General features: G+C 50.6%; 69 protein-coding genes and 3 non-coding genes across 72 annotated transcripts; 32 read left to right on the top strand and 40 right to left on the bottom strand.

Moving 5' to 3' along the window:
* Positions 1-3,994: 3,994 nt before the first annotated feature.
* Positions 3,995-6,223, bottom strand: ColSpa_09235 (uncharacterized protein; the record flags this gene model as incomplete). The annotated part of the gene is made up of 1 exon (XM_049275447.1): positions 3,995-6,223. One exon carries the CDS (start codon positions 6,221-6,223, stop codon positions 3,995-3,997), a length of 2,229 nt encoding a protein of 742 aa, XP_049131404.1.
* A 2,163-nt stretch (positions 6,224-8,386) lies between these two features.
* On the bottom strand, positions 8,387-9,824 carry ColSpa_09234 (putative RNA-binding protein sce3; the record flags this gene model as incomplete). Its single annotated transcript, XM_049275446.1, has 4 exons — positions 8,387-8,775; positions 9,043-9,523; positions 9,573-9,736; positions 9,788-9,824. 4 exons carry the CDS (start codon positions 9,822-9,824, stop codon positions 8,387-8,389), a joined length of 1,071 nt encoding a protein of 356 aa, XP_049131403.1.
* Positions 9,825-10,944: 1,120 nt separating this feature from the next.
* ColSpa_09233 (uncharacterized protein) lies at positions 10,945-11,392 on the bottom strand (the record flags this gene model as incomplete). The annotated part of the gene is made up of 2 exons (XM_049275445.1): positions 10,945-11,290; positions 11,349-11,392. 2 exons carry the CDS (start codon positions 11,390-11,392, stop codon positions 10,945-10,947), a joined length of 390 nt encoding a protein of 129 aa, XP_049131402.1.
* Positions 11,393-12,730: 1,338 nt separating this feature from the next.
* Positions 12,731-14,332, top strand: ColSpa_09232 (GTPase-activating protein gyp1; the record flags this gene model as incomplete). The annotated part of the gene is made up of 2 exons (XM_049275444.1): positions 12,731-14,026; positions 14,075-14,332. 2 exons carry the CDS (start codon positions 12,731-12,733, stop codon positions 14,330-14,332), a joined length of 1,554 nt encoding a protein of 517 aa, XP_049131401.1.
* Positions 14,333-14,777: 445 nt separating this feature from the next.
* Positions 14,778-16,544, top strand: ColSpa_09231 (NASP-related protein sim3; the record flags this gene model as incomplete). Its single annotated transcript, XM_049275443.1, has 4 exons — positions 14,778-15,398; positions 15,538-15,711; positions 15,817-16,173; positions 16,227-16,544. 4 exons carry the CDS (start codon positions 14,778-14,780, stop codon positions 16,542-16,544), a joined length of 1,470 nt encoding a protein of 489 aa, XP_049131400.1.
* A 565-nt stretch (positions 16,545-17,109) lies between these two features.
* Positions 17,110-19,035, top strand: ColSpa_09230 (serine--tRNA ligase, mitochondrial; the record flags this gene model as incomplete). Its single annotated transcript, XM_049275442.1, has 9 exons — positions 17,110-17,230; positions 17,327-17,744; positions 17,806-17,937; positions 17,991-18,168; positions 18,216-18,358; positions 18,495-18,580; positions 18,631-18,689; positions 18,749-18,793; positions 18,859-19,035. The coding sequence occupies 9 exons, from the start codon at positions 17,110-17,112 to the stop codon at positions 19,033-19,035; spliced, it is 1,359 nt and encodes a 452-aa protein (XP_049131399.1).
* Positions 19,036-19,576: 541 nt separating this feature from the next.
* ColSpa_09229 (mediator of replication checkpoint protein 1) lies at positions 19,577-23,655 on the bottom strand (the record flags this gene model as incomplete). Its single annotated transcript, XM_049275441.1, has 2 exons — positions 19,577-20,648; positions 20,699-23,655. 2 exons carry the CDS (start codon positions 23,653-23,655, stop codon positions 19,577-19,579), a joined length of 4,029 nt encoding a protein of 1,342 aa, XP_049131398.1.
* Positions 23,656-24,258: 603 nt separating this feature from the next.
* On the bottom strand, positions 24,259-25,089 carry ColSpa_09228 (uncharacterized protein; the record flags this gene model as incomplete). Its single annotated transcript, XM_049275440.1, has 1 exon — positions 24,259-25,089. One exon carries the CDS (start codon positions 25,087-25,089, stop codon positions 24,259-24,261), a length of 831 nt encoding a protein of 276 aa, XP_049131397.1.
* A 212-nt stretch (positions 25,090-25,301) lies between these two features.
* On the bottom strand, positions 25,302-25,949 carry ColSpa_09227 (uncharacterized protein; the record flags this gene model as incomplete). Its single annotated transcript, XM_049275439.1, has 1 exon — positions 25,302-25,949. One exon carries the CDS (start codon positions 25,947-25,949, stop codon positions 25,302-25,304), a length of 648 nt encoding a protein of 215 aa, XP_049131396.1.
* Positions 25,950-26,613: 664 nt separating this feature from the next.
* On the bottom strand, positions 26,614-27,623 carry ColSpa_09226 (PI-PLC X domain-containing protein 1; the record flags this gene model as incomplete). The annotated part of the gene is made up of 3 exons (XM_049275438.1): positions 26,614-26,679; positions 26,767-27,080; positions 27,119-27,623. The coding sequence occupies 3 exons, from the start codon at positions 27,621-27,623 to the stop codon at positions 26,614-26,616; spliced, it is 885 nt and encodes a 294-aa protein (XP_049131395.1).
* A 4,127-nt stretch (positions 27,624-31,750) lies between these two features.
* Positions 31,751-32,659, top strand: ColSpa_09225 (uncharacterized protein; the record flags this gene model as incomplete). Its single annotated transcript, XM_049275437.1, has 2 exons — positions 31,751-31,865; positions 31,914-32,659. The coding sequence occupies 2 exons, from the start codon at positions 31,751-31,753 to the stop codon at positions 32,657-32,659; spliced, it is 861 nt and encodes a 286-aa protein (XP_049131394.1).
* A 14,920-nt stretch (positions 32,660-47,579) lies between these two features.
* On the bottom strand, positions 47,580-48,740 carry ColSpa_09224 (uncharacterized protein; the record flags this gene model as incomplete). Its single annotated transcript, XM_049275436.1, has 1 exon — positions 47,580-48,740. One exon carries the CDS (start codon positions 48,738-48,740, stop codon positions 47,580-47,582), a length of 1,161 nt encoding a protein of 386 aa, XP_049131393.1.
* Positions 48,741-82,892: 34,152 nt separating this feature from the next.
* ColSpa_09223 (uncharacterized protein) lies at positions 82,893-83,168 on the top strand (the record flags this gene model as incomplete). Its single annotated transcript, XM_049275435.1, has 1 exon — positions 82,893-83,168. The coding sequence occupies one exon, from the start codon at positions 82,893-82,895 to the stop codon at positions 83,166-83,168; it is 276 nt and encodes a 91-aa protein (XP_049131392.1).
* Positions 83,169-84,662: 1,494 nt separating this feature from the next.
* On the top strand, positions 84,663-86,365 carry ColSpa_09222 (inositol-3-phosphate synthase; the record flags this gene model as incomplete). The annotated part of the gene is made up of 2 exons (XM_049275434.1): positions 84,663-85,399; positions 85,453-86,365. The coding sequence occupies 2 exons, from the start codon at positions 84,663-84,665 to the stop codon at positions 86,363-86,365; spliced, it is 1,650 nt and encodes a 549-aa protein (XP_049131391.1).
* A 1,680-nt stretch (positions 86,366-88,045) lies between these two features.
* On the top strand, positions 88,046-89,762 carry ColSpa_09221 (uncharacterized protein; the record flags this gene model as incomplete). Its single annotated transcript, XM_049275433.1, has 4 exons — positions 88,046-88,085; positions 88,299-89,101; positions 89,182-89,342; positions 89,387-89,762. 4 exons carry the CDS (start codon positions 88,046-88,048, stop codon positions 89,760-89,762), a joined length of 1,380 nt encoding a protein of 459 aa, XP_049131390.1.
* Positions 89,763-90,877: 1,115 nt separating this feature from the next.
* Positions 90,878-92,917, top strand: ColSpa_09220 (uncharacterized protein; the record flags this gene model as incomplete). Its single annotated transcript, XM_049275432.1, has 3 exons — positions 90,878-91,201; positions 91,315-91,610; positions 91,699-92,917. 3 exons carry the CDS (start codon positions 90,878-90,880, stop codon positions 92,915-92,917), a joined length of 1,839 nt encoding a protein of 612 aa, XP_049131389.1.
* Positions 92,918-93,816: 899 nt separating this feature from the next.
* Positions 93,817-94,227, bottom strand: ColSpa_09219 (uncharacterized protein; the record flags this gene model as incomplete). The annotated part of the gene is made up of 1 exon (XM_049275431.1): positions 93,817-94,227. The coding sequence occupies one exon, from the start codon at positions 94,225-94,227 to the stop codon at positions 93,817-93,819; it is 411 nt and encodes a 136-aa protein (XP_049131388.1).
* Positions 94,228-94,645: 418 nt separating this feature from the next.
* ColSpa_09218 (glutamyl-tRNA(Gln) amidotransferase subunit A) lies at positions 94,646-96,223 on the bottom strand (the record flags this gene model as incomplete). Its single annotated transcript, XM_049275430.1, has 3 exons — positions 94,646-95,422; positions 95,462-95,538; positions 95,599-96,223. The coding sequence occupies 3 exons, from the start codon at positions 96,221-96,223 to the stop codon at positions 94,646-94,648; spliced, it is 1,479 nt and encodes a 492-aa protein (XP_049131387.1).
* Positions 96,224-96,743: 520 nt separating this feature from the next.
* ColSpa_09217 (uncharacterized protein) lies at positions 96,744-96,935 on the bottom strand (the record flags this gene model as incomplete). The annotated part of the gene is made up of 1 exon (XM_049275429.1): positions 96,744-96,935. One exon carries the CDS (start codon positions 96,933-96,935, stop codon positions 96,744-96,746), a length of 192 nt encoding a protein of 63 aa, XP_049131386.1.
* An 8,492-nt stretch (positions 96,936-105,427) lies between these two features.
* On the top strand, positions 105,428-107,798 carry ColSpa_09216 (minor extracellular protease vpr; the record flags this gene model as incomplete). The annotated part of the gene is made up of 2 exons (XM_049275428.1): positions 105,428-106,535; positions 106,606-107,798. 2 exons carry the CDS (start codon positions 105,428-105,430, stop codon positions 107,796-107,798), a joined length of 2,301 nt encoding a protein of 766 aa, XP_049131385.1.
* Positions 107,799-110,300: 2,502 nt separating this feature from the next.
* On the top strand, positions 110,301-110,798 carry ColSpa_09215 (uncharacterized protein; the record flags this gene model as incomplete). Its single annotated transcript, XM_049275427.1, has 1 exon — positions 110,301-110,798. The coding sequence occupies one exon, from the start codon at positions 110,301-110,303 to the stop codon at positions 110,796-110,798; it is 498 nt and encodes a 165-aa protein (XP_049131384.1).
* Positions 110,799-111,259: 461 nt separating this feature from the next.
* Positions 111,260-111,631, top strand: ColSpa_09214 (uncharacterized protein; the record flags this gene model as incomplete). Its single annotated transcript, XM_049275426.1, has 1 exon — positions 111,260-111,631. The coding sequence occupies one exon, from the start codon at positions 111,260-111,262 to the stop codon at positions 111,629-111,631; it is 372 nt and encodes a 123-aa protein (XP_049131383.1).
* Positions 111,632-120,511: 8,880 nt separating this feature from the next.
* Positions 120,512-120,958, bottom strand: ColSpa_09213 (uncharacterized protein; the record flags this gene model as incomplete). Its single annotated transcript, XM_049275425.1, has 1 exon — positions 120,512-120,958. One exon carries the CDS (start codon positions 120,956-120,958, stop codon positions 120,512-120,514), a length of 447 nt encoding a protein of 148 aa, XP_049131382.1.
* Positions 120,959-125,722: 4,764 nt separating this feature from the next.
* On the bottom strand, positions 125,723-126,193 carry ColSpa_09212 (uncharacterized protein; the record flags this gene model as incomplete). The annotated part of the gene is made up of 3 exons (XM_049275424.1): positions 125,723-125,747; positions 125,807-126,001; positions 126,102-126,193. 3 exons carry the CDS (start codon positions 126,191-126,193, stop codon positions 125,723-125,725), a joined length of 312 nt encoding a protein of 103 aa, XP_049131381.1.
* A 2,393-nt stretch (positions 126,194-128,586) lies between these two features.
* On the bottom strand, positions 128,587-129,009 carry ColSpa_09211 (uncharacterized protein; the record flags this gene model as incomplete). The annotated part of the gene is made up of 1 exon (XM_049275423.1): positions 128,587-129,009. The coding sequence occupies one exon, from the start codon at positions 129,007-129,009 to the stop codon at positions 128,587-128,589; it is 423 nt and encodes a 140-aa protein (XP_049131380.1).
* Positions 129,010-129,839: 830 nt separating this feature from the next.
* On the bottom strand, positions 129,840-130,131 carry ColSpa_09210 (uncharacterized protein; the record flags this gene model as incomplete). The annotated part of the gene is made up of 2 exons (XM_049275422.1): positions 129,840-129,863; positions 129,901-130,131. The coding sequence occupies 2 exons, from the start codon at positions 130,129-130,131 to the stop codon at positions 129,840-129,842; spliced, it is 255 nt and encodes an 84-aa protein (XP_049131379.1).
* A 3,020-nt stretch (positions 130,132-133,151) lies between these two features.
* ColSpa_09209 (golgi apparatus membrane protein TVP38) lies at positions 133,152-134,276 on the top strand (the record flags this gene model as incomplete). The annotated part of the gene is made up of 4 exons (XM_049275421.1): positions 133,152-133,260; positions 133,469-133,636; positions 133,698-133,810; positions 133,866-134,276. 4 exons carry the CDS (start codon positions 133,152-133,154, stop codon positions 134,274-134,276), a joined length of 801 nt encoding a protein of 266 aa, XP_049131378.1.
* A 1,699-nt stretch (positions 134,277-135,975) lies between these two features.
* Positions 135,976-136,428, top strand: ColSpa_09208 (uncharacterized protein; the record flags this gene model as incomplete). Its single annotated transcript, XM_049275420.1, has 1 exon — positions 135,976-136,428. The coding sequence occupies one exon, from the start codon at positions 135,976-135,978 to the stop codon at positions 136,426-136,428; it is 453 nt and encodes a 150-aa protein (XP_049131377.1).
* A 452-nt stretch (positions 136,429-136,880) lies between these two features.
* ColSpa_09207 (thioredoxin-like protein Clot) lies at positions 136,881-138,225 on the top strand (the record flags this gene model as incomplete). The annotated part of the gene is made up of 2 exons (XM_049275419.1): positions 136,881-137,462; positions 137,533-138,225. The coding sequence occupies 2 exons, from the start codon at positions 136,881-136,883 to the stop codon at positions 138,223-138,225; spliced, it is 1,275 nt and encodes a 424-aa protein (XP_049131376.1).
* Positions 138,226-140,103: 1,878 nt separating this feature from the next.
* ColSpa_09206 (uncharacterized protein) lies at positions 140,104-140,631 on the top strand (the record flags this gene model as incomplete). Its single annotated transcript, XM_049275418.1, has 1 exon — positions 140,104-140,631. One exon carries the CDS (start codon positions 140,104-140,106, stop codon positions 140,629-140,631), a length of 528 nt encoding a protein of 175 aa, XP_049131375.1.
* A 667-nt stretch (positions 140,632-141,298) lies between these two features.
* ColSpa_09205 (Ras GTPase-activating-like protein rng2) lies at positions 141,299-142,055 on the bottom strand (the record flags this gene model as incomplete). Its single annotated transcript, XM_049275417.1, has 2 exons — positions 141,299-141,395; positions 141,466-142,055. 2 exons carry the CDS (start codon positions 142,053-142,055, stop codon positions 141,299-141,301), a joined length of 687 nt encoding a protein of 228 aa, XP_049131374.1.
* Positions 142,056-142,728: 673 nt separating this feature from the next.
* Positions 142,729-144,804, bottom strand: ColSpa_09204 (putative bolA-like protein; the record flags this gene model as incomplete). Its single annotated transcript, XM_049275416.1, has 4 exons — positions 142,729-143,842; positions 144,022-144,156; positions 144,203-144,316; positions 144,368-144,804. The coding sequence occupies 4 exons, from the start codon at positions 144,802-144,804 to the stop codon at positions 142,729-142,731; spliced, it is 1,800 nt and encodes a 599-aa protein (XP_049131373.1).
* Positions 144,805-148,034: 3,230 nt separating this feature from the next.
* Positions 148,035-148,403, top strand: ColSpa_09203 (uncharacterized protein; the record flags this gene model as incomplete). The annotated part of the gene is made up of 1 exon (XM_049275415.1): positions 148,035-148,403. The coding sequence occupies one exon, from the start codon at positions 148,035-148,037 to the stop codon at positions 148,401-148,403; it is 369 nt and encodes a 122-aa protein (XP_049131372.1).
* Positions 148,404-149,166: 763 nt separating this feature from the next.
* On the top strand, positions 149,167-150,661 carry ColSpa_09202 (methionine aminopeptidase 2-2; the record flags this gene model as incomplete). Its single annotated transcript, XM_049275414.1, has 4 exons — positions 149,167-149,209; positions 149,275-150,410; positions 150,465-150,551; positions 150,605-150,661. The coding sequence occupies 4 exons, from the start codon at positions 149,167-149,169 to the stop codon at positions 150,659-150,661; spliced, it is 1,323 nt and encodes a 440-aa protein (XP_049131371.1).
* Positions 150,662-152,920: 2,259 nt separating this feature from the next.
* ColSpa_09201 (protein UPS2, mitochondrial) lies at positions 152,921-153,511 on the top strand (the record flags this gene model as incomplete). The annotated part of the gene is made up of 1 exon (XM_049275413.1): positions 152,921-153,511. The coding sequence occupies one exon, from the start codon at positions 152,921-152,923 to the stop codon at positions 153,509-153,511; it is 591 nt and encodes a 196-aa protein (XP_049131370.1).
* A 480-nt stretch (positions 153,512-153,991) lies between these two features.
* Positions 153,992-154,675, bottom strand: ColSpa_09200 (uncharacterized protein; the record flags this gene model as incomplete). The annotated part of the gene is made up of 2 exons (XM_049275412.1): positions 153,992-154,219; positions 154,505-154,675. The coding sequence occupies 2 exons, from the start codon at positions 154,673-154,675 to the stop codon at positions 153,992-153,994; spliced, it is 399 nt and encodes a 132-aa protein (XP_049131369.1).
* A 572-nt stretch (positions 154,676-155,247) lies between these two features.
* ColSpa_09199 (putative UTP--glucose-1-phosphate uridylyltransferase) lies at positions 155,248-156,175 on the top strand (the record flags this gene model as incomplete). Its single annotated transcript, XM_049275411.1, has 2 exons — positions 155,248-155,323; positions 155,577-156,175. 2 exons carry the CDS (start codon positions 155,248-155,250, stop codon positions 156,173-156,175), a joined length of 675 nt encoding a protein of 224 aa, XP_049131368.1.
* Positions 156,176-156,480: 305 nt separating this feature from the next.
* ColSpa_09198 (uncharacterized protein) lies at positions 156,481-159,483 on the bottom strand (the record flags this gene model as incomplete). Its single annotated transcript, XM_049275410.1, has 4 exons — positions 156,481-158,983; positions 159,032-159,164; positions 159,211-159,340; positions 159,400-159,483. The coding sequence occupies 4 exons, from the start codon at positions 159,481-159,483 to the stop codon at positions 156,481-156,483; spliced, it is 2,850 nt and encodes a 949-aa protein (XP_049131367.1).
* Positions 159,484-161,441: 1,958 nt separating this feature from the next.
* Positions 161,442-161,717, bottom strand: ColSpa_09197 (uncharacterized protein; the record flags this gene model as incomplete). Its single annotated transcript, XM_049275409.1, has 1 exon — positions 161,442-161,717. The coding sequence occupies one exon, from the start codon at positions 161,715-161,717 to the stop codon at positions 161,442-161,444; it is 276 nt and encodes a 91-aa protein (XP_049131366.1).
* A 773-nt stretch (positions 161,718-162,490) lies between these two features.
* On the bottom strand, positions 162,491-164,245 carry ColSpa_09196 (tubulin-specific chaperone C; the record flags this gene model as incomplete). Its single annotated transcript, XM_049275408.1, has 7 exons — positions 162,491-162,721; positions 162,780-163,244; positions 163,297-163,590; positions 163,640-163,822; positions 163,875-164,041; positions 164,138-164,178; positions 164,238-164,245. The coding sequence occupies 7 exons, from the start codon at positions 164,243-164,245 to the stop codon at positions 162,491-162,493; spliced, it is 1,389 nt and encodes a 462-aa protein (XP_049131365.1).
* Positions 164,246-166,036: 1,791 nt separating this feature from the next.
* ColSpa_09195 (phospholipase D1) lies at positions 166,037-171,468 on the top strand (the record flags this gene model as incomplete). Its single annotated transcript, XM_049275407.1, is given in 2 exon segments — positions 166,037-169,100; positions 169,118-171,468. 2 exon segments carry the CDS (start codon positions 166,037-166,039, stop codon positions 171,466-171,468), a joined length of 5,415 nt encoding a protein of 1,804 aa, XP_049131364.1.
* Positions 171,469-171,739: 271 nt separating this feature from the next.
* Positions 171,740-172,168, bottom strand: ColSpa_09194 (5-demethoxyubiquinone hydroxylase, mitochondrial; the record flags this gene model as incomplete). The annotated part of the gene is made up of 1 exon (XM_049275406.1): positions 171,740-172,168. The coding sequence occupies one exon, from the start codon at positions 172,166-172,168 to the stop codon at positions 171,740-171,742; it is 429 nt and encodes a 142-aa protein (XP_049131363.1).
* An 857-nt stretch (positions 172,169-173,025) lies between these two features.
* On the top strand, positions 173,026-175,153 carry ColSpa_09193 (RNA-binding post-transcriptional regulator cip2; the record flags this gene model as incomplete). Its single annotated transcript, XM_049275405.1, has 4 exons — positions 173,026-173,228; positions 173,413-174,158; positions 174,211-174,252; positions 174,402-175,153. 4 exons carry the CDS (start codon positions 173,026-173,028, stop codon positions 175,151-175,153), a joined length of 1,743 nt encoding a protein of 580 aa, XP_049131362.1.
* Positions 175,154-176,034: 881 nt separating this feature from the next.
* Positions 176,035-177,358, top strand: ColSpa_09192 (phosphatidylglycerol phospholipase C; the record flags this gene model as incomplete). Its single annotated transcript, XM_049275404.1, has 4 exons — positions 176,035-176,086; positions 176,157-176,521; positions 176,580-176,738; positions 176,810-177,358. The coding sequence occupies 4 exons, from the start codon at positions 176,035-176,037 to the stop codon at positions 177,356-177,358; spliced, it is 1,125 nt and encodes a 374-aa protein (XP_049131361.1).
* A 754-nt stretch (positions 177,359-178,112) lies between these two features.
* On the bottom strand, positions 178,113-180,935 carry ColSpa_09191 (transcriptional activator protein acu-15; the record flags this gene model as incomplete). Its single annotated transcript, XM_049275403.1, has 3 exons — positions 178,113-179,685; positions 179,732-180,329; positions 180,428-180,935. The coding sequence occupies 3 exons, from the start codon at positions 180,933-180,935 to the stop codon at positions 178,113-178,115; spliced, it is 2,679 nt and encodes an 892-aa protein (XP_049131360.1).
* Positions 180,936-185,495: 4,560 nt separating this feature from the next.
* Positions 185,496-187,530, bottom strand: ColSpa_09190 (SET domain-containing protein; the record flags this gene model as incomplete). Its single annotated transcript, XM_049275402.1, has 4 exons — positions 185,496-185,609; positions 185,826-186,713; positions 187,019-187,168; positions 187,264-187,530. 4 exons carry the CDS (start codon positions 187,528-187,530, stop codon positions 185,496-185,498), a joined length of 1,419 nt encoding a protein of 472 aa, XP_049131359.1.
* An 844-nt stretch (positions 187,531-188,374) lies between these two features.
* Positions 188,375-189,781, bottom strand: ColSpa_09189 (uncharacterized protein; the record flags this gene model as incomplete). Its single annotated transcript, XM_049275401.1, has 1 exon — positions 188,375-189,781. One exon carries the CDS (start codon positions 189,779-189,781, stop codon positions 188,375-188,377), a length of 1,407 nt encoding a protein of 468 aa, XP_049131358.1.
* A 2,197-nt stretch (positions 189,782-191,978) lies between these two features.
* ColSpa_09188 (putative indole-3-pyruvate monooxygenase YUCCA10) lies at positions 191,979-194,553 on the top strand (the record flags this gene model as incomplete). Its single annotated transcript, XM_049275400.1, has 6 exons — positions 191,979-192,101; positions 192,159-192,296; positions 192,347-192,457; positions 192,507-192,653; positions 192,707-193,080; positions 193,137-194,553. 6 exons carry the CDS (start codon positions 191,979-191,981, stop codon positions 194,551-194,553), a joined length of 2,310 nt encoding a protein of 769 aa, XP_049131357.1.
* Positions 194,554-194,869: 316 nt separating this feature from the next.
* Positions 194,870-196,026, bottom strand: ColSpa_09187 (TATA-box-binding protein; the record flags this gene model as incomplete). The annotated part of the gene is made up of 4 exons (XM_049275399.1): positions 194,870-195,286; positions 195,349-195,844; positions 195,910-195,931; positions 196,005-196,026. 4 exons carry the CDS (start codon positions 196,024-196,026, stop codon positions 194,870-194,872), a joined length of 957 nt encoding a protein of 318 aa, XP_049131356.1.
* Positions 196,027-202,475: 6,449 nt separating this feature from the next.
* On the bottom strand, positions 202,476-204,978 carry ColSpa_09186 (uncharacterized protein; the record flags this gene model as incomplete). The annotated part of the gene is made up of 3 exons (XM_049275398.1): positions 202,476-204,611; positions 204,666-204,877; positions 204,933-204,978. 3 exons carry the CDS (start codon positions 204,976-204,978, stop codon positions 202,476-202,478), a joined length of 2,394 nt encoding a protein of 797 aa, XP_049131355.1.
* Positions 204,979-206,166: 1,188 nt separating this feature from the next.
* Positions 206,167-206,615, top strand: ColSpa_09185 (uncharacterized protein; the record flags this gene model as incomplete). The annotated part of the gene is made up of 3 exons (XM_049275397.1): positions 206,167-206,201; positions 206,254-206,341; positions 206,520-206,615. The coding sequence occupies 3 exons, from the start codon at positions 206,167-206,169 to the stop codon at positions 206,613-206,615; spliced, it is 219 nt and encodes a 72-aa protein (XP_049131354.1).
* A 1,335-nt stretch (positions 206,616-207,950) lies between these two features.
* Positions 207,951-209,363, top strand: ColSpa_09184 (uncharacterized protein; the record flags this gene model as incomplete). The annotated part of the gene is made up of 1 exon (XM_049275396.1): positions 207,951-209,363. The coding sequence occupies one exon, from the start codon at positions 207,951-207,953 to the stop codon at positions 209,361-209,363; it is 1,413 nt and encodes a 470-aa protein (XP_049131353.1).
* Positions 209,364-213,503: 4,140 nt separating this feature from the next.
* On the top strand, positions 213,504-218,875 carry ColSpa_09183 (uncharacterized protein; the record flags this gene model as incomplete). The annotated part of the gene is given in 2 exon segments (XM_049275395.1): positions 213,504-216,662; positions 216,677-218,875. 2 exon segments carry the CDS (start codon positions 213,504-213,506, stop codon positions 218,873-218,875), a joined length of 5,358 nt encoding a protein of 1,785 aa, XP_049131352.1.
* Positions 218,876-220,268: 1,393 nt separating this feature from the next.
* ColSpa_09182 (uncharacterized protein) lies at positions 220,269-221,075 on the top strand (the record flags this gene model as incomplete). Its single annotated transcript, XM_049275394.1, has 2 exons — positions 220,269-220,816; positions 220,919-221,075. 2 exons carry the CDS (start codon positions 220,269-220,271, stop codon positions 221,073-221,075), a joined length of 705 nt encoding a protein of 234 aa, XP_049131351.1.
* A 2,328-nt stretch (positions 221,076-223,403) lies between these two features.
* Positions 223,404-224,922, top strand: ColSpa_09181 (putative GTP-binding protein EngB; the record flags this gene model as incomplete). The annotated part of the gene is made up of 3 exons (XM_049275393.1): positions 223,404-223,501; positions 223,703-224,822; positions 224,893-224,922. The coding sequence occupies 3 exons, from the start codon at positions 223,404-223,406 to the stop codon at positions 224,920-224,922; spliced, it is 1,248 nt and encodes a 415-aa protein (XP_049131350.1).
* A 4,215-nt stretch (positions 224,923-229,137) lies between these two features.
* On the bottom strand, positions 229,138-229,963 carry ColSpa_09180 (glycosylphosphatidylinositol anchor biosynthesis protein 11; the record flags this gene model as incomplete). The annotated part of the gene is made up of 2 exons (XM_049275392.1): positions 229,138-229,554; positions 229,610-229,963. The coding sequence occupies 2 exons, from the start codon at positions 229,961-229,963 to the stop codon at positions 229,138-229,140; spliced, it is 771 nt and encodes a 256-aa protein (XP_049131349.1).
* A 1,246-nt stretch (positions 229,964-231,209) lies between these two features.
* On the top strand, positions 231,210-231,539 carry ColSpa_09179 (uncharacterized protein; the record flags this gene model as incomplete). The annotated part of the gene is made up of 2 exons (XM_049275391.1): positions 231,210-231,403; positions 231,467-231,539. The coding sequence occupies 2 exons, from the start codon at positions 231,210-231,212 to the stop codon at positions 231,537-231,539; spliced, it is 267 nt and encodes an 88-aa protein (XP_049131348.1).
* A 756-nt stretch (positions 231,540-232,295) lies between these two features.
* On the top strand, positions 232,296-233,619 carry ColSpa_09178 (actin-like protein; the record flags this gene model as incomplete). Its single annotated transcript, XM_049275390.1, has 4 exons — positions 232,296-232,604; positions 232,678-233,130; positions 233,184-233,498; positions 233,557-233,619. The coding sequence occupies 4 exons, from the start codon at positions 232,296-232,298 to the stop codon at positions 233,617-233,619; spliced, it is 1,140 nt and encodes a 379-aa protein (XP_049131347.1).
* A 1,794-nt stretch (positions 233,620-235,413) lies between these two features.
* On the bottom strand, positions 235,414-235,854 carry ColSpa_09177 (uncharacterized protein; the record flags this gene model as incomplete). Its single annotated transcript, XM_049275389.1, has 1 exon — positions 235,414-235,854. The coding sequence occupies one exon, from the start codon at positions 235,852-235,854 to the stop codon at positions 235,414-235,416; it is 441 nt and encodes a 146-aa protein (XP_049131346.1).
* Positions 235,855-239,357: 3,503 nt separating this feature from the next.
* On the bottom strand, positions 239,358-239,444 carry ColSpa_tRNA_251. The gene is given in 2 exon segments: positions 239,358-239,393; positions 239,409-239,444. It is a non-coding gene; the product is annotated as a tRNA-Ala (tRNA).
* Positions 239,445-241,485: 2,041 nt separating this feature from the next.
* Positions 241,486-243,791, bottom strand: ColSpa_09176 (putative aconitate hydratase, mitochondrial; the record flags this gene model as incomplete). The annotated part of the gene is given in 2 exon segments (XM_049275388.1): positions 241,486-242,240; positions 242,258-243,791. The coding sequence occupies 2 exon segments, from the start codon at positions 243,789-243,791 to the stop codon at positions 241,486-241,488; spliced, it is 2,289 nt and encodes a 762-aa protein (XP_049131345.1).
* Positions 243,792-244,433: 642 nt separating this feature from the next.
* On the bottom strand, positions 244,434-245,722 carry ColSpa_09175 (ER-derived vesicles protein ERV41; the record flags this gene model as incomplete). The annotated part of the gene is made up of 3 exons (XM_049275387.1): positions 244,434-244,903; positions 244,959-245,534; positions 245,638-245,722. The coding sequence occupies 3 exons, from the start codon at positions 245,720-245,722 to the stop codon at positions 244,434-244,436; spliced, it is 1,131 nt and encodes a 376-aa protein (XP_049131344.1).
* A 927-nt stretch (positions 245,723-246,649) lies between these two features.
* ColSpa_09174 (protein NBR1) lies at positions 246,650-249,393 on the bottom strand (the record flags this gene model as incomplete). The annotated part of the gene is made up of 2 exons (XM_049275386.1): positions 246,650-249,091; positions 249,271-249,393. The coding sequence occupies 2 exons, from the start codon at positions 249,391-249,393 to the stop codon at positions 246,650-246,652; spliced, it is 2,565 nt and encodes an 854-aa protein (XP_049131343.1).
* A 5,604-nt stretch (positions 249,394-254,997) lies between these two features.
* Positions 254,998-255,402, top strand: ColSpa_09173 (uncharacterized protein; the record flags this gene model as incomplete). The annotated part of the gene is made up of 1 exon (XM_049275385.1): positions 254,998-255,402. The coding sequence occupies one exon, from the start codon at positions 254,998-255,000 to the stop codon at positions 255,400-255,402; it is 405 nt and encodes a 134-aa protein (XP_049131342.1).
* Positions 255,403-256,422: 1,020 nt separating this feature from the next.
* ColSpa_09172 (uncharacterized protein) lies at positions 256,423-257,487 on the bottom strand (the record flags this gene model as incomplete). The annotated part of the gene is made up of 1 exon (XM_049275384.1): positions 256,423-257,487. One exon carries the CDS (start codon positions 257,485-257,487, stop codon positions 256,423-256,425), a length of 1,065 nt encoding a protein of 354 aa, XP_049131341.1.
* Positions 257,488-257,944: 457 nt separating this feature from the next.
* Positions 257,945-258,571, bottom strand: ColSpa_09171 (uncharacterized protein; the record flags this gene model as incomplete). Its single annotated transcript, XM_049275383.1, has 1 exon — positions 257,945-258,571. One exon carries the CDS (start codon positions 258,569-258,571, stop codon positions 257,945-257,947), a length of 627 nt encoding a protein of 208 aa, XP_049131340.1.
* A 2,168-nt stretch (positions 258,572-260,739) lies between these two features.
* ColSpa_09170 (aspergillopepsin-1) lies at positions 260,740-262,223 on the bottom strand (the record flags this gene model as incomplete). Its single annotated transcript, XM_049275382.1, has 3 exons — positions 260,740-260,850; positions 260,909-261,778; positions 261,831-262,223. 3 exons carry the CDS (start codon positions 262,221-262,223, stop codon positions 260,740-260,742), a joined length of 1,374 nt encoding a protein of 457 aa, XP_049131339.1.
* A 1,342-nt stretch (positions 262,224-263,565) lies between these two features.
* On the bottom strand, positions 263,566-264,470 carry ColSpa_09169 (uncharacterized protein; the record flags this gene model as incomplete). Its single annotated transcript, XM_049275381.1, has 2 exons — positions 263,566-263,692; positions 263,761-264,470. The coding sequence occupies 2 exons, from the start codon at positions 264,468-264,470 to the stop codon at positions 263,566-263,568; spliced, it is 837 nt and encodes a 278-aa protein (XP_049131338.1).
* A 1,845-nt stretch (positions 264,471-266,315) lies between these two features.
* ColSpa_09168 (mitochondrial import receptor subunit tom70) lies at positions 266,316-268,386 on the top strand (the record flags this gene model as incomplete). Its single annotated transcript, XM_049275380.1, has 3 exons — positions 266,316-266,507; positions 266,653-268,096; positions 268,148-268,386. 3 exons carry the CDS (start codon positions 266,316-266,318, stop codon positions 268,384-268,386), a joined length of 1,875 nt encoding a protein of 624 aa, XP_049131337.1.
* A 711-nt stretch (positions 268,387-269,097) lies between these two features.
* ColSpa_tRNA_250 lies at positions 269,098-269,189 on the bottom strand. Its single transcript has 2 exons — positions 269,154-269,189; positions 269,098-269,133 (listed from the first exon to the last, which is right to left on the bottom strand). It is a non-coding gene; the product is annotated as a tRNA-Ala (tRNA).
* An 8-nt stretch (positions 269,190-269,197) lies between these two features.
* On the bottom strand, positions 269,198-269,301 carry ColSpa_tRNA_249. Its single transcript has 2 exons — positions 269,264-269,301; positions 269,198-269,233 (listed from the first exon to the last, which is right to left on the bottom strand). It is a non-coding gene; the product is annotated as a tRNA-Val (tRNA).
* Positions 269,302-270,190: 889 nt separating this feature from the next.
* Positions 270,191-271,300, bottom strand: ColSpa_09167 (T-complex protein 1 subunit alpha; the record flags this gene model as incomplete). Its single annotated transcript, XM_049275379.1, has 3 exons — positions 270,191-270,553; positions 270,616-271,140; positions 271,220-271,300. 3 exons carry the CDS (start codon positions 271,298-271,300, stop codon positions 270,191-270,193), a joined length of 969 nt encoding a protein of 322 aa, XP_049131336.1.
* Between the last annotated feature and the right edge of the window lie 1,009 nt (positions 271,301-272,309).

Here is a 272,309-nt window from a genome sequence, read left to right as displayed (position 1 = left end):
CAGCGGTGGCGGGCGCGGATCATGGCCACTAGAGGCAAAGGGAGCGAGCGATTGATGAGAGCATGGGGACCTTGGACGGGGGGCCTTGGAGGGGGATTTTCCCGCGTCGAATCTTGCGCATCAATGCATCCGCGAGATGCGGAACCCGGCCGGGCTCTTGGGAGGACGCGGCGGCCAGGAAGCAGGAGCAAAGGTGTCATTGGGTGGTGTGTCAGCGCCATGGCGGCGGGTTGGGCAAGGCGGTCAGATCCTTTCTCATCATCTTCGATCCCCACCCCGGTAGTCGCCTCCGTCAGGGATTGCGGCACGCGCATCTGGGTTTCCCCCCATCTCAATATCTATCCCGCGAGATTCACGATTGCAGGTGCCGATACAGAGATGTACACATTAGCTGGAACTGTTGAGACAAGGAGGAACCCTAGTGGTTTTTTGTGTGTGCGTGTGCATGTGCGCTGTCGCCCGCAACGAACATCTTTCCTGATCCGGAGACGGAGACGTTGGAGAAGAGATCCTTTGCAGTTGAGATGTTGCGCCCCCTTGGACGTCATCACCGCGCATTCCTACGAGGGGGGGATTCAAGGTGTTTCTCGGGATATTTTGGTTTTTGCGAGACACTTTTGACGGTTTGCTTGCCCTTTTCGGAAAGTTGATTCGTACACTCTTTTTGTTTTCTTTTCTTCTGCCCCTTCGGGGAGTTTTTTATTTGGGGGTTGAAAGGGAACGGGGGGGGGGGGAAGGGGCGCGCGGGAGTTGAGAAAAAGAGAGATAGAGAAAGAGAGAGAAGTTGCTTTTTTGATTTCACTGGTTGCGTGTGTGCGTCACCGGGCCATCTACCTATTCGTACAGTGGCTACCCGTGTTTCCTGTGTCTTAGTCAAGTTTGATAGGCAAACCGTTCTGACGGCCGGGAGGAGGCGAGGTCGGCTCGTGCAGAGGTGCAGATGACATTTTGATATAGCCAGGACGGCGGGCGGCGGTGCAGACGATCAGGAAACCCTAACGAGGAGGGAGTTCGAGAGGGCGGGTTTCTGGGGGTGTGCTAGGCAGGAAGGCGGGACGGCCGGGGGGGGAGGCTGAGGAAGTCTCAGAGGCTGGTTTGCTCTGTTTTTGATATCATCTCTCGCGCTGCGGTTGCGATTCTGTCTGTTTTTTGTTTTATTTTTTCCTCTCCTTCGTTTGGTACGCCGTGTTTGATGTCAAGCTATGTTGGATGGTGTAGGTAGAGGGATGGGTTGCGTCGATCGTGAGATCCTTGCTGAAAGGGATGAGCATCGGAGGGGGGGGGGGAGGATGGGGAGGGCGTGTGCTTGAGTACCCTTTGTGGGATGTTCTCTGTTTGGTTCGATGGGCGCGGATGTGGGTATCGCAGCTGTAGGGTTTGCTTTTTCTTCCCTCTGGTTTCTGGTACTGCCCGCTGTAGGAGTTGAGGGCCCGAGTGAAATGGGAAAGCTGTGCGGTGGGAATGCGGTGTGGATTGGCTCGACGCTCGACGTATATTGCTTTTTTTGACGGTCCGGGTATAGAGGCCGCTGCGGGAGGACGGTAGGCAGATGCGAGGATGTGGAGGACGACGAGAATTCCAACAGGGCGTTTGCGTTGCGGCACCCTGTGTTTCCGTGAGTTCTCCTACTTGCTGGGCTATGCTCTTTTTTGAGGCGTATGTCGCTGAGCCTCGTGCTTTGTGGGGGACACGAAGCCGTGATGAGAGGATTTCTGGATGAGACTTCTGGGTCAAAACGTATTAGACCAGCACCATCCCGGTAGCACCTGTCTCTCTCTTTCGCCATCTCGTTCGCGCTCTTTATTTCTCCTCCCTACTCCCACCCCAGCTTGAAAACTCACCCACGCCTACCCTGCTCGACAAGCATGTGGTTGCTTTATCGTAGATGCAATGCAATGCGCGACAGCGGACGGATAGGAATGGACCCTCGCCCGGCGAGAGTAAAGGGGGGGGCGTGGGCGGCCCGGGGCCGATGCGGTCGATGACGACTCGGTGTGAGACTTGCAGGTTGAGAGGGGACCACGGGGGCCGGGGCGAGGCGGTCCGGGGGGGAGAGACAGATGCGGACAGCTGTCGCTCATGGAACAGCAGCCGAACGGGCGTTGTGCGCGCTTGTTAGATTCCTGCGGTGTTTGCCCGTCGACGGAGGTCTAGGGCGTAAGGAAGGGGGTCGGGAGCGAGATCACGGGATCAGGGCCTAGTGCATGTAGGCAAACTAGTCTGGAGGGCTCGACGGCGTGGCAACCTGCGCCCGCCGGTCGTTGGACGGTTGTGCCGGGAGGTCGGCGCCCCGGCTTGGCTCCTTTGGGGATCTCGGTCTGGGCCCTTGATGGTCTCGCATACCGACTGCCGGGCATTTTCTCATATGTGGCAGTCACAGATGGGGAGGCTATGCCTCTTCCGGGTGGGGAGGTGATCTGTCTGGTATGTTGTTCCTGGGAGGGGGAAGGGAGGGGGGGGGGGGTTTAATGGGGCTAGGAGAGGGAAAGGGAAGGGAAGGCGAGATCGACGGGCTGGCGTTGACGTAGGGTTGGGGGAACGGGGTTCGATGGCACTTTCTTGCTTTTTCTCAACTCTTTATCGTTTCTCCCCTGTGACGGAATGGATAAGATGGTTGGGTTGAGATGGGGTAAGTCGGGGTGTGTGTGAATCTGAAGATGCGTTTTGAAGATGGAGATCTTGTCAAAGATCGGGCTAGCCGCTCGCTGGTGCTGTTTCTCGGGTTGGTTGCACGCAATGTGGTCTCCCATACAAGCCCTTGAACATATCTTGATGGCCCCCCTTTGAGTGGGGGGCTCTGATTTCCCATCGCGGCATGGATAGCGACAAACGTCACTCTCTTTTGGCCATCAAAAATGTCCGCACAAGGGGACCTTGGGATGGACTGTAATTTCATCGATGTAGGATAGGGCTGAAGCGACATTTGAGCTGTTGAAACGTTGTTGTCGCCCAGCCTTAGTCTTTTTCCTCCGAGGGGTTAGCCTCTCACTAGTTCGTCTTTTGGGCCCAAGACATGCTTGGGAGTGAGGCTGGCTGCTTGTGCTACGTGGGCGAATGCCGGGAACCAGCTGTGGAAGGACTCAAGGATTGTGGCTCCAAGACTCGTAAGTTGAAAGGGAGGACCTATCCAAGCTGAGGCGCTGAGGCGTTGCGGAGGCGCTCTGGGGTTGAGTTCTAGAATTTCGTTGAGAAGGTCAAGCTAGGAATCGACTGGCGTCGTTTGGACGGCATGGCTTGTGAGAATGCGAGCAATGGAAGCCTGTGTGACATGGAGACCGGCTAGCGACGGTTGTTGCGGGCCATGAAAAGGGGGTGTGGCGGATCAAGGGTTGAAGATATGCTCGGTAATTGGAAAGCTGATTGACTCAGCTTTGATTGCCCTCCATTAACAGTCTAGACATCTGCTAACTGTTTGGGACGAGCCTTCCCTTTTGCTGAGAAGGGCCGAGGATACGAGGGTTGAGCCGTCGCCGTGGCCCCTTATCCTCCACGTTGTCTTTCGAAAAGCCAAGATCGGTCGATGGACTTCTTGCTAGATTGTGTGCTGGGGCTTGTCACATTCGTGTCTTCGCTATGTCCTTGGGTGTCGGAAGTGCACAGAAAAGAAGAAGAGAGAGACGAGATCGTCTGTGAAGCTATGCTCGTACTACAACGTGTACCGTAACCTTTGTACACTGGATGATGCAAGGAAAAGCCAAGCCCACTCAGCTCAATAATTAGAGACTAGTTGGTGTCGTTGCGGTAGTGTAGTGGAGGCCATCAATATAGTCAACTCGCTTTGAAAGTTTCTGGATCTCATAGTTGCTATGTCTTCAAAGCAAAAGGTCATGATACAGATTCAGCACGTCAAGGATTCCAGCTCAAATGTTGATTGCGTATAGCGGTAGAACACACGGCACACGGTCATTTCCAAGGAACAGTACAAGCATAACGACAAGACATATGGAATGGAACGAAAAGAATGAATAAATGAGAGCCGTTGAGGTTCCTTGTCTCACTCAACCTCTTTCCACTTTGCCGTCAGTTGAAAAATCATCATCCAAGTACTCGTGCTGTTGGACTGACTCATGCCCGACTGCATCTGGTTCCGGAACGCAGCGCTCGTAGCCCCCTCCTCCGTTGCGTGCCAACCTAGAGTGCTGTTGCCGTGCTCGTACCCGTCCGTCGTCCCGGACACGACCCTCATGCCCTCGATGCCCTGGTACGTGACGCTCATGAAGCCGGCGTGCATGGCGTTCATCATCTGGAGCTCTTGCATCTGGCGGAGCATCTGGACCTGGAGCACCGTCTCCACGTAGACGCCGTGACGGAGTCTCGAGAACTCTACCAGCTCGTGGGCGTCGCCTTTCTCGCAGGCTTCGGACCATTTTTGCCGCATGCGAGGAGAGTACATGCAACACATCCTTCTGTCGGCAACCAGTTGGTTGTTGTAATCCATCTGGACCCCAGGGTCTGGTGCTGACTCCTTGCAGAACGTGATGTAGCACTCTGGACAGATCGTGCAGTCGTCCCAGCCGTACCACTTGCGATTCTCGACTTGTGTTTCTCGAGAACAGTCCGGCACTCCGTCGAACTTGCGGACGAAGCCCGCGTACCGAGACCAGACGCCCGTCTCGACGGCCTCTTGCATCCGATGCATATGTTGGAACCATCGAGGAGCTGAACGCTGGAAACTGCAGAGAAGGGCTTGCGTATTATCCTGCCCCTCAACCCTCTGATAGAACCGGTCTAGCTGCCATGTTTCCACGTAACCTGCGTAACAAGCGGCACAGAGGATGTAACTATCACACCCTCCATCCCTCAATGTGTACCAGACTCCGCCAACGATGCCCTTTTCCGTGCAATGAGGGCTCGGCATAATGGTTTCAAACGCCTTGTAGAGCACTCCGATCTCTTTCTGGCTCTTGGCAGCTGCAATCGTGACTTGTACTGAGAGATTCGTCGCGCTGCAGAGCCAAGGGCTGGGTTCCACCGTTCGATACCCAAGAGCCACATCCATCCAGTCCAGTCCCGTGACACTGGGCTCTTGGGGATACAACTCAAAGTGCTCACTTATGGATGTAAGAGCCAAAGTCTCCTCGTAGCATTTCTCGCACATCTTCATCTCTGGGAACCTTTCTTCGCGTAGTTGCATCCACTGTCTCGAAGTGGGCGAAACTGGTTGCTTCTCGCACTTGGGGAGATTGATATGCTTGACTGCGGCCTGGACCCATTCTTCCCAGGCGTTTCCAGTCTTCTTGGAGTATTTGATCAACGATCGAGCAATGAAGGGTAGGCAGATGTCACAAGCCCAGGTGGCATCAAGGGGCTGAGCTGTGTCGTAGGCGATGAAGTGTTGTCGGAAAGGCGTCGCCAGAACAATGTCCTCGTAGCAGGCTTCGCAGGAAATGAAGCCTTCGAGCCGATCGTCGAGTAGCTTGAACCATTTGATTCCAGCACCGCCTTGAGAGCCTTGTTGACCCTTGCAGTCTAGAACAGTCATACGGGCTGACGTGAACTCCCGGATAGGCGCGTCGTCATTGTGCTTTATATACTCAGGAAGCAGACTCCTGGTAACTCGTGGCACGTTGAAGCGACATCGCCCGACAGCTCGTCGGACGCGCTCCAGGGAAGCAGCGAAAGGCGTCCCAGACAGGTACATCTCGTGGCAGCGAGTGCAGATGAGGAAATCGGGAACGCTAGCCAAGTGGTACCACTCGGCCTCGTAGTCGAGCTCTCGCTGTTCTGGGCATTCCCAGATAGTGGTGTTTGACTTCCCATCGTCGGTGACGGGGGGGATGGGTCGTTTCCACTCGTGGAAGTCTTCATCCTCGGGACCTGAAGGCGCGCTCTTCGACGAAGCCGGGGCCTGTATGTTCAGGCTGCCAAGTCCATCGGAGATTTGCTCTATCGCTTGTGCTGTGACACCCTGTTGAGAGACACGGGCAGGATCGCTGGGGGTTGAGAGTTGAGGTGGCGCCAAGTCTTGATGAGTGTTATCGGCCCCAGCCTGGAGAGCTGATGGCTGCACCGTGTTCACCAGGCAAGACGCAGAGGACGTGTAATGTTTAGCCTCATTTCCGGAGGGTTCATCGGCGTAAGCGTTCACGGGAGGCTGAGGAGGTGGTGGGTAATGACCTGGCTCAGGTACTGTCAACGATGGAGCTTGAGTATTCAACGGCTGATGGACTGGGATGTCAGAAGTTCTTGGTAGATTTTGCGCTGTCTCCGATGGGCGACTCATTGCTTCCTGAGTCTGGGATAGGTGAGGTAAATGGTTAAGTGGTAACGGGTATGTCGTCAATGGTGGAGTAGGTGGTGCCAAAGACACAGTCGATGCCCCCTGTTGCAAAGAACCAGTAATGGGACTCTGCCCGTGCTGAATTGTCGGCCTCACTAGAGACATGGCAGGATAGTGGTCTAAAGCGGCATCATGTGGCATAGTGACTGGGGGATTGTACATCGGCTGTTGAGGCGCTGGCAGTTCTTGGTCTATTCTTGGCCCAGGACTGTACACTGAGGGATTCGCAAGGCTTTGTTCGTGAACCGGAGTGGTGTATTGCTGGAGAAGTTGACTAGCTGGTGGTGACACTGTTGCTGATGGGGTGAGAACGGGACTCCCATATTGGTACTGGCTTGTATTATGGTAATGACCAAGAGGATTGTTAACACTGCTGACTGGTGAAGCCATAGGTGAAGAAGCGTAACCTGGGCTTTGATTCTGGGCATGTTGGGCGTGTTGATGATCAGGTCGGGGCTGAAACGCTGGCTGAGCAAGATACTGAGTGAATTTTGCTCTGGCCTTGCTCTTGATGTCTTGATAAGAGCCGAGGACTTTCTGGGTGTTTGCGAACAGGGATGAGGTGTGTTGCAAGGTGGTTGACAAGCTAGGAATGTGTCCACTGGTAGATGGCGAGCTCTGATGGGGGTACGTCGATGGAGTTGAAGCCGCAGTCGGATATTGATGGCTGGCAGAGAGATGCGTATTCGAATATGCGTTGTTTGACGGAGTTACTGGCTGATACGTGTGCTGGGGATGAGGATGCTGATAAGGTGATGAAGATTGAGGGTGCTGGTAAGTACCAGGCGCCGGCGCGAAGTGGTTACTAGGCTGGTATCCGGGGAAAGAGGGTTGAGAATATTGAACAGGGTGATATTGTCCATTGGTATTCAAGGGAGACGGGTCAGTAGGAGCTGAACCTGGCGGGCGTGGTGGTAGCGGTGGAGGAAGCCCAACTTGACCCGGGGGCGGGGGAAAGTACGGTACGTTCTGTTTTGTATCCATGATGGCTTCAACTTTCGATTCCTGGAGTCAAAATTCGCAAAGGTACAGGAAGGATTGAACAGCTCGGTGCGATATAGAAAGAAATTGTGTCCAGAGGTGCAGACATTCCTTACCACTTTTCAGCCGCAGCGGGTGGTCTCGGCGTGAAATTATGCCGTCCTGACTGCTGGCTTTATGAGGAGCTGAAAAGACTCGCAGTCCGTTTCTGGATGTCAGTGGTGCCACGTGAAGTATTGCAGGTTTAGCGCCACGGGATGCCTTGCCTCACCAAGCCACAGCAATGTATCTCATTCAAAATGGTAAGCGAGGCACTCACACTACATGCGTCAGTGACATATCTAAATGGCATTGCCACGAAGCCAAAGCAGCTTCACGATGGACACGGCTGCTACGGACTTCCAGCCAGCCAGCCGGTGGGCAGCGCGAAAGAATCTATTGTTTGCCAGTTCGCGAAGCCATCGGGCCACAAAAGTTGACATTTTACATGACGCCTTTAGGCGACCTGCGACTCTGCGCATGCCGGGCTGGATCGTATAAGTCGACCAAGGCGTATATAACCTTCATAGGACTAGGGTGTTCAAGATCAGGTATTAGAAACCGAATAGCGAGAGAGAACCTGATTGGTACGTGATAAAGCCTCAACAAGCCTGTCAAATTTATGGGTGTTCTGAGTAATAGCTGTGGATTGCTACTTCTGACCATACCCTGATTACCACACGCTCAGAATATCACTCTGGCAATTTCTACGAGCATTGATTAATGGTGTGATTCTCTCTTCTGTTCGGAGTATAGTACAGACTTCCAGAGAAGGATGCGAAAAAGGAGAAAATAAAGACAAACACAGCCATGGGGGCTATAAGCCAAGTCAGCCGACCCAAACCGAATCCCCAAGTGAACCCTTCCCATTCCTAGTCTGAAAGAAACGTAAGTCCCCTTCCTTTGACTGCGGCTTCTTTCGCCTCCCGATCGTTGGTTTTGATAACTCCCCAAGCCTTTGAATATTCAGACGGTGAAGAAAAGCCACAGAAGCGTTGTAAACTCCCCGTCGTATGTTCTTTTGAACCATATGGCTGGCTTCATCAAAGGTCTAGTGTAAAGCCGTTTTCGTACAACCGTCGTACCTCAACGCGAGTAAGGGTGGAAACCGCGGTTCCCGCTTCGGCCGCCGCCACGGTAGTTAGCACCGGGTCTGCCCGCGTTCTTCGGTCCTGTAGGAGCGTTGGCAGGCGGAGCGTGTGCGGGATCCGGCGATCCCTGATGAGAGCCACCGCTGTGGGAACCGCCGCGATGTCCGCCTCTGTAACCTCCTCGGCCACCCTGATTCAAATTGGGCTGAGGGACGTCGTCATACATGCCCTCCCAAGACGTCGGGGCGCCACCACCGCCACCCATGGCATAGGCACCACCTTGGTTGTACTGGTCGCGAGGGGCACCTCCACCGCCACCGCCCCCACCTCGTCGCGGGCCCTGACCAACTTGCTGCTGCGGCTGCTGCTGCTGCGGCTGACCCCCTTGAGACGGGTCGAACATCTGCTGCTGCGGGCTGAAGCTACCGCTGGGTCCAGTTGGGGGACCGCCCTGTTGTCCCATTTGCTGCTGCATTTGCTGCTGCATTTGTTGCATCTGCTGCATCATCTGAGGCGTCATTTGGCCCATCATGCCCTGCTGGCCGTTGCCGCCTCCTCCGCCGCGGCCCATCATCTGACTTTGCATCTGCTGCATTTGTTGCATCTGCATCATCTGTTGCATCATAGCAGGGTTCATGGGGCCCATGCCACGGCTCATAGCCATCTGCTGCTGCATCATGGCAAAGTACTGTTGCATCCGCTGGAAATACTGAGCCATGACCTGCGGCGTCATACCACCGGTAGCAGCCATCTGGCTACCTCCCATACCGCCTTGGCCATTCTGAGCATTATCTTCGCCCTTCCTGAACTTGCCGCTCCGTCGGGCAGCTTCTTCTTCTTCTCTGAGATTGCCACGTGGCTGGGCCTTCTTGACTTCAATCGGCTTGCCGTGAATTTCCAGACTGGTGCTCAAGCATGCCTCAACACCGGCTTCGCTCTCGAATGTAACGAAACCGAACCCACGAGGACGACCGGTATCCTTGTCCATCATCAAAGTGGCGTCAACAACACGCCCAAATTGAGCAAAGTAGTCCTTGAATTCTTGGTCAGTGGTCTCCTGGCTGACACCGCCGACGAAGATCTTGCTGGTCTTTTCCTGCTCATCCCGAGGAATCGCACGCTTGGGATCGATCTGAATTCCATTAGCAATGCGCAATCTTGCAGACTCTTGAACAACATACAATTTTGCCATCTAAAAAGTGTTCCTTGACCATAACAATGTTGACTGTCTTCGGGTCTCTGAATGTCAAAAAGCCGAAGCCCCTTGACCGGCCCGTGCTGCTATCTCTCATGACAGTGCACTCGACGACCTCTCCAAATTGGGTGAAGTAGTCTCGCAGGGATTCTGCTGGACTATTAGCAAACGGCAAGATACCAACGCACGCGGATGACTTACGATCCGTAGTCTCCCAGTTGAGACCGCCAATAAACATTTTCCTACGGGCAAACATCAGCAAACCAACTAGAGACCTCAAAACTCAGTGCAATTGATGTGGGCTCATGCTGTGGGCATAAAGGGGGACGACGTTTGCGAATGGGGATAAAAACTTGGTGCGGATAGTAGGTCTGCGGCAGACAATGAGAGTGGGCCATCCTTCGGTGAAGACTTGGCTTGTACTTTCGTTTCAACAAGTGGCAGGTCCGTATTTTGGTTGGGGTTTCCTCCTCTTGGCATAGCGGGCTGATTTGTTGGCAATAGTTCGAGATTGCTTGTTTTGAGGGTGATGGCTTGATCGGATTTCGTCATGTCATGCCTCGTCCAGAAACTTGTCCACCATATTGGCGCTGACAATGGATTTAGACACCATTTTGTTCGATAAGCCATCAATGCGGCGCATGCCGGTGGGATCCCATCGACATCAACCCCCGGCGCGAGATTTGAATATTTCGGACTCTAGCAGGAGCCACAGCGATTGTTGATGACGAGTAGCACCAGCCAGCCACAGAAACTCTCTCACGTCTGGGGAGAATTGCGGAGCGGATAGCCTGGTCATTGTCGAATGTTTGGTGTCTTTTGCTATCGTCAAGTCTCTGCTAGCTCTAGCTTCGAGCGCTATCCGCTGCTAATCTCGCTACAGCAGCCGAAGAACGCAGATGGTTCTCTGTGCGGCTGGGGCTATAGAAGGCGCACGAGGGTGCCCCTGATCTGACTGACTGACTGATGACTGACTATCGTCGGCATATCTCGGTGATCTCAGGCTGCTATTCCAGCTGACTTTTTTGTGACCTCTTTCTGGCTTCTCTTTCTGCTTTGTCTTTGCTTCAGGCTTCTCTTGACTTCTGGTTCTTTTATCCTCGGCCTGCTGGATGGCCCTGAATAATGATTCCAACGATGGTAGTCGACATCAGGTGTTGCCCACTCTAGTCCTTCCAAGTCCCTAAGACCGAGCAGGCCTAATTCGAGATTCCATGGAGCCACTGAACGCCCGAGTTCCCTCAGACCGCAGTAGAGGAGCTGCGGATTAATCACACTAGGCCATGCAACCCAACTTTGGGCGCATGGAATTTTGGGGCATAACAAATACAAACATCATGCTTCGATCAAACATCCACTTACCCGTCTTCCTTGGCACTAGGATTCTTTGCTGTGCTTGTCGAGTATGTAGGTTCCTCGTGCTTCATGTTGCCGACGCCATTCGAGGCAGGAGCATAGCTGCTGCCACCACCGCCACCGCCACCGCCGCCCGCGCTATCACCTCCAAGGTTGAAGTCCACATCATCATCGTCGTCCTCTTCGTACTTCATCTGGTCGTCACCGCCTCCGTAGTCCGGTTCGGGCTGAGCAGGTGGCTCAGCATGTGTCTCGATGCTCTGCTGTGGAACAGAGGCGGGTGCGGGCGGAGGAGCGGGCGCGGTTTCCTGGGCAGCTTGGGGCTTCGCTGGGGTGTCATCGTCGTAACTGTGGCACGTATCAGTGTCGTGGTCAGAAATCGCAGGCAGCGACTGTTGTCACTCACAGATCGGCAAACAGATCCTCCTCGAAATTCTCGGGCTCAGTCATTTTGTCGGTAGTTGACTGTTGTTGATGGACGTCGCGCTGCAGGTGAAGGATGCGAAGAAAAGAAATGAGGAAGTAAAGAACGTGATGATGTTGCGGAGAAGAAACGGGGGCAATGTCGTCGTGTAGCAGCGATTGTTTGGATATTTCTTGGGCGGCGTGGGTGAAAGAGGAGGAAGGTGGAGCTAAGGCAGGAAGCGGAGCCAATGGGGGCGCTCAATCCAATCAGAGCTGCAAAGGCTGGGGACAGGCCCGAGCAGTGGCTTCTCCCTCCTGCGAACTTGGACACAGTCACACAGACTCCAGAGCTGCGCCTGAGCTTCTCACGTGACCGGATATCGGGCTGTTTTGGTCTTGGAGTGTTTTGTTCCCTGGTGACTCTGGTCATGTAAGGTAGCGGAACATTCGAGTCCTGCCGTTGGAATCACTGAAGAATTCCCTTGTGAAACTTTGACATCGTATCAAGGCCTTTTCTTCCTGGTTGGTTTTCAACTTCGAGGTTCTCCAACAGGCTGAACATAGCATCAGCACTAAATTCGGAAGTGCACCTTGGCCGCCACAACCACCCGCACGAAACCCAAAGTTCAGCCACAGTGACCTTCTCCTCCCCCACTCCACTTCTACTGCTGCTCAAAGCGGCGGGCAGTACACTAATGTGAAGCAAGGGCCCGGCCACTGGTCACTTGCTCGGAGCTCAGGCGACTCGTCTGGCGCATCTCAACTCCAAAGACACACGATGACCCGGTCTCAATAGAGAAGCATCACCATGTTCTCCTCTTCAGGGAGTGGGAAGAAGCCCTCGCAACAGGTATATCCCTCCAAACCCTTGTCTCAGGCCTCCATTACATGCTAAACTTGCCCCGCAGCAGGAGATGGTCCAAGTCGGTGGGTTTCGTCATACCTTTACTCCTCGAGATGCGCGCTGCCGCTGCAGAGGCTTGGATCTCGAATAGAGGCTCATAAACTATTGGCTAACTTGAATTGTTGCTCGCGGCGCAGACCGCTCAGAGTACGTTGACTTGCCAGCATCGCAGTTGCAGTTCGGAACTGACTTGGGGTAGTTCTGCATCACCGTTTTGGAAACCGCCCCCACGCGAGAACGCCCCGAAAAGAACAGGTCGCGACCCGAATTTGGTTGTCGGAGCGGCCTATTCACATGCCGACATTCTCAAATTCGACTCGTTGTGCGATTCTCTTGTGTCCTCGAGCTGAGACAGCCCCAGCTAACTTAAGCCTAGGAACCTTTCCAACTCCTCGTCTAGACCGAAAACTCCTCCGTCCTCCCACTCTACCAAAGGCAGGCCCAGCGATGCTTCCCCTCCGTCGCGGCCCCAATCAGGCATGTCGTCGCCTCCGATAAAGAGTTACATAAACTTCCTGTCCAATACGAACGATGACTGGAAAGCGGACGAAGATGAGGAGGACATGATGGGATACGAGGACGATGATGGCGATGACTTCGGCCTGCCTAGCCTGTCTAACATGAAGAGGCGAACGCGCAAGATGGCCGCGCAAAGTAGGCCGGACCCAAATGGGGGCCTCTCGCCAATGACCGACTCGTTCGGTGGACTGGGGTTGCACACCAGGAGATACTCGAATAGCGCGGATATCGCTATTGAAAGACCTGCACCAACCTATCCGATGCCGAAAAAGAGCGAAGGAAAGATATTGCGACCACAGTATAAGGAGATACTGAGGGGTGAGTGCGCCTACATGATGCAATACTGGACCGTACTGATCACGATAGATCCGGCAAATGCTTTGCATCTAATCGATCACCCCGCCATACCCGCCAATGCGACGCCGAAAGAGATTGACGCCGCTAACTCCAGAATAACTCGCATAAACAAGTTCAAAAAGCTTCTTCAGGCTTCGACAATCCCTCTACAGGAGCTTCGACAGCTCGCTTGGTCCGGCGTTCCCCAGGAGGTTCGCGCCATGACGTGGCAACTCCTCTTAAGCTATCTCCCAACAAATAGCGAAAGGAGAGTTGCGACTCTAGAAAGGAAACGGAAAGAGTACCTTGACGGAGTGCGGCAGGCTTTCGAGCGCGGCGGCAGTATCTCCGGAGCCAGCGGTAGCTCAAGCACTGCGCCACCAGGAAAAGCCAGAGGCTTGGATGAGGCGATCTGGCATCAGATCAGCATCGACGTTCCAAGGACAAATCCTCACATTGAGCTTTATTCATATGAGGCGACTCAGCGGTCCTTGGAGCGAATCTTGTACCTTTGGGCTGTGCGACACCCAGCCAGTGGGTATGTGCAGGGCATCAACGACCTCGTGACGCCTTTCTGGCAAGTCTTCTTAAGCACCTACATCGCCGACGCCGACATAGAATCTGGCATGGATCCTGGCCAGCTGCCGAAGCCGGTGCTAGATGCTGTGGAGGCAGACTCGTTTTGGTGTTTGACAAAGCTTCTTGACGGCATCCAGGACCACTACATTGTGGCCCAACCTGGCATCCAGAGACAAGTCGCTGCCCTCCGTGACCTCACGGCGCGGATTGATGCTGGGCTGGCGAAGCATTTGGAAAAAGAGCATGTGGAGTTCATCCAGTTCAGCTTTCGGTGGATGAACTGTCTTTTGATGCGGGAGATAAGTGTACGAAATACAATCAGGATGTGGGATACATACTTGGTAAGTGCAGCGGCTCACATTGAACAGCAGTTTGCTGACTATCTACAGGCTGAGGAGCAAGGTTTCTCGGAGTTCCATCTATACGTTTGCGCGGCTTTCTTGGTCAAATGGTCTGATAAACTGGTAAAGATGGATTTCCAAGAAATAATGATGTTTTTGCAAAGCCTGCCTACGAAGTCATGGACGGAAAAGGATATTGAATTGCTGTTGAGCGAGGCTTTCATTTGGCAAAGTCTCTTCAAGGGGTCATCGGCGCATTTGAGAGGACAACCAAGCCGTACACCCTCAGCAAACATGCAGTTGTAGAGCCTTTTCGTTGGACTATTTCAGAGGCCCAAGCTGCAAAAGGATTCATTGATGAAAAGATGAGAAGCAGAGAAGCGGAAACGGAATTCAAGGCGTCCTAGACTTGTCTGGGCAAATATGTAATTAAGGCAGTAGCAGTGACACCCTACCAGCCTCCAAGAATTGATGGTATCAACATCATTGCACAGTGTTTAGCACAGTAATGAAGCTTTTTGCACACTTGCGTTTCTAATTGGGCCGTGCTCGTTTGACGTGCTGGAAAGCTATCCCTGCAGCTTCGTTCCCCAATCAACGCGCCTTCTTACAGCTCGCGCGTCCTGCCACAGACAAAGACAGCCGGTTCTTTTTCCTTCCATAGCTCATCCTTCTTTTTCATTCTTCGCCAGAGATTCTGATTTCCCATCCCTCCGACTATCATCACACGAACACAAATCAATTGCCCACGATGGCTGACACAACGGATCACGCTACGATCAGCGCAGAGGTTTCTATGGCCGAAGCCCCAGTTGTAGAGGCTGTCGCAAACCCAGAGACCAAGCAAGATGCGCCCGCGCTTACACAACAGGACACGCCAGCCACCGTCGGCGAGGAGTCGGAGGAAGACTCTAATTCCAAGAAGGTGACCCTGGCGGACTTGTGCGCCAAAGGTACTGCACTCTACGCTAAGAAGCAATACGAAGATGCGGCCGAATGCTTTACAAAGGCGGCTGAGCTGCAGGACGAAATCAACGGCGAGATGCACCCCAAGAACGCCGAGATCCTGTTCCTCTACGGTCGCAGTGTCTTCAAGGTTGGGCAGAGCAAGAGTGATGTCCTAGGAGGCAAGGCCAGCGGCGAGAAAAAGGTCGAGAAACCCAAAGCCAAGGCCCCCAAAAAGATCGTTCCGGAGGCTGCCCCGACGGATGCGCCAGCCGAGTCCGACGCGCAAAGAATAACAGAGGAGGGTGTTGCGATTGTCGCAAGCGAGGCGGGTGGTACGAAGACAGAAGACAAGGTTGAGGAGAAGAAGCCTCTCTTCCAGTTCACGGGCGACGAAAACTTCGATGACGAGTCGGATGACGAAGAGGTAAGCTAGAACCCTGCATTGGTCTCTGGCTGGAAACCTCTTGGCCTCTGGCGTCATTGGGCTATTCGTGATCATCCGATCGCAGAATTCGGACAGGCCAGACCCTAATGCATAGGAATGAGAGCTAACCATTTGCAAGGCTGAGGGCGAAGGCGAAGAGGAAGAGGAAGAGGAGGACGACCTTGCTGTCGCGTTTGGTGTTTTGGACATGGCACGCGTTCTCTACAGCCGTCAACTGGAGCAGCTGGAGAAGGAGGAGCCTAACGGCAAGGCTCAAGAGCAGGCCGATGGTGATAAGCTGAGCATCAAGCATGTCAAGGAGCGGCTCGCTGATACACATGATCTTCTTGCCGAGATCTCCTTGGAAAACGAGAGGCAAGCATGTCTGATTCCTGGCGATTGCGATGAAATCTAACAGTGGCATAGATATCCTGACGCCATTGAGGATTCGCGCAAGTCGCTGAAATACAAGAAAGACCTGTACACCGACGATTCCGAGATCATTGCCGAGGCGCACTTCAAGCTCTCATTGGCACTCGAGTTCGCCTCGGTCACGACTACTCAGGAGGAGGGTGAACAGGCGGAGAGCAAGCCCTTTGACGAGAAACTCCGCGAGGAGGCGGCGAATGAGCTCGAGGCTGCCATTCAAAGCACAAAACTGAAGCTCCAGAACAAGGAGGTTGAGCTCGCAACTATGGCATCCCCTGAGGACAACGAGATCACGAGGGCTACCATTACCGACGTCAAAGACATGATTGCGGATATGGAGCAGCGCGTAAGTGAAGACCCAACCCTCCGTTCGACAGAATCGCCGCTAACAACATGCAGCTCGTGGATCTCCGCAAGCCACCTATTGATGTCAATGCTGCGCTCGGTGGCGATGGTGTTGGTGGAATCTTGGGCGCGGCGCTCGGCGAGTCTGCGGCCCAGACCCAAGCTCGCGTTGAGGAAGCCAAGAAGACGGCAACGGACCTCACCGGTCTCGTCAGGAAGAAGAACAAGGAAGAGCCTAAGCCCGCTGCGAAGGCCACCGAGGTTCCTGCCAACGGCGAAGAGTCTAATGGCACAAAGCGCAAGGCCGAGGAGCTTGCTGAGGCAGATGAATCCGCCAAGAAGGCGAAGGTCGAAGAGTCGGCCTCTGCTTGAGGAGCAATCTTGTAACACTGTATTTTGGCGAATGATGTCGGAGGCCTTACGCGCAATAGGGAACACGGTATGGGGTCACTTTTCACATGGGGCATTCACGGCAGAACTGTACACTAGTCAAACACTCGGATGGTGGGGAAAGGTCATTCACGCGTTGCAAAGGGCGGCATTCATATGACTGAGCCTCAATTGCAATTTTCTCACGTTGTATCTGGCACATGTCACGTTATCTGATAGGCGTGGAATGATTGAATGTGTCGCATGTGTGCCCAAGGGGAGAGAGTGTCACTGGTGTGAGAGGGAGAGAGACCCTTGCGTTTGACCGCCTCAGCCCCGCCCCCGCCAAACTACCCCACCACCCAGCATCGACAATTTACCACCGTCAAGTCGTCCGTGAGTCACCTTGAGATAGTCACGCCGAAACAGCTGCAATCTCTTCCCGCAGTCCCAAGGAACGAGTAAGAATCGGCCCTCGAGAGCCCGTGTCTGATCTCTCTTATTAACGTGTTCACTTTTCCGCAGCTCGCCCCGCCGATCGCCCCTCTGCCACCGAAAAACTACCACCATGCTCGACCTTCAAGATTTCATCAAGGAGCGCGGCGGCGACCCGGAGAAGATCCGTGACTCCCAGCGCCGTCGCCATGCGCCCGTCGAAATTGTCGACGAGGTAATCGCCCTGTGGGATGGTACGAACCCTCAATCGCCCTCCTAGCACCTCCTCCAGAGGTACCCCTTGGCGGGAACAATGTGGGCTAACAGCAGCCTCTGTCGAACCGAAACAGACCACCGCAAGACCCAGTACTCGGCGACGCAGATCGGCAGCGAGATCAACGCCGTGCAAAAGGAGATTGGCATGAAGAAGAAGAACAAGGAGAACGCCGACGAACTGCTGAAGAAGAAGGAGGACCTGCAGAAGCAGAAGAAGGACAAGGAGGACGAAGCGACTGCGAAGCTCGTCACTCTCACCGCAAAGGCCAAGAGCATTGGCAACTATGTCCACGAGTCCGTCCCCATCAGCGACAACGAGGACAACAACGTCACGGAGCGCGAGTGGAAGCCGGAGGCTGGACTTGGCGCCAAGACGGAACAGACGCTCTCCCACCACCAGATCGTCACCCGGCTGGCGGGCTACGACTCTGAGCGTGCGATCAAGCTTGTCGGCCACAGAGGCTATTGCTTGACCGGCTACGGACTCTTCCTGTATGTTGCCGGGTCACAAGAGCGTGGGAAAGGAGGTGGAATGCTGACAAGTCACGAACAGCAACCAGGCGCTTATCAACTATGGTCTTGAGTTCCTCTTCAACAAGGGCTACACGCCCAATCAGCCCCCCTTCTTCATGAACCGCAACCAGATGGCCAAGACTGCCCAGCTTGAGCAGTTTGACGAAGAGCTGTAAGGAAAACCACAAGCTCGGCTCTCGTATATTGTATTCTGACATACTCTAGGTACAAGGTGACGGGCGACGGCGAGGAGAAGTACCTCATCGCCACCAGCGAGCAGCCTCTCTCCGCCCTGCACAGCGAGGAGTGGATCCAGGGTGGCCAGTTGCCCATCAAGTACGCCGGTTACAGCACGTGCTTCCGCAAGGAGGCCGGCAAGCAGTACGTTAATATCATCTGCCTGGTATGTGCGAATGTGTGAGGCTAATGAGATGTCAAACCAGCGGCAAGGAGGCCTGGGGCCTGTTCCGTGTACACCAGTTCGAGAAGATTGAGCAGTTCATCTTCTGCAAGCCAGAGGACAGCTGGAAGCACTTTGACGAGATGATTGCCGCCTCTGAGGAGTTCTACCAGAGCTTGGGTTTGCCCTACCGGTGAGTGACTACGGATTCAAGTAACGGTACCTATTGACTGACTGTGTGATATTAGGGTCGTCTCCATTGTCTCTGGAGCTTTGTAAGTGGACAACAATGCAACAGAACCCTAGTAGGAAACCACTAACATGCCTAGGAACAATGCCGCCGCCAAGAAGTACGACTTGGAGGCTTGGTTCCCGTTCCAGCAGGAGTACAAGGAGCTCGTCTCTTGCTCCAACTGTGATTACAATCTTTCCGCGACTGATGCCATCGCATACTGACGAAAGCAGGCACCGACTACCAGACCCGCGAGCTCGAGGTTCGCTACGGTGTCAAGAAGGCCAAGGAGGTAAGTCCTTCTCCCGTTACCTCATCAACCGAGTTTGAGAACTAACCTGCTGCTTCAAGGCCCCTGGTGGTGGACGCAAGGAGTACGTCCACGCTCTCAACGCTGTAAGTCCCACCTTTCACCCCTCTCCTCTGGAGACCCGAGCGAAAGCTGACAACCGGCCCCAAAGACCCTCTGCGCCACCGAGCGCACCCTCTGCTGCATCCTGGAGAACTACCAGACGCCCGACGGCTTCAAGGTCCCCGAGGTGCTGCGCAAGTACATCCCCGGCCAGCCCGAGTTCCTGCCCTACGTCGCCGAGCTCCCCAAGGAGATCACCGTCGTCGCCGGCCAGAAGAAGAAATAAACCACGCGTTCGTCGTCGAATTCTGACTCGGCATTGGGGGTTCGTGGATGATTGACAGAGGGGTCTAGCATTGAGTGTGGAGTCATGCTTGGCTCGGTCTGACGGGAACGATTTGGGGAAAGACTGAGTGGCGAGGAGCTAAGAGATACACATAACCTTGAGTTGCTTTACGGAGATTGTCGTGGCGGTGGATGTACGGATAGAGTAGCAACGCTATCAGGAAAAAAAAGTTGTTCATGCCTCTCAACCTCGCGTTGATGATATGCCGCTCGGTACTACTGCTCAGGGGCCTCAGCACAACAGTCACATGTCATTGTTCACTCAAGTGTCTCGATGGGAATGCAGACAACGTGCAGAATCATCAGGCTCGATTGCTTGGAAGCAGGACTCTACCCTGCCCATGACGCCGGAAACACACCAGACCCATCCTACCAAAACTCCATCCATGCCCAACTCCAAACCACAGCCGATATCTTTTTACCCAGACCCTTCATATACCCATCATGCTAGCAAATCGACCCTTACAACCAGCTCCGCTTCCTTACTCGAACTTGCCCGCTCCAAAGAGGCCATTGACAGCCTGGTGCCGCCTCTCGGCGCCCTTCCACTTCCTTGCCTCCCTGCGCTTCTCGTTCTCCTGGATCGCCGCGCGGCGCTCATTCTCCCTCGCGAGCGCGCTGACGCCGGACCGCTTGCTCGCGTTCTTTTTGATCTTACCGTCGTCGCCGAACCCGCCGCCGCCGCCGCCGCCGCCGCGGGCGGAAAAGGCCGACGGCGCAGCGCCCGACCCGCCTGCGATGCTGCCTTGCGAGCTCAGGACCGACGAGTTTGTCGTCGCGCGGCGGAGCAGCGTCGGGGTCTTGAAGCTGCCGCCCGACGACGCAGACGCGGCGGCGTTGGGCATCGCGAAGGCGAGCGCCCCGGTTGTCGCCGACATTGTGGACGAGGACTGGCGTTTGAGGGTGAGCCGGTCGACGACCTGGTGGCGGGACCCTGTGCGGCGCGGGTTCTTGCCTGGGGAGCGGTTCTCCTTCTTGCTCCGTGATGAGGACGACGGGTGGACGTTGTCGTCGTCCGCCTCGCTGTCCGAGTTCGGGTCCGTGGCCGGAATGACCTCGTTAAAGTCCTCGAGCAGGCTCGAAACAGACTCGCGGATCTCGCCCAGGGTGGCAGGCCTCTTGCCGTCCTTGGTCCTGCGCATGTTGGCGGGTGGCCTGTTCGCCGCGTCGGCGGCGAGGGGCTGGCGCTGCGCCGTGGGCTGGCTGTCCGGCACCGTTTGCTGTTGCTGTCCTTGAGATTGAGAGTCTTCCATCTCCATCGGCTCGGGCGCGAAGTCGATGAAGTCCATCTCCTCGTCGCTGCCGCGGTCCTCGATGGTGCGGAGGAAAGCCTGGTTGCCGGGCTTCTCGGCGATCTTCTTGATGCGTTCGTCGGTGAAGAGGGCCTGTTGCATCTTCTGGAACTGACGACGCTTCATCCGTCTGCGGGCCTCACCACCGTCATCCGAGTCGGAGAGGTCGTAGTCGGCGCCGCGCTTGCGGCGGAGCATGCCCGTTGTGACATCGTGGAAGAGCTTGTCTACCATCTTTTCGTCGCTTGCGCGCTCACGCTCACTAGGGTTCATTAGTATGATAAGCTTGCAGGTAGATATCGGTTCACTTACGCGTAAAGAGCAGCGAGCTTACGCTCATCGTCAGCAGTCATGCCTCCCTCGTCGTCAATCATCTCCTTGACAGAGGCAACATCGTCATCGTCGCTGTCCTCGCCGTCTACGCCACCGAGGCCGGCATATTCGTCCTCGGACTCCTCGGCCTGCTCCTCAACCATCTCCTTGGCCTTGCTCTTCTTGCGGTTGTATTCTTCCGCCTTCTTGAGCTTCTTCTGCTTCTCAACAGCCTCCTTCATGACGTTGAAGGCAGTTGTCCTGAAACCGAACTCGTCCACCTCGGGGCTGGCTCTCGAGTCCTCCTTGTCCTCGTCATCCACGGCCGCGGCGGCGACGTCGATCTTGCGGCGCAGCTTGCCTCTGCGGACGAGAGGCGAGTCTTGTACCAAGTCAGCTTCCGCATCGTTGTCGAGAACCATGGTTTCAACAGTGGATACTGGAGGTTCAACGAAGCGTTGCTTCAAAGGCGTGTAGTCCTGCGGACCAGCGTCTTGAGTAGCGTCGATAGAGATCTGGGTAGACTCCTCGTCGCGCACTAGGCTGTCGAAAGCATGCACCTGGGACTGGGAGAAGTGAAGGTGCACGCCCTCCGCGGAATCCTGCTGTGTCTCGGCTCTCTGCGTGTCACCGCTCTGACTGTCGAGGATCAAGCTGTCTTGTTGAGTGAGACCGATCAAGTTGGAGTTGGGGAGACTATCAAAGTCCGGCATAGGCGACTGAGAGGGCACGGTGCCAGGAGCTGCTTGGCTGTCATCCATGGTGCCAGCAAAGATCTGGGTGAGGCCGAGCCCAGCAGCTCCCGTGACGGGAAGCCCAGGGATGAAGGTCTTCTTCGCAGAGCGCAGGACCGAGGTAGGAACAGCGGGCGACTTGGTATTGGGCGCAGTGGGCGAGCGCTGAGTCGCAGTCTTGGGTTTAGGCGTCGCCTCGACCCTGTCCTCGTCCTCGTCATCAGAAATGACCTGGCTCTTCTTCGACCGACGGATGTCTCGTGTGGGAAGGTTCAAGTCTTCTTCAGAGTCGTCCGCATCATCCTTCTCGGGAGCTTCGGCATCAGCTTCAGGGTGCTCCGAGCCGCTGTCGTCGGCTTCGTTGTCGAATAGAGCGACACCTTCGACCTCCGCGTCAGAAACGTCTTCATCATCAGCCTCTTCGTCTTCAGAACCAGAGAGCTCGACTTCAACCATTGCACCTCCTTCCGCCTCCTCGTCGGAGGCCTCGTACTCCTCATCGTCACTGTCATCCCAGGCGTCGAGCTCGCCGTTCTTCCTCTTCTCCTTCTTTTCTTTCTTGGCGGCTTCACGCTCACGCTCCATAATCTCCTCGGCCTCTCTCCTGGCTCGGGTGACGATGTCCTCGACCTCCTGCATCTCACGCTCGCGCTCCTCTGCAGTCTGAACAACAATGCCCTTCGACTTGAGGTACTCCAGACGCTTCTCGCGCTCCATCTTGGCTTGCTGGCGCGCCCGCTGCTGTAAGTTGAGTTGCAACTGAGCAACCGTGATGGTTGGCTTCTCATACTTTCGCTTCCTCTCCTTGTTGGGCGAACCAACTTGGGCGAGACGGCGCAGGGCGTGAAGAGAGTTGGATTCCTTGGCCTTGTTTTCGGGGATTCTGCTGAACACGGCGTCGAGTTTGCTCTTCTTCCCAACAGAGATTTCTAGGTCATCATCGTCGAGGTCGATAACTGCGTGGTTTGCTGAAATGGTAGGCAGCTTGATACGGACATGGCGTTTAGGCTTGATCTCCTTGGCCGAGGTCTTTAGAGGAGACGCAACCGCCTTGCCCTTGCCCTTGTCGAGTCTCCGCGATGCCTCGAAGACATCGTCAAGCGAGATCTCATCGTTATCAGAAGTGGTAGGCGGTGGCATAACTGTTGTAGTTTGCTGAACCTTGGCAGGAGACGCCGTCTTGGCGACGGGTGGAGAGCTGGGTGGTGTCTCAGGGTCTTTCATCTCGGCATCCGTCTGGTGAGCCGAGACTGGCGTAGTCGGACGGCTCGAGCTCGAAAGCTTGGGGTCGGACTTTGCCTGGGCTCCAAAGTTGAAGCGCTGGAGGAAATCCGCCTTGGTAAACTTCTTCCTCGTCTTGGCCTCGTGGGCAAGCTGCATGTTACGCGCCATGCGCTGCGTCTCGCGCTGCATCTCCGCAACAGCCTTCTTGCCGGCCCTCCTCGCCGGCCTTACGGCTTGGCTGAGCTTCCTACCGCCCTCATCGTCAGTGATGTCGGAGACGTTACCGGCGTCCTCGTCGTCGTCAAAGAGATCGACGTTGGTGGTCTGCTGACGCTCCATGCGCTCGGCACGCTTCTTCTCCTCCTCCGCCTCGCGGGCCAGTCTCTCTTGTCGCTTGCGCTCAACGAGCGCCTGGAACCTCGCGCTCTTGGTCAACGAGGGGAGCGACGCGTCAGAGTCGGAGCCGTCGTCGGCTGTTAATGGGTTGATAGACTTGATAGGCGATTGGCGGTCCGGAGACACGAAGAGTCCGGGACTCGACTGCGCCACGGGGTTCTGGGTTGGTGGTGGTGTGGTCTCTCTAGCTTGCTTCCTTTGCAGTCTTCGCGGCGCGACAGGAATGTCGTCTTCGTCTTCTGCATCTCCCATGGTTGTGTCCTCTGCGTCTTCATCGTCATAGTCGCCAGCGGATCCCAGTCGCTTCTGGATACGGTCGAGAAAGGTTTCGGGCTCATCGTCTGAACCTGTTGTTCGGGTGCCGCCTTGCAGCTGGGCAGCGAGGCGTCCTCTGGGGCGGTAGACGACTTCTTCTTCCGAGTCGCTGTCCTGGGTACGTGTCGGAGGTGATATGCTCTTACGGGTGGTCTGCTTTGGCTCGTCGTCCTCGGAGCTGGTGTCGATGGCGGCCAAACGGGCCTCAATTCGTGACTTTGGTGACAGAAGCATCTCCGGCGCCGGGCTTGCGCTGGGTGAGCGCGACGCAGGCTTCTCTGAAGCCATTGTGGGTTGGTATTAAGGAGAACGGGTACAATGATGGGTATCAAAACAAAAAAAAGACTAGAAAGGACGTGTCCAAAGTTAATAGCACCTGAGAGTACTGATACTGCGTGGAGGATGTTGTGGTAGAGTTAAGTGGTGGGTGGTGGAGTGCATGTTCATTAAGAGCTCTTTGACGCGTCCTGGCGACGCGACGTGTTGGTGTACAAGTGCTGCGGGACCGGAGCTTATCGCGTACCGCGGCGCCACTAAACACGCCGATAAGCAGCACTTAACTCACGCGGACCCACACCGAAGCTCTTATCGGCATAGCTCCTAGCTTCAGCGCACTTACAAGTCACTATGAACGTTGTCTATGAGTGTGACGCAACGGGTGGAGGACTGTACTCTCATTGAGGTCCACGACGTTTAATATAGCACTGTGCATCTTCACGTCTATCACCAAATTAAATGTATCATTAGTCTATATCTTTTTACTTTCTTCTATAATTATAGGTATTTCAAGGAAGAGAAACGCCGAAACTATGAGTGCCTCATTTGGCAATGTGTCAGCACGTCCGCGTCTTACGTCCTGACACACGATGCACAGTTCTTAATTTTGTATTGCTAATCTGCTTGCAACCCAGATATTTTCTTCTTAGTGTCATGCCGCTTTAAGCGATCTAACCTCTCGTTAACCGACTTGTTAAACGTAACCACTGACCACGCCCTGCCGTCGTCATTATACCCAAAATCCAGCACGTAGTACCCCAGCAACACTACCAGAATCAACGGCGCCGACGTGACGAAATAAATCCAGAAGTACTCTCCTCCCGGGCCGTACGGTATTTCCATCCCAAACAGCGAGCTCGTGTACGCCAGGGGGATGAATACCAGCCCCAGCAGCGTCACCGCCTTGGTGCTTTTCGCCTCGCGGATGCTCCGTTGCTGCTCCTTGTACGCCTGTCTGTTCCCCGTGATGCTCGCAAGCCCCGTCACCGCGGCGTTGAGGGTTTCTGTGCGGTGCCGCAGCTCCCGGAAACGGAGGTAGAGGAATTGAAAGTCGGCCGTACAATCCTGCCATGCAATGTTTTCTGCCGTCAGGGCGCCGGCCCGTGGCGGCGGCGTATTCACTGGGGCCGGCGACGCTGGGTGTGACAGAGGGATGCCGAGCTGGAGCATAATACCTTCGAGATCCTCGAGGTACTCTCCCGTCCGCCGCTCCCAGCCCTGCATGTCGCTCCAGAGGGCCTCGACCTTGTTCATCGGCATCTTGGCGAGATCCTGTTTGCGTGTGAGGCCGCGCTGCACTGCCGAGAGGGTCGCGCGCAGGTGTTCCGTCTGCTTGAGAAAGTGGGATGCGACAATCTTCTTGACGAAGACGTTGACGGATTCCGGTTCCGCAATGTCCACCAGCCGGGAATGGGTTTCGAGGTAGAATGAAAGATCGTCCAGCATCGATGTCCGCGGGGGCCGCAGTAGCGACCTTCTTTGGCGACGCGGATTTGCTCTTCCTCGGGGACGAAGTCGAGATAGCCGCCTTGATAAGGCCGAGGCTTGACGGGATACTCGAGTTTGTATTCATCTCCTGTACGGACACTTTTTACTGGGGGGTCACAGAGAACGAGGCCTAGAGATCGTTAGCGAGTAGTCAGAGATTCGGAACGGAGTTACTCACAGTCCCAACCGCCTCCTTCAGTTCTCCTCGACCACACACCGCATTTCCTCCTTACAACCCCCACGTTCAAGTAGTTCCCCATCTCATCAGGAGAGTTGTCCCACCTGAAGTCTCGAGAAACCCCAATGTGTCTTCCAGTAGCGGCGCACACCCAGCGGAAGCTCGTCGGCTTCCTATCGAAGGTCACGACCTCGTAGTACTTCATCTCCAAGTGCCCCCGGCTTTGGATGACCGAAGGCAGCTGCACGCCGTCACTCTCGCCCATCCAGTTGAGGTTATGCACGACCACGCGCTCGTGCTCCACAAAGAACGACGGGTGCAGCGAGAAGCGCTCGCCGAGCACGCCCGCAAAGCCGGGGCCGAGGCCTTCGACGACATAGATGCTCTGCCGACCGCGCAGTGAGGCCGTGTTGCGAAAGTGGGCGGCCAGACTGGCCGGCTCATCGAAGTCTGCCGTCCTTGCGAAGGTGCCGTTTTCGAGGCTGAGCTTGACAACTCTGACGCCGTCGTCTGTGAAGGGAATGCGCTGGATTTGCGCCTTTGGGTCGCGCTGCCGCAGTCGAGGATCGGAGAAGCAGAGAGACCGAACAAAGTCTTCATAATCACCGGCCGCGAGCCATGCGCCGCCGTCTTTCTCCATGGCAGCAAAATAAGGCGTTCAACGCAGGTAAGGCGCGTAACGGGTTTATGGGGTACCAGATACGCCAAATGCCGGGAACGGAATGATAAGACGGCGGAACGAGACCCTTCAACGAGCCGCTGTCACGAGTTTCGAGCCATGACTATATATCCAAATGACGAGGAATGAACACGCACACGGCGATCGTGAACGCGTAAGGAAGTGGGAGCAGCGATGGCAGAAGCAGAGCTGAGAGCAGGCTGCCGTGAAATGGTTTGGTATTATGGGTGGTGGCTGAAAGTGGATGGGAGTTGCGGCCATTCCATCCCACCCCGGTCCACCGTCAGCCAACGCCAGAACCCCTTCCTTGCCCGTTTGGGACACCGATGAGTGGCTTCGCTCACGCCTAATCTCCTGGCCACTCGGGAGTTCCCTTACTTTACGCGAACGTCGTGTTCCTGCTCGCCCTGCGAATCGTCCCCAGATCCTTTCAGCGCGATTTCCTCGCATCGGACATGGGCGATCTGCGGCAGCAGATATGCCCAGGTGACTGACCACGCACTCGCCCTCCGCCTGCCTGGGTGTCGCTGATGCCTTCCTCTCTTATCTTTACCGAGCAAGCCTCTCTATTTTTGAGACAAATGCGCCGCACTCCTGCCGCATTCCATGCATGGAAGGCCGCTTCTCAAGCGTTATATTGGCTCTGTGCCTTTATCGCCTCGCCAATATTGATCCAGTCAAACTTTTGCCCCTTGGTCAGCCCTCCCAAGCAACGCAAACAATGACTACCCGAGCTGACACGGCCGCCAGCTCGGTGTTCGAAAAGGGGTCGACTTACCAGAAGGACGTTCGGTGTTCGTCCCCACATCCCTCTGCATAAATTTACCTGCTTGTCGATGGACTGCAGCGAGTTCGTTTTCGGTGCATTCAATTGATCTGGGATCGTGATACCTGCAAATAACTCAACGTCGAGGAAATGATTGACGAGGTACATGTAGCCGTTCGGGTTGGCACCCTGCGGCCGGTTGATGGTGCAATTAGGGAAATCCGCGTTCGTCTCGCCGAATGGAGTCTCCCAGTAGTACTGGAACTCGTCGAGGATATAGTCCACCTTGCTCGTGTCGGAGTGATAGTCTGTCGCTGTCAGCCCGCCTACCGATGAGTCTTAGTGGCCCGGGAACAAAAATTACCCATAAAAATGACCAGCCGGGTGCCGTCGTCGATGAGCTTCTGAAGCGTCGGCCACTGGTCCATGGCCACCTTCTCCTTGGGCCTGAAGACGTACTTCTCCAGACCCGTGTCCTTGAACGTGTCGCCGAACTGCGTGATAGGCAGCGCATCGATGTTGGTGAGAAGCAGGGTGACCACATCCTGTGGGTGAGCCTCCATCCAAGTAGTGATCTCCCCGAGATATTTGGACAGTGGTCCTGAGTCCAGCAAGATGCAGGTTGTATGGCACATCTGGATCTGGCCGTCTTTATTCTGGGTCTGGGCCTGGAGAAACCGCACGCCCAGGTTGAGCTGGTCCGTCACCGATATATATTGGTTATGGGCCGGCGTGATGCCGACAAAGGCACTGTTGTGGGACCCAACGAAAGTCACGTCCGAATACTTCTTCCCGCAGAGGGCATCGTTTCCGTTGCAGGCGGCGGCGGCAATGCCCGCGAACACGGGCAAAAAGCGAGCGGCGCGCATCGTGAGGAGGAAGAGTCAGGGGTAATGATACGGGAGGCATGGAGATCATCTTTTGACGCGCGCAGCTACAAGAGCATCTATATAACTTGGTTCTGTGGAAATCGCCAAGTCTTCGGCCGTCAGGGACTTTTTGATATATTGAGAGTGACATCTCGGACGAACTGGCGAATCAGATGCTCTATCGAGCCAGAGCCGTCGCTTTGGGTGAGATGGTTGGGTAGCCCCCATCCCAATGTTGGCAATGTCCGTTGGTCTCGAGCCGAATGACCCTTTGCAATGGAACCATCCGACATGTGAGCGATGATGACCAAGACACGTTTTCTCCGTGTGTAGTGCCACTGGGGCGAGGTCTCGTGGCTGGATACTTAGGACTACGGCGTATCCTGACATCTCGGACAGGTGGGAATAAGACGAAAAAGGCAACTCTAGTAGACATGACATGCCTGTCCAGACTGGCGGCCTTGCCACACCCGCCACGTCGGGAGGTTCTCTCAGCAGCAACAGCTGCAGTACACTTGTTGATGCATGACAAAACGGCTCAGCTTCTCCTCATCGCGTGAATAAGCATGCTGAAGAGGGGAGTGGAGAGTTAGAAGACGAGTTATGGACATCTGGCGCCGGGATGTGGTACTGCTTGGCATGCCGGATCCTCGTCGGCTTTCCCTCGAGCAACAGTGATAGGTCTCCTCGACCATATTAGGCGCGACTATCCCATGCGCCACACTTGAGGCTGTCAGAGGACGGTGAAGAGAGAGGGGTCGGGTTGGTTGTGAGGTGAAGAAACGTGGGAGTGGCTGCCACTCGAGTTGCTAGGTGAAACAAAGACGTTGGCGAATGACCGTCGCATAAGGGCGTTGGCAGTTTGTGGCAGTCATCAGGAACCGGCAGATGCAGAGGGCGTGGAGCGCACTAGAGGCGCTTAGTCGCAGCGGCCCTCCAGTAGTCGCTCAGGGGACGAGACTTGGCTCGGCAGCTGGCAGGCACGTTTGCCGATTTCATTGGTCGGGCACCACCTGCAGCCTGCAGCTGGACGCATTTGCTCCTGCCTCTTTCAGACATTGGAACCAAACATGATCTTGCAAGAAACACAACGTCACGAGGGTTGGAGGGACCTATTGCACTACAACCCTCAATCACGACGATTCTTGGCCATTGTTGCCGTGTCGCTTGGTTTCGAACGAACTGGATTTTCGGATCCGGTCGATCTTTACTTCCTCATCTACTTGGGTTTGCAACAAGTGCCTCTGCAGCAGTCTATCCTCGCTTCATCCCTCCAACCCGCGACTACACCAGACCACCTTGGCTGTCACGACTCTGTCCCATATGGACACGACTCACTGGCTGAATTTGCATTCTGGAGACCGATATTAAGCAATGCGATCTTGACAGGAACGTCTTATTCAGCGCCCAGATGCTAGGAGTCTGTGCCCTTTCACCAACGCCCCAACTCATAACTGACCACGCCCATATCTCCCCAAAACAAAATGTTACTAAGCGGTGAATTTGTTCCGTGATCTTACGCTATATCGAGTTTTCCAGACTTCTTTATCTCTTTGGCCCGGAACTCATCCAGACACCTGGTGAGTCTTCGTTGGGCGTGTCAGGCCACCGTCGGAACTGTATCGCAGTTGACGCCCATCGTCCTTTCAATGCACATAGTTCCGTCCTGCCCTGGGAATCCAGGGCGCAGCAACTCGTTTCCTTCGGACGAAAAGTCATCGCAAGCAACGTTGCGAGTTAAACCTCAGATCATCACGGCGATACCCCAGCAACGGCTGAAATGCGCTCGTCATCTTGCTGACGTTGTGACAAGCGCACCGCCCTCTACCTACGATGCAATCAGATGGATGCGGAGCTTTATGCAGCTGATCTCTCTTCACAACGGCCACACAGAGTGACAAATCTCTGCCTCACGCCTGGGATGTGTGTTCGGTCTTTGCATAGAGAGCATTTGGGCGGGATAACCTGATCACCATCGACCGTAGCGAACCCGCACGTTTGGTTCGCTTGCTTGCAGCTCTACTGGCCGTTTTGGGTGAACGATCTAACCTTGCATCTTCATGCTGCGAATAGTGGGATATCTAGCCTCTTGAACTCGCCCCTCGAAGACAAGGTCCAGCCAGTGAGAACCATAAGGTGACATCATCTGCTCTCGCCTAGCTCTGGGTTCGGGTTCGTAAGCATCAACGTCTGACCTGTTGATCTGCGAAGAAAAGCCGTCTTTCTACCGACACCGAGCGCGAGGAAGCTAAAAAAGACAGCAAATCCTCGTATCCTGATGGGCGTGCAATTATGACAAATTCATGAGACAACGAGATCGGACAACCCTTGACCAAGTCACCAGCTAGGGATCTCCCAAACAAACAAACTCAGATCTCGACCCATGGATGCTGCAGAATTCTCACCTGTGTCGCGGAGAGGGAGCTCAGTGGCCTGCACAGGCCTCAGAGCAAGCATATCCGACGATCAACCTCGTCCTGATTTGGTTATGCTTGCTTTCTCTAGCGGACTCGCCGGGAGATCCCCCTCATTCCTCGTCTACCCACCTTCCCGGCGGATTTCCTTGTCGGTTGGGGCTGGGAAGGGGTAAACAACCGTGCGCGTGCTGACGAAACATGGGAAGTCCTCCGACGTCCGAGTTCGTGCATTCTTTGCCCAGGATTCCGCCAAGGGCTGTCAATCGCCTTGTCGAAGGCTTATTACAGCCCGACTCGAGACGACTTGCCGTTGCTGACTTTTTCCATCCCGCATGCTGCATTTGCCAAGATGTGTCAGCGGCGGCTGGCAATGTCACGTCGTCCGCGTCTTTTCGCGTCTTTTAACGACGTCTTCTAATGAAGGGTGGTATTGCTCTGAATCTCTTGTAATGAACCATTCGTAGCGACAAGGGTTTATCGCAAGGAGTGCCGCAGACGTTACTATGGAGAAAGGCGCCACCATCTAAGCATATCCGGCTTCTTTCCGAAAACCGATACTGGGGTGACAATCCTTCAGGACCCCTATGTATTCCCACGTTCTACGTACCTACCCAACGAACCCTCGGGTTCTAACGAGAGTCCGGCCTGTGGCAAGTCGACCTGTGTCGAGAGACCCGAAGGCCTTACCCAGGAGGGCATACCAAGGAGGGCATAGCTTTGCCGCTCTGCCGTGATCGGAGAGCGGAGAAATCAGGGGCACCCGTTTGCATTCCGTAGTTTCTGAAGACCAACGGAGATACGCCATTCACGAATCCGTGGTGTTTGCCCCGTCTCAACCTCGCGCAGAACCAGTCAGCCGCACGTTTGGCCCGAGTTCTCTGGCCCCCCAACCGACAATCTCATACGCCTCGTGTTTGAGGATCGACGTTATCCTGGTGTCGTTCTCAAATCTTTCATAGGCGGACATGGGATGGCCCCTGTTCTGTCCAGGAACGCTCCCGCCGCTAAACCTTGTTCAACAACATCGTCACCCTCATCGACGCCGAGCCCCAAACAACCGTGGATCCCGTTGGGCCTTACTCCTGAGAGAGCCCCGTCGCTCACCCACAACCGTGATTTGCCATGATCTACCAATCGGAGCTTGGATCACCATTAGCTTGTTCACGCATGATCCATACCCGCCGTCTTTGCCGAAGAAACTGCACCCAGGCTGACTCTAGGCGTGGCGTTTCCCTCACCTGGTCATCGCTCAGGACCCGCCGGCCCCTTCGAAACGGTGACAAACCAATCGCATCTTCGCAATGGTCGTCTGTACTGGCGCACACAACCTGCGTCGTCTAGCCGTCAGATCGATGCTTCAACTGATCTTTTGTGAGAATTCGGCTACAGGATGATTCACTCAGGGACACGGAACGGCCGCAATCCTTGAGGTTGGGAACTAGGCCCGTGGTTTGCCAAGACCCATCAGATGTCTTCCAGTATGATCGAAGACCTGTCATCCAGACTATCAACAACTTGTATAAGAATCACTTGCATGTCCGAACAAACTCTCATCTTCTTCCCTCTCATCAGCATCTCATCTTCTCTCCAGCCTTCTTTCATCTGCCATTCTTTCCGACACGAGCCAGGAGCTCCTCGACGGCCTTACACATCCTAATAATCTACAGCTTTGTTCAGATTCAACTTTCACCAATCTTTCCAACCGCCAAAATGAAGTACGGCTCTACCATCCTCCTCGCGGCTTTTGCTGCCACCAATGTCTTCGCCCACGGTGTCATCGACAGTGTCCAGGGTGCTAACGGCGTCACCCTTCCCGGTCTCTCTTGTTAGTCTCTCCGTCTCACTGGCTCGGAATCTCACTAACATAAGCCAGTGATCGATGGCACACCTCGCGACTGCGCTTCTCCCCGCTGCGGCTCCGAGGCCGACACCTCCATCATCCGTGACCGCGAGCTCGGCACCGACAGAGCCTCCGCACTCGGCCGTACCCAGGGCGGTGGTCCCGTTGACGCTGCTGCAATGGTTCAGACATTCATGAACGGCGCTGCTGGCAACACGACCGCAGCCAAGCAGGCCCGCGAGGTCCACGAGGCCATGATGGCTCGCCGCAACATCAACATCGCCGCTCGTCAGAACGGCGGGGGTCAGAAGACCGCCAAGGGCACCGTCGAGACTGGTGTCAAGGCTGCCACCGGCATGGCTGCCGGCCAGGGCATGCCCACGACCACTGACGACGGAACCATCAAGATGACCTTCCACCAGGTCAACCAGGATGGTGCCGGCCCCCTCACCGCTGACGTCGACGGCACCTCCGGCGGCACTGACCCCAGCGCCTTCAAGAAGGCCGAGGTCACCCAGAACGTCCCTGGTATTGGTATCGGCGGTCTCTCCGGCGCTTCCACTATGGACTTCAACGTCGCCGTCAAGATGCCCGCCGGCATGACCTGCGACGCAAACGTCGGTGGCGCCAGCAACGTCTGCGTCGCCCGCCTTCGCAACGCCGCCCTCGCCGGACCTTTCGGTGGATCCGTCGCCTTCACCCAGTCCGCGACCGCCCGCAAGCGCGCCGTTGAGTTCAAGCTCCGCAAGCGCACCGAGGCCCGCGCTTTCAAGGCCTAAAGTGCTTTGGCACTTTGGAGAGCATCGGGGGAGTAGTCTGCGACACTACGAGGCAACAAGGAGACCATATTTTTTTGACTTAGTTTCGATGGGTCGCAACCTGCCAGGGGCATGGTACGCCGGGTCATCGAAGGGGGTACCAGTTTGGGGGACCGAGTCTAGCAATGTCTCTGCTTCACTCTTGTATCATTTTCTTTCTGATCCTTTACATGATATCCTGTGGATATGTTTGGGGAGTTTCCTTATGTATTATACTGCTACGTAGGTAGTGTCACGATGAAATAACGATGCTTTGTGGCTTTTCAAATTCTTCTCCTTGACCTGTATGTTGATGACTTCCCGCTCCTGCAAGTATCCACAGTCGAGGTTTACACAAAAGATACAGATTATTTCAACCTAAAGAAGGAGTTGCTGAAAATGTATTGATTGGGGAGCCTGCTAGCCAAAACCAGAATCAACCAGGAGGCCCTAGGTAAATAGGTGGTTACTGCCAGGGGATGAATCGTTTTCAAAACGGGAGGTACCATGGACCATGTAGTACTAAGCGCTCTATTAATTCGCACAGATGGCTTCCTTTATGTTACACCTATCCAAGGGCTGTATTCCTTTCGGCCACCTTCTTTCCACAAAACCTCCAAAACTGGCGATTCGTAGAAAACCTACCGTTTGCTTGGAAGGCTGTGGTTACGGGGTTCCGGACGTGTCTATCTACTCGCGCGAGTCAACCAAGGCGCGCGCGCAGGTCTCGCACCCACTTTTTCGTCGTCTGAACTTCTCAAACCACGTCGGAACCGAACTGACTGAGGCGGTCAACAACTGTCAGCACTCTGACTCTTGCAACGCGACGGGCGAACTTCAATCATGTCCAACCCTCATAATCGCGCTAGTTCTCGAGATTTCCACGAGGTGCGGGGGGAGAAAGCTTCCGGTAAGTTTTTAAGTCGCAATCGCGCAGGAGCAGGTTTGTTTGACCCAACACCCTCAGCCACGTCCCGTTACTGTGGCAGCCTTCCGTCACTTGAAGCTTCCGCGACGGTCTCACCACGAGGGACGGGGAAGACTCAGTGCATTTGAGGCCCGGGCGAAGGCGCGGGGAGTGTGCCCAACGGACAAGGGCGTTCCTCCGTGACGCCGCGGGGGTTCAGGGTCCGTCGGGCGAGGGTTTGGAGTCCGAGAAGCTCGGATGATATGCAGAGCCGCGATTCCCAACTCAATCACTTAGACGCTCGCTGTCGATGGAACGGAGAGGGGAAGAGCGTCTGAACTTGGAGGTTAGCGTGCAAACTCTGCTGAGACGCCCTCTTTGCTGGGAGCGCGAACATGAAACTCGAACCTCGAAGTGAGCGAAAGGTGTAGGTCTGTATACTTTCCTTGAGATGAGATGTCGACGCCATGAAAGAAGTGTGTTCTCGATGACCTTAGCCCCATGTCCAGCCTTGCGTTTGCTATTTTTGCGATCATGGTGTGTGGGAAGAAAAAGTATCATGTCGTTTAGGAGACTTCCCTTCGCGCGGCGTTCAATCCCGATATTGGCCCGATGCTCATCCCAACATAACAGTTTGGTACGATTCTTCATATCAGACAGTCGCTTGGACCAAACAACCTTTCAATTCGGCTATGACGGCCCATCACTTGTACTAACCCCCCGATGGCTCAGCTTCCTTCTGTGCGTCGTCTACCTTTTTGGTAGACACTTGCTCATACGTCAGCCGAGGCATTTCAATCTCTCCATCACCCTCACTCTGCATCTGGCTTTCTACAGTCAGTTCGCGCCAACCAGCTTCTTCTTGTTGTCGAAGAGATTCCGCGGCGCCGGTGAGTATGCGCACTGACTCGTCCGGAAGTCCGTCACGATGCCGTTCACGTCAACCTCCGCTTTGTGCTCGTCGCCCCACCCGCACCGGCCCCGACTTCGGTGCCCTTGTCGGACTCCACAACGGACGCCTCGGCATTGGCGGCGTGGGTCCTCTCTGTGATCTCGTTGTAACGCAGCTTCTTGGCTACGCTTAGCCCTGTGAGTAGGGAAGATGTCATCCTTATAGTTTGAAGCCTGGAAGCACTAGCCGATGCTGCGGGAGGAAAGACTCTGGGCGATGTAGTCTGTGTCTGGTTCGAACTAGTTTGTGGCGAGAGCGTCGCACATCAACATAGTTGGCTCTCGGTACTGACCGGTGCGTCAGTCGACGCCCCTGCACCTCGAGTAAAAAGGTTCTTGACCCAGAGTCTGCCGTGGAGTTTGCGCAGCCAAGTGCGTGATTCGGCGAAGCCGCCTTGCGACACCGGCGGATAGCAGAATCCCTTGCGGATAGGGACACATGATTGCCTCCTTTTTGGAAGACTAAAATCCTAGTAGATATTCTGTGATGGCATCGAGCTCTAGTTTATGATTATTCCCGGCTATTTCGGCGCGAGGGACGAGGATGAGGCGGGCAGCGGGTTGTGGTAAGGCTTCATGGTGGCTGTGCTTCTAACAGGCTGCGAGCGACGGATTCAGGTATCACTGTATCAGCACAATACTTTGGCCTCGACCCACGAGTTGGAAACCGGATGAGCCTGCAGAACCGAGTATGTGACGGAGTAGAGAAGAGTCAACTCAATCCACAAAGTCTATAGGTTTACACACTGAGGCTTGCATGCCAAGGTCGTGTGCAGCCTGTATTCACGACTGGCAGAGGTTTCTAATAATGAGAGGCACAAGCGGGGAAATGCTTGTATTATAGAAGGAAGGAACATAAACTGTGTTCCCCTTACGATTGAACTACAGTTCAATCGTATGCCGTTCGTCATCCCACCGGACATTTAACCATTGGCATGCAAGAACATAGATTGTACGTACTGTTGGCTTACCAAAAACTTTCTCATTTGTTCTTGATGGCTCAGGTAAATTATAATACCTCTTTAATGAAGATCCTGTAAATTAAGTCAATAGGAAGAAAGCTCACGGTGGGTCGATATGTCGTCCCTAGGCCGTGTCAGTAGTACCCAACGATGTACTTGCAACAGGGGAGATGTCTTAGGCAATGTGGCAGCCATAGTAAAAATTGATGTCGAAGCATGATATTTCAGTGAGCATCACCTTTTAAATAGTGTCAGAAAGGAGGAGCATGATGTTTGAAGCTTGTGGCTTAGTATAGATTTAAGTTATCTCTACTGCCCACGGGCTTGATGAGTCTGCCCTGGATATTCTCGGCATGCAGATCACGTTCCTCTCATATGATTGGATAAGGATGTAAACCCAACATGAACCTCCGTCCATAAACATGAACCATCCTTGGACATTCTCGTTACGCCAGTCCTGTTTCGTCTAAATGATTTGATGAGAAAATAACTCACGGAATGAACCGCTGTCCCAATTGTGGATGTGATTGCTGCAGCGGCGACTTTGCAACTGACCTCGAAATAGGCAAAATAGGTGACCCAAAAGTACAATGAACTGAAATTGATATGCACTTGGGGCTCTGACTAGCTGTTGCCATGCAGCGGCCATGCTTGCGTGTTCACATCAACTGCGACTGGAATAAGGAATGTTGCATATGTTACGTGCGAAAAGCATTTAATTATGTGAGCGAAACCACCAGTTGCATTTGTATGCACAACAATCATGACATGGGTTGGCGAGCGACCACTCATTTGAAGCAGGCAAACCGAGTGTAACGATTGAGCCTTCACCGTCTGCGAGCCTGCATCATGCAGCATGCAAGAAGACTAATTCTGTGGTCTCGCGTCGTCTTTTCGAGCATAACCCGATAATACTGGTCAGGCTTTGCCGTATCACTCCGTAGCATGCAGCGATTCGAGTCCTTCTAGGTAATACCTCATGCGAAAACAATCAGAAGAACATGTCAAGTTGTGACATCTGGCCGTGGCAAACGATTCGTCGCGTAGCGAACTCTGAGTTGTCTGTACCAACAGCACCAAGAGCATGAGGGCTACGACACGTGCAAACCCATTTCCGTTGTTGCTTATGAGCCATATTCCGGATTGATGCAAAAATGCTAGAGTACGCCCCGTAGTTCATTCTTAGTCCATCCCTTTCATCAAGACAAAGCAAGAGGTGTTATACCACACTATTGTTCAACGCACACTGTTATTTATCTTAGCAACCATGCGTCATCTCAGCGCTGTTAGATTTTGCCTGCTCCAACTATGCGTGGTTGGAACTGCGCAGGCAGATGCGTGGGACGACTTCGCCAACAATTTAGCCACAGATCTTGCGCCCCTCCTTGCGCTGTTCGGCGAAGAAGTCACGAAGCAGTTCCTGAGCGAATCGACGACGAGATGGGATAATTTTATCTTCGCAATGGCCCCATTAGGCGTCATTACGGCAATTGTGTCCGCGATTCGCGTGTGCGGCGCTCCTTCCTTGCGCGCCTTCATCGGTCGAGCGCAAGAGGGCGGGGGGTTGCAGAAGCAGAGCTGTGCTCGTCCACGAGCCGTGACGTCTGCGAACTCTACCACAACGGGGCGATCGTCCGGGTATTCGGACGCCCCAAAATCCTCGAGATTGTTCACGATCGCGAGGCAGCCAACAAAGAGTTTTCTGGTGACCAAACGCCGTCCAAATGCGGCATTTACTCCTTTCGCGAATACATCGAAACGACGTCTGCTGAGAATGCCGGATGGAGAGAAGTTGGAAAACAATCTAGAAATGATCCGGAAGCCGAGAGCTGCGCATCTGGCCACAACACAGATGATAAAAACTTTGCTCCAAATCCCAACCTTTCCTTCAACATCGGGATAAGAAGGCTGCGCGGATTTGTCCCATGGCTGGCAGCCATTGCTGCATTTCTCGCGCAGGCTTCAGTGTTAGTGTTTGGGGGTCTTGTCACATTATGGGGTTGGAAAAAGGAAGATGACATACCTCCTACTTGGGCCTTTCCCCTGATGTTTCTTGGAACCATAATGCTATGCGGCGGAATGTTCCACTGCGCACTCTTGGTGGAAAACAGCACAAAGGAGAGAGTGTTCCGCAAGCAAAAGAGCAGCAGTAAGGACAACGAAGACGAGAATATTACTGGAAGCAGAAGTTCATCTCCTTCAACTATCTATGTGGTTCAGCCAGGAAACCAAATCATCGGCGATCAAACCTTCGACCCATTCTTATTCGACGACTCATCGACTCCAAGAGACCAATACATCACATCGTGGAAGACACCCCAGCAGCCCAAAGACGAATGGAGAGTCTGGCTTGCTACTTTCACAACAATGTCCGGCTTTATCGTCCAGTTTGTCGGCCTGAGGGCAATGCACTCGGCTGTCTCTGTTGTCCAGCTTGGAGCGATTCTGGTTGTTAGCATCATCCGCGCCCTATTGAGGACACAGCGTTTCCGCAAACAAGACAACCTCCTACACAACCGTCCTGATGAAGTTGAAGGCCATGAGTTAGACTGGCTTGCCTTGCGAATGGGTAAAGATGAACAAGACAAGAACAAGTTTTTCAGCTGGGTCGTCACTGGCCCACCTACGGTGCCTCACTCTTCGGGTGACGTCGAAGACAGTAAAGATGGCGACGACAAAGACAACAACGATGGCCTCTTCGAAAAATCATCTAAACCCAGTTCTGGAAAAGGAAGGGAAATCAATAAGAAAACCATGAGGACCCCAAGATCACGACCACGAATAGAATTGGCTGTAAAAACATTCTATTACCGATCCCGGTTGGCAGAATTGACGAGTCAGTCGAGGTTTGTTAAATCAAGGGTATCAACTGCATGGGACGATCGCCTGGTCCCTTCACGACAGCTTGCTCAACAGCTGAAGAATGCAATTGAGTCTAGCATCAAGATTCTCTTCCCAACGGAGCAAGATCGAGATCGAGACCTCCGTTGGGACCTGCATACGGCAGAATACTGTGACTCAGAGTCCGGTCCCAGCGTCAAAAAGGTCTCCTTTCCCATACCACTTCTGCGGAAGAGCGGACCGCCTACGGAATGGAATGTGAATCAGCAACATCTCGAAGCTGCAATAGGCCTGTGGACGTGGTCCATAATCTCAGACCCGCGGATGGAGAAGGACGATGAATTCAACTTCAAGGTGTCAGAAGCGTCGGAAGTACCAGCTTTTCGGATTATGGCTATTGGAGCCACTCAAGAGGAATTGGACCGCGCAACACGAGACATGCAGTTTTGGACCGATGACTTTCCTTTCTTGACGTCGAGGACGTTGACGGTCATAAGAGATGGCATGGAACTCGGTCCAGATGCTGTATGGGAGAAAAAGGAGGACGGAATGATTTGCAATCCACCCGGAACACAAAGTACACCCGTTCTTTTTCCAAAGCAATCACTAGGGCGATTATTCGGCTGGCAGTTCACCGCAATGACAACTCTGGATGATTCATCGACCAAGACGCTCGCCTTGACAACCACTCTCAACCACTCAATTTCTACCGCTTGCGCCCAGGACATATATCAATCATTCCTTTGTGCCACCGCGGAGTTCCATAACTCAGTTGAGGGACAAACAAAATGGTCGAAGGGGAGCAGAGGGTTTTACCTCGTGAATGAAATAGTATCTGGTCTTGTGGAGTGCTTCAAAGACAGCAGCCTTGGCTCCATGCAAGATGCGTTCTCGGTCATCCTTCCAACGCTGCGATATCGATCCAAGCTGCCGTCTGCTGCTGAGGTTCTCCCGGATGTTTACAGCGAGGCCGAAAGCTCGAGAAGGAGAGGAAGATTTCAGGAGGCTGAGGATATTCTTAGATGGGCTTGGGAAACCGCAAGCAAATTAGGGGGCAAGCAGGAGAGTCACGCCTTGGAAACAACTATGCTAGAATTGGGCGAACTCTACTGGAACGCACTTTTCTGGAAAGATGAGCCCGAAAAACAGTTTGCACGTCGAGGAATTTCCTGGATGAGGAATCAATCGGCTAGCAACGCACTTGCGGACATTTCGAATCGCTACGTTGAGCTTGAGAAAAGGGAAGCGGCCAAGTCCCCACCAGCAACAGCTCAAGACCTTTTTGCCGCACTATCAAGAGGCGACAGAACAGAAACACTCTGGTCGATTAGTTGGGTGACGGAACTTTCATCTCGAGATGATGAGGGCCGTACAGTTCTATCCTGGGCATCTCAGCAAGGTTGGCCGGAAATTGTTAAAGCAGCGGTGGATATTGGTTCGGCGATTGACTCTGAAGACAACTCGGGACGAACTCCGCTAAGCTACGCTGCTGAACATGGAAATGCCGACGTTGTGGAGATATTGATGAAGAATCAGGCCTTTCCAATAGCGCCAGATTCGCTCAGACGGACCCCTCTTTCATATGCTTCTGCAGGAGGCCATATGCCTGCAATGCGCGTATTATTAGATGACCCTCGTGTGAAACCGCACGACTACGATGAGAGTAGACGCTCGCCCTTACACTGGGCTGCCGAGAACGGGCACGAGGACGCGATTGAACTACTTTTGGAGCACAAAGCTAAGATTAACGAGGTTAATGGGAAGGGACACACCCCCTTGGCTGCTGCACTATTAAGGCGCCAAATGCGTGCGGCGGGCTTACTTGTGAAGCTAAGAGCGGATCTCAACATTGAGATCGAGAACATCGAGGCTTGGAAATGGGCAATCGAGAATGGGGAGTGGGCATGTGCTGAGTTCCTGCTGAAACACTCAAATGAGGAAAGACAGAAAGGGAAGCCCAGTGGGCGGGGAAGAAGGGCTGTCATCTTAAGAGTGTGGCCTTACAATCTAGATCCTGAAGCTAATTCGATAGATCTAGGAAACAAGTCGGATGCAGTAGTTACGGTTCTTGTCTTCAATGAAGATGGCAGACAGACGACGAACACAATGGAATCAGTACGACTCGTTGCCAGTGGTCGTTTCAGGCTTGAGACATTGCTATATGAACAAACGGACGGAGAGGAGGCAACAGAAGAGAGTCTTTATTTCGATGACGAAAGCATATACAAAATCGTTGGTTTATTGTTGAATCAGTTGGGAAAGGAAGTCAAGGTTACAGAAGACGTTATCAAGGCAGCAGCAGGGAATAAGTGGTGGGGCGGGCAAGTGATGAACCTGTTGCTTAAGCAACGAGGAGAAGAAGTCAAGATTACAGAAGACGTTATTAAGGCAGCAGCAGGGAATGAGGGGTGTGGCAAGGATGTGATAGACCTATTGCTTGAGCAACGAGGAGAAGAAGTCAAGATTACAGAAGAAGTTCTTAAGGCAGTAGCAGGGAATCAAAGTTGGGGTCAGAAAGTAATGAAGTGGTTGCTTGATGAACGAGGAGAAGAAGTTAAGATTACAGAAGACGTTGTTAAGGCAGCAGCAGGGAATAAGTGGTGTGGTGGGGAAGTGATAGAGCTATTGCTTGAGCAACGAGGAGAAGAAGTTAAGATTACGGAAGACGTTGTTAAGGCAGCAGCAGGGTATAAGGGATGGGGCTGGAAAGTGATGGACCTGTTGCTTGAGCAACGAGGAGAAGAAGTCAAGATTACGGAAGACGTTGTTAAGGCAGCAGCAGGGAATGAGGAGTGTGGCAAGGATGTGATAGACCTGTTGCTTGAGCAACGAGGAGAAGAAGTCAAGATTACGGAAGACGTTGTTAAGGCAGCAGCAGGAAATGAGCGGTGTGGCCAGCGAGTGATGGAGCTATTGCTTGACCGACAAGGAGAAGAAGTTAAGATTACAGAAGACGTTGTTAAGGCAGCAGCAGGGTATAACGGATGGGGCTGGGAAGTGATAAAGTTAAGATTACGGAAGACATCATTAAGGCAGCAGCAGGAAATGAGCGGTGTGGCCAGCGAGTGATGGAGCTGTTGCGAGACTATGGAGGAGAAGAAGTCAAGATCATAGGAAGACGTCTTGGCGGCAGCAGCGAATGACGGGGCCCTACAAGGAAACAATGAAGATGTTGCTTGAGGATGAAGTTAAGGCTAGGGCAGCATTTGCTGTTCTGACATAGATGAAGGGACTCAAGAAGTGGGAAGAGCACAGATTGACTGGATGCAGGCACCTTGAATTTTCTTTGTCAAGACACAACCAAGATATTGTTTTTCGTCTCAACAAGCCTTTTGTCGTAGAGTCACCACTTAGGGTGGAAAAGACATAAGGAAAACGGCTTAGATTTCTATGTGCAGGATTGCTTTGTCTGAAACGAATAAATACGTATCCTGCGTAGTGGATCTGCACGAAGAGACTAGACTAATAGTTAATCTAGGCCTGGCGCAAATCTCACAAGGCTACGTAATACGTATAAGGGTATTATAATATACTCCCTTAGATAAATTAATAGATTTTAACTATTATATATTTAATAATAGCTATATATAAAAGAATTACTTTAAAAAAATAAATAAAAATATAAATATTTATTTTTAAAGTAATAGATATAAAAGAAATAGTTATATAATATTATATTTAGTTATTAATAATAAAAAAACTACTTTTTTTTATTTTATTACTTTTAAATAATTTAATTAGATTAATAGCTTTTAATTAGCTAATTAATTATTAAGTTAAGTATTTTTTTTTTAATAATATTATTTTTTTTAGCTTAATAAAAAGGCTTTTTTTTTTCTTTTTTATTTATTTATAATAATAATAATTATACGTTTAAAATATTATTATTTTTATTATATATATATATATTTACTTATATTATAAGCTTTTTATATAATATTAATGTTTAAGAATAGATACCTCTAAAATCTAATAAGAAGGCTATTATATATACTTATACTACTATAGTATATATAGCTTAACTTAAAAGGCGTAATAAAGTATATAGAGGTAATAAGGAGAGTAGTAGCTCTTCTAATCCCCCTAGTAACTAGCTTATAGTCTCTTTTCTTTTTATATATTTATCTTTTTTTTAGGTCCTTTATATCTTAAGTAGTATTAACATATAAGAATAGACTTTTCTTACTAGAGGCTATAGTAGCAGGGAAGTTAACACTAAAAAAGATAGCTTATAGCCTCTTTTTTTAGCTAACCTCTCTATAGGTACTATAGGTAAAGATAAGAATAATTTAAAGTTACTTCCTTTCCTTAGTACTTAAGCCTACTTTAATATAGTTTTAAAGGCCTTTTATAATTAGTAGCTAGCTAGTATATTATACTTTTTCTATTTAACTTAAACTTCTTACTAATTTTATTAAATAAAGATAACTATTTTTAGGTTTATACTAAGAAAGAAGATAAAGGAGAAGAAAAAGGATAAGGAGAAGGAGGAAAAGGTATACGCTAAGACCTTAAAGCTTACTTTCTAAAGAGACTTTAAGTGCCTATAGTGCATTTAGAGCGTACTATATAGTAACTTTTTAGGTTAATGTGTACTAGTTGTTACGGTCAGATATCCGACAGTGGTGTTTTCTGCTAATAGGCAGCTGAGGTCGATACTCGGTAACAGTAAGGTAAGTCTTGTTGGTAATCTTGCTGGTCTGTTGGTGTCTGGTGATCAGTCAGGCACGTCTAGGCGTAGATAGCTTTATAGCTTCACAACAGAAGGATAATCTAAGAGTCACTTATGAGAGAGTGAATCACGAAGTTGATTGCTGAAGAGCTATGGAGAGTCTTTGAGCCCCAGGCTCAAGTCCTGTCTATATACTGATGTCTCCCTATCGTGATGCTGTTGATGGTGATCAACTAGAGTGGGTCCGGGGTGAGCTGCTCACTTGGTGATCGCTCCCAGTGATCACCTTATCTCTTGATCACTTTCTTATCATCACGTGATCTGTCCATAGTTCTTCCGTTCCGACCCTTGCCCGTAAGCGCCGTGATCATGCATACATGAGCCCGAATGTCCCCTGGTCCCTCGTGGGTTCGTTCCAGGTGGTTACGTTAACCAACGCTTTCCTGGGTCGTAACATCAGGTCTCCCCTCCAAAGGTCTAGCCCCTTAGACCTATATAGGTAAGTGGGTTCCCGCCGCGGGCTGTCCCTGGGTTTATCTCATTCTCATCTTTCTTCCACCATGTCGTTGGTGACTAATGCGGCAGAGTCAGACACTCTTAAATCTGGCAAGGCTTCTTCCACCAAGCGCCGTCTCGCGGATTCCTTGAGGATTCGTGAACACGGAATTGAAATCGAAATGCCGTGTAGTTGGTGTCGTTCCAAGGGGATCCGTTGCAAGATGCTTGCGGGTTTCCAGAAGTGTCAAGAGTGTACTCGCCGGGGTCGCTCTTGTGATGGGGATGATAATGCGATTTGCGAATGTGAGTGTTTTTCGTGGTTCCGAGGTGTGTGGCTTTCTAATGATCGTAGTGGATCGTTTGCTGAATGAAGCCGATCGTCTGGATAAGGCTGAAGAGCAGGAGGAAGAGTTGCTTCGTCAGAAGGCGGAGTTACTGCGAAAGCAAGCAGAACTGTTCCGTCTTGCGCAGGCGGAGATGGATGCGTCTCTTGCCCGGCTCGATCGTTTACGTAAAGAGAAACGGATGATTTTCAAGAGGGGTCGTGAGGCCGCTGCTGAGTGGCCTGCGGATTCGCCCGTCGATCCGGTGGTTGAGGCGGTTCACGAGGTACAGGCTAGTGGTGGTTTTGGTGCAATTGACCTGTCCTTCCTTGAGTCTTTTGATCCTAGCGATCCGTCCTGGCAGTCCTTCGGTGAGCTGCCTGTTGAGGGTTTCGTGGCTGAGGGTTCTGGGACTCGCGATAGTCCTGAAGGAGTTGCTGGGAGTGTTGGAGGTTCTTGACTGGCTCCCATGAATTGTCCTCGTGTCCGTATCCTTTCCATTTAATAAGATATTGTGTTTCTCCGTTTTCCTCTCGCTCGTCAATGATTCGTTCGACTTCGTACTCCGGTTCGTTTGGTTCCACGATGATGCAGTCGTTGGTGTTTGATCCTCGCGGTGCTGGTTCAAGCAGTGCGATATGAAAAACTGGATGTATCTTCATTGTGTCTGGTAAGTCGAGTTTGAAGTTGACGTCTGAGATTTTCTGAATGATTTTGAAAGGTCCAAGTTTTTTGTAGTCCAATTTGTCACTTGGTCTTTTCGTTTTGATGTTGCGTCGCAGAAGATACGCGCTATCTTCCTCTTCAAAGGTTGGTCCCTCAACCCTTGATGTGTTGGCGTATTTCTTCATTCGTGCCCTGACAAATTCGAGATCTTTGGTGGCATTCTCTTGGATTTCTCGTAATTTGTTGTAATCTGCCACAGCCTTTAGTGCTCGTGGTCCCTGTCGAGGTTCTCCATATGCCGTAGGCTCGAATCCGTAATTCAGGTAGAATGGGGAGTTCAGTGTGCTTTCTCCTATAGCACTGTTATAGGCGAATTGGGCCATTGGAAGCAATGGTACCCAATTGTCTTGGTCGTAGTTGACATAACATCGTAGATACTGTTCCAGTATCTGGTTGATTCGTTCGGTTTGTCCATCGGTTTGTGGGTGAAAAGCGGTCGATAGCTTGTGATCAGCTCCTAGTTGCGAAATCAGGGATTTCCAAAACTTGGATGTGAACAGTTTGTCTCTATCGGATACGATTTCCTTGGGCAATCCGTGGTTGCTGACGATGTATTTCAAAAACGCGTACGCTAGGTCTTCTGCCGTGCTTGACTCTAAGTACGGGATGAAGTATGCGTATTTCGTGAGTCGGTCGACAATGACCAATATGCTGTCATAGTAGGTTTTCGTGAGTGGTTCTTTTGACTTGGGGAGTTTGACGATAAAGTCCAAAGAGATTGAGTGCCACGCTTCTGGTGGCGCTGGTAGTGGTTGCAATTGTCCGTATGGTTTGTGTGGACTATTTTTGCTTTTCTTGCACATGTCGCAATCCTTGATTGCTGAAGCCACTTCTGCTCGAGTGACTCGTGCGTCGTAATGTTGTCGAATTCGTTTAAATGTTTTGGTAACTCCTTGGTGTCCGTGGGCCCTAGCACTATGAATCTCCATGATCTGTTCAGGTGTCATCCTGCCAGTCGTGCTGGTATTGACACGGGTACCGATCATAATGAGTTTCTGTGCTGGGACAAGGTCACCGTTCTTGTCCTCCTTGAGGATGACTTGGGTTTCTTCTGGTACCGGGGTTTCGTGGTCCGGTCTTCGGCTTAGGGCATCAGCTCTTCCGTTCTCAGATCCTTTGACGTAGATGATTCTGAAGTTGAATTCTGACAGGAATTCAGACCATCTGATCTGTCGTTTGTTGAGGACTTTAGAGGTGGTGAAGTGAGTGAGGTTCTTATGGTCGGTGTAGACCTTGACTTCATGTTTGGTCCCGGATAACTGAGGTTTCCATTCTTGGAAAGCTTCGATAATTGCCATGAGTTCCTTGTCGTGGATTTGGTAATTGAGCTCGGCTCCGCTAAGTTTTCGAGAGAAGAAAGCGCAAGGGTGTAGCTTTCCTTCATCGTCGCGTTGGCCGAGTTGTCCACCGATGGCGTAGTCTGAAGCGTCGGTTTCCAGTTCGAAGGGTTTTCTTGGGTCTGGGATTATCAGAACTGGTTCGGAACAAACTTGTTGCTTGACTTCTTCGAAGGCTTTTTCTTGTTCTTCGGTCCATTCGAAGGGTACGTCCTTTCTGGTGAGCTTGATGAGGGGGTTGATTTTGGCGGAATATCCTTTGAGGAATCGTCGGTAAAAGTTGACGAATCCCAAAAAGGATTGGATGTCCTTGACATTTTGAGGTCGGGGCCAGTCCTTGACGGCCGCGATTTTTCCATTTTCCATCCGGATCTTTCCTGGTGTGATGGTGAATCCTAAGAAGTCGACTCGTTGACTGTGGAATACGCTCTTTTCGGGTTCGACTAGTAGTTTGGCTTCTTGTAGTCGTTGGAGTACGGTGTGAACGTGCTTCTCGTGTTCCTCGGGGGTACGAGAGTAGATGAGTATATCGTCTAGGTAGACGACAACGAACACATCTATAAATTCTCTCAGGACGTGGTTGATCATTGTCTGGAAGGTGGCGGGTGCATTGGTGAGTCCGAAAGGCATGACTAGATACTCGAAGTTGCCTTTCCTGGTGCGGAAGCAAGTCTTCCACTCCTCGCCTTCCTTCATCCTGATCAGGTTGTAGGCTCCTTTGAGGTTGATGGCTGTGAACCATTTGGCGTGGTACAGCTGGTCTCGTAATTCTGAGATAAGAGGTAGCGGGTAGCAGTTCTTGATTGTAATATCGTTGAGTTGTCGGTAATCCACGCAGAGTCGTAGTTTGCCATTTTTCTTTGGTACAAACAATATTGGGTATCCTGCAGGGGATGTCGATGGTCGGATGTAACCTTTGCGTAGGTTTTCTTCGAGGTATTTGTCAAGTGCCTCGCGTTCCGTTTCATTCAGTCCGTAGATTTTGTGAAACTTCGGGTGTGCTCCTTCTTTGAGCGGGATCTCGTGATCGTACGAGCTATGTTCAGGCAAGCCGGTTTCCAATTCTTCAGCAAAGAGTTTGGTGTACTTGCGGTATTGTTCTGGGATCGGAGAGAGGCGTTCTTCCTCTCGTTGATCGTTGATGAATTGTTCGAATTGTTCGTCCTTCGTGGGCTCGATTCTTTTGACGTATGCGACGTATCTGTGTCGCTTTGATTCACTCGGGGGTTGCGGCTTGCAACGCTGCCTCGCAGTCGAATCTCTCCATTGGAGTTGGCCTGTTCTCCAATCTATGCTCGGGTTGTGTTGTCGTAACCATGGGATTCCAAGGATGACATCCATGTCTCCTATTTGTGCTATGTCGAAGATCAGATGTTCTTGACGGTCATGGGTAACCATAGAGAGTTGCGCGGTTTCTCTGTCAATGGTGCCTCCACCGTACTCAACTGTTTCTCCTTCCACGTTTTGCAGGGTGTATGGTTCCTCCTTGAATCTCCATGTGATTCCTCGTTGATTCACCAGTCGTGGTGACATCAGGTTTGCTTGTGCTCCACTGTCAATTACGACCTGAGTGGGCTGTCCTTCGATGTAGACGCTCAGAACCAGGTGTGAGGCGTCTGTCGTCGTGGCGAGGTATAGGGACTTCCTCAGTGTCGCCTTCTGCTGTCCCTGTGCAGTTGGCGTCCCTAGTTTTTTGAGTAGTGTCGGTGGGCTTGCTTCCCCTTCATGTCCACCGGTTTTATCTCGGGGGGGGTTTGTTCCCTAATCTGGGTTCTCCAGGTTTTGGCTTTGCCTACGTAATGCATCATACATTCGTCGTGCATGCATTTGGACCAGTGTTTGATCAGTCCGTTGTAGCACAGAACCGGGTGTTCCGGACTGGGTTGCATGTGTAACCAGCTCGCTTTGAATTCCTTGACTATCCATGTGCCGAGTTGGTGGTGGAGGTAGATCATGGGAATCGGCTGCTGCTTCCTTCGTCGAGGGAAGAAGTCGTTAAGTTCCTTGTCCTGGAGGTGGAACTGGCATTCGTCGTAGATGCAATCGGCCCAGAATACTTCGGTGTGGCGTGCGTGTTTTTGGTCGAGGTACTCGTGGTCTCCGAATATAGGTTCCTCTAGGACGGATACTACTGGTTTCCCGTCGATTCCGGTATCGTCTGTTCCATAGAACCAGACTTCTTGATCGTCCTCATTCTTTTCGTACTGTGGTCGGTACTCAGGGTAGTCCTTTTTGGTGGGCCAAGCCCTTTTGACCATCGGGTCGTCGCTGAAGTCGACATTCGCTTGCGCAGCTATTGGTTCGTCCGGGTCGTAATGAGTTGGGCTTTGGTTGGCCTCGTAGAGCTGTGCTTCCCTTTCACGGAAGACTTCTCGTCCAGGGTCCGATTCGTCAGAGGATTCTTCTTCTTCTGAGAATGGTGTGAATGTAATCGTCCTGGTTTTCTTCTCAATATCCTTGTAGGATGTCGATTGCGTAGAGGTTTGGCTTGATCTTCTGAGATCCATGAGTTGCTTGGCAGCCTTTCTTTCGAGCTTGCTCGAGGGTTCGAACTCATCAAGCGATTCCTCATGTTCTTCTTCAGAGCTTGTTTTCTCGCCAAGTACTTCAATCGACTCCTGGGGTGTGGGTTCCCTGAACCCGAGTTTTGGAGGAGAAAATCTGGGTCGTCGTGGTTGCTTCCGTCCCACGGCTACTATCTTAGTGGGCTTCCCAGGTTTGATGCTCCTTTCCTCCTTGAGAGCGTTCTCGAAGTCCTCCTCGAGTGCCCATTGTTTCTGGAAGTTCCCTTGGGCTTGTATGCGTAGTTGGAGTCGTTCCTCGATGACTTTCAGGGTGTCGGGCATACAGGGGTTGTCTTCCTTGCTTTGTGCAGCTTCCTTGGCTCGGATGAGCTTGGTGATTAGCTGTTGGTTTCGTTGCTCCAGTTGCTGAACCGTGGTTTGTTCTGGGTGGCCTCCTTTCTGGGTTCGTCGGGAGATTGCCACAGTTCTGGGTTTGGGCTGTTGTGGGTACCATCCGGCTTGCTCTTTCAGTTCTTGATGAACTAAACAGTTGTCGTCGAAGCAGGTGGTCCAGTTCCTTTGTTCGTGGGGAACTTCCCTTCTTGCTACGTTGGCTTTCCTAGTGCCTTCAGGTACGGGTCGGTTCTGGAGTCGCTTAGGTTGTTTGCAGTCTCTAGCTATGTGGCCGGGCTTCTCGCAGTTGTAGCATTTGAAGTCCTTCGGATCCCGGTGGTTCTGGTGAGGCTTCCTGGTTGCAGCACCAACGTCCATGGGTCCGCTGTGTTGCCCATAGGAGGTGCTCGGCTTACTGTGTTGTTGGTTGTTCTGCCAGTACGAGTTGGGTTGCGAGTTCCTAGGTCCCTGCGGCACATACTTTTTGCTGGTATTCGGCTGAGGGCGGCGTGCTTCTCCTTTTTCCTTTCGCCGTTCGTACAGCCTGGTATCGATTCTGACTGCGATTTCCACGTATTGTAGGAAGTCGTTGGGTCGGTCGAGCTTGGATAGCTCGTCTTTTACTTCTTCCTTAAGTCCTTGGTAGAACATGAAGATCTTGGTGTCGTCGGTGTAATCAAGTCGTGCGCAGATTCTTCGGAACTCTGCAGCGTAGTTGGTGGCTGACTTGGTTTGTTTGAGATTTGCCAAGTCTCGCTCGGCTTGTCGTTTCTCGTCTGGGTCCTGGAATAAGGATTTCAAGGCGTACTCGAATCCTGCGAAGCTCCCAAAGATTTGCTGGGTCTCTAGGTTGCAGTGCTCCAGCGTCTCACTGTCCAGGTAGTCTTCTAGGTAGGGTTCGAACCAAGAGAGGACTCGTCCTCTGAAGAAGGTGCCTGCATGGATGATTCTCTCCGTTTCCGTACGGAAGTTGCCAGAGTGAAACGTCTGGTAGGTCCTGACCTGTATCAAGAATCCTTTAAGCGTTCCAGGGGTCCCGTCGTAGGTGGTGGGGGAGTTGAGCTTGAGTTTTTCCCGCCCATCCACTGGGGTCGAGATGATGTTGGCAGCAGCTCGGAGAGTGCGAACTTCTTCCCTGAGATTGTTGGTTTGCTGGACCTCAGCCCGAAGTTGGTCAAGGAGTGCCGCGTTGTTGTTGAACATCTGTTGCATGTCCGCGATGTCCTTGTGGGCCTTCTTGAGTTGCTTGGCCATTTCAGCATTGTCGTCCTCGTCGCTAGAGGATTCGGCGCCCTTCATTTCCTGGTCCAAGCTCATGGGTTTAGGGGGTGCGACCGCCTTTCCCTTGGATCCGCTAGATGAAGTCGGGGTGGCTTTGGAGGACATCGTTACTGTTTGGTGAGTATCAAGGTCAACTTACTAAACAGGAGCAATCAAAGTGTTACGGTCAGATATCCGACAGTGGTGTTTTCTGCTAATAGGCAGCTGAGGTCGATACTCGGTAACAGTAAGGTAAGTCTTGTTGGTAATCTTGCTGGTCTGTTGGTGTCTGGTGATCAGTCAGGCACGTCTAGGCGTAGATAGCTTTATAGCTTCACAACAGAAGGATAATCTAAGAGTCACTTATGAGAGAGTGAATCACGAAGTTGATTGCTGAAGAGCTATGGAGAGTCTTTGAGCCCCAGGCTCAAGTCCTGTCTATATACTGATGTCTCCCTATCGTGATGCTGTTGATGGTGATCAACTAGAGTGGGTCCGGGGTGAGCTGCTCACTTGGTGATCGCTCCCAGTGATCACCTTATCTCTTGATCACTTTCTTATCATCACGTGATCTGTCCATAGTTCTTCCGTTCCGACCCTTGCCCGTAAGCGCCGTGATCATGCATACATGAGCCCGAATGTCCCCTGGTCCCTCGTGGGTTCGTTCCAGGTGGTTACGTTAACCAACGCTTTCCTGGGTCGTAACACTAGTAAGCGGTAACTAGACCCTTAAGTGCTAATACTATATACTTAATAAGACCTTTTATATTATAATCATTAAGAGTTCTAAGCTTTATTATTTAGCCTAAGAGTTCTTAGTTATAAAATATAATAATATAACTTTAAGTATATATTTTTATATATAATATTTATTTATTTAGTTTTAACTATTCTTATAAATCCTTAGCTAAGTAATTAGTATATTATAAAACTATATTATATTTAAATAGACCTTTTTTTAAGGAGATATTTAGTATAATATATAGAAGTATAATAAAATAATATTAGTACTACTTAGTAAAAATATACTAATTAGTCTAGCTTTATTTAGTAGTCTTACCTTTAGTATAGCTATTACTATTATAAATAAAAGTTAAGTAAACGTTATTTAGGCTATAATTAATAGCCTTATTAGTTAATTAATACTTATATTAACTGTATTTATATACTAGCTCTTTATAGACTAATATATAATACTTCTAAGAAGTTAATAACACTAAAAAAACTTCTTTCTTAGGCTTCTACTAAGAATAAAAGCCTATAGGCTATAAATAGTAATTTTAAATAGCTTATAGATATTCTTTTTCTATTAATACCTCTTTTTTAGTATATATAATCTTTATTTATATATCTTATAAGTTAAGGAGTATTTTAAAGTACTTAAATTTTACTTTAATAAAGTTTTTAATAAAATTATTTATTAGTATATTATCTATTAATATATATATAACATTAAATAAACATTTACTATATTCTTATTAAAGCTATATATTTTAAATATTAATATACTATAAGTAAATTAAAATTTAGTTACTTTTACTTATAATAAAATAAATAATTTAATTATTATTATAATTAATCTTCTATATATTACTAAGCTTAAGTTATATATTTTAAAAAAGATACTTAAGAGTAATAGTTTCTTTTATAATATACTTAAAGCTAAGAAGCTTAGCCTTAATTATTAATGTTATAATAGTGTTTTACTAAGTAGCCTTTTACTAAATTAGACCTCTAAAGAATAAAATAATATATCTTTAAGATAATCTTTATATCTTATTATTATCTATAAACAAAGTATTACTTGTAATTAGTAGTACTTATATACCCCCTAAAATACTAAAGTATATTACTAAGTACTAAGTATAATATAAGTATTTAATAACTTAGTCTACTACTTATTAGTAAACATATAAAAGGTTTATTAGGAATTATAAAAACAAAGCATATACAAATATAATATTAAATTAAATTATTATTATAGTATAAAAAATTAATTTAACCTTCTCCTAGAAACGCTTTATATTAGCTAAGGTTATTTAAAGGTTATTCTTTTTAAGTGTAACTATTAGTAATAAAGTAGTTAATACCTTTAAGTTAATAAAATTAAATCTTTTAGTAATTTACTTAATATATTAGTTGTAGGCTAAATAGATCTTTTGCTTTAGCTAATTATATAAGATCTATATACTTAGATACTATTTAGCTAGGCCTTAGTCTTTTACCTTATATATTATTTAAATTCTTTTTATAATCTTCTCTATATCTCTTATATAAGACTTATAATAAAGTATAAAAATATTATTAACATAAAAAAAAAGAAGTACCTTCTTATTTAAAGTCTAAAAAAAATATAAGTCTTTACTTATAGCCTTTCTTCTAAGACAATATAAAATATCTAAGAGTTTTTTATACTAAAGGAGAAGTATATCTTTAAGACTATAAAGCATATACTATAATTTAATAATTTTATTTAGTATTTTAAAGCTATCTAAGAAGAAGTATATAATAAGTGATTTGTTTAGTCTTCTTTTAGCGTTTAGAAACATATTAACTATATTAAATTAATATATCTTAAGGTTAAATTTAGCTATAATTGTTGGAATAACAGCACCAGCTGGTTGTACGACACGCACGACTCAGGGACACACATCATGGCAGAGGGCACAGACTGGATATTCGGCCCTCGGTTATCCATTGAGGGGATCAAAAGTATATTCATGCCGAACTGACTCAGGGACGTACAAGATCATATATCTCGTGTACAAAAGCCAAGTCTTGTAGTTAGGCAGATAATCACGGAAAATACATCTTTGGTTCACCCTAACTTTAACCCGAGTACGATCGTACAAACGGGTTCTCTCAGGAAGAGAGAATCCATTCAACACTGATCAGTGGTTGCTTGGCAATCCGTGCGATTGCTTTGTGCAATCACAGATTAGCAAGAGTGAAGAGACAAGACTTAGGCTTTACAGCCGGGCTACCGGGTAGTCTTGCACTTCGTGCGAGGCGAGAAATCCTCAGGGATACCTAAGGGGTCACGCTAGAAAGTCTCTTGTGCTAAGAAGCCTTAATCCTACCTATTGTCGCCTGCTAAGCTGAACCGGGTAGATAGGATAAAGACGACTTTTGCTTTACTATCGTACAAGACAGATTCCCGTTGTCGCCTGCTAAGCTGAACCGGACGAGAATCTTTATTGTACCGTACGTAGAGTACAAAGTGTGCGCCACGGCACCAAACAAACCAATTTTGACGTCGTACGATACGAAACGACTACCGAACACAACATGGCTTCCCAAGAGGATCCAGAAGACAATCGTCAAAGCCAATATGACAATATTGATGGATACCTGCCAACGTACGAAGAAATAAGTGCAAGAAGCGAAGTCCCACTGCACACGTGGAAGAAGACTGTGAATCCTAGACGCTGGGGAAATCCAGTCGATATTACACAGGCACCGTCCGAAGAAGAGATGACTACGTACATTGCGTACATCAACATGGAAATGCTTCATCTTAGGCAATCAAAGGAAAACCTGACAATATCACTGTACGAAGATTTTAACGAATGGTCTACCTTCCAATGGGAAAAGGTCTATCGTGCGTTCAGGGCAGAGTTCATACGACTTATTGAGCTAAAGGGATTCCGATTACCACCAATAAGAAATGTGAATCAACAGCTAGTTGAATTCATCAAGGAGATTGGGAGGAAGTTTGATGAGCAAGAAGAACAGCTTTCTACTCGTACAGCACTTACACCAAGTCGTACGATTACAACAACTCAAACACCTGTTCGAAACCCTGAATCAACTTTACCCCAAAACACAGCTGAACCGACAACAGAGCCAATCAAGCCCCCGTACGATACACAGACAACTCAAACATCAATTGTACGAGAGCAGTCACAATCAGCTTCAGGAAACATGCCTCCTGGAACAAGATTCACACAGGAGGTTGAGAGTTTCCCACAAATCCAGGGTCGTACAACACCTTTACATCAAGGAGACAGCATCTATGACCTACCACCAAGACGAATAGTCCAGAATGGATTGTGCGAGCCAACTACAATCTCAATCTTCCAGAAGGGATGGAGAAAGGACAGGAATTATACGGGCAAGCCGTACGATATCCTGTACGACAAGGCAAAGGTCTTTATCAGTTTTTGTCGACGCCTCAGGATCACTGAAGACCAATACCATGCAGTATTTCCTGATATCTTGGCTGATCGTGCGGAAGAGTTTTATCTCCATCACATTGGACCAACAAGGAGATGGGACGAGATGTACAACATGTTAGAAATGCACTTTAACACTAACATCAACCACACTCTCTATTGGACAGATTGGACAAGTCTATCCTTCGCACGAGTCAGACAAGACAATCCAGACAAGAATCTGATGGACGTATTAGAGATACTCTTAGACAAGATACCCCTCGTACAGCGGGCACTTGGCCCAGGTTTTCAGGGGGAGATTATGCTTCGTACGCAAGTCACCCAAGCGTGCAGAGGTGTACCAGAGCTAGAAACTGCTCTAAGCAATCTTAAAGCACATCACACATGCGAACAATTCTTTTCTAGCCTAAGAGCATCACTACAAGTCGCTTTAGACAGGAAGTCTATGTCGCACGACATCAACTTTGTGGATAGAAGATACTCTAACAACAAGAGTTACCCACGACCATCGTACAATAGACCGTCAGACAACAGAGGATCTTCTCGACAACCTTGGAAAGGTCAACCTTCATCACGACCTAGGTTTAATCGTGCAATATCTAAGAAAAGATGTTTTGTGTGCAAGAAGGAGGGTTGTTGGTCTACGAATCATTCGGACGAAGAACGTAATCGTGCGAAAGACCAATACCTTCAGGCATGCGGTATACTTGAACAAGAACCACAGAGAGATTTTGCCTCGTACCTTCTTGACTTTGAAGGAGAAAACCCAGTGGACGAATCGTGCGATGAGGAGGGAGAATTCACAGGAGATGAAGAGACATCAGCTTTCCTAATGTCTTCTTCATTCTTCCATCGCACGACAGGGGAGGATATTTTTTCATTACCAAAGACGTCAGAGGCCTGTCAATTCTTGTTGCACGATCCTTATATCTCATCGTACCAAGGGGAACTATGGGATACAGGAGCAGCGAAGTTCTCTACCGTAGGGAAACCTCAAGTGCTTGCATACCTACGGGAGAACCCTTGTACGGCAATATCCTGGGGACCAGGATCAGCAAACGTACGATTCGGGGCAAATGACTCAATCACATCGGTTGGCACTATGGAAATGGAGAATCAGCTTGGAAAGGTTACGTATCACATCCTTGATGCTCCTACTCCGTTCCTGTTTTCATTGTACGATGCAGACAGGTTAGGTGCATATTTCAACAACGTCGACAACGTGATTGTACGGCAGGATGGAAAACCTATCCCAGTCGTACGGAAATGGGGTCACCCATTCTTCAACCTTAGTCGCACAGAGGCCAGCATGTTCTTCACAGAAGGACAACTCCGAAGGCTTCACAGACGATTTGGACATCCTCGTACGGACCGTCTTTACCACCTCCTGAAGAAGGCTGGGCATCACAACATTGACATCAACATTCTAGAAAAGGTCCAGAAGTTTTGTCATCATTGTCAATCGCACGACTCAGCACCGAAGAGGTTTAAGTTCACACTTAAAGACGAAAGCTACTTCAACTATGAGATAGTTGTGGATGTCGTACGACTAAGAGACAAGAACGCCTTACACGTTATCGACACAGAGACAAGCTTCCAAGGAGCCACCTTCCTGAAGTCCTTATCTGCACGAGATACGTGGAATGCACTTTGCAAGTGCTGGATCAGCACGTACATTGGTCCACCAGACCATATCGTACATGACCCAGGTACAAACTTCGCATCAGCAGAATTCAGGAACTATGCCGACATCATGGGCATATCGTGCGAAGAAATGCCAGTAGAAGCCCACTGGGCAGTAGGCAAGATAGAAAGAGCTCACGCTCCTCTGAGGCGTGCGTACGATATCTTGTATGCTGAGCTTGGGCACAACACGGACGAGGAAACCATCCTCCAGATGGCTGTGAAGGCATTGAACGACACAGCTGGTCCGCACGGCATCGTACCTACACTACTTGTCTTTGGTACATATCCAAGGATTAACAAGGACTCACCTCCATCGCCCGAAATCACCCAAAGGGCAGAAGCAATCCAAAAGGCAATGAAAATGCTTCAGAGCATTCGTGCAGAAGTAGAGATCAATCGTGCGATCAACACCAGAAATGGCCCTAACCTCCAGAGCATACTATCACTACCGATCCAGAGTGAGGTTCTAGTATGGAGAGAAAACAAGGGATGGACTGGACCGTACAAAGTCCAGGCTATAGAAGGCCATACGGTGACAGTCAAGATGGTCAATGGTCCTACACAGTTTCGTGCGACACATGTCAAACCATACCATCAAGACACAGCACAGTCAGATTCAGATATCGCACGACCTATTCCTCAGAAACAGCCAAACAAGAGAGGAAGACCAAAGAAAGGCCAGAGAAGGGCTGTACGACAATCACCACGTACTAATCAGGCATTTCTATCTCAGAAAGAAAAAGACCACAAGGAGTTAGCAGAAAAGTTACGGCTTGACAATGTGATTACAACACCAGGTGCTCCGTACGAAGAGTCAGACCAAACAGAGATAGACAACCTTATTAACCAGGGAGTCTTTACCTTTGTACCGTACAATCCAAAAGAGCATGACCACCTCCGTATCTACAAGACACGGATGGTACGAGAGATCAAGAACTTGTCATCTAAGCCGTACGAGAAGTCAAGACTTGTCGTACAAGGGTATGGGGACTGGGAGAAAGAAGAACTCTTAACCCAGGCACCTACTATCCAACGGATGAGCCAAAGGCTCATACTTGCGATTGGACCTACCCTCGTGCGAGACTACAAATGCAAAGGGGAACTCAGAGACATAACCCAGGCATATACACAATCGGACGATCGTCTAACCAGGACGATTATCGCACGACTACCCAAGGAGTTAGAAGACAAATACCCTAAGAACACACTTCTCCATATCTTGAAACCACTATACGGCCTAGCAGAGTCAGGCCTATACTGGTACAAAACCTATTCTGAGCATCACAAGAAAGATCTGAAGATGACAGAGTCAACGTACGATCCATGCTTGCTGTATACAACAGAAGGACCGGATACCTTCGGGATTACAGCTATACAGACAGACGATACACTTAGCTTTGCTACACCTGCCTTCTCCCAGAGAGAAGAAGAAGAGCTGAGAAGGAAAGGACTTCGTGCGAAACCAAAGACCACCTTATCGCCCAACAGTGAAATTGACTTTAATGGGGGAAGGATTCAATCGCACGATGACCATATTACCTTTACTCAAAAAGGCCAGGCAAAGCACCTGAAACTCGTTGATCCTGATGCGCACGATGCACATCAGCAGTATGTTTCCCAAAGGGCAAGAGGAGCATACCTCGCATCTATCTGTCAACCAGAGGCATCATACGACCTGTCAACTGCAGCCCAAACTAAGGAACCTGGTAAGAAGGATATTGAAGCTTTGAATGTACGACTTCAGTGGCAAATCGATAACTCTACACGAGGTCTTACATATATCCCTCTTGATCTCCATCGTGCGAAGATGTATATCTTTACAGATGGATCATTTGCAAACAACTCAGATCTATCGTCACAACTTGGATTTGTTATTATACTAGCTGAGGAAACAGCTCGCACGACAACAGACTTCCAGATCAAAGGAAACATTATACACTGGAGTTCAACAAAGTGCAAGAGAGTCACACGAAGCGTACTTGCAAGCGAGTTGTACGGGATGACCACAGGATTTGATAGTGGGATATCCCTTAGTACGACACTCACCAAGATCCTTCATACATTACAACTCCCAAGGATTCCAGTTATCATCTGTTCAGACTCACGATCTCTATATGAGTGCCTCGTACGACTAGGCACAACAGATGAAAAGAGGCTTATGATTGATATTATGAGTCTACGTGAGTCGTACGAAAAGAAAGAGATCTCAGAAGTGAGATGGATTGATGGGAAAGATAACCCTGCCGACGCCTTCACCAAGAAATCGCCAAACTCAGCACTTAGACAATTGATTACAACAAACACATTAAGGATTCGAATCGAGGCGTACGTTGAAAGATTAGGAGAAAACACTTGACAATTAATTCGTACGACCTCACCGCCGTACGTAACCAACTATCTGAAAACGAAGTGTAACCTCAAGAAGGTATCTGATATACCTGACCACTACCAATGCCGATCTCAATGTCGGATCGTACCTCCACCATATCCACAACCTTCCCGAATTACCATATCGTGCAATCCATCTGATTGTCGTACGAGATTTCAGGGAAGAGAAGTTGTGCGATTACTCCTTGTCGATAACCATGGGGCTGGCAGAAGTGCCAAGGAAGCGACCGCCCTTGCCGACGTTCTTGCCAAGCTTGCTGCCAGGCGTACGAGGCTCACGAGCATTGGTGACGTTGGGAGCCTTGTAGTTGCTGGGGCCGCCGTTGTCATCATCGTCATCATCATCGCCCGGGTTGTCGGACGAATCAACATCTCGACCGCGGTGGGTGCAGCGAGCGCCGTGCGACTGCTAGACGCACTCGGCGCAGGCGCCACCCTGAAAGGTGGGAATGCGGGTGCACTGGCGGAAGCGCGGGGAGTCAGTAGTCGCGCATTTATTGCCACAGGCAATGGCCGCACGACCACGAGACTGAACCAAGACCGCAAGGAAGTAGCCCTGGCGGCGGATGATGCTGGCAACAAACTGCTGGACAGAAGTGTTGCTAGTGACGCGGATCTCGATATCGCGCGACGGCATGTTGATGATGAGACGCTCCTCATCCTGCAGTCAAGGTTAACGTACGAAGACAAGGTAAGGACAAAAGCAACGTACGTTGATGGCCAGAGCCAACAGAAGAGCGCGATTGTTGGCGTTGCCAGTCGGAAGACGAAGCCAACGACCACCGGACGCATCGGTATGCATGCCGATGTTGCCGAAGATCGAACCACCGGTGGCAGCGAGAGACATGATGGATTGATCGTGCGAGGTGCTACTGATGAATCAGTAAGAGGAAACGTACGAGAGGAAATCCTACGTACAAGTAGTTGTTGTTGGAGTTGATTGAGGAAGAAGGGGAAGATCGTCGTTGATCGATTGTATGAGAAAACGACGCGTGCGAAGGGTGAAGAAGAAAAGAAAAGAGGAAAAGAAAAACAAGTGAGAAGGGTTTTAAATACCTAAGGTTACCGTACGAAGGAAGGAAGGTACGTTAACAGCAGGAGCAGAAGTGAAGTCAACGAGGAAGGAGGGAACTTCACCAACACGTGACTTGCCTGCTCAACCAGGCAAGAAGGGAATGGACAGTTGCCTGGAGTTTTGATATTGGTGATTTATCGTACAACGCAAGTGGCCTAACCCACAGGGTTGTACGATGAGGTTATTGATGTCACAATCAGCGCAACCTGATTGGACACCGCAGGGAGTCGTGCAGTCACAAAAGAAAAAGTTGTGAGTGTTGGAATAACAGCACCAGCTGGTTGTACGACACGCACGACTCAGGGACACACATCATGGCAGAGGGCACAGACTGGATATTCGGCCCTCGGTTATCCATTGAGGGGATCAAAAGTATATTCATGCCGAACTGACTCAGGGACGTACAAGATCATATATCTCGTGTACAAAAGCCAAGTCTTGTAGTTAGGCAGATAATCACGGAAAATACATCTTTGGTTCACCCTAACTTTAACCCGAGTACGATCGTACAAACGGGTTCTCTCAGGAAGAGAGAATCCATTCAACAATAATAGCTATTATAATATAAAAGGTCTATACTATAAGTATTATTATATATATTTATTTAAAAAAATACTTTTCTTATATATTACCTTTTATATAAATTTATACTTTATAATAGTTAAAAAGACTATCTTAGTTTATTTTATATAAAAAGACCTACTTTAAAAGAATTAGTTTCTAAGTAACTTTACTTTAGTTTATTACCTTCTAAGTACTTATTTACTTAAGCTTCTAAATCTTAATTACTACTACTTATAAGAAAAAGTCCTAATATAACTAGAGAAAGTTTAAAAGCTTTTTTTAGTTCTTTAGTAAAAGTAATAGCTCTTTTATTTTTTTCTTATTATATAGTTTTAGTATTTTCTAGGTATACTTTACTTAAATAATTAATATATAAATATAACTATAAATTATTTAGTATTTAGTAGCCTCTTTATTTAATACTTTTTACTTTTCTAATAAAAAGGTATTAAAAAATATATCTTAGCTTTATTTTAAATATAGGAATATAGAAAAGTAGCTAGTGTTCTTTATCTTATTAGATTAGCTTATTACTACTAGTTCTAGTAGTAGGCCTTATTAGTATTAGCTTTACTAGGTTAAAGTATTATAGTTTAAGCTATCCTGATTACTAATACCTAATTCTTACTTTTAGTTAATATAGCTTATAGATACTAATCTTAAACGTATTATTAGTTTTTTTTTTACTTTACTTTCCTTATTTAAGGGTAAATTAATACAAATAATAATCTTATTTTTAATTACTTTAATTAAGTAATTAATTTCCCTGGATTCTAATACATCTTTGTTTACTATAGCTTAGTCCTTAATAGTTATTATTGTTCTAATCTCTTAATCTAAGACGTTTTTTAGTTTAGGTAAAGGATTAAAAGTTAATAGCTATTCTTTTTACTAAATATAGTTTACTTTATAGTTACTTTATTTCTCTTTATCTAGAAATATTATTCTTAATATAAGAATAAATAATAAAGGCTATTATAAAAGGTATTCTTTTTATAAAATTAGAGTAATATTAGCTTCTTTTATAATACTTAGAACATAAAATTCTAGGTTATAAGTTATATTTAAGTATTATATATTATTTATAATTACTTATAGTAAGAATAATAGGGGGTTATTTATAAATAGTTATAAGGAAAAGTAGAGAAGAATAAAGGTAGACAGAAAAGGTATATATATATTAACCGTTAAGGTTTCGTTATATCTTCGTTGTTTATATAAAACTGTTTAAGTAGAGGGGATATCTCTTAGTTATATAGAAAGTCCTTTAGATATATATAGTATCTAAGTGTATATCTAAGCGTATATCTAAGTGCTGAGAGGTACTTATAGTTTTTTGTATATATATATATATGCCTGTATATACCTGTAGATAAGTATAAGCGCCGGTATATGTAATGCTTAGAAGTATATACGTTTATATGCAGTAGACTGTATTAGTTTGTAGTAGTTTGTATTAGTATAGTTATATATAGTAATATATACTTTTATAGGTTATTTTTCAAGAAGAATCTAGAAAAAATAACTATATATTTATAGGACTTTTAGTTATAGAGTTATAAAGAGATTTATATATAAGAATTATAAGAATTTTACTTCTTAATTCTTAGTTTTCTCCTTAAGTTATATCTAAGTTATAGATATAATTTATTTATATAAAAACTTATAAAACCTTATATAGGGAAAATTATAAGAAAAATAGTTATAGTTATAGTTATAGTTAAAAACCTTTTAAGGGAAAAAAAAAATTTATAAAGAGGAAACCTTAGTATTTAAGCTGTATTACTTTCTTTTTAGAAAGTATTTCTTTATTATCTATAGTTTCTTTAGGTAAAAACCCCTTTTTATTAAGATTTATAGTCTCTATAAAGTATTTAAATACTTCTTTATTAACAGATTTAGTAAATATATTTACTATATTATTCTTTGTATAGATATAGTATAAAGAGACTTAATTATTATAAATAACTTGTCTAGAAAAGTAATATTTTATATTTATATGTTTAGATTTCTTATGAAGCTTTAGGTTTTCTGTTATATTATTATAGTCAGATATTCGACAGTGGTGGTGTCTGCTAATAGATAGCTGAGGTTAATACTTGGTAATAGTAAAGTAAGTCTTGTTGGTAATCTAGCTAGGTTGTGGTTAGCTGGTGATTAGTTAGTCGTTTAAGGCGTAGGTAGCTTATATAGCTTCATAATAGAAAGATAATCTAAGAGTTACCTATAGTAAAGTGAATTATAAAGTTGATTGCTGAAGAGCTATGGAAGTCTGTCCTTAAGTGCGTCTAAGTCTATTCTATATATAGGTTTAGTATTTAATGCTATTGTCTTGATTTTATTAGCTTATTAGTAGTGATTACTTACTTGGTTCTATTGATTGATTACTTGTATTTACTGATTAATTAGTGGGTCTACTAATTGGTTAATGGGTCCTGTAGAGTGATCACTTTATTTTATTTGTATATAACTTATACTATAGTTTTTCTTGTTCTAGGGAGTTATTTATTTGTTCTTATGTCTTGTTTATATAAATGTTATACCGCTTATGTCTTGCCTTGTCTAGGTGGGGCGTTACTATTAGTAACTTATTAGGTTGTAATATTAGGTTTCTTTTTTAAAGGTCTTGTTCTTAAGACTTGTATAAGTAGGTTGTTTTTTAGGTTAGGGAATTGTTGAGTTCTCTTTTTTTGTTATGTTAATAAAATGTTAAAGTCTCTTAATTAATAGCTAGTGACTTTGACCTTTTGTTATAAACGTTATGCTTTAAGGATTACTTAATTTGGCTTTAAAGTCATGTTATGCTCTTATTATTGTTCTTAAGGGGTTTATTATAAGATGATGGTAGGGATAAATGTTTATGGTAAGTGTACTTATTTAGGTTGTTTTTGTGATATAACTTAGGATATGATTTGTTTTTGTGAGTTATTTTTGTTGTAGGTTCTTTGTTATTATTGATTATGTTTTAGTTAACTATTTGTTAGATAAAGTAAGTTGTTTGGATTGTAAAGAGATGTCTGAAGAGGCGGTTCTTTGTTAAAGAGCGGCTATGTTAAGGAAAGCTTAGGTTGAAATGGATGTGTTGCTTGTAAAGCTGGATTATATCTGGAAGGTAAAAAGAATAGTATTTTAAAAAGGTGATGTTATGTTATTTTTTGTTGATAGTAGGGATTTGGAGGTGTTGGTGGTTTATGAAGTCCAGTTAATAGGGGGCTTTAGTGTAGTTAACTTGTCTTTTTTTGCTTTTTTTGATCCTAGTGATTTGTCCTAGTAGTTATTTGGTAAATTACTTGTTAAGGGTTTTGTGGTTGAGGGTTCTAGGACTTGTAGTAGTCCTAGAAGAGTTGTTGGGAATGCTAGAGGTTCTTGACTGGTTTTTATGAGTTGTCCTTATGTTTGTATCTTTTTTATTTAATAAGATACTATGTTTTTTTGTTTTCTTTTTATTTATTGATAATTTGTTTGACTTTATATTTTAGTTTATTAGGTTTTATAATAATGTAGTTGTTAGTATTTGATTTTTGTGGTGCTGGTTTAAGTAAAGCAATATAAAAGACTAGATAGATTTTTATTATGTCTAGTAAGTTAAGTTTGAAGTTAACGTTTAAGACTTTTTAAATAATTTTAAAGGGTCTAAGTTTTTTATAATTTAATTTATTACTTAGTTATTTTGTTTTAATGTTATGTTATAAAAGATATGTATTATTTCTTTTTTTAAAAGTTAGTTTTTTAACTTTTAATATGTTAATATATTTTTTTATTTATGCTTTAATAAATTTAAAATCTTTAGTAATATTCTTTTAGATTTCTTGTAATTTGTTGTAATTTATTATAGCCTTTAGTGCTTATGGTTTTTATTAAGGTTCTTTATATACTATAAGCTTAAATCTATAATTTAAGTAAAATAGGGAGTTTAGTGTGTTTTCTTTTATAGTACTATTATAAGCGAATTAGGCTATTAGTAATAGTAGTACTTAATTGTCTTAGTTATAGTTAATATAATATTATAAATATTATTTAAGTATTTAGTTAATTTGTTTTATTTGTTTGTTGGTTTGTAGGTGAAAAGTAGTTAATAGTTTATAATTAGCTTTTAGTTATAAAATTAGGGATTTCTAAAACTTAGATATAAATAGTTTATTTTTATTAGATATAATTTCTTTGGGTAATTTATGGTTATTAATGATATATTTTAAAAATGTATATGCTAGATCTTTTGTTATACTTAATTCTAAGTATAGGATAAAGTATATGTATTTTGTGAGCTGGTTAATAATAACTAATATGCTGTTATAGTAAGTTCTTGTGAGTAGTTCTCTTAACTTAAGGAGTTTAATAATAAAGTCTAAAGAGATTAAATGCTAGGCTTTTAGTAGTACTAATAGTGGTTATAATTACTTATATAGCTTATAGGGACTGTTTTTGTTTTTTTTATATATATTATAGTCCTTAATTGCTTTAGCTACTTTTGTTTAAGTAACTTACTTATTATAGTATTATTGAATTTGCTTAAAGGTTTTTGTTATACTTTGGTGTTTATATGCTTTAGTGTTGTAGATTTCTTTAATCTATTTAGGCGTTATTCTTTTAGTTATACTAGTATTAGTATACTAACCGATTATTAAGAGTTTTTAAGCTAATATAAAGTCTCTTTTATTATTTTTCTTTAAAATAATAAGTGTTTCTTTTAGTACTAGTGTTTTGTAGTCTAGTCTTCTACTTAAGGCATCTGCTCTTTTATTTTTAGATCCTTTAATATAAATAATTTAGAAGTTAAATTCAGAAAGGAATTCAGACTAATAAATTTATTATTTATTAAAGATTTTTAAGGTAATAAAGTAGACTAGGTTCTTATAATCTATATAAACCTTAACTTTATACTTTATTCTTAATAGCTAAGGTTTCTATTCTTTAAATGCTTTAATAATTACTATGAGTTCTTTATTATAGATCTAGTAGTTTAGTTCAGGTTTATTAAGTTTTTAAGAAAAGAATATATTAAGGTATAATTTTCTTTTATTGTCTTTTTGCCTAAGTTGTTTACTAATAGTATAATCTAAGGTATTTATCTTAACCTTAAATAGTTTCTAAGGGTCTAGGATAGTTAAGACTAGTTTAAATAAAACTTGCTATTTAATTTCTTTAAACGCTTTTTCTTGTTCTTTAGTTTATTTAAAGAATATATTCTTCTTAGTAAGCTTAATAAGTAAATTAATTTTTCCTAAGTATCCTTTAAGGAATTATTAGTAAAAGTTAATAAATCCTAAAAAGGATTATATATCTTTAATATTTTATGGTTATAGCTAGTCTTTTATTACCATAATCTTTTTATTTTTTATTTAGATTTTACTAAGTATAATAATAAATCCTAAAAAGTTAACTTATTAATTATAAAATATACTTTTCTCTAGTTTTATTAAGAGCTTAGCTTCTTATAACTTCTAAAGAACTTAGTAAATATACTTTTTGTAATCTTTAAGATTTTAAAAGAAAATAAGGATATTATTTAAGTAAACTATAACAAATATATCTATAAATTCTCTGAGGACATAGTTAATTATGGTCTAAAAGGTGGTAGGTATGTTTATAAGTCTAAAAGGTATTACTAGGTACTTGTAGTTACTTTTATAGGTATAAAAACACGTTTTCTATTCTTTGCTTTTCTTTATTCTAATTAGGTTATAAGCTCCTTTAAGATCAAGAGCTATAAACCATTTAGCGTTATATAATAGGTCTTGTAATTTAGATATAAGAGGTAATAAGTAGTAGTTCTTAATTGTAATATTATTAAGTTGTTAGTAATTTATATAGAGTTATAGTTTACTGTTTTTCTTAGGTATAAACAGGATAAGGTATTCTGCTAAAGATATTAATGGTTAGATGTAACCTTTTTAAAGGTTCTCCTTAAGGTACTTGTTAAGTACCTCTTGTTCTATTTCGTTAAGTCTATAGATCTTATAGAACTTTAGGTGTTCTTCTTCTTTAAGGGGAATCTTATGATTATAGACACTGTGTTCTAGTAGGCCTATTTCTAATTCTTTAGTAAATAATTTTTTATATCTATAGTATTCTTTTAGAATTAAAGAGAGTTATTTCTCTTCTTGTTATTTGTTAGTAAAGAACTTAAATTACTTATCTTTTATAGGTCTAACCTTTTTTATAATAACAATATATTTGTGTTGTTTTAGCTTACTTAGGGGTTATAATATATAATATTAACCTATAGCTAAGTTTGTTCTCTATTAAAGTTAGCTTATTCTTTAATCTATTTATAGATTATACTTTTATAGCTATAGAATTCTTAGAATAATATTATAATCTCTTATTTCTATTATATTAAAAATAAGTTATTCTTAATAGTTATAAGTAACTATAAGGAGTTATATAGTTTCTATATTAATAGTGCTTCTACTATACTTAACCTTATCTCTTTTAATAGTTCTTAGCTAATAGTTATCTTTCTTTTTTCTTTATAGTATCTTCTCTTAGTTTACTTATTATAGTAATATGAAGTTTTCTTATGCACTAAAGTTAATTATTATAGCTAAGGATTATCTGTTAATCTAGACTTTAAGTTTTAGGTGTTCTTTGCTGCTTATTATAGTAAAGCAGAGGAATTTTTCTTTAAAGGCCTTTTGTAATACCTTTATAGTTAACGTTTATTGTTTTTTGACTGTTAGTAGTCTTTATACTATAAGCGAAGTAAACTAGGTTGTTCTTTATCTTTTTCTTGTTTCTTGAGTTCTTGCTTTTTATACCTCTAGGCCTATACTTTAAAGACGTAATAGATTCTATACTTATCTATTCTATAATCTTCTTATTATATAGTGATCTAGTTGATATATTTTATAGGGTATTTAGGGCTAGGAGTAAATATTATTATGTTATGCTTATCTACCCGTTTAAGTTCTTATAGTTTTAACTAGTTATCTATATATACTTTAAGGATAGCGTTAATGCTATATCTTCTTAGAAAGAACTAGTGTTTGTACTTGTACGTTATATGCTTAATATAATGGTCCTAGATGTATTTTGCCTAAAAGATTGTCTAGTGTCTAGGGTGTTCAGGATTAAGTATTATATAATCTCTAAGTCTTAGTTATATAAGTGATTATCTAGCTACTTAGTGTGTTCATAGTCTATAAAGTTCTATCTATTAGTTATTCTTGTCTAGGTATATAGTTTTCCTTATAATTCGCTAAGATGTTATGTCTTCTTCTTTTTTCCCTTTGCTAGAGGTGTTGTTAATGCTAAAGGTCCTCTGAAGCGTCTTCCAGGGTTCTAGTGTAGTGTGTAAGCTGGTGTCCTCTGTTAAAGATTCTGGGTAATACTTGTATTTGTTGGCTACTTAATATAGCCGTCTCTAGTACTATAGTAGTATTTTGATAGTTATTACTGTATTATCTAAGATAAATAATCTAGGGTATATTATAGATAATGCTTAGTACTCCTAGATTTGTAATATTTTGTTTAACTATTCTTAAGCCTTTTTAGCTAACTTCTAGTTAAAAGTTCTTTATCTTATTACTAGAACTTTAACTTTTAGTAGTTCTTAGCTTTATCTTAATTCCTTTTAAAATTATTCTTTAAGTACTTTGAGTTTTATAAGGTTTCTTTTTAAGTCTAATCTTTACTTAATTCGTTAAATTAGTTTATATAAGGTATAGCTAAAATAAAGTTTCTTAAGGAGTTATTTAATTCCTTTTATATATATATTTTAAAGGATTTAGATATACTTTTTATTATGTTCTTTAACTATAATAGGTCTATAAGGTTTAATGTCTAGGATTGTTTATTAATTAATTATTAGGCCTGGGTTAGGTAAAGTTCTGCTTTCAGGAACTAGCTTCTATAAAGAGGTATCTTTAAGGTTATAATCATTGTTCGCTTAATGTCCTACTACTAAAGTCCTAACTCGTAATTCCTTAGAGTACCATTCTACTTGTTCTTTATGTTCCTAGTAAGTGGTACACTTATTGTTATAATAGGTAGTCTATATAAGCTGTTTATAAGGGATCTTATAAGCTACACTAAGATTCTTAGACTTCTTAGAAACCAGTCAGAATCCTTTCTTCTTAAGGCTTTAATACTTATTAGTATAATATTTTATCTTATTATAGTTATAATATTTAATAGTCTTAACGTCTTGTTTTAGCTAATCTTTGTTAATTACGCTTAAGTCTATAGGTCCACTATGTTATTTATAGACAATACTTTAGTTATTTTTCTAGTAACTACTAGGTTATATAGACTTAGGTCCTTATAGTATATACTTTTTACTAGTGTTTAGCTAAGAGCAGCAGTTTTCTTTCTTTTTTTTTTACTATTTATATAGCTAGGTATTAATTTAGATTACTATTTTTATATATTAGAGGAAATCGTTAAGTTAGTTTATTTTTAATAATTTGTTTTTTACTTCTTCTTTTAGTTTTTAGTAAAATATAAAGATTTTAGTGTTATTAATATAATTTAGTTATATATAAATTCTTTAGAACTTTGTAGCGTAGCTAGTAACTAACTTAGTTTATTTAAGGTTTAATAAGTCTTATTTAGCTTATTATTTCTTATCTAGGTCTTAGAACAAGGATTTTAGGGTATACTTAAATCCTATAAAGCTTCTAAAGATTTACTAGGTCTCTAAGTTATAGTGTTTTAGAGTTTTATTGTCTAAATAGTCTTCTAAGTAAGGTTTAAACTAAGAGAAAACTTATCCTCTAAAGAAGGTATTTACGTAGATAATTCTTTTTGTTTTTGTACAAAAGTTACTAAAGTAAAACATCTAATAGGTCTTAACTTATATTAAGAATCCCTTAAGCGTTCTAGAGGTCTTATTGTAGGTGGTGAGGGAGTTGAGCTTAAGTTTCTCTTGTCTGTCTACTAAGGTTAAAATAATGTTAGTAATAGCTTAAAGAGTATAAACTTCTTTTTTAAGGTTATTAGTTTACTAGACTTTAACTTAAAGTTAGTTAAGGAGTATTATGTTATTATTAAATATCTGCTATATATCTATAATGTTTTTGTAGGCTTTTTTAAGTTATTTAGCTATTTTAATATTGTTGTCCTTGTTGCTAGAGGATTTAATGCCCTTTATCTTTTAGTCTAAGCTTATAGGTTTAGGGGGAGTAACTGCTTTTCCCTTAGATCTACTGGAAGATGAAGTCAAGGTAGCTTTAGAGGACATCATTACTGTTTAATAAGTATTAAGGTTAACTTACTAAATAGGAGTAATTAAAGTGTTATAGTTAAATATCTAATAATAGTAGTGTTTACTAATAGATAGCTAAGGTTAATACTTAGTAATAGTAAGGTAAGTCTTGTTAGTAATCTAGCTAGGTCATAGTCAACTAATAATCAGTTAATTATTCAAGGCATAAGTAGCTTATATAGCTTTACAATAAAAGGATAATCTAAGAGTTACCTATAGTAGAGTAAATCATAAAGTTAATTACTAAAGAGCTATAGAAGTCTATCTTTAAGTGTATCTAAGTCTATCCTATATATAGGTTTAGTATCTAATGCTATTGTCCTAATCTTACCAGCCTATTAGTAGTGATCACTTACTTAGTTCTATTAATTAATTACTTGTATCCACTAATTAATCAGTAAGTCTACTGATCGGTCAGTAGGTCCTACAAAGTAATCACCTTATCTTATCTGCACGTGACCTGTACCATAGTTCTTCCTATTCCAGGGAGTCATCCGTCTATTCTTGTGTCTTGTCTATATAAATGTCATGCTGCCCGCGTCCTGCCTTGTCTAGGTAGGGCGTTACTATTAGTAACTTGTTAGGTCATAACATATATGTTGTGCTGCCTTGTTATCTATTAAAATAATAGGCTTATTTAATATTATATTTAACTTTAAGTTATTATATATATAGGAAAAAGAGCTATATAGGTATATAGATTCCTTTATAGCTTTATATAAAGCTATATATTTAGCTTTATAAGTAGATAAAGTAATAGTCTTTTGTTTTATATTATTTTAGCTTATTATATTATAGTACCTTAGGGTACTTATATATCTAGTAGTAGATATTTTATTATCTAAGTCTTTAGCTTAATTAGAGTCTGAAAATATAACTAACTATAAATTAATATTATAGTTATATATTAATCCTAGATTAGGATATTTATTTATATATCCCTATATCCTATTAAGCGTAATAAAATGCTTTTTAGATGGGTTACTTATATAATAAGCATATATATTTACTGGATATGTTATATCTGGCCTAGTCTTAAGACTTAAGAAGAGTAAAGATCTTATTTCTTGTTAATATTAAGTTATTTCTTCTTTTGTTGTTTACCTTGTATTTTTCTTAAGCTTAATAGTAGGATTTATAGGCGTATTATAAGGATAAGTATCCTTTTTATTATACTTTTCTAGTATTTTATTTGTATATTTAGTTAGATAAATATATAAGATCTTATTTATTTTATCTATACATATTTTGTTTTTTAAAAACGTATGTGGAATTCCTAAGTCTTGTATCTGTAAATCTTTATTTATATTATTATAGAAATATTTTATATTTTTATTTATAGGAGCTACTATTATTATATTGTCTATATAATAGGCTATTATAGCTCTTATATTATTATTATTAGCTATAAAGATACCTTTATTATAAGGGGATTCTTTAAAGCCTAGCTTTATAATTATAGATCTTAACTACTTATACTAGAGTCTAGGGCTTTGTTTTAGATTATATAGGGCCTTTTTAAGCTTATAATATAAAGCTTTTTTTGTTATATTATTTATATATTTTAGGGTATTTGTTTTATAGTTATAAGAGAAACCTGTAGGTAATTTTACTTATATTTCTTTATCTATATTAGTATGGCAGAAGGCATTAGAGATATTAAATTGCCTAAAAAACTAGCCTAGCTTTATTTCTATTATAAATATAGCTCTATAATTCTTAGGTTTATAGGTAGTACTAAAGGTTTCTAGATAATTAATACTTATATATTAATTAAAACCTTGTACTACTTACCTAGCTTTATATTTTAATGGGTTATTATTTATATTTGTTTTTAATTTATATACTTATCTTTCTCTTAAGGGCTTAAATCCTTTAGGTAGAGGAAGTATTATCTAAGTATGTATATTATGTAAGTTATTAACCTCTAAAACTATTGCTTGAATCTATTTATCTTTAGAAGTAGAGATTATAGCCTTTTTATAGGTAGTAGGGTCTTTATCTGTTGTTATAGTAAGGATATATATAGTTTTATTAAACCTATTTATTTTATTATTTTGATTATTTATAGTGGAAAGTATTGGTTTAATTATAGGGTAGTCTTTTATAGTATATAAAGCGTTTTCTTGGTCTGTTACCTATTTATAGTCTTTAAGCTTATTATTATTCTGCTTAGGAATTTCTACTATTATCTTGGATTTATTATTATTATTATAATTATGATTATTACAGTTATTATAATTGTGATTATTATAATTATTATTATTTGTTATATTATTATTATTCATTGGCTTTATATTTATACCTCTAGGATTTAAGTCTTCTTTTCTACTTTTATAGTTACGTAGGGATATCTTATTATTACTACTATTTTCTTTATTATTTATATTTATATTATTATTTATATTTATATTATTATTTATATTTATATTATTATTATTAATAGTAGGAGGTATAAACTGATTTTCTAGAATAACTATATCTTTAGTCTAAAAGGAAGTTTTTTTTTGAAAATTATATACTTTATATATATTATTTTTATAGTTAAGTACTATAGCTTTTATAGCTTTATTATTTAGCTTTTTTATCTTAGGATCTTTATTCTTATAGTAATATATAGATCTAAAAGTTATTATATTATTAATATTAGGTTTCATATTATTACTTATTTTATAAAAGGTCTTATAGTTAAGAGCTTTATAAGGGGTTATATTATATAGATCTACTGCTATTAAAGTAGCTTTTTTCTATAGATATAAAGGTAAATTTGCTTATAAAAGTATAGCTCTTATTTTATTAGTTATAGTCCTTATTACTCTTTTTATTATACCGTTAGGCTTGTAAGTATAAGGTACTTTTATATTATGATTTATCCCTTTAATTATATAGGTATAATTTATAGTATTATTATTAAATTCTAGATTGTTATTTGTATTGAAGTCTTTTATCTTATTCTTATTTATATTATTCTTATTTATATATTCTAGAACAGTAGTATTAACTTCTTTTGTTTCTTTAGTTCTAAGTAGTTTTATAGATATAAGTCTAGATTTTTTTTTTAAGAAGATAATAAACTATTAATATTTATTATAGGTAGAAGGTGTTATAGGTTTATAGAGATCAGAAGAGACTTTTTCTATATATTTATAAATCTTATTATAGTTATTAGAATACTTATTAACTTTAGTAGTAAAGTTTACTTTTATACAGGTATTATAGGTATAGTCTTTTTTTATTATATTATTAGTTATATTTGTATTATCTTTAAGTTGTATTAAGACTTTTCTATTTATGTGTCCTAGTTTATTATGTTACTTTTTATAGTTATTAATCTCTTTATTATATATAACTTTTTTATATTTATAAGGTTTTCTTTTTATATTTATAGTATTTATATATTCTTTATAGTTATTAAGATCCTTTTTATTTAAAACCTTTATATTTAGGTAATATAGATTATCTTTTATTTCTTTTTTATAAAGGGTTCTTTTATTATTTATATTTATTAAAGATACCTTTGTATTTTAGAAAAGGGAGGTTATTTTAAGTCTTTTTAGTTTATTTTGACTTAGAAGATTAATACCTATTTTAAGTATATAATAACAGTCTTTAAGGATATATATATTATTATTATTAAAAAAAGAAATTATTATATCTTTTTATAAAGAGATTTTCTTTCTTTTTATATCTCCCTAGTTAATATACCTGTTTATATAAATAGTCTTTATAAATAAGGATTTATTACTTATAATATTAATAGTAATAGTAGTATCTAGGTAGAATATAGTATATTTATTATTCTTAGTTATATATATAGGTTTATTTATATTACTTATCTTATTATTAGTTATAGTTATTATAGAGGAGGTTATATAACTTATATTTTTGAAATCTAAGTTTATCTTACTTTTTTCTTTTTGTTAAGGGTTATTTATAACTATATTATCTATAACTGTAATATACGCATTTTTTGCGTTTGATTTATTTGATTCTTTAGAATCTTCTTTTTTTATTATAGCCTTTTTAGCTATTAAGGCCTTTTAGGCCTTATAGAGCTTATTTCTCTTTATATTAGTTCTTTATTACCTTAGGACCTTTTCCTTAGTATTATCCTTATTTTTCTAGCCTTTAAGGGCCTTAATAGGATATAGGAAGTTATAGTCTTTAACTATATAGTTTTTTAACTTATAGTATATATAGTAAACACCCTTTGTCTTTTTCTAAGGTTTTTTAATTTTTTTTCTAAAAGTAGAAGTAGTATATAATACTATAGAAGAACCTTTTCTTTTTGTTTTATCTATAAGATTTGTAAAAAGGGATTTTATAGTATAGGAATTTATATTCTTTTTAAGGGCTTAGGTTACGTTGGTTATAAAACCTTTATAACTATTATCTAGACTATTTAATACCTAAGTTATAATAACTTGTTTTAGTAAAGCTATATCTTTAGAAGATAAGTTATTTGTAAACTCTTTTATCTTATTAAGGTATTCTTCTATAGATCTAAAGGATTTTAAAGAGATATTAAAGAACTTTTTATAAGTAAGATATTTGTTAGTAAAACTAGTAGGTTTATATAGATCCTTTAGTTTCTTTCAGGCTTTATATTCTGTTATAGAGTCTTTTATAACCCTTAAAGGGAAATCTTTATAAAATAGCTTTATAAAAGCTAATACTTTTGTATTACTTTTCTATTAAGAAGGTGTAGTTAGAGGGGTTATAAGACTAAAGTTAATATCTTTATTAATAAGTAAAGCCTTAAATCTAGTTACTTAAATATTATAGTTAAGGCTGCTAGAAAGGCGTAGTATATAGATTTTTTTTATAGTATTGATTTGGTTTGAATTTGATTAGAATATAAGGATTTTAGTTGATTTTGGTTGATTAGTAAGAGATATTAGTATTTTAATAGTACTGTTGAATTTATCTTAAAAAATAGGCCTTAAAAGTAGTTGGGTTGTTATTAATAGTATAGCGTTACGTGGTTGCCTTGGGTTAAAGATATATATAGGCCTTTAATTAAAGAAGCTTTTACTAGACGGTAAAGCAGTTAGTCTAGTAGTTTAGCTATCCTCTAGATTAACTAATTAAATTAGCAACTTAATTAGAGCTCTTGGGTTTAATTCTAGCTTAAGGTATATAGTCTTTGTTAAATATAAACTAGAAATAACCTTTAACTAGTAGGGTAGGATTGTGATTTGCTTGGAGCTGTAGTAGCGTAAAATATAGCAATAAGTGTAGTGCTTGCCTAGTAAGCTGGTCCCTCTATTCTGCTAAATATAGACTGCTAGGTGTGAGGTGTAGCTGCTTTAGAGCTGTATTCCTTAAAATTCCCTTAGCTAATGTGGTATATCCCCTGGCAAGGTTGAATTTTTGTTGTATAAAATAAGGGTATAAGTATAAAGGAAGGTAATAGTATAAAGGTTGTTTTCTTTACTAAGCTAGGCTTATAACTAGTAAGAATAACAAGGGGTTATTTATAAATAGTTATAAGGAAAAGTAGAGAAGAATAAAGGTAGACAGAAAAGGTATATATATATTAACTGTTAAGGTTTTGTTATATCTTTATTGTTTATATAAAACTGTTTAAGTAAAGGGAATATCTCTTAGTTATATAGAAAGTCCCTTAGATATATATAGTATTTAAGTGTATATCTAAGCGTATATCTAAGCGCTAAGAGGTACTTATAGTTTTTTATATATATATATATATGCTTGTATATACCTATAGATAAGTATAAGCGCTAGTATATATAATGCTTAGAAGTATATACGTTTATATATAGTAGACTGTATTAGTTTGTAGTAGTTTGTATTAGTATAGTTATATATAGTAATATATACTTTTATAGGTTATTTTTCAAGAAGAATCTAGAAAAAATAACTATATATTTATAGGACTTTTAGTTATAGAGTTATAAAGAGATTTATATATAAGAATTATAAGAATTTTACTTTTTAATTCTTAGTCTTATGTTTCCTTAGCTAAAATTATTATTTTTATATTATTTTTCTTATAAAATTAGTTCTTATTAAATATTATATTTTATATAATTATAATTTATTAAAGTAAAAAGATTTATATTTAGTATAAGTTATAAGTATTCTAAATATAGCTTACTAAGTATCTAATATAGCCCCTTAGTTTTACCTTAAAGCATTATCTTTTTATATTTCTCTTTTAGTCTCTCTAAATAAGATACACTTAGTAGCTATATATATAAAGCTATCTTTATTATAAATATAAGTCTTAGCTAAAAGTTGCTTAGTATTAAGGTTATTATTAGTAAAAATATTATTTAAATTATTTTTCTTCTTTTTTAATTAAGTAAAGCTAAGCATTATACTAAAAAAGGCTAATATTATAGAAATATATACTAGCTATTACTACTTTAACTTATAGTTTATGTAAAAAGCTTGCTTTAAAAAGCAGTTTAATACCTCTAGTTATTACTTCCTAGCTAGTCCTCTTAGCTTTACTATTTAGCTCTTTTATATATAAAAGAGTAGTCTTAACCTTAATTTCCTCTTCTTCTACCTATTATTAAAACTCTATATTACTATTAATTACTATAATAGAGTAGTCTATATCTTACTTTATTTTATATAAAGTAAAGCTATATTATCTTATTACTTATTACTTAAAGATATATAGAACTCTAAATATATTCTTATAGGTTTTTAATACTCTTAGAAATCTAAAGAGTTAGCTAATATATTTATTTTTAATTACTATAAGCTATAAGTTCTTATTATACCCTTTAAGGTAATTAAAGAGGTCTTAAGTAATTCTATAGTATAAGTAAAATAACCTTTATTCTAATCTTTATCTTAAGACTATTTTCTTTATATAGGCTATTTAGTAATAAGAGTATTCTAATCTCTTATAGGCCTTAATCTTTACCCCCTAAGCGTTTAAGACTAATTACTTAAGCGCCTAGGGTCCTAGGTAACTACCTTATAAATACTAAAGCTAAGCTAGGTCTAAGCAAGTACTCTTTTTATAGTATAAAGGTTATATAAAAGTATTATAGTAAGGTAGCCTTATTATATTAATATTAACTATAAACATATTACTTACTAGGATTTATATGTAAAAAAGGTAATTAAAAAGAGGCTTATATTTAAAAAAAGTAATATTTGCTTTTTATATAAGTTATTTAACTATAAAGCCGTTTAAATACCTTTTATATTAGAAGGTATAATCTAGCCTTAAGTACTAAATACCTATTATATAAAGTAAAGCTTTTAATATAACGTTTATATAAAAGTTCTCTATATATACTATATTCTTAAGCATAAGGTCTTAGTTTATTTTGTTTTAACTTCTAAGAATCCCTTTAATTATATATCTATTTTTTATATAAATAAAGTATAAAGTAGTATCTAAGTTAACTTATTAATTACTCTCCTTAACTACTTAGATTATACTTAGCTCTAAAAAGAATATATTATTTACTAGGTAAATAGCTTTATAGTTATCTAATATAGTGTTATATAAAAGGATATATAAGCTAAAGTATAAAGTAATAAAAACGCTATAAATTTCCTTTTTTTAAGTAGCTTTGTTTAGGTTTAGTTAAAGTAAGGTAAAATTAATAATATATATAATAACCTTTAATAGTAAGTTATTATTAAGTCTATTATTATTATCTTTATTATTATTAGCCTTATTATTATATCTCTTAAGATCCTTTTTTTAGAATAAAGAGATTACTTAGAGTTACCTTTTCTAAGTAAGTTTAGCTTAAAGGTCTATATTTTAAGGGTTATTAATTTAATTACAGATTTATTATATATTATTATTAGTAATTAAGGTTAGTCTAAGTAAATAGCTAGTAAAGGCTTTCTTTATATAGGTATATTTAAGTAGAGGCTAGTAGTATAAATAGCTATAAATATATGTTTTATTTAAGTTCTTTAGTAAGAAGTAGTATATATTGTTCTTAGTTAATATAATAGAATAACTTACTAAGGTTATATAAACACTAGGCCTTTTTTTATAGTGCTTTACTACCAATAAGTCTTTCTATAAAACGCTAATTAGGATTATTATATAGTTATTTAGGTTTTTAACTAAGAGACCTATTATCTTATTTTAAATAATTTCTATAAGTTTATAAATTATCTAAGATAAGGTAATTCTATGTAATATTACTCTTAGAAAGGTTCTTAAAATAAGGGTATCTTAGACTTTTAGTAGGTTTAGGATTTTTATATAAAAGTAAGAATTTTATTATTTTATTAACTAAATAAATAAGTTAATACTTAAAGCTACTTAATCTAATAAAGCTAAATATTTTTTTTAAATAATAGTTTAGCTAAATAAGTTATTTAGTATATATTATTACTTAAAAATCTTAAGTATTAAGTAAAATATTATTTAGTTTTATACTAAAGCTTTTATTTAAGTTAGCTTAAAAAGTGATTTAGTAATTAATGTTTTTACTTATATATTAATTATATTAAATACCTTTTTTTATTATTTTTAAATAGCCTTTTTTATATTAATATTTAAGATATATATTTAGTATATAACCTTAACGTTTAAATTAGCTATTATTAAAAGGGGTTTATTATTAGTTTATTTAAGATTTATATTAGTAATAAATTTATTAAAAGTAAAAATCTTTAAAGTATTTAAGATTTTATTAAAATATTTAGGTTTACCTTTTTTTATTTATTTAGGTCTATTTAAGTTAATAAATTCCTAAATATACTTTGACTTTACTTTAAGCTAAAGAGTTATATATTATAAAGGCTAATTACTTTATGTCTTAAGCTTCTTTATAGCTTTAATAGAAATAGATATATTAAAGATATTAGTTTAAGAGAGTAGAGATAATTCGTTTAAGAGAGATTTTCTAGCCTATAGTACGCTCTAGACATAGTGGTTTAAGGGTGTAATATAAGCTAGGCTTATAACTGTTATAAAGTTACTACTTAGGGTAAAAAAGATATAAGGAAAATGGCTTAGATTTCTATGTGTAGGATTGCTTTGTCTGAAATAAATAAATACGTATTTTGTGTGGTGGATCTATATGAAGGGACCGGACTAATAGTTAATCTAGGCTCGGCGTAAATCTTACAAGGCTGCGCGATGCGCGTGAGGGCATCGCGACACCTTTCAAACACAAAGTATTCCTTATTGAATGCTGTAACCTTTAACCCTCTACCCTGATTCTTAAAAATAACAATGGAAGAAATTCATGGCTTTAGATAAAGTCATTAAGTCACCGTACCCACTTTCCGACCACCCTTTACTTCTGACCACCCAAAAACGAGGCTATTGCAACATAACTACCTATTTTAATTGACTATTGACGAGGGCTAGATGTAACTATGATACAGCTTTTTGCTTCACTAGGGCAATCAGATGCGCTAGATTTATCTACGTTAGCTTTAGCTTTGCTAGCCTTAATTTAGGCTTTCTGTATATTGCTGATGTTAGTGAACTTGGTATTAGGGTTAATTTGAATAGCTTTTTTTTTCTTTACTGTTATATTACTAACTTAAGCTTAAAGAAGCTGTATCTAGTACTAGGTAATAGCTAGCTAAAAGGACTACTTTTAGAAGCCTTTTTTGACCTTTTTGAATAGTTAGCGTTATATAGTTATACTTTAATTTAGCTTATTAAATAAGTCTAGTTAACTATTAAGATCCTTTATTTTTTTAGGTATAGATTATATAATAACAAATATAATAGATTTTTATCCCTTTATACTTTAGGTATCCTAGATACCTTGGATACCTTAGATACTTTAGGTAGCCTTATTAAGTAGTATTATTAATGTTATTACCTTAGGTAATAGTAAAGAGCTTATAAGAGGTCTAGTTATATTAATAAGCTATAATCTTATACTTATTTAGCTACTTATAATATTACTTTTTATTAGCTTAAATAAGTATACTTACTAATAGTAAGAATAATAGGGGGTTATTTATAAATAGTTATAAGGAAAAGTAGAGAAGAATAAGATAGATAGAAAAGGTATATATATATATTAACTGTTAAGGTATTGTTATATCTTTGTTGTTGTTATAAAACTGTTTAAATAGAGGGGATATTTCTTAGTTATATAGAAAGTCCCTTAGATATGTATAGTATTTAAGTGTATATCTAAGCGTATATCTAAGTGCTGAGAGGTACTTATAGTTTTTTGTATATGTATATATATGCTTGTATATGCCTGTAGATAAGTATAAGCGCTGGTATATGTAATGCTTAGAAGTATATGTGTTTATATGTAGTAGACTATATTAGTTTATAGTAGTTTGTATTAGTATAGTTATATATAGTAATATATACTTTTATAGGTTATTTTTCAAGAAGAATCTAGAAAAAATAACTATATATTTATAGGACTTTTAGTTATAGAGTTATAAAGAGATTTATATATAAGAATTATAAGAATTTTACTTCTTAATTCTTAGTTTAATAATAAGATATAAAGTATCTCTTATTAACTATAGTTAAATTATTTTATTTGTTAAAGTTAAGCTAAAGCTTTTTAAAATAAGTTAACTTAACTAGGCTAAAGACTAATAAATCTAGTAGCTAAAGGATATAGGAAGTATATAGTAGTAAAAATAATAGATAAATGTTATTAATATAGTATTACTATATAAATTCTATTATTATATAGCTCTTATACTTATCTAAAATCAGTAGTTTAGCTTAATTAAGCTAAGAGGTAATCTATAGTAAGAAGACCTTTAATAGCTACTTAATAATAGTCTTATTAGTTATTTATTTATTATCTATTACTATAAACTCCTATTTATTATAAAAAGCAAGGTCTAGAGGAAACTACTATTACTAGATTATTTTACTTTTATATATAATAAGAGGATATAGTACTTAGCCCTTAGCTAAGATATACTTAATAATAAATACCTAGGCTTATAATCCAGGCTACTTTTTATATATAGACTTAGTCTTTACCTTACCTAGTACTAGCCTATTTACTCTTTAGCCTTTAAGGATACTAGTCTTATTTATATTATATTTATTAGTTAGTTAAATAACTAATATTACTAGGATTACAAGATATTTAAACTAGTCTTTAATAACCTTAGTAGATACCCTATTAATATATCTAGAATTAATAGTGTAACAGCACAACTCCCCTAGCCTAATAGTTGTACGTCACAAGGGCATATAAGCAGTGTTGACAGCAGGGCTTGTACGCGTGCAAGCACTGACGGATCTTTTGGGTCAATTGGGTCAATTAGTTAGGCCGTAGAGTCAAAGGGTCCTTGCGACCGACGTCACTATTAGCGTCTGTTACAATTATGCTTGTACGCGTATAGTCAGACTAATAGTTGCTGGACTTGGTATGTGGCAAAGAAAGGCTTAATTACCGTTATAAGTTCAATTCCTGTAGTTGTCCCTAGCTATCAAGGCGAGCGCTGGTGAAAGGCGGGGTAGGACTTGTCTCATCGCTAACTCTAACCTTGGGGGTCTGCATTGCCTATGTGTGCCTTGGGGACAAGGCAGCCTAGGAGGGGGTATAGTTGTAACAGCACAACTCCCCTAGCCCAATGGTTGTACGTCACAAGGGCATATAAGCAGTGTTGACAGCAGGGCTTGCACGCGTGCAAGCACTGACGGATCTTTTGGGTCAATTGGGTCAATTGGTTAGGCCGTAGAGTCAAAGGGTCCTTGCGACCGACGTCACTGTCAGCGTCTGTTACAAATAGATTGACTTCTCTGGACCTTGATAGATGGGTTTCTTTGTATGAAGGCATTCACTTATCTCTTTCCTAGAGGCTGGGTATTGCTTATCGCATTCAGGATACGCTGGGTAAATTCTTTGACCTGCTGATGCGTTGGCGTAAGCCCAAGGTCAGCCTGGATCTGTACCCAGCTGGCCAGCTTAGCTTCCTGACTAACAGAGAGCCTCTGGAAGTCAGAAAAAGCTGATGCCCTTGACTGGGTGCCAGTTATGCGGTTTTGTAAGGTAGTCTTTGGGATGCTATAGGTACGAGCTGCCTAGCGCTGACTAACGCCATTGGCCATAGCCTCCAGCGCCTGATTAAGCTCATGTTCGGTATACTGGACCATTAGGCTATAAATAAGGTAGCCTAGAAAGATGAGGCCATTTGGATAAGTATGGAAAAAGTTGTGATAGTTGGAAGTTGGAGGATGAGGTTGACGATGAGGGATTTTTAGGTGGTCGGAAGTGGGGGGTGGTCGGAAGTGGGGGTGGTCGGAAAGTGGGTACGGTGACTTATAGCAACTAAAGTGAGCTATTCCATTGTTTTTAACATCCTCATGGACACGGAAATGCGGACAGGGAACGTCGCATTTCTTGCTATACCTGGAAAGGATAGATTTAAGGGTGTATTTAAGCCCGGTTTCTCTGTTCCTTTGACTACTGACAACGTTACGGCTGATTATGAAAACAAACAGGGTAGTACGTCTAAACGAGGCTACTAAAATTGTCGAATTTTTGCCGGGAAGAATGAAAGCCTATAGAATGGCGACGAAAGACTGAACGATTGTGTTGAATTTTGTGTAGCTATTGATGCGAGGGTCTTGCCACCGTCTAGAAAGCCGTGTATAATATTTCACCACTAATAAAATCATAACGGACAATGTAGTAATGGAGGTAGGTACTTTTTAATATGGTTGTCCGTCCTTGCCGAATTTCGCAGATCAATTGACTCAGTGCTAGACAAAGGCATTAACGCCGTAGCTTTGGTATTGTGGATGACAATGTCGACGTCAGTCCCTTCGCTTCCTTGGCCACTGTGGACGAGAAGTAGTTGATGAGGTCGCTCCCAAGTATCGCACAATTTTTGCCTCTGGGTGATCGTCCACTTTGGGGTATTGAGGGTCTACAGTTAATTACGACGCTACTAACATGTAGACCTGGCTTATGGGCATGATTCGTCTAGAAATAGGAGTAAAATATAACACCTTTCATGGCCGTTGCTTTGCACAATTTTCCACACTGCCCTTTGGTTTCCAAAACCATCATCGGTACAGACGAATTGTCGTCGGGAGTCGCGGGGCTCGGCGGTTTCCTCATCTCCGGACGGACGTCTCGCAGCTCGGCGACCAACGGGGCGGCAACATGTCCCGACACTCCGATCAGCACGCCCAAGTGGCCGGGATCGGATTCGCGGCACCCTCGGATTCCTCGCCAAAGAGAGTTCCCGTTGCCCATCCCGCCGCCCTTCCCGTCGTTGACTGCAGCTACAGTCGGGGGTTCCCCTGAAAAAGCAGCAGCCCAATCACGAAGAAGCCTCCTCTTGCTCGACAGTAGCGGTCAAGAGCGCGCCCAAGCCGCCAAGTGCTCGTCGTCCGGGATGGCAGAGAGCGAGAGGACGCCTGCCTGCGCGCGAAACCGGGCTGTACGCGCAACCGCTGCTAACGAGAAAAGACGTCTGGCCAACTGGCGCAGAGCTCCGCAACCCTGAGGGCCTTCCGTCCTGCAGGCACGCTCATGCGGGATTCATGCGGTTGAAGAGGAATAGTGGGGGTTTTCTTACAGGGCCGGGGGAATGTGGGTGCACGCCGTGGATACGCCAGCCCGGCGGAAGGGCAGCCGAGAGGGAGGGGTGGGAGCGGCTGGAAGCAGAGAGCAGACGATTACAGCTCGAAGTACATCTTTAGTGAGGAGGATTGCCATGCGCGAGTGCCCAGAGCCCGTCGTTATAATTTACTTCATCAAAGCAATATCGAACTGGCAATGCCATCTCAAAGTTGGCAACTAAACCCGCCCTAGACGACAACATTGATGACGGGGCCCCGCCTCCAGCCGAAGAACCCGCCCCGACGCCGCCGAATGCAGGAGGAGCAGGAGGAGGAGAAGAAGACGCCCAGAACAGCGCTCGAGCACCAGGTCACCGGGTTGGCTCACGGACTGGGCCCAATCAGACGGCCGTCACCACAACCCCTCCATTCTCCTTTCGTCCCTCCTTCGGTAGCCGGGTTCGACACGCACGTCCAGGGCATCCGCCCCGCCCCCTTCTTCGCGAGCAGTCCTCGCTTGCGCTGCTGGGGACGCAGCTGAAGGTGCGGGTACCGAGTGCCCCGCCATCCCACCTCGATACTGCGCGCCGGTGCTCCTCCAAACAATAACGACGGTAGTATATTGAGGACGAGGACAACCATTTGCCCACGCCATTGGCGTCCGCTGTCCCATGCAGTTCGGCTCGTGCATCTCGGAAGAATCAGGACCAGTCGTGTGCGTTACGAACCAGACATGACCAATGTTGCATAGGCCGTACATGGATGTGTCGTGTGAGGCCTTTCTGCTCCGGGCCGCCGCCTAAGATAAGGCGCCTTACCCCGTCCCTCCAGCAAAAAGCACAGCAAGGTTAGGCACGGCGGCATGTGAAAGAGGGAGGAGGGACGGGCACCATGCAATACAAGTTCGTCGGAACGATGCGAAGAGACCAGATAATGCACAAGTCGCCAGAGCTTATCTGCATCTCCGACTCGGCCAGAGTGACAGGCTCGTGAAGCTGCATTCCCATTGACAACTCATAGCTTTCGCATAGTGCCTCGCTGGCCTGGACACTGCGTCTTTGTCTGCATTTACACCACGACCGTTCCACCAGCTCGTCTCTCCCATGTCGTCAAGCCCAGGTACGCGTAAACAACTGGATTAAACCGGAGAAACCGACGAATCCACCATCCCCCCCTTCCCCTCCGTCCTCCCGAGCACCGGTTCCTGACCCCCGCGTACCACCATCGTGTCTGCACCATCCCCATCCCACCACCGCGCAAATTGAACATATCCACGCACACGGCTGCACGCAGCCAGGTCCTGGGCCCCGTTATCTGTCGCCGTCGCGTCCCGGGGAACCGCACTGCATAATCTCTCCACCAGAGAGCCGTGCCTGTAGCCTGTCACTCTCTGCACTCGAACCCGTCTCACCGCCCCCAACAACGGACGACTAGTAAGACCCGACGTGGCATAGCTCCAGGTTCACCTCGTCCCACGGCTAGCTACCTACCTTGCCTGACCTTACCCAGCCCCGGCGTCCCGGACGGTTCCCCCCCTTCTCAGGCTTGGCTCTTTGGACGAACTATTTGAATCACGCTTCCCGTCTCGCCCGGCTCTCCGACGTCCTTCCTTTTCTTCTTTTCTCTCTTCTTTATCCTGAATCATAGTCTGTCAAGTCAAGACAATCGAGGATAGCCTAAACAGTCTCACTCTAAACAAACCACCCCCCCAACCCAACCTCAGCCCATTGTCTGATCGCGCTTACGAGTCGCGATCACCCCGTCGTCAAGACGTTTTCCAACCTCCTCAACTCGTAAGTCCCACTCAACTAGATCTCACCCTCACTTTCACGACCGCATGGGAAACAAGATGCTAAAGCCTCCGCCTAGGGTCCATCACCCGTACGCAGGAGCCCGCTGCTCTGCCTCCCCCGGAGGTTCAGCGGACTCGGCCAAAGATCTCTAAAGATCCTTGCCAACCACACACGCAAGCCAAATACTCAACTGTACCCTGAACAAACCGCACCCCCGCGCCACCTCTGAAGTCTCAAGAATCATGGCTCCCCATGCAGAGGTCGATTCGGGCTCCGCGCACGGAGATGGACCCTCCCCCAACGGCAACGGCGCCGCTGCCGCCGCTACTAACCAGCAGCACCGCGAGCTCTTCACCGTCAACTCCCCCAACGTCGTCTACACCGACAGCGAGATCCGGTCAAAGTACACCTACCGCACCACAAAGGTCAACAAGGACGCCGCCGGCAAGTACGTCGCCACGCCCACCGAGACCGTATATGAGTTCAAGACGGACCGCAAGGTGCCCCGCGTCGGCATGATGCTCGTCGGCTGGGGCGGCAACAACGGCACCACCGTCACCGCGGGAATCCTCGCCAACCGCCGCGGCCTCGAGTGGGACACCCGCGAGGGCGCCCGGGCCGCCAACTACTACGGCTCCGTCATCATGGGGTCCACCGTCAAGCTGGGGACCGACGCCGAGACGGCCAGGGACGTCAACATCCCCTTCCACGACCTGGTGCCCATGGTCCACCCCAACGACCTCGCCATCGGCGGCTGGGACATTAGCGGCATGAGTCTGGCCGCTGCCATGGACCGCGCGCAGGTGCTCGAGCCGACGCTCAAGGCGCAGGTCAGGAAGGAGATGGCAGAGATGGTGCCGCTGCCGAGCATCTACTACCCTGACTTTATTGCTGCCAACCAGGAGGACAGGGCCGACAATGTGATTCCCGGAAGCAAGGCCTGCACGACTCACGTTGAGCAGATCCGCAAGGACATTCGGTAAGATTGTGTGTGTGCTGCGATGAGTGGAAAATGGTGCTGACCCGAGACAGCGACTTCAAGGAGGCCAACGGCCTCGACAAGGTCATTGTCCAGTGGACCGCCAACACGGAGCGCTACGCCGACATCATCCCGGGCGTCAACGACACCGCCGACAATCTGCTCAAGGCCATTGAGGAGGGCCACGAAGAGGTGTCCCCCTCGACCGTCTTCTCTGTCGCCTGCACCCTCGAGGGCGTTCCCTTTATCAACGGCTCCCCGCAGAACACCTTCGTCCCGGGCGCCATCGAGCTGGCCGAGAGGCACGGGTCCTTTATCGGCGGCGACGACTTCAAGTCGGGCCAGACAAAAATGAAATCGGCTCTCGTTGACTTCCTCATCAACGCGGGCATCAAGCTGACATCCATCGCGAGCTACAACCACCTGGGCAACAACGACGGCAAGAATCTCAGTTCGCAGAAGCAGTTCCGGTCCAAGGAGATCTCCAAGTCCAACGTCGTCGACGACATGGTCGAGGCCAACTCAGTGCTGTACAAGGAGGGCGAGCACCCGGACCACACTGTCGTCATCAAGTACATGCCGGCCGTGGGCGACAACAAGCGCGCGCTCGACGAGTACTACGCCGAGATCTTCATGGGCGGACACCAGACCATCTCGCTGTTCAACGTGTGCGAGGACTCCCTGCTGGCATCGCCGCTTATCATCGACCTCGTGCTCGTCGCCGAGATGATGACGCGCATCCAGTGGAAGGCGACGTCGACGGACGGCGTCGCGACCAAGGACTTTAAGGGCTTCCACAGCGTGCTGAGCATCCTGAGCTACATGCTCAAGGCGCCGCTGACGCCGCCGGGGACCCCGGTCGTCAACGCGTTGAGCAAGCAGCGCGCCGCGCTGACCAACATCTTCCGCGCGTGTGTCGGACTCGAACCCGAGAGCGAGATGACGCTTGAGCACAAGCTCTTCTGAGAAGCCACGGATCGATGGCAACTCAATATTTACGTTCTTTGCCGTGCCACGTGGCTTCTTGGGGGTTTGATTTCGATTTTGGAGGTCAATGTCGCCTCAGCCGATCATTAGAGTTTAGGCCGATGATTTTGAAGAGTACCTATGATTAGAAAATACCAACAGTCTTTACCGCGCAGCCCGCAAGTGTCTCACATGTTGTAGAGTTTATGATATTTCGTATCGTGACGCTGACTGAGGGGCAGCCACGCAAGCCCTTCGATTCCGGCCTCAGAGGTTCCCCAATCGGAGCGAAAGCTTCTTATAAGATCAGGGAGGTTCCCGACGAGCATATGCTTATCGCGCCCTCAAATCCATCGAGGTGTAGTGTTTCTGTCTGTGGTACGACGACAAGACGATGGTGGGTGGCTACAGCATTGACGCAGATGGGACGATGACCAATCAGGGCGTTGGAGATAATAGTACAGGTAATCGCCCAAACGCGCAGCTCATCATGATTGGTGTTGTCGGCCCATGTCAACATGTCAGTCGCTGCTGTGTGAACGGACTTTTCTAAATCCCTCCTTAGCCAACGGACAAGCGAGAAAGATGGAGAGGACGCATAAAGCTTGGCCTGACGCAAACGTTGCTTGCCGGAGAAGGAAATCTGGAGAATCCGGAGAAGGGTTCGAGCCAAGGGGGGGGATAGCATCTTTCTCCAGGTGTCAATCACAAAGTCCTCCCGCCAATGCCGCTCAGACACTCAATTACTCCGAAGCGACGGGGCAGAATGACGATTGACGAGGGATAAGTGGGAAAGGGGGGGCAGCCACTGAAGGAAGGCCTCGGGCCTGTCATGTCTGGTGTTGCAAGGCGCCAGTCAGTAGGTATCAACAGAGGCATACTTATTAGCTGCGGGTGCCGATGGAGACCTTCCCAAAAAGCTAACTCTCCAAAAAAGCAATGGGGAAGGGACAGGGGGGAACACAAGGAAATGGGTAAAAGGCTTATCATAATTGGACGAGGAGAGGGGCAACTCGCTAGCGGCCCCCTGGGGATTGGTGTCGACAGGCCCCCTGCTGAAGTCGCTCCACTGTGCCTGATCTGCCAAACCGTTGCTAGGGTAGTGCTGGTGATGAAATTGCCTGGTCAATCAAGCATAAAGTCTGTGGTAGTAATTGGACTGTGTGTGGTGGGGGAGTGGGTGAGACGGTCCCTTTTGGCGGGCAATGAGGGAGGGAGAGGGAGAGAGAGAGAAAGCGGCAGAGGGAGAAAAGAGGTGGGAGAGGACAACGACGGGAATGAAGCTAAATGGAGGCAGGGAACAGAGACGAGAGCGCATGCTGTACAACGTACGTACCTGCTTCGCATTCCATACTAATCAGGTAGTTAATTGCCCTTTTCCGACGGAGCCAAGAACCGCCTTTTTGGCTACGGGCACATGTGTCGTTCGCCAAGTGCTAGCTACCCTTCCCTTTCCTCGCGCGTTGTCTCTCAAACGGGACAGCCTGCCACACTTAATCAAGCAGTAATTTGCGTTTCTTGATTTCCCTCCCTCTTTTCCCTTTGCAACGGCTTTCTTCCTTTTTCTTCTTCTTACCTCCATCTCGCCGGTCCGTCATCGCATCGCCAACACATTGACGACCCTACTGTGATCCCACACCCAGGCGCATCCGCCGCTACGAAGCCAAGCACATTGCGACGATGCTGTTCTCCAACCTTGGGCGCGCTGCCCTTGCTGCAGGTTAGTGGCCCGCCTGCTTATTCGCGAGTCCCCTTGTTGGGTTGTTGCCGACCTCCTGGCGACCTCCTAGCGAAGACAAGGGTTTATCTCCGTCAACCTCAATCCAACGCCCTTCTAAAAGACGCGGCAAACATATTGCTGAACACGCTGAACGCGCCGATGATAAACACATTGGCCTCCAAGAACCCCACTGACGCTGTCCTCTTCCCGCAGCCACATTCGCTACTCCCTCGTTTGCCCAAACCTCCGACACGCCAGATCTAGGTCAATCCACCTTTGTTGCCCCCGAAAATAACGTCGCTTTCGGCTTCACGGTCCCTGAAAACAGTGGCGAAGATGTCTTCATTACCATGCGGGCCCCCATCGACCGTTCATGGGCCGCCATCGGCATTGGCCAGGATAGCATGAAGGGCAGCTTGATCTTTATGATCTACCGCGACGAGTCCGGCAACGGCGTCACTTTCTCGCCCCGCGTGGCCTACGGAAACTACGAGCCGACGTACTACGAGGGCATGAAGTGGGAGTCCCTACCCGGCACAGGTGTTTTCAACGGCTCCATGTACTTCAGCGCCAGATGCACCGACCACTGCAGGAGCTGGCCCGGAGGATGGGTCGACGTGTCCAACGAGAACCAGAAAGCCATCTATGCTGTTGGCCCCAAGGGAAGCTTCTTCTCGAACAAGAGAGACTCGTCTGTCAAGTTTCACGAGGAGTTTGGACGCTTCACAATCAACATGAAGCGCACCATTGGTCCCGGCGACGCGCCCGCCCTCAAGGACAATGCCGTCAACGAAGGCACCAACCAGATTTCTGCCAACGACGGACGCAGAGACTACAAGTCCATTTTCCATGCCGTCCTGATGGTCGGCTCCTTGGTGTTCCTCATCCCGTTTGGTGCGATACTCCTACGCTTTGGTAACATGGTCAGATGGCACGCCCTCAACCAGGGTGTCGCGCTGCTCATCGTCATTGTGGGGTTCGTTCTCGGGGTTTTGACCAGCTTCTGGTACTCGCGTGTAGGTGCCGGTCTTTCGCACAGCGGTGGGTACAGTGCTAACGAGGAAGCTAGTCTCGCGGTTTTAAGTCTGCTCACCAGATCATCGGCTTCATCGTCATTGCCTTCCTGCTGGCGCAATTTGCCATCGGCTTCTTGCACCACCAAAAGTACAAGAAGACGCAGCAGACAACCCCGTACAAGACGGTTCACGTATGGCTCGGGCGCATCATCATCGCCCTCGGCACCTTCAATGCCTTCCTGTACGTTTTCCCATTGCCCCGGTCAACATTCACCGAGCTAACAGCAGTAGCGGTTTCTCCTTTGCGCTGAACCGCAGGTTCAACTACGTCCTCGCAGCATTCATCATCCTCATGCTCCTCGTCTCGCTCTTCTTTACCTTCGGGGGTAAGTGGGTCCGCGGCCGGATGCCCATCAAGTTCGGCAACCAGGCACAGGGCGGCTACAACCCAGAGCCGTGGCGTCAGGCCCCCACGCACGGCGGTTTTGCCTACGACAGCGGCGCTCCGCCGGCTTACCAGCCTCCCTCTCACCAAAACCAGACGATAGGCCTGACGAGCATGGTCGCGGATCCTGTACAGCCGACTAAGGAGCGGAGCGGCAGCCGGGACTACCGAAACAACGATCTGGGCTCAGCCCACCAGCCGCGAGAAATGATATGAAGCGAACAAATCTATTTCCCTCTGGCTGGGTACGGTATGCTCTGCATTCTTGGCGTCTCGATGGAGGGAAAACGAAGGTGAACGACAGAAACGAGCGTCGGTTGAATTATGTTCCAGTTACTTTCGCGAGGTATGAAAGCGAATAATTTGTGTATATATAATGTATCCTAAGTGCTGGCCTAAGCCGCGAAACGAATGGGTGAATGGCGATCCGGCTTTTTGTGTTTTGACAAGTTTCTATCACTCGACACAAACATGATCTGCGACGTTCGGTGGTCTAAAATGCTAGCTAGAGAGCGAGGTCGGACGGAATGGCTGTCATCGGCGCCGACTCGGCGAATTGCGACATCTGTGTCTTTGGTCCAATGGTGGGTCTCTTCAGAATATCGCTGCGAATGCTTTTTTTCCTTCGTTCCCAGCAGGTGATATTGTTACACAAAAAAGACATTATAGAGCCGTCGTGTCGGCTTTCGAGAACCCACTTTCCCGTTGAAGATCGTTTACGACAGATTCCTACTGACTCCGCAGCGTAACCTAAACTGGGCGGGCTCGGTCCGCCGCTCGTCAACGGCCGTGGAGATTGAGAGAAGGTAACTGCGGATACCCGGCCCCCCGGCGCCGGGATCGGCCTATTGTGACTTGCCCGTGTCAAGCGGTCTGAATTACAGTCGCACGCGACCACCGAAAAAGCGCAAATTGATTCTGCTCGGCGATAAAAACTGGGAAGCGGTACATGGTTCACTGACTCTTGTATACATGTGACCTTGTTAGGTGGCGGGCCAGGCCGGTTCGTTCTGTTTCGTTGGATGCTGGTCTTTGCTGCACGGCTTGAACCCGTCCCGGCCTGTCGGAGTCTCCCCGATGTCGACTTGGCGGTTTCCCCCCCTCTGGAGCGATTACCACTCGATTCGACAACCGTCTTGTCAGCAATCGTCTGTCTTGCATCTTTGGTTTTGACCAACGGCGTCGACATTGCCTGGCAACTTTTTGATCGTGCTTACCGTGCGTGACTTTTGCCGATTTGTAGGCCTTTGACGCAATTCTACCGAGGATACGGAAGACGATCTCGGAACAGTTGACGTATGCGAGCCGCGCCAGACAACCGCGGGCCCGCCATGTCGTCGCGGCGCACAGAAGACGAGCCAGTGCTGCAGCATCACGACGAGGACGCAGACACGGAGCGCGAAGAGGATGGCGATGGGTACTCGGACGACGATGCGGACGAGGACACACCCATGCTGGGCCATGCTGATGGCGCACTGGAGGCCGATGTCGACGTCGCCAACGCCCCGCTCTCCAGTTCTGCGAATCTGCCTGTGCCGCCAGTAAAGCCGGACAAGCCCAAGCCTGTGGCATGGCGCGATCTGCCAAAGAAGCAGCAGTTAATGGTCATTACACTCACAAGGTTGAGTGAGCCTCTTGTGCAGACGTCTCTGCAGGTTCGTAGCGAGTCCCAGAAGCACTCATCCCCGTCCCCCACTCTCATCCGCATCTCATACCTCACATGAGACTATTCAACCACCGCGGCAACCAGTCACTGACACACGCCCAGTCCTACATGTTCTACCAGCTCAAGTGGTTCGACCCCAGCCTCCCGGACTCGGTCATCTCGAGCCAGGCCGGCATCCTCCACGCCTCCTTCACCGCGGCGCAGTTCATTACCGCCATGGTCTGGGGCCGCCTCGCCGACTCTAAGCGCTTCGGCCGCAAGACGGTCCTCATGATCGGTCTGCTGGGGACGTGCTTCTCGTGCGTCGGCTTTGGGTTCTCACGATCCTTTGCGCAGGCTCTTGTGTTCCGGTGCATCGGCGGCGCGACGAACGGGAACGTGGGCGTTCTCAGAACGATGTATGTTTCTTTCATCCCCCCCTGATTTCCCCGCCGAGGGATTTCATAATTGCAAAGATTCCATATGTATTTGCTGACACACAAACAGGATCAGTGAGATTGTACGTGAAAAGAAGTTCCAGGCCCGCGCCTTCATCCTCCTCCCCATGACCTTCAACATCGGCGTCATCATCGGCCCCATCCTCGGCGGCATCCTCTCCGACCCGGCGGGCAGCTACCCCTCCCTCTTTGGCGACATCGACTTCTTCAGAAAGTACCCCTACGCCGCGCCCAACCTCCTCAGCGCCGTCTTCCTCTCCTGCGCCGCGCTGTCCGTCTGGCTCTGCCTCGACGAGACCCACGAGGTGCTCCGCGAGGAGGGGCCGGACCTGGGCTCTCGCGTCGGGGCCAAGATCGCGTCCCTCCTTCGGCGGGCCTTTGCGCGCCGTCGCGGACGCGCCGGCGACGCGGCCTACACGCCGCTGCATTCCAGCTCCGCGAGCACCACCGACGTCGACGTCGAGATGATCCCCGAGGCCGCCGCCGCGCCCAAACAGAAACCCCGCCCGCGGTACCGCCACCGCCTGCCCTTCCGCCGCATCTTCACCCGCAACGTCGTCATGACCTTTGCCGCGCACTTTTTGCTGGCCTTCCACGTCGGCACCTTCAACTCGCTCTGGTTCGTCTTCCTCTCGACCCCGACCTCGGCCGCGCCGGCGCACCTTCCCTTCCACTTCTCCGGCGGCCTCGGCATGCCGCCGCAGTCCGTGGGCATGGCCATGGCCATCCTCGGCGTCATTGGCATCAGTCTGCAGCTCTTTGTCTACCCGCGGCTGTCGGCGCACCTGGGCACCGTTAAAGCGTGGCGGCTGTTCCTCTACTTCTTCCCGGTGACGTACTTCCTCGTGCCCTACCTCGCCGTCGTTCCCACGACGGAGTCGGCGCTGCCCCCCGGCCCCAAGGGCGGGCCCGCCATCTGGTTCGCCATCGTCGGCGTGCTGCTGTTCCAGGTCCTCGGCAGGACGTTCGCGCTGCCGGGCCAGACGATCCTGATCAACAACTGCACGCCGCACCCGAGCGTGCTGGGGACAATCCACGGGATGGGACAGAGTGTGAGCAGCGCCGCGCGGACCATCGGCCCGGTGCTGTGCGGGTACCTGTACGGCCAGGGGCTGGCGAACGGCATCGTCGGCGCCGTGTGGTGGGGTCTGGCGGGCGTCGCGATGCTGGGGGTCCTGGCGAGCTGGGCGGTGTGGGAGGGGGATGGGCACGAGGTTTGGATGGACGGGGACGAGGTTGCTGCCGAGGAGGACGAAGTAAGGCAGTGATGTGACCTGGGAAAGGGGTTGGTGGATCGAGCATAGAGCGTTTTGTTGGCATGGCGGATGGCTTCATGAACAGACGGTTACATCTAATGGATGACGAGGATATTGGCTCTTTGCACTACTGGCTTTGTGGAAGAGGACCGGCTGAATACAGTGCTTTTTGTGTTTTAATATCGTAAGCCTGGAACGGCGTGCGCTCTTCTGCGCCGTCTATGGGGACCATTCTAAATCCAAGTGGTGCATGGACAGAGGGTCGTTTCAACTATTAGCCCCTGAACATCCAGAACGCCGCACCATAATAATTTATAGAGTATCATGATACCAATCTCCCACTATGGCCTTGTGCCGTCTTCATTTATTACGTCCTGGATTACAGAATTGCTTAGCAGAATTGCTCATGTTGGTTATCTTCTATACCACATCTAGTATTTCCAGTCTTTCTTTCTACAGAAGCTACGGCACTAAGCTCAAACCAAGAATTAGTAGGATAGTATTCGTCAAGAGTCACAGCCTCTCTATTTAGAGTTTTCGGTCCAATGACCCTCTAGGGAGCATGATAAGATAGAAGTGCCTGTGAAGTAATACTTTCCTCACATATCAACCACAAGGACACACCCCACGCGCTTCTCTTCCAAATAATCGTATGGTCTCGCCGCCATCTCATCCGTCTTATAACCTTGCTCCTCGTATCAAGAGCGGCCCGATGCGAGTGTGATAGTCGACGTGATTAGTGAAGCTGACCGCATGTTACGGTTGCATGATGCCACTCAATTCTGATCAGCATTTATTTGGTATTATTGCCGCTGCTGCTCTCTACGCATACTATGTCACTTTTTAAGCTAGGTCATTTTTGTGTCAACTGCGGGCTGAAGGTATAAACCTATCTTGACTAGGTACAGGAATTAACTAGGAAAAGCTGTTCGTCCTGTCAACACAGTTCCCAAGATGCCCCGGTCCGCCAACTCATTAATCATGTTGAACAATACAAAGTCGGAGCCCCTTTTCGCCACAAGATTGGCCGTCACTGGCATCACCTCCTCCCGGAAGGTAACATTGCTAAAGTAAGACACCTGTCCGAGAGGGATCGTATAGTCCGCGTCACCAAAGTATGAAGAAACAGCCGACGCCGCACGAGGGCCTCTGGGATCGACGGGGAGCGCAGCACCCGGCGAGTCGTTGAGAGCTTGCTCGCGGAACGACGGAAGCCCGCCCGTTCCGACATCGTAGACAAAGATGGCCTCTGAGCAGGACTCAACGCTGGAGAAGAGAACCTTCTCATGCCAGGCTGCCGCATCGTGGGTCCGGTTCGCCATGGCTGCCTTAGAGTTAAAAATCCCCAAAACCCATGGGGACCCATGGGTACCCAGATGAATGGGTTGGGTGAATGGGTCAACCCATGAAATGAGTTTTTTGGGTTTTGGGTTTTGGGTATTTGGGTATTTTTTTTTTGGGTATGGGTATGAAAAATCCCCATACCCAAATGATAAGATGAGAATGGATTTATGGGTTGAGAATATTTGTTGTGTTTTCTGCTTATTACGTGACGGATACCCATAATACCCATATCCAGAAAACAGAAATCCCCATTTGTGTATAACCCAAAAACCTATACCCATAATCTTGAAAAAAACCTATAACCCATTTCAACCCATAACCCATATGGGCCTCAAAAGAATCCCCATGGGTCAAATGGGTTAGAACCCAAATGGGTACCCATGGGGATTTTTAACCCTAGGCTGCCTTGTACACGACGTCATCGGCGATAGAAGAATGGAAGACCTGGCGGTACGGCTTGTCGAGTGGGGGGAAGCCTGGCGCGTATTTGGCCAGCAAGGGCTCGGCGGTCTCTGTGATCAAATCATGTATCCAAAGAACGCTCAGATCACCCAGGACTTCTGATAAGGGTCGGCCCGCCACTCCCTCGACGGTCGCGCTCAGATTAAAGTGCTCCACAGTCGCACCTAGTACTGCCGATGCATCCACCAGAAACATTTGAAGAATGGTCTCGGCAGCAGGGTTCTGCAGTGGGAGATGGTCGACCGGATAGAGGATACGCTTCAGAAAGCTACGATCGTCGGGCAATGACAGCGCAGGCAGGCCGTTCAGGGAGGTGTGCTGGTGGAGTGATGGATCGCACCAAACCTTGGCAAAGGCAGCCCACTTTGCAGGGCCGCGAGCGAAGACTCCCACGATATCGGTGTTGTGTGCATTGGTCACGACGTTCTCCATGAGAATCATACCCCGAGAGGGTCTGTTGCCGTAAGTGCCGGAGAACGCGGCTGGCTGCCTCACGGACAGACCGGTATCAGTGCCGATGGCGAAGTCCAACCAGTCATAGGCGGCGATAGAACAGCCGGCTCCCGATGAGGAGGCAGAGAAGCTCAAGAAAGTGTCGCCCCGGGGGTTCCGGGGGTAGTATGCATTATTCCAGTTCCAGGCGTGCGCAGGGGAAGCGCACTGCGCCGTCTTCTGCTTGCCGACAAGGAATCCGCCAAGATCAACGATCCGCTAGAGAGCTGGCGCAGTCTTGCTGGCAACGCCATTGACTGCGGCATATGCTTGACTGCCGGCCGTCGTCTGCACGCCCTCTATATCGTAGATGTCCTTGACACCGATGCGCTGACCTGCCAGGGGCCTGTCGTCCTCGATGCTGTAGAGCCTTCAAGGGACAGGTATCAAGGGACATCCCCAGCTTGCTTCGGCCCAGGCGAAGGACTTGTAGGTACCTTTCGACTCGTAGGTATCAGTCACGAAGGTTCTGTATGTATCGGGATACAGCAATTGGACTTTGCTTAGCCTGAGCTCATCACCATCGGTGATTCCGAACAAAGGACAGGGGGTCAGTGTTGAAATGCCGCAGGTGCTCGGCCCATCGCCATTGAAATAGGTAACGCTTGATCCAAGACCCTCGAGGTAATTTATGACCGAGACATAGAGCTCGCTAGGGCCACTCGCGCTGACAAGGACGTCTCTGAGAAAGCCTTCGACGAAAATATCGTCCTGTCTCAAAGAGTTATTGATGGCCTGTTGAAGCTCTTCTCTAGTTGTTGTGGCAGAAAGAGCAGATATGTAAGCAATTGGGCCTCGGAAGTGTTCCGACACATACGGGACAATAAAGACTGGGTTCGAAGTGACGGCCAAGTATTGTGCGCCACCGACGACGAAACCTTGATCTTGGATTTCCGACATCAGAATCCATGGGATGAGAATGCCGTTCAACGACGTACAGGCTCGTGCTGCCATGGGCAACAGCTCCAGAATATACTTCGCCGTAGGGCAGACTGCCAAAGCAAAACTTGCAAGCTTCATGTCTTATACAACTGCATTGGTAATAGAACGCTAAGATGACAGTTTCTATGAATCCGTTCACACCCACGCTCTTTATATTTGTCCCTAAGCCTCGAGGGCTTTTGATTGTGCAATTGTGGAGTGTCAAAGGCTCATGGCATGTCGCGAATTCCTCTCACTTTTGTAAATTTCTAAGCTCAAGGCCTTTGATTGCTAGACATGAAGATTCTGCAGTTACATGGGTTTCCGACCAGTCCGTATTACCCCGACGATAGCGCCCAAGTGACTTAGTACTTGTCTTGGCCATCAGTTTCACGCGGATCCACAACTTCTTTTGGACTTCAAGGGTTGACCCATGTTCAGTTGAGATATCTCCTAAAATTGGGTGATGTTCTTTGTTGTTTTACCTATTTTCACGTCAAAGGACACTGGGACAGTGCTAGCTAAACTTTTCCACCTTTACCCTATTCTGGAAGTCGAGAAGCTGTGCTGCCATTTAATAAGTAGTAGCTGAAGAAAGAGGAGTAATGTCAATTGAGTTTCATTTAGGTCGAAGCGTTACCTCTTCCCATCCTGCGCCAGCGGTGAGCAATGCGATTATCGTGTCCGGAACTCCTGTCCGGCGAGCGACGATAGCAGTGTGATCAACAGATTTGTTGGCACCAAACTCAAGGAGGAACAGAGTGCTGATGAAGGCGGCGACATTGTATGCGATAGCGTTGCCATCGACCATGATGGCGGTAGAATGTACAGCGTAAAAAGAGAACTACGAATATTAAGAGGAGTCTGTTTTGCGTAAGGGATCATTGCTCGAAAACACTGGCGCAAGTTGATTTCGATGAACAGGGAGGCGCTGAAGTATCTCCCCACAGCACTAGCTTAGAGTCAGGCCCCAGATACATGGATCAGCTAATTAAGTACCAACTGTTTCCCCTCTTCCATTGCGCTCCAAGGCCTCCCTGGGTAAGCTTTAGCTATTACTGCCTTTTTCGGTTATGCTGCTTAACTTAACCGCCCTATTTACCACGTAACCTAGTATTTTACGCATCTTAAAATTCTTATATTACTACTAATAATTATTAACTATTTCTAACTACTGCAATATTCACTATTCTACTTTAAATAATGTTTTTGTTACGGTCAGATATCCGACAGTGGTGTTTTCTGCTAATAGGCAGCTGAGGTCGATACTCGATAACAGTAAGGTAAGTCTTGTTGGTAATCTTGCTGGTCTGTTGGTGTCTGGTGATCAGTCAGGCACTTCAAGGCGTAGGTAGCTTCTATCTTCACAACAGAAGGATAATCTAAGAGTCACTTATGAGAGAGTGAATCACGAAGTTGATTGCTGAAGAGCTATGGAAGGTTTCTATCTTCTTGGAATGAATGTCCTTATAGCTAACTCGTTCTCCTGGATCACTCCTGTTGCTCATGATCCTGGGTAAGGGATCAGTCTTGCTGGTTAGTGATCCTGGCTGGGGGATCATATCGGATCACAAGTGATCCAACTGATCCATCACGTGACCTTCCCTAGTTCTTCCGATCCGAACCCGGCCCGTGCCGTAGGCCTGCATACATGAATCGACTGGCTGCCCTGCTGGTTGCTTCAGGGGTTCACCTCAGGCTGCACTACTCACCAACCGGATTTGGGTCGTAACAGTTTTCTTTTAAGTATATTTTATTTAAAGCTCTTTTTAATAACTGGCAATAATATAACTAATAGTGTTTCAAATAGATTAACAAGTTAATTACTTAATAGTAATGTCTTAGCTTAAAAGATATTGTAGTTAACGTTAATTTTAGAGATAACTAGTAAAGTGAATAAGTTAAAAGTTAAAGTGTTTGAATAGTGTATTGGAAACGGGTGTCGCGCAACGGCCAACACCTAAAAAAACCACCCAAACTACCCAGCTGTTACAAGCAGGTCAGGGCAACCAACTGCACCACAAAGCAAAAGCTTCGGTAATGATGCGCCTGCATCATTATCCCCTGTTCTGCACTATCTAGTTACGCCGGCCAGCACCCTAAATGGTTGGGTCGTAACACCAGCAGCATAGCCGCAGCGCCTCGGGGTCGTTGCCAGTCTGCCAGCTAGAAAGGGGCTATAGCCAGATATTCCCACGCGTCAACAAGTCATTTAAGGTCTTACAGGTCGATTCGAAAGTCGATTCCCAGGCCTATCGTTCAGCTTGAGGCTGCGCGTGCTGAGTTGGAGTTGCTAGAGGTGCTGTGCAGCTAACAGCACCATTCAGGGGAAAAGATGTTATTGCCAGCTTTTGCTACTTCTGCAACCACCACCCAGCACCCTTAGACTCACTTGCTGGGTAAATCTCTTCATAGAAATCTCTATTCTTAGGCCTAATTCTCAAAAAGATGCACGAAGGTCATGTAGGCAGAACAAAAGTGTGACTGAAGAAGCTGTCTTTTCTGGTGACTTGCTGATAATGATTCTTCTCAAGGAAAATAGGACCGTTGCGCTGATGACTTTATATAGCGGCAACAAGATTCTGATATGATTGAAGAACGCCGTGGTTATGCAGTTTGTCCATGGAGTCAATAATAAAATGCGGGCGAATCTAGAGGAGCAAAATTTTCGGATTGTGTTGAAATTCTTTTATCTTTCCCTATTTCTCTCTCCTGTGTTGCGTCCTGCGTTATTATTAGTTCTACTAGTCTATCACCTGTCTGTCCTTGTTTTCTTGTCGCATTGTAGGATTAAAGAACGATGCGAGGACCAATAACCTGGAAAGAGGGGCAGGGGGAAGAACTTATTCTATCATGTTGTCTACTTTGGCCATAAGAAAGAAGGATTAACTTACGTGATGCTCTGCTTCTCTGCTGCAGGTACAGGTGCGTGGCGCGGGCACTTGATGGGTACGGTCGAGTGAAGGAGGGGCCGACAGCGTTAGATGCTCCCGATCGGCCCGGTTGTCTGATGACTTCTAACCGTCATGTACTCAAGCTTTTGGACACTCCGCCGTTTTTGGCTTTGTTCTCTAGTCTCCAAAGTACTTGCTTAGCGTTCGGCGAATCCAGCGGTACCACACGAAGAGAAATTATTGAAGGTGTGTGGTGGATTGTGGTAAAACTTCTACTTTAATAGTGAAATGCGTTGTAAATAGGGCTGATACATGACATGAGATTTACTGAGCTGTCTTGTACAAGCAAAAGTTGGTTGGTCAAAATCGACATGATAAAATAGTCCAAACGAAAGAAAAGTGGGCGAATCACCCTGCACCCATGCACACGAGATTCGACCTGACTGTATCATCACGGATACAAAGTTGAGACATTCCGAACCCTCCCCACATCGAAGAACAAATCCGCCTCAGATGAGCTTCAACCGCCTCAAAATTCTTATTCGCTCACCTACTCGTCCGAGTAGGTCTGTTCAGAAGAAAAAGAGGCAGTGCCATTCGTTTTCATGGCGTTTTCTGTGTTATTATTGCGTACAACGTCAAGAGCGATGTTGGAAGTGTTGTTTTTCTGACGCTCTATCTCTGTCTTGAGTAGGTATGTGTAGTCAGGAGTAACATCGGCCTTACTGGCTGCCGGAATAGCCACAGAAAAGGCACCCATACTAGCGCACAGGGTGATCGCCGTAGCTTTAATCAAATGCATTTCGAGTGGTTAAGTCGTGGCGTTGATTGAAAGGCGTGGAATTACAGATAGGCTTGGTAGCAAGTGACTTGTGATTCGAGTGTGGGGCAGTGTTTGGACGTGTAGAAATTTTCTTATAAAATTGATACTGATGGAAATGCAAAAGCGAGGGGAAATCAACGATATATAAATGAAATTCACTAAGTGACTTCATGTCTTTGTTTCACCTCCTAGGCTTGCCTCAGGGTTACCCTACGTTACGATCTCAACAGGGAGACCATAACGTTTCGATCCAACTGTTTTAAGAAGACACATCCGGAACGTTTGATCCAAGTTACTTTCGATCATCTTAACGCAAGAGAAGTTGGTACGATAAGTTCCCGTACCCCCCGATTGCCCGTACGACATTGTGGTACACACATACAAAACGTCATCATAGCCTGATCGATGCAGATGGCGCGAACGAATACGAAATCAAATGCCGCGTGTCAATAACCCCTTGAAATCCTATTGCTCATGAGTAAGGGTATGTAACAAGTGGATAGACTAACATGAGCTATCTTCACCAGATCAACGGAGGACTGATGCGAAGTATGTAGCATTTGGGCTTGTCACCAACGGCTTGCCAATCTTTGGTCTAGTACCCGCCTACTACGAAGCATAACAATAGCATTTCGGAAGGGGAGTTTTGATACGGCGAAGCTTTTGTAAGCTCTTCTCGCAACTTGGATGTTTCTTGTGCTCACGGCCTCGGACGCGCGTTACATTTAGGTTCAGGAATCTGTCTTTGTACAGAAAACGAAAGCGAACGAAGTAAGGCACACAGAGGGGATATTGGATTTGCGCACTGTTTAACTTCTGGCACCTAGGCTATGACTCTCATCGACTACTTGTACCTCACGAATATGTCGGTCGCCTGAACGCGTCATTTCACAAGGAAGCTTAATTCGAATAACCTAATCTTTGATAACATAAGGGAGTATTGAAAATGCTCCGTCGGATCCTGAGTCGCGATACTGACAATCGCAGGCAGAGCTCCTGCGGCATTATAAAACTTTGAGGCTGAGATCGGCGGAGAACTCTCATGAGACAGGTGATACTTGCATACTCAAGAAAGCAATCTTAGACGATTCCAACCATCCTAGACAGAAGTCTGATGCACTCTAATACCATTCGAGTGCGGTGGACAATGCTTGACGTAGCATTTGGATCAAACTTTTATCAGCGCCGACCTTGACCACTTCTATAAAAAGACCTCACTTGATCATTTGAAGTAACGTTCATATATCTGACGTATGCAGCTTATTTCAATTTACTGAAACTGCCATTGGCTAATAATTGAAAAAGCAGCAATCAAATTCTCGCCCACGACTATGATCACCTATGGAGACGTATCGTTCTATATGGACATGTTCGAGGACCTCTCATCAATAAACACTGCAAAAAACTCGAATATTAAGGAGAAAGACTGCGGTTTGCTTGAAAAGGAGCTGCATCAGACTACTCCCAACGCAAATCAGTCATGCTTCAAAGCCTTCTTCGTTTTCGTGCTGGCAACCATACTCGTTTCTTACGCATGGCTGTTCGCTACCAATACGGACAAAGTCGAATCAGTGGAGGATATACTGTCTTTGGTTGAGAATAACTAAGTGGAAGTGAGGCATAGTTCTCTAAAAGAGAATTTGGTGTTGAGTATGGAATATTCAAATAGATACCATTTGAGAACGTCAAAGAAGTCATCATAACACTCTTCGAACAGCAATGGCTACAAATTTCACAGTCCTTCGTTTATGATGTAAAGGAGCTAGGTTCGCTTATAGGGTATAAGGGTGCCCGAATTAGGTTAACGAGACAATGTAGAAATGACCCCAAGAGTGGCGAATCCGAGTCGCTCTTGTTAGAGAATTTAAGTCAGTTCTTTTTGATAATGCATAGCTACATATTGTTATAGTTGCTCTTGGTTGGAAACCCTACTATGAACGAAGATGAGAGTCCCATACTGCTAGTAAAACCCCGTCACGAGCGAAGAACTACCCAGGACACTACGTAATGTTCCAAGAAGAACGCGTCTTGACCATCGTCGCTGTTGAAATCCTTGGGGGCAGTCAAATGCTTCACGGTATCATTGGCTCTAGAGACTGAATCACGTAAAGAATAATTAAACCGCTTACCTTAATATTCCTATTGGGGGATGAACAATTTGAATACATACTTCAGCATTAGCTTATGCTGGCGAGATCATCAATCTGCTACTCAAGCTTTTCTAATACGGCCAGCTGTCAGAAACATTCACAGCAGGGGCTTCACTGCCACCATCGCTGTCGGTTGCCTACTACCGAGGCTCACATTTGGTCAGTTGGTGATGTTCCTCCATAGAAGCACAACAAAATTCTGGCGACTGTTAACTAATCACTCCATAGGATTCCTCGGCATGCTATGCAAAACAGCGGAAAAGCTTAACTTTTGTTCAAGGTTATCCTTTCCCTGGTGGGTTCAACGTGAGGAGTTCAGAAAGAGGCGTTGTAAAACCTTGATTTCAGAGATCAGCCTGATATATTAGGTAATTGTTGATCGAAGGAAAACTTTCTATCTGTTGCTTGTTTGCATGCTGACTTATCATCAGCAACTAAATGAATCCTAGTGATGACATTGAGCCGATCAGTAACTTTCACGGTAGTAAATATACACAAATCGGTGCAAAAAGATAAAGCAGATAAAACGGACTCCCTCTCCTGTGTATGATTGGCTTATCGCTTTCCCAGTCCAAATCTAGATTTCAATCAGCAAGGGCATCCACCTTCCAGTTGCGGATTTGGCTGCAAATGATCTTCATTTTTTATGGAAACTTCATCTTGATTTCTTTCCCGGGAACTTTCATTTTTAGCACACACGAGACTTTCCATGGCGGTGGTTTCCGCCCACAATCACTTGTATTACTGATCATCATGACGAAAGAAGCAATTCGTTGATACAGTGCCATATCAAAAAACCGAAAACCCTTTTCTGTGCACCACCTTGACCCTTAACGCCACTGTATTGTGCACTGTAGCCCACTATAATCTCAGCTTAAGAGCATCTACTACTTACTAGAACTGACCATTAGCGAAACAAAGCAGCAAGACTAAATAAATAGAGCGTATACTACATCTCTTCACCTAAGGTACTTATGAGATTCCTTAGAATATTTTTACTAAATGATTATGTTGAGATACTGATTATTGAAATATTGCTGTTTTGGTGCTGTTTTGGTGGTACTCTGTATAGCGTTTTCAGACAATTGACATGGCACTGTACAGTACAGCATAACACCTTTAGGCTTTCTGCTAGCACTATAGTCGAACTATAATGATCTGAACCCCATCTGAATTCTGATAAAGGTTTGTTTTCCTGAGGTTGCTCATCTTGGAGGCGGAAAAGAGTTCCCCACTATCCCATCGACTGCGGAAAAGTGTCAAAAACCATCCCCCGTGTTAATCTACACTTCTACTCCGCAGCCCGATTGGTACTGTTTGTATCGCAGGGATACCGTACATGTGCGGATTTCGGTATCGCAAAAGGTCACGATATCGTGGATCTGCGAAGGTGGTTGTATTGAGTTCAAGAAGAGAGGTGAGGGTGAGGGTGGTGGCCGACCAGGTGGCTCATGTGAGATTCACGTAAGCCACCGCCACCCATCAGCCACAGGTGGTTTGGATATTCCAAAAACTACATCCTTTACAATGAACTAGTTCTCGCATCACCATGCCAGTTAGGGCCTAGTCTCAGTGGTGGGCTGACAGATGCTTGCGCAGTACGAATGCGGTGAGGCCTCTCTGTCACGTAAGGCAACCATAACCCTCGCTAAGGTAAGTCCATTTGACTTGACAATTGCGGGACCGTTTGAAATTTTCATGCAATCTAATTTTGCAGTCCGAACTCAGCCAACAGTGTGGCATAGGAATAATTCTCCGAATCCAGGTCTATAGTAAAGGGGCGAGCAATTGTAAGCCATTGACATCAGTTGTCAGAAGACAAAGTTATTTAAGCTCTCTGCATCACCAAGATCTTTAAGGAGAAACTGCAGTGTTATCAGTATTGGGAACAGATTGGCGAAAACTACATGGGTGCTAGAGTCGCTTACTTGGAACTCAAGATCTGTTTTGGAAAGAGCGTCAAGCAGAGTCAATTGTAAGATTGAATGTTTGAAGCACTATTTTGACGTGCCAAGTTTTTGAGGGCCGGCACCAGGGCCTTCACGAGTTGCAATGCTGACAGAAACAACAGGGTAAACAAACAGGTCCTGTTTAACTACTTCCGGAAGTTCAGTCGTCTGGAAAGACACGGGCAAACATAATATACAACTCAGGTGGGTTGGTATACAAACAGTCGTTATTTTGGAGTCGGCATTGCATTGCAGGATGCCTATTCTAGCTACAGAAACCGAATGTAGTTAGCGAAACATTTCTACTGACTAGCGTATGCTGGGTGAAAAGTCCATAATTAGTCAATAACAGGATATTTTGTTTGGGACACTGGGAGGTTGAATCTCTTTGTAAACAAGATCACAGTCGCTTATGATTTAATTTGCGAGGCAGAACCTCTCAGTGAGCCACGTCAGAAATGGCACTTCTTTCCTCTTGGAAAGCCGTTGATCGAACTGGCGTATTCATAAGGGCACAGGCATGCCCTCGTTGTAGGATATACCAAAGCAAAAAGAAACATGCGATTTCTTATCTTTTTCTGACTTGGAGTGTAATATCGAACGTTGACTTAAACCTCATTTCACCACGTTCATGTTGCATAGGCGTTCGCAGTAACGAAGTAGGCTCTCTATCGAAGCTCAAAATGATGCAGCCATGTGCACTTCCGGACCCACCACTCTTAGTACACGCCAGCTCACAACCATCACGGATTTAGCGGTCTTGCGCCGCCGACCCAAACGATTGGGGCCGTTTGACAGGGTATGAGTATGGCCTTGCATATTGTGATCTCCTAATACGAGAAAACTCAGCCGTTAATCGAAGGTCCACAGTTGGCTACGTTGGAGTTGGCCCAAATCGAAGAAGACGATCACTAGAACGATAACCACTGCACCATCTCGCCCATGACCGAAAATCCCAAGTAACCCGTCTCTTCAACACTTCATTTTCACTTCAATTTCCTCGCCCTCTAGCTCCTGATCAGAATTTCCATCTGTAGCTACGATGCGACTCATTAGTTCCCTTGTATGAGTAGTGGCATGCTGTTTCATTGCCGTCGCCTCTCAAGAAGTTCCAAGGACCTACTTTGTCGAGCTATCAAATGACACTTCAGCCGACGGAATCAGTCTAAGCCCTGAAAAAATCGTTGAAAGAGCGGCCGAGCTGTTCATCCCCGTACAAGTGCGCTATGAGTTCCACGACAGCACTGTGTTCTATGGCGTATCGGTCTCGCTTAAAGACGATATTCACGTTTAAAAAGCTACGGTCTCTTCCTGGTGTCAAGAGTGTTGTCACGGTGCGGCAAATAATGCACCCAAATCGTCCTCCGGTTGGCATTTCACCAGCCGCTCGCACAGAAACATCTCAAAATGAAGCCGACATTAGGCAACTGCGGACAGTGTCTTGATTCTCTCGAGATTCGGGGATCAACTGGAATAGCCCACATACAATGACGGGTGTTGACCGCATTCACGCTCAGGGCATGCTCGGTGCGGGCGCCCGCGTTTCCATCATTGATACTGGAATCGATTATTTGCACCCAGCTCTAGGAGGCTGTTTTGGTAAGGGTTGCAAGGTTGAATTCGGCTATGACTTTGTCGGTGACAGTTATGGATTTAACAGCTTCATACCAAACCCAAGCCCGGACCCAAGACCTGGGCACTATGAGGGTTTTCACGGCACACATGTTGCAGGCATCGTCGGGATGGAAGTACCCTCAAATTCGTCAATGTTTATAGGCCTTGTGGGAGTTGCTCCACGAGCTACTCTTGGCATGTATCGGGTCTTTGGTTGCGATGGAACAGCTTCAGACGATGCAATTGTCACTGCTATGCAGAAATCAGTCGAAGAAGGCGCTGATGTTATGAGCATCTCCATCGGCGAGTTCGGCACTTGGTCCGGCTATCCGAGGTCACCTCTCCCAGCCGCGGTTGCTGCTCTGAAAGCGAAGGGCGTGGCCGTCATCGCCGCTGCTGGCAATTCGGGCACGCAGGGCATGTTCTCCATCAACCTGCCAGGCGGGGCAGATGATGCGCTTGGCATCGCCTCGGTTGAGAACTCCAAGTTCCCAACATATCCCATCCGCGACCCCAACGGCGCCGAGTTCTCATATGGATCCCTGCGTCCTTTTCCGGAGGGCGAATATCTTGTTGCGTGGGCTGATAGAAATACGAGCAGCTGTAAATTTGGCTGTTCGGCTTCCGATTACCCACCAGCTAGCAGTCTTTCGGGGCCCATTTCGGATTACATCCTCGCGATAATGAGAGGCCCCTCATGCTGGCTGACACAAGTTCAGTCTTATGCCTTTGCCGCCAATTATACTCGAGTTATCACATACCCTGATCCCACAATCAATGACGTTTTTATCAAAGGTCATGCTGTATCAACACCATCTTTAACTCCTGACGGATCAGTTTTTCCGATGGGCAGCGTGATTGACGACAGTTTTTCAAACGCAGCCAAGAGTCTCGGGGGCTACAGATTGCTTGTTGATTCTCAGACACCCCTTGTGGTTGATCAATTTGGCGGCGGTTCACCAAACAATTTTAGCAGCATTGGTTAGTTCCGAATCGCACATCTCAGATGTTTCCTGCATGATGTCTAACAAATACAAATGCCTTAATGCAGACTTTGCTTTTAAGCTTGAGCTGGCTGCTCCGGGTGGAATGATCCTAGCAACGTTTCCTCTTATGGAAAACAGCGGCGGTTATGGCATCATCAGCGGGACTTCAATGGCCACGCCATATGTATCAGGTGTCTATGCCCTGATCAAGTCTCAATATCCCTCCTTATCTGTTAATGAGATTTTCGAGCTCATGCAAACAACGGCTACACAAGTCAACATGGCAAACCTCAACTTGATGGCTCCCACCCTCCAGCAAGGCCCAGGTCTTGTCCAAGCCGACAAGGCTCTATTCATGAAATTAGTCATTTCCCCCGGAAAATTTGAGCTGATAGGCAATTACGAAGCTTCGTTCACCATCGTCAATCCTTCAGACAGCGAGGTGACCTACAGCTTCACAAACATTCCTGCGGGTGGGACAGTGTCGTTTTTGGAAGGCGGAGACCGCTCTTCAGAAGTTGACTACATCCCTCTGTCTTTCTCGGCAACAATTGATTTTGCACATGATAATCAGGCTACAGTTCCTTCCGGTGCCTCACTCAATGTGTCGTTCCTGGTGACTCCCCCCTCAGATGTAGACGCCAGTCAGATACCCATCTTTTCTGGCTTCATTGGCATTGCCTCTTCAGCCAACGAGACTTTCACCATCCCATATATAGGGCCTGCATACAACTACAGTAGCACACCAGTTGTTGGGCTAGTAAATGTTACAGAGAAGCAACGATCAAACGTCTTGACACCATCACGCGACCCCCTATCTGCTCCTCAAGTCTTTGCCAACGGTGATAAAGCTGACATTGGCAACTACCGGTCTTTCTCTTTTCAAGATCCTGATTATCCCGTCGCCTACTTCCCGATGCCTCGGCCAGTCCGACAATTCCGCTTCGATATCGTCCGTGCTAGCACCAACTTCACTCCGACCTGGTATGGCTTCGACCCCGATGCCAAACTGGATAACCTCACAGAGACCGCCATGACTGAGAACGACACCGTGGCAGGTGTTCGCATTCTCGGTTCAAATATCATACAAAACGGATGGCTTCCGCAAACCGACTATCAGGCAGGCTGGTCTTACAGCATCTTGGACGTCACAGCCTCGAGGGGTCTAGGGCTAAAAAAGGGCTCTTATCGAATCCTTCTGAGATGGCTAAAGTTCTTTAAAGATGAGGATGATCCTAATCCATGGGGAGTTGGATGAGCGGCGTCATTGACGTCTTGGAAGACGTCTTCGAACCGATACCATTCTAAGGAAATCTTCTGGTTGGTAACAAAAATGAGGTTGAAGATGCAATAATCACCTGAAGCAAAACCATACTGTCATCAACTCACCACTTCGCAGCTGATGACTACTCCCTGTGGACGTTTAGCAGCTTTCCCGAGCAAATCTGTTTATTAGGCCCCCGGCTGAGTAAGTACTCTGTTTATTCTTAAAGCCTGGTAGCAAAATTGAATCTTCTACTTTGGGTATTGTGGCGTAGATGTGGCAACTGGTTAAGTTGTTAGTCACAACGAAAGTCCTAAATGTTGATAACAGTCATACCGTAGCTACTCAAGACACTCGTATTACGCTAAGGCCTAGAGAAGCCTAAAGGCAGTTTTATCAGGCTTAGCGTTCTGGCAGAAATCAGGATATACGTGCTGTCAGTCGTGTGTGTCAGCTGGCATGGAAGCACCGGCTGGCCTGTCAGCGGCTGGCAGGTCGAGTGACCGCCTTTGATTACAGGCTTAGCGGAGGTGCTGTGCTAGGCTATTCTAGGCCCTAGCGTAATATGAGCTTGTTGAGGACATACGGTATTCCGTCACGGCCGTAAGCGGCTTTGTGGCCCCTGCTCGCTGCAGGATTTCTCCTTACGGCCGAGGACGAACAGTATGGCCGCTTATGTCCGTCAATTCGTCCGTACGGGTTTGTCGATCCAATTTGAGAATGTCTCCTTCACGCCTCTATTCTCTCTTCCTAGAAGCAATCACCTCGTTTGTGTGGAGTTTACGCATTCGTTCGGCCGAGAAAATCAACGTCATTGCCATGGAACAACAAGTCCGTCGACGCCGAAGACCTGCGTTTTCGTGCTTAGAATGCCGGCGGCGCAAAATCAAATGTGACCGAGACGACCCTTGCACGCATTGTGCCTCTTCCAAGAGACAGTGCATCTACGGACGCACCGACGTTTTGGTCCAGGAGCCCAATCAACAAAATAGCGGCTCGGGTTGTCTGCCAAGCCCAACAGCTCAAGCATACTCCAGACTATCTCATGGTAGGGAGGTCAACTTAGGGCATGATACTACAACACACGGCGACTCTCCATTAGATCCGATTTCTCAGGATCTTCTGGAGCGTGTTCGAAAACTTGAGCAAGCTATATTACCAACCTCGAAAGGTGGGCGACCTGAGAACTCGCGATGTGAAGTGTCCCAACAGGCAAACTCGCAAGTAGCGTTGAAAAAGACAAGAGTGTGGAAGTGGAGCGATTGGTTGGGTGAAGCCCAAGAGGTAATTGGTCACATCTACATGATCGTAAGTCCGTTTGGATGTGTGGACTGACTGTTTCGTAAGTTTGAAAGAGTGTGGGATTGTTACACCGTTTACAACAAAGCCGCTGCGAACTCCGAAGGGACCCATGTTCATGGCTCTGAAATTGGGGCCTTGGCCGTCCACATTGGGTGCCGCCTCCGCGATTGTAAGAACCTAGCAAGAAGCCTCAAGAAAGGGCGACCGAGTAGAAGTTTGTCACATTCCTCACTTACTCTGTCGCCCCCTTCTCGCGATACATCGGACGAGATGGTTGGCCTCTATTTACAATCATTCGAGTCAGCATTTCGCATACTACATGTACCCACATTTTGGTCCGAATATCAAAATTACTGGGAGCATCCTGAGCAGGTCCAAAATGACTTGTGCCTCAAGGTTCTTCTCGTGATTGGTATTGGATCAAGTATCCATGACCCAGAGAAAATCGAGCCGGGATTTCGGCATATCGTCTGTCAATGGGTGTATGCTGCTCAATCTTGGCTTTCTGGTCCCTTAGAAAAGGATCGTCTTGGTATAAACGGAATCCAGATACACTGCCTAACGATATTGGCTAGGCAGATCTTCTCCATTGGTGGTGATCTAATCTGGATGTCTACGGGTTCACTGGTTCACCGAGCCATGCAAATTGGCATGCATCGGGACCCCAAGCATCTTCCGTATATGTCGGTGTTGCAAGCCGAGATTCGGAGGAGACTGTGGGCCACCATACTAGAGCTCGTCCTCCAGTCGTCGCTGGATTCGGCGATGCCGCCCAGGATCTCATTTGACGAGTTTGACACCGAGGCACCATCCAACGTCAATGACAAGGAAATCGAAGAGTCAACGACGGAACTTTGGTCGCATGCAAGAAGCACATACACAGAGACATCTTCTCAGCTTCTCTTGCTAGATTCACTGCCGACTAGGCTGCTAGCTCTGAAGCTGTTGAACGGCCTGCATTCAGAGCTATCCTACGACAAAGCTCTACAGTTGAGCGCAGAGATCACAGAAACTTACAGAGTAAACAATCGCATTATGAAGGAGAGTGGACAAGCCAGAGCTTCGACATTTCATCGAAACATGCTCGATTTCCTCTTACGACGCTTCATGATCCCTCTGTGCTGTCCTTTCGCAAGCCAAGCGCGAACGAACCCGTTATTCCAATACTCCATCAAAGCTAGTCTAGATACCGCAATGGCTATAATCTCACCAGAACCGGACGAAAAGTTTGCTCGTCTCATGAATGTTGGAGGAGGCATGTTTCGGGAGGGCTTCAGGTACGCCCTTGCTACCATCAGTCTCGAGTTCATCGCCCAGGCGGAGGCCCAGCGCCTTGACGGGACACTCCACCGTAACCCTTATCACCTAGACGGGTTAAAACAGGTTATGAAAGATTTGGTTGCGAAATCCACAGAGAGAATCAGACAGGGAGATACCAATATCAAGGGACACGTTTTTCTGAGTATGGTTATGGCGCAAGTCGACGCCATCGAGGCCGGTGTTCCGGGGGATTTGAAGATCGCACGTAATGCGAAGGAAAGCGTGGATCTTTGTTACTCCTTACTACAGGAGCAAGCAAGCATTGTTACTGATATTGAGTTTGGGTCTTCACCATCTGATTTTGACGCTGGGCAAAGAGGTTTCGAGCTGGATTGGGACTTGGAGTTCTTTCTCCCAGACGCAGAGTTTTGAGGGTAATTTTCCCGGAAGATTTGAGCAATTCTGTCATTGAGCTTTTCCCACAGTTACGTATCCCCTGTTCCAAGCCTCGCAGGTCGTGCTCTGAAACTGCATGTCTCCGTATACTCTCTCTATCATCTATTGCGGAATGGCAAAGCAAGTGGAAAGAAATCCACTGATCTTCAACGTGTGAAATGAAGCAAAAGACAGACTCGTTTATTAATGTTCATGCGGGTCAAAGATGGTTTTCAGTTCGCGGTTCTTCTGCCGAGACGGGCCCTCTACGGGGCTAACAGCTATACTGAGGGTGAATCTATGGATCATCTAAATAGTCAGAAGCATTCTTAAGAGGCAATTCTCAACTCGAAATAATTGTCGAATTTTGTTAGAGGTAGAGTACCTCTTCATCGGCTTTCCCAGCTCCTTGTCATTTTAACACTTTTCATACTGATCTTTTGATTTTGTTGCCCTGTATGACTGCTATGAAAGTTCTCATTAGTGGCGGAGGTATCACCGGCAACTGCGTCGTCTTTTGGCTCTCAAGACTTGGAGACGACACCATCGTTATCGAATGGTATCCAGAGCTTCGGACCACCGGCCTCCAACTGGACCTTCGAGGCCACGGTATCGAGGTTATGAAGCGAATGGGCCTAGATTCCGCCTTCCGAGCAAAAGTAGCTCCTGAACAAGGCTTGCAATTTGTCGACGACTCAGGCAGACCTCGAGCTCACTTCCCGGTCAACAGATCTGGTAACGGTTTGCAAAACTTTACCACCAATAACGAGATCATGAGAGGAGACTTTGTTCAACTTCTCTACGGAGTTACAAAAGATCGAGTGAAGTAAGTTTTCGGGACATCCATCGAAAAGTTCGACCAGACGAACGGTACCGTCAACGTTCTTTTCAAAAATGGCCGGATAGAACATTATAATCTACTGCTAGGCGCCGATGGCCAAGGATCATGCACCCGGAATATGTTGCTTAGACTAAACGAATCGGTTGCCTTCTTGCCTCCCAGAGGCCTTCATACAACTTACTTTGCCATTGCACAGCCCATACAAGACAACGAAGACTACAATGCGACTATCTATATCGGTACTGGAGACCGAACGATGATGACTCGGAGACACAACACCCAAGAGACCCAAGCTTACCTCATGTTTCAAAGTGTTTTCGAGCAATTTAAGGGAGCTCGAGGTGCTGGTGAAAGGGAGGAAAGAAAGGCTGTGGCAGATATCTTTAAAGATGCCAGGTAGAGGACAAACCAGATTTTGGACTCAATGATAAATTCCGAAGACTTCTATTGTGAGCGGATTGGGCTGGTAAAGCGAGACACCTGGTATGAAGGACGGGTGACACTTCTTGGGGATGCTGCTTACTGTCCGTCGTCGATAACAGGAATGGGCACTACTTGCGCCGTGATAGGTGTCTATGCCTTGGCCGGTCGGTGAAATCGGCAAGCTTTGCAGATCTGAATCTCCCCAAGGCGGTCTAGGGGAAGCTCTCGAAGCCTACGAACAAAGGTTCAGATCATTCATGGACCAAGTGCAAGACGGCGTCTCGGATGATGGGCTCATATGGAAGACGTGGCCAACGAAGCCATCTGGAATCGCGATTCTAAACTGTCATTGAATTTGCCGCTTTCATACAGTTAGAAATTCTTGGCAAGTGGGTTTTGAAAGAGAATGTAAAGAGATGGGAGTCACCGAAATACGACGAGTTGCTGCAACACGACAGAGACCCTGCAGCTTGATGGGATCATCTGAAGACATAAGGTCCGTAGTTCGAATCGCCGCTCTAAAACAATGGATCAATTATTCGCATCTTACCTTAGCATTTAAGTTGAAGAAAGAGATTCTATGAACGTGTGCATCACGCAACAACCAAGCAGCCTGGCTGTCTCTAACAGAAGCATAACGAGGAAGATTGTGTCTACAAACATTATTAATGTTGGCTTTGATGGCGGTAAACTATCAACTGGAACTTACGTTTCAGGCTCAATAGAAATCTACTACCTCGACCCAACCTCGCGTGATATTTCTGAAGACTGATAAGGTCGCTCAGTAGCTACGGGTTTGTCAGGTTGCTCGTTTTTTTGTTTAACCACGGGGCTGTTTCTTTCGTGAGAGTTAAGGCCGCCCGCACGCTTAGGCGCCAGCCAGTACACGGTATCAGACTGAGCTTTACTAACTAACTAAACACCCATCTAGCCACTATTTCTGTATATGTATATATGCTCTTAGACATATTCTTAGACATACTGCCAATGCATCCTTTACCCTAGATTACTCCCCTTTGATGCCTTGACTTGTTCAGTAGTTACATGACTACTTTATAGGGGTTTCCAATAGGAAGTCTTAGGTTTCCATGCCAATACTACGTTTGAATCGCCGCAGCCATTCGAGGTTATCTGCTGAAGTTTGGTTCCACGGATCCCCGCTGCCAAAAATCAGTAATCTGTCATGATACATCGACGACCGGGGAACACGTACTCTTCGTAAACAATGAATCGCGCTTGGTGCTGGATTTCCTGATCAGACGGAACGTGACAGTTTGGGTTGTTGGGGGACATTGTTGCCGCTATCCAACGTCTTAATTCTTGGCCCAGCCATCGGTGGAAATTGGCATCGTTAAAGAAGGCATAGTTCCGTTTGATCGATGAGAACTGGAGAAGACTACTGCGGCCGTCCGGTTCAGTGCTCCCTGGTCTAAGCATTTGAGTGCTACTTGCCGGCAAAGGGGTTTGTGGTAGAGATTCGAAGGGTCGTAGGTTGCCTATTGACAAAGACAAGCAATTTTCTTTTTGAGGAATCATAGGGATCCTATAAGCAGATTCTTGAGACTTGGTATGTGCTTTCTCCAATGATTGGGCGCTCTCAGCCGTCCTAGTTGGAGCATCCCACGACTCTCTGTGGAAAGAAATAGTGCTCATGCCATCAAAGCTGACTTGTGAATTTGGAATATTCGACCCGATCTCATATTTGAGAGCTTCCGAGGGCTCTTGCATTCCTATGGAAATTCCATTTCCACCAAGAGACTGCTGTTGTGTTGGCAAGCTGACCATGGTTTCACCTTGCGAAAGGCGTCTCCTAGACCGATATGCGGAGAGCCACCTTGTTGATGAGCTGATTAGATTGACTAACCAGTTGTCAATCAAGTCGGCAGCAGACAGTCCCCATGATGTACCTAAACGTGAAATTATCTTGCAGGCCTCGTTCTGTAACTGCTGGTTACTGAGAGAATTTGGACCCGAGCCTCTACGTGCCTCAACGAAGTCATCCAACTGTTCCTCACAGGGACAACTTTCGAAAAGGCTGCGTTTCCCTTTAATTTGAAGCACTGACATCATGCTCTCAACAGGGGAGCGTATAGGGCCAAATCGTGCTTCTTCTGTGATCTCCTCCGACGATGTGATTAAGTCTCGTAACCAAGATTCATATTTAGTACCCAAGTGGGTTTCAGATGCCGATACTTCAGATGCAAAGACAATTCTGCAAGCCTCAAGCTGGATCTCTTTGTTGTTCGGCAAATTTCCAGTCCTGTCGAAGAAGATTCTCAAAAAGTGATTCAGCTCTAGCGTAAGCAACTCGTATGCGTTCCGCGGAGATTCTGGAGGCGTGCCACTGGCTTGGTAAGGGAATGGCGAGAAACGTTCGTACTCGATCAGGTCTGACGGACGAGTTAGTCTGACTTCTAAACATAGCTGTGCAAGGTCGCTCACATGGTGGGATGCAATTTTCGACCATGTCCAATAACGCATCCTCAAGCCCCCAGTCTCCTCTCCAGTCCGCCATATTTGACCCCATCTTGAAATGGTCCGCTAGGTGATCAGTACGAATGGTCCAGGTATCAAGAGATATACCACAAAAGCCGCATCGAGATCGAATATCAGGAACGGTAACTTTCCATGACTTGGCAGACCAGTCAAGGAGGCCAGAATTGTGAACCAACCTCACATGCTGTTTGAGGTGGTCCTTTCGATTAAATGTTTTCTCCTGGCAGGCAGAAGGGTTATGGCTGTCGAGATGTGCTTGAGAAGGCCCAACTTCGCCACAAAAGACGCAGCATGTTTCGTTTGTCTCAGGGTTGATATCACGGGGTCCGTTTGGCGAGCATACCCATCTCTCAAGGGGCATGTGTAGAGACTTCTCATGTCGTTGCCAGTCGTGTTTGGTTCTGAAAGTTTCTGTACAGAATGTGCATTGGTACTGATTCTGAGGGTTGGCTAATGACGTTCGCTTTGGACGCTTCCTCTGACGTGCCCGACTGCGAACCGTGGGAAAAGGTAAGCTCGCAGAATTTTTTGAGTTGTGGGAGTAGACAGAAGCAAAAGAACCTCCGCTAGAGGTGCCAGCACTACTTGCAGACGATGTGCAGTACAATGACCGCGACCTTTCATCATCAGTGAAGTTGGCATTGTAGCTGTCGTCTGCAGCTATGGAAAGGTCAGATACTTATTACCGTCACGGAATCGGTCTCGAAACCGTCTTTAGGTAAAAAGACGTACCTGAATAGGTCGCATGGCTAGAAGCCACGGCGCGAGCGATAGCGGTAACGGTGGCTGGTTCGTGTTCTGGTGGCGAATCAACCCACCGCTCAAGAGGATTCAAACTCTGATATCGAGGACTGCTCCTAGGAGCTGGTGTTCCTGGCCTTTTAGGTATATCTACAGGCTTGATTCCTGTCCCGGCGTTGCTTGTGGAATATGGAGACGTCGACCGGTGGTGGCTTGGCACTTTTCCGCGCCTACGGGCGTTAATAAGCCAGTTAGTGATTTGAACCTTGCTCAGACCGGTTTGATGCTGCAGCATTTTCTTTTCTTCTTCACTTGGATATGGATGGTGGCTACGCGAGTAAAGCCATTGCCGTAGTATGCGAGTTGAATCTCGTGAGAATCTAGTACCGATCTTGGGCGGAGGGGGAGTTGATGTAACGAATGTTGTTTTCGGTTCGAAAGGATCATTTGACCGATGTGAGTCGTCTTCTATCGGCGAATGCTGATCATGGACCGACATTAAGCGACTGCTATTCATGAGTTCATTGATGCTATTGTTGTCGGGGAGTTTCGGTGCAGTTTCCAAGAAGCTGCATTCACACCCAAGAGATGCGCATGATATACAGCAACTCTGGGGTTCACGTTCTTGCGTAGTCTGACATTGATAACCCCAGGAAGTACAATTGACACACGATGTCAGGGGCGTCGTCCAATCGCTTCCAAAACCACCGCTAACGTAATCCAGGGCACCGTCAAAGACATATGGAGAGTTCTCTCCGCTGGACGGCTCGACAGTAGCATAGCGCAGGGCGTCGTCGCTAGTCATGGGTCCCAACGTAAGGTCAGGTTGTGAACCATGAGATAAGGAAATCTCGGCGAGATTGACGAATGGGTTCGCCGACAAAGGGGAGTTATCGGGTTGGTCGTCCATGCTCCGAGTTACAAATTACGCTGAGGCGGTTGCAACCTTCCCGTCGTTGTCTCAGTGGTGGCAACGTCGTGGTCGAGTATATCACTACTCCTATTGCTGCACAAACAGACAGAATGCTGTTGTAGCGTAGTGATATATGCGTGATTGATATGTGTCTTTCGCGTGTTGATGCTGGAGGTTGATGTGACTTCCACGATGTCTGCACAAAAATGGGAGAGCAGCTGCCGGAACGAACACACATGGCGCTCAAGTAGCGTTTGGCATAATGAACGATCCACTATCTTATCAATGATTGGTTAAATGGGAATGTGTCAATTGCGCCTTACACTAAAATCCACCGGCAGGCCCCATCAACTAGTAAGCTTAGGTCCTAGGCGGCGCCGGTCAATGGCAATGCTAGATCCGAGCCCGGAACCTGGACCAAAGGAAATTGCTTTTTGTCACGTAACTCATCTTTGGGAGCTGAGATAATCTAAGAGCTGTTTCAGTGTTTGTCCCCACTAGCTCTGGATGAAGTGAGTGAGTACCTGTAGTCTCTCATTCGTCCAATGGTTATTATGCATTGCGTATTGTGATTCAAATTACAAAATCCAAGATGGTAACAAGCAATTCATTGAAATAATTCGATTAAGAACTTGGAGAGAACATTTCTGCAGTGGTTCACTTCGACTGAACAGGATTTGACACATGACACGCTGTCTCGGCGCTTCCACCTTTTCCTTTTGTGTATACTGGCGTGCTCAACACATCTAAGACTCTGCCTAGTGTAACATGCCCGAGAAAAAAGTGATCATGACTATTACTGTGAGTCTTGTGTGTTGTGATTATTCTCTTTTTATCGGAGGCGTGGAAGAACGAAGTTGTCTGCTCTACTGGTTTTGTTTTGACTGAAAATTAGGAAACATTTGTAACAAAATGACGAAACAGGAGAAAACCCTCAAATAAGTGTCATAATTTAAAACCTTACGAGGTGAGACAAATCCTTAAATATCCCGCGCGACAACAATTACAAGTCTACCAAGAGCGAGTCAAGCTTGTTACGATGGTTTAAGTTACTGTATCATCACTCACTCTGTTGCAATCTTATGGTAAGTGAATGATATATATAGTTGCGTTGGTTGACTGTGCCCAGTGTTTAATTACTAGATTTGCCTGGACATTTCGTGCATTCGTCAGAAACCTAGCTGGCGATCCTCACGTAGAATAACGGAGGCTCTTTGTGAAATTATTATGCATTAGTTGGTACTATTGGAGTACCAACTTAATATCCTTCTGAGTAGTTTGGGTCGAGAAGACTCTTGGAACCGTTGCGTTTCGAAGGTCACTTTTAGGTCCGTGGAAGACATCGCAATGATTACGCAGATGGCGAGCTGTGTTGCTTACCGATGGCTTGCCAGAATATGGCAAAGGCAAACACTTAATTGGAAGTGCGTTTTAGCCATCTATTTCTTGAAGCGTATCAGCAAAGGTTGGTGGTCAGCTAGCTGAGGTTGAATGCGACATACGAGAATGACTCTACAACATCATTAAGAGGAACAAAGTTTTCCCTTAGCTAATTGGCAGTCATTTATCTGCAAAGGTGTGCTACTATGCCTGTGAAATTGAAGAACTACGTGGAATGAAATATTGACCTCGGCGGAAACGGAACTTTTGCTTTGGCCTCTTGCTGGAGCCGAATATTATCTGATTGTTTGTTCTCAGTAAGCCCAAAGTCTGTGCAAATACCCTTAAAATCGAGCTTTGTCAGACCCTGAAACCCTTTCTGATAACTGACCGATCACGCGCCCTCAAGAAAAGTCCGCCGGTTTGGTAGGGTATAGAAGCAGTAAAACCAGCGGGTTTTTCTTGAGGGCGCGTGCCCGCCTACCAAACCGGCGGACTTTTCTTGGGGGTGCGCGCCGATGTACTAGAGTTTCAACGAAACAGACCGTTCACTGTACCCTTGAACTCTAAATTCCCGGTGATCCCGTCAGTATCTCTGACAGCGATGATGCATTTTTTACTGTTCGAACCAAATCAACCATCAATCATGAAGATAGGTTTTCCGAAGGAACTTTTTCATTGGCCGCACTTTTAACTCAGATCATCAATAACTCAGTATCGATCTTGAAACTGACCAGCGCAACGAGGGAAATCCTTCCTTTTTTGAGACAAACTAGCCTTACGGTATTTCCCGTCGCCAGGACTTCAGCAATGTGCTTCAATGCAAGTTAAAATATAGGATTGATATAAGGTGCTCATGCACATTTCTCGCCTGATTAAGATGCATATCGTCCGGTCTTTGGCTAGGACTATTTTGTGTTATTAAAGTGCAAGAATCAGCTCATAGTCTCAGATACTGCACCAACTTGTCATTTCATACCCTATACCGAAGATTTAAAAAGGGGACGACCTACAAAGAATTTCTTTTCTCGGCGACTGCCTTGAGAAAAGCACCATATCTAATTTCTATTTTTCAATCCCATTTCCTCGTTAACTTACAATGTCGTTGTCAGGGACAAGCGCAGCCAATGCTATGAACAGCAGACCCACTCGCGGTCACGAATACTTGTGCGCCGTAAAAGATGTCACAGCGTCATCGTTCATGTCTGAGAAAGACCGAATTGAAGCACTGCGAGCAACACATGAAGCAATTGCCAAATTGGAGTCACCATGGGAGACCTACGTTAGGCTCCACATGAATATGGTAAAGTTCCTTACAAGTGACCTATCAGTGGTGATACATATTGACCAAAAACGTGACAGCCCAGTGTTGCGGCCGGCTTAAAGATCATCAAGGATTTACATTTGATGGTTAAGTGGCATGAGAAGGGCAATATTCCTATGACGAGTGCGCAACTTGCGGAACTTGTTGGAAACTGTGATCCTCAGCTTCTCCGTAAGATTGTTTTATTCCACCGACTATCAACATGATCCTGGATAGCAGAGCTGACCGCCGAAGACCGGTTCCTTTATGTCTTGGCTGCGAATGGTTTCTTTGAGCAGATTCCAGTTGGGAAATTCAAGCCAAACAAGTTTTTTGTTGAACTCGCCAATCCAGAGTTCGACACGCTCACCGACTTTTAGTCAGTATTACCACATCGGAAACGGGAACTATTTCTCACAATCACAGTTACATATTCAGCCGGCATGCCTTCGATCTGGTACCTGAATATTTAGCAGAGAATGGCTATAAGAATCCCACTGACCCTAATAACCCTGTATCCAAGAAATTCATCGGTCATGTTGATAACTTGTGGGCTTATTTGAAGGAAAACCCAAAGATTGGAGAGTCGTTTAATGTTCTTCAGAAGGTCTCGACAAACAAAGAGCCAGCCTGGATTGACATATATCCTCATCAAAAGCTTGTGGACGAATCGGATCCAAACCTTCCACTCCTTGTCGATATTGGCGGAGGCATCGGCCAAGATCTTTTGAGATTCTATACTGTCTACCAAGAAGCAGCTTCTCGGCTCTATCTCGAAGATCTTCCAGAAGTTATCGCCGATGCACACACCAAATTGATCATCCCGAAAACTGTCAACAAGCTAGAGTACAGTTTCTTCACGCCGCAGCCAGTAAAAAGTAAAGCTCCTAGCACGGGCACTTGTATGCATTACTGACAAACAAATCAACAGGCGCGCGTGCATACTTTATGCATCATATCATCCATGACTGGCCTGATGCCTCAGCTCAGAAGATTTTGGAAATGCAGAAAAGCGCAATGAAGCCTGGCTATAGCAGGCTGCTCATCCATGACCACGTATTGGACGATGAAAAAAGTCTCATAGGCCCTGCTGCGTTTGATATCGCAATGATGGTCTGTTTGGCTGGGCAGGAGCGCACACAGAAACAGTGGCTGGCTCTGTTTGATTCAGTTGGACTCAAGGTTATCAAGTTCTGGAACAAGCCACCTGACACAACTAGTGTCATTGAGGTTGAAGTTCCTGTATCTTAGGGGATTTTTGCACAAGTTCTGTTTATTACGAACCACAACCTTAGCTCCAACACGCACACTCTGATCATACCCACGAAAGTAAGGTCTTGGGGGTTGACATTTACCTCCTTGTTTTGCAGATTCTCAGTCACACACCCGAAGTCTAAGATTGTTACTGTTTGATTTTAGCGAAATGCGTTTCGACCATACAGCTTCAACGGCAGTAGTACTTATAAAACATCACTGCGACGATGAAAACGTGCTTGTGTGAGAGGCATGCCAGAACATTTCCTAACATATCTAATAGGTGGTATGAATGCAATCAATCACGGACCAATGTACAAAAGTAGTATAATCTCTGACGTGTAGATGATCACAAACATTTACATGCTCTTCAACTCTACAACCTCTGGCGTCTGTTCTCGCATACCATACATGCTTTCAGGTCCGCCAATAAATTTGTCTCCGAAAGCCTCGAACCCATCGTCTCGTCGACAGTACGTCTCGATGACGTTCTGGATTGGCTTGTACGGATAAGGAACCATGATGCCCTGCCCGTGGTCCTTCCCGTCAATAAACATCAACTCCAACTCCTCTTTTCCAGTCCATTGATATCGCTTCCAAGATTCAAGGTCATCCAGTGACCACTCGACACCTCCGGAATACACGTAACTAGCCACTAACTTAGGAGTAGTGACGCAATCTTCCCCACCAAGAACGACGGTGCTACGCATTCCTACTTGAACGCCGTTGCCAAATATGGCAATCTCTTCCGGTGATCCCGAGGCATAGTAACCAGCTTCAACACTCCGCAAGCTAGGAGTCAGCATCTCACGCCACATAAGAGACTCTCGCCAGCAGAGCCTCCGTGCAAGTGTATATGCTGTCCCAGCCTCTGTTGCGCTGGCCCACCAAATTTCCCACTCGTTGCCGTGTCCCGTCCGTCCACGTACAGATGGCGTTGGCTCTCTGCGTGTAAAGTTGAAGGCTACATCTGGGAGGTGGAGTAGAAGTGACACCGGGTCTATCAAGATAGTCGCTGCGACTCTTGGCGCAAAATCTGCTCGTTGTAATAGCTGCCCCATCAACAATGTTCCGTAACTGTTTCCAATGAGAACGAAATCGTCCCATGTTCCCCTCTCTCCTGGACCAGGAGCCGGCTGTGAGGCTCGTTGCTGCGCAACGCACTTTGCAATCATCTCGCAGAGCTCGGGAGTTGGTGCAAGTGGGTATGCTGTTACGCGGGATGAGATTGGTAGCATTTCGACGGCAAGGATACCAACGTCCTTGGGTATGGTGTGAAGCCAAAACATGTAAGGAATCAATCCGACACCTAGGCCATGGATGAAGACTATGGGGCGTTTGGTGGCAGATTTATGTGGACGGTACCAGTACGACATCTCATTGGCGGCGGAATGTTTGAATGAGAAGAGATTGATAAATCGAAGCGGAAAAACTTTGAAGAATGTTGAAAGTGGTTGCTTAAAATAATGGTACCCTTGCGTTAGGAGATATAAAGCCATTAAGTTATCGAAGAACCCAATTGCCTGAAGAGAGCTCAGTCAGCTAAGACATGATAGATAGTAGATAGCAGACAGTAGACTCCTATAATACGTCTTTGATTGTCTGTAGAGTTCATTTGAATGCACTTTGGGATAAAAAGAGAAAATACTAGCAGACTCTCGACTCACCAGATAGTAGATCAAGCTGCGATGTTGGATAATCACAGGATCAAACATAAGCCGTAACGGTTCAGCGTTTCCTCTACCTGGACGTAGCTTGATCCCAAATTTCTCTTCTGCGGCTTCAATGTATTGTTCGACTTCGTTGTTAATTTCCGCCGTAGGTCGGCTAACCATGTTGTCGTGCTCGAACAGCGCCCAAAGCAGCCAGTCCTTCAAATTTTCTCGCCGGATATCCTCCATGTGGGCGTTCAACATCCACTTTCGTATAAAGTCCTCGCCGTCTGGCACAAGATTCAGCATCTTGTGGAATAAGCGAGCACGCTGTGGTCGACTCATCCGTGGAGGCCAGTAAGGCTTGTATGTCTGAAGGTACCATTTGTATGGCAGAAAGAAAAATAGGTAGAAAACAATTTCAATAGCAGCAATAACTTCGATGAAAATAGAGACTGGATGAGCAATTGCCTTAACGCCTCCAAGAGCAAACACAGCATAGAAATAAGTGAAGCCTAATAAGCCTATGTCTCTCATCATGACGATAAGGACGCGTATTGCGATGTATTGCGGCCATGTCTTCTGTACGATCATTGTAGGAAATCGCAGGTAGCGGCGCCGTTCTCTTCGATGCGTATCCAAAAATCAAAATGCGGGGGCGCTGATGCAATGCTAATCGAATCCCTTGGAACTTCGTCGATCTCGATCGCGAATGCTGAAAAACAGCGCTTGTGGTAATATTTCAGAAGCAGAAATCGTAAGAAAAACAAGCTGCGGGCATAGGTTATCTTGTATCGCCAATGGTGACGTGCTGAGAATACACCAGACCCTTCTGGGTCAATACCTCATACACGCTCAAAAGCTTAGAGCACATGTTATCCCCTCAACATCGAAAACCCTCGGAGCCAGACGAGTTTCTGTGACGTATATCGGGAGGGGATGGCTCGGAGCCGGCGATGTTGGAGTGGAAACAAGAAAAGCAAGCGAACCTCCGTATCCGGGTACCAGGAAACGGTTGGAGTGGGGGCAAGGTCCTTGACTTACCATTGAGGCGGCGATGCCCACCGGCAATTATGGGTCGCCCGCATGAGGATACCGGCCGCCTTGGTTTCAAATTTACGTGCCGCACATTGGATGAGCTATCTGCAAGATCCAGCCTGTCCTCGCATATGTTGCGCATCTGTCAGCATGAGCCAAGTCAACAGAGTCCGACGACGGTAGCCAATAGGCTGTTTTCTAGGCTGTTTTCTCGGCTGTATTCGGCTTCACTAGCAGTTTTTAGTTCTGTCGACTAAAACGGCAATCGAAGACTTGCATCTTATTAGCGGTGATGAACAATGGCTAAACCCAATGCAGTTGGGTCTTGTCGGACTGTGTGGTCATTCGGATGCTTGTACGGCTAAGCTTCTGTTTGATTAATCGACTTCCTGCTTCAACTGGACTAGAACATCTGATTTTTTAGTCGCTGTTGGTGTCACAGTTCATGTGCTCCACAGGTCTGGTTGTAGGATACCCCTGCGCCGTTGTTGTCAAAGCAAACACAGGGCCGAAGACCGCATAAATCCAGGGATCTAGGGATCAGATATCGTGTTCGGTCAGTGTGTTCGCTTTGAGCCACCTTCAATCAGTACTGCATTCTTGCTCTACGAATAGTAGCGCCATTCAGCACTGCTCTATCGTAGTTCGTTCAAAATCAGTACATAATCAACACGCTCCGCTCATTTACAAGAGTTTTGTGGCTAAATAAGACGAGCACGTCAGATTATGGGTCTCCAAGGGCCCCCTCTGGCTTATGGTAGAGATTACAAGCTCCGTCTTGTTTGTTCTGAGCAAGTCTAGGTTTAGGTATTTTCATTAAGAAAGATCATACCTTGATACTGTTTCTGTAAACAAGAAGCTAGGCTCTATGCAAACTCTCTACGGGCTTTCTAAATTATGTTCAAAGAGTGTAAAGCCCAGAATCAGGGTTGGTAATAGAACTACCAGTGATTAGTAGACGCAAGTCAGGTATGACAAGTCGGTACTTTCATGTTGTGCTCGTTGCACGAGCATGCAACAATCTCGCACTCTCTGTAGTATTCTGCATATATGCGCAGTTGTTACTTTTGCCTAAAGGACCGGCTCGACTCATTATGCCACCCAACTTGCTCGAATACATCGTATTAACCTCATCCCCACTAAGTTCACCCACTCAAAAGACTTCTAAACAGATTTTCGGCGCTGAATCCACTCAACTCTCATTGAAAGGTTTAGGGTTGTGATGCAGTTTGTGGTGGCATCGCACAAATAAGCTGTTAGTGATTACCTCCAAGAATCCCTTGATGTTGTACCAAGTACTTCAATTGCAAGACGTTTTGATCCTTCATATCCCTGCAATGGCTGGGCCGTCATTGACTTCAATCATGGTTTGAATCAGATATGGGATGCTGTCGCTCAGGAGCGCCACTAGGTTAAGCCGGCACTTTCACTCGTCCGGGGACTAGATTAGTGAGGCATTCCGCCCGGGGTATCCTAACAGAAGCCAACACAGCTCTTTCGCATGGCCGCGATAATAACTGGTAACAGTCGACTATTAGCAACTATATCATGACGATGTGACTCCCCATGCCCGTCCCAAGGCCAGGCCGCCAAAGGCATAGGAACATAGCAATGGAGACGTCTGGGCTAGCACGATCTCTCAATATTTATGTATTGGCGTCCGCTTATGGAAAGAAATACCAATCTTACCAATCTTGCCATACTACTGGTAGGTTCCTAGAGCTCGGAACTGTATGTTCTTACTGTGAAGATAGGAAAGTCCTAGAATATTGAATACAAATACGAAACTACACAGTTGATCGATGGAATAATATCAATACATTGATAGGGCCACAAAGAAGGCTTTTAAACGCAGGACACGGCATATCCTCAATATAACTGACGTCATGAATCAAGTTAATAACCATTAACGTCTGAACTGTGATATCACACAAAGCAAATAAGAATCAAAACTGATGTTACTAGCGGTCCCAAATGGAATCCTTTCATAAAACGGTTGAGAACGTAGTCGCAACAAAGAGGTTCTAGAACACAGCAACCTATGAGTTGAGAGGTACTCTGATTAACAAGACGAACAGGTCGACTGTCTGGACTCAACAGAAAACATGCATCTAAATATACCAGCGCGCATTTTCCACAGTCATCAACATCGCCGGTGGAAAAGCAGGGCCATGGTACAGTCGGAGTTCGAATCAAGGGAAACCCCTTGCTTCGTTCTCCGACCCTCAAGCAATACACCTACGCAGGCTTCGACCAGCACGATAGCGTGATATAGGCATTCCTCTCGAACACTTAGGCTGAGACCTCCACCAAGCTGTGCTATATTTCCTCCGCCTTGCCTTGAATGACTCTCCCAGAGGTATTCGGTCACATAGATGATAGACTGAATGTCGGATGCCAAATTCGGCTACCGATAGCACTGCGTGAACAAGTAAAGCATGTGTAAGTACTCGGCTCTTGCCATTAACCTCGACGAGCATCTTTTTAATTTGTTCCAAACCAAGATCACCACTAACCTAAACACAGCAAAGGTCGATTTCGGTCGGTTCTCATCGCACGCGTAGGGAAATATCTCGACCCGTCGGACGGTATAAAGGCGCATCTAGAAACGGATCACAGTGTCACTGAATCGAGTTGAGAGTAAAACATAAGAGACATGATAGAAAGATCAATTGGCTGCTTTCACAACCCACATAGAGTTTGATGGGTTCCGGGGAGCAGGACATCAAATTAGTTGATTATGCAGCAATCGTCGAATAGGCAAGTCGGTATTGAATCCAGTCAGACGTCTCAAGTGACTGCAATTAGGTATCTATTTATTGACACAGTCGATTAATTCGGCTATCTTGCCTAAGACCACAAAACAATACGGACCCTGAATTAATAAATGGGGCAGTTGATGGCGCTGCGAGAAAGCCAATAGTTAGTCTTGATATCGTTGCATATTCGACCTTCTTCACGTACTTCTTGTCATTCGCATTGGCAGTAACATTGAAAGGCTGCTTTCCATTGACGGTGCACTTGGCGAAGACGTTCGGGACAAGCTGTTCTGAGGTGGTGCCGCAATCAAGGGTCCAAGTCTTGTCGGTAGCACCAGTGACGTCAATATCGTGGCCAACGCTGACGTACTGGTTGACGATGCCATCGCCGGTGAAGTAGCTTCGACAAAGTTAGTCTTTACAGTTATGAATTGATACAAAAGATGAATCGATAGTCACGGCTAGTAGTAGTCTCTCTGGTGGTGGAAGGGAGTGCTTACCACCCGTAGATGATCTGGCGGCTCTCGAGGGTAGGAGCAGCTTGAACTCCGACTACCAGGAGGGCAGCAGCAATGGCGGTAAATGAGCGCATCTTGAAGATTATAGAAATTGATTTCAAAGACTGGATTGTACAAAGTGCTGAGTAGTCCTTAAAAACGAGTGGCTTGTTTGTTAATGCTGAAACGACTAATCACCCAAGGATAGCACCGGTGCTGCCGGTTCTTATACAAAGCTGCGCCGAACCAAAATCTTTGTATTCGTCGATCCCTCTGAATTTACTTTTGCTTACGAAATCGGTGTGGAGTGAGTGTGCCCCTCCAGTGCATATTATATTGATGCCAGATTCTACGTCGAAGTTTTCCCGAATGCATAAGTAACCAATCTCCATTCTCCGGGGAATCCGAGTGCAAAAAAATCTTAAGCTATGGTTCATCCTACCATAAACTCTAATCAGTTCGTTTGCGCGCGGCAAGTTCTCACTGCCACTTCCTGTGGAGAAAAACAGCAGAGTAAAATAGAATACCTCGTGTCGATCGAAACCATATCCTTGTTTTGCCAAGATGTAACCGGCTCAACAGCGTTGAACTTACAACTTAAAGTAGATGGCCGGAGTTACCAATCTCCATAAAATTTTATGACGTGAAATACATCAATTGATTGTTTCTCCAATCTTTTCAACTTTGGAAGGCTCCGTACTCGTTTGGTTCACGATTGTAAAAGTCGCCCGATAGGCCCACGACAATTGAAAGGGGAAAGACGGCATGACTCAATATCAATCGGGGTCCGCAATCGGGGTTTTGAGGAAGACCGAGGACTATCCTCTATCTTTTCCCATGAATAGGCATTTTAGGCATTTGTCCACACAGGATCTTGCTCATGAGTCTTTCCGGCAACGTCACCCGCTTGACGGCCAATTCGAAACCAACATCCACACTTCACACTTACTGCCACGATCCCTAGACAAATTCTATTTTTAGCTGTTCAATACTACCCTCTCTTATGTTTTCAATTTATTTTGTTGTTGAACTCACAAGTTGGCTGGCATCTAGCTGAACCGTCTATCCAATCACCAGGCGTCAAGGAAAGACCAGTGCAGCCCGCTCTCAAATGAATTGTATCCAACTCGGAATTGGACAAAAGGGAAAAGGGCATGTTTAACTGCTACTCACAATTGACCCTTGTGAATTCTCTCGCTAAATTCAACTACGGTCATAAGACACATCACTTGGCACGAGTGGCTTAGCGGAACCTATAAAACCTTCGCCGATCCACGATTCAACGCGCGGTGTTCGCATACCAAAGAACGCCGGACTGATACTATTAACTCTCACTCAACCATACTTCTCAAAACGCTACATACTACATGGATTCGTAGCGGTAGCTACCAAGAAGATTGATTCATGTGTCCAAAGCCGTTCATGGCCCTTTGCAACTCAAGACTGGATGTTTGAGACCATGCCACCCAGAACAAGGGGCTTGTGACTGTATCTGTGTCCCGTTGTACAGCGTTGACTCTCTTTGGTGCCCGCTTGATGCTATCTGTAGTAAGTTCGGCTAGCCGAGAAGGCATTCGCGTATTTTGAAACTGCTTGATGGAGAATATAACAACGCAGTTCTCAGATGGGCTCACCTGGAAGCGCTGTACGACTTCCCAAAAAGCGGACTTCCGCGGGATGCGAGACATTTGATCAACTTGACCATTAATTCCACTGAGCTACTAAGGCATCTCCTGTACATTGATCGCACGACATATTGGAAGAAGTAGGTATTTCAGCAATAGCAACGATCTGAACATGGCTAGGCTGATAGACAGCCCATTTGAGCGCCTGACTGATGCGGCATGACGCTGCAAGCAAAACCTACACGTATATACCGAATGGTAAAAGGTGTTTTCTTTCGAATCGTAAGTATAGGCTTTGATATCCAAGCCATTCCGTACCTCACAAAGTTTTACTTCATTTCCACAGGCAACTCTACCAGACACACTCTTGACTGTGCTCCTTCCTCCTTCGAAGCTACCACATATCTTTCCTATCTTCTGTCTTGAAAACTGAAATCCCAAAAGGCCGACCAAAATCACCACGGCACTGACGCAAATGCCAATACTAGTAGCAGCGCCAGAGCTCAAGCCTTTACTGGCTCCCAAGCCATCGCTACCCTTGCACACATGAAGTTTTTTCTATACCCGGGCTCATTTCAACCAAAACATTCTTGGCACAGTATTACAACCTCCCCTATGACCACGAATCCGTTGGGTATTACTTACGGCTTAGTGGTAAACCATACGGTACTTCGACAAGCCCACCATACATTCATACCTCGGCACTCGACACTGACGCTAGCTAACGCGATTAGCTTGGTTGTTTTGGCACAGCAGAACCCAGGGTGTGGTGCCCAACGGGAGATCCGACGTCCCTGTGAATGGACCACCTTTCGACCACGGGTATCCAGCAACAAGCAGACAGAAGCTCATTCTCTGAAATATTACAAGAAATCGGCATTTTCCGGCTCAAGCTCGTAAAAGGCCTTGACAAACTCCTCTTCATCCTGCTCCACCTCGTCTTCCGGATCAACCAGACAAAGGAGCACAGAAATGACCTTGCCGCCGTCGTCGCAGTTGCCATCGGCGACGTATATGATTTCGCCGGCGACGTCCTTCCACCACTTATCCGTAACCAGTGAAATCTCGATTCTTGTTCTGGAATCGGATTCGGTATCAGACGAGTCTGAATCGCCGTCCTCGGCCGGTATGTGGGCGTAGACATGCACGAGCTTGCACCCATCCTTGTCCCTGACTTTAATCACCTCGAACGGGACGTGTGCTCCTCCAATGCGCAGGTCGATTGCCTCCTTGAGCTTTTGAATCTTAGGCCTGGGTTCTACAGCAGTGGACTTCTGGATGGGCATGGGTACTGGTCTAGTTCTGGGGCCGGCCCTGGGCTTCTTGAATTTTGTTTTAATGTGTTTGATGCCGGAGATGATATGGTTGAATAGTGAAAACATGGAGGTGACAAAATTTGCTTTGGATTACGAGAGAATCTTTGAAGTAACCACCACTTAATATTTCCAGACGAGTCTTTGAGAAGAAGGGGCTTTGATAGGTGGTGTGCTCATGGTATCTCCGACAGATGTGCCATCTCGTAGGGCTACTCCTGTGCTTTCGGAGATCACCACTGTGTACTAGCAAGGGACAACCAGAGCTTAAAAAAAGACTGAGTGTCAGCCGTTTCCGTAAGGCAAGTCTTGAGTGAAGAACGTGGGCTTCCTAAGAATATAAATCAGGGTTACCAAGGTAGCATGACTTCCACTTAGCAACCCAAAAGCTTCTGTCTCAGGAACAAGACATTCCGGAGCAATCAACGAATGAAAACAGCACCAAAGAGTACCCCAAGTCTGTCTCCTTCCTCCATCTTCTCTTTTATCCCCGCCTCCTTCTTCTCGTATCCCTCAAAGTTTGTTAATCGTCCTAGAGTTATTCTAGGAGGGATACAATCTCCACCCCCAACGTTCTTTTTCCTCCTCCACACGGTCTTCCAACCGAGTAGACCACTTCTTCAGTGACAAGTACAAACACTGAGGTCTTGTTAGCAGCCAATCACTCTAGAACTAACAGCTTAGACACAGAACTTACTTCTTCGCGCAGTATCCGCCAGTCCCCTTCAACAGGAAGCACTACAGTCCCGAAACCAAAGTCAGCAATCAGCGGTACCATAGCAGCTCAACCCTTTTGCTTTCCATCACCAGGGGCCGAGGAGGAGGAACTGGATAATTCATTTTTGTCATAATGCTCATACGTACCTTCACCTGACACCCCTGATCGCCGCCCAGAAAAGAGCACGTCCACCCCTGGCGGTCTTCGAGGAGGGCCCGCTTGATGAACTCGATGGACTCGGCCGACAGCTCGCGGCCCTCGTGCTGCTGCTGCTGCTCGGCCACCGGCTCAGCCACCGGCTCGGCGACAGGGCTGGCGATGACGGCTGCAGAGAGGGCCAATGTGACGGCAGAGAGGATGGTCTTGGAGAAGTGCATTTTGATACGTAGGTGCTGTCAGAATCTCAAGACGAGGGAGGGATTTGCAATTGATCTCAGTTGTAAGGGCTTATGGGATGCTGCGTGCGATAATGATGATTGCTGTAATTGTGCGAGTACGGTGTTAAACGAGGTCCTCGACGCCGGCCTTTTATAACTTTTCCGGTGGCCTTTGAATAGCTCATTACCTCTGGTTATACCAAGTGAGATCGTACGGAAGCCGCTCTCGTCTCCCTTCGCGTTCTTCGTTGAAATGATCCGCAAGCCAGAGTTGAAGATCTTACGAGAGCGGTTTGCAACTCGAGCTGGAAACCTGTGATCACCGCAGCCAGGAAAATGCCTCGAGGCCTTGTCTGATGCACCTCATTGGAAGTGATATACACAACCAGTGGGTCAGACCATGGTATACTCCTCCACCAAATTCCACTTAATTCCACTTCAATAAGCTTGCTTCAAATCACTGGATAGTTTGTCTCGACCAATGTGGCAACCCGTCATTACATCTGCTTGGTTTGGCAGCTTTCTTGAGGATTCTGCCTGGCACTCTTGGCTCGTCGATCTCCGTCGAGACATTGCACTGAGCACACGTCGTTTACATTGGCTTTCAGGACTGGATGTTGACTCGTTGCCTAAGACAATCGTTTGATTAGCCACTTACGCTTTGCCCAGCTACCAAGACAACAATTCTGAACTATAGTTCCCATTGCCGGAAACGGCAGGATAAAGGGATGGCTTAGGGGAGAGCTCCCGGCCAACAAATATCATGGCCTGCGAGTCGCGCCGCCAACTGCAGCGGTCATCGATTCCGGAAGGATCTGCGCTGTAAGGCGAGTCTGGCGGAGAAACACAGCTCTGAAAGCGGAAAGAGGCCAAGGCTTGATCGACAGGGAGCCTGGTCAGAGACGCCAAAACGTTCAAGACGATGAGTACGAGAAACTAGCACATGGTGGTCCGCGAGTACGGTGAACACGAACAGCAGAGATGTGGTGAGAGCTTCGACATACTTGGTTATTACTAATTATTCTCAACATCCCATTCCACGGTGTTTGGGGGCCAGAGGAGCAAGCCGTCCATAATCTCCTCGACTCGACGTTCTTTAGGGAAGGAGTCGATGTATCATATTGGGGTTGGGGCCGGACAGCTCGCTAGTTTGCCTTGCCCCGCTAATTACGCCAAGAACGTGGGCACCCGCCGCTCGAAAGGTTGCACGAAAAAGCTTTCACCAATGGCAACGACGGGAGGGAAACGGCGGCGCTAGGAGAGCGGCCCGCTGCACGTCCATGCCCTCCCTGACCGGGCCCCAGATGTTCTTGGCGTCCGGTGGCGTTGTTCATGGCAGCTTGCAGGCTGCAGATGGTCGCGCATAGCAGTCGAGCCCTGCGTCCGGATGAGCAAAAGAAGGGCATCGGCCGGACGTCGATGTGGCCTCAGCAAGTATTGCTGCAGCGCTGCTTCTGTGCAGCGAAGGCTCGTATGTCTGTAACGACACATGGGTCATGCAAACCACGGATGCCGCAACGAGCCAAGGTATCCCGAACCGCGGATCTCTGGGACGAGTTCCTGCTGCTTGGCATACTGTTTAGGCTTCAGTCTCTGACAGCACACAGATCAGACTCATTAGCTCCAGATCTATGCCATCAACATCAAGGCCGTGACGTCTTTGACACACCAAGGCATGGCGAAGGATGGTTGAACAGTCGTGACGCACAGTTGGTGAACTCTTCCTTGGACGCCATGGGCAAGATGGGGAATCGTACGTTGAGGGCTCATCCGCCAGCTGCGCATTGGCAGTCCGCCAGAGTAACTTCACTCCAACGCTGAAGTGGGGGGGGGGGAGGGGGGGGCCCGCTAGGTGTAAGTCGCCAAGGACCGACCGCACACCCAACCGGAGGAGCTCAGGCGCGCCGCACACGCGGCCTCTTGAGAGTCTAAAATGTGCCTCGAGGAGCAGAGCCGCTGCTACCCAAAGCACTTCGCCCATGATCCCATTCTTCCAACTTCCTGATGCGCCTGAAGGTGGATTTCATTAACAAGGAGGCCACGCTTCTAGCTGGAATGGGTACTGCAGTCCACCGCGGCCATGATCGCCAGGTCCCGCGTCAGTAAAGCTCCCCGTTCCCGCCGGCGCCCCCGAAAAGCTTCTTGCCTCGATATCAAGGATCAATGCTGAACAATGGCATTGGGGTCCAGGTGATAGAGTTTCCTGTCGCTGCAAATCTGAGCGAAAGGTATAGCAAACGCCGAGGGGCCATTCTTGTCGAGCGGAAGGGCAGAGAAAGTCTCCGTCGAAACGGGATCACACTGATGACCCTAGGTACCGACGCGCCCTCTCGCAAGGTTAACTTCCTATATAACCAGACCTAAGAAACAAGCCGAGCATGGCCGAGTCGTTGGGTGAGAGTTGGCGGTCGAAAACAAGGCGGCGGCACGGTGGAGGGGAAATGGTATCGGCGGGCTATTATTGATCTCCGGCGGCTCGGTGATCGGCCCAGGGTTGAAACACCAAAAGGCCGCCGCCCTGTGCCCCATTCGCGTTGGTCGTATGTGTCATGATACGTTACCGTGCGCGAAACAGCACTCACACAAGACACGACGTGAATTTCCCACCGTAGAGAGGGGCAGAGAGCCCTCCCTGGGTCTCCTGGTTTCCGGGGTGAATCCATGCCCCCGCGCCCGAACCAGACGCGGGGGATACTCCCGCTGCCCAGCGTGCACGACGAGGCCCGCAAGGCCTGGTTCAGGGAGAGACCCGGCTGTGCTGCGCCTACGACTCGACGAAATTCTGGACCGCAGCACTGACTATTGCCTCTCTTGGCCGATGTTTGGTGGCTGTGCGTTCCGCTTTCCGGTTTCGCATTGATTTCAGATCCCGCCATCTCCCTACATGATGATCGCCTTTTTCCCCCTTAACACTCATTCTTATCAAAATGGCCGGGAATCGCATCTCTTCTCGTGGACGTTGGAGTCGAATCGTCCAACAATCAGATACCGACCACCAACAGTCGACGGCTATTCCTATCATGCCCGACGTCGAAATGGCCAGGACCGGAGAACGGAAAGAAGAGGAGGAGGAGACCGAGTACCGTCCCCTGAACTGGAAGAAGATCTTCTTCACGCCCAAGTATATCCGTACGAGCGATCGACCCAGCCCATATAGAACGCCGTTACTGACGAGACCCGTGCAGCATTCCATCTCTTGGGCGTTGCCATCATCATAGCCACTGTGTTTATCAGTCTTCATCATGACGAAGTTGTCGAGGTCAGTATCGCCCTTCAAAGTGTTGACGGAGCCGATGTGCTGACGTTGCGCGACTGCAGAAACTGCGACCCTTCTCAGAAAAGGTCCGATCATTACCGGCAGGCTTCCTGATTCCGATCGCCATTCTGGTGTTGATCTCATTTCCGCCTCTTTTCGGCCACGAGATCGTGGCGGTTCTGTGCGGTGCGGTGTATGGTCTGTGGATTGGCTTCGCCATCGTTGCCGCGGGTACCTTTCTGGGAGAGAGTAAGAAGCCTTTTTTTTGTGTTCTTTTTGCCGATGGCAGTTGAGCTGACTTATGAAACAGTTGGAACGTGGTTCGCGTTCAAGTACACGCTGCGACGAAAGGCCCACAAGCTGGAGAGGACAAATCTCAACTATGGTGCTTTGGCGCGGTTAACCCGTGATGGGGGTTTCTGGGTACGTTTTCGTTGAGTTTTGATGGCAGGAGGAAGTGATCGCTAACCGCTCACAGATTGTCTTCATTATCCGCTTTTCCGTCATTCCGTCGCATTTCTCGACGGCGGTGTTCTCGACCTGCGATGTCAAGTTCTGGCACTTTGCAGTGTCGACGTTTTTGACGCTGCCGAAACAGATCATTCTGGTGTACCTCGGTGTTCTCCTTGTTCAGAAGCAGCAGAACAGCACCATCAAGAACGTCGTTTTCGGCCTCACGGCCGTTTTGACCATTGCCTTGGCGGTATACATTTACATCAAGATGCGGAGCGTCAAGAAGACTTTGTTACGGGAGCAGAGCGAAAGAAGGGCGCAGCGGGATTTGGTGGAGCAGCGGAAGGCGGAGGTCGACGTGGTCGAGACCGAAATGGGTTATCTCCAGCCCGCCGCCACGAGAACAGACAGACCAGGATACCCACAATGGATTTGAAGGCTGTAGGCTGGGGGAAAAGCGCATGGGTGGACATCTGGCCCATCTGGCCATGACGGATATAAAGGGACGGAAACACGTGGTTATGGGATCGTTTTCTTTGGCGTTGGCGTTGGCATGCGCATTATAGCGTTGGAGATAAACATGAGCTGGTCGACATTGGTTCCCAACAACTACTTTTCGTTCAAGGAACAAGACACGACGATTGAACGAGAGTCGCAATGACCGCCCTGGGTGATTCTGGTGGCTTTCGTGACCGGCAAGGTCGATGCAGAACAGCAAAATGGCATGCACGTCGTGATCAATCGAACACATGTGAAGCTGATGGAAAAGCCAACAGAAAGTGGACATGTCGCCACTACCATCCAATGGGTTGTCCGAGTTCAAACCCGAATATGGCAGCCAGGAAAAGATACGGCCGTCCAAACCCGTTGGGCTGCTCCTTCGCGATGATTTCGAGAGGAACGTCTAGGGAAAGACGTGTTGGTGGAAGGCCGTCAGACTGAGTTGAGGCCGAGCAGGTGGTAGCAGCCACCCCAATAACTCTCTGCAGTCAAACTCGGCGGGTTTGCCCGAATGGGTCTGCTTTCTGCCCGCTAAAAACTGCGAGGTGTATGCCAGAGGGACGAATTATCTCACTGTACACCACCAGCACGGATGAGTGTCAGGAAGGTTTGGCTGGAAAGGGATGGAGGCGAATCTTGCGAATCTAGACGCTGGATGATTGTTTAGCACCCCCGTGGTTCAGGGTGCACCCTGTTGGACACCTTTGTGCCGGTGCTTCCGCTAGCACCTGGGGGAAAATGGCGGTTCCGAAGAGATTCCCTCAGCTGCTTTGGGGGATGCATGGTTGACAGGTTCCGTCGAGCGAATCGAGTCGAGGTGTGTCGTTGTTGAGGTGCACGACTCGTTGCTTCCAAGGTGGAATGAAGGAGAGGAAGCATGAGCCAAGCGACTGCAAGATGCGGGCCGTGCATTTGGGGGGATCTTCCTAAGCGACCCTTGACTGTCCGAATCGGTCAATCCATGGGGCAGCAAAGAACGAATAGAGGCTGCCTACAGCGCGCTAGGCCCCACCCCCGGGCACTGAGCTCGCTGTGCCCTAGGGGACAGTGGAGCGCGCAGTACTGCCGGGTCCAGTATGCCCGAGGGTTCTTCACTGGGCTGCTGGTGGTCTAGACGGGCGAGGCCAGGACAGACGGGGGTATGGCGGCAATGATGGGGGCCGCAGTATGTAAAAATAGCCCGTGCCCAGAAAAATTGCCCGCAGCACGTATTCGTACCGGGGCTAGGTACGTCGATGGCTTGGATTTGCCGTTGGCTCGCCTATCCTTCATTCCGGGGAAATGAAGGTAGAAATGACCTCGCTTGGCTGAGGAGGGGTGTTGTGGATAGAGGCCAATTGGTTGTGAGGGGCATGTATTTGAATATAGTACCACCACTTGGCCGGTATAGGAATTCTCACATCTCATGGTGAGAAGAGTAGCATAATGGTTGATCGGACTACCGCTAGCCGCGAGCCTCACATATCTGTAGGTACAGGGGTCCTCATCGGCTTTTGATAGAGAAAGAAAACACCAACCAGTTCTCCAAGCCCCTATTCCAACGTTTGACACCGTTTGATGAGGCTCAAATACAGTTGGCGACCACGCGAATGCGCTGCGTAGTTTAATGAGCACAAACGCCTTGGCCCTCCACCATGACCTCATACGCGGATGAAACAACGCGTACCTGGGAGGATACGGTCGGCGGCCTCCAGCAAAGATCCATAGGTCCAAAGGCTTCGATAGTGTTTGAAGCAGCCATGGGCGAACCGTGGACTCCCAAGAAATCCATCCCAAGAACCCGCGTGCGCGTCCCACATCAAACATTTCGCGACTTTGTAACACAGGCTCAGGAGCCAGGGGACCTGGGCGACTTGGGCAGAGGCATCTTCGAATGCCACTCGGCAAATTTGCCCAAGTTGCCCAACTATGCATTCCCAGTTTCCCACTCTGGCGTCAATCCCCGTCTCGATTTGGTATCGCTCGGTGGTGGCGTTCGCATCGTCTGCATCCTGTTTTCCTCGCTCCCTCGCTGGACCCTTGCAATCGCCAACCAACCGCAGGTCGCGCGCAAAAACGGCGTGCCGCTGGGTGCTGTGCTCTCGTAGTGTAATTACTCTGTAGTGCCGCCACTATTGGATGTTCAAGGTGCAAGTGGGCAGAGAACCTGGCAAGCCTGGCGTACCCCCCCGGCCCAGGCTTGGTGCACCTGTCGGCAGCAGCAGCGACACAGCTGAGAGAACCTGATTCACGGCCCGCCTCTTTCTCATCTCCATCGGCCGTCCGCCCCCCTCCCGCCGCCGTTTCTTAGCACCTCAATTATCCACGTTACGAATCCCATCCCGGCCACTGACAGCTGCTGCGCCTCCTTCAAGACCACCTGTCGTCTCGTCCTCCCTCTCGAAACCCAATTTTTCCATTCATCTTTCGCATGCGCCTACTTAATCGAGCCTGAGTACCAGACAACGCAGAAACCGGCCACCACCCACTGCCCGCGCGCGCGTCTCGAAATCACAGGTCCCGAACCAACATCGCCGGAACCCACCCGAATTGCGACGTCATGGCTGCCGTGCCGTCAGCTTCTCCCGCCGCGGCCACCACCGCCAATCCTGATCCCGCCCCAACGAACGGCGACGCCAAGCCTGCAACGATCTCCACGGAGACGACAGATCCCACTGCCACGACCACGGAGGTTGCTTCGGAGCCCAAGCCCAAAAACATCGCGAACGGAGCATCCCCGCCGAACGGTCACGATGCAACAGGCGACGAGCCGAGCCCCAATCTTCCCCCAAGGCCGGCCTCAATAGATGCCAAGGAGGGTCTCAACCCAACCGACCCGTCGGTACAGCCGCCCAATACCGCCACAACCACGAGCACGAGATCGCCCAGGACCTCCACGACGCAGCGTGCAGGCGACGACACCAGGGACACCTCGGTGGAAATCGACAACACGAAACCCGCCGACTTCGAGGGTGAGATCCAGACCAACAACGACCTCCCTACGCCCCAGGTCCTCAAAAAGATCGAGGACTACGTCGTGCTGGACCGCCATGGAAAGAGCCACTCCTTCAAGAGCTTATACAGCGGTCGCAACGTCGCGAGACGAGTCCTTGTCATCTTCGTCCGCCACTTCTTCTGCGGCGTAAGTTTGCTTTGCCCGCCCGCTCTCCCTGCGGACCTGACTGTTGCTAACTCCCGCCAAGAACTGCCAGGAATTCCTACGCACCCTCTCCGAATCCATCACCCCCGACGCCCTGCTGGGTCTTCCTATGAGCACGTTTATCGCCGTCGTCGGCTGCGGCAACCCGGGCCTGATTGACATGTACCTCCAGGAGACGGGCTGCCCGTTCCCCGTGTACACCGATCCCACGAGACGCCTGTTCGACACCCTGGGCATGACGCGCACCCTCGCACTGGGGACGCGGCCGGCCTACATGCGCAAGTCCATGCTCAAGTCCGCCGCGGAGAGTGTCTTCCAGGGGCTCAAGCAGGTCAAGGCCGGGCTGGCCACCAAGTCTGGCGACCACAGACAGGTCGGCGGGGAGTTTCTCTTCGAGCCCGTGGAGCTCGTCACGGAGGTCTCGACGCCGTACGCCGAGCGGCAGATCGAGGAGGCCATGACCTCGAAAAAGAACAGCATCGATAGCCAGGACGGCATCGACGGCGAGGGCGACGACGACTTCGAGCCCGAGGAGAAGAGGGTCACCTGGTGCCACCGCATGCGCTCCACGCGGGACCACGCCGAGATCCCCGAGTTGATGGAGGTGCTGGGCCTCACGGGCACCGGGAAGGCCCCTGCGCACGAGAACAAGAGGTGGTCGAAGGCGCTGGAGACGAGGAAGGGCACCGGCCTGAGCATGGCGAGCCAGATGAGCAAGCTGAGCGAGCAGCAAGAGCGCGCCTAGGAGCGCCGAGCCTTCTTTTGGGTCATCGACGGGTCGGTGCGGCCTGTAAACCGCACACGCCCGGATAATTGGGGTTGAGATCTCGCCCGTAATGGGATCCAAGCTAGGCTGCGTCGTGGGCGGATGAACATGGGCAGCTGCCAAATAGTGTTTATTCTTGTGGACTGAAGATAGCATAGCCGCTTCAATGATACCTGCATTCTTCAGCATTGACAGCACCTGCATTTGGTCAGCCAGCTGGCGGGTGCGCGCCTTGCCCGCGAGGCGAAGACCATGCCGAAGACTTGGATTCTGTATTGCTTTCATACCCAGCCCTGTTGCTCCTTAGTCCTTTTGGTGATGACTTTTTTAGGTTGGATCTTTACGCGCCTCCAGACATGAGCATGAAGAAGGTTTTGATCGACACGAGCGAGGCGCCAACTTTGCGCCCACTGTTCATCCCATCCATGAGATGAGACACAATCCGTCAGCGAATAACCTCGCCTCGCCCGTTGACTCTAAAGTCGCCACACAAGGGACTGGTAGGATAAGTAATTTCCGCCCGCCAAACTCATCCGATATTCATGAATTTCCGGGGTGCCAGGACGAACGGTTGTCGGCCTCACTCGGGCGCCATTTCGATCCTCTGGACCACTACACGCAGCGCCCAGTCGAAGATCCCAGGACAAAGACAGCTTGATCAGCAAACAATACTGAAAGGAGAGGCAAATTTTCCCTCGACGACTCGTATGGGCGTCGGCGAGTCCTCGACGCAGATATGTCGACAACGACATCCTCAGCTTGGACCAGGCTTCTTTCAGATGCTGGCCTCCGCCGAGGGTAAATGTCTTAACATCATCGCGGCATACTTCTAGCTTGGCCGTGTCTATCACGTACAATAGGCTTGAAGACATCGTCACCGGCTCAGATCCTACATCGCGTCTTTCAGGACAGAAGGATGCAACAGCTGCTCCGCCCCGCGCGCCTCTGTCCAATCGGGCACGATCCCTCGCGCCTTTCGACACTGCAGACGAGTCTTGGTAAGCCGAGCCCATGATGCACGTCGACTGCGTCTTGCCCATCACGGACCTGTCATAACGAGGCTAAATCCTTCCTCTGCTGGAGCAGTGCTTCTCCTATATTTAGAAAGTGGAAAACCCGGGGAACAGCAGGACTACTGCAGCACCTTCAATCCTTCCCCTTCTTTTGTCTGCCCAATGAGCACAATCCGCCGCACGGGAGGTAAGCTCAGCTCACCGCGGTGTTCGTCAGATTTTCCCCGTTGCGCGGTGAGACTTTTTGAGCTAAGCTGAGCAGGGCTGAGCAGGTTCCCACCGAGCCCGGACCATGTTGCTGACGGGGCGCCGTTCCTTTAGCTTGTCTTCTAACTCGGCGGACACTGGGGAGAGGAACCCACCTCATCAAGATTCCCGTAAGGCTGAGTTTTGGCTGCACGACTAAATCCTTCCAGAAAGGCTTTCTCGGGCATTCTCGTGGAGGGCGGAGTCGCGCGATGGGCTAGCGGGTGACAACTTGCCTCGTGGAGGTTTGTTTTACGATACTCGAAACTGGGAGCTCTGCCACAACTGTGATATGTGTGTCTCTGAACTTCGCTCGGGTAAGATCACGGGCGCAGCAGTAGCTGAGCTGACATCCTTCGACACATCACGATGGACTTTACGAAGGCTTTCTCTGAAGAATCTGAGATGAGACTTGCGTATATAACAGGACGTTCTCCTCGTCTTCAAAGTGCCTTCTTCTCATCATCTCCATCAACACCAACAGCCTCAACCACCTCCTCAGCTTAACAAACAACTCAAGTCACTCTACATCGACTTCCCAACTCTCAAGAACTATCTCGGGCCATCCTCGTCTCAAAACACCCCCAAAACCATCACAATGCAGCTCACAAACATCGTCCTCGCCGCCCTCGCCGCCGCCGCCTCGGCCTCCGCGCGCACCACCCCCTCCGCCCGTCGCTACGCAGCCCCCAACCCCAACTGCCGCATCGTCCCCGCCACGGACCTCAACTTCGGCGTCGCCGACCTCGCCTCCGGCACCGTCGTGACCAAGGTCCTCACCTTCCCCGTCGGCCCCACCACCGCGGGCCCCTGCCAGCTCATCGGCGCCTTCGGCCAGGGCTTCCCCATCGACCAAGGCGGCGGCGACCTCGCGCGCCTCGACGTCCGCGCTCTCGGCGGCGACGCCCCGGGCAGCCTCGTCGGCTCCTTCGGGCCGCTCAAGGTCGCCAACGACGCCGTGGTCGAGGAGACCGTGCAGTTCATCAACAGCTTCCAGTGCCGCGAGAGCCTCAGCTTCGAGTTCGAGATTGCCAACGACGCCGGCGTGGACAAGGACATCAACGTCGCCTTCACGGCGTCGGAGCGCGGCGGATTCTTTGTGCTGGTTGGCGACCAGTGCAACTAAGGCTGGGGCCGCATTTGCATTGTTCCAGCATCGGGGAGGGATGGTGTGATTTTCTTGGCTTTCCGGGTATATGGTTGCATCGAGAGGCGTCTTTGAAGGACAGAGCATAGTCTGGATCGGGGCAGGGGTTTGGACAGGGACTTTGGGCATCGTTGATACTTCTCTTACTGGTACTTCTACCAATTAATACGCTTCTTTTTCTACATTCAAACCCGTTGATGACGATCTAAGTGCAAGGCTCGCAGCTTGACCATGACTTCGTAGAAGCATGCACTTTCCGTCATATGAAGTGAGGAACCGACGTGATGGGGCCCATACATACACTGGTGCTCACGGTGACATATCACGCAACCGACCTAGTATCCCAGTTATTCGCAGATCCATACATGCTAAAGGTCTCACAAGAAATCTCTCTCTTATCTCATTACGAAACACGAGCTCAGAGATGTCTCAAAGTTGCTATTGAATGGACCTCTGCCAATTAGGCTTAATAAAGCCCGCTTTGCTCGCATGATTACATTGTCCGTGTCAACCCACCTACGCCCAATGCTGCCATGAATCCCCTATCCCAATGGTAACTGTCCCCAAATCTGGACCCAGTTCTCAAGACACCGCAGGCTGAGTTTCGAGAAACAACCCAACTATCGTTTCGTATCATGTGCCCGAATCAGATGTGCTTGCTTGCCGTCTTCACAACCTTGTCCGTAGACGCGCCGAATTCGGGCTCCAGACTCCACTCGAACGGCTTATCACATACCTCGCACCTGAACAAACAAAGACAGTCAGCGAAACCCTCAGAGAATGAATGCTCTCATTCCCCAAAAGGTGACCAACCTCATACTGTCGCAACCTTGGTCCTTCTCGATGACCATTCCACAGTCGGGACAGAGCTTGCAACCCATGCGCGCCATAGTCTTGAGGGTTTGCTCCTCCTGGATTATGTCGATGACACCTTGGGCCTTCCGCCTCTCCATGGCCACCTGGCAGGTCTCACCCTCATGGGCCTTCTCGAGGCAGAGTATGCACGTTTTGCCACCACAGGTGCACTTGGCGATTCCTTGGGTCTTGACACGGCGGCGAACGGAGATATAGCTGTTGCATTCCAGATTGGGGCAATAGACGGCCGTCCTGGACTCCTTCTCCCGATGCTCATCGGCTAGGTCGCGGTACCTGGTCCACTCGCCAGGACGGAGGAGCTCCTTGGCCCATTCGTCTGGGAACGGGTGCCAGCAGGCTATAGGGTGATGGCAGTACGGCCTGCTAAAGAACCTTTGCTTGATGATATAACGGAAGCTTTCGGCAACGCAGTTGTTGCAGATGGTGTGGCCGCATGGTATCTGTCGGAGCTTGGTCTTGCGGAGGCCCCGGAAGCAAAGGGGGCATTTCTTTGGCTCGTAATCCTTAAGGAAGCCCTCATCGTCCATTTTGTTGCTCTTGTTGTTTGTTTTCGTTTGTGAGGGTGTGTCTTGGGGTAAGGTGGTGCGGCAAGCTATGCTTTGCGGGTAGAGGAGGGGAGTTAAGCAAGGAATTGTCGCGATGGTCTTGGGTGACCTTTGGAAGAAGTGAGTGAAAGACCTCACGGCAAGGTTTTTGTTGCGGAGTACTCTTCTCCCTTCTCTTGAACAGGAAGGGTGGGTTTGTCTGGATTTGATATCAGCCGTTTACAAGAATGGATAAAAGAGAAGGAGCGCCAGGGCTGGTTTATATGTTTGGGAAGGAACGATTGCCTCCCACCGGGATGGCTTGATTCCACGGGTGACAATCCTTCCATCTACACTTCTATCCCGTAAAGCGGGCTGTGAAGCACCAAGATGAAGAAGCGAAGGGTTTTTAATTTCCTCTTCTTGTGACTCTCTGAGTGGTGCTGCAGAGAGCTTTTATTGCAATGTGTCTCGTTGGCACATGGAATATTACATGAATATCGGTTCCCTGGTGGAGACCCTTTGGATACTTGACAACAAACTCGACGTAACCGGCACCACTCCGCTTTGGTTTTCACTGAACACTGCCTTGACAAATTGTTTAGTCAGATTGTTTTAAACAGGGCTCAAAAACTCTTCAACTTTGGACCTGAGCCAACAACTTTCATAAAATGCTCTACCACAACGACCCAACTTTGTGTTCTGGTTCTTTAGCACCACTTAACTTCACGGCCCACTCCGCAAGATTCTTGTCCAATTCCTCCACATTCTTGTTCTCACCTGGTCCGAAATAGGACCTTTCCAGCTCCTTACACAGATCCTCCCTGCCGATGGCCAGAAGCCATCTATGGACGGCAACATAGGCGCTGTCAAGTGCGCCAGAGATCCATGCATGATGGGCGCTAAGGGCTTCGCCACACATAATGAACTTTTTGTCGCAAAAGATCTGATGGAATTTGGGGTAGAGATGTTTGAACTGCCCTGGTCCAAAAAGCGCGAAGGCGCCTCCAGTGTACTGATCATGGGACCAGGCCCATGCGTGGTGCGCCACATACTGATCCTGCAAGAACTCAAGGCTTGGCGGATCATCTTGCTCTGCCCACAGAAGAACAAGGTCCTTGAGGCAGAGGGTTACGATGGGATCATCTTGGCTCGGGGTAACCTTGGTGTAGTCGGGAATCAGAGCGCCGATACGCGTCGCGTCTTGCGCCCAGCTGTAAGACACCATGAGCACCGCTGGGTAGTCATTTCCTTCCTCGTCCGTACCATCGTCCCAGGAAGGATAGACGACGTTGCTGATGGGCAGGTCGGTACCGGAGATGCCGCCCACGTCGCCCTTTTTCTTATACATGCTCTTCCACCAGCGACTCTTGAACTTGATGGCAACTTTGCTAGCGCGGTCATAGCTCAAGGCTCGGATGCCCAAGAGAATATCATGTCCCAGTCCGAGTTTCGAAAGATCCATTCTCTGCAAGGGTGCCATAGCGGTAGTGTTGAATACCATATCGTAGTTCTTGGATTGGGGTGTTTTGCCGCATTCATCAGTTCGTGTAACCTCAATCTTGTTCCCCTTCATACCCATCGCGACGACTGGGGCGTTGAAAGTCACATTGATGATCGGGGATCCATCCTTGAACTTCCCAGTCTTACTGGACAGGTATTTCGACATGGCTTCGGGAACAGTAGCCATCCCCTGATCAATGCGATACCAGGGCTTCTCCTTCGCAAGCTGAAAGTCGCTGTAGTCACATAAGGACTCGACAAACGCTTGATCAAACAAGCCAGTGGAACTGGTTTTTGGTAGTTTTTAGCTCACGGGTAGATTGTACCAGCATGTCCGGGATGACTCACGTATCGGCATTTTCACCACACTCTGTTTCGTCATAACTCAACCTGAGCGTTGCGTTAGTATCCGGCCAGACAATAGTTTTAAACGTTGCGTGATGTATCATCTTAGCAAGTTACCCACCCCTTTTTAATCATGAGCCAAGACCTGGTCGAATAGTTGTCATCATCGCCATCCGTGAGTCTTCTGAATTCACCGTGGAAGTCCACACTAAGTTTGTTGACAATGTCCTTGATGGCGTCTTCGTATTTCGATCCGCTGGCTTGGCTTAGCACATGATTCCATTGTGGGAACTTGTACATACTCTGGCTTGGACATATGGTTGTAATTATACATGTGAGGCAAATCATAGCTCAAATTGTACACGTATTCTTGCTTGTTATCCTCCATGTCGAGAATTTCGATAAGCTTGAGAGTGCTGATCATATTAAATTAGCATTGAGTAAGACTCGGATTCCAAGTGACTTACGACTTCATGGTCGGGATGTCTGGGATTCTCATCGCACCAACATCGTAGTAATTGTGCTTGCAACTAGGATTGCCCGGGAATGAGTAGGTGTAGCAACGTCCGCCCACTTTGTTGGAAGCCTCCAATATGTCCACATTTTTGATGCCAAGGTACTTCAACATCATGGCAACGTAGAGACCTGAGACACCAGCGCCAACGATGCAAACGTCTCCGGCATAGTCTTTGGTCTTCTCCCAAGCACCGTCAGCAACGGTCTTGGTGACTTTTTCAGGTGGAGGCAAAGTGTCATTTGGGTTTCTGGTGGGGTCTTCGGCTGAGAGCTTTGCCCGAAGGTAGGTGTCGAGACAGGCCTTGGCATAGGCGGCGCGTATAGAGGTATTGAGGGGCGACACTACAGGTGCCGTAGGTATTGGCAGTGGGGGAAGATTTTCAGTCATCTTGATAATCAATCGTGAATCAGACAGGCAAGAATGTTGGTATATGGTATGAGCTGAGGTTGGAGAGAAGCTTAGAGCTCTGGTTTTAGAAGGCGGCCAATGTTGCCATCATTTATAAGATACTGGCAATTCCAAAGACGTGCATCATAGCATCGTCCTTAGCAAATCCATAATAACTTCAAATTTCATCTTTTACTCTCGATATCACAGCTGAAAGAATCGTGGCGAGCTGACTATCCGGATTGGCATGAGAATGACCAATCAGGCGCTGTTTTCAGCTGTCTCACTAGTGACGCGCAGCGAGCATTTCAGCTCAGCTGGAAGCAAAGTTCAGCCAATCCTGTGTGAGCTGCCTTGTCTGAGAGTGGGCCAAAGCCCTCCCGTACAGTTAAGAAGCTGGAATAGAAAAAATACATATAGAATAAATAAACAAAAGAAGGTTTGGCCATGTTCTAGACACACAAGCACTCATAAGTGGAAGGTAGTTGAGCTCAGCCAATCATTTGATCCCTTGATAGACTGGAACTACTTGGCTTTCTCACCGCCCCCTTGAATACGTGAAGATGTTTTCATCTCCTTTTTCAAAAGGGCCTCTATCCGTTCCTTCCATTAGCATTATGCATTGGGTGTCGAGGCTATCTGCCTACTAGTTTTACATGGTAATGAGGATCTGAATCATTGGACTTGCGTGGCTCAGGACCTCTTCAGGTGAAGTATTCTCGTCTTCGGGGCAGGACTGGAACGGGCACTCATCTAGTGTTTCTGGCGACTCCATGTTCGGCGGGATATGAACTTCTTCGACTTTTCTGTCGGCATCACCCTGGGTGATGGCAACGTGCCTTCCCAGCTCTTGATTAGATAGGGTTTGCACTTGACAAGCATCCGTATCTAAAGACCGCCCTCAGAAATCACTTCTTCGATTATCGATACCTGTCGAGGAGGATGGGAACGAGGATGCCCAGTCAAAGGCGCCATCGTTTGAGCTGTTACCATGCCACCTAACCAATGTCATGGGTCTTGTCCCATTGTAAAATATCCGAGGAAACGATAGGACTAAGATCGCCCTCAATGCCGGCAAACCACCCAATCCCTAACTGATATCAAATATGCTGTTCGAGGCTCTTTGCGGACATGGGCTCCATAGCTGTGCGTATTTCTACTATTACAGATTAGCATCGAGGTCCAAGCTCGAGAGCTCTTGAAGGCTGGACCACAATTATATCTAGTTCCTGTGTTCAGGGAAGGCACAGGCGGAGGAGGGCTGTTACCCATCGTCGATCAAGAGCTTTGTTAATTGATTCGACATCATGCGAGAATTTTATTACCCCGCCTGTGAAAATTACATCATAGCAAGCCCTGGGTTCCCCCTTGTATCCCGTCTGATACCTAATAAACCTGTGTGTAAGGTTCAAGTACGCCAGTTGGCGTCTGCAGTTAGCATCGTGTAACAATCTCAGAGGCGGAGCAGAAGATTACTGTCAAATTGGAGCCGATATAACGTCCAGAACGGCGCTTACGATAACAGCCAAGCTTTCAAGTAGATGGACGCGGTAGAGTGAGAGCTCACATTTCATCATTCCTTGGATTGGACAATCAACTCGGTAGCGCATCATATACGGCTTCTGTGATTCATCACAAAATGCCTCGTGTGTGTGCAGTTTGGAAACTATTGTCCTCAACGCTTTCGATGTGTAGACAGTCGGTCATTCGGAGCAACCTCTCCGCACACTAATGGCGGTCAGTTCGTATATTCGGGATTTGCCAAAATCACCCCTGCATCCTCGTCGTCTCTTGTGAACCTTTTCTTGTTGTCATTGATACCCTTGTGAACCTGTAATTCAGTCACGTATGTCGAGAGTAAGACGGACAAACTTTAAGATAGATCTCCCGCTAACCCTGAAACTGCTTCTTCCAGGCGAGACTTAATTTTCAAAGCGCGTCCAATCCTAAGCTTAAAAATACCGCAAATGAGTATCTCCTTGTCAGATAGTATAAATATAATGTGCAGACAGGGTTGTATCGTTTACGTTCTTTGGACTAAAGTCAGTAGACGGGTGGGCTGCATGGCACTTTTGCTCCATTGTGGCGTTTTGACTGATTCGATTAGTATACTCGCGCATCTGCATCATCAGCTGGTTGGCATGACCGACAAGCGAGCTGAAGTCTATCAGCTGCAGGCCAGCGGTGCGACCCTTGTAATGGATCCGTATCCTCCTTTCCCCGCAAACTTCTCAAGCCTACTCATTGTCCAAAGCAACATAGCCTAAACACTAGTCTCTCGACCAACACAATGCGAATTGGGTAAGCGCTATCCGCCTGCAATTCTCAGAGGACCGTTGTAGAGACAATCGATGTCCAAGAGAAGCCTTCAAGCCTGATACATTTCATGAGCTAGTAATTGAGGATTAGTATTTTCTCTTCATGGCTCTACCAAGCTTCCAAGGATGATGGGTAGAGTAACATCGTTAGTTGTCTGACTTGACTCCTCAGGTGATTAGTCTCAGGTTTCTTTTTTTTACTGAAATATGATGTGTCTAGAGTTGTTGAAGGCTAGCCGCATGGGCTAGTGTAATTATATTGTACTGTTCAGTTGGTTCACTCAATGGCACAAATTCTTCTCATGCTAATACCAATCATGTGCTCATGGGTTTTCGGCCCTCCTGGATCATGACCAGACAGTAACACTAGCGATGCGAGGTTCGAAAGCAAGACAAATGTACGTCAAATGACGCTCCAAGCGGGTAGAGGGAACCCAGCTTAGCCTACGAGTTGCACCACATTGGCAAAGCAGCGAATAACATCTCCTCAAACTAGCTTATCAGCCCCGCAGCAACTGCATATGTCAGTTTTGTTGTCTCTGGTTCAGCTATCCAGCCCGAAATCAACTCTAAGGCAATGTAGCGTTAAGCTACTTCTAATTCAATGACTTGCGTAAGACGGACAGTCTGTTGTCCCCTTGCATCACGGCCTTTGCTAACACAGTTACTCTTGAATTGGCATGAGCGCAAAGTACGGACGAAATGTGTATAAAAGCGATTGAAGTGCCATCATCTCGAGCCATGTTATTGAGCGGAATCAACAAACTCTCCATCTCATTAACCAAAGCCTTCCTTGAAAGGCTATAAATCCCAATAAACCCAAGTATGGCCCCCGAACCCAAAGAAGAAACCAAAGAAGCTCAGGAGAATGGCCATCTACTAACACGGCTTACCGCGAAGCAAATCATCAAAATGCGCTTCACCGCAGCCTTGACTCTCATCTTCTTTGCCGTGACGGCCCAAGCCGGTGTCTCCCAGCCGGCAGAACCCTATGCTCTGGCTGAACGGGCCGGCACCGACCACCTCGTACCCCTGCTGGAGAAAAAGGAGGAGCTGGGCTTGGAGAAGCGAGCCTGCGATTACAACGGATGCAAGTGTAATAGCCGCGGAAAGCAGCTGACGGTCTGCGGCAACTGCGTGTGGTCCGACAACGGCGCCTACATTGTGACCACCAAGCGGGTCAGCAACTACATCTTCGAGTGCTCGCCCAGCGGCAAGTGCTGCTCCTACGGCTATGCCAAAGACTGCGGGGGTTCCGGTGCTCGGTGCAAGGTCAACTAGAGACGGTTACACGCATTGTCTGAAGGAGCTCAAGGGGTTGGGTGCAAGAGGTAGAAATGGGCTGTTATCTCTTGTTGGAAGCTGTACGTGTTTGAAAGTGTCGTCTCATGTCTGTGTTGAACCTCAATCACTCGCTCATCTCAGGTTGAATCGTGGGATGTAAAATGGATCAGGATAAGAAATGAGCAAAAATTATTGGAGGCACGGATGGACCCATGCAGGAGTGAAATGCGTAAAGTTGCATGTTCCTGGTTCGAGACACTTGCAAGGCAAGAGGAGGCGAGTCAAGGCTGAAATAGGGAACCGAATGACGTGTGAGAGAAGCAAACTTAACCGACTGATGCCAGCCCTTTGGCGCGCGCAGCCTCTAGCTAGTCGCAAGTCACGAGTAATCTGATTTTGAACCTTGCCGTTAAAACGGTCAGATCTGCAAGAATACGCGTGTCCTCCTCGAGGAAGTGTGACCACAGCGTTGGTTCCTCTTGCAACTTCAACGTGAGCATTGAGTTATTTCCCTGACGAGACGAGTAAATCGCTGACCTGATTGTATGTTGAGTGATTTTTATTTTTTTGCCTGGGGGTACAAAGCCAGATCTTATACGGCAAGGTGAAACGAGGGCGTACATTGCATAAGGTAAGGAGCTGCACCCCGGTTAACGGCTTACGGGGGCTTACCCCGCGCCCTTGCGTTTAACAGGTGGGGTTCAAAATCTGTCGCTCCCACCACCAACTTCACCACACACGCGAAATCTAGTATGCCAAGATGGCTGCCCAAGTTCCCACAGAAGCTTTGAAGAAGCTCAACGGTAGGCGGTCTCACCCGAGCAATGATCCAGACACCAAGTCCGGAAGGCTGATCAGTGTCATTCAGTGGGAGAGCCTGCGACGAACGGCAAGGCAGCAAAGCCCACGGAGGGAAATGGCGTCGACCACGACAGCGACGACTCAGATGAGGAGGGCGAGGAGGTAGCGGCGCCTGCTGCCGGCGGCGCAGCCAAAAAGAAGAAGAAGAACAAGAAGAAGAAGAAGAAGAAGTCCCCGACCGCTCAGTCCGACCCGCCCCGCGTGCTCATGTCGTCGCTATTCCCCAACAAGAACTACCCCAAGGGCCAGGAGGAGGAGTACCGCGACGAGAACCTCTACCGCACGACGAACGAGGAGAAGCGCCACCTCGACAACCTTAACAACGACTTCCTTACCGACTACCGCGAGGCCGCCGAGATTCACCGCCAGGTCCGCCAGTGGGCCCAGAAGAATATCAAGCCCGGCCAGACCCTTACCGAGATCGCCGAGGGCATCGAGGACGGTGTGCGTGCGCTTACGGGACACCCCGGTATTGAGGAGGGAGATGCTTACAAGGGCGGTATGGGCTTCCCCTGCGGCCTGTCTCTCAATCACTGCGCAGCCCACTACACGCCCAACGCCGGCAACAAGATGGTGCTCTCGCAAGGAGACGTCATGAAGGTCGACTTTGGTGTACACGTTAACGGACGCATCGTCGACAGCGCCTTCACCATGGCTTTCGAACCACAGTACGACAACCTCCTGGCCGCCGTCAAGGACGCGACAAACGCCGGTGTCAAGGAGGCCGGCATCGACGTGCGCGTCGGAGACGTCGGAGGCGTCATCCAGGAGGTCATGGAGAGCTACGAGGTGGAGATTGACGGCACGACGTACCCCGTCAAGTCGATCCGCAACCTGAACGGCCACACGATCGAGCGCTGGAGCATCCACGGCACCAAGAGCGTGCCAATTGTCAAGAGCAACGACACGACGAAGATGGAGGAGGGCGACGTGTTCGCCGTCGAGACGTTCGGCAGCACGGGCAACGGATACGTCCGCGAAGACATGGAGGTGTCTCACTACGCCAAACGTGGAGAGGGCCACGCCGCACTCCGGTTAGACTCGGCCAAGAGACTGCTCAACGTAATCAACAAGAACTTTGGCACGCTGCCTTTCTGTCGGCGGTACCTAGATCGTTTGGGACAGGACAAGTATCTCCTGGGAGTAAGTCTACAGACGCCTTCATTCATGTCGAACCGTGAGCTGACAACACAACAGTTGAACAACCTCGTGTCCAGCGGCATCGTCGAGGCCTACCCGCCCTTGTGTGACAAGAAGGGCTCCTACACTGCTCAATTCGAACACGTAAGTACCGCCACGAACTGCCGTAGGAGACCAAAGCTGACAGGGCATTACAGACGATCCTGCTCAGGCCAACCGTGAAGGAAGTAATCAGCCGAGGAGAAGACTACTAGGCAGGGTGACACCAGCCAAGGATGGGCATTGTAACGGGGTTTTCTTTCCACTCAATCGAGACTATCGTTCAGATACATATCCAAAAATCCAAGCAGTCGAATCCAACTATAGGGCCTCACGGCGCTCGTGCAAAAGTACTTCAATGTTGTCAAGCTTATAAATGAAGCTAGGCAGTCTTGGCATGTCAAGCAGAGTGGAATGTGACAGGTAACAGCTTAGGGCAGAGTAATAGCACGCCGAAATATGGGAGTCCAACAGTACCAGTGCCCCCTTGACTACACATCGCATCGCACCCCGTATTTAATATCTGCCGGTACAGCTCAAGCAGATCTTGATAAACCTCGCACTGTTTGTCTTGTTTATTATGAGACGGCAACCCGATAACATGGCCGGATAGATGAAGCCATCGAACCAAGCAACAAACATAGCAAGCCAGGCTCATACACTTGCCTCCTGGCGATGGAAATGGAAATCCAGGACTGTCAAGTTGACCATCGTGGCATTGCTCATGCTCACGAGGTATGATCCCACTGAGCAGCCACGATCCCAACTCCGGAATGCACTCCGGTACCCGGACCGAAGCCAGATCACCGCGGTGACCGACCTCTGCATCATGAACAGTATGGATCATCCGATGAGATTAGGACTGGTATGCTTCGACCTTCGCATCAATCACGGAAAACCACACACGGAACCGTCCTCTTCGCATATCGGGGCCTCGGTGATGTCACGCGTCGTCACGCACGGTCCGGAACGGGATCGGATCGGATCCCGCAGATAAGAGACATGTGTGAACATATCGTCAATTCAGCGAGCCACACAGAACGCAGCGATCCCCCAGATTGCTATAGGACCCTTGGCCTTTTGAGGCTGGAAAAAGTGGTCAGTATGTCGTCAAGCGGCGTCAATCCGAAAAGTACAACGGGCAAAGATCACAGGCCGGCCCAGAACCTGTTTTCCCACTTTTTCAGGCATTCGCCGCCAGGCCCAGGCGAGCCTGGTCCAACGCTCACTGGTCGACGCCAATTGCTCCACCGCCAATCCCCATGTCTCCAGGGTCCGATCGGCGGCGTCCAGAAGCATGGAGAACGACACCCTCATCTCCCTTCCCGTCCCATCTCTTTGGCCTCTTTGTGTTTTGCAGGCCCTCGGATAGCGTAAGAGGCGTCGGCCGCTTTCACCTGTAGGCGCTGTAGCAAAGACTGGCAGAGTCTTGGCACACATCGCTGCTTCTCGGGCTATGAGAGGCCGGGCACCTTCCACGGGCTGGGCGAAATCATCAGAGCTTGGGCCTTCTCCTCCCTCTCTCTCCTCTTCACCCGCTAACCCTTTTTGAAGGAATGGAAAAAAGGGCGAATCAGAGTAGAGTAGCCGCTCCACCAAGAAGCCAATCACATGCAACCAGCGGTGGTCGGCTGCCATCCCGGTGCACCGTTTCCGACGTTTTCCATCAGTCCATGCGCGCTATACCTGGAACAGGCAGATAAGCGAGGCAAGAAGCCCCAAGCCGAGCCATACAGCGCGCCCCCTGCCTTTTTCCGCTGGTCTAGTGTCGTGCTTGCGTGCCTCACATCGCTGCGAGACTCGCACGCGCCACTCCGAGTTCCCAGTAATTCCCCGGGGCACCGGCCGGGGTTATGGGAGCAGCACCACCACAAGCCAGCCGTGCCAGCCAAGCACGCGCGCAACAAGCCCCAGACGCTGAGAGAAATTTCCAGCAGCGTAGGACCTTGCCCCTAGCCAGAGGTCGCGCCGAACCCACCCATTTGCCACGCCGTGGTTGGCCGAATTCCTCGACGTAGCTTCCTAAAAAACCCGCACACGACACCTACTCCACCTTTCGGCCTACCGATGGAAGCTCGCTGCTACCTTTTTTTTTCCTTTCCCTCGCTCCTTCTCACTAGCAAGGTTCATTCGCCCTTGTCGCCAATATTTTCCCATCCCTTTATTATCAACAATCGCCTCTTCCTTTCCTCCCGTCATCCACTCTTGAGCCGATTTGACTCATCACCGTCGCCTGACATCAAAAACAAACAAAAAAAAACCACACAATCGCAGCTTTGCCTCGTCCAACCTTTTGAGCTTTGCTGGTTACGAATTCTACGACTCTACGCAATACTCACCCGATATAGACGACCCCCAAAACAGCAAAAGCACAAGAGGGAGAAAAAAAGTTTCCGATCCGTCACGAGAGCATCTCTACACGTCGACCACCGAACACAAAAAATCCCCACAAATCAACTCGTCACCACATCACAATGAAGGTCTTCTCCAACGCGGTAACCTTCAACTATTCCTGGGAGGAGGTCTCGGCCGCCAACTGGCGCAAGTACTGCCCGTGGAACGACAAGACGACCCACGTAATTGCTGTCGACACTCTCGGCCGCAGCGTCGACCCGGCCACGGGGATCCTCCGCACCGAGCGCCTCATCACTTGCAAACAGTCTGCTCCCAAGTGGTTCGCCTCGCTCGTCGGCGGTGCCAGCGCTGGTGCCGACCCGGACGTTTCGCACGTCTTCGAGACCTCCTACGTCGACCCGGCCACCAAGACCGTCACCATGGTCTCCCAGAATCTAACCTTCTCCAACCTCATCTCCGTCCAGGAGTCCGTCGTCTACAAGCCCATCAGCGCCACCCAGACCCAGTTCGTGCAGGACGCCCAGATCACCGCCCTCTGTGGTGGCTGGCAGCGTATCAAGAACGGCATCGAGGACCAGTGTGTGTCCCGCTTCCGCGACAACGCGCTGAAGGGCAAGGAAGGATTCGAGACGGTGCTGGCCATGAGCAGGAGAGTATTTGCCGAGGAGCGCGAGCGTGAGATGCGTTCCCGCCAGGGCATGGCAGCATAAGATGGATCAGAGAGCAAGGGTCCGGAGTTCCGAAGTCCACGACACGACACGCGACGACGCCTTCTCTTTCCATCGCGACAAGATGACTTGCGTTTTTGCAGCGATTCCTCGTCGGTTCATTTTCTTCCTTCTCAACAGCGGGCAGCATCACTAAAACGGGTTCCGGAAAAAGGGTTTTTTTCTTATTTTTAGAAAGGCGTTCAGAGATTAATCTGGGGTAGAGATACACACCCGAGGCCTCAGTCTCAGCTGAGAACTGCGCAAAGTTTTTGGGAGTTTGGGAATACCCCTACACGATAGAGCATCCAAGACGGGAGGATTTTCACACCAAAAGCATTTTTCAGTCTCCGGACTAGAATTAGAGTGTTTTTAGATATAATAGACCACCCATACAATCAAGCATTGTTCAGTAAACTTTTCTTCGCAACATGGTAATGTGACTCGATCCACGATAATTGAGCGCAGTGTGCACCGGGTATCTCACTTCGCCATCCGACCATGGCATTTCTCCTCGTACCGTGTCAGCATCTCCTTCGTGTCCCGGTCCAGCGCCGCGTCGCTCCCCTCCAGGACCCGCCTCGCGAACGCCGCCGCCTCCTCGAACCTGCGGAGGAAGTACAGCTCCTCCACGGCGTGTAGCAGTTCCTGGAGGACCGGCTTGCTGGCCTTTTCATCGGCGCCCAGAGGCAGCTCGATCGTCTGCCAAATCTAGAGAGATTTTTCCCCTCGATCAGCCGAGACTTCTAGAAGGGGTCGCAACCCCGCGAGTGAAGAGGCCTGCGGTGCTTGGGTCGTCTGTCGGGTGTCCATCCGAGCTCGGGGAGAGCGAGGCGGGGAGGGGAAGACGAAGGTTCCGAAACCTGGGCCCCTCCTTTCTTCCGAACTTTCAGGACAGGGCGAAAACCAAGCCCGGAGTGCCAATGATTGAGATGACCGAGAGAAAACTCGGCCAGGGGAGGGTTAAAGATAGAAATAGAAAAAAAAGTAACTTACATCGCCATCTTGCACATTGACCCTGTACGTAGCCCTGAGCGCCTGAAAATCCTCCTCTGATTGCCAATCTCTGGGCCTCTCCTTGGCCTTGGCCGCCGCCTCCGAGATCAGGCCTTCCTCGTCAGAGTCATCGATAGCAATGCTGAACAAGCCTCCGTCTTCGTCGGCCATCTCGCTCTCTGGCACAGGGCTGGGAAATGTAATGTGATCTAAAGATCTTGCCTCGGCTTCACGATGACCTGGGAGGGTGAGTGAGTCCCGGTCAATGGTCAGGGTTGTGGGGAGAGCCTGGTGCTGAGATGGTTTACAGGTCGGGCCAGAAAACTACAAATCAGTCGATCGGCGTCCAAAGCTTCGAAAAAGAGCGTCCCAAAGTCCACACTGAGTGGCTCCGTCAAGGTCTCCAGTTGGGATAATGTGGTGAAAATCGTTGTGGCCGATGCTAGGCTAGGGATGTATTACACAGCGAGCAGCCGGTGCAAGCCGGGCGTCAAGAAGGGGTTATGCATCTAAAGGATGGACACTCGCGAAAACTTTTCCAGCAAGTCCTGCCGAACCGTTCCCCAAAAAATGACATCAAGCCGCATGGCGGGGTTGGTGGGGCCGTTTGCACCCAGCGGGCCGCCCAGTAGCTTGGTGAAGCTCCCCCTCACGTTGGATCTACAATTGACTTCAAGTGACCGAATCACTGTTTGCATTTCGTCTCCGTACACAAAAACAGGGCCCTTTCATTGCTGCACAACATGGAGCAACAAGTAACAAGGCTCGTAGAAAAGGCGTGGGACAAGTTCCAAAAGACACAGGCCGACCAGCGCCTCCGTGAGTTACCCTTCATCGCGGTCGTGGGGCTGGCACGCGAGCATCCTGAAGCTCGTCCGTGAACACCTCTGGAGGAGCTTCGTCCACGATGGCTTCAGCGAGCCGTAATCTCGGTGCTCTTAGACTGACGCACTAATAACCCGCAGTGGTCGGAATATCCGGCATCCCAGGCTCAGGTACACAATCCTCGCCTCCCACCGTCAAACACCAACCCTCTAACGCCAAGCAGGCAAAACAACTCTCTCCCAGATAGTAACAACCCGACTCAACGCCCGCGCCGCAACACTTGACCCTTCCGACCCCTCCCGCGGGGCGCATCCTCCGGCGGCGTTTGTCCCTATGGATGGCTACCACCTCACTCGGGCCCAGCTCTCCGCCATGCCCGACCCAGATACCGCCCACGCCCGTCGCGGCGCAGCCTTTACCTTCGATGGCCCCTCCTTCCACAAGCTTGTAGTCTCCCTTCGCGAGCCTCTGCGCGCCGACTCCTCTCCGATATACGCCCCGAGCTTCGACCATGCCGTCAAGGACCCCAAGGCCGACGACATCGCCATCCAACCCTACCACCGCATCGTAGTCTTCGAGGGCAATTACCTCGCCCTCGACAAGACTCCATGGAGCGACGCCGCGAAGCTCATGGACGAGCTCTGGTTCGTAGACGTCGACTTCGAGGTGGCGCGGAAACGCTTGATTGGCAGACACATCAAGGCCGGTATTGCCAAGGACGAGGCAGAGGCGGATAAGAGAGCAAGGGAGAACGACCTCGTCAATGGGAAGGAGATTGTCGACTTCCGCTTGAAAGTCGACGAGGTGATTGTTAGTCAAGAAGACGACAAGTGGGTTCACGAGTGAGCATTGTAAGTAACAGCATATGCATCTTGTCTTCCTGTGAAATGGGGCTTGGTCATATACTCGCAAAACTAATGGGAATTCTCAATCCTCTACTGTCTGTTCTCCTATAGTGAGGTTATTGTGACATCTGTCTTGCATTTCTGGACGTTTCTCACGCTCAAGAAAGCCATCTTCACGATTAGCTATTCATTCGCTGTCCTCGGTATATCCTTCTGTCGGTAACTATCCCCCAGAGCGCACCCCCTCTACCATTCCAATCTAGCTATGCAAGTGCCTAAACCCGAGTTCTTCCCCTCTTCTCCTGATCACTCAGAAGAAGCCCCAGTAAAACGACCAGCGTGCTTTGCGCCGCTGTGTCCAGTGGCAAAAATCGAGCTCTCAAGTCCTCTCCGCATACGATTCTGGCCGGGGTTCCCTTGAGGGACTTGGCCCTGGAACTGAGGTTGGAACGCTTGTGCATCAGGTGAGAGTGCTCTGCCCGTCTGGTGTCCGCCGAAGTCGGTAACGTGGTGAATGACAGGCACGTGCACTTGACCAGCATTGCTCCTCTGTCCATCAGGTTGTCCGGCGTGACTGATGTGGTAGGTGACGCTTACAGCGTGCACGATACCGATTGGGGGATACTGTTGAATGCCAGGGATCATGGGCTGCGCATTCATCTGAGGCACATAAGTGGCATGGGGGTGGATCATATGTGGTGTGGCCACGAGAGGCGCCGAAATTTGTGGCGATGCCAGTTGAGGTTCAGGCATGAGATTGCACATTTCCTGACTGGTTTGGCTGTGAAGTCCATAAAGAAGATCGGTACGAACTGCAGAAGGCGCTGCAGGGGTCATAGTGGTGGTCAACATGGGGATGGTCTGCGCAGGCGCCTCGGAGACCACCGCAGAAGGTGCCTCCTCCACAGATCCATCTTGCTTGTCAGTGCCAGTGGCAGGAGTAGGGTCATGTGCTGCCATCTCGAAGGGCGGGATAGGATCGTCCATCGTCTTCTGGTCATTCTGATTAGTGGCAACGGTGGAAGGGCGGTCATTTTTGGGAGAAGTCTGAAATTCAACCGCAGAATCGCTTGAGGCATTCGAATCCGCAGCTCCATCATCAGACTTATTGGGTTGACTAGAGATCTCAGCTTCTTCGGCGGGAGTAGCCTGAGCAACAGTAACCTCGGGTTCGATATTGATGTTTGCATCCTTCGGCTCCAAAGCGGTGAAATTGGCACAGATCTCTGTCGCACCCATCTTCTCAGCTCCGTTGTTGACCTTAATAGTGCCCCTGTCGTTCTCCATGAGCGTTTCTTTGACACGGGCCTGCTCCTTGTCGGCAATAACTTCGCCAAACTTGTTCTCCGATGACGCTTGTCTGCTGGTTTGAATCGAAGACTTGGCAGTGACCGCAACTGCCTTCTGATACCGGACTGCATCAGACAAGCCAGGCATTGAGATCTCAGAGCCTCCTTTTGTCTGCGGCTGAGTCTTTTTGCCTGCCATCCAGTCCCTCAGCTTAGCGCTGTCATGAATAGACTGCGGTTTCATCGACTGGTTATCGTGCTTGGAGCTGTCTTGAGTAGGGGGCTGAATCTTTGGCTGATTCCCATGTCGTTGAAGGGGAATCTTGGCTTCGGTAATACCAGAAGGAGCCTCAGCAGAAGATCGCTGCTTCAGCAGCTCTTTCGCGCTGTACTGAACCCGCTGTCTATTGGCCTTGTACATATCGGCATCCTTGACCTTATTGAGGGAAAGATTGTTGAAGGCATCTGTCATGACATCCGTGATGTCTCTCGACTTGTTGGAAGTGTGCTTTTTGACTTCAGCCTCCTTGGACGGCTTAATATCCTCGGTTGCCGTGTTTGGATCGTTCTTTGCCTTTGCAATATCTATAGCGTCCTTCAGGGGTGCCACAGTGACCGATGATTCGGGCTGGAGCGGTTGCTTCTTGGCCGCAGTCTCCTCAGTGGCAGAGACAGGCTCAATGGCCATATCGTTGCTCGCAGCAGCCACGTCACTAAGATAACCCATGACTTTCTGCAGCAACGCCGCACGATGTTGAAACTCTGTGGCTGTCGACGTGTTCTCAAATTTCAGGTGATAACGACCCTCCTGCACACCGGTGTCGGGGTTCACGAATTGAACGACACAGCTCTCGTTCTTCGGCATTCCGAGAAGGTAGGACCTCATGCTGTGACGCTTGACGAAAACCTTGGGGAGCGTCATGACAAAAAGAGATTGTCCCTCGATCTCCTGTGCAGTGTTGATAATCTTGAGATCAACAGTGACTGTGCATTCCTTGCCCTGCTCAGGAAGCCAAGTCCTGCAGGAACCAGTCCAATAGATCACAACCTCGTCCTCCGAGATGTTCTGGTCAGAGTGATGGTTATGCTTGACGATGTTGGTATCAGGGGCAGAAGATCGACTCTTCTTGGACTCATTGACTACACCCAGACTCTGGGGAAGTTTCTCTGACGCCGCCGGGATGGTAAGTCGCACCATCTTCTCTTTTGCATGAGAAGCCGCAGAGTCGTTTGTCGTGGCTGACTTGGAGGCTTGAATGGAGTTTCCATTCTCAGAACCCGACTTGTTGGACAGTGGGGTCTCCGTCTTCTTCTGCATCCTTAGGTGAGGAGGCAAGGGCTTCTTGGACGCATCTGTTGTTGCATTGTTACCGGATTGTAGGCCAGCAACTAGGCCCATATTGTTCGAGGCAACAGGAGCATTCTCGGAGACACCTTTGCTAGAGGTAAATCGACGAACCACAGTGCCGGGAGCAAGCAGAATGCTATTCTGACTCGTCTTCATTGCGTTCATGGTTGACCTGTTATGTTATTAGTTACAGCTGTGCCGGAAGAAGAAAGTCACTTACGGAGGACGACGAGCTTCCGCCACAAAGTTTTTGGATGGGCCTGCAATCGGACGGTAAATGCTGGGGCCACCCAGATCATTCAGGTCTCTGACAGCCAGGGCCTCAGCATCGTCGATACCCTTTTCTGCCATGGCTAGACAGACGTTAGTTTGGTACTCAGGCGCATCAGAAATACTCACCAAGGTAGCCGTTGAGAGCCTCGCTGTGCTCGGTGATGACAGGAGCACGACGAGGACGCGGGGGAATGGCTCTTGATTTGGGAGTGTCGTCAAGCGGCAGCTCATCGATGCGGATAGTACCAAGGTCATCCTTTAGTTGTTAGCTATTTATAGACCGAAAACCAAGTAGGGTGGATGGCAAAGACTCACCATCATCGCGCGCTTTATCATTTCATCTTCAGTATAAGGACTGGGTTGTCGGTGCGTACTGGCCTGGGCGCGCAGGCTCGGCATTCTGTCAGCACGCCGCGATGTGTTGTCACCCCAAGAACCCATGGTTGCAGCTTATAACAGCGGGATGTGACCTTGGTGGTTCGCTTGATTAACTTAAGGGCCTATAATCTCGGTGTCAAAAGCATTTCTCGATGACGATTCGTATGGTATTCAATAAGATGCTTTTTGGTGCAAGACGTGAAGAGAGGAAAGAAACAGAATAACGAGAAGTGAGGAAGGAACAGAGAAAATATTTCAAATGGCCAGAGACGGACGGCATAAGAGAAGGTAAATCGAAATTTGACTGCTGATTTCATCATGAGTTTCGCGCTTACCTATGCTGGTGGTCTTTGACCTGTTTTGCCCGGTAATCTTGATTTGGGGAATATATATAGTCTCTAGTGTAATCACACGTAGAGTGGTAGCTGAGACCGAAGTTAAGTTTCAGAAAACGATCGTGGTTGACAAGATCATGTGTTTTGGGAGTCTGAAGGAATCTCTTCCGTACGGGATTTGATTGTTGTGACAAGCAGAAACATGGAAGAGCAGAAATGGTGAAAGTGAGAATTGTGGCTGATTGGGAATAAAATAAATCAAGGAGACGGGTGAAGTTGGAAGAAAGACTGCCCCTATCTTGGATATCTGGAGGGAAGGAATACCGGAGACAGGGTATGGCAGGAGCAGGACGGGGGTACTTTCCTGCCTATCAGGGCCAACTTCGGTGCAAGGGGCAACAGCAGTTGGCCGATGATATTTTCCCCTTCAGCAGGATATAACATCATATTTTGCTTCTCATCAGGTAGTGAGCAAGAAGACAGAGGTAATTTGAGTGGTTCTTAGTAGAAGCAGCAGGCACCAGGGCGATAGTATTTAGACGAAAACCCGGTCCATCATGATCTTCTTTGCTAAAGGAGCTACGCTGAGGTGAGATGTTGCCTGCGAGTGGCTGCTCCTTTATCACGCCCTAGCTCCCATGTATCACGATGCAATTAGGGCGTTTAACATGAGGATAAGAGAACTTTGCGTGTTGCTGTTCTAAAGGATATCTTGATATCGTCTGCTTCGATCCATTTTTTGTTTTACCTACACAGAGTATTGAAACATCCTAAGTTGAATACTCCGAGAAATCGAGAGGAATGTGCCACTTCTATAACAGAAAGCAGTGTGAAGATAACGATGGGAATAGAGCGCAACGAGGTCAAGGCAGATATGATCAACACCAAATTCCAAGGCGCTGCATTTTCGCAAGAGCTATATACCATGCGCATTTCTTGCAAATCACCAGCCATGGGTTTTCGAGGATAATCTTGCAGCCACAGTGATATTAGCGATTGATGTTTGGAGACGCACACAACCTAGTAAATGAGGAAAGCTGACATGAAATTGCAAATCGTCAGACAACATGACTCCAATGACTAAAGTAATACACTATCCTCTTGTGACTTCCAAGTCACATGATCCTTATATTTCAGATCAATGATATCGCTTGGAAGCCAATCGAAAACAACATTGCGAGGATGGCATCAAATAGTAAGCTCGAACCACAATATCAAAGAAGAATTGACGATCTGACGATGAAAGGATGCCAAAGAGTAGGCAACAGATGAAAAGCTGAACGGAATGAAGGCTCTCAGGGACTATCAATGGGTGTGGTATTGCATACGAATTAAATATCAATAGGTGGTATACTAAACGAGGCAACCATTTCGTCACCTCAAGTGACGAAGAATTCATCGCACACGCAATAAGTGCACTTACTTTAAAGACTCTCCCACACCTTCAAGGGTTCTGGTCTAGCAGCTAAAAGTCACATCTCCCATCGTTCCTGATTAGGGATTTAATTAGTTTGTAAAGGCAAATCATGCCATTGTCATTAAGTCATGTCATGCCATGCTCTCTAGTAGTACAATGCTCCCAGTTCCGTTTGGTATTCCCAATCCCATGGGTATATTCCATTCATCCATCATAATTTCTCAAGTTTACTTTCTGGCAGCGGCATCCTTGGGGGGACCGTCGAGACCCTCGACGCCCTGGCGGCCGACGCTGCTCAGGTCAACGTTGTCCTTGGACGCGGGCTCGCGCAACCCAGAGGTGGCGGCCGTGTCGCGGCCGATGGGGGCCTCGGCGTTACCACCGCTACCGACGTTAACCTTGGTGGCGTCGGCGGACTGCCAGTCGGAGGCAACGGGGGGCTGCTCGGGAAGGGGAAGGTTGGCCTGGACCTTGTTGATCTTGTCGGCCTTGGACTGGGTCATTTTGGCGGTTTTGTTGGTGTTCTAGAGGGCATAGGTGTCAGCATCTGCGACTGTGATTGGTTGAACGGAAATGGCATGTAACTCACGGGTGTTGATTGGTTGACAGAGATTTTGAGGCTCGTGGTAGAGTTAATGATGATCGAGTTGTCCTGATCGAGTTGTCCTGATCGAGTTGTCCTGATCGAGTTGTCCTGATCGAGTTGTATTGATGTGATGTGATGAAGAACCGAAATATTGTTCAGTAGAGCTTAAGGTCCGTCTTATATACGAAGTTGAATGGCAGTTTGTATGACCTTCAGGTTGGCGTGATGGGCTCGAGTTCTGAAGGCGCTGACGTAAATGACGTCAAGCAGGTGTAATTTTGCGGCTCTCTGCGCGGAATTGGTGGAGCATGGCTGACGTTCATCGACGATTGTCGCAGGATGTGGAGAACTCTAAACGACGAATGAGCCATCAATGACACAAACCGCCCAGGAACAAATGCTCCAGATGCTTCCAAGCCCAAGGAGCGGAGGGTCAAAGTGGTAGATCTCTTCAATGAGATGCAAGTTTATTGAGGGGTTGGTCTTTTTCGCTATGGAGGGGTTTTGGGTCGTAATCTTGTGCCGTCTCTTAGTCCCTGAACGCCGAAAATCCCAGCAAGCCAACCCAAGGTCCGATCCTTTTCCCGATGCGCAGATGCCGCCATGGCCACATCGACATTTTTAACGTGCAACTCTGTTATCTTAAGCCCTGCCAGTTACCCCTCTCTGCCGCTCCCACACGTGCCTGGCTTATGCCATCCTCTTGTCGGTTTCAGCTGAGGTCGCCTTGTCTCCTGTGTCAGGGTTCAAGTAGTCGGAGTCCTCTGCTGCCTCGTACTCTTGAATCAGATCTGACACGACCTCTCGGGCCTCGTCGAATTCGTCCAGGTTTTCTGCAAATGGCGCCGTCTTCTTGTATCCTTCCATGAAAGCATTGCGCTTCCGCATTCCATCGTACTGTTTAAGAATTCTCTTGAACAGCTGGAAGATTGTCAGCACACCCTATTTCCGGTATATTGGTATGGACAAAGATACTCACAGTCGCAATGCTTGTGTGGTTCGCCAGCATCAGCCCGCTGACGCGGTGGGCCATCGGGATGTAAGGGCTCCGCTTTGTCAGAGCCACCTGGATGCTTGCTGGACCCCAAGGGATAAATGTCGCCAGTCGTCGTTCCCTGATTCTCAGCAAGCTCTTGTGGACGTCGGTAGGATCCACTTCGCCCTGAATGACGTTCAGAATGGAAATGTAGCAGCTCTTCTTTCCTGGTTGGGTCGAAACCATACGGTTCTTGGGCTGCAGCAGTCTCCGCATGACGTCCAGTACTGTGGTCTTGCGCACGGTCTTGGCCTGCTCAACCTGATCGCCTGTGAATGGCGTGTATGCTGTCATAAGGAAGTGGCACCGGGGAGTGGGAATCAACGAGGCCAAGATGCTGACCAGATCGTTGTGCATGTATCCCGGGTATCTAAGAGTTGTTGTGCTGGCAGACATGACAGTTGAAACCTGAGAACTCAAGTCAGTCGGGATACCTCGAGGACGGAGATGTAAAACCTACCAATTGGTTTGTTTGAGCAAAAGATGGTTCTTGGACGTGCAGCCTGTCGGCTGCAATCCGTGATAGGGCTCCGTTATCCAGCACCACGACTGAATCGGCGTTCTGCGTTAACCTTCTCATGGCGAGGACGCTGTTGTATGGATGGACAACGACATCTCCGGCGTTTGTGGTATCGGGGAAGACAGAGTATGTCTGGATGATCTTCTTGGGAAACCGATCGTTGAGTCTCTCCAGGAGGAAAGAACCAAGACCGGATCCGGTACCGCCCGCAATGGAGTGCAGCATCATGAAGCCCTGGAGAGAGTCAGCAATACCCAGGCAGCTGGATGCAAAGTGCACGTACTTCTAGCGAATCACTACCATCCGCCTCGCGGTCAATCATTTCCATGATGTCTTCGTAGACCACCTCGCCCGTCTGGTAACCGTCACCCCAGTTGTTCGCCGCGCCAACTCCATTTTTGCCGACATAGAAGTTCTCCGGGTTGTAAATGTTCTTGTATGGCCCTGTTTGAATGCCGTTGATGACCTATACCTCGTTAGCGTGGTTAAACCAGCCTCATCTGTACCGAAGTACGAACCCTCGGCTCCAGGTCGACTAGGATAGCTCGTGGGATGTATCTTGTGTCATCACTCTGGTAGTAGAAAACGTCTTTGCGATCACCGCCTTCGGTTGCGAAGTCCTCAAGGTTTCCGTCCTGGTTGATGCCGTGCTCCTGACAAAGCTGTTGCCAGAATTGGCTTCCAACTGCGCATTGTCAGCTTCAATACTCGGTAACTGCCCTTCGTTTGAGGCTCGATCGTTGGGGCTACGTCGCAATGGTGGTATGGTGGGGTAACTGACTGCTGTTGCCGCACTGTCCGGCCTGAACGGTGATGATTTCCCTACGGCATATCGTCAGAATACGAATGAACGAAATTGAGGGAGTATGCGCGCGACTTACCTTGGCATTTTGCAGTATGACGGCGGGGCTTGGACGACGTTGGGCTGCCACAAACAGTGAGCTTCAAGAACTCGTGATGTTGGACGCGACCCCTGGTGCTTATCGATAAGAGACACGCGAGGCGCGTTCTGATTGGGTTACGTAAGGCTTGCCCAAACCGGTGTGGCAGGGGAGGGGGTCACAAGATTGCGACAAGTGATTTGGCACTTGGGCTTGCATCCCACAACTGGTCAAGCCACAGTTCAGAGGCTCGAACAATGCATCTCCATTTCTTTCTTTCACGATGAAACAGCCATGCGGACTAGTCGGGGCCGATCTTTGATCTTTGTTAATTGGACCAGGCGCGTTATCGAAATTAGCACGTCGCCCGTCGCCCGTCGTTTCTTTCGGCGGCCTCTTCATATTTTTTTGTACAACTGGGACTTTGCCCCAGTCCGTATGATGGAACCAATCTGCCAAGGGAAAGACAATTCTCGATGGACATCTCGGATGTCTGCGGATACTGGTCATGTCGTGTCGCTGAATGTCAGAAAGTCGCTAAAAGAGGCAATCAAACTGCGCTATCTCGACAAGGTCCCACGTCCCAGATCTTTCCAAACCCCTATTGAACGCACCCATGGTTCGGCCATGCGATATGTGCGGAACAGACGTACGACGAAAGGCGGAGATCCATCGATGCGTGCGTCGTCCGTAATTATAATCATTTCGAAGTCGCACAGTCGTTCAAAGTTTGGTTTAGACGCAACCTGGGCAGATAGGGGCCCATGTAAGGCTCATGTAAGGGCTGGAGGAGTAGGTAGGTCAGTCCTTTCCGCTGCTGCACCATCTTTTGCATCCTCGGGTGCGTCCCGTCTGTCATGCATAGCACCTCCAGGTGAGCTAAGGTCGGTAGCATGGAGCCGGAACGGCAAAGCCTAAACGTTCAAAGTCACTTGCGCCTTTTCGGACCAGCTGAACCGTAAAGTCGGTGCCAACTGTCAAGTTACAGCAGCTGCACTGCGCCCAAACAGCGCAAGGAGCTACTGAAGACTTGGGCGGAACATGGGACTAAGCCCAGGTGGCATGCCCCGGAGGGAACCGCTGGGTCCTTGTCCTCCATACCACCCCCCTATGTGCGCCTCCGTCGATGCCCATTGGCTCGGAGCCAAAGAAGCAATTAAGCCTCGCCCTCCATCAACGTTGCAACTTGGCTGGGGACTTGCAGGCCATCACAAGGATAGCTGGTCCTAGACCCTCCCTTCCCTCTCACTTTCCGACTGTACCCCATCGTCCTCCCTGTCTCTCCCCCGACGCGACTGAATCCTAAGGTCTCGAGGTCCTGACCGGATCCCAAAAGACGACCACAACTGCATCAATACCGATCTTCCATCAACCCTGCAGGGCCTGCAGAAGAAACCGCAGCCCAGCCTTTTTCGGTGTTGTCACACTTTTTGGTGGTCGGCTGCCAAAACCGTCAAGTCGATTTTTCGAGCAGCTCTTCCGTCAATCGCATGTGCCGGCGATCATCCACGCGAGCGCCGTTGTTGTCTTGGTTTAGCTTCTCTTTCTCCCTCGCCATCCGGCCACACCATTGCTTCGACCGCGATTCTTAGACACCAGACCTACCCCTACGATCCAGTCTTGCAAACACGAGCCCAACCCCTTGTTGGGCTACTGTCTCTCATTCTGCGACGACGATCGAGCCATGGTTGAGGTGCTCAGCCATTCTCTAACTTTCAACGCACTTCGATCTCACGATACTAGCACAAATCTCGACCTCTCATCGATCGTCCTTTCCTCTTCACCCGCGCCCCGTCACCATGACGGACTCGAGACGAGATGAGTCCATCTCACCAATGACAAGAGGCCCTCGCGCGGCGTCACCTGCTATCCCGAGCCAGCAAGACTCTCTTCCTAGTCCAGCTCCTCCGCCGAAAGACGGCCCTCCTGCTCCTCCCCCAAAAGATGTTCCGACGCTGAGAGATTCTTCCCATATTCCGATCGATGCCGGAATCGAGGCAAGAGACTACATCAATGGGGGTGCCCCCCACGACAGCGTGTCGCCCGTCCAGAACAGCAAGCGACCGGCACTGCCCACTCTCAACTCGACAGAAAGCGCACGTCAAACCCCAGGCGGTCTGCCGAGAATGCCTGAAGATGGAACATACTCCCCCGACCCAGCTTCGCCGACTGATCGCCGAAGCGTGCAATTCGCTCGGACAGACCAGGTCTTGGAGGCACCGGCTAGCCATTCGCGACAGCCGTCTTGGGAAGATGGCGGAAAGTCCATTGGTTCGGCCTTCATCACCAAGCTCAAGCAGCTTACTGGGTCTGGTAGCTTGCAGACCCTTAAGACAAGCAGCTCAGGCAACTTGAACGACAATGGCACGCCGCCGTCCATGGGAAGCTCACCAACCACCGGGCAGTTCAGGTCTAGGATACCCCATACACTCGAGGAGGATGGCGGCAGCGATGCGGATGCAGACGTCGAAGAGACCGCCGACGAAGGAGCGGCGTCAGATGCTGCTAAACCCAAGAAGAAGAGAAGAATGCGTCGCACGAAGAAGCAACAGACGTCCATTCCAAGCACGCCAAACCTGCGGCATCTACCTGGCCCCGACTCACCTGTCGGATATGGTCGGATGGGTTTGCGAAGGCGCCTGAGTATGCCGGACCACCCCGAGCAGCAACACGGCATGTCAGAGGGCGAGGGACGTGATCAACTTACGGGTCCTTCGTGGATGCGCTCTCACCGTGCCCGCGATGGTGACGGCACTGAAAGTCCCGGCGGCAGAAGAACGGGCCACATGCGCCGCATCACGGTACTCGGGGGTGGTGGCGTTTCGGATGGTGATGCTATAACTCCCAAAAGACCCTTCTTTGGCAGCGAAAGAGCATCGACGTGGAAGTACGTCAAGAATACCCTGAAGCTTCTTAGGCAGAAGAAGGAGGACCGTTTCGATTTCGCCAAGTCAGCCGAGCTCATGGCAGAGTTGCGGGCCGGTGCCCCTGCTGTTCTCATGCTAGCCAGCATGATCCAGAGGGATGAGCACGGCAACAAGCGAATCCCAGTCCTCCTTGAACAGGTACGCCTGCGTATAACCGACAGCCAACCGGAATCCGATGACGATAGCGAGCGACATTGGGTCTTCACGATGGACCTTGAGTATGGCAGCGGTCCAAGCCGGATGAAATGGACCATCATCAGAACGCTCAAGGACATCTATAATCTGCATGTGCGATACAAGCTTGCGATGAGCAATGATAAGTACTTGCACGGCCGCGCCGATGTGGGAGCCCGACCTAAAATGCCTAAATTCCCCTGGGGCGCCTTCCCCTATCTTCGCAGTGCCCGCAACAAGGATGACAGCGACGAAGAAGACGGCGCAAGCCTTCGGGGCGACGATCTAGGCGAACCAACTGCCGGCGAAGGCACCGCTGCTGAGGGCACCGCCGGAGAGGGCACAGCAAGCGAGTGGGAGGGCGGACGGGCCGGCCCAGGTGTTAGGAAGAAGTCCCGCCTTGGCATGCTCGGTATGCGTAGGAAGTCGACTGGTCTTACAGAACCTGGCGAGTCTGGAGGAGAGAACCAAGCCGATCTCATTCAGTCACGTAAACGATACTTTGAACGACAAAGAAGGGTGTTGGAGAAGTACCTGCAGGACATGATTCGGTGGTTGATGTTCCGTGCAGACAGTAACCGCCTCTGCAAATTCTTGGAGCTCTCTGCCCTTGGCGTTCGTTTGGCTGCTGAAGGCAGCTATCACGGCAAAGAGTGCTATCTGCACATTCAGTCCTCCAAAGGCATGGACTTCCGTCGAGTCTTGACACCAAAGAAGGTCATCGCCCGTCACAGTCGCAAGTGGTTCCTCGTGCGCTCTAGTTACATTGTCTGCGTCGAATCACCGGAGAAGATGAGCGTTTACGATGTCTACCTCGTGGACTCCAAGTTTCGCATTGTTTCCAAGAAAAGCACATTGAAACAGTTGTCTAAGGGCAAGGGCAAGGAGGAGAAGGAGATTGACCTGACAGAAGAGGCTGATGTGGAGAAACATCACACTCTGACACTGCATACCGCCGAACGGAAAGTCAAGCTGTTCTCAAGAAACCAGCACATCATGAAGCAGTTCGAAGACTCGATCGCAGAGATGCTCAAGCAGACCAAGTGGCATGATATCAACCGTTTCGACAGCTTCGCCCCTATTCGAAATGGCGTATTCGCGCAATGGCTCGTAGACGGCAGAGATTACATGTGGAATGTGTCTCGCGCAATCAGCATGGCCCGCGATGTCATCTACATCCACGACTGGTGGCTCAGTCCAGAGCTTTACATGCGGCGTCCGGCGGCTATCAGCCAGAAGTGGCGTCTGGATCGTCTTCTGCAGCGTAAGGCCCGGGAGGGTGTTAAGATTTTCGTCATCGTCTACCGCAATGTCGAGGCCGCTATTCCTATAGACTCGGAGTACACCAAGTACTCCCTCCTCAACCTCCACCCCAACATATTTGTGCAGCGGTCTCCGAACCAGTTCAAGAAGAACCAATTCTTCTTCGCCCACCACGAGAAACTTTGTATCGTCGACCATGACGTGGCTTTCGTTGGCGGCATTGACTTGTGCTTTGGCCGTTGGGACTGTCCGCAGCATCCGATCACCGACGACAAACCGACGGGCTTCGAGCACAGTGAGCAACCAAAGGATGCCGAGCATTGCCAACTCTTTCCTGGAAAGGATTACTCCAACCCTCGAGTCCAGGACTTTTTCAAGCTCGACGAGCCATATGAAGAGATGTACGACAGAAGCAAGGTTCCCAGAATGCCGTGGCACGATATTGCTATGCAGGTCGTGGGCCAACCGGCTAGGGATCTGACAAGACACTTCGTTCAACGTTGGAACTACGTCAAGAGAGGCAGGAAGACAACACGTCCCTTGCCATTCTTGCTTCCCCCCCTGACGTCAAGATGGCAGAGCTTGACGCTCTTGGTCTCACTGGTACCTGCGAAGTACAGATTTTGAGGTCGTCAGCCAACTGGTCTCTTGGGATTGAGCACACAGAATGCAGCATTCAGAATGCCTACGTTAAGATGATCGAAGACTCTGACCATTTCGTCTATATTGAAAACCAGTTCTTCATCACGAGCACCGAGGCTTTTAATACGAAGATCGTCAATCGCATTGGTGATGCACTGGTCGAGCGAATTATCAGGGCACACGAAAACGATGAAGACTGGAAAGCATGCATTGTTATCCCTCTCATGCCTGGATTTCAGAACACCGTCGATGAGCAGGAAGGCACCAGTGTCCGACTCATCCTTCAATGCCAATACCGCAGTATCTGTCGTGGAGATGGGTCTATCTTCTCACGTCTCCGTGCCGCTGGCATCGAACCTGAAGACTATATCCAGTTTTACAGTCTTCGACAGTGGGGCAAGATTGGCGCCCGCAACGCCCTCGTCACCGAGCAGCTCTATATCCACGCCAAGTGCATCATCGTGGACGATCGAGTGGCGCTCATTGGCTCCGCCAACATCAACGAACGATCGATGCTCGGGAACCGTGACTCTGAGCTTGCTGCTGTTGTTCGCGACACCGACATGATTTGGTCCACAATGGCCGGTAGGCCTTACCGCGTCGGTCGCTTCGCGCATACCTTGCGGCTCCGTCTTATGCGGGAACATCTTGGATTAGATGTGGATGAGATCTTGGAGGAGGAGAGACAAGCCGACATGGACCGCCAGGCTGAATACGAAGCGGAGATGGATCAGATCTACGCAGACGATGAGGAGTCGCCCCCTGTTGCTGGCTCAAGCGGGCAGCACGCGGATGGGGAGCCAAGCAAGCCAGCGATGCCAGGCCAGGCTCCAAGCTTCAATCATGACGCCGTTGTAGAGCCCGATGAAGTGGCCGATGAAGCGTCGTCTGTGTCTTCTTTGTCTAAAGGCAAAGAGCGTGACGACCGCGTGACCGGAAACGAAGCTCACATCATGGATATTGCCGGCTACGGCAAAGACCACTGGAAGGATGCAGCCCAACTTGGACTCGACCAAGGACGAGACTCAATCATCATCAATGGCCGCGAGGTCCTTATCCGCGATGTATACCCAGAAGGAAAAGGCACTTTGCAGTCGCCAATGCAGCCACACGAGCGCAAAACATCGACCGACCACCATGCGGAGGAAGAAGGTGGTGTGAGCAATGACGCTCTGCCGCCTATTCCAGCTCTCAACAGACGGACTACCGACCAGCTTGGTCTTCCTCGAACTGCAGGGCTGCCCACTTTGCCTGCTGTGGACGATACGGATATTGGCGGCCCTCCTGTTCACTTGGATCAGAGCGGCCAGCTAACCAACGGGCCATTGCATCCTCTGGCTGCCGATATTAGGCCTGCCCATATTGACAAGGACTGCATGCGTGACCCGATCAACTCGTCCTTCTTCGATGATATCTGGAACAGAGTGGCGGAGAACAACACTAAGCTGTACCGCCGCGTCTTCCGCTGCATGCCTGATTCAGAAGTGCTTACGTGGCCCGACTACCGAGAAGCCGTATCCTACTCGGAGCGATTCAGGGAGAGCATGGAAGGAAAAACAAAGACCGACGATGGAGAATCTAACTTGAATCGTCATCAATCCCCCGTCACTGGCGGCGGTGCTGGCGTCGGAGCGCCAGGTCCTGGCGCCGTTGCTAATGCTGCCAATGAGAAGGCGGAAGAGAAACTCCATATTAAGACCAATCACTCGAACCACCCTCGGATCGTCATTCCCGGAGACGACCACGAATTGAATGAGAAGAGTGAGCAGCCTGGTTCGAGAGCTGGGCCCAACACAGACGCAGAAAAGGCGGCTGCGTCTCCGCGTCCACTGGACGCCCCATCGCCTGTTCTCCCTGCTGGCGACGTTCCGTTCCCTGTGTTTGAGACGGGCCCTACTGCTGATGCTGGCATGCTTGAACCGGCGCGGGAGAAGAGCAGGGAGAGGAGGACAACATTCTCCCCTCTGGAGAAGCCGCCTTCCAGAGACGTGAGCGTCCCAGCTCAGCAAGCCCAAGGATCGGTTAGACGCCGCCGACGGGCCACTACTAAGGGCAGCCGGCGCGGCATGCCGCCTGAGGAGGTGCTGGGGAGAGCTGAGGCGGAGGAGCTACTCAGCATGATTCAGGGACACGTCGTCAACTTCCCTTACGACTGGCTGCTCACCGAAGAGCAGAACGGCAACTGGGGTTTCCAGGTGGACGGCGTCGCGCCCCTGCAAATTTAGTAAGTATCGAATCCCGCTCACACATGATCTCCGACTAACAACCACTTCAGCAACTAGGTGTTATCCAAGGTCGAGGATGGTCTCATCGACCTGATGGACAAAGCCTCTCTGTATGGCTGAATCGTTGCATACATAAAACGTTTATACACTGGACGGAGTCGGGAGGTGGCTTCTTGGCGTCGCGGGGTTCTCTCATTGCATTGTTTCCATTCGTGTGGCTTCGGCCCTTGTTTCTACATGTATTGTACACATTCTTACATTACAGCCTTTATTACATCTTTTCGCTCACCCAAATAGCACCTCTGCAACCTGCTCGAATGACGCCGGTCAGCAACCAGTGCGGCTCTGCCTTCTTAGCGTCATGCTCGACGGCGTGGTCGAGGTGTTCCAGCTCTTCATCCCGAATTCGCCGCAGTGTCTTGATAAGATCAGTGAATTCTGGCCCAACTTCGTATCCCTCGGCCTCCCACTCGGTGACCATTTCAAGTAGAGTCCGGATCTGGTCGTTGTAGTGGTTACCAATCTCCGTCTCGACGGCCTCTGTGCAAGCCATGGCCGCCTCACGACCCATTACTGCCGTGCTCCAACCCAAACCAGTCGACATGAGCTGCCACAGAGGGTAAAGCGCGGTCGGGCGAACGCGGTGTTTATGGATAAGCGAATTAAACGTCTTGAGATGACCCGCCTCTTGCTCGTACATGTGTGCCATCAGCGGTCGCAGGTGTGGGTGTCGGTTGACGATCGGAGGGGTCTGGGCTGTGTAAATCCGAGTTGCGGCCAACTCTCCGGCTTGGTTGACACGCAGCTGACCATTGTTAGTACTTGTTTCTTATGGGGGTACAGTAGTTGAGCTTACTGCAGAGGAAAGGAAATCCCGCTGCTCCTGCGTTAAGGGTTTGCGACGAGGAGGTGCTGCTGCTGCACCTGTCGCTTCGGCTTGCGAGTGAGGAGTAGTAGAAAGCTGTCTACGGGAAATGCAAACAGCCGGCGCATGCACATTTTGCGCACTGAGCCTTGTGAAGCCTCTGTACGGTCTTAGCAATGATCGTGTTGACGCCATTGTGTGTTTGCAGATGAGTAGTCCCCTACTCGGAGCGCGAGCTCGGCCGAAGGCAAATGAAGATGTCAATGATGTCGAACGACTAGACCCCGGCGGGTGCCGAGCCCGTTGCGCGTGTTGATTGGCTGACGTCACGGCAGATCGGATGAGTACAGCCCGACGCTCCGACGACCCACTTTTTGCAGCTAAATGACACAGGTTCAGCCAATCACGCACGCGCTCGCGACGACAATGTCCAAAGGCTGTGAATAGGAGCCAGACTTTCAAGTCCTTATTCCAACTACCAGATCATCGCCATTCACCATTTCCTGACCGTTCATTATACTATACTAATTGGGCCGGCGTCTTCATTGCTCGTACGATCCGAAACAGCCGAAAACTGTTCTCATATCGATAACCAACCGCGCAAACGAACGTTGCGTCGCGAGTTCTCTGATCTGCCTGCTGCAGGCAACTGATACCCCCCTATACGACTGCTTAGCTATTCATAATCCACCATGGCCGACATAGATGACGAGCTTCTGGCTCTCGCGGGCGGCGGGGAGTCCTCTGATGAAGAGGAGGTGATGTCTGAGGCGGAGAGCAGGGCACAATCGGCATCACCACCGCCCAAGGCGGCCGCGAAAAAATCTGTGGTAAAGAAGGCGAACAAGCGCGCGGGGGGAGACGAATCGGAGGAGGATGAGGAGGAAGGCGAGGCGTAAGTTCCTCCCATTTACAAATCTGCGTAGGCGCATTTTCGCCTTCTGCCTTGCGCTTTCACCTACACAAACCCCGATCTGAACTTCGTTACTTAACGTCGCTTCGCCAGCTCGCGCGCGTTTTACTATTTGCTTTCCACTGCCCACCACTGCCATTTGCGCCGCTAACATAATGCGATTCAGCTTCTCAGCGCCTGGCAGCCCCAACTCCATTGGATCCGCCGCCATGGACGAGTCCGACTCGGAAGCCGAGCCGCATAGAGCCGGTCACGACGATGACGAAGAAGACAAGTACCCAGTCGACGGCATGTTCAGGAGTCTTGCCGAGAAGGAACAGGTGATGGCCATGCGTGAGGTCGAGAGAGAATCACTGCTCGCCGAACGCCAAGCCGAGATCGAACGCCACCGACAGAACCGCATGCTGCGCCAGCTTGTCAGCAAGCAGGAGAACGAGGAGAAGAAGCAGAAGTTGAAGAAGCGCAGCGCCGACGCCGCCGACCTCGAGGATGCCTCGCGCAAGAACTCACGGCCGCGCACTGAGGGCAAGACGTCCGCGATAGATACGCTGCGTCGCGCACGCGCGGAGAAGAGCGACCGCGCCCGTCGTCGCGAGGAGGATCGTCAGAAGGGGACCCGCTCGCCGCACGACGATTACAGAGACCAGGACAGTGATGAGGGGGGTGATTGGGAGGAGCGCGATCGCCGCCGCCACCACAAGTCGCGATCGCCCGACGAGGAGATTGTCGCGCGCGAGCTGCCGCCCCCTGATATCCGCGATTTCGAGCGTGTCCGAGTCGGGAAGAGTCGCTTCGCTGAGTACTGCTTCAATCCGGGTTTCGAGAGGGCTATGATTGGATGCTATGTTCGCATCAGTATTGGTCCCGACCCCAAGACCGGCCAAGACGAGTATCGCATGGCGCGTATCCAATGTGAGTTCGGCGGCCCCTTCATATACAACGAACAGATTCTGACCTCATACAGCCATCACTGTCGGCAAGCCATATGCCATGACCGGTCCGGGTGGTTCGTTTGTCACTGACCAGTACGTCTTGGCGGCACATGGCAAGGCAGAGAGGCCATTCCCTTTCATTTTCCTGTCAGATCGTCCGTTCACCGAGGCAAGCCCCCCCCCCCTGTTTCTCCTTTGGTTCGAGGTTCATCAGACTAACAAGCGCAGCGCGAGTACAACCGATACGAAAAGGTCATGCAGTCTGAGGGACTCACCCTCCCCAAGAAGCAGGTCCTTCTTAACAAGATCGACGACATTAACGCGCTCATCTCTCATCACCTCACGACGACGGAAATTGACGAGCGTATTCAGCGCAAGAACGCCCTGCGCAAAAAGTTCGACCCCAAGCTCCGCGAGCGTCTCGCCCAAGAGATCGAAGTTGCGCGACTCAAAGGTAACACGAGCAAGGCGGAGGAACTGCAGGAACAGCTTGACGATCTTAAGACGAACGTACTTGCGTTCAAGACGAGCCTCAGCGACTCGTCATCGAAGCCGAGCACGACGTCGCAGCAGGATCGCTTGGCCAACATCAACCGCCAGCGCCGGCTCGAAAACGCCGAGAACGTCCGGAGGGCGCAGCTCAAGGAGAAGGCCGAGGCGCGCAAGCTGGAGGCGGCACTGGAGAGGGGCGAAGACATCAAGAACGACCTCTCGCGGCGGCTGCGGACCAAGGCAAAGTTCATCCACGACGCCAACGACGCCACTAAGAAGTCGTCGGGCAAGGACAGCAACGCGAGCACGCCCGCGAACGGAACGCCAAAGATGGGGGCTCAGGAGAAGAACTTTCTGCCCAACCTGGCCAAGCTGCAGGCCGCGAATCAGGAGAAGAAGGGCATCCCGACCATTCACAAGCCCCTTATGGATGATGACATTATCGGATCTTTGGACCTCGACATCGACGTCGACATTGACTAAGGGAGTGGCTACAAGAGGGTGGCAACCAATGGTGGTTGGGCTTGTGCCGTTTGCTATGTTGCTATAAAAGGGGTGGGGAGTGGCGGTCTGCACAGGCGTCGCTATAGTTTCCTTTTTTTTTCTTGCTCTTTCCAAGAGCAATGGGTCGTAGAGTAGAGACAAAAGCATTCCGCGGTATAAGCGAGGCAATTCATACAAGAACGCAGACAAGTATCAGCCAGGCTGGACGAGGAAATCGTCATCACTCCATTCAGATTCCCCTTTGGGTGTCGTTTAAAAGTCCAGAGTCAAATGATAGGGGACCGCCAGTGCGCTACTGCAGAGTGCCGCCCACCGCGGGGTCGGACTTAAGGCTGTCGCCCCGTGCCGCCGGCGTGGGAATGGGCCTGCGGAGGGGCTAAGAGCTCCATTTGGGCGCATTGGCTTCTGCACGTGGGGTCGGCCCTGCAGAGAGCACCGAAATCCGCATGCCGCGCCGCCGAGGAACGCCAGCATATCGTCAATTCAAACCCACGCGAGCGCCCCGCCATCGCCCAGAAACACTCCACGGCCGCGTGCGGTTACATGCTCAGAGCCCGACTTGACCGAAGCAGCCGGCTCTGCGCAGGTCTTTTTCTTCTTTTTAAGTTTCGTCTTCTTCCTCCTATTTTCCCCTTCTACGTCCCTGCAACCTACAAAGACGCATCTGTCTTCGCGTACAAAACGTTGTTTCTGCCTCATGTTTCCAGCCTGCATGTCTTCCTAGAGCTTAATACCTAACGTCGGCCACTCCCACTGCATCTCTCGACGACGAATTTCCATAGAACCCTCCGTAGCGAACTACTACGCCCATTGAACCAGAACGAAATAAAAAGCCAAGCCAGAGCAGCAGAAAAGACATCATGTCCTCGGAAACGAAGCCTCTCCTCGGGAAGAAGTCGTCCATCCCGTCAGGTATTTCGTCCCCCGCCGCCGCGCATGCCCCTCTGCATCGCAAAGGCTAACATGCAACCTTCTCGCATAGCGTCCTTTACTTCGTCCCTGCCCGCCCGCCGCCTCCCGCAAGCGATAGCCCACCGCGGCTTCAAGTCCCTCTACCCGGAGAACACCCTCCTCGCCTTCCGCGGCGCTCTTGACGCCGGCGCTCACGCGCTCGAGACGGACCTGCATTTGTCACGCGACGGCGTCGTGGTGCTCTCGCACGACGGGAACCTGAAGCGGTGCTTCGGCGTCGACAAGAAGATCAATGAGTGCGACTGGGCGTATCTAGAGACGCTGCAGACGGTGATGGAGCCCGGTGAGAAGATGCCGCGGCTGGAGGATTTGCTGGTGTTCCTAGCGGAGGAGGGGGCGGGGAGGGACGAGGTTTGGGTGTTGTTGGACATCAAGGTACGGTGACATGCTGCTGCTCCAGGGGTTTGAGATAGGATGGTACGGGGGATGCTAGGTGGAGACTGGACTGTTGTTGAGGGATGCGAGTGCTGATACCCTGGGCGAACAGACCGACGACCCGCCGGCCGAGCTGCTCGGCCACGTAGCGGAGGTTCTGACCTCGACGCCGGGCCCCGTGCCGTGGGAGAAGAGGATAGTATTCGGCTGCTGGAACGTAAGCTTGCCCCCTTTCACATACCACGTGCAGAATGACCCGGACACCAAAAAAAGGCTGACAACTCCAAGCAACCCTACATAACCCACGTCCGCACCATCCTGCCCACCTACCCCCTGGCCCTCATCTCCTGGTCCCCGCTCTACGCCCGCAAGTTCCTCTCCCCCTCGCAGCCGAACCTGTCCTTCAACATGTTCCAGAAGGCGCTCGTCGGGCCCGTGGGGAAGCTCTTCATCCGCAAGGTCAGGAAGGCCGACAGGAAGCTCTTCGTCTGGACCGTCAACGACGAGGAGTGGATGGAGTGGAGCATCGCCGCCGGCGCGGACGGCGTCATCACGGACGATCCCGAGATGTTCCTCGAGGTGTGCCGACGGTGGGAGGGCGGCGACGGGTCCGACAGCGCGGCCCGGCCAAAGGGCACGGGAGAGGAGCCCGCGGCGAAGGCGGCCCGGAGGGCGGGGCGCGTCCGCGACGGGACTTGGGGGCGGACGCTGAGGTTGTACTTCCAAATCGTGAGCGTGCAGGTCCTCGTACTACTGTTCACGCCGTTGCTGATGATTTTCGCCCGGTTCGGGTTCGTCGCGCCGGGACCCAAGGCGGCCAAAGCGTTGAGGCTGTGAAGGTACGAGGACGACGACGCGGGGCCGAGGCATCTAGGGTTAACGAGCTACAGGATTGTGCAGGGCAGTATGCGAAGGTTCCTCCGTATGAACAGCTTCTAGAGCCACCAAGACAAACGGAGAAGAGCCAGGATGAATCCGATACACAAGAGAGAGAACACTGGTTCCTGGGGTGTAGAGGCCGCGTGGAGAAGTGCGTCGATGCTTCCACAAAAGAGATCCAAGTAGATCCGCTAGATGGCCAAATAGAAGACGCGGCGAGTGCACTGGGCGAAGAAGGAAAGGCCTAGAGAAGAGGTTGTGTGTCTCGTTGGAAAACCATGTGAATTTCTAGCGTTATACATGGCTACAGGCTTGCTGTCGTCGACTCGATAGACATGCGAGGCTTCTCCCGCTCAGAGTTGTAAAGCCAGCAACCAGCAAGCCAACGCTGATCGACTCGTCAGCATGTCATAGAAGTAATCGTTCAAACTGTGTTTTCACAATGAAGACCTTCAGCATTCAAAGTCGGTCGCCGGAGAAGCGGTGAGTGTTATAGATCAAGATATTTGAGAATTCATAATCATAGAATTACATATCCAAAATGTGCTTCCAAGCATAATCGTAGCCAAACACATGTCCTTGTTCCAAACCAAGAGCCTGCTTATCCCAAGTCATCCGTCCCATCCTTCCCAAGGCGGTCCGCCGCCGAATATTCACCCAGAATCCCGATATCCGAATTTTAACGCAAAACGCCTAGCTAGGTATGACCATCTCACAGCCCGTAGTTGCCATCTAGCCCGTCAAGAAAAAGCCCGTCACCATTCGTACTGCATGATGCGAGCAGTGCGTTCCGATACTCCAGACTACTAACGCTCAGATTCAGATCGCTTGTTGCCAGGTCCTCTCCAGAACTGAGGCTCTCCTCGCTAACGCTCGGCACGCTCTGTGGCGGTGCCGGGTTCGTAGCAAAGTCGCCAATGTTGAAATTGGCCAGATCCCACGAGTCGGGGCTCCAGCTGTCTAGCCCCGTCGACGATGACGCCGGCGTCTCGCCCATGGTCGGCAAGGCGCTGCCTCCGCCGCCGTAGATGGCGTCGTAGACGTTGTTCAGCCCGCCGTCCATTGAGCCTAGAAGGGCTTCCCATTCTGACGTGGACACGCCGGAGACCTTCTGTGGCTGCTGTTGATTATGTTGCTGCTGGTGCTGGGCGTAGAGGTTTTGGTGTGCTGCGGCCAGAAGGTGCTGGTGCAGGCGTGCCGAGGTTGGTGACGGTGGCGAGGAGGCGTTGGGCGTGCTACTGAGGGATAGGTAGTCGAGGTTCTGTTTTGACGACATGCGGATGCGGTTAGAGATTTGGGACATGGAAAGCCGCTGGTCGCGACGAGCGGCCATGTCTTGCTGTTGCGGATTGTCCGACGGTTTGGAGCGGGATCGGTACAATTCGGGACGGCTCTGGATGCTGGGCATGGTCATGCGGCGCATCTTCTCTTGCTGCTGGATTAGGTCGCTCTCGCTAGCGGCGGCACTCGGCAAGCGACCGAGAGTCTGTTGAGGTGACTTCTTCTTGGGCGCTGACGCGGGCATGGACGATTCTGGGCTCTGCTGCGGCGGAGTGGGCAGGTTGGCCTCGTCGAGTCGAACGAGTATGCCAGCTACGCGCTTCAGATCGAAAGATCCTGGGGCCTTCGCTTTTGTGAGAATTTGGAGGACACTGTTGACGAGACGCTCCACATCCTTGAGCATCTTGCTGTCCTGCTTCAACTCAAAGCTCTGGTACAGAAGAGTGACGCCACAGAGCACCAGGGTATCTGTCTTGTTGAGGCAGAAAGAGAAGGTCATGTTGCGTTCTTCGAGCAATTGAATGATTTGAACAACGTGCTTGGCGGACTCGGCAATCGACATCAGCGCGGGTGCCGCTTTGTGGCCAAGCGAGGAGCCGACCGCAGGGCGGAAAATGAGCGTTTTAGTGTAGTAGTACGCAAGCGCGAGCAACGGAGAACGACTTCCAGTAATGTCGGTCGAAGGCTTGTCTTGCTTAAAGGTGAGTTTGAGATGGGTAGGTAGAGATTCGCACCACTCGTCGAGCTCGGCCTCCATGGCAGACATTTGCTGCAACGATAGCTCGTGGGACGTGGCTGCTGGGTAGTTCTTTTCCATGACCTTGGCGAGGATTCGGCAGCAGCGGAAGAGTGCGAGGGCGCTCGACAGACGAGTGTACTCGCCGGGAAGAGTTGGTTGGAAGCCCTTCTCAGTCACGTACTCATCGTCGGTATCTGACGGGTACTCGGTGTGGATCTCATCCTCCTTGAGAAGTTTCGGCAGGCCGAGAATGGCTCCAGAGAAGCTAAGCTCGTTAGTCGGGATTTCTCGCTGAGAATAATGGTACTTACCAGTCCAAGGTGTAGAGCGTCCAGAAGACCTTCTTACGGGTCTCGATAGTGAGCGCCCCGAAAGAGAAGCGCTTCTGGCTCTGGTGCAACCCGAGGCGGTGAGACAAGCCTACCGCGATGCCCTTGTAGTGCTGGAGGCGCTTGTAATCCGCTCTCACGATGCAGTAGAGAAGGGCCAACTCAAGGCACTGCAGGGTGACCATGGTGTTCTCCATGAGGACGGCATCAACGGCGCGGTGCCATTGCTGCTCACAAGCCGCGATCTGCTCGAGGTCGGGTTGGTCGGTACCCAGCGCCGCAATGCCAAAGACCAGATACAGCTGGGCGATCTTGTGGTTGTTCTTGACCTTCTCCGGGTCGGAGACGAATTCCTCGTAGATGTGGAGGAACGTCGGCTTGTGCAACACAGGGAACAAGGGCGCCCATTCTTGGAAGTAGACGTTGACGCAGCGGTCAGAAAACAGACGCGGCGGCACTCTCAGAGACTTGTCCGGCGATTTTATCGTTAGAGGATGGCAGCCCTGGATGTGTAAAAAGGCTTCTGGGTTGAAATCTGAGCAAGCTTTACCGTTCTCTTGCATCTTGCGCTTGAACGCCTCTGTTATCTCGTGTTAGCAAAAAGCATTCTCGCTCAGACCGCGCAACCCAGATGAGACGAGACGACGCGCATGGGATGACGGCAGTGGTGGTACGAACCGATAAAGGCACGGCCGCTCGACGGCCCCATAAAGTATGAGTCTGAGTTCTCGACGCCAAGCAACAACGGCGACGCCTGCACGCGGAAAGTATCCTCCTTCGCCGGGGTCCCGGCGTCTTTCCTCGCGTCGGCCGCGGACGCCGGCGAGTGCGTCGGCGCTGCGACAGAAGGGCTGCGATGGGTCGCGTGGCTGTGGTTCCCGTGCATTCTCGACAGCATGTCGATCTTCTCGTCCTTCTCGTCCAGTAGGTCTTTCAGTTCTCTGACCTCGTTTTCGAGCTGACGCACGCGCTCCTCGAGAGACTCGGTGTAGCCGCGGGGGAAGGCGCGGCGGCTCAGCTTGTCGCTCGTGCGGCACTCGAAGCCGACATTGGCGCATTGCGAACATGTCGGCCGGATGCCGTCGCAGCGGATCTTCTTGCTCCGGCATCTATCGCAGGCCTGGGCTATCCGGCTCTGGGAGCTGGTGCCCACCTTGATCACCTTCATGGGTAGGATTCCAGGCATGATGGCGTCCCACCTCGTCGTGTGGTTTGCAGTCTTTGTTTGCTGATTTTGCGGGCTGGTGGCGTTGAAAGAGGTAGTAGGCGTCTACTGGACCAGCCTCGGAGGCTTCGGCGGGGGGGTTTTTTTTTTTTTTTGTAGTGGTGCCGTTTGTCTCGTTGACTCGTTCAAGTATGTTGGGCGGCGCGCGGCTGGTCGATTTGTCGCATAGAGAGTACGTTTCCTCCTCACAAAGCTACCAATTTGTTTCGTAAAGGTCGTCGTAGGGGTTGTAGGTAGATGGTATCTTTAGTTACTAAGAAAGAAGCAAGTAGGCCCGCGGGAACACCTAGTTTTCCCCAACAAAAAGCCAAAGATACAACAGAGGGAAAGGCGAAGAGTGGAGAGGCTCCTGTTGTAACTTGAGCACGATCAACAAGTAAAGCAATGCGGAGGAGTGAGAGAGAGGAGCTGGATAGGTTGAGTCTGAGTCGGAGTCGGAATGTCGGGGGTGTGTGTGAGGGAAAAAGGAAGAGAAGATGTGGAAGGTGGTCGTGGGGAGGGATGTGCGAGTGTGGAGCACCTTAGTAGGAAACGGCCATGCACACTGGACACTATCAGACGGCACACGCTAGGTATGTAAAGCCTGCGGTGTTGTGGGGAGAGGGACTCGAGCAGAAAAGATCCCGTGGACGGGGGTGTGGACGGGGCGGGACCGGGGGGAGGAGGGGATGACTGGAAGTTAGAAACAGCGACTCATTCCCTTATGGAAACGAGGATGGCGAATGCCTGTATGTGTACCGCCTACAGTTCACTAGTGTAGAGGGCCCTGCTGGGAGTCTTACTGTAGGTAGGTATACCGGGGTGAGACCGGCACCGGCACTGGCACTGGCACTGGCACTGACACAGCTCCCGGTATAGCACTTGCTCTCTGCTGCTCGCAATGTGAATGCTGCACCGTACACTGGGCGACTGCCATAGTGGACTCGCGCGCACTCGCTGACAGCAGAGGCACCCCGTTGAGTGGGGGGGGCAAGGAAGGGGGGAATCTGGGGGAAGAGTGGCGCTGCCTGGGGTCTGCCGGGCGACGCGGTTTCTGAACGTTGGGAAAGTCTCGGGGTGGGAGGCAGAAGCAACGCTAGTGAAAGTGAGGGGAGCCAATTGTCGTCTGGCAATTGGTACTCGAACAGCGCCAACTATACCGTGTGTGACTCCACTCTCAATCTCCAACGCAGAGGGGGTATAAGTACATTTACGCTGCGCGCGGCTTGGCTGCCACACCAAAGTACATTACCTTACTACAGCCTGGCCTTGGTCGCTTTTCCCCAGCTTGTGTTAGTCGAGCCCACTTCGTTAGCGAACGGCTCGCACCAGTGACCAGAAGGTCGACGGCAGATGGCAGACAGACCGTGGCTCGCAGCTTACACCGGTAGGCGCGCGGTCCGTCTAGACAGACAGGCGCCAGAAGCAGAGCCGAAGCACACCACTACACTATTCCCGCCACACAATGATGTTGTCCGTTGGCGTGCCTCGTCGTCTCTTGTCCATCCGGCATCTTCTCCAGCGTACTAGGCCAACCCGTGTGTCGTAGGGTGTCTTCTCGATGCACCCCGGACAGAACCACCAACATGTCCTTTCCAACCCATCGGTGCCTCCCCAATCATGCAGCCAGCCCTGCAAGGAAGCCTACGACGTTCGATGCAAAAAGCCATCCAGCAGACGCGATCATGGCACCACCCGACCCCGGAAGCGGGGGTTCATCTGCGAGTTTTAACCCTCCTCTACAGGCGCTCCGGCCTTTGCAAGCTGTCTCTCGACTCCTCCTGGGTTCTGATTGCATAAGGGGCTCTATACCCTTCGAAATGGCCCCACCCCCGGAGCCTATTTCCGTTCGTTGTTATTGCGGCGTTGCCAACATGATGAGCCCGGTCGTGTACCTGTACAAGCGCCATCTTCGAGCTGGCCCTTCCCAACACCCCCTTTTCCCCAGGTTTCCATCGACCACGGAGAGTATGCATGGCAAACTTGGGGGGGGGGAGCAAGGGAGAAGCAACTTCGAATGTTCGGCAAGAACAGGAACTGGAGAGCTGAGACCTGGGGGAAAGGAAGGTTGGCGCGACTGGGGGCACGGCCAACGAAAGAACTGGAGAAAACCCGGGGCAGGGGAATTGGACGAGGAATCCGCAAGTACCGTCACACTCGTTCCGGGGCACATTTCGCGATATGTCGGATCGCTCGACGATCGCTGGCTTGTCACTGGTGGCCAATCGTCGTCGCCTGACCAAGCTGCTTGGCCCACGCAACCCGTACCGTCCTTGAGGGTTTCTCTTCAGTGCCTTCTCAACCCAAGGTGTCTGCTTGGATTACATGTCCCAAGCCGTCGACTGTCCCTAGTGGCTACTCCATTTACTATGATAGGTGTGCCAGTCCACCGCGACGCTCGGCCGCGATGGTCCTTGTCGAGTTGCCCGGCGCTGAGGTGAGTGGCCAATCGCCAACGGCTGGGCCACTCTTCTTCAAGCTCTACCGGTAGTGTACAATGCTGCTAGAGTGCTGGACCTCTGGCGATCGTCCAGAAGCTTGCACTCCGAGGATCCGATAATACCTCGTCATCGAAGGATCCTGCCGTGATCTTCCCTTACAAGCCATGTGGACCAAGAGCCAACAAACTGGCCGAGTTGGGCTTGCAGATAGTGTGATGCTTTTGCTGATGGACCAGCTGTTCAGAATCGAGTCGCCTACTAAAGGAGAGAGCAGTCCATCGGGGTTTCACGATGCTTCGAATCGCTCGACAAGAGCCTACATAATCCTGGCTTGGTGACGCTTCGGTGATGCAATGAAGAACACTCTTGAAACCAGCACCACTTAATGAAGACCATACCGTGACCCGCAAGTATTGATGCCGTGTCTGCTGAAGATCGCCTTCCCAAGCGTGTCGTACTGTCGAGGTGGTCGAGAAAGTGAAGCCACGTTCAGTTTACTGCAACTTCTTTCTCATCGTCTCCGCCTCCGCTATCCGTCCTCAGGCCGACTGGTTTCGGCTGAATGGCACAATCAACATTCCAAGTTGCTCGCGTGCCTCTGGCATCAGCTCCGAGTTGTTGTCGTGCCCATTTGCTTTCCGCCGGACTCTTCCTGGCTCTCTGGTCCGCCTCGGTCCCCGTTCGGAAAACGGACTTGCCTCGCCAACTCAAACCAATCCCATCCCAGGAGATGGTATTTGTATAAAGTTAAAGAAAGGCCATTTCTGTTCTACCGGTACTTTTCTTGTTGTTGGGGGGGTCGGATGAAATAGACGTCCTGTCATGCCAATAGGTTCGCCTCCCAGGCGAGACAGAAAAAAGCTGGAACCACGCCGTAAAGTGCCCCTTCTGGAGTACCCGGTTTCATTACCTAGCTAGGTACTGGAGCACCCCATATTCGCCGATCAGGGCCAGCCAGCGTAGATATCCTGCGCTAACCCGAAATCGTGGCCGATGAGGGATGACGCCCTCCTCCCGCCATCCTTCCCCCAGTCTCCACTGTCGGCGATCCACAAACGCAGGTTGGGGAAGACCAACAGACGTACTCTGTGGTGCAGCGTCTCCGAACGCGCGGGGTGCCTTTCCAAAACGTGTCCGTTGAGACGCAGATTCGGGAACAATAGGAACAACAAAGTCGTTGTGTTGAGACCTGTGTTGCCATGCAAGGCGGACTGCCGCGCTTCACCGTAACAGCTCTTTCATGCAAGGACAGGGCGAGGCACCCCATCTTCGCACGCCGCATCCCGACTCGTCCTGCTCCTGCTCCTCCAGCAGGGTCCAGGGGTCGCCTAGGCACCGGACAGCGCGGATCACCCACTGCTCGGCGTGCCCTCCCTCGCCCCGCGGCTCCCTGGCTAAAACATAACCGTAAGTGTTTGTCGCTCGCTACCCTCGCAGGGGCTTGAATTCAGCCAGAAATGCCACCTTCCTGCCGCGGAAATTACTCTGCTGCGAATCAATCGAGGCTTCAATCTATTATCAAGGTCCGTTCCGAACACGGCCAAGCTACGTCGATCTCCTTTGCATGTAGGTACGGCCACGAGGTTGCGGTTCGCCAAGATCATGTCCGAGCCTTTATGGAGAGGCAGCTTTTGGCCAAGGGCATTTCAACGAAGAAATTAGGACAAGACAGGTTCACTCTAGAAACACTGGCGACAACGCTGGATACTAGCATTGCGGCAACTGCACAGGCTGTATCGACGAATACTAGACGGTCGAACGCGGGCAACCGGAGATATGCCGCTGGTCATATTCACTCATATCTCATCTACGAGACTGCGATTGCTAGTTGTTGGCAGCATGCCATGTCCCCCGACAAAAAGATGCCGGAGGAGCGTAGCGCCCTGATTAGAACAAGCCTCAAACGATCCAGGGTAAGGCCGCCTTAACAGCTGCGTGATATGTTCTCAGCAGCTGGCCTTGACCACTGTACTTCGTAACGGCCATATCAGTGGGGATGAGTCAAGACCTCTCTCTGGGCTTCTGTGTGGAAGTGAGCGCCCAGTGCTGTGAGTGCCGAATGGATCGACCCGGCCGCCTGGCTACTCCTGGCCCTCCCTCTCTAGCTGAAATCTTCCTCGTCATTGGATGTCTCGTCCTCGGCTAAGTCGTTTTGGGTATCTTCCATCGATCCGAGATAAGCCACCACGTTTTCATCTGTAAGTAGTTGTGTTTTCTGCAAGGTTGGGGCACATCGCCCATCCTTGTTAGCCTGGGCACCACGCGCGGGGAAATGGGCAGCCACTTGAGATGGGTATACAAAAGCAACCTTGAAGGAATGCAGGAGCCTCAAGAAGCAAAGCGGTTGAGGAAGGAAGTGGGCAGAGAATCGTAAGATTCGACTGCAGCTCTGACACTGACAGGGTCCGGTCGACGGAGAAGAGAAGCTTACTTGGTCTTCGAGAGCCTTCAGAGAAGCTTCCAATAAGCCGGTCTCTCGCTCCCTCAGCATCGCAGCTGCGTTGATGCACGTCCCACAAACGAGACCTCCTTCGTTCAGAGACTCATCCAAATCCTCCAGTGACATGCCAGTAGCCAATCGCTCCAACTGGCCGGCCACCAGATCCTGCAAGACGGTAACCACTCGAAGATGGAAGATTTGAGCAAGCGGATGACCGTTGATGTGTTGGTTGAAAGCCATTGTCGCCGTTGTGACATCCTCTTCTTGCCAGAATAACTTTAGCTCCCGTGATCCTCCGGTGTCCTGTAAGACACGGAACGACAGGCCATCTTCCTCGTTGAGGCACATGAAATAGGCAAAGGGGCTTTCCCAGCTGATGGAGCCATTCGTCCGGACGAACTCCACAGTGGGGGGGCCTTCGAAGATGTGTAGCTTCGCCTTGCCCAGCGGGTCGTCCTCGAGAGGTGTCAAGGGCAGCGTGATGCGGTCCGCGGCTGATGCGGGGTCGATGAACCCATAGCTGAATAGCATTTCTGCCCCGGATTTCGCATCTCCGTACGAGATCGTCATCTCTTCCCCAGATGAGACCCTGCAGCCGGGGCGCAGGAGCAGAACCACCTCGTCCTTGTTGTTTTCTTCGTAGTACGCGTTGGCCTCGGATGAGTGGTTCGCCAAGTCCAGTACTGGTACCATAGCCTCGCCCGACTTGGGGAGCTCCAGACAGCGGGAGCGAAACCATGCATCGACCCGGACCCAGTCGATAAGGGAGACCTTGTCGCTTTCCCAAAACAGTTCGTTCCAGAAAGGCAACGAGGAGGACGTCTCGTGGAGCTCGTCAAACTCATCGGTCAAGGCAACGATCTTGGCAGCCGTAGCCGACTAGTGACCGTCAGAAAATAACCCTTGTACGGTAGCCGACGCTGTTAGTGCGCCGAGTCGCCTCCCTTCAGCCGCAAACTCCTTGGCCAGTGGATCGTAAAGTCATGGAACAGAGACACTTTGTGTCAATGGAAGGATGCATCGCCCATCTAGTAACATGGAAGCTCGGCGTGGGGTGCAATATCGTTGACTAGAAGTTTGCGGACTGAAGGGGCCCTGCTGACTGGCGGATGGGTGTTGCGGAAATGCTTCTAGGGGAAGGAAGATTTGACCGGACAAGGATGACAAGAAGAGGAGAGACTTACCTCAAGAGATGTTCCATTCAACATCTCGCGCTCCTGCTCAGTCCAAAGGGTCGTGACGGGAACCTGCGGTGGCAGATACTTGACGTACTCGGTCCAAGGCGTCGACACGCCGCCATGCAAGGACGTCTTTGGCCGGTCGGATAGAACTTTCTGCGTAAGAAGAAAAAGACAGATGTCGTGCCGAGTTGACTATGCAATAGTTCAGTATGGGCCGATCCGAACATGGAACAGAGGGCCACCTCTACCTTGTGCCCAGCGACATCGAGCAATTGGCGAAAGTTCTTGTCAACCTTGGCGTAGTTCTCGACAGCCTCCGCAGATAAGACCAACTCATGAGAGATCCTCAGCAGGGTCGGTATGTCGAAAGTCTCCTCCTCGCGGCTGAGATCCTTGTTCGAGACCAACCCGAGGCCGCAGCCGGGGATCTCGCGCGCCTCGACGTCGACGAGGTCTACATCGTTGAACATGGCCCAAGTGGATAGCGTCTCGAGGGGAAGCTGAGAGGCGGCCATGATGGACTATTTCTGGCTGTTTAGGACGCTCGACGGCTGGGTTCAATTGTCAGGGTCGGCGACCTTTTGCTGGCAGGCTTGCTTGTTGCTGTGACTGGGTTAGTGGTCTGCAAAGTCGTGCCTGGACAGCAAAAGTGAGGTTGTTTGGTAGCGCTGCGGGCCAAGGTGGTGGATCACTGAACAGCACCTGATCAGCGAATTTCCATGAAGGTGCGTCACTGACTGGGCTTCGAGGATTCCGCTTGTCACAGATTCTCTATGCTCTCGCGTCACCAAAAACACCATGGGAAAATTCGTTGTTTAATACTAGGGAAGTACAAAAATGAAATTCAGTTTCCTTGGCGTCCTTGCGGTAGGTACCTTAACCACGCGCGGCCTGAAACCCAGAGGAGCCTAAAATACAGGCCTCTTCCACAAGGATGTGTGCATTGTGTGCATAACTCGGTCCAATCGCTCGTCAAGTCATGGCGTCAACACTTCGCAGGCCGCATTGTTGTGACGACCATGAGAATATCTATATTTCTAGATTCCTGGTGAGTGCGTCTGCCAATGACAAACAAGCGGTTGCTCCTGAGTTGAAATGTCAGGGAACAAACGATTCCCCGTATCCCCTGTGTGCACCCAATATTACGTCTGTAGGCCAGGCCATCGCGGCGAAGCCCAGGTATCATCGCTGGGAAAGGGATAAGGAAACCAAAATCAGCCCAAACTCCATGCTAAGTGCCTTTTCTCCATCTTCACTTCTCTCGTGGCTTATATGGATGCTTTGTATGGCGGCAGCGTGCATCCTCGCCCACAGCCATTAGGCCGCCGCAGCCTTACGCTTTCTTGCCATGGTTACGGTTCAGGGACCGCTTCGAGAGAACAGATGGTCCCAGGGCAGACCAGCAGCACGGAGTGCGGCCGCTTCCTTGTTCTTGAGTAAACTTTGCTCTCGGTTCTCTCGCATCCATGCCGTTGCCTGCAACCATTCCGGATTCTTGCGGACATACGCTGGCAGTTCTTCCTCGGGAACGTCACCAAAATCCATGGGTCTGTGGTGCGACCACGGCTGAGGCGGCTTGCTGGTCGGAGCTGGCAAGCCTTGCTCGATGGCCAGCTTTTCTTGCTCATCGCGCCGCTCCTCCTCAAGTCTCTGTTGCCGCATGCGCTGGGCCGCCTTGCCAAAGTTGGCCTTACGTCCACCTCTGGCCTTGATCTCGTCCATCTTGCGTTTGTACCATTGATCGGAGCGGTTGTGCGGCCAATGGATACGGGGATCAATCTTCATGTAAAGCTGCCCACGAGCTTCGCCGGAAGACTGGACGTTCGTCATTTTTTTGATCAGAGCCGACGGTAGTAGGACCCCCTCGGGAGGGCTTGTAGCTTCGGCCTGTCCGTATATCATTGCGTCGAACTTAGCGGAGTCGAAGGCTGCGCACAACTGGAGTCGACGCTCTTCGCAAGTCAGCTTTTTTGGTGGCTGATCAACTCCGCCAGTGATCGATGGTCGGTTTGCATCCCTGAGGTATTGGCCGTCTGCAGAAAGGATAGAGTGGTGACTCTGTCCATTGAAAAGGTTCATCTGCCACATGTTTCTGTTGCTGGTCGTGCCATTCTCCTCATCCTCGTCGTCGGAAGAGCTCAAAACGATAGGACTAAGCGCTGTTCGTGTGCGAAACATGTTTGGCCCGTTCCACTGGCGTTGGGTTTGTGATACATCGGAGTGGATATCGAAACCCTCATTGGATCTTTGAGAAATTGCAGAAGCTGTTGCAGTTGTCTGGACCCCGCTGTAGACGGCACTGTTCTCAGACATGCGTGAAGCCTCTATTTCATCCTCATCAATGTCATCCGACGAACTTGACTGCGACATTGACTCGAAACTACTGTCCCTCTTCCGCTTGCTAGCCGAAGCTATCGTTGCCTTGGACGAAGCTGAGCGTAAAGCTGATGGGGCAGACTTCAATTGCATCGGTGGCAAGCGGTTGGTCCTGACATAGGGCAATGAATCAAAGCTTCTGTTGCCGCCGGCTGGTGTGGACTCTGAGACGGATTCGCTTCTGTGACCCCCAGAAACTCGATGACCTTTGAGGCTGCCGACGAAAGGCATACCATTATCGGGACCAGATCTTGCTATGGGGGATTGGGATGCTTGAGGAGGTTGGATGGCTGGACTGGTGTTCAACGAAATGATCTCCGAGCCGGTACGACCCTGCGTGGCCCGTCCTTGGCTTTGCTCTTCGGCGACAGCCCCGAAACTGGCAGACATATCGTCGGCTGGGTTGTTGTTAAAGAATCGGTTTGTGGCGCTGCTGGGGGACGGTGTGTGGGTTGTGTTGACAAAGGACTGGAAGGGGTTGAAAGCCCCCGAGACAGGACGTTGATGGGTAGTTGGTGAGCCAGGTCCTCTGTTGTGTGTACTCGCAGGGTTGTTATGAAGGCTCGAACTCATCATTTCTGTCCGCCTCTTAGACGAAACTGGCGAACTAGTCGATTTTCTAGCTGTCATGGCAATTCTGCCGACAAATTCTGGCGGAAGATTAGACTTCCTGACTGTTGCCTGGGAGCTTGTAGAAGAGACGAAATTGGATCCGTCTCGAGAATTCCTACGCCATTGACTAGACTGGCCGCCTTTCGATTGTTCTTCTGCTCGCGTCCGACTCAAGTGTTGCGGTGAGTCTTGTCTAACGGTGGGCTTGCTGGATCCAGATCCAGATCGAGACCTAGATGAGCCGCCTGCAGCGTTGAAAACGTTGGGCTGGTTCTCTCCATTTTCTTGACGCCGTTTCTTCCCGTGAAAAAGACAATATTTCGAATTCAGTGCAACGGATGTGCACCCCTCCTCAATGCAGTCGTCCGAAAATCGACGGAATGACTCCATTTCCCCACCAACAAACGCCTCATAGGAGAACCCGTAGTCTTCCTCAACTTACCAAGTCTTAGCCTCAGATGGACCATGGACCGTCAGGCCTTGGAAGGGATCAAGACTGATTTTGCCCTCCTAGGACTGCGGACGTCGTGCAACGAGGGAGAATGTCCCAGCGTTGAAGGGTGAACTGCGTTGTGCAAACAGCTTGGAAACAAGAGCTCATTCGAATTAACTTAGGCTTGTGATAGTCCCGTCCAGATGCCGGAAGTTGAAAGCACCGCCGAAAAGCTGCAAGCTATGCTGCTTTCAAAGCACCTCGTTCAAGTGAATATGTTGCTTTGCCGTCGGTAAATGGAGTACAAAGGGTGCTGAATGTGTACAACCTCATGGTCTGAGAGTTGAAAGTGAGGTGACCAGATGCGCGAGATAAGATGCCTGATGGGAGGCAGTTAGCAAAATATTGAACAAAGCCCCAATGGTCCACATGAATCAAGCTTTGAAAATTCAGTACGCGCTCAGGTCTTTTCAGTCTTTTTGTAGTCTTCATATTGGGGATTACGGCGGTTTTGTTGCCTTGTCGCGACCTCTTGCGTCATGTCTGCCATAGCCTTTGGTCCCACCTCGTTGGGGCAACTAGAAGCAGGACTCCAAATTTAGGCCCTGTTTATGTCGTTTCTCAGTCACGTATGTGAAGTTGCAGACCTAGGCAGCTTCACTAAGCGCGCGGCTCCTCGCTTGGCGAAGGCTTCGCAGGGACGAGAACGTGGCTTGTTCATGAAGAACAAAGCCATGCGTGAGGAACAGGACAGGCAACAACCCCAGAAGAATCCTTTTCGATCGGACCTTTTACCAATAGTCATCACCGCGCGTTGGGAATGAATATTCCCTGGGTATGATAAGAGGAAATGGGGGTATGTTCTGACTTGCCTGTTGGAAGCTGCCCTCCCTCCACGCTCTATTTCGCGCCTTCGCGCCCTCCGCTTCGCAGCTGCCGACGGACGACACTTTCGCATGGATCCGAGGAGAGATGCCCTTGGGTTTCTAATGGCGATTCGGTGCAATCCAATATCGTACTGGCGCAAGGAACCAGAAGGTATTTCCCGTCGCGGCGGCGCATGCGCAATACGCGACTTGAATATTCGAACGAGACGCGAAGCGGGTTGCTGAGGCTCTCGCCTCGCGTTACGTTCAGTGGAGGTTGACGAAAGTCGGTCGCTTGAGCCCACTGGAAGGGCCTCGGGGTAATCCTTGCCTAGCTTCAGTAATGATGGAACGACCTGGCCGGGGGACCTTCATTCGGCACCCGGACCCATATTTGGTGTCGGCCACGGATCATCTGCTACCCGTATCACCCCTCCATCCAAACAAGCCTAGCGCGGGGATCTTTCAGGCTGGAGGGAAGCTGCTGCTGCCCAGTGCCCCTGTCTAACGGCGACGGTCCACTATCTTGTCGCCAAATTGCCCGAAGCTCCCTGCCCAGCTCCAGCAGCGCGCGTTGCAACGTCGCAGTCTCTCCACGATCTCCCGACTGCTTGACTTGCCTTCTTGATCGATTGAACTTTGGCTGTTCAAGCTTTTCTGGATCTGGACAATCGATATGAACTTCCTCAAGTCGGCAGTTGCCTCTGCCATTGCCCAAGGCCCACCATTCCCTTACAGTTTTGGTGACAAGGTGGACATCGACGAGTCCATCTGGACGCTGAACAACGGCACCAAGCGAGTACGTTTAGCCACTTCACGAAGCGACAAAACTCCCGACGTCTGACAACTCAAATAGGAAGATGGATCCAACTGTAGCATATTTTCCTTCGACGTTATTGCCAACAAGTCTCGACTACCCCTGGCCAAGAACGCTCTGCGCAAGCTAAGGACGCTACGCCACCCAGGCGTTATCAAGGTGTTGGATACGGTGGAGGTATGTCCGAGGCATAATCATGCAAGACATCTTCTCACATTGCTATACAGACCGATACGTATATTTACGTTGCGACCGAACGAGTTGTGCCGCTACGATGGCACGTGAAGAGAAAGAGCCTTACACCGGAGACAATCAAATGGGGATTGAGTAGTGTTGCGGTATGTCGAAACGAACACGTGGTCGACGTAGGCACTAACGGTTGTTCAGCGGACAATCAAATTCATCAACGATGAAGCGTCATCAATACACGGCAACCTTAGAGTTGGCTCTGTATATACGTCCGAGAGTGGAGAGTGGAAAATGAGTGGCTTTGAGGTGCTGAGTAACGTCAAGGATGACGAGGCAGTAATTTACGTGCGTCGACATTTCGTGTTCTACACGCAACTTTTGCTAATATCGAACTGCAGACATACGGCAGTTTGGTCCCAGATTCGGGGCGATATGCGCCGCCAGAGCTTGCGCGTGGTGGCTGGGATGCTATCAAGAAGAGCCCGCATTCCGCAGTGGACTCATTCGGCTTCGGTTGCTTGATATTCGAGGTGTTCAATGGCGAGTTCATGGGCTCCGACCAGGCAGGTCAGACCAAGAACATCCCTCCGACAATGCAGCAGAGTTACAAGCGTCTGGTCAATCCTAATCCGAAAGCACGTGTCAGCGTTGGTCATTTCCTGGAACAGGGCCAGCGCAGCGGATCATTTTTCGATAGCCCGCTCATCAAATTGACTGAGGGAATCGAGAACTTGGGCGTCAAGACCGAACCGGAGAGGGAGCAGTTCCTTGAGTAAGTTTCTTGGTCTTGGAAAAGCTATGCACAACAACACAATCTGACTGAGGCAGTGATCTTGACCAACTAACTGACGATTTCCCCGAGGACTTCTTCAAGATGAAGGTTCTCCCGGAACTAATCAAGTCAGTCGAGTTTGGGGGCGGTGGACCAAAGGCGTTTAGCGTTGTCATGAAGATTGCAGCCAAGTTATCCAACGACGATTTCGATTCGAAGATCACACCCGTGGTCATCCGGCTCTTCTCCAACCCCGATCGAGCCATCCGCGTCTGCCTTCTGGACAGTCTGCCTCTAATGATAGACAGGCTTACGCAGAAGGTTGTCAACGACAAGATCTTCCCGCAACTAGTAACCGGTTTCACAGACGTCGCCCCGGTTGTTCGAGAACAGACTCTCAAGTCGGTGCTTGTCATTATCTCGAAACTTTCCGATCGGACAATCAACGGAGATTTGCTCAAGTACCTGGCCAAGACGGCGAACGACGAGCAGCCCGGTATCCGAACAAACACAACCATCTGTCTCGGAAAGATCGCCAAGAATCTCGGCACTTCCTCGAGGAGCAAAGTTCTCATCGCTGCCTTTACCAGATCTCTCCGAGATCCCTTTGTGCATGCCCGTAATGCATCACTTATGGCCCTCGGCGTTACCGGAGATTGTTTCTCTGACGAAGACGTCGCTCTCAGGATAATGCCGGCAGTGTGCCCATTGCTGATAGACAAGGAGAAGGTGATCCGCGACCAGGCTAGCAAGACGATGGATGTATATTTGCAGAAAGTCAGAAAGGCAGCCGCCAATATGCCAGACTCGGCTCTACCTCCTCAGGGCGCAGAAGGCCCTGGCGGACCTCGTATGAGCACGCCGCAGCCCAACGAGGCTTCGACGCCGTCTTGGGCCGGCTGGGCCATCTCCTCCTTCACGAACAAGCTCTCGACAGCGGCTGGGGAGATGCAGACTTCCAACGGCTCAGGCGCTGCTTCACCCAGGCCAACTCCGTCGCCAGGCCCAGATATGAAAAGACCAACTACATCCTCAGCGTCTACTTTACATCGGCAGGCCCTCACATCCCCGCCGCCGATGTCACGGACACCTTCGTCGGTCGTGGCGGATGCATTCAATCCAGAACCCGCCGACGATGGGGGCGATGCTTGGGGAGACTTGGCAGACGACGATGCCTGGGGAGAACCGATCGACAGCACCAAGTCCTCCGCGGCGAAGAAGGAAACAACCGCCAGCGCGACGCCATTCGATGATGGCGCTGAGCCTGATTTTGCTGGCTGGCTAGCCGCGCAGTCCCAGAAGAAAGGCGGCTCAAGCAAGCCTCTACCCAAGGGACTGTCCAAGTCCTCGACAGCAGCGGCCAAGAAGCCCCTAGCGACCAAGCCAGCAGCCAAGCCCGCAGTAGCAAAGAAGATAGACATGAAGCCCAAGCAGACTGAAGATGATGACGATGGTTGGGGAGATGGGTGGTAAAGACGGTGCGGGACGGGCGAGTTTGCAGCATTTACGGCGTTGGGCGCGGGGTCACCATACCCACAGCGGGATACCACACTTTTGCACGTAATGTCCATATACTAGCAGTACGCCTGCCAATTGAGAAGAATGCAATGCAGATGGCCGCAGCCCATCTGTGAATGCGATACAAACAAACGACTGCTGTCCCAGACGCCCCGCCAAACCATGTCCCCCAAGCCCAAAGTTGAGAAAATGTTACACACACAATGAGGCCCTTTTGTGGACCAAGAAACCCGCCCAAGACGAATCCCACCCCACAGATCGCCCAAAATCGTCATCTAGCGGACTCTGAGTAGTCGTTGAGGGCGACGCACACCGCGCCTCTGTGATGGCCGTTGTACTGGCGGATGATCTGCTGGCTGTGGAGTTCCCACAGCCGGGCGTAGTGGTCGGAGCAGGCCGTCACCAGGTAAGCCGAATCGGCGCTAAACGCGCAGTCCCATACCCAGCGCTGGTGGCCTGTAAGGGTCGCCTCGAGCGGAAAAGGCTTCGGCTCCTGGTCGGCGGCAGGCTCGAGGTCCTTCACCTCCCAGATGCGGGCGGTGTGGTCGGCGCTGCAGGTCGCGAGCTTCTTGACGTCGGGCGAGAGAAGGATCCGCGTGATGTACTCCTTGTGCGCGTTGAAGTGAGTAACCGGTAGAAGCTGTGTGCGATCGTAGGCTTGCAGTAGCTGCCATACGAAAACATTTCCCTGGTTTTCTGTCAGTTTGGATGCCGTGTGGGTCGTGTTTCTAACGCTGAGGGCGTGCTTACACCATTGTTCGCAGCACACAGCAGAGAACCATCGCTGGCGACGGTGACGCTCGAGACGGAGACGTCCTCTTCGGGGATCAACTGGTGGGAGCAATTGTTCTCGGCCAGGTCCCAGACACGAACGCTACCCTGGCGGTCGCAGCTGATGATCTCACCCTGGTTTGGGTGGATCACGACATCATTGGCAGGACAGCCGTGGTTGTAGCTGCGCTGGACCTGGCCGCTGCGCGTCTCCCAGATCTTGACTGTGCCATCTTCGGAACTGGTAACCATCCACTTGCCCTCACAGTGGAAGGCAACGCCGGTGATATTTCCCGTGTGGCCCTCGAAGGTCAGCAGCGGGTTCGGATTCGTCGACTTGATGTCGTAGAGCTTGACCGTGTGGTGGCCTGCGGCGGCAAGGAAGCGCTTGTCGGGGGAGATACAGAGGCGGTTGACCTGGGAGTCGGGGTGTTGGATCGTGCGGGAGCAGATGCCGGAGAGGGCCTCCCAGAATCTGGGGTGGAAGGAGCGTTAGTCAAGGCTGTATAATAATCGACGGTGTTCGCGATCTTTCTCTACCTAATAGTGTGGTCGTAGCCCGCTGCGAAAATATCAGCGATCGGTCTCAATGCCTTCTAGCCAAAGAAGGACGTGAATGTCAGGAGAACACCTACCTGTGCAAAGAATCACAGACATGGTTACTGTGCTGAAGCCTTTTGCTTCGGTTATCGCATGATATGGTGAGCAATTGTGTGTGAATTGTGGCTTTGGGGAATATGCGCCCAAAAGTGTATGTAGGTATGTTGCGCGCGAGTGATCACCACAAAGATGCAGCCCCTCCACGATGTAGTCGGCTGGATTCTTGACTGGAGCTTCGGTTCCTAACAAACGGCCCCACTAGAGGTCCGGGGGTACCTGGGGTCTCACCGAGGCGTGGCTGATCCGGAACAACTTCGGCACTTTCTTTGCCTACCGTCCCAAGATATATTTGCAGGTTAGGTACGTACCACTAACATCCATGGAGCAACCTGCCCGCCACAGACTATGACCAACTAGTCCCCCCGAGTCCCTTTAAGCACAACGATATCAAACTTCTCTCTCCTTTTCGAACTGACGTTTGATTCGCTTCGGCCCGCAGCCGAAGTATGGTTCTAAAAAGCGGTGGTCAAATAAGAACCTCCCAATCGCACCAAAGTAGTGTAACTGGAAGCCGTGGGTTCTTTGACTCAGTCCCAATCAAAAGCTGCTCGCGGTCCTGACTGTGCTAATGCAACGGTGTTACAACTATTGGCTTCGGACTTTGTGACTTCTTCGACTAGTAGGTAAAGCACGTGTCGACCTGTCATTCGATTGATCGTACCTATAGCCAGTGATATCGAATCTTGATTTCGCAGGATCCCGACTGGAGGACCTAAATCCGGGACCTGACCAGTGGAATGGTGGCCCCATTGCGCCAACCTTTAGAGATCCCGCTGGCACATCAGACGAAAGCCAAAGGGCCGGTACAATAAACACCACTGCTGACCACCTGAGAAAGAGCCGACTGTGCAACTCTTAGTTGACTCTGGATTGCGATGAATATCCCATCGGAGATTAGCTTGACCGATGCCGTCTCTTCCCTAGGAGCCTCTCTATTCCTGTCCTATATCGACTTCTTTGGAACTATTTGTGGTATACCAAACTAATTCGGTTTTTCGCCGCTGTGCCAGCCTAACCCGCTGGCTTTTCTTCCATTTGTAACATCAGGACTGCAAGTCGAGTGTCCGCCTCTCCAGATATAAGTGCGTCTTCATAGGGCCGTTTCAACATGTAATTTACCACCTTCCGACCATTCCTGTATCTGATGTTTTGATCATCAGCCGTACACCCAATAGGCGACGTTTTGACCATGAGCTCCATGCGGGAGACAAAGACCGTAAGCAGGTCTAGTAGAATACCGACCGAGTTCAAGGCATGCGGTTTTGGAGTTCATGATAGTCATTTAGACTACTCAATCTCAACCAAACAACCAACCGTGAAGTACTTCCGGCCGAGTATATCCGACAACGTTGCCCATTGACCCGATAGGGCAGGTGTTTCTGTTCTGTCTGGAGCTATGCGGTGTGGATCAGGCCAAAATATTTGCTGTTGTGCAACTAGGCATTGGTACCCAAGTACACACTTTCTTTTGAAAAGCGGCAAAACAGCGCTTCAAATTCTGCAAGGGGCTTTTCCGACATCGGGGGTGATCCTAGTGTGCCCCGGATGCGATCACCACCGAGACGATTGACTCTTTGCAGCTCGGACAGAATTGGACTTGATCCGGACACTGCCTCGCTTGTTTCCAAGCTAGCTTTCGGTGTTGGCACAGTGACGTTGTTTTAATAGGACCCGGCGGTTCACGGCTAGCTTATACTTTATTTACTGGTAGTGTTTGAGGGGAAAGGATGCCTACCGTTTTCTCAACCCGTCACACGCGACACGTATACTGAGTGATTCTGCTATTTTGGTTAACTGAAGAGATGCTACTACAACGGCACTCTAGATCCCTCCTTGGATCCCTCTTATACGAATTGGACTAAGAACATGCGTCCAAATTTCTTTTTAAGCAGCTCATGAAAGTTCGGCTTCGAACTGGCCGAGTGTATTTGCATTTTAAGATACCTCTTGATCCAGCCAAGGAAGCAGCAAAAGAACGACTGTCATCCGTTCAAAGACCCCTCTATCTATCTCCTCAACCGTTTCTCGTGTAGTTTGCCCTTCCAAAACTTCTCAGATACATTTTCCAGCAGAACCCATGTTTTTCATCACGGAACTAGATAAAACGCCGTCCACCCCCAATACCAATACTCAGCCAGATAAGACTCAACCCGCGAAACCCTGACAATAATTGTCTACTGAAACACACAAGCGTGGTCATTAGGACTACTCTACCCTCTTCCAGCACCACATGACTCTCAGGTGTAACCGTCTACATGGGTTCCAGAGCCAAATACCATGCTGGCGGTAGCCAGACTAACCAGTGGCAACGCCTCGGTTTGGCCCCCCATTTGTTGGTCCTGTCGAGTCTCTGGGTCCCCGTCTGTCTCTTCGGGTGCCTCCGGCTCGTGGCTTGGAGCCTAGCGAACGGTTTTCGCCAGCAGTTCCATGGGGACAAGGAACCCTGACCACTCCCTGGGAGCCACAAAAGTCACAAGCGTTTCTTCGCAATGTTCGTCAATATATTACACTCCATCTCGGTCGAGGGGCCCTACCGTTCATGTCCTAGACAATGGCTACATGTTCTGAAGTCCCACCTGCCAGAGTATATGTCTTCGATGCAACCGCAGATGTCTTCAGCAGCCATAGTGGCGACGAGCTTCTGATGGCTTGTAAGATGGAAGAAAATCGTGGATGAGGTAAGTTCTCGACTTTCTTCCTTCTTGCCCAGTAACTGGTTATCAAAGTAAGAGGCTGGCTTTCTTGTCTTCCGGGAGCGTTCATCAAATAGGGGATGTCTTTGCCTTTTGTAGTTTCCAACACCAACACTACCTAGGAGTAGTTGCTTGGAACCGATAATCACCACGCGCGGTAGGGCCACGGATTTCAAAGTTGGATGTCGAGTTCACGCTTCCTCACCGCTCTCATCGGTATTCGGTCTAGGCGTTCTCATCCCGAGCTTTCAGTACGCTTAGGGCATTGCAAGAAAATCCTATTGACTAGGTCTTGTGACTATCCTGGTTGCCGCCGTTAAGTCTGCCTCGTTTCATCCCATGGACCAGCGAATAAGGGAGAAGAGGTGGGTGATACTTCATATGTCGCCTTGATCTGCTTGTCCCGTTTGGGCAATTTGGCCGGCCTTTCTCTGGACATCTTGGAGGCGATTTCTCAGTCAGGTAGTGCTGATATTGACGTCAGCTGCACTGGAAACTGGATTGATCCCGCACATGTCATCTCGTCGATGCCGTAAAAGGAAGCAGCTCTATGTTGCTACTGTCTTGTGCTTTACGCTGACCTCCCCTCGGTAGCTCAATCCTCACTCGTCCTCATTTATGTCGAGTTGGTAACAAGATCCCCACATTTCAAACTATTTTCAGCTGCTTTCAGCCAACTCCATTGTTTTGGGGAACAATAGATGCAAATGTCTCTTGGTTTGGCTTTGCCTCCCTCGAACTCTGACCCGATATCTTGTTTGCCAGCGGTCCCGTCAATCAGCCTTCGACCTCGACCGACGTACGGCTGCCTGCAGCATGCCCATGTCGATCCTCCCACATGGACTTACACCGACGCCTTAAAGCCTTGGAAAACTGCAACAGAAGCAGCAAGGCCATGCGAAGGGTCCATCAGGATGTCGAAAGGGAAAAAGGCGGTGTTGTTGGCTGCAGCCGTCTAAGCCGCAGCCATTACGCGTTGGAGGAATGCCGTCCTGTTCTGTTTATCGCTCAAATCGTCATCCACCCCTGACGGTGCGACTCTTTGCAAAACCAGCCGGGACCAACAATTACTCCCTACTGAGACCAAGTATACCCCGCTCTCGTGAGAATCAGAGCACAACAGTCTCTTCAACTCTTCCACCATTGTCTCGCTGTCTCATCAAGCGACTTCTCCCGCACGGTTCGTGCCTAGCAAGGCACAGTCAACAGCACCAGCTGTCGGGCACGCAGCACGCGGCATCCCGCTCTCGCTTGCTCCCATACCTATCCGTGCTTGACTTTGAGTAACGTGAGTTCTTCAGCAGAGGCTGAATCCGTGGATCAGTTAAGATACACCATGCTGGCCCATGCTGACGATAATGAGTGTTGGCAAGCAAACCGTCAGCTTGACACGGTACGGCCTCCTGTCTTCCTTACACAGTACTGCTTTTGTGTGTCTGCGAAGACTACCAAGAGAACTCCGACAAGCCGAGGTTAGCCAGAACCTTTGACATCTCAAAAGGAGCGCCTACATCCTCTGGCGAAGCGTGTCTGTACAAGCAACCGACGAGCATTGAGGAACCGCAGGGAAACCACGGCTTCGATCCCACAACCATGCTGAGCCTATACCACCCGTCCTTTTCCTCGCTCGGTTTCCCCGTTGTGCCACCCATCCTTTTCATCAACCGACACTAATCGACGCGGCCGTAAGGGGTCATCTGATATGCTTGTGCTCTCTTTGGCGTTTCTCCAAGGCCCAACCGACGCAATAAGTCAGGCGCGGGATATCGGCTCGACGGCTCTTTGACGACTTTTTCCATCATCGACGACAATAGTGATCGCACGCCAGTCAGACGGTCCGATGCCCAAGCCCAAGTCATTTCGTAGGTGGAGGGGTGGGGAGACAACTAGTTTCCTCCTTTGTTTTCTCTTCTCTCCCCGTTACATCGCAGGGCAGCATCTTCCCGGCATGATCACCATGCAAGTCTTTGCCGCCCCTTCTAAATGGCCGTCTCACAGATATGGCGATGACAGGCAGGCATGACACGCACATATCACCCACGCCCCGTGATATCTGCTTCCTTTGTTTTCCGCTTCTTCTCCTTCCCGGGGCGTACTACTGCTACAAACGTGACGCTCACGATCGTCCTCGCGCAGGCCTCCCTGCCGCCCATCTCCTCGCTCACTCCGGTCCTTACCCGCGTGGCGTCGCCCACAACAGACAAACATGCGACATCGGTGAGTCTTAGGCCAGCAGACCCCAGTCACCGGGATTGGTTGTATGTTGGATCGAGCCTGGAGAAGGGAAACAGTGCAAATTCAACCCAAAGAACTCGAACAATGAACCCGCCTGCAGGTCTTGGAAGCGGGAGGCGGGAGGAAGAGACAGGAGCGGCCCTTTCCCCCGAATCCGAGAAATGTCTCATTGCGAATGCGACAATAGATAACGTCCCTCGCTAGACACAAACGGCCTGCCAATATAGCACGGCATTGTTCATCCCCAAGCCCATCAGCCCATCTCCTTTCCTGCATGGTTTGCGATAAGGCCGAGGACACCCGAGCGACAAGGCAAGGGACTTGCATGATGCGGGCTCACATTCTCCCCAGCTGAAGCAAATTGTTACCTTCCATTCTCTTCTCCGGCTGTCAAACGCACAGAGAATGGCCGGCATCGCATTGTCAGCTCCCCACTGATTATCACTCCCTACTTACTGTCGTGCTCCGCGAGAGAACGTTTCCCCTGTTGAGCTACTGCCTCGTGTTTTCCCCCTTCTTCCCCCTCTTTGCACGGTTTACTCCCCTGTCTCATACCATGTTCCTGTGCCATGTAACAGCCCTCCGAAGCCTTTACCTAATCCCATAAAAGCATATTGCCAAATCAGGGAGTCAAAACGCAAAAAGAAACGTGGAAAACGATCAAGGAAGGCAAACAAAGACAGAGGTAGGGAGTCCGGTGAAGGAAGAATCCCCATCTAGTCCATGTCGAAGAGCAGCACCGTTTGTCAAGAAGAATGTGGTTGCATACGCTTCTCCCTTGCGCGATCTGAGTCCCTGTGGTAGATCATAAAGGGGAGAAGAGACTCACGGCGCGTCTGTAAGTGGCAGCTATGCGGGTTGCCGCCTTCGAAGCCATGGGCTTTCCGTACACTTGGAGGCCTTCTCTTATACCCCGGCATTAGCGGACAGGGCGTCTCTGGTATTGTGTGGGACTTACTGCGAGGGCCGGCAGACTGAGTCTGCAGGTGGAACGACGAGAGCTGCAACCGGCTTAAAGGGGAACACTTTGCGAGTAGCGCCCGCAAGACTCGAGAAAGTACAGTTGATCTTTTCAGCAAGAATGTTTCCAAAGTTGACTACATCACAACATCACATTCTGGAAGAAAAGGGGCCACAGGTAACTGAGAAGACGTTCATTACCTGAGCTAAGCCTACGAATGACTAAAGCGATAACTGTGGAAGGAAAAGAGCCATGCTAAAGATAGAAAGTAAGATACCTCGAGGCCCAGGTATATCGTGATACCTTAAAGGACAAGCCTTGTCCTCGTGTCTTGTACCGGTCCACCAAATGAACCAGTTTGCAAAGTCGTAAACCCAGAATTCCATTCTCCCATCCTGGTGAATCAAGCCCAGATACCAACCCTCGGAAGCCCGTGACGCCGTATCATACCCCCAGTGTTGGGTTAGTTAAGAAATGGACTCAGACCTCTGACCCAGTACCAGTACCTAAAGAAACTAAACACAAAGTATGAGCGAAAAGTGATAAAAACCCCATAACTAGAGAGCAGGAGCAGCAGCGGAGAGCGCTGTCACGAGACCTGCCGCAGTGACGACACCTCCACCAAGGAAATATCCAGCCTTTGTCAAGAAACTTCGCAGACGTTTGGAAGGTGGGGGCGCGGATTCGTCAACGAGCTTCGCGGCGGCTGGGACATTTGGAAGGGCCTGTTCGGAAGTCACCTGCATCTCATTGACATCTTTAGAGAAAGTCTCTTCCCGTTGTTGCACTTTTGTCGCGGAGGCCTCGGCAGCCTCCTCCTCTGGGACAAGCGTAGAGATCTCCTCAGCCTTGCGCTTGGGAGACCTTGAGGTTGCTGTCTGCTGGGTATAATTGGACTGGCTATTAACAGGCTGAGCCGCATCCGTAGAACTGGGCTGACTGGATGCAATCTTGCTCTGGTGGAATTGGTAGGCGCTCGTCATGTCGAACTCAGGACTGGTGTTTCTCACGTCGGACATGGAAAAATCTTGGGGGGTGTTGAGGAACTTGTCTCCGGAGGCCGACCACACCGATTCGGCGACGTTGGCGGACTTGGGAGTCTCCGCTACCGGCTCCGGAACGGCGGCTCCGCTGAGAGCACTTACGGGCTGAGGTTCAGACGTCGAGACTTCGGCGGGCGCTTCGGTTGTCTTCGGTACCTGGTTCTTGGGCTGAGAGAAATCTTGAGGCTGCTCCTGACGACGCATGATTGCCTTGTTGTGCTCCCTTGCTGCAAAGAACTCGGTCTTGCCAGTAAGTTGACCCAGTGTTTCGGCCGATGATTCATCATGCTGGGGCAGCGCCCAGGAGTCCTTGTCAACAGCAGCAGCCACAGGCTTGGGAGCCTCATAGGCCTTTTGCCAGTGGGTGTAACTCGGTGCTGCTGCCTCCTTCTGTGCTGAGTACTCCGTTGATGGAACCGCATGCAACGGCTGTGCGCCATTGCTGACTTCGGGAAGGGCATCGATTTGTGAGTTGGGAGGGTTCAAGATCGAGGGCAGCCGGAAGTCATTCGGACGTCCTTGCTCGCCCTGGTCTACAACAGGCAGTGCCGGCCATACAATGGAAGGGAGCGATGGCATCGGCATTGACCTGAATGGACGAGGCAGGATACCCTGAACACCGGGTTGCTCCGTCTGCCAATTGGCTGGGATGTAGCAGGGTTGATGGGATGAGTTGACCTCAGGCAGGGGCTGTGAGCACATGAAGGATGCACCCTCGTCTGCCCAGAGGGTCGAATCGGGCTGGTCGGGCTGATCGGCATCAGTCTCGTAGTTGTAGTCGTCGGTCATGAGAAGGTCACGCTCATAGCTCGGGAGTCCGAGACGCTCGCTCTCGCTTTCCACGTCTGAGCCGCTCTCGTCCTCGGCTTCCATATCTTCCTCTTCTTCATCGTCATCGCCTTCACTGTTGCCCTCGCTGTCGGAATCACTAAGATTGATGTCTTCGTCGCAGGAGTCGGCCATTTCGTCCTGGCTTGAGGGAAGTTCATCGGGATAGCTGGACGACTCATCGTCGTAAGACTCATCGTTGGACTCATCCGACTCTGAGTCGGAAACGGAGATCGGAGGGAGTTGGCGGTGGCTGTTGGAACTGGGTGGCAGAATCTCCTCCTCGTCGTGAGGGGCGTCCATCTCGGCTGGAGCCTCGTCGCTTTGCGTAGTGATCAGAGAGGGACCGACAAGCTCCCGTGGACACTTCTGGATGTCCTCGTCAATAACGATTGGAGCGCCAGCCTGCCCATTCGTCTCTGGCCCGTTCATAGGAGAGTCCATGGTAAGGTCGATGGAGCTGGCAAAAAGCCTGGCAGTGTTTGCGGCTGGTTTTTGCATGTCGACCTTACGGAGCTTCTCGACGGTGGTGCGGATGTCGCTCTCGGTAATGCAATCATCATCGCTACTGTCCGAGTCGTCAGGGACTGCGAATGATGGCCGTGATTTGATCTGGTTTGTGGCTTGGGCCGTCTTCACCAAATGATCCCACTCCCACTCTATCTCGACGGTGCAAGGGGGAAAGAGTTCGTTGGATCGCTGGATGTCGATGCCAAACTTGAGAGTGTCATGTGGCTGCAATTCGCGGAGCGTTCGCGGATGCAGCCTCTGGGAGTTGTGGTAGGTGCCATGAAGAGAACCGATGTCTTTGATGTTGAGTTTCTAGAATGTAGTCAGCAACCCACTATTTGCTTGCTGCCATAGGAGATCACTAACCTTGTGATACCAGTCAACCGTGATCTTGGCGTGCTCACGGCTCATCACCGGGCTGTCGAAATAGCAGTTATCGCCCTTTGCCTCCAGGTGATCGAACCGCTTGCTGGATCGACCGATAACCAGGACACTGGTGTTGCTTTGCTCAAGGATAACTCTTCGCTCTGGGTAGTGTAGTTCGGGGCGGGGGTGCTTCACAGTGAGCTTAACAAGCACTGCCAACAGGTTAGTCACAAGCCCAGCATAAAGATGGAGAAGTGGGGGACGCACCGTCATGTGCCTGAGGTCTTGGACCCGTCGGAGCCGACGACGACATCTTGATGCTGGCTTCTCGAGCGTATCACTGCCAGCTGACGATGATGAGAAGACGAAATCGACGAGGCTCTCGGGCTTGCTGCAAAGGGAGGTCAGCATACAGTGGGAGTTTCGTCTCGGAATCATCTACCTCCGTCCGAATAAGACCGAGCTCGCGGGAAGCGGTTGACGTTGGGACGAGGGGTCTCGAAGGGTGAGGATGGAGAGTTGTCGTTTAGAGACAAGGACGCCTCGGAAATGAGAGGAAAGGGAAGTCAAGATGGCGAGGTAGAAGAGGTAGGTATGGTAAAACGTTCCCTCCTTGCACCACGGGCGGGCTGAAGGTTAAGAGCCAGGAGGCAGAAGGAAGGCAGAGAGGTAGGTAGGTGCGATACAGTGTAAGTTGGACCGTCGAGGTCGCTGAAGGGAGGTGAAGTGGGGCAGGAATCCGGAGGTGGCACCGTGTCGGTACTGTCTCAGGCAGTCGCGGCAGTAGCGCAGGCAGCGATAACGCCTTATCGCAGATTAGCTGGGTGCGCGGAAGGGGGGAGCTTGCAAGGGACTACCTATCGGGTTCTTGGGCAGGTGCAGGTGGGGACAGTGGGTTGGTGGGGTTATCAGTAGTGACCTACCGCGACGTCCAGACACCTTAGATAAGTCGACTTAAAGGGTCGTTGGCGCTGATAAGGAAGTTGGGGAGAAGTTGACGAGAATATACTGAATCGAAGACAATGTTTCGCAAGTAAAATCACGGCGAGTCGCCGAGGTGAAGCAGCGGTTTGTTTTGTCCTTGAAGATAAAAGAGGGCGAAGACATTGAGTAGAGCGAGGTAGGCGGGAAAGTGCACAGTGATGGCTGAGGATGCCTTGAGGAAGTGGTCCGCCAGTTGCACAGTGTGTGTCTGAGGTGGCAGGCGCAATCGGGGCGTTGTTGGTGATGACGGGATTTGGAAAGAGGGGCACACCTTAGACCACCCTCACCACATGGCACCTGACCGATGGAAGCGAAGGCCAGCGGGGTCGAGTGCAGAATGTCCCCGAAGATGTTCGTTCAGTCATTTGAGGGAACACTGCGAAGTTGAGTCGAAATATTGGACGGGTTTTAATCAAGCCTAGATACCTGCCGGCCTTGCCTTACAGGCAGGCAATACATTATCACGGCACTGGCTAACTGAGGCCACGCCCATCACCACCTTGAAGTAGTCCCAAGGATGGTGGCTCGAAAGTTCCTCGAGGCCGCGCAAACGTGAGTCTAGGAGCTCCACGCCCGGCGTCTATTCACTTCACAATTCTGACAGCGACAATGTGAAGCGAGGCATCCGGTCCATCCTTGCCGACCCCAACACCGGCCAACAGAGGCCAAGTCGCCAGGGTACGCAAGACACGGTAAGACGTTGGTACCTCATAGTTTGGCGGACCAGCTGCCACCGTCCACGTCGCTATGCGTGATTTGCGCAAGTGCGCGCACATGTGCTTTTTGGGGGTTCCCCCCGTCTTGCTTCGGTCAAGACATACCCTTTGGCCTCGAATTGACAGGCTGGAAGGAGCCTTCTCCATCACACAGGTACAAAAGGTCTCACTGGCTCGCTGGCCTCAGGCGGACACGCTGTCGGTTCCTGCCTCAGGTCTATTTCTGTTGGTCAAGGCGGCGAGCTGTTAGGACTGCATGATGTTTGTCCTGCCCTGGCACCCTCATCAAATCTGACCTCGGGGCCAAGTTGGGCTGCATTTACGGTACCTGGTGTATCCGCAGCTGTCGTCGGTGCTGGTTATGCTCATGGCTAATGAAAAGTCAAGAGATGAGATGAGAAGCGGGCGAATCTTGGGTGACCAATGTCTAATTCGGTACAAAGGTTTGACTATTTCCTTGGTGCTGACAAAATGAGTCTAGGCCGAGAGAGCGCCACGGTCAGATGATACATGTTGGATTCACCTCTGTACGACCTGTTTCCCGTCCACCATCGCGGAACTCTCAGAGCGTCATCATGTACCTCGGTACCCTTGTGCCCCTCGTCTCTCTCTCTTTCGAATGCAGTCTGGCGGGCTGGCTCAGGGCCACAGGGCCAGCAAGCAATCAAGGACGGGGGACGATCTGCTGACAGGGGTACCTCCCAGGCATGTGCGAGCGGACAGACCACGCCCACTTCGCCCCACAGGAAGACATCACTCTGGAGTCCTGAACTCGGCCTGGTGGAGTGAGTGACTGAAGTCAAAGTGAAAGGCGACTGGATGAGGGGCAACAAAACGCTTCTGTTTTTGCCGTGTTTGCTCCAGTTTCCGGATGTCATGCCGCTCCTGCTGTTGCTTTGTCCCCAAGTTCCCCCGAGCTCAACCTTGCGACCAGCTCCGTGTCTCGCCCTACACACGATTGAAAAGTCTCTTTCGTCATTCGTCATCGCTCCCACCTGCTCGATTCTTCTGCGGGATCCATGTGAATGAGATCCACGGTGAATCAAGGGTTCTCTATGTAATGTGAATGCCACCCTCTTCTGAACCCGCTGCCACCCACCATCTCAACCTCTGCACCCTCCACAACTGGTTTTTTTCCTCCGCTGCCCTAATTTAAATCCCCAAACTCCTGCCTACCTCCGAGAAGACGGCCCGGTGATTAAATCCCGAGCAAATTCCACTGCCTTCTGCGTCTTCCACCTTGTCGAAATACTTTGAAAACGTCTGCCTACTGCGCCCCCGGACAACCACGGTTGACAACGATTAGTATTGGATTATCTCCGAAAGCTGCCTACAACAAACGTGTATATACTCCCACATTGTTATCCCATGGATTGTTGGCAACACATCGAGAACACGATAAGAAGCAACACCATCTTTAAACAGACCCCACCTCGATACAAATACAGGAGATCCTAGTCGAGGAGAACAACAAAAGCCCTTCGACAAGAACCCGAACACTGGTCTTCTCTCCGAGAAGTGCCTCGCGATACCCGCAGAAGCAACACCAACACATACCCAACCGTCAACCTACACCGTTGCCACCATGCACGACTTGCGCCTGAAGGTGCTCCGCGAAAGCGGCAAGACTGTCTCGAAGAAGGCTCGATCGCGCCCCGAGTCTGCGCGAGCTTCTATGAGAAATTCGCCCAACGTTTCGCCCGGCCACTCCCAGATGAACTCGCCTGCCCACTCACGCGCGGGCAGCCGTTATGCCTCCGAGGAGGAGGGCAGCGACGACGAGTACGAAGACAACATGACCATGAGCACGCTCTCCAACGGATCAGACACTGCGCTGGATGACGCCACCGAAGCGTCGTGGGCGCAACTTCTTCAGGACCGTATTGTCGAGCTGCAAGACCGGAAGCGAACGAATACCAAGACTCGCGAGACCACGCTCATGTCGTACCTCCACCTTGTCAAGCACCACTACGGCGGCCGTCAGATCACCAGCTCCCTGACCGAGATCGTCACGGCGCTGATGAAGAACATCAGATCTGGGGGCAGCTCACTCGAACACCTCATGTCGCTCAAGTCTCTCACAGCCACGCTACTCACCGTGCCGTCAGACGCTCTCTTTGACGACATATACCCGCAACTCGAGAAGACCCTGGAGGACGATGACGACAATGACGTGAAGGCCGCTGCCATCTGGGCCATGGCCATCACAGTGATGTACGGCGGCGGCGGCGAAGACGCCGCAAGCGAGTTCCTCGAGTACCTGGTCACTATCGTGGAAAGCGACGGAGAGGCCGTCGGAGCAGCAGACAACGGCGACGTCGTCACGTCGGCACTCGAGGCCTGGGCCTTTGTTGCCAGCCAGATGGATGACATTAGTGAGAACGTCTACTCAGCCATCGACGCTTTCGTGGAGCAGCTCGACAGCACAGACGTCGAGGTGCAAGCGAGCGCCGGCTTCAACATTGCCTTCATCTTCGAGGCCGCGCGGGAACAAGAGGAGGAGACCGGCGAGCCAATGAACCTGCAATACGACCCGAAGAAGCTTGTTGCACGCATGGCCGAGGCGTCCAAGCCATCAGTGAAGCAGACGGCGCGAAGAGACAGGAGACATTTGCGTAAGCAGTTCGCCAGCATCGTCTCGTCCCTCGAGCACGGAAAGGGCCCCGGCTTCTCCAGTGCCGGCCGGCCGGCCTTCAACCCTCACACCGGCGGCACCAAGGCCGACCCTCGCTCCGGCGCCCGAGGCGACGACGACAACGACATGCGCGGCTTTGGGTACCGCGAGAAGCTGCGCCTCGGTTCCTCCGTGGTGCTGATCGACTCGTGGTCTCTCATGGCCCGCGTCGAGGCGGCGAGGACCGTCCTGGGAGGCGGGCTGCCCACTCACTTCAACGACAACCCCACCGTGGCAGACCTTCTCGGCGGCGCCGAGACGGAAGAGCCATCAGGACAGGGGTACGCATTGCACCCTAGAGATGCCAAGAAGATGAGAAGATAGAGCGCTTCGGTGGAGAGAGGTCAAAGCGAGATATAGGATTTGGTGTTGATGAACGGTCATGGTTATCAGAAAGAGGCCCTGCTGGGGGATTTAGGGACTCCAGAGTTGACGACATCGCGTTGAATGGTCTTTTCTTTTCTGCGAGAAATAGAAGTTCACGAGCAACAACAAAAAGGGAACACGGCATCAGGAATTCGGGCACAATAATCATATGCGAGGTGCGAGCGAGGAAGGAGATACCACACAGGGGGAGATCCTCGCAACATCAAACTATATCTTACCCTACAATACCAATTCATTTCTTGGACAGGTTTAATGTTTCTTGAATGGGTGATTTCATGTGAAAATGAAGCAAGTAGAATTCTAATAGCCCCCCCCCCCTTCTCCATCCACACTTACGAACCACGACTACTGCAGCTATCCGCCGGGGACGGCGTCCGCATGTCGCACGGCAGCCGATCTATATAACCCTCGGGCGTCGGGTACGAGAGACAGACAGGCACAGAAAGAGAGAAAGCAGTGGACGGGAAAGGTTAGTATCCAATCAGGGGTCCCATGAAGGGTCGCCTCCGGAGACTGCGGAGGCATGCGTTTCAAGGTACGTTGGACGGCGAGACTGGTGCAAACGAGTCGCAGCCGGCAGGAGCCCTCCGGCACCAACACGTGCATGCATTGGGGGGAGGGGGTAGCGTTCTCTCGGGCGGATGGGTGGGTTTGGATGGTGAATCCGTTAACCTGTGGCTATGCAGAGTACTTTTCTTGGGCAAGGCGGCAGTGCAGTGGTTTGCAGTGGTCTGCAGTGGTCCTGGATGTGCCAGGCATCCGGCCTCGATGGGCTTTCGCGAACAAACCTAAGGTCTTGCAGTAAGAGACTAAAAGTCCGTTTGGAGGGGGGGGAAGGTTGTCGGCTCTCGAGTGAATGTAAATTACGATGCCAACGACGTTGGGTTGCAAACGGGGAAACGGGTGCACCGGCATGGGCCGTCGGCCCCAGACGGGGACCTGAGGAGAAAGAGGGACCTCTGGCCGCCCTGGAGGTCGTCTTTTTGGTTATCGAGCTTCCCGAAGGGCGGGCAGAAGTGGGGGAGGGTTCGAGTTGGTTTGCCACTTGGGTACATGGACATATTAGGCTTGTGTTTGTCCTGATGGTGCCAACCTACCCCAACGACCAGTCAAGGAGATGAGACGGGCGAGGCGTAACGAGACGAGCGGAAGGAGCCCAGGCTTCGCTTAGACGCAGTGGCGATTATCAACGCTTCGACGTGTGGACGCGGATATTGGGAGAGCTGAGATGTCGAGCCCGTGTGCCTGCGCGTCCCTGGAGCTGTTTTGTGAGATGACGTACGAGCCAAGCCATTCAATGTCTAGGACGCTTCCTTGGATTGTCAACTCAGAGTCGGGGTCTCAGTCACAAGGCGGCGCCATCCGTAACAGATAGATATGCGGTTTCAGGTCTTTAGAGAGGCTGCTGGACGTCGCTCGTCGAGTCCGTAAGTGTGACGGGTGTTGGCTGTCAAGTCCAACGTCGAGGTGTCAAAAGGTGACACGGTATCAAGCTCTCCGTGGCCGGTGGCCCTCTGTCACAGCTAGAGACCAGGTTTCCCCATTTTTGTTTCCTTATTTTCGCCCTTGTCTACCTAGTGGATGATCAGTTCTCCAGTTCCCCTCCCGTCACCCAGCCAAAACGCTTGAGCCACCCAGCGGAAACCCGCTTTATTTTGGGCTGTGGGGGGGCTCAACTCCCAGGGGATTCCCGTTCGAGAAAGTGGGAAACGAAAAGTGTCCGATGGCTTTTGTTTAAGCAGGAATCAGCACGCAATAGTTTAAACCCGTGGCTGGGGAGGGCAGATATATCGACCGTACGAGGAAAGGTCTCGGGAAAACTATATGAAGAGAGGATCCCAACGGCACGCAAAGTGGATTGTTGATGACCGGTTGTGCGATTGTTCACATTAGGCGGGGGGCTGGGAGACAGGGGATGTTTCGGAGCAGCAAACAGGCTCGAATGCTGTTCGTTATTTCGATGGTTTCCCAGATGCCTGGGCAGTTCTCGATGGCCAGATGCGACTTGAAGCAGACGGGGTTGACTGGAGCAAGGTCGATTTCCAGACCAAAGTAGGGAACGTAAGGCGGACAAGGTCCGGGGCTTTTACCAACGGCAGCGGGAGGAGGAGACGGCGGTGAGGAGTGGCCGCTTCTGACAGGACTGCTCTCGAGGTTTGTGCGGAAAACGTGACGGTGGAGAGCAAATGGTGTGGTGGAAACTCATCCCGTTCAGTGGTCCCAGGCCGATGCAGGATGTGCAGCACGCAGCACACGCGCACATGAGGTATTGGTGACAGACATGGCCGATAATGCCGTTGAGGTAGCTGGAGGCACCTTACACTACACTAGTGTCGGTCAGGGTGAGAGGTTGCTACAGCGAATGGTCGGTCACCAAGGCGTGTGGGAAAGTGTAACCTACCTCGCTGCAGGGCCCCTTTCACACGCCCCAAGCCTGCGGCGGCAATTGGCCTGTCGCCCAGTGCCTCACGGTGCCTTCCCAGCTCTTTTCGGGAAGGGAGCGAGGGACAACTCATCAAAACCTCCACCCCGTGGGACCTGCCCCAGCACCGCGCTGGCCAGTCGTCTTGGAGAGTCTCTGATCTTGTCAATCACCTCGGTCTCAATCGAGTCTGGCAGTTGGGATGAGGCACAGGACTGGACGGGAAATGTGTGTGTGTGTGTGTGTGTGTGTGTGTTCTCGAATGGGGTGTGAGTGAGCCGCACCGCTCGCCTGGCGACAGTGGCGCGCCTAGCTGCGTGTCCGCTGGTGCTCATTGCTTCCTCGAGCTGGGTGAGGTGGCTCCTGCTACTAGCCCATGCCCGTCGATATCTGATGTCGACCAGTGTCCCCAGCCCAAAGAGACCCAACCCCCGGCTCAGCCCAGCCCGCTCCCGCGCTCACCTTTCCACCTTGAGATTACTAGTGTACCTTGGCTTTGAGCACGGGACGGAGGCAACGCACATGTATACAACAAACATCGAGCAAGCTCGGACGGAAACTCATCCCAGGCACCACCCCCAAATCCAAACCAGAGCCCGACGAAACGTTCTCGCTCTCTCGACCGTGCTTCCCTGTCCTTTAGCCCTTGGGCTGTGTGCCTATATGCTTGTTCTGCCTGCATCATCCAAGATTGGAGCCTGTCGCTTGTCGCTTCCATCTGCTTACCCCCCCGGCTCGCCTCTTTCTCACATCCCCCCCTCCCCCCCTCCAGCTACGAATCCCAGATCTTAGGTACCTCCTACGTTGCTTTACCAACAGCCGTTTGCTACCTATATTCGACGTCGCTTGCTTTAATTCTTCCGTAGCAGCCGTATTCTCGCCTTGCATCGATCACCCTCTCCTGCTTCAACCCGTCCCGTCGGTATTTGCAGCAGTGGTGAATTCGTAAAGAGAAGTCGGGTTTTAAAAATAAATAAAAAAGAATACGGTTTGGTCGACGACCCACTGGCCAGAGCTCACCTGCCTCTCTGGTTCAGCTCCAAGATCCGCCGACTGGGGCAAAAACATCGCCGGGGCAAAAAACAACACCCAAGCAACCGGCTACCCAGCCACCCCAGTTTGCGAACCTCACACCTCAACCACTTGGCCTCCCTTCTCGCGCCATCCAACTTGCGCTCGCCATTTCCCTCCCATTTTCCGCCTCTATTCCCCATTTTCACAGCTATTGTTGCTTTTCTGCGCGCGCTGCGTGTGTGGCATAAGCGGCCATAGACATTTAATCATTTCTTCTTTGGGATCCTTTCGTTCGCTGCCTTTTTCGCAAACATCGCCGACCCTCTAATCGACCAGGTGTGAAGTGCGAAGCTCGCCCAGCTTATCGCCCAGCCTGCCCAGTTTTTTTTTCCCGCAGCAACGAACTTGCTCCTCATGTCTTGACGGCGACCGCACCCACAACAAATCCTTGCCCACCTTGGACGGCAACCGGCAAGTCCACCCACACTCTCTTCACTCTTTCTTCTCCTTCTTTCCTTGATCGAGGGAAGGACAAGATCCAAAAAAGAAGAGAGGTGTGAGCCGTCGAACGAGGCTTTCGTCATTCGCGCCTGCGCCCCAACAGCCTCTTCGTCGCCGAGGCCTTCGAGCATCGCACCACAATGGGTGTTGACTCGAACAAGCCACCTCCACTCCCTGCCCCGACCGAGACCGATTCCATCACCCCCACCGAGCTGGCGACCGATGTGTCCAGGCCTGCCGACGAAGCTTCTCACTACTCTCTCCCCGACGACGGCACTCCCGTCACCATCAAAACCCGCGGACACAGGGCCAATCGCTCCCAGACCTCGCTTCTCATCGAGTATTTTGAAGGTGGCAAGCCTGGTCCATCCGGCACCGTCGACCGCAAGCCCAGCGTTCGCGTTCGCTTGACCCCGTCCAAGAGGAATCGCCACGACCACATCCAGATCACAGAGACCAACGGCAACACCCGCAAGGCCTCGCTAACCCGCCGTGTGCCTCTGCCGTCCACGACAGGCTCGTCGCATCTCGACGTTGAAGCCTTGGAGGGCGAGGACGCCGAAAGCATGCGGTCTTACGCCTCCGCAACGGAGGAGTCTAATGTCTCGAGGAACCCAATCGACATTGAAATCGACCGCAGCGGACGGCGTCGTCGACCAGCGAGTCCTTTGATTCCCGACGGTGATGCTCAATCTTCGTCTTACCTGCCTCCCAACATGTCCGACATCTCGGCCATTCCCCAAGACAGCTTCCTCGATGGCTCCGGCTCGACTGTTCTGACAAAGAACTCCGAGAGGCGCAGCAAGAGCTCGTCTCGCGGTAACGAGCTGGCTGCTGGTGTCGTTGGTGCAATGGCCGGTGCTGCGATAGCTGACCAGGCCAAGAGCAGCAGAAGCAAGAGACACAGCGGCGAAAGAAAGGTGTCTGGTGAAAGGTCCTCGAGAGACAAAGATCGCAAGCACCGTTCGAGCAAAAGTCGAACCAGTAGTATCAGCGAAAAGCAGTCCGAAGGAACGCGATCACCCCGGCGACGGTCGAGTCGGAGTCATGTGGACTCGGTTTTGTCTGGGGCAGATTCCAGTGTCTTATCATCCAGCATTTCTCCCAGTCACCGCTCGTACGACCAGAGCTCCGTACGCTCTGGAGCTTCCAAGTCATCCATCAACAACCCAAAACTGCTAGAGACCGTCGAAGATGCGATTCGCCGACTTATTCTGCCGGAATTAAGCGCCCTGAAGAGGGAGCAGAGTAAGCGTGAAAGTCGCCGCAGCTCCCTTACGTCCACCGGCACAGGGACCTCCCTTTCTCGCGAGGACCTAGGAGTTGATCGACGCAGATCTGCCGATAAACGCAGCGAATCCGGACGCGATAGCCGGCACCGGGAGCGCAGAGACCGGGAGGCCCGCCATGATTATGTCGACTCTCCCCGGAGCATCGCCGGCGAATCAGTCGAAGAATCCTCCATCGTCTCCGTCGACGACACGCCGCGGCGGAGCGATGGCGCCCTCAAAGCTGCAGTCGGGGGTGCTGCGGCCGCTGGTCTTGCTACTGCCGCCTTGAATGCAGCGTCGCCATCGTCAGAGGACCGAAGGCAGCGCAGGCGCCGACGTGCCGACGGCTCGACTCGGAGCAGGAGCGTCGGCCGTGAGAAGTACGACGAGGAGTTCCAGGAAGAAGAGCCACCTGCACCGCCGATGCCCCTGATGAGTGAAATTAATCCATCCGAAATGACCAGAACCTCGATTCTTTCGGCCGAGACCGATCGGCCCCATTCTGCCATGGAGGAGAGAGCCTCAGTCCAGGAGGTTGCCCGGGGTAACGCCTCCATGGGCTCATCGCCAACGCCAACACAAACGCCTGCAACGAATATGCAACAAACTCTCGGCACAAAGCATGCCAACATTTCTCATGGCGACCTGAGGGAACTTTCTCGCTCAAGGACGGGAGATTTCCTGGATCAGCGCGATTCGGAGGAGTTCAGCCAGAGCCCCTCTCAGCAGATTCGTGACGAGTACGAAGACGAGTATGACGAGCAGAGTCGCATCACGGAAAGTGAAGGTGACTATGGGGAGTCTCCCAACGATTACGATTACTACAACACGCAGGATGTGCCACCACCACTGAAGTACGTCCCGTACCAGCCCGAACGGCGCGGCCTGAGTCCAATCTACAGCGTTTCCGGATACACAGAGGCAGGAAGCGAGACGGCCGCCCAGCGCGACTCCAGGCTTTCTCACGGAACCGCTTCTCCCACAAAGTCTCAGGCGTCTCATACTGATCTGAGAGCCTTCTCGCCTGCTTCGGCGCCAAGCAATGTCATGAGCCGGGGTTTCGACGAGCACTCCATCGATGACCGCAGCATCAAGAGCGGCCAGGATTACCGAAACAGCCAGTACACGGAGGGTAGCGAGATCGGAACTTCTACCGGCCAGGCCGTTCGTGGCATCGCTGCCAACCCCAACATCATTCATGTGCCCCACGGGGTGGAGTCTAATGTGGCTTCTCTTGTGGACGGATCTATGCTTGATCAATCCGTCCTCACTACCGGATCTGGCTACGATTACAGAGACTCGCAGGTCTCGTACGGCAACGAGTCCAACCTTTCGTATGGCCCAGAGTCGCATGTGTCATATGGCAAAGACTCGAACGTTTCTTACGACGACCAGTCCAAGGTCCAGTCTCGGTCGCGAGATGTCAGCCCCGAGAAGCGTTCCGTAGCCGACCAACGTGAATTCTTTGAGCAACGCGAGCGCGAGAGCAGCCGAACGCCTACCTCAAGCCGCCAGAGTCACCGTTCGAGGGAGTTTGCTGGAGAGTACGACCTCGATGAGTACGGTAGGAAGGTTGCTCCTGCCAGGTACAGAAACTCTCCTTCCACGTCAACGAGACATTCCCCGACGGCCTCGGAGAAGGCCATTGCCGCAGGAGCTGTCGGCGCTGCTGCCGCTGCCCTCAAGGCCGCCAAGGACAAGACGAAACAGCCGACAGTGGAGGAAGTCGATGAGGAACACAACGAGGAATGGGTCCCCGAAGGTGTCACGAGAAACAAATCGTTCAAGCAGCGGACGATGGAGGGTCGCGAGCCTGCAAACACCCCGGCTCACAGCATCGACCGCCTTGACTATGAGGAGCAGCCCAAGATGGGTGCCAGTGCCATGCCCACCTTCGACGACCCGATGCCCGAGGTTGGATACGTGGATGACGATGCCTTGACAAACCCGTCTCTTGTTCGCGAGCCGCTCGGCGGCAGCGACCACGACGATCGTGGCCATTGGCCGGGCGACATCACCCCCGCCAAGGTACCCCTCGCCAGAGCGACTACGACAATTACGAAGAGCACGACACAGAGAAGCACAATGGTCACGGTTATGGTATGGCTGCCGCTGGTGCCGCTGTCGGTGCTGCAGCTGCCGCAGCTCTGTCACACAGCCGACAGGCAAGTGGAGAGCACGAGGACGAGTGGCGTCGCACGTCGGCTGAGCGAAAGCGGGACACTGTCATCACGAACCCTTATGACGGTGCGAGCCCGGTCGCTCATCCAGACTTTCTCGGTGGCAGAGGATTCGAGGACTATGGTGCTCCGTACCATGTGGGTAGTCCCGCTGGGCACAAAACGCTCGACGAGGGTTACATCTCCCAGGGTCCTGTACACTCGCCCAACATGCAGCCCGCTGGCAAGGCCATCATGCCATTCGGCGACCCAACAGCAGAGGATCCCTTTTTCGTGCCTCAGCACAGTCGACACATGAGTGGTTTGTCTCAGGGCATGGATTCTCCTCTCTACGACGCAGCCACTGGCAACGGCATCGACAGAATCGAGTCCAAGGATATTATTGCTCTGATGCAACATCTCATGGTCCGGGACGCTCAGCGAAGTGCCCGCGACACGGAAATCCTTGTCACGCTCGTTCGTTCTGCGGCTGAGATGCGTAACTCTTTTGATGACCTCAAGAAGCTTCTTGCCAACACCGAGGATGTCATTATCAAGGAGGTACAGGAGAACACCGACGAGACGGTCAAAAATGCTGTCAGCGGCACCCGCGCGTACCCCGGCAGCCTTCCCCGCTCTATCAAGGGGTACAGCGGCGCCTCACAGAACAGTACTCTCGATGAGACCGCCAAAAAGAGCAACTTTTTCCGCAAGGCGCTCAAGGGCCTCAGCACCAAGGGCACCAACGACCTCAGCCGGATCGAGGACATGCTCATGCAGCTGCTAGGTGAAGTCGACACACTCAAGGCGCAGACTATGAGACCTGGCATGGTAAGCGGCCGGCCCTCGTATGAGAACCTCACTCCGGAAATGCAGTACGAGCAAGACCGAGGCTACGAGCCCGAGGGCCAAGCTGGCACCTCCACCACTAGCCACGGCAGCCAATCGGGCATGTCAACTTTCGCCCAATCTCGTGGTCCCTCCAAGCTGGCGTATGAGCCCAACCGCATCAGCACGGTCCATGAGGATAACGAAGAAGACTACAATCCTCAAGACGATTACCGCAACCCGCAAGGTCTCCTCACACCTAATCGCGAGTTCCAGCGTGGCGGGTCGGTCCCCCTTGGCACTCCTCCCCAACCCCAGGCCGCTCAGAACGCCTCATTGAGCAACGACAACACTCCCAAGACGGACAAGGGCAAGAAGCACAAGAGAGGGTCCTCGAGCTGGTTTCCCAAGATTTCTCGATGGTCTGAGTCGACGGCCACGAGCGTAAGCAAGGCCTTCCGGGGCAGTGGCTCCAGCAAGAAGGAGCACGATGATGAGTTCCTACAACATCCTCCATCCCGGTCCGGATCCGATCTCCGGTATGACGACCGGTATCAGAACGACTACGGCAGTGACCAGTTACACTCCGGTTTCTCCCAGCAGGACCTCGCTGCCCCTAACCCGCCTCATCTGGAGAACACACCTCCGACCACCTACATGACTCCGGAGGACCCCAAGTACAAGGCACACCGCAACTCAGTCAACCTTCAACATCCTCAGCCTCGTCAAGGACAGACTGAGCGGTTCAAGGCGGCACTTGAGAGCCAAGCATACGAGTATGACACGCCTATGTCTCCCAAGTCTGCAGACTGGGCTGGCTCAGCGACCAGCCTCCACCGTTTCCCACAAAACAGCAACCGGTATAGCAACGGATCTGGCGCGACGGGAGGTGACTACTACAACTCGTCGCCCGCAGGCCCACCGCGGCCTCCCAAGGAGCCCATCGACGAGATGACCCATACACCTGCCAAGAAGCGCATCTCCAACTTGGCCTTGAAGACCAGTCCCCTCCCCTACAACAGCGTTGAGAGTGGTTACGGCACCGGCCCCGGCACCCACGCGGCTAGCAACTACACTGGCAGTCCCAAGCCAGAGAACCGCAACCTCACAGGAGCCCGTGGCATGCCAGCTCGCCGGCCTAGCGGGCCCCGAGCGATGACTCCGAAGAGTGCGGAAGAAGAGGCCGCCAGGGAAGAGCGACGCCGCAAGAGAGGTGAGCATTTAGGCTCCGAAGATGACAAAGACACGTTCTAATCGGAAGCAGACACCTTCGGCACGGTCGCTAGTAACGAGACCGACACCTTCTAGAAGAAGCTTTCTCGCCGCAAATATCGTTTGCGCCCAACAAACTAAGCACTAACACATGAGCTGATGCTACTGGATAGCTTGGTCCACATGATCAGCTATAATCATTGAACATATCGGATGCAGAATGAACAATCTCCCATAAAGATGCAGAGAAGGATCTGCTAGGCGGCAACGAATAAAAACCGGCAAAAATCGCACAGTCGCAGGGAGGAGGAAGCACAGAGAGAAAGAAAGAATTTTGGTTCGCTACTCAACCTAACGACGACATGAAAAGCAATTGATGGCTTTGCGTTTGAGCGATGTTTTCGAGAGGTGAGGAAACAGCAAGACCTCATTTGGACATGTTGGTCGAGGCTGAGGCTAGGGATGGGTTTGGAACGCGTGAAGTTGGTTGATACCACATTTTGGAATTGGGCTGCTGTGTTTTTTTTTACCACGGCAGCCGGGAGGACGCGAAAGGCAGGATACCATAAGGGGTGACTGTAATAGTAGTCGTGGATAATGGAACCTTTACCCTACCTCACCAACTTTGAATGTGTCGATTATCTACTCGGTGACCAAAAGATGCGTCCCCTGAGGAGGAAATGAGGCTGAATGTTTGGTGTTTGGATTTATCAGCCATTGTCTTTTACGTGTGATTAGTCAAGTCCCGCGCGGTACTGGCACGCAGACCGATCGTCCGCTGTACCCCGGCGCAAATCCCGTGCAGGCATACCGTGTGCCTACACGCCCCATTCTGCGGGTTTATGCAATCCATGTCTTGCGGCTACAATGTCTTTCTGTTATGTTCTCTTCTCCTCTTGGGAGTTAGTAATGCGGGCTGCAGGTAAATGCTGTATAGGCATCAATGGAGGGGCGGGTCTTTCTCCGATGCGCCCGGCGGCACACGGACATTTCGCACGATATGTGGCTAGCGGTGCTTTTTTGTTTGTGTGCTCCAGCAGATGCCGTGCGACTTACATTTGCGTGCAGGCAGTCAGCGCAGTAAGGAATTATCAATCTACCTGGGCCTCAAGGTTTCTCCTCACATGGGGCAGACGGTTTGGGTTTAGTGCGTGATCTAGGGACGAGTGGTGTAAGTGTGGGATACCGGTTCGGCCTTTGGCTTTGAGTGACATTGGAGACGACGATAGATGGTGACTTACACTGCGTAGGTGAGGACTTGCTCTGGGAAGAAAGTATATAAGAGGGCGTGTGGCCACGAGGATGGAGGTTGGAGTTTGTAGGACATCACCGCATCTCTCTCGACTACTCACTATCATCCAGAGCCCACTGTCTCACTATTAGAACACTTCTTCAAACCCCTTATCATCCAAGTCTCTTGAAGCTTATATATACAATGGCACCCGTTGTCCTCATCATCGGCGCAGGCAGCAACATTGGCGCCGGCGTCGCGAAGCACTTCTCCGCGGCGGGCTACTCTGTCGCTGTCGTCGGCCGCAGGTTCCCCTCCCCATCGCCCTCCAAGGACCCGGAGACGGGCTACCTCCGCATCCGCGCGGACATTGGCGATGTCGCGCAGGTCCGGGACGTCTTCGCCCAGGCCAGAAGCCACTTTGGCAAGGCGCCGCGGGTCGTTGTCTACAACGCCGCAGCCATGACGCCGCCGCCCGACGCCGACAACCTGTTCAGCGTGCCCGTGGAGCAAGTCGAGGCGGATCTCAAGGTGATGAACTCTGGGGCGTGGGTCGCCGCCGGGGAGGCCGTCAAGGGGTGGACGGAGGACGGGGAGGAGGGCAAGCAGGGGCGGTTCATCTACACGGGTAACTTGCTGAACGAACTCACATTGCCGGTTGCGGGGCTGGTCACCTTGGGGATCGGGAAGAATGCGGCTTGGTCTTGGGTCAGTCTCGCTGACACGTTGTACAAGGACAAGAAGGGCTGGAGGTAAGCTTTCTTTCCCTGTGTTCCCGGATCACTATTCTCCAAAACCCTTTTCTGCTGCTATATGGGTATTCTGAAGACGAGTATGCTAATCGACCATGATAGATTCTTCTACGCCGACGAGAGGAGGGCGGACGGGAGCTCCATTGGCAACGTCCCTAATGCCGATTCCAATGGCAAGTTCTACCTGGAGCTTGCGGAGGGTGCAAAGGATTTGCCTTCGACTGTTACTTTTGTGGATGGCAAGTACCAAAAGTTTTAGAAGGAGTACGGTGTTGATTGGAAAGACATGAAGGACACGCCTTGACGAGAAGGACAGAAAACGGAGAATCGCAGGGTAGAACTATATCCATAGAACGTACAACATTGCAATGCTGCATCTCTATGTACAAACCAGGTGTCTTTATTATACTCCTTTGAGTTGGGCAAATTCCGCCAACGGCTGACGCATTCTACACAATGTGAAGGTTCAATGGGTTTTGCCATGTAATGATGAGGGCACATAGAGTAACGTTTCCCGTACCATCCAACGAGGAGTTGAACGCGGGACATGGTAGTATAATTGCGTTGATAAGTACAGATACTGCTTTCACTAGTACTTTTGCTTCTTCCTGTATAAAAAGGCTTATGTCATTGCGAGTTCTTGAGGCTATGGGGTTTTCACTTTTACCCACGTAACTGTGTTTGGCCAAAAAATGTAATGCATTTTGCAGTGCAGTTTCCCAGACAGAAGCTTGCACAACACTGTTGATGCCGTGTTACATGCAGTATGCACATGTGGGTCGTTCAATTTTAGCCTTGAGCAGGCTCTCAATGGCGTGCCGGACTTCGAGCTCCTGCCCCTCCCAACAGTATTGTCGCGTGATGGTGGCGGTGGACGGCTGTTACAGGCCCAATCTCAATGTGCTTACCTGCTTCCAGTGGCACAAGTAACGGCATGGAACAACTGGTTACTCATCCTTGCACACGCTGTTTTGAGGTGGCGTTTGACCCCTATGCTAAGTGTCAGATTTCCATAGATGCGTCCTGCAGCCGTGTAGTAGCGCGTGAGTTAAGCATAATCCCCATTAGGCTACGATCTCGGGGCATGCGTTTTACTAGACCTGTGAAGAAGCCTGATTGTCGTAAAAGCTAGGCAGTCCGGATCATAGGCTATCTAAAAGTTTACCGCCGTCGGCCAAGACTCGGGAGTTCTCCCTCGCCTATCGTCGCCCAATCCGAAGCACAAGCGCGCCTTTCCAAGCGGGCGTCAACCTGCATATAAGCTGGCTACGCAGCAAAGCTCTCCAGAAAAATACTTACGAAAGACTTGGTCCAGAACAAACACTTGTTTATTGGTAGAGACTTCGTGAATCCGGATCTTCTGGCTCTTCTTGTTGACTCCTTGTTGGGCACCAGCTGTTGCATCATTACGGTGATTCCCGAACCTTCAACCACTTCCTCATGCTGCCTGGAAGGTTTCTGTAAGAACCTCAAGCTCCCGTGTCAGGCATTACAGTTACGAATTCTCTTACACGATAAGCAAGGCACGGTCGGTTGGAACGGTAGCTCATTTCCGGTGGTATTGAGAAGTCCCCGAAGTACATAGACGCTACTCGGTGTTTTTTTTTTGGGGGGGGGGGGCTGGATTGTGTTTTGCAGACATAGGGGCAGCGCCGACTAGGTAAAGCAGCCATCATCGAAGATGGGCAACAAGATACATGATGGCATTTCCGCGCATTCAACGGGATCATTACTCCAACCTTAGTTGTATAGTAAGGCCTAGGTCGAGAGAAAAAAGAGACAATAATCCGTAAGCTATGGTTCAATGTGGCATTGTGACAGGCATCATGTCCCTACGATCCTCTTGTTTACTTCTTGTAAGCCCGTCGACGGGCCACCGTCTCTGATTGCTTGCTGTCAGCGAGATAATATTCAACGCCTCGGGTGTTGTCCTGGCCAGATCATTGATGTGATGAAATTGGACAGATGTAGCCTGAATTTCATTCCTGCTTTAAAGCTCTTTGCCTCACGTAGGGTTCCCTTACACAAAAGGCCGGTAGAGGATTGCGATAACTATATTGGAAAAGCAATGTCGACACTGTAAGTCCTTTGGGAACAGGGCGAGATTCAGATTGCCAATCAAGCTAGTTTCACCGCCATACATGCCTTTTCCCTAGGGATACCATGCTGGAGGCGTGAACTTGAAGCTCGAGGACTGTGAGAGTATCATGTCCTGGCCTATGCTCCTAAGTTTAGAATAGCCCACAACGCCTCTCAGCAGCCAGATATTGGTGTCAGTCCAAGCTGCGAGACACACCTAATAGCTGCAACCCGTACGTCAACCTTTCCCAGTTGAACCTCACCGAGGTTCAGCGCAAAGTGATATCGGCTAAGTGCTTACGTCACACCCAACCGAATGACTGGACCACCGGGCTATCGGGGCCAGCCCCTCATTGCATTAGCGGGGGCGTCACAGCAGGGTGGGATGTGCGCGCCCTTTCGCAAAATCGTTACCCCTCGAACGACTTTCGAGTCCATCCAAAGACAAACCATCTGCAGACCTTTTTTCTTCCCCCCCTCTTCCGCCGCCCCTGTATACCGATTCACGATGCCTCGAGATCCGCTCATCGGCCTGGTCGGCAAGCCGTCGGCCGGCAAGAGCACGACGCTCAACAGTCTGACAGACGCCTCGTCAAAAGTTGGTCCGTAAACCTCCAAAGCCCGTCCCGATCGAGAGTCAAAAATAAACCGACCCCACCGACCTGGTCGCTGATGGAAATATCGTGAACAGGAAACTTTCCGTACGCCCTGCCACCCTTCCTCCCACCTACCTTGCCCTGCCTCGCATGCCGCCCAAGTAGCATGACGGGACCACATTCCCAAGTATACTAACCCCGGCGCATTCAGATTCACCACAATCGACCCTCAGCGAGCGATCGGCTACCTCCAAATAGAATGCGCCTGCGCGCGCCACAACGTCTCGGACCGCTGCCGGCCCAACTACGGCGCCTGCGTTGAAGGCCGGCGCTCCGTGCCCATCGAGCTCCTTGACGTCGCCGGGCTCGTGCCCGGCGCGCACCAGGGTAAAGGCCTGGGCAACAAGTTCCTCGACGACTTGCGGCACGCCGATGCGCTGATACACGTGGTGGACGCCTCGGGCACCGTCGACGCCGAGGGCAAGGAGACGCGCGGTTACGACCCCTCGGTCGACATCGCCTGGCTGCGCGGCGAGATCGTGGCCTGGATCCGCGGCAACCTAATGGAGAAGTGGGGGTCCATCCGGCGGCGGCACATGGCCATCAAGGCGACGGCCATCGAGACGCTGCAGGGACAGTTCTCGGGCTACGGCAGTACGTCCAACGTCGTGGCGCGCGCGCTGGACCGACTGGGCATCAAGGAGCCCCTCGAGGACTGGGACGCCGAAACCATCGACCGCGTCGTCAACGCCTTTACGGACGAGAAGTTCCCGACCGTCATCGCGCTCAACAAGATCGACCACCCTGACGCCGACAAAAACATCTCCAAGATCGCCAAGATGCAGGACCCCAACACCATTGTGCTGTGCTCGGCCATCTCGGAGATCTTTTTGCGCAAGATGGCCAAGCAGGGCTACATCAAGTACACGGAGGGCAGCGAGTTCGTCGACACAAGGGAGGACCTGATCGAGCAGGGCGATCCGACGGGCGGCGGGCTCAAGGAGCTAGACGAGAAGAACCGCAACCGGATAGAGAACCTCAAGGACATGGTGCTCTACCGGTTCGGGTCGACGGGTGTCGTGCAGGTGCTCTCCAAGGCGGCCGAGATCCTGGGCCTCGTCCCGATATTCCCGGTGCGCAACACGACCTCTTTTGGCTCCGGCGCCGCCGAGTCTCGGTTCGTCTTCCGCGACTGCGTGCTCGTCAAGAAGGGCACGACAGTGGGCGAGGCGGCGCGCAAGGTCATGGGCGACGCGCCCATTGCGTACATTGAGGGCGCGGGAGGCCAGAGAGTGGCAGAGGACGACCTCGTTGCGGTCGGGAAGAACGATGTAAGCGCCCGGTTTCCCCAACTGTGCTTCTTCACCCGGTTCGCCCACGGGTTAGCTAACATCTCACCAGATCCTGTCATTCAAGGTCGGAAGAGCTTGATGTGGACGCGCGCGGATATCTCCGGACTAGCTGATGGCAGTGCATATTTTACACCTCCGCTCGTATGTTAAACGAGACTCAGTGACTACGAACCCCCCCCCCCCCCCCCCCCCCCCTGGGGAAAAAAAGAAGGGTTCATCGCAAATCGCGAAACAAGCTCCATAAAGTTAACGGCGGGTACTTCGGGGACCCGTCAGCCCATGCCGCCCAGCAAGGCGAAGCCACCAGGGGCCTGACGAGGGTAATGCAAGGGTGGCCTCGAAATAAAACAAAATGAAAGATCCAAAATCTCAGTGCGTTTGCGAGAACGAGTCTCTCAGCCCGATCGCGAGAACGAGTCAGTGCGGCTGGTTGTGGATCGGCTGTAGTGAAATTTCCGCACTCGCGGGTCGCGTACACCGCGATGTTCTTTCCGAGTCCTCCTACCATGGCAACAGTATGGTGTCTGCGCCTAGTTTGGAATTGCATCTGCGTGCAGGGGTGGTTGCCTCGCTGGATGGAGGGCCTTAGTGTACAGCAGCGCCTGCCAGCCAGCGACATTTTTGGCTTCGCGCCAAATGGGAGACCCGCTATGCCGAGCTTCTGCGTACGCGTCTTTCGGATCCCGCTTGCCTCTTAGCTCACGGCGTTACCGCTTAAAGTCCCTTGTTTTGGAAGAAAAAATAAATCGGAGTACGGCAGATTACAGAAGCGGATGCAAACGGGGGCCGTTTGCTGACTTCCAGGTTAATGATTTAAAGAAAACAAGGTTATTTTCCAACAAGAACATTTGCTTGAGCGTACGCGCCGCAGAGGAAACGAGAAATTAAGCTCTTTAGTAGCGTTGCAGAATCGGCTGCTTCGGTGTGAACTTAGAATCAATTTTAGCCAAGGTTTAGTAGTTCCATGCGGTAAACATGACATCACATGGATCGCCGGTAGTGCTACGCTTGTAGTGTCACAGCGGAGAGAGTTGAATACCATTCGCATGGCATTGACCAAAACTTTAATGCAGCCAGCCGGAAACATCCATGAACATTGAGAAACTTGTCGCGGATATGGCACGTACTAGTCGGATAATCAAGAGAACATAACTAGTAGTTTTTTTTTGTTTTGAAAAGAGATTGATATGTCGGGTATCGAATTAAGCATGCTATACACAGCGCAAGTCCTCCATTCCCATTCCTCCCGGTCTTGGATGCCTGTCCAAAACAAAATCGTTTCGAAGAGTCGCATGCCGCAAAGTGAGAAGAAACATGAGAAATAGCCAGTGTATAGAACCACCAGGAAAAGGAAAGTAGGCCGTTGCTGTGCGTCGTTGTCGTAAAAAACAAGTCGTGGGTGAGGTCGGGAGGAGCGGCCAACCCTGTAAAACAGCAGAATCCCTGCCGCTATTGCAGGAGGATCCCCATTATTGCCGGATGATGCGGAAGCCAAGGTCCCTGGAATGTCCGTCCACCGCCTACGCCGCTACCCTGCTCGGAGAGGTTGGAGAAAACACCCTTGGGAAGATCGAGGTCATGTCGCTTCGCGTGCTAATCGTCATGTTCTCTAGTGTAGACGGTTGCGGCCAGGTGATTTCAGTGACGAGGCGCTTAGTACTTCAGGATGATGTACAGAGCGTGGATGATACCGGGCAGGTAACCTGATTATGTTAGTTAAGGGGCTATGGTGGCAGAAGAGCGGCGAAGCTTACCGAGGATGGTCAACAGGATGTTGATGAAGAAGTCGGCACCGCAGCCACGCTCGAGGAAGACACCAACGGGGGGCAGGATGACGGCAAGAATGATCTTGCAGATATCGGAAGCGGTAAAAGCCATCTTGGTTGAGGTTTGGGGGTTTGTTGTTGATGTGTTTGGTTGTTTGTGTGTAGTAGTTCGTGACGGGATCTCTTCGATCTGATGTGTGTTGACGAGTGTAAGTTCGTTGGTTGATGATGGGAGGAGAAGTGTGCAGTAAGTGGGCTGGGGATGAGATGGTTAAATAGAAGGATGAGAGAGCAACCGCCAACAGGGAAGCCACGACCCAGCGCAGAATCAGCAAAAGGCAAGGTCGAGCTCACAGTGATGTGATGTGGACTTGCATGGGCCACCCCCTTCCCGCTCTACCTTACGTCTGACAAGGGACAAGCCAGTCGCGGGTGCCAGGCCAGAGAGGTCTGGAAAGCAGACCCCAAGCACCCAAGCACCCCAAGCACCCAAGCGCAGCCTCCCCAAGACGGGCCAACAAGCAGGCGTGGCCTGGTCGGTTGCCGCGAAGGCTTGGGGGTGTGGTATGAGTTGGGGCATGCGTCATCGACTCATTCCCGGTTTGCTGCGGCAGGAATAAGGCTCAGTCGGCAGTGTGCGCAGCAGCTACCTACATGCACTGGACCGACTGTCTTGGAGGGGAAAAGATGGGATGGCTTTCTGTGCCGTGCGTTGCGGACAAGCCACACCAGTGACCTTCCGCCCACTTTTCTCAGCAATGACCTGGTCTCTTTTTTCCTCTGCGTCTCTGTTCTCCAAGGTACGTACGACTTGTGCGCAAAACCGGGACCCGAGCGGAGGAACTCTACCTGTACGCTATTGCGACGTATTGCCCAACTGGGCACGGTACCTGGGCATTTGCTGCCTTGTCTTGTCATGCCTATGCTGTCTTGCGCCTGGCCCTTCTTCATGCTCACTATGCTCGCTGCCAGGTTTCCTCGAATTGCATCGCCGATATGCCGTTTCTTTGCCTGACAGCCGAGTGCACTTTTCTTCTGCTCGTGCGCTCTCCCGCCTCAAAGTTCAACGTTCCCTTTTCGCCATGGCTCCTCGCTCTCGATCTATTCTTGCTGGATCGAGCCTCATTGCGCGTCCTTCCCACCCCTCTGCCCAGCCTTTCCCGCCGTCATTGGGGACGGGGTCCCAGCACGGCCAGTCCGGGCTACATCCAGGAAAGCGTGCTCTGAGGCTGCTAGTGCTATTGCTTGCTTCTCCATCCAGCCATGCTTGCTTTGCTCCATGGACCTCAGCACGAACCTGCGCGAACTCTTTTTAGTGGAAGCGCGGTACAGGTGAGTGCTACGTCATCAGCCCAGCCCTTGCTAGCGTCTTCTGGCAGGGTCCGCTTCCTCTTAAATTTGCTCTTTTTGCTTATGGCTCCACTCATCACTAGGTACCCACACAGAACTGCTAGAAGCAGTCAGGGGGCTTCCCAGGTTCCCACCAACCTGCAGGTGATGAGCCACATACGCCACACCCAGAGAGCTGATCTACTGCACGGTATGGCGCAACAGTGACGACTCAGCCACATAATGGTCCGGGGACTGCCTGTCTTGTCATTTGCCAGACTCGCATCGCATTCAAAGTCGATGTGACTGTTCTCCAGCGGACATCGGTCCGTTTGCACTGGCTGCTGCAGAGAAGCAACGCAAGACATGGTGATCAAAGTACAGGTAGTGCCATCCCTACCTGCAGAGGTCTCCTTCGTTCGTCTTGATCCTATCTCCCTTCCTAGGTAGAGTCCCCCCTGCCCGGAAATTTGCCCGTGTTTGTCTCACCAATGACTCCAAGCTTCCCGTGACTTATGACGCAAGGGACCCGGTCATGCCCGGCGGCAAGAAAGCCAAGTCGGTTCGGCAGCTAGCACACCTGGGACGGAGACGCGGCCTGTCCCCGCTTTGTGACGGGGGCACACGGACGGCGACCCTCGACGTCGTGCATGTCGAGGATTTGGTAGGGCTGGGCTGAACCAGACTAACAAGGCTGGTTTGCTGTGGCTGGTTTGTGAGGTGTGCCACGACGGATAACAAGATTCTTAGCCGCTGCACTCTGATTATACGCCACGGCTGCGCATGCTCGAGGCTCAAGGAGGCAACAATGTCATCGTCGCATCTCGCGCCTTCGTTCAGATCCGAGGTCACGTTCTGTTAATGTCTGTTTCTTGTTTTGGCCGAGCCAACCGATTGGCAACCGAGTAGTAGCTATGTTACATTGATTATTACACGGAAGCTAAGTGTAGCTAACCACACTAGCTCGGCTGGAGGCATTCTGGGCCATCCATGCATGGCCTAAGCCGGTGTCCTCTCCAGTCCTGGCTAGAGTTCAAGACATGACACGCCTGACTTGATGAAGTCAACTAGAAGCGGCGAGGCCCAACGTTCGTCAGGTAACGTTTGGTCAGAGACGGAGCCATGTCCCTGCCCTCGCTCGCAGTCGCTTTTTTTGAGTATATTTTGGCCTAGGTTGTGACTGGGCTTGCCCGAGCCATCTATTCGTCGTCTTCCGCGGAGCCAGCCATCTTTTTGCCAAACGCCAATGTGCCACCAATCGTCTTACCCAAAATGTAGCCAGCGTAAAGGCCGCACAGAATCGTGACGGGCCACTTCTGCCACTCGCGGTCCCAGTCCAAGGGAATAGGGACTGCGCCGAGCCACGCGCCCAGTAGACCTCCCGCCAGGCCGCCGTATGCCTCGTCCAACGGCGCAGCCGCGCTGGCAAGAGCTACCCATGTACTTGCTTCGACTCCGTGGACGTAAAAGAGAGGGAAAAGCGAAAGGAGGGCGACGTTGGCGGAGCAGAGGAGTGTGTGAGGGACGTGCGTCAAGAAAGGCGCGCCGAAGAGAACAAGGACAATATGGATGGCTGGCGTGACGAGGACAGCAAGGAGAAGCGATAGGAATATGGCCTGAAAGTCAATAGTTAGGAGAAACCTCGCCTGATTGGGATACGGCGCAGCTCACGATAAAGGGGTTCGGTCCCGTGCTCTCGACCTTCTTCTTCTCGCCCAGCCGAGGCTTCCTCGAGGGCCTCGCGCTTTGCGAGCCGGCGGCGGGCAGGCTGACAAAGGCGTAGACGACCTGGATCGCAGCAACAATCGGGAGGGAGCTGTACAGGGCCGGCACGGGATCGGCTACCAATGAGCTGAACTGCGCGAGGAAGAGTCCAGAGAGAAGCATGGGCTGGACGTGTCGGACGACCTGCGCGGCAGGGCTCGTCAGGGCGTGAACGGGATGCAGCCCTTCTTTGGGCTTGCCCGCGTCGGAAGCGGCCTTTGATGATGGCGTCGACATCGTCACGGGATCAACCAGTGGCATGGTGGGATGAGTCGGTTTCGGACGGGTTCGGACCCCAATCTCTAATGTTGGTCGGTCGTGGATACGGGTTAACTTCGTGAGGGCGGACACCCGGAAGGTCACGGCCCAGGTAAAATTCCGGGGACGGCGCGTCTGGGCTAGCGGCCACCGCGCTGTCGGTTCCGCCCGGATCACATGGCGATAAGAGTAGGAATGGCCCGATAAGAACCCCCGGGTTGTTTGAACCAGTCAGCTCTCGCTAACCTCTCGCAGGGTCGCAGCCAGCGCGCGAACCACTGAAGTACGTATCTGCATTAGCGCACTGCGAAGTCACTCTGCCAAATCCACAGTGTCTCTCTTTGGATCAGCAAGACACATCTTGACAATGTCATCTCTTCTTCTTCGGGGTTTGAAAGACTAATGTGTGTTGATTCGGGCTAAGGCAGCTGTCAACTTTCCCCGGATTCACCCTCGTCGGCGAACCCAGCCGGTCGGAGCCTGTGGTCTGATAGCTGGACGAGATGGTCAGCAGTGGCCATCTTTTCATTCGCCAGGAATCTAAGCCCCTGGGCGCAGCCAATCATCGTCCCGAGTCGGCGGCTCCCGTCAGACCACATCACCCCATTTATGTTGGCAGTCGTCAGGAAACTGTTTGAAAACGCACGATGCTCCATTCGAATGTTTTCTTCGCTGTGTAAGCCCAGCACCTGCAATCCGGCCTTTGTGGCCATCTCCCCAATTCCGTACTGCGCCTGCACGCCCGCGGCTGGCGCCTATTGGGCGAGACACTCCCGTCGTTTGCACTGCTGCAGAAAACCCTTGGTCCTGGCGTTTTTCTTTCAGTGAGGATCCGTTTGGAAGATGGGATGGCATGATCCTGCCCCGGCCTAGATTGGAAGCCTCGTTCGTTTCCCGTCGAGGCACGGCAATCTTACGGGCAAAGCTGCCCGCCCATCTGCCCACAATAGGCGTTTGCCGTTGGAAATTTCGGGATCCTTTGTCAAGATTCATAGATCTCGTAGCTATGCAGCCAGAAGTGACAATTTTTACACGGTATAAGATCCGAAGCAGCTTCCCGTCTGTTGTGCTCTTGTTCCCATTCTTATCATCATCACACATCAACAACATCAAAGAGTCTCTCCACTCAACTACCAGACCAAGTCTTCACTACATCTTTTGTACGAGTGTATTACACAACCAACTCACTCCCCCCAATTAACCAAAAGGTCTTCACTTGACTTTCATCAACTCTCAATCATCATTCAATATGTCTCCCGCCTTCGCCGCCCGCAACGCCGCCCGCTTCGCTGTCCAGCGCAGACAGTTCTCTCTGCTCCACAACATGCGCCAAGTCGCTCGCTCCTTTGAGCCTCATCCCTTCCAGAGAATGTCCCAGAACGGTGTTCACGCAAAGCCCTTTTACGGTGCCATGATCAAAAAGCGTCTTGGTACTGCGGCAATGTAAGCAGCACCAGCAACCTTGCAGGCTGTCCTGATAAAAACGACTAACACTACATTTCGCAGCTTCTTCCCCACTGCCATCGCCATCCTTGGCTGGCCCTACGTTAGCTACAAGGTTTTCGACGGCCGCATTTGAGAATTCTTCTTTAAGACTGTTCCGGACCGCGGAATGACTGGAAAAAGCGAGATAGGAGTTGGAAGCTAGAATTGGGACTTTGGATCATATCACAGAGATACATGTACATATCTCAAGCATCTCAAGGCGTTAAGGGAGCTTCTTGATACAGCATTGGTAGACGTCCATACGGACCATGCATAATTCACTATGTTAGACAAACAACCAAACTAAAATATGTATACCTGGTGGAAGCATCTTGAACAAATTTTCAAACAGCATTATCCTTCTGGAGCCCAAATACATTTCCTTGATGCTTTTATCGCTTTGGTTAAAACAACTAGCAATCTGCCTCACTTACATGACTTACAAGAGACCCTGAGTGGCCTGTGCTCGGCAGCTGCGAGTCGCGCTACTCCACTTTCGACCTAGCCATTCGCGCCCCTGCAGCTCTCTGGACGGCGACCGCGTCGTGAAGCTGTCCTCCAATTTTGACCACTTGAACAACACTCCGCATCCCAAGGCGAGCACGACGACCACGACTGCGACGATACCTGACGTTTGAGTGCTAGCGGAACGAATCGAGCTTGACGCCGAACTGCTCTCGTGTGTCACTGGGCCACCTGCACACGAACTGCCCCCACTTGTTGTCACCGCCAGACCAACAAACAAAGGGGTTCCCGCCGCGAAACGAAACGAACACGCCGCGCGAAGAACGACGAGCCAGGAAATCGGCCGAGACTAGCTGAAACCTGATATTCGAATGCATCTAGCAACATGACGGATTCTCTGCATAACGCGCCCATTGTCCTGGACAATGGCTCCGGCACGATCCGCGCCGGTTTCGCAGGAGACGACTTACCGAAGTGCTACTTCCCCTCGTTCGTCGGCCGCCCCAAGCACCTGAGAGTGCTAGCCGGCGCGCTTGAAGGCGAGGTCTTTATCGGGCAAAAGGCGGCGACGGAGCTCAGGGGTCTGCTGAAGATCAGGTATCCGCTGGAGCATGGCATCGTCACGGACTGGGACGACATGGAGAAGATCTGGGAGTACGTCTACGGCGAGGGCCTCAAGACGCTCAGTGAAGAGGTTCGTCTGGCGGCGATACCCCGATGAGGTGTAATACACTGCATAGATTTGTTATATACTAACCCACCTAAAGCATCCCGTCCTCCTGACCGAACCACCTCTCAACCCCCGCAGCAACCGCGACACCGCCGCCCAGATCCTCTTCGAGACCTTCAACGTCCCCGCGCTGTACACATCAATCCAGGCTGTTCTGTCATTATACGCCAGCGGCCGGACGACGGGTATCGTTCTCGACTCGGGAGATGGCGTGTCGCACGCAGTGCCAGTGTACGAGGGTTTCGCCATGCCGAGCAGCATCAGACGGATAGACGTGGCCGGACGCGACGTGACGGAGTACATGCAGATGCTGCTGCGCAAGAGCGGCTACGTGTTCCATACGAGTGCCGAGAAGGAGGTTGTGAGGCTCATCAAGGAGTCTGTCACTTACGTCGCGCATGACCCGAGGAAAGAGGAGAAGGAGTGGGCCAACAGGACGGACCCGGCCAAGGGTGTGGAATACGTCCTTCCGGACGGACATAAGCTCAAGGTAAACCTGCGATGGGCATACGGATGGGAAATAATGGCTAATGGTTGTGACAGATCGGCGCGGAACGTTTCAGGGCACCGGAAATCCTCTTCGACCCCGAGATCATTGGCCTCGAGTACCCCGGCGTGCACCAGATCGTCGTCGACGCCATCAACCGGACAGATCTCGACCTGCGCAAGTCCCTGTACAGCAACATTGTGCTCTCCGGCGGCAGCACGCTGACCAGGGGCTTTGGCGACCGTCTGCTGACAGAGTTGCAACGGCTGGCAGTCAAGGACATGAGGATAAAGATCTTTGCGCCGCCCGAGCGCAAGTACTCCACGTGGATCGGAGGAAGCATTTTGGCCGGTCTCAGCACCTTCCGCAAGGTGAGTTTCTTGCCACGCCTCGTAAGGATGAGGATCTGGACGCTGACTTGAGACATAGATGTGGGTGAGCATCGACGACTGGCACGAGAACCCGGAGATCATCCACACCAAGCTTACTTGAAACGTGCTCTGGATTTGAATGGTATCGATGAAGCGGTTTATACGTGGCGTTTCCCCCAACCTGTCTCCGTTGATAGATCTAGAGCTGTGCTTCATCGGCCTTTGCGTCCAGTGACTCGCGAAGGCAAACGGATGAACGCTCAGGAGCTTAGACATTATGGTTTGAAAGAGCGAGAGTGAGTGAGGACTGGCTAGATTTGAGATTACCCCGAAAAAAAGACGGCCTCCGCAGGGCCGGTGTTGTAGGCAAAGGCAGCATGTTGAGGTAATGCGTCAGCTAGAAAGTTGAGAATGATACCCGAATCTGTTGTCTCGTTTGACACGCGTGTTTTGGTATGAGTTTGTTGGAACTAAGATTGAGTATACATGAGTCGACGGGCGTACTGTGTGGCCTGGATTGCTTGATATGTCTCTGCTGGGGTAGCAAAGCACCGTTTGTGTCAGACCGTTTCTTTTTCCTCGGTCTTGCGGCCATTCTGGACGCAACCTTATCTACGTGTCTCATGATCTTGGCGTTGACGGCACCGGTTTGCTTTTTTTGTCTTATCGCAAGTTTCCTTCTCGCCACTCGCTCGCCCGTAGCCCATGTTTTCTATCAGTTATCGGCCACCTCCATGAGCATGCGAGGGACAGCTCCGATTCGGGTCAGTGCAACGGCCTTTTTTTTTTTTTTTTTTTTGCTCGGTTCGAGGCACTCGGCAGGACGAAGTCGAGATGCCCGTGCGTATCTGGTGTTTACCAGGGGGCAGACGTCGATGTTTGTGCTCTGCGGGCGTCGAAGCGAGAGCGCGGAAGCTGTGTGGGATTCCGCGCAGGGAGGAACCCCCATTGGAAGACGCCTGCTGTGCAACAGTCCCCGAGGCAAGGAGCCCGGCGCGTAACATGTAGGCCTTTCGTCGTGGTCTAGTATCAATGGTATTCCTACTACAAGAAGCTTGGTCACATCCTGGCAGAGTATGACTGGTCGGATTCGTCTATCTTGCTGACCATGGAGTGAACACAGACTACAACATTTAACTGATGTGGCCAAATCTCAACACGAATTACCATGGGCAAAGGTTGGATCCAAGTGAACTGTACCCCCTTACGTGTTCTCGGTGGATCTGACTGAGTGTACTATATTCATTTGCACGTAAGGATACACTTGGCGCCACAATAGTGAACCATGCGTGCCGCGTCTCCAGGTCTCAAGCCAGCTAGCCGTCCTCGGGTAGGAATGGGCCATGCTGCTTAAACGACATGTTGCTCATGACTGAGGAGTAAAAGAATCGACGAGGGCAAGCAGCACTGTCTAAAAGTGGTACAAGAAGCATGAAGGTTTGAAACATTCGACATTCTTAAGAGACACCATGCTTGGATGTGTGTCTCTTGACTAAAATTTGCTGAACAACCAGATATCTGGGGGTATTGTGTCCGCTCGCTCGCTCGCATATCATGTTCACCAGAAACAAACGCCCATAACTTTCCGCTATGCTCCCTTTTTCTTTCTTTCTCTTCGCAAATCCGGGTAATTGCAAAAGAAAGAAATGTCCTCTGGAATCTACCAGCCAGAGTTTTCCGAGAACCGCTCGTCATTGTTTGCTCTGAGGCACCCCTCGCGTTCCTCCGCCATGACTAACTCGCCTGAAAAGCATTATTCCCAATTATCGTTACGAAATCCCGATCCGTGCTTTTTTTTGGTTTCCGTTGAACTCCGTCCCTTTCCTACAAGGGAAAACTGTGATGATGATGTGCTGAAGAGACCTGTACAAAATGCGCTCGTGTATGCTTATGGCTTGTCACTCCGAAGAGACACTCAGTTCGCCTTGGAGGTGACGCGGCGCCAGAGGTTGCCGCCACGCTCCTTGAGCGACTTGAGGGAGGACACCTCCGAGGCCGACGACTCGTCGCTGAGGACGGAGGAGGCATCAGAACCCTTGCGCATGACGTTGCCGGCGCCGCCGATACCGACGTGGCCAACGGCAGCGCGGTCGCGGACCTCCTGACGCTGAAAGTCCTCGTCAAAGGTGCGGACGGGCCGCTCCTGCGCCGTGTGGCAGTTGCCTGCACCGCCAATGCCCGAGTAGAAGCGGCGGGGTCCGTGAACGACGGCGGGCTTGAGGGGCGTGGTGATGCCGGCGGCGGGCGTCGTCACAGGGGCCCGGAAAATGTTACCGGCGCCGCCTCGGCCGGAGTAGATGTAGGTGTTTGGTGCCACGGTGGGGTGAGGCTCGGTGACGAGGATCTGGGAAGGCATTTTGTGGTTTGTGTCTGTGGTTGTGTTGTGGTGGTTGTGAGTTGTCGAAGTTGAGGTGGAAGGTGGTGGGAGCGGTGTAAGTGGTGTCGACAACAGGCGTCGTCTGAATTCTCAGATGGGGAAGGCTTGTGTAAACCTGACAGGTGTATAGGGGTGCCTTGTGTGTTGGATATGTCAATGATGGGAGAGAGATCCTCATGAGACACAAGTGAGAGGAGGCCAAGGTTAATATAGGTAATGTCCTTGGGAGGAAGAAGGTGTGTGTGTGGTGGTGGAGGGTATTAGTCTCGCCAGGCAGGGAGAGCAACGAGACCAGAACAGACGGGCTTTGCAGTGTCCTCCTGACATGCAAAAGTTTCCCCCATGGCTGAGTGACGGCGTTGCACTCGCAAAGCGGTGCGTGGGAGAATGGAATACAAGGTCCTCTCTAGAGAGACAAAGGGTACGTAGTCTACGTGCACACCAGTGCCCAAGATATTTTTTTTTAGCGCTGGTCAAGGCGAGAAGGAAAGGGAAGAAAAAAAAACCACTCCCAAGAGTCCACTCTAGGAAAAGTTTTGGCGTGCAAGGCGGCTCATGGTGGCTCTCGAACGGGAAAAAAAACTGGAGGCGTAGACAGTCAGATCTTGGTTGCAAAGCGAGGGAAAAAACTAGCATGGCCCCGAGGCGCCGAAACAACGGGAGCGGAGCTAGCTTGGCCCCCCAGCTCCATGGATTAGCTTGGTTTGCTGGTGTTTGTGCGGTGGAGGCGGCAGAGCTTTTTTTTTTGTGCTCAGAGGTGTCGTGATGCAGACGAGTACTCTTTTCTTCTTGCGTGCCCATGAGGGTGTGAGACATGAACCATGTCGGAGGCGTGCTGCATATGCCGTCTGCCTCTCCGGGTTGACCATTCAGCACTCGTACCCCCTGTCTGTTCATCGTGTTGTCATCACTGGACCAAGCAGCATGTGTTACTAGGCATGGCAAAGCTGCCCTTGTCGGCAATAAGCAATGATGTCAAATTGAACATTTTAACTGCACTTGATTTTTCTGATAAGAGCAGCAGAAAAGCAAACACCTGGGCGGTTCCCAAGCATCGATCAAGTCCGTGCAACAATTCACAGTTCGGCAACCTCCAACCACTCACTCTTCCATCGACGTCTTTTCCTCCTCCTTCCGTCGTCTCTCCACCTGTTCAATTCTCTGATGGGCCGCGTGACTCCTCGACCCCTCCAGGGGCGCCGACGAGTTTTGCATCACGCGGGCCTCGCGGGCCCTCGAGCAAACATGAGCTGCTAAATTTCCCGCTGCTGGGCGAAAAGACGCCATTCTCGAGCAATCGATGGGGTAACGCTTTGCTAACAGATTGCCGCTTTCGTCCGTAGCGCCCAGCCCTGGGCGGCCTGGAACCGGGTAGGGGCCAGCTGGGCAAGTTGGGGAAGATGGGGCTAATGCAAGGGACGTGGAACGTGCTGGAGGGAATGACTGTAGTACCTAGTGTAACAGCTGTTTGTTCTTGGACTGCTGGCAGCTGGCAAGCAGACTTTTCCCCCTCCTACGCCGTGCCGCCTGCGAAGAGCTGATCATGATCGCTGCCGGCATGTTTGCTCTCGTCACTTGGGGGCTCAAAGGGCCAAATTAAGACCCCGATCCCTGCTAGAGCCAACCACTTGGCCGGCCGCCGACGACGTCAAGAGTCCGGCCTCCACCCCCCTTGGCGTCGACCACTCATTAGTTTCCTGGGGTAATGGAAATATACTTGCCGCGTCTGCGATGGTCATCAGACCTTTCAACCCCATGTCTGATGCCACGAATCCGCTACAGGTTGGAAAGACTCGAACAAACACACACTGGCGTGCTTGACGCTCTCGGTTCCGAAGAGCGCCCAGGCCCATTGAGGAAGGGGGGGGGGGGGGGGGGGGGGGGGGGGGGGGGGGGGGGGGGGGGGGGGGCAAACGTGCACGTTTGCTGGACGATTGTCCGTCGGTTTATTTCGCTTGACGCCAGATGCTTGTCGCATTTCGCCATCTCGTCCAGCTTAGCCAGGTAGCCATTGTCTTGGTCCGTGAAGAGGGAGAAGAGATCGACTTGGTCGTTGAGTGACATCGATGTTACTGGAAGAAGGGAACGTTGCGGACGGCAACCAGTGCCTTCATCTGATTGTCTTCGGATCCCGGTGGTCACTTACATGCGTTCTTCATCCATGGTTACAAAAAACTGGCGAAGCCAGTAATGACGGCGCGGCCCGCAAAGCCATCGTCTGTACTGGTTTTCCAAACATCCCATTGTTGAAGAGATGCCTCACTTCAATCTTTCGTCTCGACTCAACGAAAGCCTTGTCCTCAGGGCCCTCGAGGAAGATAGCCACAACGCCAGCACCACCTCAACCTTACACACCTGAAGGAGACCGGCGTCTTCCTCGACCTCGGACCCTGTCTCTAGTTACGTACAATCCTGTTCCCCAGACGCCCAAGAAAACGCCCTCATCCACCCCCTTTGATGCTACCCCGCATTTCAACCCCTTTGCTTGTTAGGAGGCGAGTTCCCCAGACTTTGCTGGTGCCATCCGATCACAAGCCCTCCCGAGGGGAAGGAGGCAGGCAGGGAAGAGGTGGTTTAATTCATTAGGTAATTGGTGTAATCCCTCAGGGCTGAGCGCCCGCAGGAACGTGGTAGAAACCGTCCCTCGGGAACATCCTTTCCGGCCCTGGCGAGGTTGTGGGTGGTGCGGAGGGATTTGACGCTTCTTGGCCGTTCGTCGCCCTGTTGTGACGGCGGCATAGGGGCTGATGCTTTCGTGTCAAGGGACATTGTTCGTGTGGTGCGGTTGGAGCAAGGCTCCATTCTGTTCCTTCGTCGCGACCGATGTTACACATCAGGCCGGCCGTTCACTGACCATCCAAACATCAAAATGGCGGTGACTTCGGCAGCTTCTTGGAACTCCATGTCCAGCTACACTTTACGGATTTCTCAGCGTTTCCTGCAACCTTCACCGGGGACTCGGCCTAACGGTTGGCCAGCACTTTGTCTACAGGTATGTATACTAGTTCCATCAAGTTGACCAGGTCCAGGAGGTGATGCGGCTGTGGCACATGGACTTCCTACGGCATTCGAACCGAATATGCCGAATCCTTTGTGGCTCGTACAGTCTAGTGGGCCGATTATGTCTTCTCTCGTGAGTGATGTCCGAGTCCACCACCACTTCGAGAAAGTACTCAAGGGCATTCGCTACAGCGACATTGCCCATGCGTGAGCTGCTAAACGATAACATGTATTGCGACACGTACAAACAAGCCTGCTTTGCACCAGGTCGACATCCCAAGCTGTGCCGAGCAGAGGCAGCGTCACCTTGTTACTCTCTGTGATACTACAAAACAGTAGTAGACAGTGGCGATCCAGTCACTACCCAACATCCAAACGGGCCCCGTAAGCAACAACAACTACAACAAAATTGTGTGCTGGTGTGGCTTAGGATTAGAGCTATTCAAAAATGGTAATAGAACACGAAATATTGCAAAAGGTAATGGACGATCAGGGGATTGAACCCTGGGCCTCCCGCAGACATTCTTGTATAATGCAAAGCGGGCGCTCTACCACTGAGCCAATCGCCCAGCACAGACCGGAATGATCCCGGTTGCTGGTGGTGCAACTGCTAGAGCAGATGATAGCTCTGAAATTCACGCCCGACAATTGTCCAATTCGTAATGGCGAACATGATGACTTCTTTTTCGACCGCGCTCGACTTGGTTTGAAGCCTATATGTCTAAAAATTGTTCCTGACATACCAAATTCCTTTCTGCTTTTGCTTTTGTTCTGTGTGGTAAAGTGGCATGCGTACCAAGACTGGATTGTGGCCGTTCGCTAGCACGACTGCGCGGGGTCAACAGCCATTTGAACCAAAACACCGAACGGTATGAGTGAGTGGTAGATTCAGGTGATGAGTCGTGTCCTGGAGAAAGTTATCATCTTATTTGTGTTTCCAGCTCCGGCCCAAATTGACCGCGTCGGCGGTCTTGGGTATTGCTCATTTGTAAGTAAGACAATGCAGGCAAATGAGCATTGTCTCCAGCAAAGAAGGAATCGATGCAGCACACCGGTTACCGCAGTCATTCGAAGCAAAGCAGTTGCAGCTTCAAACCCATAGACAGAGGCCTCCCCCACAATCAAAGCTTCTAGTTGAAATCGCCTCATGCCTCGCTCGGGGAACAACTCCTGACTTGCACATAGGTCGATGTCTCTGGTATGCATGAATACACGGACATAGTAGGCGACTTTTTTCGGCTACGAGTACATTAGTCCACTGCGTTTGACGCTTCTATACAGGTAAGCTTGCTTCTGTATGCTTGCTACAAAGTTTGGAGACCCTTTGAATAACAATGTATCCTTATATACGACACATGCTCTGATCTACAACGCTCGTTGCCGCTTCTCGCAATTATCCACAAACTTCACTTAATTTTTACTTTGATTATGACAGAACGCCGTTAGTATGCTCCCTCTCCCCGTTATACAATATGGACATACTAAGATTATGGTTCGTGTTAGGCGAGAGTTTGAGGTAACAACAAATCCAACCCCTCTGCTTATACGTAGATTCAACCGTAGAACTGAGACCTGACTTTTAAGCAGATCTTGATGCTGCTGTAGGCAATTTTCAGTCTCACTTGGGACGAGGTTCTCTCCATCACACGTTTTCTTCGTTCTGGTCTTGTGATCAGTGCACAGCTAGTCTTGAGTTCACAGAGCCGCGACATCCTCACTGTGAAGGCTTTCCCTCTTTTCCGCCTCCACTACGTGGGTAGGCAATCCATATCCCCTATGCAGAAATCGTCTTCCTTATCTTCCCACTAAGCAGTCCTAAAACCTATGCAGACCTGGCTGAGGCTTTTAGTTGTTTACTTCCCTGGTCACCCCCCCCCCCCCCCCCCTCTTTCCGCTTTTGGAAAACACCGCCCGATTCCGTATAAAATAAAGGATGGGCGGATAACTAGACTCTAACAACATCAAATGATGAATCCTCTACATGTTTTTCCAGGACGGCACCGAGCTGGACCCTCAACTACAGGCGGCTGACTTCCTGAATCCTGCTCTCGCATCTTGTTTACTGCGGGTGACTGTCACAGTCGTTATCTTATCCCTGTTGCCATGATACTTTGAGGAGAACGCTGCTAGTAGCCTCGGAAGCCATGTGGACGGCCCTCACAGCTCATATGCTGAAGCGGAAGGTCAAGGGCATTCGATGCGTGAAATATTCGTCCGGGAAGTCGTAGACTTCGCTCCTCAGATAAGCCTGCTCGACGCCTTGTCGTTTTCAACACACAAAATTGTACATTTCATGAGAGCCTTCGTCGCTACGCGGCGTTGATAGACATACATCTCGTCACTTCGCGGAGTTTGAGCAGGACTGCGTTTTCAACCGTTTCTCTTCTTGTTTACACTCAAACTGTTTTGAAAAAGCCCCCAAAACAAAACGCACTGCAGGATATATACAAACGTCGATCTTTGTCTTCGCTTCCTTCCCCCTTTTCTTTATAGCAACTAGAACCCCCATGGGAAACCAGAACAGAGAGCCGCACCCACGGACAGGCGTACTCCCAAGTCTACCTCAAGTGAGACACCCGACCGCACCAATTTAACTGCAGAGCATCACATTTACGCCTGGTTACGCTTGGCAAGCATGCTCAACGCGCTACCCGCGAGAATGAAGCCCGCCTGGTCCTTGGTGACGGCGTGGTTGGTAGGGATCAGCACCTCGGAGCCGTCCTTCTTCTTGACGAGCAGTTGAACCTTGCCCTGGCCGCCGTTTTGCAGCATCTCGTACAGGCCGACGGTGCTGACCTCGTCACAGGCCGCGATCTTATCGTAGTCGGCCTCGTTCGCGAATGTCAGGGGCACGACGCCCTGCTTCTTGAGGTTGGTCTCGTGGATGCGCGCGAACGACTTGGTCAGCACGACGCGGGCACCAAGGTATCGCGGCTGCAGCGCGGCATGCTCGCGCGCACTGCCCTCACCGTAGTTATGTTCGGCGACGACGAGCCACTCCTGGCCGCGCTCCTTCCACTTCTGAGCGAGTTCGGGAATCGTGTGCTTGGAGCCGTCGACGTCGTAGGCGGCGTTGACCTCGCCCGTCTCCTTGTTGACGGCCGTGTTGAGGGTGTTGGTGCTGATGTTGGGCAGGTGACCCTTGTACTTGAGCCAGGGGCCGGCGGCGGAGATGGTATCAGTGGTGCACTTTCCGGTGACCTTGACAAGGACCTTGAGGCCGCTCAGGTCACCCTTGGGGAAGGGTGCAAAGGGCTCAAGGAAGGCAAGACGCTCGGAGGTCGGGGCGATGGCAACCTGGATCTCGGGGTTGTGTGTCTCGGGCGAGATGGCCTGAAGCGATGCAACGCCGGACTCGAAGGGGCCTTGGGGTTCTCAAGACCTTGGGGAGCCTCGAACTTGAACTCCTTTCCATCGGGGGTCTGCAGCTTGTCCGTCATCGGGTTGAAGGTGGTAGCGCCCGCATAGGCCATGGCGGTGACGATCTCGGGAGAAGCGAGGAAGTTCATGGTACCGGGGTTGCCGTCGTTACGGCCCTTGAAGTTACGGTTGTAGGACGTCAGAATAGCATTGAGCTGGCCCTTGGGGATATCGTCCTGGCGCTTCCATTGACCGATGCAGGGGCCGCAGGCGTTTGAGAGAACAATGCCTCCGGCGTCCTCCAAAGTCTTCAGGGTACCGTCACGCTCGAGAGTAGCACGGATCTGCTCGCTGCCAGGTGTGATGTAGAAGGGAGCCTTGGGCTTCAAGCCGGCCTTCTCGGCCTGCTTGACCATGCTCTCGACCTTGGTCATATCCTCATAGGAGCTGTTGGTACAGCTGCCAATGAGGCCAGCGGACAAGACCTCGGGCCACTGCTCATGCTGGATAGTGTCCTTGAAGGCGGACAGGGGAGTGGCCAAGTCAGGGGTAAAGGGGCCGTTGATGTGGGGCTCCAGCTCGGACAGGTTAATCTCGATGACCTGATCATACTGAGCGCCCTCGTCGGCTCTGAAGTCGAAGCTCCCCCACTTTTTGTAGCCGTCGAGAGCACGATGTTGAGCTTCTCTGCGGGTTTGAAGAAGGTAGCGTTCCGAGGCCGCGGTGTAAGGGAAGATGGAGGTCGTGGCGCCGACTTCGGCACCCATGTTGCAAATAGTAGCCATGCCGGTGGCGCTCAGAGTCTCGACGCCCTCGCCAAAATACTCGACGATGAATCCAGTTCCACCACGTACGGTCAGCTTTCCGGCGAGGTTGAGAATGACGTCCTTGGGAGATACCCAGTCGTTCAGCTTGCCGGTCAGCTTGACACCAAGCACGCGAGGAGCCTTCAGCTCCCAAGGAGCGCCGACCAAGGCCTCAACGGCGTCGGCACCACCGACACCAATGGTGATGGTCGAAAGACCGCCAGCGTTGGGGCTGTGGCTGTCGGTTCCCAGCATCATGATACCCGGGAGAGCATAGACCTCAAGGACCGTCTGGTGGATAATACCTGCGCCCGGGGGCCAAAAGTCCATGCCGTATTTGCGTCCAGCAGACTCAAGGAAGTCGAAAACCTCCTTGTTTACGCTGATTCCATCGGTCAAATCGCTCTCGGCGCCCTTGGAGCCCACGATCAAGTGGTCGCAGTGGATGCTGGCGGGGATGGCGGGCTTAGCAAGGTTGCAGGACATGAACTGCAGCAGCGCCATCTGCGCAGACGCGTCCTGCATGTTGACTCGGTCCGGGTTGAGCTTGAGGTTGGCGCTGCCGCGGATGTTGCGTCCATTCTCTGTGTCCGTAAGGAGCGACTCTTCGACGTTGTCCAAGTGGCTATAGAGGATCTTCTCGGCGAGAGTCAGGCGCTGCTGTCCGAGTACGTGGCGGACCTTGAGGAGGTTGTCGTGCAGCCTGCGATAGGTGTCGGGCTTGATGGACTTGGGCAGGAGTCTGCGCATCTCGGCATCTTGCTGGTCAACGTCCTGGGCGGTCGCAAAGGTCCTCCTGATCGGCAGGCATGAGGATGCGGAAAGGTATGGTCGCGTGCGAGTTAGAAGACGCTATCATCTTGTTAATTCTCGTCGCCTCTCTGCTGTGCATCCGATGGCTGGGTATCACTGACCCTTGCGGCGCCTCCAGATCGACTGGCAAGCTCAATTGGTGCCATTGTCGCTGCGCGCCTCCCTCCGAATGCTGTGACTCGTAGTGGCGGGGGGGTTTGGGAAATTTTTGGATTGTCACAATTGTCAATGCGGCTTGGAAATTGGCGATGTCGGATTCGACAAAAGTCTGGGGGAGGTTCACCCAAGGGTGGGGCAACCCCAAAGTGCCCTTGCACTGCCGGCTTCGCTCCGATACTGCACCGGGATAGCTGCGCCGAGGTCCTACCCCTGCACGTAAAGGAACCGCTCGGAAGCCGGACCTATTCACCACGACCAGCTTGCAGCAGACTAATTGCACGGCAACTTTCTGCTTGTTATATTCCGAAGACATAATTGACGCAAAGACACAATTTCCCCTGTCCCAGATGCATATCTATACACAACCCTTGAACTCCGACATCACCTCAATGTACATATCGATGCTACTCTTTTAGAACCTTACTGGTCGTACTCTGAACCCTTAGTGCCGATGAAGCCCTCGTTCCTTTCTCTCTTCCGCCGGCCCATGACCTCCTTGTACCATTCGGTGAGAGTGTAACCCCAGTGGCCGGCCACGAGAACACCACTGACAACGTTGACAATCTTCATGAGAAATTGCAGGAATCCGTCTCTGGACTCCTCAACTGACAGTAGGATCGGCTCGATATCGTACTTGAAGAAGATGCCGGGAATGTTGTGGTCATCAGTCTCCTTGCTCTGTTCCGTGACGGCGTACTGGTTCGTGAAAATCGTGTTGGACGACGAGGCCGACTTGCCAACGGTGTAAACGGTGGGGACCACCGACAGATAGTACTGGAATTTGTGAAAGTTGATCCTGGCAAGGTTGACGGTGCGGTCCAGGGGATTAACAAGCGAGGGGTAGAAAGGTCCGAAGGACAGCTCCGAGATGATGTGCGAGAAGTTGAAGGCTGCGCAAACTGTCAGTCAAGGGTTCCAAGCCTCGGTGGGATACACAAAACGTACCAGCGTGATCCAAATGCTCTCCAAACTCCATGTAGCCATGACCTCTGGCCGTAATGTGGAAATCACCCTGCACTCTGTTCACGTCCAAGTTGCCATAGATGCGGCAACTGTCGCCCTCGCCCCAAAGCCTCGGGGTTTTCGCCCACTTGGCCTTCTTCTTTCCGAGAGAAACGATGTCGTGGACGTGTTCCTCGCCGAAGCCCTCCTCCTCCTGCCATCCGGCGCCCGTCACGATCTTGCCTTTGCTGTCTCTTCCCAGACGGTGGATACCCTTGCTGTCCACCCACTGCGACCAGTTTGTCTTGTCGCGCTTGAGCATGCTACCGGCGAGGATGCGATCGCCTGCCGCATCCTGCACGTTGATGTGGAGGTCGTCACAGTGCATGCGCACAACAATGTCCATGTTGATTTGCATCTCGTGTCCGACGCCCTTCTCGACGGCGAAGGTATGCGTCTCAGAGCCGCGCCACCAGCGGCCGACTTCGGTCCAGAAGAGCAAGAATGAGATGACTGCCATAGCGACAGTCCACTTTCCGCCTCCTGACGTTCGCGTCACATATTGTGGCTTCGCCTTGGCTACGAAAATGGAGTCGTTAGCAACCAGTTCCCTAGTCGAATTGGGCATGAATTCAGTCTCGAGCAGCGGAACAGCGAGAATGAACGGATGTTGGAAACTCACGAAAGGCATCAAATGCGCTGACGATGTTCCCCTTTGCCCCAAAGGCATCATCGTCCATATTGTGCTTCTCATCCCACCCATTCATCATGGCGGTGTTGAAAGACGTCGAGGGGTATGGAAAGGGATTCGAATATTCTTGAGAAAATAGGCGATGGTAGAGTGCCCGCTAGATCGACTGGAGGACCTCGGTTCGTCTTCGATCGATGTAGTCGTCAAGTTGCGATTGCTCAAAACGCAATGCCCTCGGCTTGATGCAAGTGCCCGCCGTCAAAACCTAGTGCCGCTACCGCATGCCTCCTTTTTCGGTGTCGAAACAATTGAAAGAAAGACTCAAGAGGTGGAAGGAACGAAGTTGTCGAAGATTGCCTCCTCGCAAACTGGTCAGATCACTCGGCGCAAGTCTCGTGAAGTGGGAGATGCAGTAGAAAGTCTTGAGGACACTTTATCCAAAAGTTATCCGCAGTTCAGGCCCCTGTCCAGGGGTCCCAAAGTGATTGGCGCCGACACTAGCACAAGTGGGGCGTGTGCATGGGAGCTTCCGACAGGGGTGCGGTTACTTGGGCGGGCACTTGTAACTCCAACTCCTCCTCCCAAATCGCATACCAGGCAGTTTTCTTACCACATACAAGAAACAGTGCACTTATCACCGCTCACATTTTATCGCAACAATGCACAGTCAGACGCCCAAGAGCTGAAATAGTCACGGTTAATTGCTGCCTAAAACCTACAAGTACCAATCTGTAATCTGTCATGAAGAGTGTCGTGAAACGAGCGTCGCCTCAACCTCACCTGAAAGACGAGTGATCGGTCCTCCACGTTTACCGCCGGCAACTGCTGCTCAGCACGTGTCGACACCAACTACCGAGTCACTCTCTTTTTACAGGTTCCAAATGAAATCAAACACCCGCAAGCCCTGATGAAATGAGACATGCAAGGAAAGCCGGAACCCCAAGGAGACCACCGATCACTCCGTATCCAGTGGCAAAATAAAACTCAAAACACAGCCCATAGCTCACTTCCTAAGTCTGCGCTGCTGCTCCTCGAGAAACTCCTCATCTGAGGCGTCGAGAATGTCATACTCCTCATCAGTCATGAAGCCATCGTCTGAGGCATCCCACTCATCTTCCTCATTACAGTCCTCAAACTCCTCCGCCTCGGAGCTAGTGGCAGGGACCGACTCGGGCTTGACTTCCTGGTAAATGCTAGATACCGGCGATTCTTTGTCAAGCTTGGGGAAGATCATGTTGCTGCTCTGCATCTCCACAGGGACATCCTTGGCCTCCTCCTTGGCCTCCTCGGCGACGGGCTTGGGAGCCTGGACGCTGACATCACACCAAAGTCTGTGGCCGAACTTGAGACCGTCATTGGTCGTCAGACGCCAGTAAGAGATGATCTTGCCCTCGCGGGCCGGGGTACGAAGCAGAACATTGAAGGAAAACTCCTGACCAGGGGCAAGAGGCGCGTAGCAGACGGTAGACTCGGAGGCAGAAACGAGCTCAGAGATACCAGCAGGGTGGTTCGAGTCGACGTGACCCATGTAGTCACCTCCGACGAACTTGACGGAGCATCCAGCAGGCCATGCAACATCGCCATCGTTGCGGAGAACCCAGGTTTGCTCGAACACGTGGTTGGGCGGGAGGACGGTGCCATCAGCAACTGTGTCACGAACGAACACAGCCTGGAGGTCCTGCTCGGTGAGAGCTTTTTCGACGATGGGGGCAGGCTTCTCCTCGACGACCTCCTTCTTGATCTCCGGTTCAGGCTCAGGCGTCTTCTCAACGATCTCCTCCTTGATGACGGGCTCGGGCGCAGGCTCGGGGGTCTTCTCAACAACCTCCTCCTTGACCGCAGGCTCCGTGGGCTTCACGTCGACGACAGTCTGGGGAACGTTGATGGAAGCGTTCGCAGTTGTCTCCGTAGAGCGGGAGCTAGTGCGACGAACATTGCGGTCACCCATCTGCTGCATACGCTGGCCGTCTCCACGCTCGCCAGTAGTGGTAACTGTAACATGACGAACGGGCGTCTTGAACTTAACAAGAGGATGAGTCTTGTTGTGAGTGTTAGCAGGGCTAGCCTCGCAGTTAGCGCAGAAGTCGGTGTCGTGGCACACGGTGCACTTGTAACGGACGCCGGAAATGTAGGTCGGAGCGCCATGGGCGCGGGCACACAGAGGACCGTCGCAGCAAATGCCAAAGTGGATAGAGCGGCTGATGGCACGGCTGCGGACCTCCTCGAGAGGCTCGTAGATGGGAACGAAGCGGTGATTGGGGTGAACAAACTTGGAGTTCACGATGCAGTCAGCGCAGTAGTCCCAGTCAGGGCAGTCGAGGCACTTGTGGCGAACGCCAGCAATGTACTTGTCGCAGCCATCGCAGATAGCGTTGTGACTCTGGTTACGGCCGGGCGCCAGCTTGACCTCGATATGGCTAGGGACGTGGGCACCCTCAACAGCGGGGACGAAGGGGTGCTTAGGGTTGTGGCCGTGGAGGTCCTTCTCGAAGCATGCGTGGCACAAATCGAAGTCCTCGCAGGCTGTGCAGTGGAGGAAGCTGGACTCGGGCAGCTCCGTCACGCAGCAGTTGCAGGTGCGCATGCTGTACAGAGCGGTGTTGAACACAGGGCGGAGGAGTTCACTGATGTTGGCGGGAGCCTTGACAGTTTGTTGAGCAGGCTCCTCGACCTTGGCCTTGGGCTTGGGGGCAATCGTCTCCGTGGTGCTGTTCATGATTTGGCCGTTCTTGACAATCCTCTTGATGAGCCAGTGGTCGGCACCGTAGCAAGTGATGCCCTGGTCGACACAGTTTTGGCAAAGGTCGAAGTCACCGTCGTCGCAGGTGGAGCAGTGGTAGTGAGCATCGGGAACTGTCTGGTCACAGCTGTTGCAGCACACGGCGAAGTTGGTGTTGGGGTGCATCAAAGCAGGGCAGCGACCCCAGGAAGCCCGCGGGGGTGCGCTCTCAGTAGCAGAGGCGTTAGCAAACCACTGGTCGCGAGCTGTAATACCCTCGGAAGCAGGGATATCAGCCGAAGCTGTCGGCACCTCTTCGTCGTTGATCTTGGCGTGCCTGCTCAAGAGAGAGGCCAGAATAGAAGCCTCGAAGTCAAGGCCGGTGTCGCTAGTGGGCAGTTCCTTCTTTGGCTCGGTGTCAAGAACGTTGGATTGCCTCAGATCGACCAGGGGTTGTGTCGCAACGGCTTCAGTCTTCGTTTCCTCTTCGACCTTGGGGGTGCTAGACTCCGGGACATCTTCCACGGACACTGGCCTAGGGGCCATCTTCTCCTCGGACAACTTGGTGACGCGGAGCTTGAGTTTTTGCTTGGCCTTCGCAGCGCGGTAGAGTTGCTTGTAGACTGAAACGTTTTGCTTGTCGAGGGTGATGTACGAACCAGCCGAATCAGAGTATCTCTCGAGGACGACGTTGGCGTCAGAGGTGAGAGCGAGGAGAGAGCGGACCTATAGTTGATGTTGTTAGCCTACTCATTCGGAGAGGGCCGCACAGCTCGACGAAGCAACCAAGATACTCGTCTTTCGCCAGGTCGAGAGACAGCCAACATGGGCCTCGAGCCTTGAGCGAGCGACGAAGTATCAAGAACGACAGGCTGGTGAGCAGTGCTAGAAGCAGCATGACGCACCTTATCCTCGAGGGTACTTGGCCCCATATCACGCAGAGGAAGCTTGTGGCGACGGGTCATGCCCTCGAAGTTGATCTTCAAGGTGACTTGGGTGTCTGGCGATGTTGCTGATGAGGACGCCATGGTAAACGATTGAGAGCAGTCGGCGACTATGGATGAAGGGGAAACCCGCGGTCGGCCGGGCGGGGAGGGGATGACGGCTCTGTCGGGTGTTTCACTGCTGGGCGGCCACGCACGGTGCACACGAGACTCGCTCGGTCGGTATAGAAGATTCGTCTTTTTTTTTTTGTTTTTGGTCGACAGATACCGGATGGGTATGTGGTAATTGTCGACGATTGATGTTGATGAAATGTGAAGAAAGGACAAGGCAAGCAGTCCGGGTGGCAGACGGAGAAGTGAGCAATCCAAGCGGATGGACGGGGTGTGGGAGAGATAAGTGAGTTCCCAGACGACGGGGGTCAGTCAGGTGGAGTAGGAAGGTGAGCAGACGAGGAAGGAGGCACTGGAGCAGGGCCTGGGAGTGGGTGGGTGGAGGTGGTGGAGGTGGAGAGGCCTAGGCGGATGATGCGTCTGCGTCTGCGTCGGCGTTCGTTCTGCGTCGTGTCTGTGGCGGGAGGTACAGAGGAGTGTCGACCTCTGAACTGTGTGTGAGACGGGAGTTGAGAGCTACTTGGGGGACAAATAGCTTTTCTGCAAGCTGCAGGTGACTTTTGGAGGGATACTGGAACGGCACCAGGGGGATCCGGAGCCACTTATGTACGAGAAGCAACGAGAGGACAAGGCCGCCGAAACCGTAGGTGGCCGGGAAGGGGGACCAAAGGGAAAGGGGACTTTGAGGGCAGCACAGGATCAACCGAGGCGGTGGGAGGCAGAAGCACCTCAAACGGGGGGGGTGATGAGTGATGATGGATGGCAAAGATGGGAAAGGAAGGCAGGCAGGCAGGCAGGAAGCGGTAGCGTCACTCCACTGCCTATTCACGGTTCACTCGTTGCCCATCTGCCTCGTCGAGTGCTGGGACTGGCTGGGGTGGTCTGGGTTTGGGCGAGTCGGTGTCGGGGATCCGTTAATGGGAAGGGCGAGCAAGTGGAGTGGGGTTTGGAGAAGTCGAGAGGGTGGATGTGGGAAAAAAGGTACCTGCGGGCACGCTCGCAGCCCACGGTACCCGAGAGTTACCATCGATGGCCGCCTTTCCCCAGGCAAGAAAAGAGAGGGGCGAGGAAGCGCTAGCGCCCTCTGGTTGGCTGGCTGGCTTGGTCACAGTTGGTTTTACCTTCCGAGAGCGCACGTCGAGAGGTACGTACTCACCTCACTACCTAGGATGTGGATAAGGCACGAATACCGATTGCAACCTGCTAATGATAATACTGCTGTTGGTACACACGGCACCGCGCAGCCCCTCTGATAAGTCAAAGACACGGCATCTTTCCTCCCCCTTGCCGTTGCTTAGGCGAGAGCGAGACGAGTCGCCAAATGGTTTCTTGGAATTGGAACTCTGAAGGTAGTCAGAGTTAGAGCAGGGCAGGACGAGATGCAAGAGCGCGGAAAGGCTGGACCCCATGGTACGCTTGCAGAGATGGCCTTCACCGTGGGAGAGCCGAGACACCGCTAACCAAGGCCCACGTCAAAGTGTCAGGCCTACGTAGTGCCATCTGCATCTTTCACCGTCGCACGCCGTCTCTGCTTAGCAACCCTGGCTGGCTGCTGGCCGCTGGCCGTGCTCCTTCGCCCTTCGGGAAGCACGACTGCTCACATGTCACCGCAGGCAGAGACAGAGGGTCCGACAGGCAAGCCAGCAAGCCAGCAAGCCGGCCAACCAGGCAGCGCGCGCCGCCTCATCTCAGCTCCCTCGATTCACTTTCACACCACCCAAGGCCACCGCCACAGCGGGAGAGACGCGGCAAAAAGAACAACAATAATCGCCATAGAACAAGCTCGAAAGAGGCGGTCAGCAACCACTACGACGACAAATGAGATAGCTACCCGAACAGCTTACAGATACAATTCCACCCATCAACCGAAGCTCCTCCAATCCTGTTGGCCCCAATCTCGGCCTCGACCTCCTTCATGTGTAGGGCCCGTCCAAAAGATTTCTCTGGATGAACCTGTCGAGTCATCGCATTCGCCTCCCTGCCCTGGCTGTCTTTGCCATTCCCAGGTAGCCAGGCACTGACGAAACCCATTACATTCATCCAGTTCGACTCCTTTCCTCCCGTATCTTTGCCTCGTCCTTTTCCCACCCCTCGTCTACCCAGATTAGCACCCACACGCCCCCGGCTCTGACTCCCTTTTCATACATTACGAGCTACCCTGGGCGAAGGCGCAATAGCCACCGGCCATTGGCACATGACGAGGGACTGCCCTGCAAACACCAGACTTAGAATGAGGCGAACTGGAGCCTCGCCGCGAGTCGTTCCTATGTTTACTCACTTCGACTATGCAAAACCACCGCCATAGGCACTCATAGGGGTTCGTTCGCCGGATTCGCTCGGCATGATCACGACCAGTTCGACTCCCTACTCCTTCCATCAGTCGCTCTCCTTGATTCCACATCCAACGTTCAGACGTGCCATGTCACCATGGTGGCTCGCCCTTTGGACTACAGACACTGTCGACTCTGGGCCTTCATGCAACGAATCGCGATGCCGGAGCACCAGCTTGCTGCATAGTTGCATGGCCGGTCAGTCGGGCAATCGGCCATCCTCCTTTTGAGATAGACGAGAATCCATCCAACCCCGACTTCTCCGACGAACAGTCCCCTGTGCCTGGTTTGGCCCAGGGATGTCCAGTGCTGTGTTTGCCCCGGAGCCAAGTGTCTCGCAGTTGACCATGCAAGACGACATGAAATACTGGTGCACCGCAGAAGGGGTTTTCGACGTCGGAATGAACATTGCACTTGATGCGTTATTCAACGCTTTGTAGGACCAACCTCATGCAGCCACAGCATCTGATCTTAGCGAGCCCAGCAGCGTGGTCGGCCTCGATCGGCGTGGCAGGAGGGGCGGGTCAACGACACTGGACAGTCTGTTCGCCAGTCAGCCCGTCACCTGAGCCGCTCCTTTACTCGAAGCAGCACCATTACCACAAGTCACGCAGCACGCCGTGGCAGCCTCAGCAGCACGCAATCCTGCGGTCTCCAGTCTTTCCTGGAACGTACCGAAGAAAATGAAGTAAGACAAGTCAAAGGGCTGTGGTCAAACAGGAAAAGCCCGTCTACTCTTGACTCGCTCACGTGGCCCTCTTATCCGTTGCTGTTAGAGAGCCTTCTTGAGGTCAATGGACAGGAAATAAGCAAGCAGCCAGCAAATACGGGTACATCCTGGGCTTAATCATCCGACTCCCAGCTCCCTGCTTTCCAGCTCTTGACAATCGGTATCGTCGACAGGCTTGCCATGCGTCTCTCGGGCCATCAAGATTAAGTGATGCCAACATTGCATCAAACTATCTCTGACGAGTGTCTGTGAGATGGATGAATTGCGTGTGTTTTCTAGATGGCTGGTTTACACCGAACAGCCACCAGAAAACTGTCGTCCAAGGGGGCGATGTCCGACAAGCCAACTCATCATCTAGGAGGAACCTGCGGCGACGGCAGCGGCTAACCAACGACAGAGCTCCGACAAAGGCGGGGAGGGGAGGGCGGGGGCTCTCGGTGAGCAAGGCAAAACAGGCCGCAGCAGATGCGGTCCAGCCAGTTTGCCGTTTTAACTTTAGTCTCTTGATCGGTTGGTCCAGGGACAGATGGCGGGGATGATGAGTCCTCGAGTGGCCGTTCTTCCAGGTCCGAGAGCGCTGCTTGTTCGCTTCCAAGCCCTCGACAGGCAAAGAAGATACAGTTATCGCAGCGCTACGTTGCACACTATCTCTCTAGCCCCCAGCTACCAGCAATGCTAGTCATGCGAACTCAACCCCCGCCTTTCCCAAGGTTCCCATCAAAGTTAACCGCACCAAAGCGGTCGCGGACGCCAAGAAACGATGTTCTTGTCATTTGCATTACAAACGTTCCTTTGATTTTGCAAGCTCGGTCGGCAAAATTCCAAGCGACGTGAGAAGTGGGTGGTCCTAGGAGGGTGTCCCAAAAGGGCAGTCCGGACAGGAGAGGCCCCTCTCCGGACCCGAGCCTCCAGTACTTCCGGATCGAAGCCGAGTTTCCGACCACCCTGCCGATCTCGACCTCATCACTTCTGTCGTGCAGAAAGACAACGGCTTCTCCCACCTTACATAGTACACTCGTCCCCACCAGCCACCTCAACCATCCAATGTCCATCCAAGGCACAAAGGCTACGTCAAACAAGCAAGAGGCACAGACAACTGTCTTTAAGCTTCCACAGTCGTCCCATGCATCTGCCTGTGGCGCCGCCTCCAATGGAGAACCTTGAAAGCCTGACCTGCGGAACATCCTCCCCGCATCCCCTGCTGGCGGTGGTGGTGGTGGTGGGCTCTCACATGGCTAAGCAGTAAGCAGAAACAGACAAAGGAGGGGCCCAGAACATCTTGTACGTCATGTTCCCCCTCCGCCGCTTCGGTGTCTTCTCACCTCGACACACCTCAACAAGTCGAAGACCAAGGAGACGAGAAGTCGTCCGGTTCTCGACTGGCTTGTTTCAGGATTGCAGCCTTGGCAAAGGGCCGCAGCATCTCAGGATTGCTGTTTCCCAGGGAGCGGATTGGTTTCTCCCACCTTGTCTCGTAGCCTCCGCCGAATGTGTAGGATCCTGTTGCACAGAGAAGTCATCAAGCCATGTCGCACATATGATCAGGAATTGGTCGAGATAGGATATGCATGCCAGATACGAGACTGGGTACGCGTAAACCCCCTCAGACAAGGGAGTCAAGTTACCCCGTCATCCGTCATCTGCGGAAACCTGTGCGACAGGATCCAAGTAGACGGATATGCCGATGTCCAAACGCAACGTCTGTCGAGCACACGACACACATCTGTGCGTTGCACTATCGACTGAACCAATGCAGAATTATTGAACGTTAGAGAAGATGTCCATCATGATGCTTTCGTATCTGCAGCCTTGCGCAAGACGCCCCCGTCCAATCTCCAAGACTAGTTAATGTTGCCAAAACTCGCTATGCCGATCAAACCTGCACATTGTGTTGCTGCTGAAGTCCGAGGGCTCGTCCATTTCCAGCGATTGGGTTCCTTTGCCTTGACACGCTTTCGCTGAAAGAAGCTCCCGCCTCCTGCACGCGAAGAAAGACGATCAAAGAAAAAAAACAGGCCTACCGGGAGGCGGAGGGTTAGAGACCCGATGAAAGGGGCTTTCATCGTCGGCGAGACGTTAGCCCAGACCGTCGGCTCGCGGCTCTAGGTCGGGTTGTCTTCCAGGGGCGCGTGAAAGAGCTGTCCCTGTGCCAGGGCGTCGGTCCGAGCTCCTTTTCTTGTGAACCGGGGACCTACCTGCGCTTGATATCGGCAGGCTGAGGCTCCAGTCGTTGTCATGTCCTGATATCCTGAGAAGACGACAAAGCCAAACTTTGCAGCGTTTCCTGTAGAGCGCGTTGTGCGTGCTTACGAGTGGGTTGGCCGAGTATACGGGGCTGAGATATCAAGAGGAACATCGTTACTGCTGAAGAAAGTCCTGCGGGAACGGCACAGAGAGCGTTCCTCTCTCAAAGATTTCCCCTTCTCGGGAAGAATATTGAAAACGGTTGCCTCACTGCCCACTGAAACGCGTCTCCTCGCCGAGAGCAGCAAGAGCATCGTCAATGCTTGACCCCAGATGAACGTCGCTAAGCCCGATGCCAACACTACGAGGTCAGCTCGGAAAGTGCCTAGATGTAACTGGGCCCTGTATATGGTTCCAGACAGCGTGATCACGGAACTCTCCATGTTGCGATGTCAAGACACCAAAGTGAAAGAAGCAACGGACGACAACGGGACCATCTCATTTCTCATCTACTACCTTCCACGCCGCGTCAACGTGACCGCGGAGCCTCTTGCGTCGACCAAAAGGGCGGCATGGGAGGCAAACGGTATAGACTATCGTAGGGGCCAAAACCTCTCCAAGAGGTGTCAGAATGGACGGAACCCGCCATTCCTCTCCTTTGCCACGTCTCCCAACCGCAACCCGCTCTCCCCTTCCCCGTACGCCCTCCGCATCACCCGCTCCCAAGAATATCAGTAACCTCTCCCCCTTGCCGCCTTCTCTCTTCTCCGTTACCCTTCCCTGGGAAACCCCGCCAAGCAACCCGAAAACTTTTCCATCGCGAAAAAGGAACTTCTCCCCAGGAACCCACAGATGCATCTGAAATAAGCTAAAAAAGATACGAAAAGGCGAAACGGGGACCAGCATAAGAGAGACAAAAAGGTCTAGGCATCATTGGGGTCCATCGTAACAACAAAGAAAAATAGGGACGATCAGGCAGGCGGTTGAGGGGGAAGCAGCTTGATATAACCACTTGCTCCTTGGAATATCTGTAACGAATAAAGGAACGTCTAGGTCAACCTCGACCATAACCGAGTCAGAAAAGGGGTTTGTTAGGTAAACGTAGAGACGCTCAAAAAGAAAACCGCCATAAAACCTCGCTGGTGAAGCATCTCCGACCATCCTCCCCGAAAACACCGCATCTGTAAACCAGAACCCCCCCCAATCAAAAGCAGACATAACAAGTGAACGAAATCGCAGACGCCAAAAAACGCATATAAAAGCAAAAGGAAAGCCCAAAAGAGGGGTAGGACGGGTGGAGATAGGTTGGAGGAACTTCTTGAATTCGAGAAAAAGGCGAGGCTGTAGAAACCACGGAGGGCTGGCTCGTCCCACGCTGTCGACCGTCTCTCGCTGGCCCTACGCCATCCACGAAACTCTCTCATCTCCTCTTCCCAAGACATGCCAGCGAGCATACTCGGGAAACGGGAAAGACTCAGAAACTCCCCGACGGTCAACAATAGCACCTCGCAAACCCATCCCCCTAACACTGTACCGACTCAACCCAGATCAAGAGTGCTCAGTCCTATCAATACTATAATCATAGAGTTCAAACACCGACAAGTTTTTTGTGGATTTCCTCCTGTCCTTTGGCCCCGTCCAGCCGTCCGACGAGAAGAGGGTATAGCGCCGGCTAGAGAGCCGACAATGAGAATTACAAGGATTACGGGGAAGGGTTGGGAGGTACGGAGTAGCCTAGAAAGGCGGCTACCCACAACCCTACTGCGAGTAGTACACCATTCCAGGGGCTGGTTGTTGATAGTAGAACCCGTCGGGACTCGGCGTCACCATTCCACCCATACCGCTGACACCAGGGCCAAACTGTGGCGGGGGTTGGTAGCCCTGATAGGCGTTCATGGGCGGCATCTGGGTGGCATCGTAATAGTACACCATGCCGTTGACCTCTTGGGCGACCAAGTTGGGTCCGGTGGGTGCCTGTCCATTTGCTTGCGTCGCCGCGGGGTTCGGCTGGGCCTGGGGAGGGAACCCTTGGCCCTGGCCCGGCTGTCCCGATGGAACGAATGACGTAGCCGTGGCCGGCGGACCCATATTGTTGCCGTTGTACTGTCCGGGGTAGTAATACGGCTGTTGCTGCTGCATCATTGGGTAGGGCTGGTTGTAGAAGTTCTGTTGCTGGAAGGTGTTCGGCTGGAAAGGAGCAGCGTGGATCGCCCTCTCCGGGATCTGGGACAGGGGTGTGCCAGTAGAATGCTGCGTGGGGTACGACGGCTGCCGTGAGTGCGCGTCCTGAGGATGGCCGTTGGAAACTTGCACAGGGACCTGCTGGTGGAATGCCTGCTGGAAGGCTTGAGGACCCTGGTTGAGGGTCGGCGACTCAATGTTCGTGACCGAGACGGCCTTTTGAGGGCGAGGCTGGTGCATGGGTATCTGGTTCGGGCGGTTCTCCTGGAACGCAGGCTTCTGGGGCAACGGGTGCGTCTGCGGCTGCGGCAAATCGTTGATGGACGTCTCGTTCGGCTGCATGGGCATCGGCATAGGGTAGCTCTCCTGCCCAATGAATGGCTGGTTCGCAGGCGGCAGGCGAACGACCGGTCGGGGGTTTTCGACGGGGATCGGAGCTCGCGACATGACAGAGCCTGTAGGCGAGAACAGATAATCCCGTCCGTCCGGTGCGAGGGAGGAGCGCCGACTGAGGGCAATACTCGGGGAATAGGCACTACCGTAATAGCTCCCGCCAAAGACGCTGGTCCGTCTGGAAAACCCACCAATGGAGCCGAGACCAGAACGAGGCTTGCCTCGAGTCCGCTGCTGGTTGGGTCGCATTGCCCGGGGATGAAAATGAAGGATCGGTCGACAGCAGGGAAGATGTATTTGGGCGGGTTGTCGGGCAAGGAGATGCGGACGGGCTTGTCACGACGAAGGGGTGGCCGGTGATCCGGAAGCTTGGTGTACTGTTTGACGGGCATCGCAAAGGCAGACGGAGCCTTGCCCACGACGGGGAGAGACACTCTGACCTGCACGTTGCCGATGTGCCGCTCAGTAGACAGTGTCCTGTTGATAGGGGTGGGGTTCGACGGGCAGGTTGGGATAAAGCCATTGCCGTTAGCTGGGCCTTCAGTATCAACGGGAACATGCCTGGGCTGCCTTGATGGCGGCGGTTCGGCGACAGCCTCGTGCATATCATGGGCCCATTGGCCACTCGTCAGGGGGTCGGTCGGGCTGTGCAGTTGGCTGCTCGGGTTAGCCGGGTGACGACGAGAAGGCTCTTGTTGGGCGTACTTCATCGGTGCGTAGGGACCCCGATGCCCCCGCCACGGCCACGTCCTCGGCCTCTCCCAAAAGGTCGGAAGCCGTTGGCAGAGGGTCCGGCATGGCGATGGTCGTGCATGAAGAAGGCCCCTCTGTTGGGGACGAAGGCGGGGTCCTCGTCCCTTCTCCGCTTGTATTCTTCGTGTTCCCGACGACGACGTTCATTGACAGGCTCCGTCGGGCGTGACGAGTGTGAGCTCACGACGAGAGGGGCAGACGGCTTGGGCGGGGATGCAGCGCCGTCGAGTTGTCCCTGTTGGTCAGGCTCGGGCTGGTCGCTGATAGATAGACCCGAGAGCTTCTCATCGGCATCGGACACGGCCTTGCTGGTCGTCTGTGGGCCCACGGCTGAGGCGCTCCGGCCAGCAGGCTTCGCATTTCCATTTCCAGCTGCCTTCCGAGGGTTGGGGGTGACGGGAGAAGCCTCGTCGATATTGCTTGTATCGCTGTCGTTGCCGCGGTCGTGGTCATCGCTAACGATGGAACCCTCGGTCAGAGAGTCATCATCGAGATCGAGCTGGTCGGGTCCACCTTCTCCGTCGTCCTCGTCCTCGATGCGTCTTCTGTGACCAATCTTTCTGCGTCGAGGAGCCGCCATGGTGAAGCTTGCTGGGAGCTAGCTACCTGTACCTCTTTCTCGGGCTGATGAGCTGGCAGAGCGCGGGCGATGCTCAGGTTGACGACGGGGAGGGCAGGCTCGAGGAGCGGAGGAAGCGGCGGAAGGGTGTCGAGGCAATCATGCGATGCTTGCCGGGGTCGGTTGAATGGAAGAGATGGAAAAGCAAGTACCGCCCTGCGGTTGGCGAAGAATGAGGGCGATGGAGCAAACAGAGAGCCAAGAAAGGCGTATTAAATAAAATACAACCGCGGAAGCAGCAGCACAGCTTCGTCGTGCAGTGGTGGGGAGGGCAGAGCAGCAGAGCGGAAGGGGAAAAAACGCAATACCGTACACTAGCTGAGCTCGAACCCGTGTCGTCTCCTCTGACCTCTCTGCTTCTAATGAAAGAGCAGATGAAGGGGAAGCCTGGGATAGGAGGAGGGTTTTGGGTGCGAGGAGGAATCGCAAGGGGTGGAGATGGTGATGGTGATAGGAAAGGAAGGGAGGGATTTCGGCCAGACGACGTAAAGACAAGACGGACGGACGACGGAGACGGGGCCACCTCACAGACACCAGTCGATCTTGCCGACCAGTACGAATTGTGGTGTTATTTTTATTTTTTTATTTTATTTATTTTTCCCCAGGCCCGTGGCTGGAGCTGCTGAGGCACACCACACGCACCGCCAATGCCCGCTGTGTTGGCTGTACTCCCACCGGTTGGGCGCCCGTGTTCCCCCCCTAAACTCCAAAGCCTCCCAGTCACCAGTGCATTCTCGGCCAGTAGGATCCCCTCCTTGGATCGGTACGACGCTGCTTGGGGCCGCTTTGGGGCCTGGACCAGCTGGACGTGCCTGCTGTGGGGAGCAGAGCAGCCCACTAGAACTCGACCCTCCTTGGAGCTGGGAGGTCCTCTCTGGTGGTGCTGCTCCGAACAGAGACTTGAGACCTGACCAGACTTCCAAGAATAACCTCTCCACCAATCCGGGGTCGTCACAGAGCTCGGCGGACCCACTTTTTGATTTGTTTCGTCAAGTGCAAGCTCAAGTCACCCGTGGAACTCTCTGGCTGTATCTTTTTCTTTTCTTTTTCGCCTGCAGATGCACTTCTGCATCCTCAGACTGTTGTCATTCCACCAACCTGGATAGAACTCTACTTGTCTTGTCGTCATACGACATGCTGGCCTGCGAGCATCTCCACCGTTGTTGATGCCGCACCGATGGCCTGACACTTTCCACCCTTCAGGGTGATGCGCCGGCATGCCGTTTCAAATCTCGGACGCCGGGACGGTCCAGGATCTGGCGGGCTGGCACCAAAAACCCTGTTCACCGTGCTCACCATGTGCCTCATCAACCTTGGGATGAGATGACAACTATTGGTTCGAAGTCGAACAAACCTAGACCAGAGCCAAGAATGAGGGGACCGCACTGCTGTTGTCGTTGTCGGGTGACGACCCTATTCGCCCTGGCAATCAATAAAGAGAGTCTCAAATATTTTCAGGGTTCCACGACTTGGTTGTGAAAATGACTGTGCAGGATAGCATTCTTCATGATCTTGGCAGACCATCGAGGTCTCATCCACAGAGCATATAAGGCATTTCCCGACAGCAGTCGTTAGTGATCAAAAGTTCACATTCGCCATTGCAACAAAAGTAACATGGGAATGAACATGTGAGTTGGCCCTTGCAGGATTTGTTCGCTCATCACACCGTTTTATGTTCGGAACAAGTCTCTGGCCCCTCGAGATATATCGCGATATACTGGCAATCTCTAGCCAGGACATGGCATCGTGGAAGCCACAATCCTCTTCCCAACTCAAAGAGGTATAGAAACAAGCCATCGCAAGTAAACCTCACCCAATGAAAGGGTTGCCAACGCACGTGTCCTTTCATTGACCCTATCTACGACGTGGCGTTACTCCAGTGCAAGGGGAGTTACCGAATACTCTCCTGCATATTCATGGGGATCATGTTTTCACGGCGACTTTTGATGCTTTCATTCAACAGTGGCAACCGAAAATGGGACCGGGTTTGTAAGACAGCACCTTAAACGTGTATTTGTGATCATGTTTTCAAAGTTCCTTTCGCCCGTCTAGGCCAGCTATAAATATACCACAGAGTGTAGCCCGATGAACTGGAAACAAGTTCTCTAACACGACTTGGTCAGGGGTGTTCAGGTATCTGGTGCTTCGCTATCTTGAGTTCGAGAAGACGGAGGTTGAAGGTTCTGCGTCTTCTCGATCTTGGGCACACATCCAAACCTCGTGTTTCCTTGGTCCCAAACCTACCACAAGTTAGCATCGTCGCATTACACTACACCTGCGCTCTTTGGAATTACTTACCGCATAAATCGATTTCAAGAACGCATCTCCCAAAATGTCAAACTCGTTGGAGCCTCTGGACTGCACGCCTCCATACCAGAACCCATCGCTGGCTGGCGCAAACGCAAGGTCCTCCTTCTGGATCACAAACTCCTTGTCGCCGACGGCGACCTTGAACGCGGGCAGGTCTTCCTCCTTGGTGCTAGTTGGGAACACATAGCCCTGCTGCTGATCGTCGTACTTGGAGCCGGGAATCGCGTCATACAACGCTTGGCAGACCTCGTCCGAAACGAGAGCCAGTGTAGTCCCCGTGTCCGCGATGGCCTTGTTACCGCTCTGCGCGACGGCCTTTCCGTTGACGCTTGCAGATTCCGAGGGGAACATCCAGAACCCCTGCGTCTTGTCGATATCGACCCAATGGATATCCTCACCAGAAGCCTTGACGAGGTCCGTATCGATCCACCCAAACGTGAAAAACGACCGTGGCTTGGCCTCGTCGCGCTCGCTGTAGAACGCCGACGTGAACAGCTCCGCGTCCTTGGGGATGTCGCTCTGCGCGATCATGTTCTCGACGGGCGTGGCCTGTGGGTCGCTGTGGTTGCCATTGCTCTGCACCGTGTTGATGGAGCTAAATGCAAGGCCCAGGAGGCCGTCGCCTGTGCCCTGGGAGAACTGCGCCGCAAGCTGCGAGGCGAGCTCGATGACCTGGTTCTCGACCGTCAGCCCGCCGAGGACGAGGTTGTCGGTGCCACAGTCACCTGACGCCGAGCTGCCATCGCCATACGAAATCTTCCACGTCTTCCCCTCGAGCTTCTTGAATGTCGAGGACTTGGAGGCGTCGAAGACGCTGTGGTTTTTCTGGAGGGATTTGCTGAGCTCTGTTGAGAACACCTGGTGCAGTGTTAGTGACCATCAGGAACAGGCCCGTTGATTAGAATGTTACCCAGAGATCGGCGGAACCCGTGTCAAAGTCCAGCTGGAACTTTTGCGGCGGCGTTCCGATGGAAACCTCGCAGAGGTACATTGAGTCATATTGCTGGTCCTCAGCCGTGACTTCGCCATGCTGGTCGTCGGCCGCCTTCTTCATTAGAACCTTGCTCATGGAGACTCGGCCGCCTACTGCCGCGTTGAAGCCAGGGGCGGCGAGTCCCCTTTGGGCCATTCTCCGTGTCTGGACATAAGGGCCGGGTTTCGTCGGCTCGAACTTGAACTTGTTCAGGAGATAGACATATGACTTTGTGCCATGACGTTTGTAGTTCTTGTTTGGGACGACAGGAATCTTGGTAAGACCCTTTGCCGACTTGAATCTGGCTTGGGCTTGAAGAAATGCCTCCATTTTGAATATGCGATACGACAAACTTTGAATTGTGAATTGGTTGCGAGTGGGTTGAGCTGTCAGTCAAGAGAGACGAGCCCTAGAGCTGGCTGGTTAGGACGAAGATTAAATACCTGACCGTTTCGGTGAGGAAAGCAGAAATGACGACTCGGAAGCGCGGCACTGGATGGACCTGGGCTATTGGATTTGAAGGTGTGATGGCCGCAAGTAAACCTGCTCGACAAGCGCTTGCAGGGCGATAAGGATGAGGTGTCACCCAGGGCATGGGACGTCAATCATGCACTGGTACCAGGAGGTCTTATACATGACAAGCTATCGTTTGGCTGACGACGGCTCAGCTGAACAGGGCCGGGATCAAGCTGTGTTTTGCCATGGGAAGAGCTCATGCCGGCAGTGAAAGTGTGACAGTTCTGAGCAAGGTAGTGGAGGTGGGGCGGTGCAACTGCAAGCTTGAAACGGATCGTTCGCAACAGCGCATTCGGACCTTCTGCCCGTGCTCTCGAGCTTTCTGAAGGGGATGAGAACGAGTCGACCCTCGGGCCATCCCGATGAGGCAGGTTGAAAAAGGAGAAGAGGGGCTCAGTTTGCCGGTGGAGTCTACGTTGAGCCGACTCGGGCCAAATAATGAGATGTTGCTTAGATAGGCGAGCGAAGTGATGCTAACAGTCCGTTGCTTAGCGGGTTTACAGACTTGGAGTTCCTCTCAGTCACAGCTCCGTCCGGCTGAATTCTCCAGGACGTACCCCTGGGTCTCTTGATCAAAGGCGCCATTGGGGTTCAGCATCATGGCCAGCACATACAAAACAGTCCCATGACCAAAGCAATACGAAATCCTTGATTGCCGGTTAGATGAGTTGATGTGAACGAACAAATCAGCCACGGGATGAGGTCTCCCCCGCCGGCGATGATGTAAGGGACTGCCGCACGGTGGTTCGGGGCAGGGATAAGCTTAGCGGGCCATGTCCCGTCTTGGCGTCGATCGACTCCCGACTCCTGGATGCCCTGCCAAGCACGTTACAAGAACTGGGAAGTAGACGAGGCCTTCTGTTCAGGCCGAGACGGGGGTTAAAGATAAGATTGCATGTTATCAAGGTTATCTCATTTAGTTCTGACTGAAGGTTTCATTTTGGCTTGCCATGTTAGCAATAGTGTGGCACAAGGTTGGAGACTGGACAACAAGATGGATGGATGGATGGGTGTGATGTAGCACGACCAATAGCTGGCGAGAACCCAGTGGCCTCTATTGCGAGAAACTCTCGACTTCGGCAAAGAGATCCCACGCAGTTAGCAACTCATGGTTCCTGTGCTAGAACTGAACCGCAAGCCATCGGCCTTTTCAGCTTCAACCCTCTTGGGCAGAGTTGAGCCGCAGCTTCCCAAAGGTAAAGCCGCGGACACCATTGCTGATCCAGCATGGCTCTCCGTTCACAACACTGTCAGCCTTGACCTCCTCTTCAACGGCCAGACCACTATCTCGGTTAGCCTAAAGTACAGTCCATCAAAGTGAGGCATGCTAGGTGCGGAGCTCATGACTTACCGTTCGAGTGCCCATCTGCGGGTGGTCCCGTCTTGCCCGCCGCTGCCATTATCCGGGCTATACTTGGCAGACACTGGCGGGGTGACCCACCTGCCGTTTCTCCAAAAGAACGGAGTGGTTAAGCTACCCTCCATGATGTTGCCATCTTTCGAGTTGACAAGGAGGACTTCCTTACGGTCTGCTGGGGCGATTCTCTCACGGTCTCGTGCGGTGTCGTACATGGCTCGTTTTGTAGTCTTGTAGTGGGTGTACTCTGATTGCGGTGTCCCCGTTTTGTCAATCACTACCTCCATGGGTGATTCTTCAGACGGGACTCCAGCCTGCTTAGAGCTTCCTGGAGGTGGAAGCCGTTCCGGGAAAAGGTTCTCCAAAGGCACCGCGGGTACGGTTGATGCTTCGCAGCTGAGGTTTCCTTCCGAGCTCAGTAGAACCTTGACTCTGAGAGGAGTGTCCTTTCCATGCTGGGCTAAGAAAGACTCAATCGCTTCAGTCAGCCTTTGGAGGCCGGCCGAGCCCGAGATGGTTTCGATGGCAGGGGTCCAGTTCCAGTGAGTGGCAGCTCGCAGCATCCGATCCCGGTGGAGGTCCAGCATGTAGAATGGTGAGGTCATTTTGGCGTTCCACCCCGCATTAGCCAGGCGCCTTTTGGGCACTCCTATCAGCCCTGGGTCATACCGAAGAGAAGTGAATAGCTGGAAGTCGTTGGACATGGTGGTAACGAGTGCTGTGGAGCCGAATTCGGATGATGTTGCACAGTAGTAGTAGGCTTTTAGGTCTTAGACGACTATTGGTCAGGTAGTCGAGCAAGATGATGATTTGGTTGAGGTTGTGAATTCGGAGCTCTTTTCAGAATTCCATACCGAGGAACAACATTTTTGGCCTCAAGCGCCAGGGGAAAACTGTAAAAGATGCTGTAGAAGTCGCTTGGACTTGGAGTAATTACTGCGCAAACGACCGAGAGCTGCCAGTTAAAACCCGCTGGGCGGAAAATACTTGCGCCATAAAGATTTGCCGCAATGATTACATAAGGGAGTCGCTCTGTCTTACGCAGACCACTCCCGATTGTCGGTTTGCTTCGTACCTCATCAAGCATGAACATCATAATGAGCTTATGGGGTAGTGGTTCAAACACTTTCGATTTCAAGTCGTCACATGCCCTATTCCGCTGAACGCCGTGAAATCTAACAATGCAAGACTCAAACAGACATGAGGTTTGGTACAAGGGTGGGCATGTGAAAGCAGTGCTGGTGTTTGGGACGCCACGATCAAGATCGGTGACGCGGCGAAGAACTAATGCCGCCCGGAGCAGATGTTGAATAGAAGAACATGCTGTTCTCTATGAGCCATTTACAATGCATCCGTCACAGATATTCTAGATCGCTAAGCGGCCTGTGAAGCCATTTGAGATGTTCTAAGCATAGCTTACCAACTCGAAAAGTAAGTACAACCTCTAATACCATAAACTATTCTAGAGCAAGTTGTCGTGATAGTCATCGCCATCTCTGCCGTGCCACCTCAATCTAGACGAGGTTTGACTTATCCGTAGTCTGATTATCCTGGTGAAAATACCTCATAAGAAGAGATCGTATCTTTCTAGATGCGTGGGAGTAAGAGGTGTTCACGTTGTAGATCTTGTCGTTTTGCAGCTAAGCGATACAGAGTTGATGGGGTTGAAATTCAGATGAAGTGAGACAAGCAATGACAACTAGAAAAGGCTGTATTCCAGTTGCCCGCCTCCACCCTGGTTTTCCATCTCTGTCTGCTTCGATATTAACGATTGTTGTGTTGTTCAAATGCCGCAATAGCAATAAGAGGAAGCATATTAACGGGAGCTAGTGTTCGTCTCTGTATGCCACCGACATGACTCACAAGGTGCCGACTGAAAGTGCATGTAGACAAACCAAGACAGCCGGTCCAGAATGGCATCTTGCAACAACGCCTGTGAGAACACTCCCTTCTCTGTATTTGAGACGCATTGAACCCATTCCGAATGTAAACCTAGCATAACAGGCACTTGCAACTGTTGAATCAAAGAGAAGCAGGGAGAAAGCGAGAAATTACTGTTGATTGAGACCGAGCACTTATGTTTACCATGGCGATGGCAGCCTTCCCGGCTGCCAGGTCGAAGTACCAAAGTATCATCACATTGTGGCTGACCAACGCATCCTTGCTCCGAGCACGTCGTGGACCCTCTTTGGTTACGTAGTGTGCAGATTTATAGGCGACCCTCCCTTGCGCCCCCACTCTTAAATCGCCTGAGGCAAAGGTGATTTGGTGAATGACAGCAAGCAGCCCAGAGGCAACTGCCCGGAAAAACTCCTCACGAGCTTCCCGTCGCGCAATAATTTTTCGTCTGCGGCTACTGCTCGGAAGCTCCTGGCCCAGCGCATCAGCAATAGCAACACCAACCAACCTGCAGCTCCTGCAACCCTCTACATCATCGACCAAGCTGGTCAGCCCATTAATTCCCTTCCTTTCGACCTCGCGACTTTTCTTCCTGTAACTCCCTTGATACCTTTATTCTCTTTTGCCAATTGCTTCGGCCAATTGCTAAAATGTCGAATCCCCTGCCGTCCGTGCCTCCCATGGCCAGCCCGCCGACTGTTATCCCCGTTGATTCGTCTTCTGGCCTTTGGGATCGCATCACCACCTGGGCCTCGGACAACAAGGCCATTGTCTACACTGCCGCTGGTGTCGCCGTCGTCGCTACTGGTGCCGGTGTCATCTACTTCCTCAACAGCGACTCCGTACGTCATCCATCTCATCTCCTTTTCGCGACGCCTGTCGTCATGCGATCCAATTTTTCAGCCGTTATTGCCGAGATCTTGGCGCACATTGCCGGCGCTGGATCGTTCTCGACAAGATTGAAGCTGACGCCCACTGTTAATGTAGAAGAAGGACTCGACACCAAAGCTGAGCAAGAAGGAGAGAAGGAAAAGAAAGGAGGCCGAACGAAAGGCTGCTGAGGCAGAGAAGCAGCCCACACCTGCAGAGGCTGCAGCCCCTACGCAACCCAAGGCCGCAGCCGTCGAGACCGTCGATGAACTTCCCGAGATCGACGAGAACACCGTCGCGAGCTTCACCGTCGAACAGCGAGAGCAGTACGCCGCCAAGTTGAAGGATGTCGGCAACCAGGCCTATGGCAGCAAGGACTACAACAAGGCCATCGACCTCTACTCGAAGGCGATCCTTTGCAAGGCCAACCCCATCTTCTACTCTAACCGCGCCGCCTGCTACAATGCCTTGGGCAACTGGGACAAGGTTGTCGAAGACACGACTGCCGCTATCAACCTCGACCCCGAATACGTCAAGGCCCTGAACCGCCGAGCTAATGCCTACGAGCACCTTAAGATGTACGGCGAGGCCCTGCTCGACTTTACTGCCTCGTGCATTATCGACAGCTTCAAGAACGAGAGCAGCGCACAGTCTGTTGAGCGTCTGCTTAAGAAGTTCGCCGAGCAGAAGGCCCAGGAGATGATGGCCAACCGCCCCAACAAGCTGCCCAGTCATACCTTCGTTGGCAACTATCTCCAGAGCTTCCGCGTCAAGCCTCGCCCGGCCGGCCTGGAGGACTCTGTTGTTCTGTCCGAGGACACCGGCAAGGGTCAGTTGCAGCTTGGCCTGAGAGCTCTGGATAAGAAGACTGGTGATGGCTATGAGGAGGCGAGAGCCGCCTTTGAAAAGTCCCTGGAGCTGGGCGACCTCGGCGAGTTTGAGGCTCTGGCCTACAACCTCCGCGGCACTTTCAGCTGCCTGCTCGGAAAGCACGACGACGCCATGGCTGACTTGTCCAAGAGCATTGAGCTGGACCCCTCCATGACCCAGAGCTACATCAAGCGCGCCAGCATGAACCTCGAGCTTGGCGCTCCCGAGAAGGCAGCTGAAGACTTTGAGAAGGCCATGGAGCAGAACAGCGAGGACCCCGACATTTACTACCACCGCGCCCAGCTCCACTTCATCAAGGGCGAGTTCTCCGACGCTGCCAAGGACTACCAGAAGTCGATTGATTTAGACCGGGACTTCATCTTCTCCCACATCCAGCTCGGCGTCACCCAGTACAAGATGGGCTCTATTGCATCTTCCATGTCCACCTTCCGCCGCTGCATCAAGAACTTTAAGGAGGTCCCCGATGTTTACAACTACTACGGCGAGTTGCTCCTTGACCAGGGCAACTTCCAGGAAGCCATTGAGAAGTTCGACAGCGCCATCGACATGGAGTCCAAGACGAAGCCCATGGCTATGAACGTTCTTCCTCTCATCAACAAGGCTCTCACCCTCTTCCAATGGAAGCAGGACTTCAGCGAAGCCGAGAAGCTGTGCCAGAAGGCGCTCATTAGTAAGTAAAAATAATACTCACGCTTAGTTACTTGCACTAACCCCCCAATAGTCGACCCCGAGTGCGACATTGCCGTTGCGACCATGGCCCAGCTTCTGTTGCAGCAGGGCAAGGTCACCGAGGCGCTCAAGTACTTTGAGCGTGCCGCAGAGCTCGCCCGCACCGAGGGCGAGATCGTCAACGCTCTGTCCTACGCTGAGGCGACACGCACGCAGCTCCAGGTACAGGAGAAGTACCCGAAGCTGGCGGCCAAGCTTCAAGGCATCGGCCCGGGTGGCATGCCTCGGTAAAGAGCCAATGAACTTGTGAACAAGAAACGTGTAAAACTCACCCACTGGTGTCGTCGTGTAAGAAGAGAGAAACACAGCTCCCAAGCACATGGGGGAGCGGATCGCCTGGACAATTGGGTTCCTGGTTGGTAATAGGGGAAAATATCAGAGCGGGCAAGTCGCCCGTTTCGCTGTGTCGTGTCTTTTTGTTGGCCGGGCGAGGGGAGCTTTAGGAAAGGAGGGTGAAGTCCAAGGCTACAAACGGCTGGGAGGCATGGGTCGAACCCTTTACGTTGTACATAATCCGACTTCCCTCACTCTGCGTACATTGGTGAGAGCATTGTAGAACTAGTCCATTGTCATCTGTAACCATTTCCACACCCACTACTTGTCTCGTCTGTCCAGTGGACAGTGGCTTGAATCACCAAGCAACCTGACCTGCTACCGGCCTTGTCGCGCAATGACCCAAACATAGCATCCTTCTGCGCTGTGTCCATGCCAACGACGAACTGCCTAGTTGGCCAAAAGTGCTCTCTTCGCACAAGTAAAAGGGCTCCTTCCTTCATGGCGCCATATGTAGTAGTACGTGCCTTCTCACACGTCTCGGCATCTGCCCTCGCTCGCTCACACGTGGTGATGGCCTCACCGCACACTGATAACACCTCCAAAAACGTCAACAATCCTCACATGCAAGCCGCCAAAAAGACAACGACCACGAAACCGGCAAAAGAATGGACGATCTGGGAATCGAACCCAGGACCTACCGCAATTCCGGGACATAATTCCCTTGCTAAGCGGTCATTATACCACTAAACCAATCGCCCAACGGTGATGATCTAGCCCGGACTTGAACCGGAGACCTTCAGTGTGCTCAACCTGTCGAGGTGAACCGATAGGATGTTAGACTGACGTGATAACCAACTACACCACCAGACCATGATTTGTTGGGGAGGGTGCCAGGGGGAGATGCTCATGAGGGATCGGGCGCTGGCTTCTAGGGCAGGGTTCGGGGCTGGGTGTGGGTGGAATTGCATGTGAGAGAGGGAGAGAGAGTGGATGTGCAAACGTGCGTGCATGGGGGTGGCATCGTGAGTGCAAAATTTCGTTGGTGGGGGGGAGCCGTTTTACACGGACGGCGGGACGGAGACCGGGGGTGCGGCATGTTGGACAGGACCGACTTGGGGCCTAGACCAGCCCGGTGCTTGCATGGCTGCCATGGCTTGAGGTAGGGCGGATGTTGATAGGCAGGGCTTGCGGGCCGGGGATATACCTAACGGTTGTATATTTCGAGAGAACGGTTCACTTGGGAGCACTGAGAGAGAGGTAGCAAGGCGGATATCGTGATGCAGGTTCGTAACTGGTCGCCAATGTGCGATACGTACTAGGGGGAGAAAAAAAATATCAGGTCCCCTTCCCCCGATTCCAACTCATCTCATCCAATGGACGAGAGAAGGGAACGCCTTGAATAGATACAGAAAAAAAAAGTGTACTCCCAAAGAACCCCCAATCCGTCTGATCGTATGAAGAGTATGCGTACAGTAAGTCAACCGTTGGTGGGGAATCAAGGAGGCCGCCGAGTCCTATACGCGGCGGCAAATCGTGGCTTCGTCGGAGGTGAGCTGGTTTTGTGTGTGCATGCTCTGATTAGTGCCTCCTCCAGTCCGGGCCATGGTCATGAAATCTAAATATCGTAGCACTCCTCTTACAAAGTGCTTTCCCTTTCTGTCATGCGGGACCGAGTCGAAGCCCGGCCCGGCCCCCTGCTCAAATTACTTTCTTCCCACTGTTGTGATGCATTTTCGAACAACGCCGCACGTCGGCCTGTTTATTGGCCAGTCGAGTTCTTGGTCAAGGTGACACCCAGACCGACACCGAGCGCGATGGCGATAATAATGAGCACGACAACGAGCAGGCACCACCACTTGAGCTTTCTGCGCCTCCTGGCATGGGCATTGGCTGTCTCGACCTCTTCGTTACCCTTCTGGATGTTGTCGACCGTCTGCTGAGCGTTCTGCTCGGCGGCCTCGACGACGGGCTCCTGGGCTTCGACGAGCGTGGCCATTTCTTGGTAGAGCGTGGCCAGCTCGATGAGCGTCTTCTCAATGCGCTGCAGCTCGTTGTGGCGGGCCCTGACGTTGCCCAGGATGGAGTTGGCTTGGCCTGTTCGGTTTGATTTGAGCTGGTTATGCTGTCAGTACAACGATGCCGGCAGATCATGGAAACCGCTCAGAGGAGCATTCTAAAGCTTACCGCTTCCTGGAAGACACCCTCGTTGCCCCAGTCCATCTGCGTCGCCTCTTCGACTTCTGCTTCCGTCGCATCCGGGTGGACAATACGGAACTGGCGGGCAATCTGGTCGCGGTAACGGCGCTGGTAGTCCTGCTCGATCTGCTGGTACTTGTTGAGTTCGGACTTGAACGTGTTCTTCAGCGAGTTGAGCTGGGCGGTCTTTGTCGCGCGCGATCCGTCTCGTGTTTTGGTCAGGTCCTTCTCGAGGGCCTTGATGCCGTCCTTGACTGCCGTGTTGCGGAGTTGCGTCGCCGAGACGGCCTGCTCGAGCTGGTAGCTGGCGCTGTTGTCGGGAGAGGAGAGAGAACGCTGGTGCAGCTGGGCGATGTTCTCAATATCAGACGTGAGGCCCTGGATCTCTGAGCGGAGGTATTGCACGCGCTGAAGGAAGTCTTGCTGGCTCATGGCGGTGGGCGCGGGCTGCTCGGCGTACTTGTCCGCCTCTCCGTAAGGCTGCATTTCGTATTGGCCTTGGCCATATTGCGGCTGTTGCAAGTGTCAGTGATTGCGACAGACAATTTGCGCTTTCAAGCCGGAGCAGAAAGCAATTGAGAGGGCGACAGACCTGCTGGTGGTCGTAGCCATTTCCGTCCTCGGCCTGAGGGCCTTGGGCGTAAGGGTTTTGGTTATACTGTTGGTACGACATCTTGCCTATAAGCTACCGTCGATGTGATGATGGACAGCGCGTTTCGAGCCACAGTATTCAAATGACCGGACTGTGAACGGGGAGGGTGATTGAGTCGGGCCTCTCGTGAGAGTGTTGTGGTGGTGCGAAGAGAGAGGATATTTCGGCTGATGTCTGGTCGCCGGGTTAAATGACGTTGGACCTCCGGGCGCTGACAGGAACTGGGAAGTGCTGGAGAGACGCTGAAATGACAGTGAGGACGGACCCAATCAGGCACCGGGACCTGTCAGAGCGGATACTCCGGGCTGTGTTCGTGGTTGGATGGAGACACTGGTGAACGGGGCGCAAGTGGGTAGGATTGGCCGATCTGCTTCCCGGGGGTCCCTACTTTTTTCTTCCCCTTCTTCCCTAGGAAAACACTGACGGGAGGGCAACAAACAAACAAGCTTTGGAAGGCAGCGTCCCCTTCTGAAATGAGGCGCTTTTTCGATGCAGTCCACACCCCCTTCCCAGGTTGCTTTTGCGACAAGACTAATATTCGGTAGAAGCGCAAGTTGGTTGGGGACGGAAATGGGATGAAGCGAACACAGGGTCAGTGACATCAGAGCATGTTGTGCCGACGGGCGGGGCGAAGCTTATTATTATACACGGGACGCAATGTTCTTCTCTGTTGCGGTATCCGTAGGGACGGACGAGCTCACCCCTAGCAATGTCTCACGCACCTTTGGGGGGGGGGGGGGGCCGTCCGACGGCGGTGGGCAGCGCTGGAGGTCGCTCCCTGGGTGTTGGGTGGGAGGCTGGAGCTGCCCCTCGCACCTGGGTCCGAACATGCCCGTCTTCCCTCTCCCGCTTAGGAGCTACCCAGCCATTTCGCGGCCGAACAGGTGACCATTGACAACTTTGTCGAATGGGAATGCAGTTTGAAACGGGCTGAGTGGCGGCGGCGGCAGATGTAATCTTCAATCCCGCCAAAAATAGCCACCATGAACGGGTTGCGGCTACGAATACTTGCAGTTGTCTCTCATCAACG

Source organism: Colletotrichum spaethianum (assembly GCF_022836535.1).
Source record: "Colletotrichum spaethianum MAFF 239500 DNA, contig27, whole genome shotgun sequence".
NCBI lineage: Eukaryota > Fungi > Ascomycota > Sordariomycetes > Glomerellales > Glomerellaceae > Colletotrichum > Colletotrichum spaethianum.
Note: the sequence above shows the minus strand (reverse complement) of the source record. Positions and strands in the feature narration are given on the sequence as shown.